This window comes from Mobula birostris, chromosome 6 (genome assembly GCF_030028105.1).
Source record: "Mobula birostris isolate sMobBir1 chromosome 6, sMobBir1.hap1, whole genome shotgun sequence".
NCBI lineage: Eukaryota > Metazoa > Chordata > Chondrichthyes > Myliobatiformes > Myliobatidae > Mobula > Mobula birostris.
The window spans coordinates 145,385,704-145,608,789 of NC_092375.1; the positions used below are offsets into that span (position 1 = coordinate 145,385,704).

At 40.5% G+C, this 223,086-nt stretch overlaps 2 protein-coding genes and 1 long non-coding RNA gene across 9 annotated transcripts; 1 reads left to right on the forward strand and 2 right to left on the reverse strand.

Moving 5' to 3' along the window:
- Positions 1 to 6,334: 6,334 nt before the first annotated feature.
- Positions 6,335 to 11,064, reverse strand: LOC140199433 (uncharacterized). Of its 4 annotated transcripts, XR_011886417.1 has the most exons (4): positions 11,042 to 11,064; positions 10,915 to 10,938; positions 9,673 to 9,695; positions 6,335 to 6,590 (listed from the first exon to the last, which is right to left on the reverse strand). It is a non-coding gene; the product is annotated as an uncharacterized lncRNA (long non-coding RNA). The 4 variants fall into 4 exon arrangements; XR_011886416.1 differs by lacking the exon at positions 11,042 to 11,064 and having other exon boundaries at positions 10,915 to 10,946; XR_011886419.1 differs by lacking the exons at positions 10,915 to 10,938; positions 11,042 to 11,064 and adding an exon at positions 10,820 to 10,840.
- A 7,199-nt stretch (positions 11,065 to 18,263) lies between these two features.
- pikfyve (phosphoinositide kinase, FYVE finger containing) lies at positions 18,264 to 150,353 on the reverse strand. 4 transcript variants are annotated; one of them, XM_072261530.1, is made up of 42 exons: positions 150,260 to 150,353; positions 137,012 to 137,192; positions 136,371 to 136,565; positions 133,596 to 133,714; positions 124,799 to 124,970; positions 120,994 to 121,201; positions 112,568 to 112,657; positions 94,542 to 94,680; positions 93,866 to 94,023; positions 90,737 to 90,848; positions 79,623 to 79,770; positions 76,853 to 77,020; positions 75,767 to 75,829; positions 64,187 to 64,316; positions 59,289 to 59,469; positions 58,952 to 59,026; positions 58,710 to 58,817; positions 58,375 to 58,515; positions 57,677 to 57,803; positions 55,491 to 56,698; positions 54,102 to 54,202; positions 52,943 to 53,014; positions 51,025 to 51,196; positions 50,697 to 50,875; positions 48,940 to 49,053; positions 48,735 to 48,843; positions 48,478 to 48,632; positions 47,711 to 47,801; positions 45,436 to 45,496; positions 44,142 to 44,303; positions 41,331 to 41,451; positions 40,616 to 40,711; positions 40,426 to 40,509; positions 39,780 to 39,871; positions 39,417 to 39,581; positions 34,025 to 34,081; positions 30,351 to 30,527; positions 24,328 to 24,431; positions 23,061 to 23,189; positions 22,361 to 22,622; positions 21,771 to 21,845; positions 18,264 to 20,472 (listed from the first exon to the last, which is right to left on the reverse strand). In XM_072261530.1, the coding sequence occupies exons 2-42, from the start codon at positions 137,181 to 137,183 to the stop codon at positions 20,357 to 20,359; spliced, it is 6,408 nt and encodes a 2,135-aa protein (XP_072117631.1). In that variant the 5' UTR covers positions 137,184 to 137,192; positions 150,260 to 150,353; the 3' UTR covers positions 18,264 to 20,356. The 4 variants fall into 4 exon arrangements, with proteins under 4 accessions (XP_072117631.1, XP_072117632.1, XP_072117634.1 ...); XM_072261531.1 differs by lacking the exon at positions 150,260 to 150,353 and adding an exon at positions 139,434 to 139,478; XM_072261533.1 differs by lacking the exon at positions 76,853 to 77,020.
- A 46,445-nt stretch (positions 150,354 to 196,798) lies between these two features.
- On the forward strand, positions 196,799 to 212,061 carry idh1 (isocitrate dehydrogenase (NADP(+)) 1). Its single transcript, XM_072261534.1, has 9 exons — positions 196,799 to 196,942; positions 198,257 to 198,396; positions 201,526 to 201,817; positions 204,624 to 204,726; positions 205,155 to 205,332; positions 205,619 to 205,770; positions 206,233 to 206,373; positions 210,117 to 210,279; positions 211,282 to 212,061. The coding sequence occupies exons 2-9, from the start codon at positions 198,272 to 198,274 to the stop codon at positions 211,373 to 211,375; spliced, it is 1,248 nt and encodes a 415-aa protein (XP_072117635.1). The 5' UTR covers positions 196,799 to 196,942; positions 198,257 to 198,271; the 3' UTR covers positions 211,376 to 212,061.
- The last annotated feature ends 11,025 nt before the right edge of the window (positions 212,062 to 223,086 follow it).

The following is a 223,086-nucleotide window of genomic DNA, read 5'->3' on the forward strand; positions in this document are numbered from 1 at the left end:
GTTTAGCCGGCTTGTTGAAGCCGTTGCCCAGGGTGTGGCCGCTGTCGCACGCAAACAGCTACGGGCAGCCACAGGTGAGAGCTGAGTTCCAGGTGGGGACCAAAGGTGGACAAACCGCCTTGAAAAGGACGCGACATGTTCCCCCACCAGAAGTGCTACCCCTCCCTGACACCCCAGGTAGATGTACACATCAGGAGCTTCACAGTGTTCTTGAACTAGACCCTTTGGTCATGTAGCACAGCAAGTCAAATGATCCAGGCAAAAGTTTAGTTTATTCTGCATCATTAAGACAGCCACCACTTATATTTGTTATGCTGAAAAGGAACAAATTGTCTTGATATAATTTTCACTGATAATACAGAACAAGTGAATTATTGTTCATTCAAATTCAAAAATCCAGCTCTAGTGCAACGGAAGCAACATATTTCACATTAGTCGAGAAGTGTTACAAGTAGACTAGAGTTTCTCCAATAGTTTGTGTTGCCCCAAATTTGCATCCTCCCTCAAGTCTTCAGTATGTGATCAGAGAAAGATTCAAGGATACCACTGAATTGTGGAAATCCCTAGATAAGATCACTCAAAATGATTACTCAGTGGCATTCAGGATGGAACTGCAATTTAATCTCTCTATTCAGAGCACCATATAAACCTAATCGTGCATAGAACAGTACATCACAGGAACAAGTCTTTCAGCCCACTATCTGTGTGGCTATGCAGAGTTCCAATGCCATACTTCAGTTTGCTGATGACACCACTGTCATTGGCCAAATCAAAAGTGGTGGCAAACCAGCATACAGGGGGGAGATTGAAAAACTGTCTGAGTAGTGCCACAATAACCTCATACTCAATGTCAACAAGACCAAGGAGCTGATTGCTGTCTTTAGAAGGAGAAAATCGGAGGCCCCTGGCCTCTTCTACAAACTGCCTCCTGTTTGAACCAGAGTTCAAATTTTGACTTGTCAGTCCAGAGCACTTGCTGCCATTGTTCAGCACTTCAGCCTCTGGGCTTTTGTGTGTAGGTGAGGCTCTTGGCTCTGTTTTCACTTTGGAGGAATGGCTTTTTGGCAGCAACTCTTCCACGAAGACCGCTTCTGACAACACTTCTCCGGACTGTAGAAGAGTGTACTTGGGTTCTAGTGGTTTCTGTGAATCCAGATATGATAGCATTGTTGGACAACTTCCAGTTTAAAAGGGGTGTCAGTTTGACGTATGGCTCATCTGCTGCAGTGTTTCCATGGCCGACCACTATGTTTCTGGTCTCAATCTTGCCTGTTTCTTTGTGCTTCTTCAGAAGAACTTGGATAACCATCTTGAATCTCCTAACTGCCATGAAAATTTCTGCTTGGGAGACCTTGCCATTTTGTATCTTGTTGCTTGCTTACTCTTGCTATGTAAGAATTGATGATTTGAAGGTTAAACTGTCACATCTACTACATCCTCATCTTAGTCTGGTTGTCTTTTTAAAAATGCAAACACGAGGAAATCTGCAGATGCTGGAAATTCAAGCAACACACACAAAATGCTGGTGGAACGCAGCAGGCCAGACAGCATCCATAGGAAGAAACACAGTCGACATTTCAGGCCGAGACGAAGGGTGTTTCTTCCTGTGGATGCTGTCTGGCCTGCTGCATTCCACCACTTTGTGTGTGCTGGTTGTCTTTTGTCCAGTCTGATTCCTTCTACACCCCTTTGTTTCAGTTAATCAGTTGAGTTTTGGAAAATGAATTTGCTCTTTTCTATCGACACACAGATGCAAAAGATAAAATAAACATCTAAAACAAAATTTATATTTAAAAAATCTGGGGTGCCTAATACTTTTAAACAGCACTGCACTTCAATTCCTTTAGTTCTGATTTAATCAGGCTACCCTTTCCACAATTCACTGGCTATAGCACAAGTGTACGGGTGACATTACCTATGGTTTGTATTCTGCATGGAGGACAGTGACCAGCAGTGTTCCAAGGGATCTGTTCTGGGACCCCTCCTCTTTGTGATTTTTGTAAATGACCTGGATGAAGAAGGAGGGTGGCTCAGTGAGTTTGCTGATGACACAAAGGTTGGGGGTGTTGTGAATAGTCCGGAGGGCTGTCAGCGGGACATCGATAGAAGGCAGAACTGAGCTGAAGTGGCAGATAGACTTCAACCCAGGTAAGTGTGAAATGGTTCATTTTGGTAGGTCAAATTTGAAGACAGAATATATTATTATGGCAAGACTCTTGACAGTGCAGGGGATCTGAGAGATCTCGGGATCAGTGTCCATAGGATACTTAAAGCTGCTGTGCAGGTTGACAGTGTTGTTAAAAAGGCATATGGTGTGTTGGCATTCATCAACAGTGGGATTGAGTTGAACAGCCGTGGGGTAATGTTACAGCAATATAACACCTTGGTCAGACTGTTCAGTTCTGATCACCTCACTACAGGAAGGATGTGGATACTGTAGAGAGTGCAGAGGAGATTTACAAGGACGTTCAAGCAACACACATCAAAGTTGCTGGTGAACGCAGCAGGCCAGGCAGCATCGCTAGGAAGAGGTACAGTCGATGTTTCAGGCAGAGACTCTTCGTCAGGACAAGAAAATACAATAGGGTCTTTTAAGTGCCTCTTAGATAGGTACATGGAGCTTGTAAAAAGAGGGCTACGCGGTAGGAAATTTCTAGGCAGTTTCTAGAGTAGGTTACATGGTTGGCACAACATTGTGGCCCGAAGGGCCTGTAATGTACTGTAAATTTCCATATTCGATGTTTCTTTTATCAAATAATGCTTCTGATGTCATTCCTTTGTTTTTTCCTGTCAGACCATTTCAAACCAGTTACATCCAGTTCAAATCAGACACTAGGCTAAGGTTATCTCAGTTTAAGGACACAAGACTACTCTTCTTATAAACCTACAATGATTCTTCTCCCAATCAAAGAGTATCCCACAAATGAGCATGGCCTTGCTAATTACCTCAGTTTTATACTTCCACATATTCATAGTAAATTTTCACTCTTGCTTCTTCAAAAATCTTCATCTGAACAAAAATTCAGCCCCTGCTTCCAGTACCCTTTGGAGAGAATTGTGCAGATTCCCAAACCTCAAAAGTGTTCTTGTCCATAAACCAATCCTTTGTTTTCAATGACCTCTAGTTCATTTTCTCACTCATGAGAAAATATCCTTGACATCACCCCAATTGATGAATTCTGCAGCTTTCATTTCAAATGACCTATTCTAAATGCCAGCATGTACAAGCTTAGACATGCAAACTTCTCTTTCATTAAAGAGAATTTACCCACTCCAAGAGTTGCTGATTGTAAGGCTTTACCTTCTGGAAAACCAAAACACAATAGGACTGAGGCTACGTCCACACTACGCCGGATAATTTTGAAAACGCCGGTTTCGAGTAAAAACGCCAGGCATCCACACTAAGCGTTTTTCAAAATATCTCCGTCCACATTAGGCGGATATTTGGGCGAATCTCCTCCTACTGGGCATGCGCAGGACACGCAGAAAACAAGCGAAGAGGAAACGATGTACTTCGTGCGCGTTTGTCCAGTTACAGAGTAGAAAAACTTTAAAGGAATTGCTCTTGGCTCTCGCACAGGAGGACTTAAAACTAAAAAAAAACAAATACTGGAGCGTATGGAGGCAACCGACAGGGAGTTCACGGACAGTATGACCCAGCTGACGACGAACATTGAAAAACTAACTCTGTTACATTGATAAAGCACCTTGTTAAATGTATAAAACGTCTGCATCAGCGTTATCTTGTATTTCCATACAATGGTACATTAGGCTGTTACACATCTATTGTCAGAGAAGTACTTGCATAAATAGGTAAACCACCTTCATACAAGCAAGGACAGAAAACAGGGCGATGTGAGTATACTTATTTATTCAGTAAGCTATGGGTCAACTGGCTTCCGTCTCGTCCATCTGTTCTGAAATTGTGAGGTGGTGGCGTTCAAGAAAACAACGAACATCTGTTCCAGCACGTCATGACAGCGTTTTTAAATAGTCAAAAAAACTCACTTTACAATTTAACTCACGCCGTTCACACCAACTGCGCGTTATAACAGCTTGCGCAGTACCAAGCAGAAGCAGAAAAAAAGCATTGGTGTTGTGGTGTTGTCATGACAGCGTTTAAAATCTCTCCGGTTACCCCGTACACACTACGCCTGATATTAAGCGTTTTCAGATTTATTCACTCTGGAGAGTGTTTTCGAAAATCTCCGTTTTCGGGGGCTGAGAACACCGTTTCAGTGTGGACAGGAGGGCAAAACGAAGAGAAAAAGCTTCGTTTTCAAAAGTATCCGGCGTAGTGTGGACGTACCCTGAGTGAGCAGTATGCTCTGGCAAGTATTATGGAAGGGACCAAGGAGTCCAGTATGTAGTTCAGTGACACCTTAACCTTCAATCAGGCGAGAATATGGGAACTGGAACATTACAATGCATACAAGATGTTGGTGAAGCTATACTTTCGCTCATTGTTATATGAAGGATATTAAACATTTACCTGGATGTCACTTACCAAACCTTGAGGTTGTGAGTTACCAAGAATTACATAGACTAAGACTTTACGTGGACTGAAATGTAGATTTAGGGAACTAAAAGATGTACAGTATTGGCAGTATGAGAAGTTTTTCCATGGTGGACATGATAGAGGCCATAGGCTGAAGATCAGGACAAAGATTTAAAAAAAACAGGGCAGCATCTGGAATGAGCTACCAGAAACTTGAGCAGGGCACATGAATGGGTTTAGAGGGTTATAAGCCAAACACAAGCAGAACGGACTAGCTCACGGGTTTTTATGCTGTATGACTGCTCAGGTAACCCTTCTCCAATTTGCTGCCGAAACATTATCATCCCTTCAAATATTGAAAAAGCATCTAGTGCTTTCCTAGTGTTCATGACAAACTCTTCTCACACTTCCAGGCAGGTAGGGCATTTATTCCTTCAAATACTCTACTCCACAAGTAGATTCTCTAGTGGCTCCATATCACTTATGTACAATCTCCCTGCTTGAGCATTTGATTGACAGATTTGTTGTATTTGATTTTGAAGATCATGCACTGAGATAATCTGATCTCAGAACTCCATCGTTTATCCCTACTCAGATATACCCGCTGCTACTGTATTATGCGAACTCCACCCATACAAAATTTTAAATACAGTACATCCACTTGACCACATAAACACCTAACCATTTCCAATCACACCGCAAAAACAGGTCCACCATCCCTTTTGTTATTGAGGGCTTGGGATCCATTCAGAACAGTACCCAAAACTGGATAATCTTCCAAAGCCTAACTTCATTAAGTTAACCAAACTAATTTTGGTACTCTGCCATTACAGATCCTTTCAATTTGCTGTCATCTTAAAAGTATGCAAATTTTCATTATTGTTCTTACACCTTGCTATTTAATGCATACAAAGAAATGGTATACTTGGAATAAAAACATAGCAATTAGGCAGTCTTCAGTGAATTTTAACCTTTACAGTACTTGACATTTACACAATTCCCAAATGAAATATGTTTTGCAGCAGAAAGGTCTGTTGATTTTTCTTCAAGTACTCCTTTCCAATGCTTGTCACATCCACGCCCAGATGTGTTCGATGCATCAGCAGTCTCATTACCACTGTATCATAGATGAGGATCGATATTTGCCTTACTCTTGCTTACGGAACATCAAGAGGTATCACCTTGAAAACCAAATTAAAATTATTCTGCTGTATTCCTGCCAAAGGGTCTTGGCCTGAAACATTGGCTGTACTTTTTCCCATCAATACTGCTTGGCCTGCTGAATTCCTCCAGCAGTTTGTGCTCAGATTTCCAGCATCTGCAGATTCTCTCGTTTAAAATTATTCTAACTCTTTGGTACATGCTATTGAATCATCTGGTGTTCCTTTACAAGTATAGAAATTAACAAAAAATAAACTTGTTGCATCTCCTACCCAATCTAAATAACCATTACTCTAAAATCCAGCAAATAATCCTTTGAGCCCGAAATTTGCAGTGCAAAAATTCACTTCCCTGGACAAGCCACTTGACTTGAATTAAATCTGATATTAACACTTACATCTTAATTCAGAATTAAAATTACAACATGCAATTTTGCAATCTACATTAATGCCTTCAACCAACCTGCGCAAATCAATTCTCCAGAGTGTGACAATCAACAAGCATTTAGTATGAAACAATTCTTTGCACAGTAGAAGAGCATGCATATTTAAATGCCATTACTAATTTAGCTGATAAGCCATTTCAAGGAAAACCCCACATAGATTGTCTTGCTATATATAGCAAGGAATAAATTGAGCACATCCCCTTGGGGGACAATGAAACAATGTACAATGGTTGAGTTTATCTTTTATTTTGTAGCTATTATACATCATGGCACAGTACTAAAACAGACCGATGTTCAGGGTGTTCAGGATCTTTCATGACCAGTATCCAAGACGTCCGTATATATTGTTGATCTTAGTGGAACAATAAGCAGAAATGTCCAAGAGTCCATTTGCCATGCAAGATTCAACAAAGCCTGATCAGCACTGCACCATCAGCAGTAGTTCACCTGGACCTCTGCCTCATCTTTCGTCTTTTACGCTTCAGTCTGTAAAATCGAAAACATTAGTTGGAGATTTAGCTTAAGACAAAATGAAAAGGATTATAGACAGGAGGCATTACAATGCCTTGGAAAGTATTCAGCCCCACAAGTAATTTAAACTATAAGATTTTTGAGCTAATTTACAGAAGATTGTGCATGTCAAACCAAAAGAAAAATTCCGAAACTTCCAAGTTCATTAACAAGTAAAAACCAAAACCAAAAATATTCATCCCCTTTGTAATTACAGTGCTCTTACCTTAGGTGCAATACTGTATTTTACCTAACCAATTTGCTGATATCAAAACTTAGAAGCTCATTTGTATACCCCCTCCCCTCTATAAAGTCCAACAGTATGGTGGATTTAACAGACCAAACCGAAATCCAAGACAAAATAGCATTCAAGGCAAGTCAGGGAAATGATAGTAGAGAAGCACAAATCTGGACAAGACCATCTCAAAGGCATTGAACATACTTTGGAGGTAGTACAGACCACCATGAAAAAGTGAGAAAAATAGCCAAACTGCTGAGGTCAGGCCTCCCCTCTGAACTGAGTTGCCAAAGAATGGCACTTTTAAGACTGAAGCCAAGTCACACCCAAGCGTGAAGACAGTAGCTGCAACTGGAGATGAAGTTCATTGGCCTACAATCTCCAAGGCCTTACACAAAATGGGTATTACAGATGAGTGACAAGGAAGCAGCCCTGGCTCAGACTTCACAAAGCATCACTTAAAAGATGTGGTAAAAATGTGGAATGTCTTGAGGCCAGATTAGAAAAAGTGGAACTTTTCTGGCGTCAACACTAAGTGGTACATGTGGCATAAAATTAATACTGCTCATCAGCCAGATAACACCATCCCTGCTGTAAAGTACGCTGGAGGCAGCATCATGCTATGGGATACTTTTCAGCACCAGGGACTGGAAATCTGGTCAGGATTGATGTAGACAAATGCTGATAAATAGATATTTTGGATAAAAACCTGTCAGCCTCTGCCAGAAAGATTAAACAGGACAACCCAAATGACATGGAATGGCTTCAAATGAATAAAATTGATGTCCCTGCATGGCCCAATCAATCCTGACCTTAACTTAATCAATCTCTGGCCACTGCTGCTCCCCAAATAACCTAGCACAGCTTGAGCAACAGGAATTCTGCAGATGCTGGAAATTCAAGCAACACTCATCAAAGTTGCTGGTGAACGCAGCAGGCCAGGCAGCATCTCTAGGAAGAGGTACAGTCGACGTTTCAGGCTGAGACCCTGACGAAGGGTCTCGGCCTGAAACGTCAACTGTACCTCTTCCTAGAGATGCTGCCTGGCCTGCTGCGTTCACCAGCAACTTTGATGTGTGTGGTACAGCCTGAGCAACTTTGCAAAGAGGAATGGGAAAATATTGCTCGATCCTGTTGTGCAAAGCTAATAAGACTACCGGCTGTAATAGATCTGAGAGTACTGGGTTAAGTATTGTTGGGGGGGGGGGGGGAGAGAGAGAGAGAGAGAAAGGAGGTACTCCTGAATTGCTGGCATTCTAGCTTTTGATTTTTGATGCTACTTCCTTTTTTGCTAGTTTTAGAGCTCTGCTGTGGAAAAAGGAGCATGATGATCACAAATAAATGTTATCAGTTAAAATGATCAGAATCCTAGGCTGTATTACTCATTTATGTGAACAAAAGGTTAGGGGCTGAATGTCTTCACACAGCACTGCAGTGTCTGTATCTACAGTAACATGAGGTTATCATTCAGCCCATGCTGGTTCCCAGCAAACCATTAGCCATGTGCCCTCTCCTTATCTCCCTGAAACTCAACTTCATCTTCCAAATTTATCCCAACTTTAATTCAATTCTTTCTGCTGCCAACCTACACTAACAAGGTAATTTAAAGCAACAAGTTAAACACCCAGATGATATGAAAAGTCAAAAGCTACAGATGTGAAGATGGAAAATGCTAGAAACACTCAGGTTAGGCAACATCCATGGAACAATAAATCACTGTCTGGTATGGAGGGCTTACTGCACAGGACCAAAAGAAGCTGCAGAGGGTTGTAAATCTAGTCAGCTCCATCTTGGGCACTAGCCTACAAAGTACCCAGGACATCTTTAGGGAGCGGTGTCTCAGAACGACAGCATCCATTATTAAAGACCTCTGGCACTCAGGGCATGCCCGTTTCTCAGTTACCATCAGGTAGGAGTTACAGAATGACTATATGACTATTTATTATTTATGGTGCAACTGTAAACCAATTTCCCCCTGGGATCAATAAAGTATGACTATGACTAGAAGCCTGAAGGCACACACTCAGCGATTCAGAATCAGCTTCTTCCGCTCTGCCATCTGATTCCTGAATGGACTTTGAAGCTTTGGACACTACCTCACTTTTTTAATATACAGTATTTGCTTTTGCACGTTTTTAAATAATCTATTCTATACATGTAATTGATTTACTTGTTTATTTCTTATGTATTGCATTGAAATGCTGCTAAGTTAACAAATTTCAAACCACATGCTGGTGATAATAAACCTGATTCTGATGCCTTTGCTCCAAGACACCACCAGATAGGGGCCACGTTAAACATTAACTTTTCTTTCCACAAAGGAAGTCTTGTGTGCAAAGTGCTCCCACTATTCTATCCAACACTACTTCAAAAAAAGCCAACTCGACTCAAGACAGCAGACAAGACATTCAGAATAAACCTTTAAGCAAACACAGGCTGGCACATAAATACCCAACTCCACATTCCTCAATATCCCTGACAAACCCACATTAATTTGATGTTTGCAATTCAATGAGTTTGCAGGAACAGAGCTGGATGGCCTTGTGATGCAATCTCATCGATTCCATGATCTGTGCTCTTAATACTAAATACCTTTCGTAACGGTTTACTTTTATTCTAAAACACTGGCCTAGTCCATGATCAAGATTTACACCTGGGAAATCTGGATTACACATTTTCCAATCTCAATACCCATGAATGTATCAAAAGGCACTTAAAATGTGAAATTAATTGCAATCCAAACATTTGACTCTTTGGCCACAAAAAAATTCATGCCACTCAGAGACTGCCACATTTCACAGTAATCGCTGTATCACATACCTGCGCATTCGCTTCTTCCGCCACTGAAAAATAAAAAAAACAAGTTAAAAATGCAATAAACTGCTGGTGGTCAAGCTACAAAATACCACAGCCAAGAATGTTCACTTCTACAGGTTAAAAAGTTATGTCCATCTAATCTTACCAGTGTTAATTGATACACTGTAGAAAGCATCTTACCAGCATAGTATGGTGAACTGCACAGACGCTTCAGCCCACAATGTTGTGCCAACCTTCTAACCTGTTCCAAGATCAATCTAATCCTCCTCTCCTACAGCAGCCTCATTTTTCTATCTCCATGCCTCTATAAATGTTTCGTAAATGTCCTTAATATATCTGCTTCATCACCATCCATGGCATTTCACACATCCATCCCTCTACTTACCTCTGATGTCCTCTCTATACTTTCCTCCAATCTCCTTAGAAGTATACCCCCTCGGTTGCACCCTCCATCTACACCTCTTATGCGTAATTATTATTCAACTATTCCTGAATAAACCAAACAAAAGTGTTCCTCTGGGGCAAAGGCACAAAACACATTACCAACAGCACATATAGAACACATGGTGAAGAATGTGAATAAGACATTCTTTTCACCGTATCTCTAGGTGACAATAACAATCCAATTTTCATTTACCTTCCTTTCGCCCACATCCATCTAACCATTTAAGTGTCTTAAATACATACATCTCTACCAACAACTCCTTCCAAACAACATGCTTCACAAATGAGCTTACTAATATCAGAGAAAGTGAGCGAGTAAAGTATTAGAGCCGGTGGGGGGGGGATGGGCACGTGGAGATTATGTTAAAAGTCACAATGCAAAACTCTATTAGCGTGATTATTCCCAAATACTCATAAGTGGGAATTAAGACATTTTGCCAATTGTACCCCTGAGAAAGCATTAACTGCCCTAAAAGCACCACATGCAAGCTAGAATTGGGGCAGCAAACACTGACAAAAGGCAATCAATCTCACAAGCATCCAGTAGTCACCATAGTGACTAACCATCAGGCCATCTACACAAGCCAGACCAGTTCATACAACAAGCCGCAGGACATACAAAATATCCACAGGAGGAACACAGCGGGCCGAGGAACATTCTTCGGAGAATGGAGAGGAATAGCCCAGGCCTTGTATCAGTACTCACTAGGCCCAGCACCCCTGAATAATAGGCCCTGGTCTCGCCCATCAGCCCAGGCCTACAACTGCTCAACAATGTTTTAAATCGATATCGATTCTTACCTTGGCTCGCATATCGACAGGGACCTGCAAAAGAAAAGGTAAATGGGGTTAGCGAAGTCAGATGGTTGGATTAAAGGGCCGATATAGGTCGGATTGCGATGGACACAAAGCCCGAGCAACCGCTCACCTGACAACCCGAGCACCGAAAGACGGAAGCGCGCGAAGCTCGCCGGGATATATGAGCATGACGCATGCGCACCGACCCTCGGCTCAGCCCTGACTAACGCGCTGGTCCGTGCGTGCGCGCGCATTCCCAAACTCCCTAAAGCGATGCGCGCAGTGGTTCTCCATGTCATGAGCAATCATAATTGAAAGTAAGTTGCAGATGCTTGAAATCTGAAATACCGCAACGACACACAAACAAAAAGTCAAAAATTATGGAAGAGTCTATCGTATAAAAGTGAATTCGTGATCTCTCAATCTAATTCGCTATCGCTCTTGCACATTATCTGGCGATCTGCAACAGTCTGTTTTCATGTTGTACTATCTTAATGCACCAGTGAATGGAATGATCTGCACAGTTGGCAATGCAAGCAAAATATATCTTATATTTTAAATATATTAAAATATATTTGGTCTCCAAACTTGAAGGACATTCTAGCTATCGAGGGAGTGCAGCGTGCAGGCAAGAAGCATCCTTGGTGTCATTTGGTAGATTTTTCTAATTCACTGTTAAAGTTAAAAGAAGATGGTGTTGCAAATTACTGGAAATGTTCTTTGCAAGAATCCCGAGTGCAGGGAGACCATTAAAAGTTATCACAAGAGAAGCGTGAAACGTTGAAAGTTTCAGCTATTTCGGCACAGCCCATGCTCTTCCCATTAGAGAGACCAGAAATGCTGAATAGCTTCCCAGACATGAGTTGTCCGTTGTTTGGTTGATAGTAGGGTTGGTCGGTACCATCTGAGCGGAATAAGCTCATAGTGATTTTTGGCAAGGTATACATCTCTATAGAGTAAGAAAACATGTGATAGCATTGCACCAGGGATAGCTTTATTACTTCAAACAAGTAATCACTTTTTGTATATATTCCATATTAACATCAGTACAGCAGAAAATGTTACCCCACCCCACCCCACAAAAGGTAAAAAACCTCATTTGGAGAGATTTCTGGAGTTTTATCAATGTCATGATATTTTCCATATTTTTGTATCAGATTAAAACAATGAGGCCATTTGCAACACACATACATCTTGGGAGTGAACAACAGGAATTCTGCAGATGCTGGAAATTCAAGCAACACACATCAAAGTTGCTGGTGAATGCAGCAGGCCAAGCAGCACCTGTAGGAAGAGGTGCAGTCAACGTTTCAGGCCGAGACCCTTCTGAAATGTTGACTGCACCTCTTCCTACAGATGCTGCTTGGCCTGCTGCGTTCACCAGCAACTTTGATGTATGCATCTTGGGAGTTAACTTTTTTTTTGTACAGTTACAGGCCCGTAGATCCAGGACAGCATCAGGTGCTGGCTGGCCTTCCATCCAGTGCACCACCAACTGTTCAGCTTCCTCTTCTCTCTCCATCTTCCATCCTCTGCCAACAGGGCTTGGCACTTGTGAGTCCTTCTCCAAATACCAGCCTGGTAGTTGGCTCACTGTGCATGTTTTGTTAAGCAGTCCTTGCACGGCGGGAGTTGATGACTTTCAATTTCACCTTTTTTGGCACAGAAAAGGTGATACCTGAGCTCATTGACCTTGGTGGTCGATGCCTTTGGGGCATACAGGAGAGAAAGGATATCCTCCATATGTAGATGCCATCACTATGATGTGTCCAAACAAAGACCTGTCTGCTTTCTAGATGATCGCCCTCCCATTTGATTTCACGTCTCTCTTCTTATGAGATTGACGAGGATAAAGCAGTGGATGTTGTCTCTATGGACTTCAGTAAGGCCTCTGACAAGGTTCCACACGGAAGGTCAGTTAGGAAAGTTCAATCATTAGGTATTAATATCAAAGTAGTGAAATGGATTCAGCAGTGGCTGGATGGGAGATGACAGAGAGTAGTGGTGGATAACTGTGTGTCAGATTGGAGGACGGTGTCTAGTGGTGTGCCTCAGGGATCTGTACTGGGTCCAATGTTGTTTGTCATATATATGTTAATGATCTGGATGATGGGGTGGTAAATTGGATTAGTAAGTACGCAGATGATACTAAGATAGATGGAGTTGTGGATAATGAAGTAGGTTTTCAAAGCTTGTAGAGAGATTTAGACCACTTAGAAGAGTGGGCTGAAAGATGGCAGATGGAGTTTAATGCTGATAAATGTGAGGTGCTACATTTTGGTAGGACTAATCAAAATAGGATATACATGGTAAATGGTAGGGAATTAAAGAATGCAGTAGAACAGAGGGATCTAGGAATAATACTGCATAGTTCCCTGAAGGTAGCATCTCATGTCGATAGGGTGGTGAAGAAAGCTTTTGGTATGCTGGCCTTTACAAATCAGAGCATTGAGTATAGGAGTTGGAATGTAATTTTAAAATTGTACAAGGCATTGGTAAGGCCAAATTTGGAGTATTGTGTACAGTTCTGAGCACCGAATTACAGGAAAGATGTCAACAAGATGGAGAGAGTACAGAGAAGATTTACTAGAATGTTACCTGGGTTTCAGCACCTAAGGTACAGAGAAAGGTTGAACAAGTTGGGTCTTTATTCTTTGGAGCGTAGAAGGTTGAGGGGGGACTTGATAGAGGTATTTAAAATTATGAGGGGGATAGATAGAGTTGATGTGGATAGGCTTTTTCCATTGAGAGTGAGGGAGATTCAAACAAGAGGACATGAGTTGAGAGTTAAAGGGCTAAAGTTTAGGGGTAACATGAAGGGGAACTTCTTTACTCAGAGAGTGGCAGCTGTGTGGAACGAACTTCCAGCAGAAGTGGTTGAGGCAGGCTCGATGTTGTTATTTAAAGTTAGATTTGATAGATATATGGACAGGAAAGGAATGGAGAGTTATGGGCTGAGTGCAAGTCGGTGGGACTAGGTGAAAGTAAGAGTTCGGCATGGACTATAAAGGCCAAGATGGCTTGTTTCTGTGCTGTAATTGTTATATGTTATATGGTTACACATATCACTGAATGTTTTCAGCTTGTTGGTTTTCATTGGGTCATGGAATTTCTTTGCTGGTGGTTCTTCCTCTAGTCTCTCATCCTTGAAGATTGCATAGCAATCCAGTAGTAACTGCATTGACGGACCCCTCTGCGACAATTCCAACCTCTATGCATACATCCTCTAGACCAGCATCCTGAAATCGCTTTCCTAGGATGGCTAAGACATATGGTATGGAATGTCCCCATCCTGAGAAGAGTGTTGGAGAAGCGCTCTTTGTGCTTCCAGGCAATTTCAGTGGCTTTTGCATAGAGTGTTTGATCCATGACTACCACAATTGTTTCTAGATGAAGTTCATTCTAGATTAGCTCTGATTGGTTCAGGATTTCAAATACTGTGGTCAACCCTGTGGCTGGTGAATTGATGGTTGGCAGATACCCAACAATATCTTGTGAGATTGGTTCTTGGTCCCTGATGCTGAGTCCAGTCCAGCTTGGGATTGTCTGATTCTCTGGACCTGCTTGCCTCGCAAGTGTCCACACCAGGTTCTTCTTGCAGGCAAGAAAGCTACCACTGCTGCAATGCTATATTTTCAAGCACTAGGGGTGTATACCTTGCCAAAAATCACTCTAAGAATTATTCCCCCCAGATGGTAGCGGCAGCCCAAATTTGGGGTCCTGGCTAATATGGAAGTGATCAGATTAGGGGATTCCATGACAGAACTTTCTAGATTTACCAAGAATATTGCTAACATCTTCGAGGTAATTCTGTATCCTAGATGCCTAAAGTAGGCCCAGGCCTCAGCTCATCATATAAGCAGGGCAAATCCCCACAGAGCTCACAGACAAAAAGCACAGCAGCTGGGCAGTCTCAGTCTCAGCCTCAGCACTGTGGAGAGTGGAGTGAACATCGCAGAAGAGCAAACAAAATCGGCCCAATGCTCACCTCTGTCTGATACCCTGCCTTTCCAGTCTATCTGGCCGGCCTTTAAATTGTCCAAACAGTGGATTGTGACTCGCATTAGGACCGGAGCCCTACCGCAACGAAAAACCCCAGGCATAAACCACGCCACCCAGCCGAAAGCCATTCTTGACCGCTCCAATTGGCTTGGTACTTAAAACAATCCAACCTCACGCCCGGGGATGCTCTTTCAGTTTTGATACAGGGCAGCACACAGATGATGCATCCTGCATGACAATACTTAATATTTACATTTCATATTCTTATCATGTAGAAGGTAGCCATTCTGCACATTGAGGCTATATGGGATCTCAGAGCAATTCCATGAGTTCTGTTCCCCACATTTCTCTGTAATCTAATCTCTCTCACGTGCCTATTAACTTCCCATTCCTTCACAATTCTCATACTGCCCGCCAGCACTTGGGCAGATTGATTATTCAAGACCATAAAGACATAGGAGCAAATTTGGACCATTCAGCCCATTGAGTCTGCTCTGCCATTCCATCATGGCTGATCCCAGATTTCACTCAATGCCATACACCTGCCTTCATGCCATATCCTTAGGTGCCCTAAGGAAATGATCAACTTCCAACTTAAATATACCTACGGACTTGGCCTCCACCGCAGTCTGTGGCAGAGCATTCCACAGATTCACTACTCTGGCCAAAATAAATTCCCCCTTACCCTTGTTCCAAAGGGTCACCCCTCAGTTTTGAGCCTGTGCCCTCCAGTTCTGAATACCTCCTCCAAGGGAAACATCCACCCTATCTAGTCCTTTCAGCATTTGGTAGACTTCAATGAGATCCCTGCACATTCTTCTAGATTCCAGTGAGTACAGGCCCAAAGCTACCAAACACTCCTCATATGTTAACCCTTCATTCCCCAAATCATCCTTGTGAACCTCCTCTGGACTCTCTCCAGTGACAACAATTCCCTTCCGAGATATGGGGCCCAGAACTGTTAACAATACTCCAAGTCTACCCCGTCTAGTGTCTTATGAAGGTTCAGCATTACCTCCTTGCTTTTATATTCGATTCCCCTTGAAATAAATGCCAACATTGCATTTGCCATTTTTACCACAGACTCAACCTGTAAATTAACTTTCTGGGAGTCTTGCAAGAGGACTCCGAAGTTCCTCTGCATCTCTGATGTTTGAACCTTCTCCCCATTTAGATAATAGTCTGTACTATCGTTCCTTTTACCAAAATGCATCATCATACATTTCCCAACATTATATTCCATCTGCCACATTTTTGCCCATTCTTCCAATTTAAGTCCTGCTGCAATCACATTGCTTCCTTGGCACTTCCTAGCCCTCCACCTATTTTCATATCATCTGCAAACTTTGCCACAGAGCCAAGAGACCTTCCAGCCCATGTAGCTTAAAATGTGGGAGGAAATCAAAGCAGCTGGGAGAAACCCACACAGTTGCAGAAGAGGATGCTGACAGTGATAAAGTAATTGGCCAATAGATTCGGAGGATTTCACATTGGCAGTACTTCTCCAGTTAATTGAGATAACTACTGTTGTTTCTGCACTGTTTTTATATGGCTACTCATTCAGAGGAAGGGAAAAGACAGCTTAAAGAATAGGAAAAAATTGTTGATGATACAATCCAAGATGAATATGAAAGGCTTGAAAAGTTCTGGGACTGCAGTCATGGCGCAATGCTGGGTGTTGGGACTTGGGCCGGACTGCAATTAGCAATTCATTAGCAAATACAGCACTTCCTCAAACTACAGTTTTACAAAGTTTATAGTGGAGTAAAGCAAATCACCAACGAACTATGGAGGTTTGCAAATGACCTACTGGAAAATGACTTCTAATTTGAGGACAAGACTCAAAGATACCAACATCCATATCTTACCATCTTGCACACTGAGAAGCCACTTGCTTAAGCGTTAACGAAAATGCGATGTGCAAACAAATACTGTTCATGTTATATTGTAGAAATTTAATCTAACTGTGCAACACTTTAACCTGTACAACCACATGCAACTTCAACTCTTTGTATTTCCTCCTCCCAGTACAATTCCAATAAATTCCCACTCCAACTGTTGAAATTTTCTTGGCCAATGTTCCTTTGGCTTTGTAAGTTGAGAAAACCCTGCCATAGACTGCTGCCTCTCAAGCAGTGTAGGTAAAATTCAACCACTGCAATTTTGGTATGAGACAGACTATATCTGAAGGGTGACAAAGGTGGAAAGTGAAAATGTCCAAACCTTCATATTCTCTCCCATTCTCCTTGATCTTCATGTTCTCTCCTCTTCTGTTTCTCCATATCGCTTGCTGGTAATGAACTGAAGATCAACTGGTTGCTATAAAGCAGAAACTAGAACATCATACATCTCATCAAAGATGGCATATAGTGTGCATCTTCTTAAAAGCCAGAAGGCACAAGGTGAAATGTTACATGTTACCTTTGACACTTCTTGCTGACAGCGATTTATATCATGCACAATAGATTTAGGCTACGTCCACACTACACCGGATAATTTTGAAAACAAAGCTTTTTCTCTTCGTTTTGACTCTCTGTCCACACTAAAACGGTGTTTTCATCCCCTGAAAACAGAGGTTTTCAGTAACGGTCTCCAGAGTGAATAAGTCTGAAAACATTTAATATCCGTTGCAGTGTATATGGGGTAACCAGAGCTTTTTAAAACCGCCGTCATGACGTGCTGGAAAGATGGCGGCAGCGCGGCATTTCATTGTTTTCTTCTTCTTCTTCTTATTATTATTACTACTACTTTGTCACCAAACAATTGATACTAGAGTGTACAATCATCACAGCGATATTTGATTCTGCGCTTCGCAGAACCTAACAATTTCAGAACAGAAGGCAACGAGACTGAAGCCAGAAGAGTTCTTCACTTGTTTTCTGTGTGTCCTGCACGTGCCCAGTTCAGGAGATTCGCCCAAATATCCGTGTTAGTGTGGACAGGGATATTTTGAAAAACGCTTAGTGTGTACGCCTGTCATTTTCACTTGAAACTGGCATTTTCAAAATTATCCGGCATAGTGTGGATGTAGCCTTAGACATCATCCCACTTATACAACAGATGACTCTTCCAAATTCTCCGCAAGTTCACAGACCGCATTTCCTAAAACACAATTGACAAAGAGCTTATAAATACTCACATAGCACAAGTTCTGTTGCCATGTCTAGGGAATCAGAGGGAGGAACGTGCAATGTTGCAAGCTCACCCAACTTCTGGAAATTCTGTTTTGGTACTGAAAAAATGAGTTGTGCAATTAAAGCACATTTTATTGACTTAAGTGAAGCTAACTGTAGAGTTATGTGAATGCCCCAACAAAATATGGGTCAATGCAACCAATAGCATAACTCATTTATTCCATTATTTCCAGGAAATTTTACAAATGAGGTACAGCTTCACTATTAATGCATCACCACTATAATGCCAAGTTTCCAGAAAATTAAGGTCCAACATTTCATAAACAGAAAGTGAGTGTAAAAACATCTTTTGAAATTATTGTACTGTTTCAAAAATACCATGTCAGACATAGATAATCTAAAACTAGCAGCAAAACATAGGCTGGATATGGTTCCATGGTAGCTTCATAATCCAGAGGAAATAACAATGTCTTAACAGTTAATGTTTTGTTGAGAATTATCAAAAGAAAAATATCTTAATTATTTCATATTAATAATAGAAAATGTTACATGTATATATTTGTGTTGAAACATGACTTCATATCTATGTAATATTAAATGAAATTTGAGATTTTCACTCTCCCTCAATATCAATGAAGATATTCATTACCAGGGTGCAGAAACAAACTGTTTGGCCCTATAGGCTGGTGGTAGTGTTTGTGCAGTTTATCAGTCTCTGTTTGCCTTTTTTAATTTCACCCTTACCAAACTCATGTGTGAGCAGGTGATACATCCCAATAAGGGAAGATGAGGCCTCTAGTTCATCTCTGGGACTGCTTGCTGTGTATCTATTGACATTAGAGGGGGAATGAGGCACTTTGGCTTGTGGGATAGATGAAATCTATTTTCATGAGTGACAGAAAGAATTTAGTATGCAAACCAGCACAAAAACTCACAGAATTTATAGTGTTTAGATTACAAATGTAACTGCCCTGTACTAATTACAGATATTTGGCAGATTATTTTCTAGCACTTAAATTACATTGCGCTTAAATACCAGGGAAAAAAACACTTGCTTTACAAATGTAAATTAAGTGCTAGAGAAAAAAATTCTGCCAAGTTTCAGTAATTTGAATGCCCTAGCACTTGAAAAAACCTGATAGTTTAAAATGGCACGGCAGGTGGCCAAACAAAACAAACTTAAAGTCGTCAACAACAAAAAAGTTGAGTAATTTGTCATACTTTTGCTCTTAATATTTTATTGTAATATGCACTATAGTTTTTTTTCAAAAGTATCAATAAGGTTTTGAATAAATTAACCTATTTTGAGCATCATAAAACACATTATAGAATCTACTGACAGCTATACATCGCTACTCCAGATTTCTGGGGAAAGTTTTGCTAATATTTCTCATTAACAAGCCTCTGAAATGAATTTTACTTCATAATTAAATTCATATTTTAAATGCAAATAATCTGTTTCTGAACAACTTTTCAAGGTGCACCATTAATAGCCATTGTATTAACTTGATTTATGATTCTTTCAGGTTTCAGTTCTAAAAAGACATTGCATGAAACAGGAGCACAAGAAAACCCACAACATTTGTTATTTTTAGCACTATTTACAAATCTATTTCTGTACCCGTGTTAGAGCAATAATATACAAAGTGCAACAATTTAATAAATACTACAATGAAAAGTTCTTTAAAAAGCAAAAAATTATGGCAACATCTCTATATTTTGAGAACTTACTTTGAGCTCCATCTTTCTTGCAGCTGCATATTGCAGTGGGACAGGTAAGTCAACACTGAAATTCATTAACTCTTACTTACAGCCTAAGTACAAATACTGAAGGAGTAAGTTTTTTTTATTGCTCCCACACTCTGGAGAAGCTTTTTAAAAATACCCCATATATAACATGCTCTTTATAATTCTTGTGAAATGTAGAAATTGCAACTACAATGCACGCGTGTGCAGGTACTGAATCAATCATCTGAAAGCAGGTGTATGCTTCTGTCCGATAAACCCTCAATTAATTGAAACATTATCATAGAATTTTTTAAGCACAAAGTAAAACCAAAATTTAAGCTTTGCAAGTCTCATTTAATACCCTCAAATTGAACCATTTGAAATACTAAGTACTTTTCTGAAGAATTTTCATTCATCCAAACATAACTTCAAAGTTAAGAATTCTTCGGTGAAACTGGCAAATGATTTCTTCCTGTTCCTTTTCAATACCATAATGAAACATTATTGTTCTGACAATAATGCAGTGCAGCTCATGGAATGTTTCCTCTTCACTTGCATACATTCAGTAATGCCTTATTTTTTCAGCAATTCACTCCTAGGCCTGTCCAATGTTCTGGCACTTTTAGAAAATATTTGTCCATTGCTTCGCAGAACCGTGTTCGGTAAAGTTCTGGGGAAACCACAGTTGGCATTTTTCCTGTGCAAAGAAATTAACAATATTATCAATTCTTTAAAAAGAAGGGGATTCAATTTTTAAAAATTTGACTTTAGAGATACAGCATGGAACAGGCCCTTGCAACACAATGAGCCACACTGCCCAGTAAACCACCTAGTTAACACCAGCCTATCATAGGACAATTTACAATCATTAACAAAGCTACTAACTGGTACGTCTTTGGACTGTGGGAGGAAACTGGAGCAGCCAGAGGAAATCCATGCACTCATGGGAAGGACATTACAAAGGATGCTGGAATTGAACTCCCGCTGCCCCAAGCTGTAATAGTGTCGCATTAACTGCTATGCTACCGTGGTGCCCAATTCAAGATTTATATACAGAACAATATTGAAATGATATGAAAACTAATTGTTTGAAACAAGACACTTAAATTACTAAAAATCTGTAGATCTGAAGAATATGGTGTACTGAATGATATTTAATTTTGTGCTGGTCTCGAACAGATACTGTTTAAATACAGGAAATGAAATCTGAATATAATAAAGATTAGTTTTATTTGCCACATGTACATCAAAACATACAATGAAATGCATCATTTGCAATGTCCTGGAGGCAGCCTGTAAGTGTTGCTATGCTTCCAGCACCAACAAACTCGCCCGCAACTTACTATCCCCAACCTGTGCACCTCTTTGGAATATGGGAGAAGACCGGAGCACCTAGAGGAAGCCCACATGGTTACGGGGAGAACATACAAACCCTTACAAAAATTGACCTGATGTTTCAAACGCTGGTGCTGTAAAGCATTTTGCTAATCGCTGCAGACTTGAATCCTAAATATTTATCAAGATTTCACTTTATTACTCAAATACTGAAAATCTTGCTGCACTTCCTATCTGCATGATATACTGTAGTACTTGGTTATTTTAACCAGGAAAACTGTTAACATTTCCAATTGAGCAACAACAAAAGCGAAACTACACGTCTCTTAACATAAAATGAGAAGTGGAAAGTACAATAACAAAAATTGAATTAAATAAAAACAAAAAGTAATTTGCAAGAAAGATTTGAGTGCCCATTTTGTGTTTAGTACATTTTATTCTGGTGAAAAGTAGGATCGTATATGGAAAATGTGCTGAATTCTTCTAAAATATTGCATGAATGGATAGTAAGAACTAGAATAAGAACATTATTCCTCGTTTTGCCTCAGTTGAACAATATTTGAAGTTTTTAATCCTATACTATACATTTGTTTTTTATTTTGCTTTAATTATTAGCTCTATTTGTACACAGTATCTATAAACAATCACTTATAGACTTACCTTGTCCACCTAAGATGCCTGTGGACTTTACAACCATTTCAAGCTTTTTATCCCAAGTAAACGTCCTGATATAATCTAAAATTAAAAAAAAACAAGCATTAGTAAGCTACTTTCAGGAAAATAACCTGAGAACAAGGGCTAAACTTAGAAACAGACTAGTTGCTTTTTCAGTGTGACATCTATTGGGCTAATGTATCAGGCTCCCTAGGATAAGAATGACCTGACTTTACACAAATTCTAGTTTAACTAATCAATGAAATTGAATAATTATAGTTAGTGTATGTGGAATACCACCATAATTTTAGTTATAAAACTGATGTTTCTGAACTTAGAGAAACTGGCTTACAGACAGCTCTCAGGATGGAAACCATGTATGTGACTATATTCCATTTTGCACGGCCATTAAATCAAACGGTGTCCAAGAAAGTTCAAAGTATTTCCCTGACATGAAAGAAGATCTATTATTCTATACAATTTGAATCCAGATTCACCTCAGGTTTATAAAGCAGAGGTAACAATGTTCAAATTGCATTAAAGTTTAATGTTAGCATAACAGGGTAAATTCATAAACAATTATATATTCTACTTACCAATAATTCCTACAACCAATTCATTTTTTGTGTCATCCCGGCCCACAAGGAGGGAATAATCAATGATGAGGTGGCTTGATAGAAAGTATGCATCACTATGAATGGATGCCCGCAGCACAGATTTGCAGTGCGATCGAATATATAGAGGATTATCACGAATCATTTTTAGAAAGTTTTCATCCAGTAATACCACATCACATGTTTCCTTTCCAGTTTCTGTTTTAACATTTCGATTTCTTAACGAACCTTTTAAATCAAAAACCTGTATGAGGAAAAAAAAATCAATAATTATTTAAGGACTTTCAAAAACACACTCGGGCTTGCCTTTAATAAGAACCTAAGCAGTGAGCATTATGGCAAAACTGCAGAATTCAAAACCTCCATGGACCAGACATTAGCTAGTAGCTCAAAGTTTTGGCATGGATAACGTTTTATAGAAATATCATACCATTTCTGTTTATTCAATGGATCAGAATTAAATAACAACTGATGCTACTTGAATTCTAAATGTATATACTTTGGTGCCTATATAACCCACAGATTGCTATGGTAAAAAGCAGGATATAGCAATTGTTTTTAATTTGACAATTCTTTGAATTTCACAGTTCTTCAACATAGTCAAAATACAACACCTTATGAAAATGTTTGAATTAGAAACCAAAAATGACCCAAACCATATTCAAATGTTGCTGCTACATACCTGAGCCATTTTTCTTCCATAGAAAAGATTCTCCATAACCAAAAGATCAAGCTTTTTCTCAGTATTATTCTGAGAGTTTTTGTAGCCTATTCGATATACCCCCAGAATTTTAGCCAGTGCAGTAGGTCTCTGTATTGCATATTGGGGAGGGGAAAGGGAAAATTAAATGTGTAATGTTAATGCCAAATTAAAATGTACTGCAATACGTAACAAAGAGTACCAGTAGCCCAAACAACATTCCAAATCTGCTTTCAGTATTCTAACTCTAACTTTCCTTCATAGCCAAAATTTCATAAATATGTGTCCAACTCATTACAGTCCACTAATCTACAGAATTTCAAAAGCAAAAAAAAACTGAGTGAAAAAATATCTTATTTCAGATCTAGTTGCCAATCCTTTGTCCTGAGCCTATAGATGCTGCCCGATCTGCTGTGTTCCTCCAGCATTTTGAGGGTTACTTTGTCCTGGGACATGACCTTCTATTTCTATACTTACCAATGCGAGGAAAACATTCTCAGCATCTACATTAGCAAGACTCATAAAAATGAGAGAATATATTCCCATACTACTCAATCTCTCCACAGAGAACAGCCCTATTAGTCTTGGAATAAATCTTGTGAATCACTGTTGCATACGCTTCAAATCAAACTTATCCTCCATTTAATAAAGAGACAAAAACTACACAAGATACGTTGTCCCAACTAAGGTCTTTGCATTTGTGCCACTGCAGAAACCAATTTACCAACTAATTTTGTTAAATGTCTTATTTGAGGCACGCAATACCATTTGACAGGCAATCCTACAATTTCATTGGCTGTTAATGGATTGTTGCAGTGATGTCTCAATTCCCGTTCTTTTCTCCTGAATCGCCATTGTACGCCTTGTGCCAAAGGATGGGTGTCTTCAATGCAACACTATATTGTTACAGGAACTATGTTCTAAAGTTGAGACCATTAGCATCAACAGCCAATGAAATTGTAGGATAAAATAAGACACTGACTTTACAGGAGATTCCAGGGCTGTATTTTTCACAATAATGAAAAGACATTGCACTTGTTTGCTTTATGTAGCACACATACTACTAATCCCACAAAGAATAATAAATTAGTCATCATTGCCAGAGGGAAACAACTACTCACATTCCTAGATGCCTCCAGCATTAACTCTTATGTGGGCTAGGTAACTAGAATCAAATGCCATGTCACAAGAAATAAAATAACTTGGCATGATCGGCAAATAACTTATCCTCACCACCAGGTGCAATTACCTTTTGCTGAACAGCAGTTATAATATAATTAAAATAATGAGGAGCAAAATCGAGGAAAGATTGGACTTCCAGGCGAGGCATCTGCTTCAGAATAAAGCGGTCATCTAAAAAAAAGTAAAATAAATCCAAGAAATTTATAAAGTTATTTGAACTTGAAAAAATAAAAATCTAACATCCCAACTTAGCTTTATATAGTTAGACGTTCTTACAAGCACATATTCCAATAGTTCAATTTAAAGGGCCTCGTTTATTTCAGATACAAGTGGTTCGTTTTGCCGTAACCTAACATCTTGCATTAATAAAACCAAAATGACCATGGGGCACTGATCTGACATTTCGGGCCGAGACCCTTCTTCAGCACTGCCTTTCCAATCTGGAAGGGTGGTCTCAGACAGAAACGCCAACATTTATTCATTTCCATAGATTCTGCATGACCTACTGAGCTCCAGCATTTTGTGTGTATTGCTTTGGATTTCCAGCATCTGGAGAATTTCTCATTTATGAAATATTGCAGCTCTTGTGAGTCATTAAAAAAAAGTGTAAGTTTTGAGGAAGCATAAGTGAGGAAATCTCTCAAATCAGCAAACCTTGGCTTCTTTTTGTAACCATCTAACATTACAGTTAACCTAATTCTAAATGTGTAATGATCACTTTGAATTCTTATTCCTCCAGCCAAAATAACTTATTTACCTGACTGTATGGTACATGACTATTCTTCACTCTCATCTTTACATGTATATACATACAATCATTTTGCTCTTTCAATTAAACATTGCAACAAGATATTTTCTCATCTGGCCAAATCAAAATACGTACATATACAAATAAAAAAAAACGAATGATACCATTTAAAGAGCAAAATACCTAATTATTCATTTATTAAAAACATCAAGGCAAATAACTTGGACTTAGGAAGATAATGTTAATGAAATTATCAACATTTTACAAATTTACCACAGAAAACTGGCTGCAGTTTCTGTTTCTGGACATGGAAAGAAATAAATACTGATGTTGTTGTTTATGATTCATCCTCTGCTCATTTAAAGGAGTCAGTGAGGAATTAATGTGGGAACTGGGATTTGAGGAAAGGGCCCTACATTTATGATGACATCGAGCAAATAATCCTAAACGATATAATTAAGAGGCACAATATGTCTGTGGTACAAAATATTCTAAATTTCAATTATAATTGGCAGGAAGGAAATGACTACAAGCGCACTAGGTACATATCAGAGTAAAAATACCTTTATGTAGAACATGGAACAGAAGAGAACTTTTGGCCCTTTGGCCCACAATGTTGTTCTGACCTTTTAACATATTCCATGTTCAATGTAACCCTTCTCTCTTATATAGCCCATAATCATCGATTTCCTTTCATCCATATGCTATCTAAGAACCTCCTAAATGCACCTAATGTATCAGTTTCGACCTCCATCACTGGCATTGCATTCCATGCCTTTACCACTCTGAAAAAAAATATATATAGGAAGATGCAAGAGTATTTTTAAAATCCAAGCTTAAAAGTTTTGAGAAGTTTAACATGCTTTAGGTTTCTTCTTTACAAAGATCTATATGATTATTTTGTATTCTCTTTGCATTATGATTATTTTGCTTTTAATGATTATTTCATAATAGACCTATTTTTCTCCTGGGTATGAGGATAAACTTAATTCGGCTGTGGAGCATTTGCTTTGGGTAATGAGATTACCATTAACCACAGCTACCTCCAGGTCACCCTTAGGCAAGGTGTAGCACCTGTTAGCCTCCCTGCTTGGGTTACAGTGAAGCCACGGAATGCAGGTGGTAGATGAAGCAGAAGGCAAGTTGTGAGTAACACAATCGATGGGTCCTGCTTCTCAGATGCTGAGCAGTAGATCCTTTTAATAGGACAATGTTCAGGGTCACCCGTCTTGTAAAGACACTGCATCGGAAGCAAGCAAGGGGAAGCTACCTCTTGTATCTTATCCCTAGTATAACTATGGTTAATACCTACACAAATGTAAAAGACAACAGCCTAAATGGCAGCCGACTTCCAAATAGTGCAGACACCTCGCTCGGTACGGGATATCACATAAACAGACAGGTGAGCCCGGATTGTCATACTACTACTGTCTGCAAGAACAAGAGACTGCGAATTGCCACTTGGAATGTTCGAACCCTGCAGCAAGCTGGTAAGCTAGAAAACGTAAAGTTAGAAATGAAGAGGCTAGAAGTCAGCATCCTAGGCCTAAGTGAAATAAGATGGAAAGGCACTGGAGTATTCCAATCAGATGAACACAAGATGATATACTCTGGTGGAGATAAACATGAAAAGGGTGTTGCAATCATCTTAGACAAAGAAACGTCCAAGAGCCTGCATATCTCAGACAGAATGATGCTAATCAAACTAAAAGGACAACAAAACAACATCTCTATCATCCAAGTATATGCAATGGCAAGCTCAGAGGAAGAAATTGATGCCTTCTATCACTCCCTAGACAAAGCACTAGAAGAATGCAAATCACAAGAAGCCATCATAGTCATGGGTGACTTCAATGCAAAAGTTGGTGAGGGAAGAGAAGACCATATTGTTGGAGACCCAGGATTGGGAGAAAGAAATGAAAGAAGAGAAAAGCTTATATCATGGTGTAAAACAAACAATCAGATAATCACCAACACTTGGTTTAAACAACATCCAAGAAGGAAATGGGCATGGAGAAGCCCAGATGGGAACAATTAAAATCAAATCGACTACATAACCATCAATAACAGATTCAAAAACTCGATAACTCAATCTAAAAGCTACCCTGGAGCAGACTGTGGAAGCAACCACATACCAGTCATTTGCAAAGTGAAAATAAAGATGAGAAAATTAAAGAAACCAAAAAGATCAGAACCACTGGATTATCAACAACTATAAAACAACCCTCATCTGAAAACAGAATACACAATCAAGGTGAAAAACTGTTTTCAATTGCTGCAGGATGAAGGAGGCAAATCTTCCTGGGACATACTGAAGGAATCCATGGTTGTAGCTGCAAAAGAAACCATCCCACGAAAAGAACGGAAAAGTAAGAAGAAATAGATAACTGAAGATATAATACAATTGATGCAACAGAAACAGACGATCAAACTAAGAGACAGCGAAGAATACAAATAACTTGCTAAGACAATAAAAAGAAAATGCAGAGAAACTAAAGACAGATGGCTAAATGAGAAATGCTCAGAGATAGAAATGCTACAAACCCATAACCCTGGAACAAAGTTGATGCACAATAAGATTAAAGAACTAACGGGGAAATTACCTTGCTCAGCAAGTGGATGCATCAAGGCAAAAGACAGCAGCTTAATTATGAACAAAGAGGAAATCCTAAACAGATGGACAGAATATATAAAAGAACTTTTTGAAGACCAAAGTGGAGAAAAACTGAACATAAAGAAGAACCTTGAAGGACCTAGCATTCTAAAATCAGAAATTCGAGCAGCCGTAAATAAAACAAAACATAACAGAGCAACTGGTCCAGACAACATTGCTGTTGAAATGAGACTGGCCTTAGAAGATTTTGGAATAGAGAAAACAACAGAAATAGCAAATGAAATCTATGATCATGGGGAGATACCTGATGATTTAAGTAAATCAGTGTTCATCACACTTCCAAAGAAAGAGGGAGCAACAGAATGTGAGTTACATCATACAATAAGCCTGATGAGCCACGTGGCAAAAATTATTCTCAGAGTAATCATGATGAGAGCAAGACGCTGCGTAAAACCAGAAATCAGTAAAGAACAATGCAGCTTTGTGGAAAACACTGGAAGCAGAAATGCAATTTTCATGCTACGGATTATCTGTGAACGAGCCATCCAGGTACAAAAAGACATCTACCTATGTTCATTGACTATACAAAAGCTTTTGACACTGTCAGACAGCAAGATCTTCTGGAAGTGCTTCAAGATCTTGACATAGATGGGAAAGGTATATGTTTCTTAAGAAACTTATACTGGGACCAGACAGCATCCATCAGAATAGAAGGAGAAGTGAGTGAGTATGTGAATATCATGAGAGGAGTCAGGCAAGGTTGTGTCTTTTCGCCAGACTTATTCAACCTGTATAGTGAAAGTATCTTGAGAAGTATCAAAGACATCAAAGGATTCACAAGTGGAGGCCATAATAATATAAAGGCATCCATTAGTCTTGCGAGACCATGGATCTGCGCCTGGAAAGTCTTCACTCTCCAGGGTGCAGGCCTGGCCAAGGTTGTATGGAAGACCAGCAGTTGCCCATGCTTCAAGTCTCCCCTCTCCACGACACTAATGTTGTCCAAGGGAAGGGCATTAGGACCCATACAGCTTGGCACCAGTGTTGTCGCAGAGCAATGTGTGATTAAGTGCCTTGCTCAAGGACACAACACGTTCCCTTGGCTGGGGCTCGAACTCGCGACCTTCAGGTAGCTAGTCCGATGCCTTAACCACTTGGCCACGTGCCCACACAATTGGAGGCCATAACATAAATAACATCAGATATGCTGATGACATCGTACTAATAGCTGACTCAGAAACAAAACTTCAAGAATTACTCACTATAGTGGCAGCAGAAAGTAATCGCAGAGGCCTCTCAATCAACACCAAGAAGACAGAAAGCATGGTCACCTCCAGAAAGACAAACATCTCACAACGTGTGATCAAGATCGGAAATACAAACGTCAAACAAGTCAACAAATTCAAAATTTTGGCAGCCTAATAACAAGTAATGGCAGGTGCGACACAGATATCAAATACAGAATAGCAATGGCGAAAGAAGCTTTCCAAAAAATGAAGACTATATTAACAGACAGGAAGATGAGCACATACACTAAAAACAGAATACTGCAGTGCTACATTTATTCTATCCTGACTTATGGAAGTGAATGCTGGACCATTTCTCCAGCAATGGAAAAGAGACTAGAAGCAACTGAATTATGGTTCTACAGGAGAACGTTAAAAATATCATGGACCACACACACACATCAAATGAAGAAGTTCTCAGAAGAGCCCAAGCAGTTCGATCACTCGTACCAACGATAAGCGAAAGACAACTCAGGTTCCTAGGACACATCATGCGGAAAGATGAACTAGAAAAACTCATACTCTCTGGAAAGATTGAGGGGAGTAAACCTAGAGGAAGACCTCGGCTTAAGTACATCAAAAGCATAGCCAGGTAGTTACACGTCAAGGAAATGGAAGTCATCCAAAAAAGGAAGGATAGATCTATATGGAAAACCATGGTCACCAAAGGGCGCATCAGATATGGTACCTAGGCAGACAGACAGAAATATTTACAACCTTTAGAGGATTTGACAACTTTGACAAAGTTAGGTGCATGACTCAGTTGACCACTTAAGGTTCTATTTATGTGGTGTGGCCTATTTAGGCTGCTCTATGTGACATTCTTATATCATGGAAAGTCCTTAAGTAATAATCCAAGTTCTTACTATAAAAATTGTCAAAATTGAATAAGGATTTATTTTCATTTAAACTAAGGTCAGTATCCAATCCACAGTACTTACTGCTGATCAGAAATCTACCTCATTTGTTATTTGCACAGATAACTATGCAGAAATTCATGTTCTATATTACCTCTTATAAGATACAGGATAAATGCAAATTCATTTTTCACTTGGATCTGGAATGATTGGCAAAGAAACCTTTTCCAAACAAAAATTCTAACAATAATTTCTAACAAAATGGAAATAATTCATATATAAAGAAGGAGATTTTCTGATTTTCTTTTAAACAGAGTGACAGTTTGCAGATTTTCATTGTGAAGTATCAAGGACCCCTCAAATTTAAAATGTTTTGTACCATATGAGTTTCTAGTTTTATAACCTTATGGTTTAACCCATGGGATTAAATGTTAACTTGTGTTACGTTAATAAATCATATTTATATTGTCTGGTTTGAAAAAAATTTTCAGATACAAAGTTCAACAATTCCTCTTTACAATTTGTTTATAAGATAGCTATATCAAAACTTCATTGCATGGTACTAAATCAGCAAATTCTTCTAACCTTCAGTCGCATAAAAGGCTGCTCCTGATTTGCCTCCTCGGGCTTGCCATGGCATACAGTGGGATAAAGATCGAATGAAGTCATCTTCACTGCTTGCCAAAATCACGTCTCGCATTTTGTGGAATTCTTCGGCATAATAAATTCGACAGTAGAACTTGGCATTGGCGTCTGAAAATTCTATGCGAAGTAGTTTGTAAAAGTTAATGAACATACTCTGGAAATATGCAGTTACATTGGTTACCTTCAAATGTTGTCATCAGACTATGAAAAACTTGTTCTGGTTTTCAGCATGGTCAAAGACCACTATACACCATCTGCTTCCAATGTACTCTAGCTACAGCAATATCACATTAGTTTCCCAACATCATTTGGTTGAGGATTAGGGTAGCAGGCCCAGGGAACATCACTACACACAAGTAACCCTCCACCTCACACAGCACTCTGATTTGCACATTTCCAGTCCCTCATGACCAAGTCAAAACTCTATAAACTCCTGATAACAAAGCAATGGAAAAGTTCCTCCATGAAATGGACTACAGTGACATAAATAGCAAAGGAAAAATTCCTCCATGAAGTGGGCTAGTGTCACAATTAACATGTTCAGATTTTCAAGAACAAATAGGGATGGGTAATAAATGCCAATCTTCTGTGTGATGCAAACATTCCACAGGTCAATAGTATATTTAAAAAAATCATCCATAAATAGGGGAATTAAAGATTGTTTTTTCAGAGGACAGGTGATAACCATGAGTTACTGAAACTGTTGATTTTAAATTAAATGTTATGAGATCAATCCTTTAGAATTAACTATTTAGCCATACAATGTGGAGTAGGCCCTCCTGGTGCTTGCAGCCACACAATGCTCAACAAACCCAATTACCCCTAACCTAATCAAGGGACAATTTACAATGACCAATTAACCTACCAGTGTGTCTTTGGACTGTGGGAGGAAACCCACACATTCCACGGGGAGTATGTACAGAGACTGTAATAGCATTGTGCTAACCACTACGCTATCATGGTGGCCTGTGGTATATAGTTTGCTATATCTTCGTGAAATAGATGATTGTGAATTAAGTTACAAAGTAGCAGCTGATTGAGACTAACTGAAGTCTACAATTCCTTCATGGTTTCTGAGGGAGCTGCTTTAGAACATAAAATAGCTCAGCACAGGAATAGGCTCTTCAGCCCTCAATGCTGTGCAGAACTAGTTAAGCCGGTTCCTTCTCCCTGCACATGTCAATGTCCCTCTATTCCCTGCACATTCATATGACCATCAAAGAGTCTCGTAAACACTTCTATCATATCTGCCTCCACCACATTTCAGCTGTACATTCCAGGCATCAATTACTCAGGAAAAAAAGTTATCTCACTCATCTCCTTTGAACTCCCCCCCCCCCCATCACCTTTAATGCATGCCCTCTACTATTGTACATTTCAACCCATGGAAAAGATACCAGCTGTCCATGCACTGAGATCCACTCCCTACTGAAGTCTCGGTCTGTGGTGTTCAAATCAGGTGACCCTGACCTTTACGAGAAATAGAGAAAAGATCTCCATAAAGCTATGGGAGATGCCAAGAGACAGTACCAGCCCAAAATCAAGTCCAAGACCAGCTAATAGCTGTGCCAGGACTTACATGCTATAATGGACTACAAAATGGTGGGCAGCACTGATGACAATAGCACATCTTTTCCCGATAAGTTTAACTCATTCTATGCACGTCTTAAACAGAAGGGGACTGGTTCATCACCTGCAAACAATTAGTGCAGAAATGAAGTGTCAGCCTGCACTATGCATTCAAATTTCTCAAGTGAGATCTAATCTTGAATCTTCCGATTTGGGGCTACAGCCTTAGCAGTAATCTAAAATGACACAAAACATAAAAGTTGGAGGTATTGGAAAGGAAGATTTGTGTGTACAAGTCAACTAACACTAAAGGTGAGTAGGGTGTACTTGAGGTAGTACTAGCTTCACAAAGAACACTATGCCTGGGTCAGATGTTAGAAACAAAAATGGCACATTAAGGTTTCCCTTCAGAATCTGTTGAAATTAGCACATAAAACTTAAAAGGCAATTTTAAACATAGTTACTTTTCTAACAAATGTATACCTGGCCTTTATCTTCCACATCAATTACTTAGAAGAAAAAGCTCCAGTCCCAGTACACCTCCATCCCCCACCAGGAAGGCCTCCAAGATCTCCGTTTTTTTCTGGACACCAGACCTAACCAGTTCCCCTCCACCATAACTCTCCTCCGTCCAGTGGAACTTATCCTCACTCTAAATAATTTCTCCTTTGACTCCTCCCACTTCCTTCAAACAAAAGGGTTAGCATGGGCACTTGCATGGGTCCCAACTATGCAAGCCTGTTTATCGGCTACGTGGAACAGTCTATGTTCCAAGCCTACACTGGTGACTGGCCTGCACTTTTCCTACACTACATCAACAACTGCATTGGTGCTGCTTCCTGCACATGTACAGAACTCGTCCACTTCATCCACTTTGCCTCCAACTTCCAGCTTGCCCTCAAATATACCTGGTCCATTTCCGATACCTGCCTTCCCTTTCTCGATCTGTCTATATCTCCGGTGACAGCTTATCCGCTGATGTCTATTATAAACACACGAACTCCCACAGCTACCTGGACTATACCTCTTCCCACCCTGTCACTTGTAAAAATGTTATCCCCTTCTCTCAATTCCTCCATCTCTGCTGCATCTGCTCTCAGGATGAGGCTTTTCATTTCAGAACAAAGGAGATGTCCTTCTTTTTGAAAGAAAGGGGCTTTCTTCCTCCACCATCAACACTGCCCTCAACTACATCTCTTCCATTTCACGCACGTCTGCTCTTACCCCACCTTCCCGCCATACTACCAGGGATAGGGTTCCTCTCAGATCTATCACCCCACCAGCCTCCGCATCCAGCACATAATTCTCTGAAAGTTCTGCCACCTCCAATGAGATTCCACCACCAAGCACTTCCTTCCTCCCCCAACCCACTTTCTGCTTTCTGCAGGGATTGCTCCCTATGCGTCTCCCTTGTCCATTTGTCCCTCCCCACCTGCCCCTACACTTCCTCCCTCACTACCATTCAGGTCCCTAAACAGTCCTTCCAGGTGAGCTGACACTTCACCTGAGAGTCTGTTGGGGTTATTTACTGTGTTCGGTGCTCCTAGTGTGCACTCCTGTACATCGGTGAGACCCAATGCAGACTGAGAGACCGCTTTGCCGAGCATCTATACTCCACCCACCAGAACAAGCGAGATCTCCCAGTGGCTGCCGAAGGGTCTCGGTCCGAAATGTCGACTTTACTTTTTTCCATAGATGCTACCCGGCCTACTGAGTACCTCCAGCATCTTGTGTGTGTTGCTAGGATGTTTATTTTTCCCACTATTCCATAATTATACAGCTCAGGAAATCATCATGGAAGAACAGGAACCCTAAATTTCAGTTTCATATAAACGTAATAATACAATAAACTGCATTAGAAACCGGAGTAAGCAATGGCTTCTTTATCGAAGTAAGCTATGGAGCCTTGAACTTAATTTACAATACATTGTTCAGTGTTAAAATAATGCACATGATTAGCCATTAGAAAATCTAAGACATTTAGTGTTGAGTGAAATGAAGAGAAGAGCTCTAACAAAGCACGGTAAATAACCAATAATACTTACGCAGTTCCACATGACTGTTTCCAAGCTGCTTCTTTTGCTTGTCTCCATCACCATCATCTAAAATAAAGCAAAGTACTTAATGAAGGAACAGCAAGTTCTCCCTGGTATGCAGCTGGCGTACAACCCTACATGACGAATGCCAGAAATTGGACTTTTGATTGCAATACAAGTACTAAACTCCAGATAGCATCACAGTTCAGTTTAAATACAACTGCAAACCATGCTTTATAATTCTCTTTCAGTGTTACATACAGGAGAAAAAAAGCAAGTTTAAAATAAATTCACCACTTGTGTTCAAATAGACTAACAAATGTATTCACTTAAACATTTCCAAGTTTATGGTTAAACATTGTTATTAATATATCAAATGTAAAACATTTATAATTTGATATTTTGATATACAAGATCATAGGTTTTATTCAGAACAACTTGAACTTCCTCATTCTATTCAACTGTGGTCAGTTCCAGTTATTGCCATAAGCCACTAAGAGCCTGCCTTATTAATTCACCTAATCCGATTCAGAACACAATTTCAGTAAATAGATTCTTACAATAAACATGTCATTAATTAGCTACAATGTTTACTACTTTAACATAGACTATACTTTGCAACAAATCTAAACTCACAAATCAATTCATTATCAAGCAGTCATCAAGCCCATGTTCTTGTGCAATACACTGCAAACCATATTTAACACAGTAAGGAAGTCCCAAGCACTACAATAGCCACAAGGAGACCAAGCATTAAACAAAACCCAGAAATGTGATTGAATTTAAAATGAGAAGGTTAATCTAATTAGATTTTCAGACCTTGTACAGTAACCAACTTTTAACTGATTATTGCAAAAAAAACTTTTTGAAATCCTCAGTCTCCTTAGGAGTAGACAGACTGCTCTTTTACTTGATGGTTTTGATCAAATATAGTTGGTGTAGCTATGCTATGCTACATAACTTGTTCATAGAACAAAGAAGTACTTTTCAGCTTAGAGTGTTATGAAAGGCTTCCTGTTTTGAATGCTAACAACAGGAATTCTGCAGATGCTGGAAATTCAAGCAATACACATCAAAGTTGCTGGTGAACGCAGCAGGCCGGGCAGCATCTCTAGGAAGAGGTACAGTCGACGTTTCAGGCCGAGACCCTTCGTCAGGACTAACTGAAGGAAGAGTTAGTAAGAGATTTGAAAGTGGGAGGGGGAAGGGGAGAATATTTTGTATCTCCCCCTCCCCCTCCCACTTTCAAATCTCTTACTAACTCTTCCTTCAGTTAACTCTTCCTTCAGTTAGTCCTGACAAAGGGTCTCGGCCTGAAACGTCGACTGTACCTCTTCCTAGAGATGCTGCCTGGCCTGCTGCGTTCACCAGCAACTTTGATGTGTTGCTGTTTTGAATGCTGTAAGTTTTCAATTATATTTTTAAAAAGTATTTTTTAAGTAAGCATCAATGCATCAATTTGGTGACAATGAGGTTCAATCAGCTATCATGTAACTGGAGAATAATTTATAGAACCAGAAATATTTATTTTGTTTTAAACTGATGTGGTCAGAGTAATGTAAATTCACCCCTTTGAAAGTGAAATTCTTGGTTTAAATGATAAACAGCAAACTGAGCTTTCTTATATCCTGGTTTGGTGTCTATTAGAATTCTTCAATGTGATTAGCTGCTCAGTTAGCTGGTTGATATCATAGTTACTGGATACCAGGGAACCCCTTGATGCTGCTTGAAAACAACTGACAACTGATGAGGGGGAACTCCATGTCACAGAGATCACTAGGTTTCTATAAGCACATTTCTTCAAGGTCAGCCATCACTTTATAGCCAACTACAAAATCTTAGAAGTTATGTATACATGTTTAGAGGAAGTGTTAGATTCCAATGGTTTACTGACATTATCCATATAACCATATATTTTTGGTTGATATCTAAAGCATGACCAAGAAATTTTCTAGTGAAATTACTAAAAGTACATAAGAAATTTACTTCTTTATTGCACATAAAAATAAACCAATATCATGATATGCACAGTTTTTTTTACAATCTTCAATTTTCAGAGAAGAGTTGAAACCAAGGGTTGGCAGAGCATGAATCAAGAATGTTAGTGTGGAGAAATGCAAACATAGACCACCTACACTTAAGAAACAACTTACTGATAATCTAAATTGAGTTAGTACCACCTTTAAAAAAAAACAAAGTGGAGGCAAATTTGCTTTCAGAGTCAAGGAAGCTTACCCTCTTATTAAAAAGAATTTTATATTTTATCAGGAGACGCAGAGTCAGTATGGATAGAACTGAGAAATTCTAAGGGTAGAAGGACCCTAATGGGAGTTGTCTACAGGCTCCCAAACAGTAGTCTGGATGTAGGGTGTAAGTTGAATCAAGAGTTAAAATTGGCATGTTGCAAAGGTAATGCTACAGTTGTTATAGGGGATTTCAACATGCAGGTAGACTGGAGGAATCAGGCTGGTACTGGACCCCAAGAAAGGGAGGTTGTGGAGTCCCTCCGAGATGGATTCTTAGAACAGCTTGTACTGGAGCCTACCAGAGTGAACGCAATTCTAGATTTAGTGTTGTGCAATGAACCGGATTTGATAGAGGTAAAGGAGCCATTAGGAGGTAGTGACCATAATATTATAAGTTTTAATCTACAATTTGAGAGGGAGAAGGGAAACTCGGAAGTGTCAATATTACAGTTGAACAAAGGGAACTATGGTGCTATGAGGGAGAAGCTGGCCAAAGTTCAATGGAACAATACCCTAGCAGGGATGACAGTAGAACAGCAATGGCAAGTATTTCTGGGAATAATGCGGAAGGTGCAGGATCAGTTTGTTCCAAAGAGGAAGAAAGATCCTAAGGGGAGTAAGGGGAGGCCGTGGCTGACAAGGGAAGTAATGGACAGTATAAAAATAAAAGAGAAGTATAACACAGCAAAGATGAGTGGGAAGCCGGAGGATTGGTAAACTTTTAAAGAGCAACAGAAGGTAACTAAAAAGGCAATACGTGGAGAAAAAATGAGGTACGAAGGTAAACTAGCCAGGAATATAAAGGAGGATAGTAAAAGCTTCTTTAGGTATGTGAAAAGGAAAAAAATAGTTAAGACCAAAATTGGGCACTTGAAGACCGAAACGGGTGAATTTATTATGGGGAACAAGGAAATGGCAGACGAGTTGAACAGGTACTTTGGATCTGTCTTCACTAGGGAAGACACAAACAATCTCCCAGATATAATAGTGGCCAAAGGACCTAGTGTAATGGATGAACTGAAAGAAATTTATATTAGGCAGGAAATGGTGTTGGATGGACTGCTGGGTCTGAAGGCTGATAAGTCCCCGGGACCTGATGGTCTGCATCCCAAGATACTTAAGGAGGTAGCTTTAGAAATCGTGGACGCATTGGTAATCATTTTCCAGTGTTCTATACATTCAGGATCAGTTCTTGTGGATTGGAGGATGGCTAATGTTGTCCCTCTCTTCAAGAAGGGAGGAAGAGAGAAAACAGGGAATTATAGAACGGTTAGCCTGACGTTGGTGATGGGAAAGATACTGGAGTCAATTATAAAAGATGAAATTACGACACATCTGGATAGCAGAAACAGGATCGGTCCAAGTCAGCATGGATTTACAAAGGGGAAATCGTGCTTGACTAATCTTCTGGAATTTTTTGAGGATGTAACTATGAAAATGGACAAGGGAGAGCCAGTGGATGTAGTGTACCTGGACTTTCAGAAAGCCTTTGATAAAGTCCCACATAGGAGATTAGTGGGCAAAATTAGGGCACATGGTATTGGGGGCAGAGTACTGACATGGATTGAATAGTGGCTGGCTGACAGAAAACAAAGAGTAGCGATTAATGGGTCCCTTTCGGAATGGCAGGCAGTAACCAGTGGGGTACCGCAGGGTTCAGTGCTGGGACCGCAGCTATTTACAATATATATTAATAATTTAGATGAGGGAATTAAAAATAACATTAGCAAATTTGCCAATGACACAAAGCTGGGTGGCAGTGTCAAATGTGAGGAGAATGTTATGAGAATGCAGGGTGACTTGGGACAGGCTGGGTGAGTGGGCAGATGCATGGCAGATGCAGTTTAATGTGGATAAATGTGAGGTTATCCACTTTGGTGGTAAGAACAGGAAGGCAGATTATTATCTAAATGGAGTCAAATTAGGAAAAGGGGAAGCACAACGAGATCTAGGTGTTCTTGTACATCAGTCACTGAAAGCAAGCAGGCAAGTACAGCAGGCTGTGAAGAAAGCTAATGGCATGCTGGCCTTCATAACAAGGGGAATTGAGTACAAGAGCAAAGAGGTTCTTCTGCAGCTGTACAGGACCCTGGTGAGACCACACCTGGAGTACTGTGTGCAGTTTTGGTTTCCAAATCTGAGGAAGGACATTCTTGCATTTGAGGGAGTGCAGCGTAGGTTCACAAGGTTAATTCTCGGGATGGCGGGACTGTCATATGTCGAAAGATTGGAGCGACTGGGCTTGTATACTCTGGAATTTAGAAGGCTGAGAGGGGATCTTATTGAAACATATAAGATTATTAAGGGATTAGTCACGCTGGAGGCAGGAAGCATGTTACCGCTGATGGGTGAGTCCAGAACCAGAGGCCACAGTTTAAGAATAAGGGGTAGGCCATTTAGAACGGAGTTGAGGAAAAACTTTTTCACCTAGAGAGTGGTGGATGTATGGAATGCTCTGCCCCAGAAGGCTGTGGAGGCCAAGTCTCTGGATGCTTTCAAGAAAGAGATGGATAGAGCTCTTAAAGATAGTGGAATCAAAGGTTATGGGGATAAGGCAGGAACTGGATACTGATTGTGGATGATCAGCCATGATCACAGTGAAAGGTGGTGCTAGCTCGAAGAGTCCAATGGCCTACTCCTTCACCTATTGTCTATTTTTGGCCAAAGGATAAGCATAGTTCAATCTTCTGTTAGAGCACTTCAACACATATACAAAGATGTAATGTGAAAATTAAAGACAGACAGTCAAAGGAAAGAGAAAATAACAGAGAGAGAGAGAATACAAATAGGTTTTGAAAATAATTCAATATATGTTATACAGTGCACCAATAAATGGCATTTATATTACAGATGGCCTAGGGGAATATTTTTCAACTTTTGGGGAACTTAATAACATGACTAATAAGTAGAGTATTGGAAACAACAAGGGAAACTCCCATTTCACATTATCATTAATTCACAGCATTCAACACTTGTATTTTCATCACCGCCCCGCCCCCCCATGGTACCAGTGGGAAATATGAGTTGTTTCCAGATATGGTATTAGTACAGTCACTTTGCAAGAATATGAACAGAAACATATATTGTTAGCAATACAGAGGTTAAAAGGGCATATGAATTGGTTTAGTGTGTCAGTGACCAGGACTTCACTGTACCTTGTGACTCTTCAGCATGGTTCTCTGCCCCTTCTCTCCCTGATTGTGTGACCTGGAAATAAGCACTATCTGCACCTTGTAAAGTTTCTTTTCTCTGTATGGACAGATCAGGGCTTCTACCCCCTGAACCTCGAAAAAATGATAAAACTCCAGAAGTCTTTTTTGCTAGAAAAGAGCAATAACATTTTTTTATATTTGTATAAAATTTCTACTTCAATTTTGTTCAACTTTTGCCAAGAACTAAAAGCAAGCCAGCAGCTAATGATAGCAAAGAAAAAAAACTATGGTGCTGCTGAATATTTAATGCTATAAAGCTCTCAAAAATAGGAAATGCATCTAAAGAAGCTTTCAAAGTAAACTTACTCGTCTGTTCAGAATCAGAACTGCGATTCCCTTGATTGCTGCTACTTTCCAAGTGTCTTGCAGGACTATTGGCCTTTGGTCTATCTGCATTACTGAAATAAGGAAGAGATGAAGGATGAAAGTGGACCATTTGATGTTTATCTTCAAAATATATAAAATATGATAATTTCACAAAATATCCATAGCTGGATCTCTCTTTATGAAACAAAATTAATTCAAATTCAACACTCATTTGCACTGAAACTATTGATATTTATTTTAAGACCATTTCAGCAATATCTGTCCCGGAATTGTGCTGAAGACTGCAGCTTTCCATCAGAGTATAGAGTTTGCTACCCTGCTGTACCAGGTTATACAGAAATTATATTCTAAATCACGACATTATTTAAATTTTTAAAAATTGAAAATAAATATGCAGCACAAATCAAAATAATTTGAAAGTATAGAAGTAAGATCAAGAACCAAATGCCCATGTGATTGAAACTAATGGGTCACATTAAAGATCCATTTAAAGCATTAAACATGAATGTATTGAAAAAACCTGAACACCATTGTGTCACATCTACAAAAGAACAGTAATGTTGATAAACAGAAATAGTAAAAAACGCATCTCTACTTCCATTCCCTTGACCCCAAGCACAATTACTTTGTTTGCTGCATGGTCTCATCACTTCCACTCTTCACTGATTCTCGTCCAAGTTCTTCAACAGCATTCTTGTATTCCTTACAGCTGCAAGAGATACTCGGAAGTTAAAAGCTAGAATTCACACAAATTATGGGGTGGGGTGGGGTGCGGTGGGGTGGGGAAGAGAATTATTTAACATTTAAAACTGTACCTGAGTGCAAATGCAATGATAGAACTTGGCTCCTTCTCACACACAGTAATCGGGACACGCTCATGTTCCCACATAAGGTAATGCTTATCTGGATCACTAATAAAGAGCATTGTAAACAAGTGGTTACACCATTTTGCTACAAGTAATTATTATGCTATTATCCACATGATCCTGACATTGCACTGAATATGTTCATTCTGAACACATAAAACAATACTTCAAATTGCTTTGAAATATTAGCAGTTTCTCTGGAGTATAGTGTGCCATAGTACATCTGGTATACTTAGAGTTAATTGGGAAGTAGGCTACGTTTCACTTCCACATCTGTGATTAATTACACTGCCTAATTATTTCCCACATTTGTTCATCAGTGCAAGTTGACTTATGAAGTAAGATATTTCAGGCTTGCTATTGGCATTCTTGTGATCAACTGTCATCGGCTGATGAATAGTACTCCATAAAAATTATACTAATGTGATCAATGGATACATTCTAATAAACAAACACTTTTATACTCTGTATTGAATAAAGTTTTTTAAGAAAAACAGAAAAAAAGTCCCAAACCTCAAGGTATATTTTCCAATTTTCACCTTCTTAATTACAAATGATGATTACCAAAACACAGGAATGAAATTCAGAAAGACATGATGCGAATTATCATCTGGTTGTTTTTAAGTTGAAAAGTTTAGCTTATTTTGAAAGGAACAAAACTTACAATGGGAAAGGAATGGGGTTGTAGCTGCTTCCTGGAAGTAAATTTGCAAAAATGGCCTTCATTGTTGACTTTTCTTTCACTTGACTGTCACTGGAGCCCAAAAGATGTCCATCATATACATCTGCAAACATTAATGCAACCTGTTCAAGTTAATTATTCTAAAAACTCTAGCATGTGAACAGAAGACAATGGAATGATATCAAACTAGAAAATACACCTATCCATTATATTCCCCTCGTTATTTCCGCCAGAATTGACTTCTACTGAATGCAAACTAAATATGCAGCAGTACATGTCGTCATTAGTATTCAAAATCCAGCAAAGTAAATCAACATTCCAAAACGCATTCAAATCTTTAGCTCTGATAAAATTAGCTCTCTGAGGGCTTCACTTTACCTCAAGCTTTTCTAACTACAGCACAAGGTGCATCAAAGAATTTACATTATTTACATTGAGGCCATTAACTGTAGATACGAGTCAGTCCTCATCAGAGGACAAGAGCTGGAGAGGGTCAGCAACTTCAAATTCCTCGGTGTTACTATTTCACTGGAATTGTCCTGGGCCGAGCATTTGAGTGTAATTATGAGTGCCACAAAAAAGCAGCATCCATCATCAGGGACCCTCACCACATAGGACATGCTCTCTTCTCCCTGCTGCCCTCAGAAAGGTACAGGAGCCTCATGACTCACACCACCAAGTTCAAGAACAGTTATCACCCGTCAGCCATCAGGACTTTCAACCAAAGGGGATAACTTCACTTGCCCCATCATTGAAATGTTCTCACTTTCAAGGGAAGGGTAAGATGAAGGAACACATACCCATTCTCATAGAGGGATCTGAAGTGGAAAGAGTGAGTAGTTTCAAGTTCCTGAGTGCCGAGATCTCCAAGGACCTAACCTGGTCCCAACATATCGATGCAGTTACAAAGAAGGCAAGACAGCATCTATACTTCATTAGGAGTTTGAAGAGATTTGATACATCAACAAATACACTCAAAAACTTCTATAGGTGTACCATGGAGAGCAATCTGACAGGCTGCACCACCATCTGGTATGTGGGGGCTACTGCACAGGACAGAAAGAAGCTACAGAAGGTTGTAAATTTAGTCTGCTCCATTTTGGTACTAGCCTACAAAGTACCCAGGACATCTTCCGGGAGCAGCGACTCAGAAAGGCAGTGTCCATTATTAAGGACCTCCAGCACTCAAGGCATCCCCTCTGCCATCCGATTCCTAAATGGACGTTGAACCCATGAATATTACCTCACTTTTTAAATACATATTATTTCTGTTTTTTGCACGATTTTTAATCTATTTAATATACGTACACTGCAATTGATTTACTTATTTATCTATTATTTTATTTGTTTTCCTCTTCTTCTGTATTATGTATTGCATTGAACTGCTGCCGCTAGGTTAACAAATTTCACGACACATGCCAGTGATAATAAACCTGATTCTGATTCGTTTCATGTTCTCCATATTTATTGCTTATTTACTTATCATTTTTTTTTGTATTTGCACAGTTGCATTTTTCACACTGGTTGAACATCCAAGTTGGAACAGTCTTTCATTGATTCTATTATGGTTATTATTTTATGGATTTAATGAGTATGCCCACAAGGAAATGAATCTCGGGATTGTATATGGTGAAATATATGTACTTTGATAATAAACTTACTTTGAACTTTTAACTTTGAATCACACAGCATTTAAACATTACATTCATGGTTATCCAAGGTTGTGAGCACCCAGAAGTACAAAGATAACCAAAGCATATGCAACGATTTAGTTGAAAGACCATTAATCGTTAATTCATTAACAGAATTCTGGACTTCTAACAAATTTGCAGCAACGAAACCACTACTCTGTTCATTTGCATCCAATACTGTATATGCACAGACAAACCAATCCAAAAAAAACCATGTTGGCCTTCAAAATTTGTTCTCTATATGTCTGTGTGCATGTGCCAGTGGTTGGGAGTGCACATGAGAGGGTGTACCCATGCTTGGGAGTGTTTATGCAAGTGTCCATTAAAGGCTTTGTAAGTATGTTTGAGGGGTGACCTCAATGAAACCTATCGAATGGTGAAAGGCCTTGATAGAGTGGATGTGGAGAGGATGTTTCCTATGATGGGTGCTTCTAAGACCTCAGGACGCAGCCTCAGAATAGAGGGGTGTCCTCTTAGAACAGAGGTGAGGAGGAATTTCTTTAGCTAGAGAGTGGTGAATCTGTGAAATTCTTTATCACAGGCAGCTGTGGAGGCCAAGTCTTAATGGTCAGGCCATGAAAGGGTATGGAGAGAAAGCAGGAGATTGGGGCTGAGAGGAAAATTGAATCAGTCATGATGAAATGGTAGAACAGACTTGAAGGGCCAAATGGCCTAATTCTCCTCCTATATCTTATGGCCTTATAAAGTGGGAGTGTGCACTTGCTACTGAGAATTTGAAAATAACGTTTGCATTTAAGAGTGCTTAAGTTGAGATTTGAGAGTGTGTGAGAGCATCTGTAAGTTGCCAATCTGGGCTTTTGGAGTGCTATCCACTAATATTTTATTAACAAATGGACTGAGAGGCATATTTCTCTTGTACACACCTCCCTGAATTGTGATGTTATGTTGGCTACAATGAGATATGTTGAATGTGGGTAAGTAACATCCTAGAAAAGCAGGTTGGATTCAAATTCCATATCCATAAAGAATAGCTCAAAGTTACTAAAATAACCTGGTTCTCTAGGGCTGCTCTAAATGTATTCAAAACCTGACTAGCAAAAGTGCAACTATATCACTTAAGTTGAAAATAAAATGTTCATACCATCAACATAATTGCTATCTTGGTCATTGGTAATAGACACAGTAGGAATGACAGGCCCAGCAGTTAGTTGTTCTGTGTGGACATCTGGAGTGCAGGGTAAATGAGAGCTGCCATTGCTCATAGAGGATACAGCAGTTGCCATATTAGTCAGTAAGCGATCCTCTGAAAAATACATATTCACAAACTATGGCTTAAACATTTGATGCAACTGAATACATTGCTAAATTTCATAAATTAGTATATTGAACATGAATAAATTTGAAATAAAAATTTAGCAAAATATGGAGATTAAATTTACAGACTTGTTTCAAAAAATGAATATTTTATTCACATAAAAGAGAGATGATTGATAATAAGAACTAAGTTAGGGATTAGAATATCATTACTGTGCCGCAGAGATAAGCAAAATGCTTGGTGTTGATACAACAGATCGTAAAGGGATATCTCATTCCATTTTAAGTTCCCCAGAGATCGAGGGGAAACAACTTCAAGAGTCGGTGATGATTTAACACTTCAAAACAACACACACACACACACACACACACAGTTTTGTTTCTGGTCAGTTCTGCTTCCAGAAACTAATCATCTTTGAGAGCTTCCAAAGAAGCTAGTGACTAATCCAATATTCTGCCCACCTAAAGTAGAGCACACGTACTGTTTACACTTGGTTCATCCAATCCCAGGGATAGGTGCAATTGGCAGAGCCAAGGTTGAGAAAATGAATAACAAAACCTAGAAATGTGATCGGCCAAAACAAAATAGCTTATCAGTATCAATAAAGCTTCTTGCAGTTTTTAAAAAAAAAGCAAATATAAATGACTGAACAACGGATAAATTGCAGCATCTGTGCAATGAATTATCTCAAACCAAACAGTAGCAATCTACAGGTCAGTAAGGTGGCTTTCTTGATTTCAGGCATGATTAACAGGCATCACAGTAGCACACTGTTGGCATAATGCTAAATGCTACTGCATCACATTCAATTTCACCACCGTTAGTAAGGAATTTATATGTTTTCCCCGTGACTGTGTGGGTTTCCTCCGAGTACTGCAGATTCCTCCCACATTCTGAAGACGAATGATTTAGTAGGTTAGTTTGTCACATGAGTGTAACTGGGCAGTGCAGACTCATTGGGCCTGAAGAGCCTGTTACAATGCTATATCTTTAAATGAAAACAAATAAAGATTTATAGATTTAATGCAGGGAGACCTCAATAATAGTAGCTTGTGATTTTAATTCAGTCACGATTATGGATCACTTACAGTTATCTGATTTTAAAAAAGGTAAATCAAACCTCTATCTCCATTCTGTTGTCCTGAAGAAGAATTTCGTGGTGAAGAGTCCAGTGTACTGCTCTATGAAAAGGCAATAAATTACACCATTAAACAAAGGAGGAATTTACATTTTTCAGATCCAAAGTTAACTCAAAAGTTAAATTATACTAGTTAATTTTTCTTAAGCAAATACAAAACACTATTTAGAATGTGCGATGCACTTTATTAAACATTGAAACTGTGTGTCTCAATGATACAAATAGGAAGAATGATGACCCTAAAACCACACAAGGCAGCAAAATAAAACCAAAATTACCAACAGTACAAGCAGCCCACCTCATGGGCCTGAAATATTGACTCAGTTTTTCTTTCCACAGATGCTGCTTGACTTGCAGAGTGTTTCTGGTTGTAATCTAAAATGACAAGCATTTTGCACAAAAGGAGCCTTGAGCAATCAACATTCACAAAATGCTGGAGGAACTCAGCAGGCCAGGCTACATCTATGGAAAAGAGTAAACAGTCGCCGTTTTGGGCCGAGACCCTTCATCAAATGCTGAGCTGTTGCAACGTTTTGTGTATGTTACTTTGAACTTTCAGTATCTGCAAATCTCCTCGTGTTTGAAGAATCAACATATTTTGAGTTGAGTTTGCAATACAAAAATCGGACTGGACAGCTGTAAAGCCACTGCTTCACCGTGGCCAAGATCCAGGTTGAATCCTGGCCTCTGGTGCAATCTGTACAATGTCACTACGACCATGTAGGTTTCCACCCTCATCCTAAGGACGTGCAGGTTGGCTGCCGGAATTTATACACCCTACTGTATAAATGATAGTTTCGTTTCTGCGCTGTTTCACTCTATATGAAAGTTGATCATTTCCCAAACAAGCAAGTTGTGACTGCAGAAAATACAGTTACAGATTGTTGTTTTATAACCCACTGCTACCATGCTTAGTTTTTAGAATGCATTCTCAGGAAAAATGGCGTGAATGGAAATATAGCCTGAACAGATCAATATGGTATCATAAACACACTCAATGGCTACTTTATTGGATACATGTGTACATCTGCTTGTTAATGCAAATGTCTAATCAGCCAATCATGTGGTAGCAACTCAAAGCATAAAAGACTGCAGACATAATCAAGCAGTTTAGTTGTTCAGACCAAACAGGAGGAAGAAATGTGATCTGAGTGACTAACTGTGGATTGATTGCTGGTTTGAGTTCCGTATCAGGAAGCTGGTAGAAAACAATGCTAAAAGTTTGGTTAAGTGCTCTGGTGAAGGCTGGTGCTCTCACAACAATAAAATAGTTCATAGCTAATTGTGGAGTTAACCATGAGGCAATAAGCAACGGATGTCTTTAGGAGCCGTGTTGATCAGCTGTAGTCAGGGGTGCATTCTGGCAAAGAAGAGGAGTGTGAATCACTGATTGGGACAAAGTACTGTTCACTGTGTGTTGGCATACTTTTCATAACCATGCATTGCGTTAGTTTGCAACTTTGACCTCCCTCTCATTTTTTTCGCCTGCTTAGTTCCCTGCAGTCCAAAGATTTCTCTATGGCAACAACATCATCTGCCAACAACCATACTGTGCTGATCAGAGAGAAATCTCTGGAACTACACTGTGCCATACAGCTAATTGAAGTATGGGAGAGACAGCAACTTCTGTCACATCTAATAGTTGGCGACAAGGAGGACTGTGGGATCAAGGCAGCCTATCATCACACTGAGCAGCCTCTGCCAGTCCTCAGCAAATGCCCACTGTCTCAAAGCAGCCCACCATCATCCCTGAACCCTGCACTGCTCACCACTTACAGGCAGAGTCTACATGCTGCCTCTGTGGTTTACTCCACACTGAGTTATGTGGTAATGTGATCAGGGTCTCATTGCTGCACCACAGAATGCAGATCAAGTCTTTCCAATGTACAGAAACAGTACTTGTGGATGCCCAGACTCCAGGACCAAGAGTACGCTAACAAATCAGTGTTTGGCAGACAAATATTACACCGGGCACCAATGTTAAAGAATGCCCTCTGCACCATTGCAATCACTGAAATTACTAAAAAGTAGCTGAGAAGTGTATCTATCCTTCAGATGTTCATCAGCTTTTCCTTGAGCTTTTAAGGGTAGAGGGAATGAGAAGTCACCTCAGTGGAACTGGGCACTGTATTAAACAGTATCTAAACCCTAAATGCAAATTGAGAGAAATATATGTTATGATAGTGATTATTAAAAATAATCACTCTGTAAGATGCTCAGGCTTATTCATATTGTTTCAATTAATCAAATTGAATACCTTTGTTTCTTCTGATGATCTTAATCTACCAGGACTTGGTGGTACTACTGGCTTCTTTCGTCCTTTCTCTTGCTGAAATAAATCCTGTAGTCTAAAATAAAATATTTTTTAAAGAATCGTGGTATTGTGTTATAAAGCTAAATAGCCAAAATTGTTAAACTATGAAAAATGTGACAAAATACCAACACTTTGGGAATTGCATGACCAAAAGCACATGCATAATAGTTACTTATTAATTAAAAACTAATACTTATTGATTGTAGCACAGAATGATACAGCTGGTAGAGTGTTTGCCTCACAGTGCCAGAGGCCTGGATATAATCCTGACCTCTGTGCTTTGTTTGCAAGCTCTCCCTATGACTGCATGGGTTTCCTATGGGTACTCTGTAAGAGACATGCGGGCTGGCAGCGTAAATGGCCTTAGTGATATTGCCCCTAGTATATAGGCAAGTGGTAGATTTTGGGAGCAGTTGTTAAGAATGCAGGAAGAATTTAAAAAGTAAGATTAATAAAGAATTAGTGTAAATTGACAGTTGATGCAGACTCAGAGGGCTGAACAACCTGTTCTAAGCTTTACCTCTGTATGACCCTAGCAGGTTGTATTACAGAAAAATAACATCTCTTTATATCCTGCTTCTTCCCGGTTCATAAAATTGCAGAGTAACACAGACTTAATACAAATATTTTCTTTAGCCTAAGTATAATACAATTGCTTATCAAAGAATCTCTCTGAAACATTCAAATATGTCATTCATGATTAATCTCACCTATTATTCCAAGCCTGTAAAAGTTCACATAAGTTCTGCTTCTTGGTAATTAAGCAATCATTCACAAATAGCAACTGTTGACAGTTGTCAATTGGAGAGGACAGCAATCTTGCCTGCGTCTTCTCGAACCAGTTTCGAAACTCTGCCTCTTCCATCTATATCAACAAATGCACTTTAGTCTCCAGAAGAAAAGGAAGAATTGTTTTAAATGTAATTTTACACATACAATTATCAAATATAGGAAGATGTTAAATTACCTCTTTCTGTGCAAACAAATCTTCAATTTTTTCTTCTCTTGTTTTGTTGAATGTGTCAGTTTTCAGAGAGACAAGACGATCATCTACAGTTGAATAAATCTGCGATACTCTAAATAATAGCAAATTCTTTTGTTAGCAATTAGCTTAATCAAGCTATCCCTCAACAAACAGAAAGAACTGTTTTAACAATCAAATTCAAACTTACTTTTGTGAAAAGTCTTTCAAATCCTGCATAATCAGCTGCTTTGATGGGATTTGATGTTTAATGTATATTTCAAGTGGCGGAAGGCAAATTTCAAGCATTCTAATTGGGGAATAGCTAGAAAAATTTTTAAAAATTAGCATTTCCCAACCAGCTGTAATAGCAAATCTATTTTATATTTAGTTTCAAAGTAGGAATGAAATTATACATATTTAACATGGGACCAAATTAAAACACAGAAAAAACTGTACCATAAAACAACACAAAAGAAAAAAACCAAAAGCACTACAATCTTGCTGCTCAAAGTCGATAGGTAGAACTACTTGGGTGAAATACTGCCCAAGACCACATGTAATTGCAGAAAGCCATGAACTATCAAGCAAACCAGTCTCCCTTCCATTGACTTTGTCTACACTTCTCAATGCCTCAGGAACGTGGTCAAAATAATCAAGAACCCTCCCACATGGTCATTCTCTCTTCTCCCCTCTGTTGGGCTTGAGAACATGTAGCATCGGGCTCAAGGATGGCTACTCTACCGCTGATACCAGACTCTTGAATGGACCTTTCATACAATTTTAAAAAAACTCTTGGTCCCCCAATCTACCTCCTTGAGGACCTTGCACTTTATTTATCTAGCTACACTGCACTTGCTCTTTCACTGTACACTCTATCTGCATTCTGGCTTCCTTTCAACTACCTTGATGCATTAATGTCTGGTATGATTCGTCTGGACGACACACAAAGGTATTTTGATACAAGTGACAATAATAAATCTAAACCAGTGTAAGTGAAGGGTGTGAGTTAAAGTTCCTTTACTGTCAGGGAACAAGAAGCTTTGGCAAGAAGAGCAAATTAAAGCTTGGTAAGATTAGATTTTCTTGGAAAATAGGAAAATGTCTACAAATAGTTAACTGCTGAGAGGTGCCAAATGGAGAACGTGGCAAACAAGTCCGAAATACCTCAGACCAGTTTCTGTAACTCTGCTTGTTCTAGCTACATCAACATACAGGTGTATCTACATCAATACCTCAGTCGCACAAAGAATGAAAAAGAGACGCTGGCATTGTGTCGAATTCTCTAATCAGACTGTTGTGAAGATGTTATCAGGTATATCTAGATCCACCCACCTGGTTTCACCCATCACCTCCCAGCTAATCCTCCTTCCCCTACCTCCACCTTTTTTATTTTAGCATCTTCCCCCTTCCCTTCCAGTCCTGAAGAAGGATCTCATCCCGAAACATCGACTGTTTATTCATTTCCATAGATGCTGCCTGACCTGCTGAGTTCCTCCAGTATTTTGTCTGTGTTGCTCTGTATTTCCAGCATCTGTAGAATCGTGTGTTCAAGATTCAAAATTGTTTAATGTAATTTCCAGCGCACAAGTGTAAAGGAGAACAAAATCATCGCTACATCTTTAGTTGCATTGCTTAGTTGAAAATTTTAAAATTCTAATATCAATTAAAGTTGATTTCACTTCATACCCAAGATTGATGTCAAGATAATTCCATTCTTAATAATCAGAATCTCACTTAATGCAATTTCGCAAGTTACTGGAATGAAAGGCCAAAGATTCTTTATACTTGTCACTTTTCTTATCTTAAGACCTTACTACCAAATGAGCACTGATTTAAAGCGTTGAAGAAGGTTTATATACTTACTCAACCAAAAGATGGTTTTATGCAATTTAAAAATGCAAGATTGTTTCTAGAAAATATTGATAGCAGTTTAGTGTAAGTTGCAGATTGATCTATTTCCATTACCTGAAAGATGCAACCATCTGATTATAGGAGAAATACTGATGATAATCATGATGCATTGAATGACCACAAGGTTCTACGTTTGCTCTTCGGGTATACTGATGGCCATAGAACCTTAATTCCAGATACTTAGCAAAGGACATGGACCATGAGTCCCTGGACAGTGGAACCACTGGAGTTACCTATGATGATAAACAATATATTACATGGGGAAAAAAAAACAAAAATCTACTCCCTATAGAAAATCTAAGAGAATACTATTTAATCCTACATTATGCAGTATGTTTTTAATACAAAATTATCTCTGGAAAAATGGTAACGTCCTTTGTACCTGTTTACATATTTTACACCACGAATAAGTCAGTATTGTGTGTTGATAGCCAGGAACAGGAGAATCAAGCTCTTTTAGTACAATCTGTACACAGCCATTGCCATGTACAAAACGTCGTATATGGTGCACCATAGGTGTTTCACAGAACATGCTGGGACACTGATAGGATGGTCTGAAAAGAACAATAAATGAAAAGTATGATACATCTTAAATATTTAAAACCATATAGATTTAAAACCAAAATGATATTTAATATTGTAAACGTTTCAGCCTTATTCTGCACCCTACATGTGCTGTTCTTCATTTATGTCTCAAGTATGGGAATGTTCACTCAGCCTTCCCCTGCTCACTGTAGCTCCTGAAAGGTCCTCAGTGCTACAAAACACTGTTTTAACGTGGAGAAGTACTGACACGTCAGCTGAAAGAATGCAGTCACCAGAGTTTAAACAGTGTGCTCTCCCTGTGTAACAGAAGTGGGCAGCACAGTGGCACAGCTAGTGCTGCTGCTACCTCACTGCTCCAGTGACCCAAGTTCAATCTTGGCCTCAGGTGGTGCCTGCATGGAATCGGCATGTTCTCCCCATGACAGAATGTTTCTCCTCCAGGTTGCCAGGGTAATAGGCAACTGTAAATTGTCCCTATTGAGTGGATAAGCAGTAGAATCTGGGTTCATGAGAATGTGAGGGTTAATACTAGAATAGTGTAAAAAACTGGGCACAATTTAGATTAGATTAGATTCAACTTTATTGTCATTGTGCTGAGTACAGATACAAAGCCAATGAAATGCATTTAGCATCCAACCAGAAATGCAAAGAATAGTGTTATTTACAAAATAACTGCAAATAAAAAATAAGTGCTACAGCACACAAATATAAAAGTACTGAGACAGTAGAATATAAATGCAATACTGCTCAGCGCTGTGATGTAAGGTTCAGCAGGGTCACAACCTCAGGGAAGAAGCTCTTCCTTGTGCCTGCCGGTGCGGGATCGGAGGCTCCTGTAGTGCCTACCGGATGGGAGGAGAGTAAAAAGTCCATGGTTAGGGTGAGATGCTTATTTCCATTCTTTGCCTCTCGAGTGAATATAGGCCTGGTGTATTCAGTCTCTGCTCCTTTGATGAACCTACAACCCTCAGAATCAGTCTGGTAAACCTTGGCTGCACTCCTCCCACAGCAGCTGTATCCTCCAAACGAGACCAAAATTGTAAATGGTACTCCAAATATGATGTCAATATTCAAATCCTGTAACAATAGAGACCAACTTTCCCACCTTGCCTGTGGAATTCTCTACTCCAAAGGGTTTAAGTGATTCAGTGTTTGAAATCAGTCAATATCAAGACTGATTTCTGAATAGTAAACAAATAAAATAGTGCAGGAAAATAGCACTGAGATAGAAGATCAGCCACAACATTGCTGAACATCGTACTTGTCTACATCCTCTAAATTTTTGGCAGGCTCACAACTACTCATATTCCCACATCATTTGTGTGATCTAGAAATTTACAAAACGGTCCAGGCAAGCAAATTGTTGATACAGATTATAACCATCTGGACCCATGCACCTAGCCCAGTATGATCCAAACTAGTTACAGTCTGCTGACCCCAGAAGTACTTATTTATTGCAACTCTTTGTTTTCTCTTAACTAACTCTTAGCTAACACTGGCATAATCCCAATTCCATTCCTGTAATTGTTTTGACCAGTGTTGGACCTTATCGAGACTCAGAAAATTCCAATACACCTACAGAATCCACAGAACTTTGGAAGATGAAAAACAGAACATCTACTAGATTTTAACAGTTTGCAGGCTAATTCTTAAGATTTAAATACACCTTCATACATCAAATACAAATGGCTGTCTTCATCCAAAATCAAAGTCAGAGATATAATCAAACATGAACAGAGAATCACTGGACTTACCGAAAGCAGTATCTCTCTAAAAATATTCCCAAAGTCAGATCATTTTTCCCATAAAATTCCATTGTGACAATCCTAAAATTAAAACCACAATAATTAATCAAAACACTTGATATATCTAAAGAGATTACCTTTCCAATGCATATTTTGTAGACAATCCATATTTTTGTGATCAAACAAAAATGCCAATGAATTATTTTCCTTATTCCCTAAAATCTGTTAACAAAGATTTGGTGCATAAACTCTGGCTTAGTGGCACAAGGAAAATTATTAAAATGTGTCAACATTTGGGGAATGGTTATAACATACATTAAAATGTGGACTTAAAATGGCTAGCAACAAAAGTAATAGTGTAAATCTTAAATCCAGAACTGTTTACAGGTCACATCTGCTACTTCTAAATTTTGACATTTCAATGAGACTGGTTATTGGAAAAATCTTAAATAAAAGTCCAAAACTATTACACTGCGAGGATTATAGGTATAACCCTCTCACCTTTGCACTGAGTTCAAGTTCTACTCCAAAACATTTCAAACATTTAATCTAAGACATCAGTGGAATACTGATTAACTACTACATGCTGGAAAAGGTAATATTTTATTAAAGGATCCAGTCATTTTTTCAAAGCTGATGTCAAGTATCTCATGGAGAAGAACAAGGGAATTCAATAGGATCAGTCACATCAATAGTTTAATTATGCACATCGTATTTCAGTAACAAGGGTACAAAAACATTACTAGAATGATTCCGCAAAAGATGGATTTCAGTTCCTGTACATGGTGAACTGCAGAAGCTAGAGTTGGTTCCCTTTGGAGATTAAGAGATTGTGAGAGTATCTGATAAGTGTTTTTAAACCAATAAGTGTCTAGACATTGAGATAGAGCAACATCTGTTCCCATTAAGAGATGAATCAAAAACTAGAAAACAAACAATGAAGGTAACTGGAAAAAGAACAAATGCAAGGAAACAATTTTTAAACACAGCAGATGGTTAGAACCTAGAATCCGCTACAATTGACAGAGGAAGTGGATGGTTGAGACTGTGGAAAACAGAAGAACTTTGATGCTTGGAACAGGAAAAAGAATACAACTATCATGGAACTCAATTTCACACTATCTTATAAAGCACCTAAAGTTGCAATAAGAAAGAAGCACTCACTTACCACGGACTGACACATGGATTTGGTGCATTGCTTGACTGGACAGAAGAACTACTGAAGAGAACACAAAGCTTCTGATGGTTTGCAGGGCTCAAACAGTCCACCTTTAAAAGAAATAAACAAACCTGACAAACACTTTCTGGTGCACTAAAAGTAAATCACCTGAACTAAAGACTATATATTCATATCCATTATATGACCATTTGTAAAGCCTGGCAGTTTGGTATCCGTTTCAGTATGTTCCCAAAACTCTTTGAATCTCACAGAAGCTTTGGTTTCTCCACTCAGTGGAAACTTTTGCTTTGGTTTCCCATGTTCCCATGAAAGCTACATGGAAAATGGATTATTCTATTTGAGAACATCTAAACAAAAAAGTGAATTAACAATACTACTAACTTTTGAGACACAACTGACACTAACAAATATGCATTGGCATACCAAAGCTAAAAATAATCCCTTTCTTAAAAAGATTGGCCAATATATGTTATAGCACAGCCAGACCATTCGAAAATACCAGTCCTTACCACAGTCATAAAAAATCACTTATTTGGGAACAACAACCAAAACTTATTCACACATGCAAATTTTAAGTGCCAAATCTGCCAGCAAAACCTATACTAATGAGCCGTGTGCTAAGCAGTTTCTGGATTTCCATGTTTTGCTACACAAATGTGTTAGGCATTGCTGACATATTAAACCTATTACAACAATGAAGACTGACTACATCACATTTTATGAGAGATCAATTTTGGGCTGTATTTTCTGTAGATAGCACAAGATGATCACTTTATTTACACAAATTCCCAAAATAAAACACATTTAAAACCATGTTAGAATAAGTTACCCAAATCTCATCAGCAATTCGGTCATAATATTCTAGCTCACTTCAACTCTCTCAGACTTAAACACAATGCATTTCCATCCTTTTCCAAAATGCTTTCTTCCTTATTTGAATTTCAAATACTTTGTTATTTTATGCACAGTGAGAACTGCTTCAAAATACCACAGAAAGCCCAATTTTAAAATACCTGAAATAGGAAAACACTTCAAAACAAAATAGTTCTCATTTTACCATAAAGGCATGCAAGCTTCAAAATAAATATCATCTACTGCAGAGTTTAACCATCTGTTAACTTACAGCAAAACAGATTTAAGTTTACAAACCAAAAATAACCATAATTCCATTCATCTAATTTTGAATCAGCAACAGAGTATTAAGAGATGAGCACATATACTGTATGCTGTAATGCAGAATGAATCAAGCAATTATTAGCTCAATGTTTAATCACCAATGATCTGGATCCATTTGATGTTTATCGTAACTCCTTCAAAAGTAGGGAACTGATCATGGGAAACTCAAGCTTAAGGTTAAAAGGAAACTGACATCCTTACCTTTGATGCCCATATCAAATCATTCTGGTTCTGTCCTCGCTGGATTTCCTCATCTCCATCTTTTATAGTTGTTTTACTGTTGTCCTCTTTACTCTGTGTAAAGGGATCTATTTCTTCATTCTTTATCCTACCACCTCGAGCTCTATAATCAGCTAACAGCTTTGATAAACTTTGGTTACTTCCCAAGGAATGAGTTATTCTGGTACTCAGCAAACCATGTGAAGGAAGAATTCGTGTAGATTTTGCCTGGACATTTCCATTTAAGCCCTGAAGATTTGTTAAGTCCTTAAGAAGTTGCTTCTTTCTTCTGCATTCTATTTCTTTAACATCTTTGTGTAAGAGAGGGGACCAATAGATTTGCTCCGGAAAATAGCCTCTTGTTGGACATTTCATACCTTTCTCTGTCAATAGAAAAGGTTCTCTAAATGTAATAAAAGGAGATATACAAAGGATAATATCTTTCAATTCTTGCTTGAATGCAATAGAATAAGATTTTAGTCTGTCTTCAGAAGAAGTAACATGTTCAGCAACAAAAAGATCTGTATCATCCTGAAGGGGATCACGGAACAATTTAGGTTCATTTCCTACCGACTGATCACACCCTGCAGAGTCATTTCGTGATCTGGGTTGCTCATTTAAAAATGCATGGTAATCACCTGGAGGCATTTGGTCTTCATTATTTTCGGCTGTCAGTGAGTCCTTTAGAGATGAATCGACGTCAAGAAAAGGAATATCTAAATCTGGAGGGGCACTAACAGGTGTGGAACTTTCTAGCTTTGCAAAAACACTATCTTGAGAAACACTTTTTCTTAGCAGTTTATCTTCCTCATAAAGTGCATTTTCCACTGAACAGTCGAAACTAGGAGCTTGCGTAAATTCAGATACTAAAGGAATGCCTTCGATTGCAGCATCAGAATCTTTGGAAAGGTAGCCAATCTTTTCATCATTAAATAAGTCTTGTCCATCATTGTCTGTAGCCTCACCATCAATGATGGAATTAATTGAACCATTTTTAGATAAACTTGGAGGCATTGCAAATTCATCCATTAGGAAAGAAAGTTCAAGTTGAGAATGATAAGCTACACAGACCATGAAAATGAGAATTTCTTTCACTCTTGCTAGCTCGTATTCTGACGCACCTCTTAGCTTCACAGTACAACCCAAATGTTGGGCACATCCTTCAAAAAACATAAGTGTCTTTGTATGACCTATTTGGGGAAAATGGAGATAATTTTAAGACATTTCTGAAGAAAATCTATTTGGTTACATATTCTGACATCAATTACAAGGTGCCACGAACCATTTTCTTTTCATCATTGCATTCTGACTAAACATGCAAGAACAAAAAGCGCTTTTTGTCCAAGTAATGATAAAGTGTTCCAGAATTAAGCCATCCAAAGAAAGTAAATGGTCATCTGACTATGCAAGGCATAATTAAGATGGATTTAGTGCCAATATTGAGACAGTAGTAAATTCCTTGAATTGCTGAATTTACTGTTTCCATCATTAGAGTCAAATTTATTACCATGGATTTATTTGACATGAAAATTTGTTGTTCTGAGGCAGCAAGACAAAATTATTATAACTTACAAAGAAAAATAATGCAAGCAAAAAGGAATAATAAGGTAGTATTTATGGGTTCATGGACTGCTCAGAAATTTGATGGCATTGAAGAAATAGTGTTTCTGAATCTTTGAGAGTGGGTCTACCACTTCAATTGCTCTGAGATAATAAATATGTTGCTCTGCTATTAAACAGACACCAGAGCATGTTGTTGCTCAGAATTCCCAAGCACTTATGAATTGTCAAGCAGATATAACAAGTAGAATTCAAATGCTGCCATTGTTTATAGACAGTAAATTTTACTTAACATATTAACGGAATATGAGAAACCACAGTATCATATATGGAACAGTGTTACACTTTGCCTTTAATCTTGCCATTTCAAAATGAAACAATATAACAAATAATGGCCCTGAGATGTGCAGCTCTGTAATAACTCTGTTATGCATTTGGGTGAAGGTGAGGGGGATGTCAAATGAGAATACATTATAGCCAGGACCCAATATTCATCCACTTATATCATAACCATGAGGCCATTTTTTACCCATTAAACACAAGCCCAAATTCATTTTTAGAGATGGAGAAATAATATGGTCATGTAAGATGTGCAGTTAGTTGCTTACCGCTAGGCAGCTGGAATGGCTGAAGATAAAATTTATGACATGTGCCAAGCCGAGGCTTGGTTAGAAGCTGATCCATTGACATAACTAAATCACCCTGAGTAACACGGCTCACTCGGTCTAGCACATTCTATGTAAATAAACAAAGGTAATGTTTATTGTCACTGATTTTTGCAAAAGAACAATTAAATTTTAATATGCCTTCAGTTCACTAAATAACAGCATTATCACACCTAACATGGCTGAAAACTAATGAAATGACACAGTACAAACATTCAAAGTCAGTTTTTGTGTGTAGTACTCAAGTTATCAATTGTATTTACTTTGTCACCCAATGAATAATTCATCTCAGTGCCATGGCTAGCAGTAGAAAGTTAGCCAGGATTCTTCTTGCCCGTCACAATTCAGTAATACTTTTTTCGGAAAACTTTGAAACAGAAACAACAAGTATAATAGATAACCTACCACAAAATTAATTAAAGTTGTTCTGAAAAAGTACTTCATGAAAAGGAATCAAATTTAATCAAAATAAATGGGAAACTGAACAATACCATAAAACATTTGTACACCCATTAGCTTTTCCTATACAAACACAATATAATCTGATTAATATGCTGTACTTGTGTGTGAAATATATTGACAAGTGATTAGAAATCAGAATAATGCTTTGGGATGGCAGTGCAAGATACTGGAGTACTTACCGGCTTTACGTTAATAACTAAGGTGATGCCATTCTCCAGAAGCATATCTTGAGCAATGCGGGAAACGGTTTTTTCAACAAGTACCAGATTTGGCCGAACATCCACTATTCGCTGTACATAATTCTTCAGAAATTCTCTTTCCTAATTATCACAATAAGGTTAGTGTTACTCTAAAACAATTATAATCTACAATACCTGACAAGGGCAAGGATTGAAAACCAAACTGACATTGTTTTGATGATTTGCTGAATGCAATATTATTTATGTAATATATGCAGGTACACAGTAGAATTTAGGAATGTAAAAGAATATTCATGGGTGATATACACACAAACCTGCAGAACAATGGGATCTATGCACGTAAACTTAGTTTCCTCTCGATAGAGATATTCAATGGAGCATTTCAACAGCAGGATCTTCGGATTTTTTATGTAAGCATTCATCTGTGAAAGTTTCAAAACCACAATTATATCACAACAATATTACCAGACACAAACTTAACTGTATATAAACTTAATTATCAATGATTGCTCCCTTTCACAATGTAGACAAATTTAGCAAAAAACAAACTTCTCACCTTCTTGTGGGCTATATTTTTGGTACAAACAAATCCATTTACAACTGCAGAATCAAATTTCTTGCCACCAGGAATCTCAAAACAAAAGAAAAATAAAGAAAGATCTTTGGGTACATTTCATGTTTAGCAATGAAATTCATTAATTGTTGAAAATATATTCTACTTTCTAACTTTATTCTAAAATTAAACCCCCATCTTTAAAAAATTGCAGGTGTATTAAGGAATACAAAAGCCATTTGAAGTGCAAGCAAACAAAAATGCAAAACTGTAAATTTTATATATATGTTCACAATGATGCTACTGTACATAATTGTCTCTCAGACATAGCGAATGATACCTTTTTAATATGAACAAACTGGCGGATATCCATATCGTCATCATTATTCTTGACATCTGGATGTACTGTCTGCACAACTTGCCGTACCACAGGAACAATTATATCTCTCCATGATAATGAGAGGGACTCACAGTACAGAAGCTGCTGTAACAAGGCCATCATATGGCTATGATTAGCTGAACTGCATGTAAAAATAAGATAAAAAATAGAAATAAATGTTTTCACTGAAATTAATATGCACCTAATAATGCAAGGGTTACTACTTTTAAATAATTAACGTAATTTCTTGATATACGTAAAGAAATTTGAGCAGAAATTGTTTTTTAATTGAATACACAAAATACTTGCTTGTACAAAATGTTCACTGTTCTTTCTCCATCTACAAAATTAAGAATAAATAAAACAATAATCTTAAACTTCTGAAAACCTAAATTAAGCTTCCAGAGTTCCTGAATTTGTTGAATCTAGAAAAAAATCTCTGCAATTTATAGTCCTGGGGAAATAAGGCATGGATACCTTCAGTCCAATGAGTCCATGTCAACCAATTTACTTGGGTATTTTAAAAGAATACATGAAACAATATTTTGTAAATTATACACTGGAGCTAAACTTAACTGAAAATACCAATGTGATATTCTGCATAACACAATTAAGATCAATGTTGACATTGAGTAAACTCAAAATAACATCATGAAATCTGAGCTTGAAGCTTAATATTAAAAAGACTGCTTTTTTAAAATATCTTTCAAAACAGGATATTAAACTGAAAAATCCTGATGTTTTTTATTTATTGAGACACAGTTTAGCAAAGGCCCTTTGAGCCATGCTGTTCAGCAATCCCCCAATTTAATCCCAGCCTAATCACAGGCCAATTTACAATGACCTACTAACTGGTACATCTTTGGACTGTGGGAAGAAACCAGTGTACCCAGAGGACACTCACTAGGTCACGAGAAGCATGTACAAACTCCTTACAGACAGCAGCAGGAATTGAACCTGCCTTGTGCTAACCACTACGCTACCGTGTCACCTGAATATTGTTCCTGATTATAACAGTTCAAACAACTGTCAAACATTATTAATAGGAGTGGTATGCATTTTAAATATGGAAGGTATATTGACTGCAACATGTTTTCCAAATGAGCTTCAGTTTCAAGTTAACTAATAATTATGACTGCTGAAATGAGCCAGATTGAGGCTGCAGCTGGGAGAAATAAAAGTTCTTTATTCAACATAGCAGATCTTCTAGACAATATTTATTTCTTCCCTCCTGACACAATGTTTCATACTTCTAAATACAAAGACAATAAACTGTTAACTACAGTTTCAATGGCTATTATTACCTACTTAAATATTTTGAATGTAGTCAGGTAAAGTTACAATGGAAGCACATCTTAATTGGCAGAAATGTTTTGAATATTCAAAAATCGGTGGAAGGTCCAAGAGCTTCTGAACAACAACCCTAGAAACCCGAAATATAAACACAAGAGATATTGCAAATGCTGGAAATCTTGAGCAACGTACAGAAATTGCTGGAGGAACTCAGCATGTCAGGCAGCATCGACGGAGGAGAAAAAAAGCAATCAACATTTCGGGTCAAGACCCTTCATCAGGACCGAAAAGAAAGGGGACAGAAGCCAGAATAAGGTGGTGGTGGAGGGGGTAGAGAAAGGAGTACCCACTGGAAGGTGATAGGTGAGACCAGGTGAAGGAGAAGCTGGGTGGGTGGAGGAGGGAAGATGATGTAAGAAGCATGGAAGGGATAGGTGGAGGGATAAAGGGCTGAAGAAGAAGGAATCGAATCAGAGGGGAAAAGAAGGAAGAGGTGACTAGAGGGAGGTGGTTGGCAGTTGAGGAGAAAAGGTGGTAATGAGAATGGGGAATGGAAAAAGGGAGGGGGGAAGAGGGAAATTACAGAGTTAGAAAAATCAGTGTTCATGCCATCAGATTGGATGCCACGCAGACACTTAAAAAATACGCCTCTTTTGTTACCCTGTTTCCTCTGGAAGCTGTGGGGGTCCACTAAGTGTTTCGGTTTCTTATCTCATTCCAAAGGGTTAGAAAGGGTTAGTAATTTGTGGGCATGCTATGTTGGCACTAGAAATATGGAGACACTTAATGGCAGGCCCCAGCATATTTTGATCTGTGTTGATTATTAACACAAATGATGCATTTCACTGTATAATTTGAAGTTGCAATGTACATATGGAAAATAAAGCTAATCTTTACAGTGTTGAGGGACAGCTCCTTGGAAATACAAGTTGGCAGACCATGTCATGAACTGTGCATTCAGTTAGCAAGATATCCTTTAATAAACATAGAAAATAGGTGGAGTAGGCCATTCAGCCCTTCCAGCCTGCACCGCCATTTATTATGATCATGGCTGATCATCCAACTCAGAACCCTGCACCAGCCTTCCCTCCATACCCCCTGATCCCCGTAGCCACAAGGGCCATATCTAACTCCCTCTTAAATATAGCCAATGAACTGGCCTCAACTGTTTCCTGTGGCAGAGAATTCCACAGGTTCACCAATCTCTGTGTGAAGAGGTTTTTCCTAATCTCGGTCCTAAAAGGCTTCCCCTTTATCCTCAAACTGTAACCCCTCGTTCTGGACTTCCCCAACATCCGGAACAATCTTCCTGCATCTAGCCTGTCCAATCCCTTTAGGATTTTATACGTTTCAATCAGATCCCCCCTCAATCTTCTAAATTCCAATGAGTATAAGCCCAGTTCATCCAGTCTTTCTTCATATGAAAGTCCTGCCATCCCAGGAATCAATCTGGTGAACCTTCTCTGTACTCCCTCTATGGCAAGGATGTCTTTCCTCAGATTAGGGGACCAAAACTGCACACAATACTCCAGGTGTGGTCTCACCAAGGCCTTGTACAACTGCAGTAGTACCTCCCTGCTCCTGTACTCGAATCCTCTCGCTATAAATGCCAGCATACCATTCGCCTTTTTCACCGCCTGCTGTACCTGCATGCCCACTTTCAATGACTGGTGTATAATGACACCCAGGTCTCGTTGCACCTCCCCTTTTCCTAATCGGCCACCATTCAGATAATAATCTGTTTTCCTGTTTTTGCCACCAAAGTGGATAACTTCACATTTATCCACATTAAATTGCATCTGCCATGAATTTGCCCACTCACCCAACTTATCCAAGTCACCCTGCATCCTCTTAGCATCCTCCTCACAGCTAACACTGCCGCCCAGCTTCGTGTCATCCGCAAACTTGGAGATGCTGCATTTAATTCCCTCATCCAAGTCATTAATATATATTGTAAACAACTGGGGTCCCAGCACTGAGCCTTGCGGTACCCCACTAGTCACTGCCTGCCATTCTGAAAAGGTCCCGTTTATTCACACTCTTTGCTTCCTGTCTGCTAACCAATTCTCTATCCACATCAATACCTTACCCCCAATACCGTGTGCTTTAAGTTTGCACACTAATCTCCTGTGTGGGACCTTGTCAAAAGCCTTTTGAAAATCCAAATATACCACATCCACTGGTTCTCCCCTATCCACTCTACTAGTTACATCCTCAAAAAATTCTATGAGATTCGTCAGACATGATTTTCCTTACACAAATCCATGCTGACTTTGTCCGATCATTTCACCGCTTTCCAAATGTGCTGTTATCACATCCTTGATAACTGACTCCAGCAGTTTCCCCACCACCGACGTTAGGCTAACCGGTCTATAATTCCCCGGTTTCTCTCTCCCTCCTTTTTTAAAAAGTGAGGTTACATTAGCCACCCTCCAATCCTCAGGAACTAGTCCAGAATCTAACGAGTTTTGAAAAATTATCACTAATGCATCCACTATTTCTTGGGCTACTTCCTTAAGCGCTCTGAGATGCAGACCATCCGGCCCTGGGGATTTATCTGCCTTTAATCCCTTCAATTTACCCAACACCATTTCCCTACTAACATGTATTTCGCTCAGTTCCTCCATCTCACTGGACCCTCTGTCCCCTACTATTTCTGGAAGATTATTTATGTCCTCCTTAGTGAAGACAGCACCAAAGTAATTATTCAATTGGTCTGCCATGTCCTTGCTTCCCATAATCAACTCACCTGTTTCTGTCTGTAGGGGACCTACATTTGTCTTTACCAGTCTTTTCCTTTTTACATATCTATAAAAGCTTTTACAGTCAGTTTTCATGTTCCCTGCCAGTTTTCTCTCATAACCTTTTTTCCCCTTCCTAATTAAGCCCTTTGTCCTCCTCTGCTGAACTCTGAATTTCTCCCAGTCCTCAGGTGAGCCACTTTTTCTGGCTAATTTGTATGCTTCTTCTTTGGAATTGATACTATCCCCAATTTCTCTTGTCAGCCACGGGTGCACTACCTTCCTTGATTTATTCTTTTGCCAAACTGGGATGAACAATTGTTGTAGTTCATCCATGCAATCCTTAAATGCTTGCCATTGCATATCCACCGTCAATCCTTTAAGTGTCATTTGTCAGTCTATCTTAGCTAATTCACGTCTCGTACCTTCAAAGTTACCCCTCTTTAAGTTCAGAACCTTTGTTTCTGAATTAACTATGTCATTCTCCATCTTAATGAAGAATTCCACCATATTATGGTCACATTCCACCATATTATTATTAAGTGTTAAATCAATTTCAATCAGCGTCAATTAACATGAACATTCATCCATTCTCTTCCAAATTTGATTGCTTTTGGTGGAATTTGTTGAAACTGACTAGTGAGCACATCTTGTTTCCTGTAGAATTTTTTCTGGAGGTGATTATGGATAGCAAATAAAATTCATATTTTAGTCTATATAAATCCATAATTTCATAACTCCAGAATAACCAACACCAATTTTAATTTTACTTGTTTAGACTGTAATAAAAGAATATGTTATATTCCAGTTTAAATATATACTAACAGTAGCCTCTCCATTGCTTGTTTTTCTCCATTTTCTTCCCTGAGGTGTTCCAGGGAGCTGTGATGCCACCCAAGTGGTGTAAAAAGAAGATCTTTTGACTTTTCTTCAACCCGACGATCAAAGAGAGACTCTGAAAGCAAAACATAAGAATAATTTAAAGACACATTTCATCAGCTCAGAAGGAAATAGCAGATTTTATACAAAAAAAAAGTTAAATCAGAGTTTTATTGAGTGTCAATTAACATGAACATTATCCATTGTCAACCACTGTAGGATTTCAAAGATACAAAATCAGACTGTCCCACAACCAATGGCTGGAAATCTGAAAAGGAGTAAAAATGCAAAGAAACTCAGCAGATCAAGACAACGTCAAAGTAAAGAGAAATAGTTGACATTTTGAGTTTGTGACCCTTCCTCAGAAATAGTAAAGAAGAGGCAACCCAAAGCACTAGAGGAACTCAACAGATCAGGTGGTATCCGTGAAGTGAATTGGACATCAACATTTCAGTTTGAGACCCTTCATTTGGACTCATGCTGCCTGACTCACCGAGTTCCTTCAGCACATTATGTGTTGCTCTAGATTCCAAATTCGGCAGTCTCTTGAGAGTGATACATGTTAGATTTCAGCAGGACAGGAAGTGGGAGGGAATACATAAAATATCTGTGATAAAATGAATTCAAATGCTTAACAGTAGTGTTTACCACGACAACGAGCTTCTTGATGAACTAAACTACTCTCTTCTGCCAACACAATGGTCATGTCCTACCATTTTCCTCACATTCATGTACCAATCTAAACATCTCTAAAGAGTCTCTCTAATGCTTCTGCCTCTACCACCATCCCAGGCAGCAAATTCCAGCCACCCAGCAAACTCTAAAAAAAAATGCCCATCACATTTCCTTTCACCTTAAATGCCTGCCCTCTGGTTTTAGACATTACAACCCTGGGAAAAAATATTGTTTATCTACTCTATCTATGCTTAGCAAAATCCTATAAACCCCTATCAGATCTCCTCTCAGCTTCCATCGCTCTACAGAAAACAATTCAAGTTTGTCCAAGCTCTCATAGAACCTGCCCTCTAATCCAGGCAACATTCTGGTAAACCTCTTTTTCACGCTCACCAAAGACTCAACATCTTCCCTATAATGGGGCAACCAGACCTTCATACAATACTCAAGATGTGACCTAACTAGATATTTATAAAGCAGTAACATGACTTCCTGACTTTTGAATTCAATGCCTCAGCTAATAAAGGCAAACATGCCATATACCTTCTTGACCGCCCCATTAACCTGTGAAGCCACTTCCAGGGAATTACGAATTTGGACCCCAAGATCCTTCTACTCTTCAACACTGTTAAAGATCTTGCACTTAACAGTGCACTGCCTCTTTGCATTTGAACTATCACAGTGGAACACTTCACATTTGGCAATGATAAACTCCATATGCCATTTCTCCACCCATATCTTCAACCGATCTACATCCCCTTGTATTCTTTGCCAGTCATCTACGCAATCTACAACACACCAATCTTCATACCATCTGCAAACTTACTAACCCATCCATCAACATTTTTATCCTGGTCACTTGTATGCATGACAAACAGCAGAGCTCCCAATTCAGATCCCTGCGGAACACCTCTAACAACAGACCACCAGCTGGAATAAATCCCTTTGACTACTACCCTCTGTCTTCAATGGGCAAGTCAGTTCTGAATCCAAGTGGCCAATTCACCATGGATCCCATGTATTGTAATCTTTCGGATGAGCCTTCCATAAGGGACCTTGTCAAATAGCTTACTAAAATCCATGTAATCCATGTACCTTCATCAATTACTCTCATTACTGCGTCAAAAAACTCAATCTTAGCAAGACATGACATACCCAGCAGAAAACTGTACTAATTCGGTCATGGTTTTCCAAATGCTCGTAAATCCTATCCTTAACAATTACCTCCAGTATCTTTCCCATCACTGATGTGAAACCCTCTGTCCTATAGTTTCCAGGATTATCCCTGGTTCCTTTCATGAATAATGCAACAACACTAGCTACATACCTGTCCTCCGGGACTCACTTTTGGTCAGAGAGGACACACAGATATTGGATAAGACCTCAGCAATCTCTTCTCTTGCCTCTCTCAATAACCAGGTGTATATTCCCGTCAGGCTATGGGAACTGATCCCTCTTAAATGTTCTTTAAGAAACCCAACATAATTGGCTTATTTTTAGCTTGAAATGACCTAGCATATCAACACAGTCAGAACTGATCTCCCTATCCTCTACATCCTTTTCCTTGGTAAATACTGATGTAAAATATTCTTTCAGGACCTCTCCAGATCCAAGCAAATGTTCCCCATTTTATCCTTGAGTGGTCTTACCCTCTCCCTAGTTATCCTCTTGCTCGAAGCATTTATAGAATGCCTTGGGATTCTCTTTAATCCTACATGCCAAGGCTTCACCATGATCCCTCTTGGCTTTCCCAATTCCATACTTCAGTTATGTTCTGGCTTCTTTATAATCCTCAAGGGTTCTGTCTGATTTTAGCTTCCTAAACTTTACATACTTCTCCTTTTTCTCCTTGACTAAATTCATTACCACTCTCAACATCCAAGATTCTCTTACCATGCCATCTTTGTCTTTTCTTCTTACTGAACATACCTACCCTGTACTTAGTGCAGCTGGTCTTTAAACACCCTCCACATGTTAGATATGGACTTGCCCAGACACAACTCTTCGCAAATTAACCCTCCCTACTTCCTACCTAATGGCCGGCTGGTGGCATAGTAGTATCAGCGCCAGACTTCGGAGCGAAGGCTCCCGAGTTCGAATCCAGCCGGCTCCCTTGCACACTTTCCATCCGTGCTGAGTTGAGTGTTGAGCTAGCAACTCGGCCTCATAAAAATAGACTGCTAGAAAAACACTGTCTGATGACTCCTGATGACTCCACTAGGAGTTAAGGGCTAAAAAAAAAAAAAAAAAAATTCCTACCTAATGCTCTCATAATTTGCCCTGATCCAGTTTAATGCTCTCCTGCAAGGTCCATAACTTATCCTCATCTTAAAACTTAAGGAAGTCGTAGTCATTGTTCCCTATTTACCCACTGAAAGGTCTGTTCCCAAGCCAAGCTCATTACCCACTACCAGTTCCAGTATAATATCTCTTGTTTGACAATCTACATATTGATTTAGGAAATTCTCCTGGATGTACCTAGAAAATTCTGCCGCATCTCAACCACGTGTACTAAGGTCCCAGTTCATGTTAGGCAAGCTGAAGTCCAACATGACAGCAACCCCATTGTTTTAATCAGCCTCAATGTTGGGGGTTCTGTAGTACAATCCCATCAGAATGATTACACCCTTTTTATTTTTGAGTTCCACCTATACAGTCTCAGTGGACAAGCCCTCTACCATGTCCCCTCTGAATGCAGCTGTGATATTGCCCCTGATCAATACTGGAACACCCCCATCTTTTTTACCTCCCTCTCTATGTCTTCTAAAACATCAAAGCCCTGGGATATTAAGCACCCATTCTTGTCCCTCTCTCAACTGTGTCTCTGTAATGGCCACAACATCATAATTCCAGGTACTGGTCCAAACTCTAAGTTCATCGCCTTTACCCATAACATTCCAAGCATTAAAATACACACACTTTAAACTATTTGTCCCATCATATCTATTATTTTGCTCCTATCTGTTTTTACTGGTCCTGACATCTACCTTCCTCTCCATTCCTCCACTCTCTAACCTGGTGCTCTGGTTCCCAGCAGTTTAAACCCTCCCAAATACCACTAACAAATCTCCCAGCCAGGATAGGGGGCAGGGCTTCGGGTTCCTGGATCACTGGAGCCTCTTCTAGGGGCGGTACGACCTGTACAAAAAGGACGGGTTACACCTGAACCCAATGGGGTCCAATATCCTAGCATGCAGATTTAATAGAGCTGTTAGGGAGGGTTTAAACTATTTTGGCAGGGGGATGGGAACCGGAGTGATAGGGCTGAGGAAGGGGAAAACAGAAATAAATCAAAGATTGCGTGCAACAAAGATGATAGGAAGGACAGGCAGGAGATGAGGCATAATCATAGCCAATGGGATGATTTACAACAGAAAGCAACAAATACTGGACTGAAAGTGTTATATTTGAATGCACGCAGCATAGGAAATAAAATGGACGATCTTGAAATTCAGCTACAGATTGGCAAGTATGATGTTGTGGCCATCTCTGAAACTTGGCTAAAGGAAGGCTGCCATTGGGAGCTGAACGTCCAAGGATATACAGTGTATCAGAAAGATAGGTTAGTAGGCAGAGGGGGAGGTGTGGCCCTGTTTATAAGAAATAGTATTAAATCATCAGAAAGGGACGACATAGGATCGGAAGGTGTAGAGTCTCTATGGGTTGAGTTAAGAAATAGCAAGGGTAAAAGGACCCTAATGGCAGTTGTATACAGGCCTCCAAACAGCAGCTGGGAGGTGGATTACAAATTACAGCAGGAGATAGAAAAGGCATGTCAGAAGGGCAATGTCATGATAATCATTGGGGATTTTAACATGAAAGTGGACTGGGGAAAACGAGGCCAGTACTCGACCTCAGGAGAGAGAATTTGTAGAATGTCTAATGGATGGCTTTTTAGAACAGCTTGTTGTTGAGCCCACTAGGGGACTGGCTGTGTTGGATTGGGTGTTGTGCAATGATCCAGAGGTGATAAGAGCGCTTAGCGTTAAGAAAAGCTTAGGGAACAGTGATCACAATATGATCGAGTTCACTTTGAAATTTGAGAAGGAGAAGCTGAATTCCAATGTGTCGGTATTTCAGTGGAATAAAGTAAATTACAATGGCATGAGAGGGGGATTGGCCAAAGTTGACTGGAAAGGGACACTAGCAGTAAGGACAGCAGAACAGCAATGGCTAGAGTTTCTGCGAAAAATAAGGGAAGTGCGGGACAGATGTACTTCAAATAGGAAGAAATTTTCAAATGGAAGAAGGACACTACCATGGCTAACAAGTGAAGTCAGATTCAAAGTAAAAGCAAGAGAGAGGGCATACAAGGAAGTCAAAACTTTTTTAAGTATATAAAGGGTATAAAAAAGAGTTGAGGGTAGATATAGGACCAATATGAAATGACGCTGGAGATATTGTACTGCAATGAGAGACGCAGAGGTGGCAGAGGAACTGAATACATATTTTGCATCAGTCTTCACAGTGGAAGACACCTGCAGTGCAGTGAAAATTACGACTGAGAAAGTGCTCGGGAAATTTAATGGTCTGAGGGTGGATAAATCTCCTGGTCCTGATGGAATGAACCCTAGGGTACTGAAGGAAGCAACTGGAGAGACTGCAGAGGCATTAACGATGATCTTTCAAGAACTGATAGATTCTGGCATTGAACCAGATGACTGGAAAATTGCTAATGTTACTCCGCTATTTAAGAAAGGTGGGAGGCAGCAGAAAGGAAACTATAGACCTGTTAGCCTAACATCAGTGGATGGGAAGTTGTTGGAATCGATTGTTAGGGATGAGACTATGGAATACCTGGAGGCCAAAGTCAGCGTGGTTTCCTGAAAAGAAAACCCTGCCTTGACTAACCTACTGTAATTTTTTGAGGAAATTACAAGCAGGGTAGACAATAGAGATGCAGTAGATGTGGTGTACTTAGATTTTCAGAAGGCCTTTGACAAGGTGCCACACATGAAGCTGCTTAGCAAGATAAGAGCCCATGGAACTACAGGGAAGTTACTAGAATGGGTGAAGCATTGACTGATCAGCGGAAAGCAGAGCGTGGGAATAAAGAGATCCTATCCCGGCTGGCTGCTGGTTACCAGTGGCGTTCCACAGGGGTCGGTCTTGGGACCGCTGCTTTTTACGATGTATGTCAATGATTTGGACTATGGGATTAATGGATTTGTGGCTAAATTTGCTAATGATACAAAGATAGATGGAGGAGCAGGTACTGTTGAGGAAACAGAGAGACTTAAGGTAGTTTAGGGGAATGGGTAAAGAAGTGGCAAATGAAATACAATGTTGGAAAGTGTATGGTCATGCACTTTGGTGGAAGAAATAACCAGGCAGACTATTATTTAGATGGGGAGAGAATTCAAAATGCAGAGATGCAAAGGGACTTGGGAGTCCTTGTGCAGGATACCCTAAAGGTTAACCTCCAGGTTGAGTCTGTGGTGAAGAAGGCAAATGCAATGTCGGCATTCATTTCTAGAGGTACAGAATATAAGAGCAGGGATGTAATGTTGAGGCTCTATAAGGCACTCGTGAGATCACACTTGGAGTATTGTGTGCAGTTTTGGGCTCCTTATTTTAGAAAGGATACACTGACATTGGAGAGGGTCCATAGAAGATTCACGAGAATGATTCTAGGAATGAAGGGGTTACCATATGAGGAATGTCTGACAGTTCTTGGGCTGTATTTCCTGGAGTTCAGGAGAATGAGGGGGGATCTCATAGAAACAGTCCAAATGTTGAAAGGCCTAAACAGATTAGATATGATGAAGTTATTTCCCATGGTAGGGGAGTCTAGGACAAGAGGGCACAACTTCAGGATTGAAGGATGTCCATTTAGAACAGAGATGCAGAGAAATTACTTTAATCAGAGGGTAGTAAATCTGTGGATTTATTGCCAAGAGCAGCTGTGGACGCCAAGTCACTGGGTGTATTTAAGGCAGAGATAGATAAGTTCTTGATCAGCCAAGGGATCAAAGGGTATGGGGAGAAGGCAGGGCAGTGGGAAAGGCTGGAAGAATTGGATCAGTCCATGATTGAATGGCAAAGCAGACTCGATGGGCTGAATGGCCTACTTCTGCTCCTCCATCTTCTGGTCTTATGATATTGGTCACCTCTGCGCCAGAAAAGGTTCCAATTATCCAAGAATCTGAAGCCTTGCCCCCTGCACCAGTTCCTCAGCCATTCATTCATTCATCTGCTCTGTCATCCTATTCCTACCCTGACTAGCACTGGAAGTAATCCAGAAATTACTACCTTGGAGATCCTGCTCTTCAGCTTCTTCCCAAACTCCCTATATACTCTCGGCACTGGACCTCTTACTCCTTTCTACCTACGTCATTGGTGCTAATGTGCACCACTACCCCTGGCTGCTCACCCTCCCTCGAGAATAGTCTGCTGCTACTTTTGGAACATTGACCCCAGCACTGAGGAGGCAACACACCATCCTGGCATCTTAGAATCTTCTGTCTGTCCCCCTAACTATCAAGTCTCCTATGGCCTGGCTACTGTTGCTGTCCCTGACAGGTCATGCCACCCTGCAGTATCCAAAGGGTTATACTTTCTGCTGACGGGAATGGCCATAGGGAAACCCTGTACTAACTGCTTACTCCCCTTACGACTACTGATGGTCATAATGTCCAAACGTACTATCTGAAGCTTGCACTCTCGGTGTGACCACCTCAGGAAAATTCTGATCTATGGGGTTTTCAGCCTCCCGGATGGTCCCGAGTACATCCAGTTCCAGTTGCCATTCCTGCAATTCTTTGAGGAAGTAACAGAAGGATAAACAAGAGTTTTCTTCTTCTTCTTGTTTTACGGCAGTTGGCACCCAGCCTAATGGTGCATTACTGCAAAAGAAGTGTCAGTGGATATTGTTTTTTGAAGACTTCTAACAAGGTGCTACATATGAGGCTACTGAACAAGATAGGAGCCCATGGTATTATAAGAAAGATACTAGTACGGATAGAAAATTGGCTGTTAAAAAGCAAACAGTGGGAATAAAAGGGGCTGTTTCTGGTTGGAGGCCAGTGACTCGTGGAGTTCCACAGGTGTCGGTGCTGGGTCCGCTACTTTTCACATTATAGGTTTATGATCTGGATAATGTCATTAATGACTTAATGGCCAAGTTTGTGGATGTTACAAAGATAAGTAGAGGAGTAGGTAGTGTTGAAGATGCAAGTAGTCTGCGGGGGGACTTAGACAGATTAGGAGAATGGGCAAAGTGGCAGAAGGAATACATTGCAGAGAAGTCATGCACTTTGACAGAAGGAATAAAGGCGTAGACAGGAAAAAGCTAAAGAGCAAGGCTCCAAAAACAATGACAACGAAGAAATGGTCGTGGGAGGCAGAAAAGCTGTTGTGGGATTGCTTTGAATCAGTGGACTAGGCTGTGTTCAAGGACTCAGAGTCTCTGAATGAATACACCACAGTTGTCATGGACTTTGTAAAAACAGTTGTAGACGAGTGCGTCCCCACAAAGTCATTCAGTGTCTTCCCCAACCAGAAGCCCTGGATGAACTATGAGATCTTCAATCTGCTGAGGGCTGATCAGTGACATTCAAGTTTGGCAACCAAGTACAATACAGGAGGTCCAGACACAATCTCTGGAAAGCCATCTCACAAGCGAAGTGGCAATTCTGGACCAAACTTGAATCACTGAAGCATGCCTGACAGCTGTGGCTGTGCTTGAATGCTATCACCTTCTACAAAGTGAAACCAAGTAACATCGTGACAACAAGGTTTCGCTCCGAGATGTAATCACTGCTTCTTATGCTCGCTTTAACCATCAAAGCATGGCGGCACCTTCACAAACTCCCAAAGTCCCTGATGACCCTGTGATTTCAGTCTCTCAGGCTGATGTAAGAGCATCCTTCAAGAAGGTGAACTCTTGGACAGCATACAGTCCAGACAGGGTAACTGTCCGACTACTAAAGGCATTCACTGATCAAGTGGATGAAGTGTTCACTGATACCTTTAACCTCTTGCTTTTGAGAATCTGAGGTACTCACCTGCTTAAAACACGCTTCAATTATGCCCAAGAACACGGTAACCTGCCTTAATGACTATTGTCCAGCAGCACTTACATCCATTGTGACAAAGTGCTTTAAGAGGTTGGTAATGAAACATATCAACTCCTGCTTAAGAAGTGACTTGGACCCGCTACTGTTGGTCCAAGTAGATGCCATTTCACTCAACCCTGGAACATCTGGATTGTAAAGATGCATACATCAGGATGTTCATTGACTACAGTTCGGCATTCGAAACTATCAACCCCTCAAATTAATAAGCTTCAAGACACAGGCCTTAATACCTCCTTGTGCAAATGGATCTTACATTTCCCCATTTGCAGTGTCCAGTCAGTTCGCATTGGCAACAGCATCTCCTCCACAATCTCCAGCAGTACAGGTGCGCCACAAGGTTGTGTGCTTAGCCCCCTGCTCTACTCGCTTTATATTTATAACTGTGAGAATAAGCACAGCTGCAATGCCACACTTAAGTTTGCTGACAATACCATTGTCGTTGGCTGAATCAAAGATGGTGATGAATTAACATATATGAGGGAAATTGAAAATCTGGCTGAATGGTGTTACAACAAAAACCTCTCACTCAGTTTCAGCAAGAGCAAAGAGCTGATTATTGACTTCAAGAGGGATGAGGAGGAAACCAGAGGTCCACGAGCCAGTACTCATCAGGGAATCAGAAGTGGAGAGGGTCAGCAACTTTAAATTCCTCAGTGTTATTATTTCAGAGGATCAGTGCTGGATTCAACATGCAAGTGCCATTACAAAGAAAGCATAGCAGCATTCTTAGAAGTTTGTGAAGATTCAGCATGTCAACTAAAACTTTAAAAAAACTTCTATAAATGTGCAGTGCAGAGTATATTGACTGGTTGCATCATAGCCTGGTATGGAAACATCAATGCCCTTGAACGGAAATGCCTACAAAAAGTAGTAGGTATGACCCAATAGTGGATAAGGCCCTTCTCACCATTCAGCACATCTACACAGAGCGCTATCACAAGAGAGTGGCATCGTCATAGTCATACTTTATTGATCCCGGGGGAAATTGGTTTTCATTACAGTTGCACCATAAATAATAAATAGTAATAGAACCATAAATAGTTAAATAGTAATATGTAAATTATGCCAGTAAATTATGAAATAAGTCCAGGACCAGCCTATTAGCTCAGGGTGTCTGACCCTCCAAGGGAGGAGTTGTAAAGTTTGATAGCCACAGGCAGGAATGACTTCCTATGACGCTCTGTGTTGCATCTCGGTGGAATGAGTCTCTGGCTGAATGTACTCCTGTGCCCACCCAGTACATTATGTAGTGGATGGGAGACATTGACCAAGATGGCATGCAACTTGGACAGCATCCTCTTTTCAGACACCACCGTCAGAGAGTCCAGTTCCATCCCCACAACATCACTGGCCTTACGGATGAGCTTGTTGATTCTGTTGGTGTCTGCTACCCTCAGCCTGCTGCCCCAGCACACAACAGCAAACATGATAGCACTGGCCCTCACAGACTTGTAGAACATCCTCAGCATCGTCCGGCAGATGTTAAAGGACCTCAGTCTCCTCAGGAAATAGAGACGGCTCTGTCCCTTCTTGTAGACAGCCTCAGCGTTCTTTGACCAGTCCAGTTTATTGTCAATTCGTATCCCCAGGTATTTGTAATCCTCCACCATGTCCACACCGACCCCCTGGATGGAAACAGGGGTCACCGGTACCTTAGCCCTCCTCAGGTCTACCACCAGCTCCTTAGTCTTTTTCACATTAAGCTGCAGATAATTCTGCTCACACCATGTGACAAAGTTTCCTACCGTAGCCCTGTATGCAGCCTCATCTCCCTTGCTGATGCATCCAACTATGGCAGAGTCATCCGAAAACTTCTGAAGGTGACAAGACTCTGTACAGTAGTTGAAGTCCGATGTGTAAATGGTGAAGAGAAAGGGAGACAAGACAGTCCCCTGTGGAGCCCCAGTGCTGCTGATCACTCTGTCCAACACACAATGTTGCAAGCACACGTACTGTGGTCTGCCAGTCAGGTAATCAAGAATCCATGACACCAGGGAAGCATCCACCTGCATCGCTGACAGCTTCTCCCCCAGCAGAGCAGGGCGGATGGTGTTGAACGCACTGGAGAAGTCAAAAAACATGACCCTCACAGCGCTGGCTGGCTTGTCCAGGTGGGCATAGACACGGTTCAGCAGGTAGACGATGGCATTCTCAACTCCTAGTCGGGGCTGGTAGGCGAACTGGAGGGGATCCAAGTGTGGCCTGACCATAGGCCGGAGGCATAGGCATCAGGGACCACCACCATCCAGGCCATGCTCTCTTCTCCCTACTGCCATCAAGAAGGTGGTACAGGAGCATCATGACCCACACCACCAGGTTCAGGAACAGTTTTTACTCCTCAACCATCAGGCTCTTAAACCAGAGGTGACAACTTCACTCAGCTTCAGTCACCCCATCACTGAACTGCTCCCACAACCAATGAACTCACTTTCAAGGAGTCTTTATCTCATGTTCTGAATATTTATTTAGTTATTACTATTACTTCTTTTTATTTCTGTCTTTTTGCATGTGCAGTTTGTTGTCTGTTGCATGTTGGTTGTTTGACCATCCTGTTGGTTGTGGTCTTTCATTGGTTCTATCCTTCTTCTTATATAAAGTTAGTTGCATAACTCCTGCGATTGGCTTAAAACTGTTAAACAATTAAGATTGAACTCTAGTACAAACAAACAACAATATTTCATTTCTGGTTATATTTTTTGGCCTAATGCAATACACAAACATAAATTTGGTCATTCATATTGCCATAAATTTTAGAAAATCATGTTTTACTTGCCTTTAATAAAAGCATCACTAATACCGATGATTTGTTGTACTCCATCTTCAGATACAAGGAATTCTGACAAACAAATAGGGTAAATTGACTTTAGTAACCTGGAAAATCATGCTGATGTACAAACTGTAATTCACAGTAGACCAGAAACACGCTTTCAAATTTGCACAGGAAACAAAATTCGACATCTGACTTTTTGTTCTACAATAATAAAGTCCTGAAAACAAAAGCAAAGCTTGTGCATGCCATTTCTGAGATTTTATTTATTTTAAGTAATAAAAACTAGAATATTTAATCTTAGCTGAATGCAAATTTCAGAATGAAGGAATGCATGGATAGGATATCCACCAACAAGCACAAGACAGACATGGAGCAGTTTAAACAAAGCTTTTTATTTCGAAAGATCAGGATAAAAATAAACACTATTCAAATTAAATGGTTATATGGCACTCAGCAAATAATGGCATCTTGCAGAAGCAAATGCATTAGCTTAAAGAAACTGTGATACAAATACAGTGCATGGACAACATTCAGCATAGTGATAACAAGTGATATATTTTGGAATGATAAAAAATGAATATGAACATTAATAAAATATAATTTTGCAGGCAAACAGAATAGCAAGACGACAAATCCGTGGCATCTGTAAAATCAGTTGCAATGCAAAGATTAACTGCAAAGCAGGTAGAAGAGTTACATTACCATGCAAAGATACAGGGGAAAAAGTTTGACAACACTAATTTTTATATATATATATAAATTAGAGTGGATGAAGCTGAAGAGGGGATAATAGAATAGGGCAAAACTAATCAGGCTGTTTTACTGGCAAGCCAAGGTGCGAATACAGCCCAGTACTCAGGCACTGTGTAGTCATTCAATAAAATGAATTCCTTTTTGGTTTAAGAAAGAAAAGTTTCTCCAGGTAAAATCTAGGGTTTAAAACTTTATGTTCACTATGAGTACAATTACATTGTTTTTAAGTTAATTATAGTTTTATCTTGGGATTTGCTTTATCCAAAGCTTTGGACTAAAGAACTAAACTTTATTCCTATCACTGACTCTTTCATTGTGTTTTTTAACCTTCCATACCTTTCTGATCTGCTGGATGTGTTGGGACATATGGGTACTTGGAATGTTTCTTGATATGAAAGTTGACATTGTCCATTTCCATATTTAGGCTGATAGAAGCTGCAGAGTCACTGTCCACGACTGACTGAAAGCTGCTTACTGATGTACGCTTGCTAGGGCTGGAAAAGCCTGTAAAAAATTATGACTGCGTTCGTGGAAATTTAAGCAAAGCACCTAAATAGCCATCGACATGTAAACTGTGTACCAACCCATGTCATGGCTAGTATTCACCTCTTTGAAAAATTATCACTAAACCACTTGATATTCAATTTTGAATCAGTTTGTCATGACCCAGTGAAACTTAGTCACAGTCACTGTGAGGTTTCAGCACAGCTAATTGAAAAGCAAAGTTAATTCTAGCAGAGCCGAAAGTATTATCTCTAAATAAATTAAAAGCAATTTTAAAACCTTAGTTTGCTCAAGACATATGGTAACAATCCAAGATTGTTTCACACCATGGTATTTTACCAAATTCACACACATACTCCTTATTAGTTAGCTTATACTTGGACAATTGGTCGATACCATACAGCTAACTAGAATGGAAGCAATTATGCTCCAGACAGAAGATATACACAATTAAATAGGAACAGAAAAATCTCACTAATGTTGGCACATAATGCCCTTGTTAGACTTCAGTTTATCACATAAATGACATGAGTTAAAAACATCAATGGTCACAATGTTCTTGTTGTTTTTGTGCTTTATTAGTTTCCCAGCTCTTTTACCCCCTTTATGTACTGTACAGTATATGAAATGTACTATATAATGCACAGCTATTATTGTTTACCTAGTTCCTCCTCACTATAGAAATATATGATAACTCCTTAACGAAGGAGCTATATTCATGACCAAGTAACCTTGTAGAATAACAAAATTTTGACATATCCAAAATGGTATTTGAGGGGGAAGAAGCACAAAAAGGACATTTTAGAAATTAAATGTGGTAATAATGTGCCATTTACATTAATACTTACTATGCATCCCAGGATCTCTATACAATTAGTGATGAAAATTCTTACAGCTATGACTAACAAATGTAGTTAGAACCTAAACACATTTTGTTACACAAGAATGTATTCTATAAACAGATCAACCTATTACTAGCTAGAAAAAAATGTTCAAGTAGTAAAATCAGATAGTTACTAACATAATACATTGTATAACTTGCCTAGATAAAAGTAAATATTTGCAAAAAGGACTGATTAACCTCTTGGCTGCATTGAAAACAGACCCGTCCAAGCATGCAAATCATGGTAATTACTGACTTTTATCTCCATATTTTGATGTATGGAATACACTTAACTGTCACAAAGAATGAGGGAAACTTGTTGATGTGACACAATTACACAACAGGTAGTTGGAAAGTAAGACAATACATGAACACACTAAAAGTAAAGCAAATACTATTCACCAAATTTAAAATTGTGGATAGCAAACGTATACATACAGTACATGACAAGGTTCAATTGCACAAAACCTTACACAGGAATTTTATTGTAACTTTTTCCTACTAATGTGTCAAATGACAAATTTTTGAATCATCTACGAAATGGAGTACACAAATTGTAAATGTATTCCCAATAGGGTATGCTCAATTGATATTAACATTACTTCAAACATACTTTCAACAAAAAGCTCTATTGAGTACATAATTTACATTCTTAGAAAATTATCCTTAATATATTTTGGTGTCTTGCCTCGCTTCTCCCCCCCCCCCCACTATAGCACATACCTTTTGCAACCAAGATGGTGACGGTCGATAGATTCCTCTTTATCCCATGAAGATTGCAATGAAAACAGAAAATCTAGAGAACCAGGTACCCTACTCTCAGACTATCTCTACAAAATGACACTCAACCGGATTCTATTTATCCATACCACTGCACACTGCCATTCTTATGTCACTGTTCTTTTTCCTCTAAAACAATGACTCATTGCTAGTATCTTCCTACAGTTACAGATTAGACTGAGAAACCATTGTGTTGAAATTAGCTAATAGACCATGAAGATTTAATAGCAAATTGCTTCTTAACTTTTCTGAAATCATTGGAGGTAAAACATCACTTATTAAATAAGTTTTTCTCCTCTCCAAAACCTGAGTTTTTATTTCATTAACACCATTGGAACACAAAGCAGGCAATCGATCTCATTAATTCTAACGCTGCCATATCAGTGGATCGAAATCTAATTGTGTTTTTCTGAGGGTTGTATATGGTGACATACATGTACTTTGATAATAAAATTTACTTTGAACAAAGATCCAACTAATTAAACTACTTAAACTCCTTAATATGATCTGTCTTCAAGACTGCAGGCTGCCAAGAAGGCACAAGAAATTCATACGACTTGATGCATCTATTGCAACATATGAAATAATGCAGAAAGAATGACAACTGATCTGTGCAATTTTCTATATTTTCAACATGATCATTAATATGTTTAAACTGGTGGCAGAGTGTATACTGAGCAGCATTTTTATCTAACCTGTAGTTCATGGCAAAAACATGACAGAGGGGCTTCACTGCTTTTGAGGACAGCTTGTAATAAATGTATTATGTACAAGCGCAAAAATTGTTACACACTTTAAATTGTTTTCCACTTTAAAATAAATATTCTTCATAAGGGCAGCACAAGCATCCAAATACTATCAAAGGATACTTTCCTCACTCACTCATGTTATTCAACATAAAGTGACCTCATCAACTACACTGTAACAAGTGCAACTTACTTTGCATGATTTCTTCTCCATCATCCTGCATCTGTTCAGTATCACTGTCGTCGAACTTAATGTCTTTAAACCACGATGGTTCAGAATTACCTTCCACTGAATTTACTGATTCACTGTCTGGTGATGGTGTCTCAGAAAACTCAGTACTCTGAAATACACACATTATTTTTAAAACAGTTAGAATTATCTGGAAATGAAATCATCGCCTATTTGAAGGTAGATTCTGCTATTTTGAAATAGATTATACAGCAAATGTCACTGTTAAATATAAGGAAACTTAAACACAAGTTAGAACATAATCTAATGCTTCCATCATGAACCTTGAATAACAGTAAGATACAAATAGTTCCCAATATTTAAGTAACTTCCTTATACACTACTTCCACTTTTCAAGCTTGCTTATTGTTTAATACCTCTGGAATTTTGAAATTAAATACTTCTTAGTAAATGTTATGAAAATGTCAAAAAGTTTATACCCTCTTTCTATTTGTAACTCTTTAAAAAAATAGAACTCATACTGTAAACCACTTAACAAGTTAAAAAAAAAAAAGGATAGCTTTGACATTTCAATTTGATTTGAAGCTTGGGTACTCTCCTGCTGCACTGTAAGACTGCAGCAAGAATGGTGAAAATTCACGCACTGAGACTTATAATTGTTTCCCTGGGGATTTCCCAATTCTGGGCAATTGTACTAGTTGCATCCCAGAGCCCATATGTGGAAGGTGAAAAGAGGTCCCAGAAGTGGTGATGAAGGCTCAGAATTTCCCTGGACAGCCAGTCTTCATATGCGATCTCCTCTAACCAATTTTTTTCTCCACAGAATTTACCTCCGCAAAGTTTGTCTCAGAATCTTAATGTCACCGTCAGGGGACGTCAGCCTTGATGAAACAAATACAGTCAGATGTGTGTGTTACTAGAATCAGTGCAATGAGAGGTCATTATTGTTTTGCCATTGCAGGCATTGGGCATGAAACCAGCAATGAATCACCCCATTGCCCTGAGTGGAGAGACTGCAAGAGGGTTAGTACTGGATGGGGTGGGTGGTGTGATGCATCAAGAACATAGAACAATACAACACAGGAACAGTCCCTTTGGCCCACAACATTGTGCCGAAGCAATTAAATTTGTGATCAAACAGCTAACTAAACTAACCTCTTCTGCCTACGTGAGGTTAATTCCTTCCATTTTCATCATATTCATATGCCTGTCTAAACATCTCTTAAAAGTCTCTAATGTTTCTGCCTCTGCCACCGACCCAGGCAGCGCATTCCAGGCACCAACCACTTGTTGTATAAAAAAAAACTTGTTCCTCACGTCCCCTTTGAAATTACCTCCTCTCATCTTAAATGCATGGCTTCTGGTATTAGACACTTCACCCTTGGAAAAAGATATTGCTAATCTACACTATTTATGTTACTCATGATCTTATAAATCTCCCCTCAGCCACCACCGCTCAAGAGAAAAGAACCCAAGGTTGTCCAGCCTCCTGTTATAGCACATGCCTTTTATTTCAGGCAACAACCTAGTAAACCTCTTCTGCAACCTTGCCAAAACCTCAATATTCTTCCTATAATAAGACCATAAGATCTAGAGGCAGAGTTAGACCATTTGGCCCATCGACTCTGTTCCACCATTTCATCATGGCTGATCCAATTTTCCTCTCAGACCCAATCTCCTACATTCTCCCCATATCCCTTATGCCCTGACCAATCGAGAATCCATCACCTTTGCCTTAAATACACATAAAAACCTGTCCTCCAGAGCTGGCTGGGGCAAAGAATTCCACAGAAGATTTACCATTCTCTGGCTAAAGAAATTCCTGCTTATTTCTGTTCTAAGAGGACACCCCTCTATCCGAAGGCTGTGTCCTCTGGTCTTCGATTCTCCCACCATAGGAAATATCTTCTCCACAACCACTCCATCAAGGCCATTCACTATCCAATAGGTTTCAATGAGGTCACACTTCATTCTTCTGAATTCTAGTGAATTCAGCCCCGGAACCATCAGGTGCTCTTCATATTACACACCATTCAATCCTGGAATCATTTTCTTGAACCTCCTTTGAACCTTCTCTAGTTTCAGCACATTCTTTCTACAATAAGGGGCCCAAATCTGCTCACAATATTCCAAGTAGGGCCTCACCAGTGCTTTATAAAGTTTTTATATTCTAGTCCTCTTAAAATGAATACTAACATTGCATTTGCCTTCCTCACCACAGACTCAATTGCAAATGAACCTTTAGGGAACCCTGCACAAGGACTCCAAAGTCCCTTTTTGCCTCAGTTTTTTTTTGTATTTTCTCTCCTTTTAGAGAATAGTCAACACTTTCATTTCTTCTACTAAAGTTCATGACCATACATTTCCCAACACTGTATTCCATCTGGCATTTCTTTGCCCATTCGCCTGATCTGTCTAAGTCCTTCTATAGCCTCCACTTCCTCAAAACTGCCTGTCCCTCACCCATCTTCATATCATCTGCAAACTTGGCAGCAGAGCCATCAATTCTATCATCCAAATCATTAATATATAATGTAAAAAGAATCAGTCCTAACTCAGACCCCTGTGGAACACCACTATTCACTGGCAGCCAGTCAGAACAGGCTCCCTCTATTCCCATACTTTGCCTCCTGCCAATCAGCCACTGCCTTATCCATGCTCGAATCTTCCCTGTAATACCATGGGCTCATAGCTTGTTAAAGCAGCCTTATGTGCGGCACCTTGTCAAAAGCCTTCTGAAAATCCAAGTACGCACCATCAACTAATTCTCCTTTGTCTATCTTGTTTGTTATTTCTTCAAAGAATGCCAACAGATTTGTCAGGCTCAATTTTCCCTTGAGGAAACCATGCTGAAAGAGGCTTATTTTATCATGTGCCTCCGAGTACCCTGAGACCTCATCCTTAATGATCAACTCCAACAACTTCCCAACCACTGAGATCAGACTAATTGGCTTAAGTTAGTCTTAGACTAAGTTTCCTTTCTTTTGCCTCTCTCCCTTCTTGAAGAGTGGAATGACATTTGCAATTTTCTAGTCTTCCGGAATCATTCCAAAATCTAGTGATTCTTGAAAGATCATTACTAATGCTGCCACAATCTCTTCAGCCACCTCTTTCAGAACTCTGGGGTGTACACCATCTGGTCCAGATGACTTATCTACCTTCAGACCTTTCCGTTTCCCATACCTTCTCTTCAGTAATGGTAACTTCACACACTTCATGCCCCCTGACACCTGGGGCTTCCTCCATACCGCTAGTGTCGTTCATGGTGAAGACTGATGCAAAATACTTATTCAGTTCGTCCGCTATTTCATTGTCCCCCATTACCACCTCTCTAGCATCATTTTCCGGTGGTCTGATATCCACTCTCACCTCTCTTTTATACTTTGTGCATCAGAAGAAACTTTTGGTATCTCTCTTTAATATAATTGATTAGCTAACTTTCGTATTCCATCTTTACCTTCTTAATGATTTTTTTTAGTTGCCTTCTGTTGGGTTTTTAAACGCTTCCCAATCCTCTAATTTCCCACTAATCTTTGCTTTAATATATGCCCTCTCTTTGGCTTTTATGTTGCCTTTGACTTCTCGTTAGCCACAGTTGTGTCAAATTTCCTTTCAAGTGCTTCTTCCTCTTTGGGATCTATATATCTTGTGCCTTCCGAATTGCTTCCAGAAATTCCACCCGTTGCTGTTCTGCTGTTATTCCTGCCAGCGCTCTTTTCCAATCAATTCTGGCCAACTCATCTCTCATGCCTCTGTACTTCCTTTTATTCCATTGTCATACTGATAAATCTGACTTTAGCTTTTTCTTCTTAAATTTCAAGGTGAAATCAATCATATTATGGTTACTTCCCCCTCCCCAGGGCTGTTTTTACCTTAAGCTCGCTCATCAATTCTGGTTAATTGCACAACACCCAATTCAGAATAGTTGATCCTCTCCGTGGGTTCAACCATGAGCTGCTCTAAAAAGCCATCTCATAGGCACTCCAGAAATTCCCCCTTCCCTGTATTCCAGCACCAACCTGATTTTCCTAATCTACCTGCACATTGAAGTCTCCCATGACTATTGTAACATTGCCCTTTTGACAGGCAATTTCTATCTCCTGTTGTAATTTGTAGGCCAAATCCTTACAACTGTTTGGGGGTCTGTATACAACTCCCATCAGGGTCTTTTACCCTTACAGTTCCTTAGCTCTATCCACAATGATTCAAAATCTTCCGACCCTCTTCTTACCAACAAAGCCACGCCGCCCCCTCTGCCTTCCTGCCTATCCTTTCAATACAATGTGTATCCTTGGACATTAAGCTCCAACTATAATCTTTCAGCCATGATTCAGTGATGCCTACAACATCATTTGTGCCAAATTTGCAAGTTCATCTACTTTATTCTGCATACTGATCGTATTTAGATACAATATCTTCAGTCCTGTATTTTCCCTTCTCAATTTTGTCGCACCATGCTCAACCTTTTGATTCCTAATTTAACAACATCTGCCTCCTCAACCTCTCCACTAACTATTCTGATACTCTGGTTCCCATCCCACTGCAACGCTAGTTTAAACTACACTCTGCAGCATTAACAAACCTTTCCACTAGGATATTAGTCCCCCTTCAGTTCAGATGCAAACTGTCCCTTCTGTACATGTCCTACCTTCCCTGGAAGAGAGCCTAACGATCCAAAAATCTGATGCCCTCCCTCCTACACTAACTCCTTAGCCATGTATTAAACTGTATCATCTTCCTAGTTCTGGTCTCTCTAGCACGTGGCATGGGTAGTAATCCTGAGATCAGAACCCTAGTGGTCCTGACCTTTAACTTAGCACTTAAGTCCCTGAACCCCCTATGCAGAACCTCGTGACTCATTCTACCCTTGTCACTGGTACCTACATGGACCACAGCTTCTGGCTGTTCATCCTCTCACTTAAGAATACTGAGGACTCAGTCTGAAATATCCTGGACCCTGGCACCCAGGAGGCAACATGCCATCCAGGTATCTCGTTCTCACCCACAGAAGCTCCTCTCCATTCCCCTAACAAACAATTCCCCTATTACCACAGGGTGCTTCTTCTGCCCCCTTTCCTTCTGAGTCACAGAGGCAGACTCAGTGCCAAAGACCCAACCACTGTGACTTTCCTCTGTTAGGTCATTCTCCCCAACCCCTCCCCAAAGCCCAAAGTATCCAAAGTGATATACCTGTTTTTGAGGGGGATGGCCACAGGGATACCGTGCCTTGGCTCCTTAACTCGTTTCCCCTTCCTGACTGTCACCCAGTTTCCTGTATCCTGCATCTTGGATGTAAATACGTGACCTATTTATCACCCCTTCAGCACCACCCCTCCCCAAGTGACCCAGAGTTCATCCAGTTTCAGCTCCAACTCCATAACACGGCTTGTTGGATGCTGCAGCTAAATGTACTTCTCGCAGTTGTAGTGGTCAGGGATACTGGAGGCATCCTATCTTCCCACATCCCACAAAAGGAGCATTGCGCTATCCTGCCTGTCATCTCTTCCTAGCTGGGCAGATATAAAGAAGAGAAAGAAAAAACTTGAAATTTTCTTTCCTTTGCTTTCTCTGAGTGAAGCCTCTCTTTGCTGAAGCCTCAAAGTGCCGAAGCCTCAAAGTGCTAAAGCCCTAAGATAATCACTCTATGTCCATTCAGACAACATAATGGGGTAACCAGAACTGTATGGAATACTTGAGATGCAGCCTTACTAGAGTTTTATAAAGCTTCAACAAAACTTCCTGACTTTTGAACTCAATGCCTCAACTAATAAAGGCAAGCAAGCTAAATACCTTCTTAACCGCCCTACCAATCAGTGCAGCCACATTTAGGGAACTATGGATTTGGACCTCAAGATTCCCTCTGTTCATCAACACTGTTAAGGATCTTGCCCCTAACAATGTTATTTTCCGCCCATACCTGCAACTGAACTATATTCCGTTATAGTCCTTGCTAGTCTTCTATGCAATCCAGAGTCTTCATATCACCTGCAAACTTACTAACACACACCTCTACATATACATCCAGGTCATTTAATGTGTATACATGACCAAAAAAAAAGGTCCCAGTACAGATCCCTGTAATCACAGACCTCTAGCTAGAGTAAGTCCTTTTGACCTCTACCCTGTCTTCTTTGGGCAAACCAGTTCTTAACAGTTCACATCTACTCAGCAGAATGAATACTGGCCATGGCTGGAGACTGACACTATCAATTTCAGGTGGTGACAGAGCACCCAGATCCCACAGTCACCCCACATTTTATATGATAAGATCTACTGTCTTCCCCCTCTCCCTTGTATTGCTACACAGTTCTCTCCAGGGCAGATATTTCTCCATGGGTAACCTTAAAAGTCAGTCACTGGTACTTGAGTTTGTTTATCACAAAAAAAGTGTCCATGTTTGCAGCCGGTGTAAGGGGAACAACAGCTCCTGTCAAAGAGGGACTGTAGGTCACCAGCTGTCACCAACATCCTGAGGAATAAGCTTACGCTCAATGTGCTGGGCAGGGTGCAGCCTTTAGTGCCACATCTCAGTGCTGAGCATTTGCACCACTCACCCCAGCCTGACTCACATCAGCTCTCACAGGCAGCTTCTGCGCACCAAATTTTTGGTCATTTCTGGGTCAACACCAGTGTAGGGCAGGGATTCAAACTAGGATCCTAGTATTCACCACACAGTGGATAAGTATTTTAAAGCAGATTATGCAACCTTGAACGTGTGGACTGGAGGGCCAACAGGGAAATAACAAATCAGTGCTCTGTACAGCTAGGGATTCCCAGCCTTTTTTGATGCCGTGGACCAATGCCATTAAGCAAGGGGTCCATGGACCCCAGGGTGGGAACTCCTGCATGTAGGGTAAAGCTTAGCAGTGTGCAGCAAGTCCTCACTCACTCTCAAAGGTGCATAGGCTCCACAAGGTAGTGGTCTGTTCTAAGGAAAAATTCTCTGCATTGAAGCTGAAAAAAGGGAGTCGCTATCTGGCCTGCAAAAAAAAAAAAGTCTCAGTCTTCTGGTTTACTGTTCAAGGTTCATGTAGCCAAGACATCTCAGACCCATTTATAGAGATCATCCCTGATCACCATCAGGAAGACCCTGTCTTGAAGGTCCTTCACTCTATCTGCCATACTGCTTTTGGCGCTTTTTTGCCATCCCAATGGCAGATTTCCTTTTAAACTTGAATATGAGAAGCAAATGAGATACAAAACAGGCTTGGTGAGATCGATGTCTCATCATAAATGCAAAAATGTAGCCTTGTTTCAGTAGAACACAGTTTTTGTTCCTTACTGTTCTGCTAACATACAATTGATTATACATCGATTATGTCAGGTTTTCAAAATCCACAACTTGTAAAATAGTGCCACACAACATGGAGGGTTTGCTTTCTACTTTCACCACTGATCTTGAATATTTGTGAACTTCTTCACTTTATCTGGTGCCAGAATCAAATTTATTTAGCTGTCAAGTAGTGTTTACTTAGAGTAGTATCATTGAACCAGTGACCAAGGCAAGAAAGGCTTGCGATAGAATGTCACTGGCTAACTTGCTTATTTTTTCCCCTACTTGATATGGTCACATCACTTAATTAATGCTAATTATCTCTCCAGTGCATTGAGAAGACGATTAACTCAGAGGAGCAGAATTAGATCATTTGGCTCATTGAGTCTGATCCACCATTCCATCATGGCTGACATATCATCCCTCTCCACTCCACACTCTTGCCATCTCCCTGTAACCTTTAACAACCTGACTAACCAGGAACCTGTCAACTTCTGCTTTAAGTATACCCAATGACGTGGCCTCCACAGCTGTCTGTGGCAGCAAATTCCAGATTCACTACCCTCTGCTAAAGAAATGCCTCATCACTGTTCTAAATGAACATCCCTCTATTCTGGGGTTGTGCCCTCTGGTCTGAAACTCATCCACTAAAGGAAACATCCTCTCTACATCTAGGCCTTTCAATATCCATCCCTGCCCCAACCCCCATTCTTCTAAACTCCAGTAAGTCCAGGCCCAGAACCATCATACTCCTCATACTTCAACCCTTTCACTCCTGGAATCATTCTTGTGAACATCCTCTGGACAATCTCCAATGTCAGCACATATTTTCTTTGATAAGGGGCCCAAAACTGCTCACAGTACTCCAAGCACAATCTGAAAAATGCATTATAAAGCCTCAGCATTACATCCTTGCTTTTATATTTGTCCTCTTGAAATGAATGCTAACATTGCACTTGCCTCTATTTAGACAATCCATGCTTTATTTCTTCTACCAAAGTACATGACAATAAATTTCCCTGCACTATATTCCATCTGTCACTTGTTTGCCCATTCTCATAATCAAAGTCCTTCTGCCGACTCCCTGCTTCCTTCACACTACCTGCCCCCTCCACATATCTTTGTATCATCAAACTTGGCCACAAAGTCATCAATTTTGTCATTCATATTATTGACATAAAATGTAAAAAGCAGTCCAAAAATGACCTCTGCAAACACCACTAGTCTCCAACAGCCAACCAGGAAAGGTTCTCTTTATTCCCACCCTTTGCCTCCTACCAGTCAGCCAAATTTCTATCCATGCTATAATCTTTTCTGGAAAATAACATACAGCCTCAAGTGCGCACCCTGTCAAAGGCCTTCTGAAAATCCAAGTACAGAACGTCCACTGACTCTCCCGTCTTTCCTCAAAAGATTCCGAATGATTTGTCAGGCAAAATTTTCCCAGAAGGAAACCATGCAGACTTTGGCCTATTTGATCCGGTTCTTCCAAGTACCCTGGAACCTCATTCTTAACAATGGACTTCCTAACCACTGAAATCATGCTAACTGCCCTTTAATTTCCTTTCTTCTGCCTTCATCCCTTCTTAAAGAGTGGAGTAACATTTCCAATTTTCCAGTCCTCCAGAATCATTCCTGAATCAGGTGATTCTTGAAAGATAACTACTAATGCCTCCATAATCTCCCCAGCTACCTCCTTCAGAACCCCAGAATATAGTCCATCTGGTTCAGGTGACCTATCTACCTCCAGACCCTTTAGCTTTCCAAGCATCTTCTCCTTAGTAAAAGCAACTACACTTATCTCTGCCCCTGAAACTCTTGTATTTTAGGTAGACTGCTAGTGTCTTGTACAGTGAAGACTGACGCAAAATACTTAAGTTCATCTGTCATTTCCTTGTCTCTGATTAATACCATTCTAGCATCATTTTCCAGCAGTCCGATATCCACTCTTGCCTCTCTTTTAGTTTATGAATTTGAAGAAATGTTTGGTATCCTTATTTATATTATTAGCTAACAATTTCAAATTTCATTTTTTCTTTCCGTATGGCCTTCTAGTTGCCTTGTGTCTATTTTTAAAAGTTTCCTAATCCTCTTACTTCCCACTAATTTTTGCTGTATTATATGCTCTCTCTCTTTTGCTTGACTTCAGCCACGGTTACATCATCATCTCTTTAGAATACTACTTCCACTTCGAGATGTATCTATCCTGCATCTTCTGAACTGCTCCTAGAAACTCCAGCTGCCATTATCCCTGCAAGTCCCCCCTTCCAACTTTGGAACAGCTCCTCTCTCACGCCTTGCTCCGCTGTAATACTGATGCATTAGACTTTAGCTTTTCCTTGTCAAACTGCAAGGTGAATTCTATCATACTATGATCACAGCTTCCTAAGGGCTCCTTTACCTTATGTCCCCTAATCAAATCTGGTATACAACACCCAGTCCAGAATTGCCCTTCCCTTGGGGGGTTCAATCACAAGCTGCTCCAAAAAGCCATCTAGTAGACATTCTACAAATTTTCTCTTTTGGGATCCAGCACCAACTTAATTTTCCCAATCTCCTTGCACATTGAAATCCCACATCACTATCATAACATTGCCCTTATTAGATGCCTTTTCTACTTCCCATTGAAATTTATATTCCACATTCTGGCAACAGTTTGTACCTAATTCTCATCAGGGTCTTTTTACACTTGCAGTTTCTTAACTCTACCCACAAGGATGCTACATCTTCCGATCCTGGTCACCTCCCTCTAAGGATTTGGTGTCATTTTTTTTTGTCACCAACAGAGCTATTCCACCCCCTTTGCTTACATGACTGTCCTTTCCATACAATGTGTATCTTTGGATGTTAAACTCCCGACCATGATCTTCTTTTAGCCACAATTCAGTTATGACCACAGTATTGTATCTGCCAATCTCTAATTGCAGTACAGGATTTTACCTATCTTATTCCATATACTGCATACATTCAAATTTAGCACGTTCAGTCCTGCTTTCATCACCTTTTCAATTTTGCCATCATGATACACCAACCCATCTCACTCTCTGTAATTTTGTTCTATCACCTGCCCATCCTTTCTCAGTCTCACTAGATTGAATTAAATTGTTTCCTATCCCTCTAATTCCCATCTATCTCCCTGCCAAAATTAGTTTAAACCCTCCCCAACAGCCCTAGCAAACCTGCTGCAAGGATACTGGGCCCTCAGGTTTAGGTGTAACCTGTCTTTTTTGCACAGGTCATACCTTCCTCAGAAGAGACCCCAAAGTTTCAGAAATCTGAAACCCTGAGCCCAGTATCCTTGCAGCAGGTTTGCTAGGGCTGTTGAGGAGAGTTTAAACTAATTTTGGCAGGGAGATAGATGGGAATTAGAGTGATAGGACTGAGGATAGGCACTGGTATACAATTTAATGCAACAATTCCTTAGTCGCGTATTCATTTGCCAAGTCAGCCCATTCTTAGCCTCATTGGCATGCGGCACAGGGAGCAATCCAGAAACTACTACTACCCGTGAGGGCCTGCCTTTCAGCTTTCTACCTAACTCCCTATATCCTCTCTTCTGGACCTCATCCCTTTTCCTACTTATGTTGTTGGTATCAATATGTACCCCAACTGTCAGCTATTCACCCTCTCTTTTTAGACCGCTATGGACCAAGAGGGATGATTAACACAGCAAGATGAAATAAAAAACATGAAAAATTTAATGCAAGCAAGATTGTAACAGATTTTGCTGATAATTTTGGTGTCTTTTTGCAAATTTTTTTGGTGTAATTTTGCAAATAATTTTAACAAAAAGAACTACTTTGTGTAAACAGAAACAAACAATTTGAGTGTCCTATTCACGTACTTGTAAAGGCTTATACAAGGCATATTCATCTCGGAAAAGCTGATCATGATGAGTTACACAGTCAAGCCATCGCCCATCTAATAATGCCTGGCCAATGGCAATTGCTTGGGCTCTGAAAGAGAAAAGATGATGCATGAGGTATCCATTATTGGAATATTCATATCAGGAGTTAACACTGCAAAAAAATTGAATTATAGCACATTACTAATTTATACAATGCTCTTCAACTTGAAATAAGTGAGAATAACTTCATATTTGAAGATAGAATCGCATTTATAGCTCTTATCCTTGACACATCATATCAGATGCTCAATACAGGAGAAACTGATTATCATGCACAAAATATTTGAGATATTGAAATAAAACAATTTATAACATGGAAGTATACTTGTGATTAAATCGAAAGAACACCTTTTAGAAGTTAAAACAAGATCGGATTTCCATTAGTCAATTTTACTTTGAAAATAAATGAGGAAGAGGAAAAAGAGATAATATTGAGTTTAAGTAGCATTCTGTGTTTTCTCAAAGTAACTTCACAAAGTGTTTCATGTAGTAACAATCTTTCAAATTCATTGACTTGACTTTGAGCCAAAAATGGCAGCCAGCTTTATGAGATTCAACAGTGAAATGCATAAGCAAGGCCGCACACAAAATATTAAGACTGACTCAGCAGGTCAGGATGCATCTAAGGAAAATAGTAAAAAGTTGACATTTCGAGTTGAGACGCTTCCATCAGAACTGGGGGGGGGGGAGGTGCCTGCTTCCCTCGTTTGGTGACGAGGCAGCAGTGTTTTTTTATATTTCAAAATATACTTTATTCAAAAATAAAATTATATACAATAAACCATTCAATAACTTTCCATCCTTTACATACGTTCCCATTATAGTCAGTACATATCCGTACTTATAGCCACCCATGTGGCACTCCAGTTGTTCAGCTTACCACATCATTGTTGAGGGGTATACTCCTCGCCACCCGACCCCTCCCACTCCCATGGGTGGAGAAACCTATACCGTGGTCCTTCCCCACCGGGCCTTTGCGGTGGCTGCACCGAGTTTCAGTGCGTCCCTCAGCACATACTCCTGCAGCCGAGAATGTGCCAGTTGGCAGCATTCTCCCGCGGACATCTCCACGTGCTGGTAGATCATCAAGTTTCCGGCCGACCAAAGAGCGTCTTTCACCGAGTTGATGATCTGCCAACAGCACCGGATGTTGGTCTCCGTGTGCATCCCCAGGAACAGCCTGTATATCAGAGAGCCCTCTGTTATGCAGCTGCTGGGGATGAAACGTGACACTAGCCCGTCCATCCTCCTCCACACCCTCTTTGCGAACTGACAGTGTGCAAAGAGGTGGGTCACAGACTCCTCCTCACTGCAGTCCTCCCGTGGGCAGTGGGGTGCGGAGACGACGATCCGGGCTTACAGGAGGGCTCTGACTGTGAGGGCCCCTCTCACCGCCAGCCAGGCGAGGTCTTGGTGCCTGTTGGTGAGGCAGCAGTGTTGCCTCGGTTGTGGCAAGAACTAGGCCTCAATCCTCAGGCTTGCATTGTAGCGTGGCATCTGGGCTCACTTCAAGGTGGCCTCTCCTGTCGGTGCTGCCCTCCAGTGTTGGATCAGTGGAATTACAGGATGGACTGCCGGGAACCATCAATTTGTGGGACTTGGATTAAAAATGCGCTTTCTTATGTGACTTTTGTTCTTTTTCCCCCCCTTTCTTGTTAATCTGAATATGCATGTATGCTTTGGCAACTTGACCCCAGAGGAACACTGTCTCATTTGGCTGTATCCATGTATGGTTTGAAAGACAATTACACCTGATTTGATTTGACTGGAAACAAATAAGGAGAAGCCAGAATAATAGAGTAGGGACAGGGTTAGAACAAGAGCTGGTGGGTGATGGGTGAATACAGGTGAAGGGGAAATAGTGCTACTCTAACCGCTACATCACCATGAGTTCTTCCAACTCATCCATCCATTGTTATCCATACTTAACTGACTGAAGTTACTTCTACTGAAGAATATATCCAAAGAAACAACTCGCTTCCTACAAATGATATGCGCCACTCAGGAAACCTATATTGATCCCAGCTGTACCCACATTTATAGATATACTGTACGGAATATTTTACCTTCCAGTTTAATAGGTCTTCCAGCTCAGTTCATCTCTTTAACTGGCATACTGGCAATGTCAATGCTGTTCTTTCTTAGCTTTCAACCTGGACTAGAAAATTCAATCAATTTTGTTGCTAATTTCATCCTTCCCTCAGACCTACACGATTATTTCTGACTCTTCCATTCCCCAGTTTCACCACCTCAATCACATCTCATTTGACAATCCCCACCTTCCTTCCATTGCTTCTGATAGACTTCCCTTTCTGCTTAATCTTGAATGCCTATTTACTCCAGTAGACAGTGCCTTCATCCGGCCTTAATTCATTTCCAGCACTGCTTTCTTTCACAACAGTAAATGTTACCCTTAGCTCTATTTTTTTTAAATCCCACATTGGTGTCTTTAACTTTTTCCATTTTCATATACTGCTTACAACACAGCATTTTCTGCACTGACAAACCCAAATATAGATTGGGTGATTAGTACGCCGGACATTAGCTCAGTCCAACATGAGACCCATGCTTCCTTTCACCAGTTACTTCTATTTCTGTCCCAAAACACATTGCCAAAATATCCTGACTTGTACATTCTTCCAATGAAACTTGAAAAGCAGCAACTCCACTTCTACTCAGAAACATTGCAGCCTTCCAGACTCAAAGGTGAGTATAACAATTCCAGATTTTCCTATCCTGTCTCATCAAATTTTGTTTTTTTGTTTCTTTATGTGTCTCATTCTCTTTAGCACAATCTCTGCTGATCTCCAGCCTTTAACAGACTATCTCTCTTGTTCTTTCCTGCTCTATGGATGAGAAAAACCTATTACATCTCCAATTCTCTCCAATTCGAATCTCAGAGCAACCTCCACTTCTCTGTCCACAGGTGCCACTTGGCCTGGGTATTTCCAGTATCTTCTCATTTCTCTTTTAGATTTCCAGCCTGCATAGAAATGTGTTTTTAATAAAGGATTCAAATCGAGCCTGATTCATTCTGTTCCCTGCAAGATTAGTTATGCAAGTTACCGTGTAGTTACATGTCCATTTCTAATCAACCAGTTCACCAGTTCCTTTCCCACTATGCAATTAGGATATGTTCGCAACCAGTATCGATGATCTTGGAACTCCATGCCAGTACTGTGATGGCATATTTTCTTCCACAAATCTTTAAGTTGCACAGAATCCTGAAAATGAAAGTAAAAAATCTATAATTTCTAATTAATTTACATTACTTTAAAACTAATCACATTTTCAGGTCATAATGGACAGTTTATCGCTGGATACTAACAGACAATAAAATATTCCTTATATATATGGGAAGAATAAAATTGCAGATGCTTGAATCTGAAAGAAAAACATAATGCTGGAATAACTCAACCAGCTACAGGAAATAGCACATGTAAAGAGAAATTAGTTAATGTTTCAGGTTAGGACTCAATCCAAACAATTGACTGGTTTCTCTTTCTACAGATGCTGTTTCATTGATTGGCTCTTGCATTATTTGCATTTGCCTAAAAGAGTGTAGGATTACAACCAGCTCATTGAGGGAAATACAATGTTAGTGATTACTAAGGGATAGTGGATAAATGCAGTTGCACATTTTGAGGATTTAACTAGCGAAAATGAAAAAGGTGGTATATTACATCACACAGAGACTGTTTCCATATCAAGAAAAGAATTAAAACCCAAGTTAAACAAGTACCAGAAGGAGTTTCCTTTCTTCTTCATTGGGATCAGTTTTGATGTGTGCCCGAGAGGCTTGAGGACTAATAGAGCTGTCATAGGAAGGAATCATGGGTGAAGCAGATCGGTCCAGAGAAAGATTGGTTATGCTCGCAGATCTGTCATGAAAAGAAAAATGCTAATTAAAAAGTAGTATCTCATTAAGATTACAAGATCAGAAAGAGACAGCTTATCACTCACAATCAAGAAAATATTCTGCATTGAATTTCAACCACTTCAGGCTAATGCAAATACAACTATTGTATTTTTATGCAAGATGCTTAATAATAGAACAGACACCCCACCTCTCCCAGAAGTTCCGGGAGCCTCCCGCATATCGATAGTGGCTCCCTGACGCCTGGAAATTATATACAATATCCCGGAAATAGATTTTTTTTTGAGAGGGAGAGCGAGCATCCTAATTGGTTTCTCTTCGTGCTAAGAGTGGTCCCCAACCACCGGGCCGTGAGGAAACAATATGATTTGGCGATATGAGTCAGCTGCACCTTTCTTCATTCCCTGTCATGCACTGTTGAATTTTAATGCACGCGAGGTCATCAGTGACCCAAGACGTGCAAAGGAATGGGTTCGTGACCCATTTGTGAATGTCCCCGGTGAATCATCCATGTCAGCGCGGGAAAAAGATCAACTCCTCGAGCTTGCAAATGACGGTGGGCTGAAAAGTATGTTTGACATTACATCTCTGCTGGCATTCTGGATCAAAGTCAAGGCTGAATATCCTGAGATAGCCACGAAAGCAATGAAAACGTTGCTTCCATTTTCAACATACTTCTGCGAAGCGGAGTTTTCTGCAATGGATGCAACGAAAACTTAATTGCGGAATAGACTGGACATAAGGAACCCCCTTCGAGTATCGCTGTCTCCCATCACCCCTCGATAGGACCATGTTGTTGCAGGAAAACAAGCCCAGGGCTCCCACTGATTCAGCGATATTGGTGTGTTGCAATGATTTTATATGTTCATACCAGGAAAATATGCGCTGTGTGCTTAATATCCAAACGTTACTTAAAATGTTCTGATGCTATTGACTTATAAGTGAGTTATAATTCAGTGGTCCCTAACCTCCAGGCCGCGAAGAATACAGCAGTGGCCGGAACGTACCCCGCACATCTTTAAGAAAAAAGCCAAAATAAACAAGCTAATTAATTAGGTGCCGCCCGGCACGTAAATGTTGGCCTACATCAGAGGCGATTGCCGATTGCGTCATCTCTGATCTGGGCCGACATTTACGTGCCGGGCGGCACCTAATCAATTAGCTTGTTTATTTTGACTTTTTTCTTAAAGATGTGCTGGGTGCATTCTGGCTACCGCTGTACCACTGTATTCTTCGCGGCCCGGAGGTTTGGGACCACTGTTATACATAGAAACATACATAGAAAATAGGTGCAGGAGTAGGCCATTCGGCCCTTCGAGCCTGCACCGCCATTTATTATGATCATGGCTGATCATCCAACTCAGAACACCGCCCCAGCCTTCCCTCCATACCCCCTGACCCCCGTAGCCACAAGGGCCATATCTAACTCCCTCTTAAATACAGCCAATGAACTGGCCTCAACTGTTTCCTGTGGCAGAGAATTCCACAGATTCACCACTCTCTGTGTGAAGAAGTTTTTCCTAATCTCGGTCCTAAAAGGCTTCCCTTCTATCCTCAAACTGTGGCCCCTCGTTCTGGACTTCCCCAACATCGGGAACAATCTTCCTGCATCTAGCCTGTCCAATCCCTTTAGGATCTTATACGTTTCAATCAGATCCCCCCTCAATCTTCTAAATTCCAACGGGTACAAGCCCAGTTCATCCAGTCTTTCTTCATATGAAAGTCCTGCCATCCCAGGAATCAATCTGGTGAACCTTCTTTGTACTCCCTCTATGGCAAGGATGTCTTTCCTCAGATTAGGGGACCAAACCTGCACACAATACTCCAGGTGTGGTCTCACCAAGGCCTTGTACAACTGCAGTAGTACCTCCCTGCTCCTGTACTCGAATCCTCTCACTATAAATGCCAGCATACCATTCGCCTTTTTCACTGCCTGCTGTACCTGCATGCCCACTTTCAATGACTGGTGTATAATGACACCCAGGTCTCGTTGCACCTCCCCTTTTCCTAATCGGCCACCATTCAGATAATAATCTGTTTTCCTGTTTTTGCCACCAAAGTGGATAACTTCACATTTATTCACATTAAATTGCATCTACCATGAATTTGCCCACTCACCCAACCTATCCAAGCCACCCTGCATCCTCTTAGCATCCTCCTCACAGCTAACACTGCCGCCCAGCTTCGTGTCATCCGCAAACTTGGAGATGCTGCATTTAATTCCCTCATCCAAGTCATTAATATATATTGTAAACAACTGAGGTCCCAGCACTGAGCCTTGCGGTACCCCACTAGTCACTGCCTGCCATTCTGAAAAGGTCCCATTTATTCCCACTCTTTGCTTCCTGTCTGCTAACCAACTCTCCACCCACACCAATACCTTACCCCCAATACCGTGTGCTTTAAGTTTGCACACTAATCTCCTGTGTGGGACCTTGTCAAAAGCCTTCTGAAAATCCAAATATACCACATCCACTGGTTCTCCCCTATCCACTCTACTAGTTACATCCTCAAAAAATTCTATGAGATTCGTCAGACATGATTTTCCTTTCACAAATCCATGCTGACTTTGTCCGATCATTTCACCGCTTTCCAAATGTGCTGTTATCACATCCTTGATAACTGACTCCAGCAGTTTCTCCACCACCGACGTTAGGCTAACTGGTCTATAATTCCCCGGTTTCTCTCTCCCTCCTTTTTTAAAAAGTGGAGTTACATTAGCCACCCTCTAATCCTCAGGAACTAGTCCAGAATCTAACGAGTTTTGAAAAATTATCACTAATGCATCCACTATTTCTTGGGCTACTTCCTTAAGCACCCTGGGATGCAGACCATCTGGCCCTGGGGATTTATCTGCCTTCAATCCCTTCAATTTACCTAACACCACTTCCCTACTAACATGTATTTCGCTCAGTTCCTCCATCTCACTGGACCCTCTGTCCCCTACTATTTCTGGAAGATTATTTATGTCCTCCTTAGTGAAGACAGAACCAAAGTATTTATTCAATTGGTCTGCCATGTCCTTGCTCCCCATAATCAATTCACCTGTTTCTGTCTGCAGGGGACCTACATTTGTCTTTACCAGTCTTTTCCTTTTTACATATCTATAAAAGTTTTTACAGTCCGTTTTTATGTTCCCTGCCAGTTTTCTCTCATAATCTTTTTTCCCCTTCCTAATTAAGCCCTTTGTCCTCCTCTGCTGAACTCTGAATTTCTCCCAGTCCTCAGGTGATCCACTTTCTCTAGCTAATTTGTATGCTTTTTCTTTGGAATTGATACTATCCCTAATTTCTCTTGTCAGCCACGGGTGCACTACCTTCCTTGATTTATTCTTTTGCCAAACTGGGATGAACAATTGTTGTAGTTCATCCATGCAACCTTTAAATGCTTGCCATTGCATATCCACCGTCAATCCTTTAGGTGTCATTTGCCAGTCTATCTTAGCTAATTCACGACTCATACCTTTAAAGTCACCCCTCTTTAAGTTTAGAACCTTTGTTTCTGAATTAACTATGTCACTCTCCATCTTAATGAAGAATTCCACCATATTATGGTCACTCTTACCCAAGGGGCCTCTCACGACAAGATCGCTAATTAACCCTTCCTCATTGCTCAAAACCCAGTCCAGAATAGCCTGCTCTCTAGTTGGTTCCTCGACATGTTGGTTCAAAAACCCATCCCGCATACATTCCAAGAAATCCTCTTCCTCAGCACCTTTACCAATTTGGTTCACCCAATCTACATGTAGATTGAAGTCACCCATTATAACTGCTGTTCCTTTATTGCACACATTTCTAATTTCTTGTTTAATACCATCTCCGACCTCACTACTACTGTTAGGTGGCCTGTGCACAACTCTCACCAGCGTCTTCTGCCCCTTAGTGTTACGCAGCTCTACCCATATCGATTCCACATCTTCCCGGCTTATGTCCTTCCTTTCTATTGCGTTAAACTCTTCTTTAACCAGCAACGCCACCCCACCTCCCCTTCCTTCATGTCTATCCCTCCTGAATATTGAATATCCCTGAACGTTGAGCTCCCATCCCTGGTCATCCTGGAGCCATGTCTCTGTGATCCCAACTATATCATAATCATTAATAACAATCTGCACTTTCAATTCATCCACCTTATTACGAATGCTCCTTGCATTGACACACAAAGCCTTCAGGCGCTCTTTTACAACTCTCTTAGTCCTTTTACAATTATGCTGAAAAGTGGCCCTCTTTAATGCTCGCCCTGGATTTGTCGGCCTGCCACTTTTACTTTTCTCCATAGTACTTTTTGTTTCTACCCTCACTTTACACCCCTCTGTCTCTCTGCACTGGTTCCCATCCCCCTGTAGTGAACTAACCTTCTCACGCCTAGCCTCTTTAATTTGATTCCCACCCCCCAACCATTGACTTATCACTACATTCATGCGAGGAAAATATGCGTAGTGTGTTTAATATTAAATTCATTAGATAAACCCTTTTAGAAACGAAATTGAGTGTATTAGCCACTTACAAGTGACTTATAGTTGACTTATCACCTATATTCCGGTTGCGTTTAACACCACCCCCTCCAGTCAGCCGGTCTGCAAGAATATTGTCAATATTAAACCTGTCTGCGGTGCAGAAAAGGTTGGGGACCCCTGATTTAAACTAGTTGACTAGCTGCCAAGGAGCTACACTATTGATGTTCTACGTGATGAGGTCAAACTCCCTGTAGACTTGCTTAAAGTTGTAATAGAATAAACATGATAATACAAGTACATATTTTAATGTCACATTTGCTGCATATACCCAACTTGGTTTACAGATTAGACAAACTCACTAAACAAAGTATTACATACACCCTTGGAGGTCAACGGGTAAGGGGGGGGGGAGATATGGGGTTGCGGGGGGCGCGGGTGCTACCTCCCTGAAATGAGTTTTTGCAGGGTGGGATGTCTGATAGAGCTACAATACAAAACGTCATTGAGTTGCTTTCTGCTGGACAGGAGGTGGGTCTTCTGGGTGAAAGTGAGATATCTATGCTTGAAACATTTGATCAAAAGTAACTTAATATAGTTGTAACATTCAAAATATGACACTGGAGGGAAAAGCATTGGTATTGCTCCACATGTAGTTTTGCAAAACTTCTGCTAATTAACACGAATGGAACAGGATCAAGAAAATGGAGTTTTGATATTCCCTACTCACTTCTTTTACTTTAAGTGGCAATAATCTATTTTACTCGCCCTATGGGAGTTCTCAATTTAGAAAACAAATCCCAAAGAGGAATCTACTAAAGCTAGCAACAAGACAACTTTTTAGTTCAACGTAATGGCTGAATCTTTCAATGCAATTAAAGATTAATATATGGAAATTTTCTGTGCGGATCAAAAAGTACAATAAATCTTAATGTGAAGCCAATGAACAACCCATTCACAGTGCCATTTAAATTACTACATACATTTATCAGTAATTTGGTGTTAACCACTCAGCTGATGAATATCAAATTAAAACACAAGTTGCAATGCCACTGAAGTATGAAGTACTGACAAAAGATCTCATAATGCAGATCAATGGCTGCTTCTCAATATTAATGCAAGTCGCCACAAAATAAATAAGCAAATAGAAAAAATGCAAGTAAAAGAAGGCATAGTTTTTGTAAAAGGATGACTTTAAACACAAAATATCTATGTTTAAATCTTCAAATTAAAATATGCACCAGCAACTGTAAATAAACTAATAACAGAGTATTATAGAAGTAAATATAGTACCAATCTTTTCACTCAACATGCTGGGTCATTTGGAATAACTTATTTGATTGTAGAATTTAAGCTTGAGGGGTTAAGCCCAAAGGTGTAACAAACACAGCGAGAAGAGGTTAAGTAAGTGACCTAAATGAGTGTGAAACTCAAAGGTTTCAGAGAGAAGACACAGGCCAGAACAAGATGAGCTTTTTTTTTAAAATGTTGTTCATAAATCCTTACTGCTTAATTCAGTGTAGAAAGGATGGTAGTTAATGCAGTGGAATGCTCCTCCTGTAAAATGTGGGAATTCAGGGTGCCCAACAGTCTGCCTGATGACTACATCTGCAGAAGTGCACCCAACTTCAGCTCCCGACTGACCAGGTCAAGGAACTGGAGCTGCAGCTAGGGACACTCAGCACCAAAGGGAGTCTGAAAACCTCAGAGATGACTTTTTCTGAGGTGGTCACACACACTGTGAAGGCTTCAGATAGAACACGTGTGATCAGCAGGAGAAGCAAGAGGAGTAAGCAGTCAGTGTGGAGTTTCCCTGTGGCTATTTCCCTCAGCAACATGCATGTCTGCATATAAGTATCTCTTTGGATACTGCTGGGGGGGGGGGCATGGGGGGGTGGAGGGAAGGGATTGACCTAACAAGGACTAGCAGCAGCAGCAGTCAGGCCAGTGGCACCGTGGCCAACTCTGAGGCTCAGTGGGGAAAGGTAAAGTCAAGATGAGCGATAGTAATAGGAGATTTGATATGGGGATAGACAGGAGATTCTGTGGTCACAAAAGGGATGCCAGGATTGTGTGTTGCCTCTCAGATGCTATGGTCCAGAATGTCTTGGAGTGGCTGCAGAACATTCTCAAGGGGGAAGAGCGAGCAGTCAAGAAGTTTTAGTGCAGATCGGCACTAATGGCATAGGTAGAACGGGAGGAAGAGATCCTGCACAGTGAGTATAGGGAATTAGGAAAGAGGCTGAAGAGCAGGACCTCCAAGGTAGCAATCTCTGGATTACTCCCTGGTGCCACATGCCAGTCAGGGTAGAAATATGATGATAATACAGGTAAACGAGTGGCTAAGGGTCTGGTGCAGGGGGCAGAGTTTCAAGTTCTTGAATCACTGGGGCAGGGATGACCTGTACAAGAGGGACGGGTTGCATACAAACTGAAGGCAAACCAATATCCTGGCTGGGAGATTTACTAGTGCCACCCAAGGAGGTTTAGAATAGTTTGGCAAGGGGATAAGAACCAGAGCAGCACATCAGAAGGTGGCGATGAGATGGAATTTGCTAGATGCATCCTGGAGGATTTCCTAAATCAATACGTGGATTGGCAAACAAGAGGAGGTGTTGTACTAGACCTGGTGGTAACGAGCCTGGCAAGATGACCGACCGTTCAGTGGGTAGTTAGGGAACAATGATCATGACTCTCTCAAGTTTTAAGATAGCTACAGATAATGAGCGTTTGAAATTGCAGGAGAGTATTAAATTGAACCAGGGTAAATTATGAGAGCATTAGGCAGGAATTAGGGAGAGTTAATTGGGAACAGCTGTTTTTGGGCAAATCTACCTCTGACATGTGGAGGGTGTTTAAGGACCAAATGCACAGAGTATAGGACAGACATGTTCCAGTCAGAAGGAAAGACAAAGATAACAAGGTAAGAGTACCTTGGATGTTGAAGAGGTGATGAATTTAGTCAAGAAGAAAAAGGAAAAGTATGTAAAACTAAGGAAGCTAGAATCAAACAGAGCCCTTGAGAATTATAAAGAAGCCAGAAAAGAACTCAAGAAGGAGAATTAGCAAAGCCAGGAGGGGCCATGAAAAGTCTTAGCAAGTAGGATAAGAAAGAATCCCAAGGCATTGAATACATACAACAAGAGCAAGATAACTAGAGAGAGAGTAGCACTACTCAAGAATAAAGGGGGAACGTTTGCTTGTATGTATAGGATTTTGGTGAGGTCCTTAGAGTACTTTTTGTCAATACTTAACAAGGGGAAGGACGTGAAGGACAGGAAGATCAGTGCCGGGCATATTAATATGCTAGAGCATTTCAAGGTAAAGGAGGTAGTGCTGGGTTTCTTAAAGAGCATTAATGTTATTGTGAGAGGCAAGATATGAGATTGCTGGGGACCTAACCAATATTTTTGTGTCTTCTCTAGCCACAGACAGGGTCCCAGAGGACTGGTGAGGAGCTGATGTTGATGAGCAGAGTGATCTTGGTGTCCAAATTCATTACTCTGTAGCTACACTAGTTGATAGAGTGGTTAAGAAGGCATATGGCATGCTTGCCCTTATTAGTTGAGGCACTGAGTACAAAGGTCAGGAAGTTATTTTGCAGCTTTATCAAACTCTAATTAGACCACGCCTGGAATATTGCATACAGTCTGGTAGCCACATTATAGAAAGGACGTCGAGACTTTGGAAAGGGTGCAGAAGATGTTTACTAGGATGCTGTCTAGATTAGAGGGCATGTGCAAAAATGAGAGAATGAACAAACTTGAGCTGTTTTCTCTGGAGTTGCAAAAGCCGAGGGACATCTGATAGAGATTTATAAGATTATGAGAGGCATAGATAGAGTACACAGACAGTACTTTTTTCACCCAGGGTTGAACCAAGAGCAGGCATTTAAGGTGAAAGGGTGCAAGTTCAAAGGAGATGCAAGAGGCATGTTTTTTTTGGGTGTGTTTTTTTTAAAACACATAGTAGTGGGTGTCCAGAATGCGCTGCCTAGGTGATGGTAGAGGCGGTAAAGACAAAAACATTTGGGATTTTTAACAGATGTTTAGATAGGCATATGAATCAGGGAAATGGAAGGCCATGGAGATATAGAGCAGTACAGCACAAAAACAGGCCCTACTTACTCAATACTTTAATCTATTAAGGCAAATGTGCCAAGAGCTCTCTTTGCACCCCTTTCTACTCGTGATGCCACTTTCAAGGAATTACGAATCTGTATTCCCAGGTCTCTCTATTCTACCAGACTTCCCAGTCTCTTACTGCTCAATGTAGAGTCCTACCCTGATTTCTCCTCCCAACATGTACCACCTACACTTGTCTCTGCTAAATTCTATCCACAATTCTTCAGCCCATTTATCCAGCTGGTTCAGATCCCATTGCAAGCTTTGATAATCCAGTTTACTACATTATTATGAAGATTGTTGATGTAGGTGACAAACAACAATGGACCTAGCACTGATCCCTGTGGCACAATACTTATCACAGGCTTCCAATCAGAGACGGAACCACTTACCACCATTCTTTCTGTTCTCCTGCGAAACAATGTCTGACCCAATTTACTTCCTCATCCTGAATGCTGAGTGGCTGAACCTTCTTGACTAATCTCCTTTGCGAGACCTTTACAAAGGCTTTCCTAAAGTCAACATAGACGACATCCACTGTCTTGCTATCATCAACTTCGGAAGGCTGAGGGGAGGCCAAGCAGGTGATAGATAGGACATATAGAAAGGTAGTTACACCCAAGGTGCAGGACACAAGAAACTGGGTGACAGTCAGGAAAGGGAAAGGGGTTAAACAGCAAGTACGGAGTACCCCCTACGGCCATCCCCTTCAACAACAGCTATACCACTCTGGATGCTGTTTGGGGGGGGGGGGGGGAAGATGGAATACATATGTAGGAAGAATGATGAGGTTCTGCAAAGTGAGTTCAGGGTGTTAAGTACTAAGTTAAGAGTAGGACCTCTAGGGTTGTGATCTCAGGATTGCTACCTGTGCCACATGCTCGTGAGGCCAGAACTAGGAAGATTATACAGTTTAACACATGGCTAAAGAGTTTGTGTAGGAGGGAAGGCATCAGATTTTTGGATCATTGCACTCTCTTCCAGAGAAGGTAGGACCTGTACAGAAGAGACAGTTTCCACCTGAAATGGAAGGGGATTAATAAGCAGGAATGTTTGCTAGTGACGCACAGTGTGGTGGCGGGGCGGGGGGGGTGTTTTAAATTAGAGTTGCAGGGGGATGTTATAGTAGGTGATTTTAACTTTCCATATATTGACTGGGACTCCCATACTGTAAAAGAACTAGATGGGGTTGAGTTTATCAAATGTGTTCAGGAAAGTTTTCTTAATCAGTACATAGAAATCCCAACAAGAGAGTGTGCGATATTTGATCTGCTATTAGGGAATGAGACAGGGCAGGTGACAAAAGCTTGTGTAGGGGAACACTTTATATCTAGCAACCACAATGGCATTCGTTTCCAAAGTAAATACACAAAAGATAGATCTGGTCCACGGGTTGAAATTCTAAATTGGAGAAGGGCCAACTTTAACAGTTAAGTCAAGTCACTTTTTATTGTCATTTCGACCATAACTGCTGGTACAGTACACAGTAAAAACGAGACATTTTTCAGGACCATAGTGCTACATGAACAATACAAAAACTACACCGAACTACATAAAACAACACAAAAATTACACTAGACTACAGACCTACCCAGGACTGCATAAAGTACACAGACCAGTGCAGGCATTACAATAAATAATAAACAATAGGCACAGCGGAGGGCAGTAGGTTGGTAGTCCGATGGCTTGAGGGAAAAACTGTTACATAAATAAACAGCTGTACTCCCGCCGAGTATTTCATTGGAATCAGATGTAGTCCAATTTAATGTCCATCGGAGGGCAGAATGGACGGGAGAGCCAGCCGGCTAGGGGTTGCTTTTTTCCTGGCACGGACTCCTGCCCGCTCGCCTCGCTTCTGCTTCCTTGCACACCGCTTACAACGTCCCCACCTCCGGCCACTGGCATCAGGCGACTCCGAGGACTGCGGGCCTGATTCTCTCAGCAAGCCAAGGTCGCACAATTTAACCTGCAGATCTTCATGAAGGTTTGCTTTTGGGCAATCTGTATTGTAGCAGTATCTGGCGATGGTAGATAGTCGCTCTGTTATCCATTGCCCTAAACCCTAATTGTGCCTTAAAATTAAATTAAAAAACTAAATTAAAGTAGCACCAGATCCGAAAGGCTGCTGCCGCCGTGCCGCATCCTTAGCGATAGGTGAGGTACCAGAGGATTGGAAGAGAGCCAAATGTTGTTCCTCTGTTTAAGAAAGAATAAAAATAAAGCAGGAAATTATAGGCTGGTGAGTCTGACTACAGTAGTGGGAAAGTTATTGGAAGGACTAGATATGAATATTTGGATAGACATGGACTGATTAAGGATAGTCAGCAAGGCTTTGTGTTGTGGGTCGTGTCTAACCAATCTTATAGAGGTCTTCAAGGAAATTGCCAGGAAAGTTGACGAAGGCAAGACAGTGGATGGTGTGACGAGAATACACATAGATTAAGATGTAGCTGTCCTGTGCTGGCACCGGGGGTATCAGCAGTTGGTCTGCCACCTCTCTTCAGGAGAGGGAGAGATAAGGAACACAATGAAGTAGCATTTGGAGATGTTAATGAAGGAGACATCAGTCTGGGTATTGTCAAGATTGGCTCCTCCTTTGAACCCTGAACTGTTTGAAGTGATGGACAGGAGATACCCCAGCAGGGGGATAAAAAGGGACAGGTTCGCTAAGGCAAGACACACATGACACCACGAGGTAACGAGACCCTGGAAGCGGTGCCCCCCCGCAAGTCGGCGGGAGTCGTTTGGAAGACTGGTTGCGGAACCAAGCCATAGACGCACAGGGTGGAAGGGTACGATCAGCGGGAACCCGGTGTGTGTCCACCCTTGCTTGGGTGCCAGGTTCACTGCAGAGGATCGACCGCATCTGGAGGCGGGGTCACAGTCGGTGACCTCAGGTGACATCACAAAGGACTCGCCCGAAAGCTGCTTGTGAGCAATATCGCAGATCTGTGTGTGGAAGCCGTTTTGAATGATCATTCGTTCTTGTTCTCTCTCTCCTTCCCCCACATTGTCCATCGCCACGGCAACGATTACTGCAAACTGAACTAAATTGGACTGAACTTTGCGTCACTTTGAAATTGGTCATTTACCCCTAGACAACGATAGAACTTGATTGATCCTGTTATCTTAATTCTGTGCACATGTGTTTATCATTGCTGAACTGTTGCATTTATTATTCTTTCGATTACTCTGTTGCTTGTTCCTTTAATAAAACTTTCTTAGTTCTAGTAATCCAGACTCCAACTGAGTGATCCATTTCTGCTGGTTTGGCAACCCAGTTACGGGGTACGTAACATAAGTGGGGTTCTCGTCCGCGATTTTGAACGCTAAATTTGGGACGGAGTAAATTGATTGGGTCAAAATTCCTGAAAGAAAGAAAAGACAAACAGCAGAAATGGAGGCTGAGAAATTTATAAAGGCGCCAACCTTGGAGGCATTAGAGGATGCCAGGAAATCGGAATTGGTAGCTGTGGCCAAACGGTTGAATCTTGATAAGGGGAAGTCGACAATGAGGAGAGAGGAGATACACAGAGCTATTGTAGAGCACTATGTATCAAAAGGTGTGTTTCCCCAAGGTGAGCTGGAGGTGGTGTCTATTGAGAAACCTGCCAGAGACGCGGCACAGGTGCAACTTGAAAAACTGAGACTCGAGCACAAGTTCCGGGTACAGCAGTTGGAGCGAGAAGGGAAAGAAAGGGACAGACAGTTGGAGTTAGAAAGGCAAGAGAGAGAGTTAGAAAGGCAGGAGAGAGAGAGGGAGACAGTGGGAGCGAGAGGAGAAACAGAGGGAAAGGGAATTCGAGCTGGAGAAGTTAAAGATAAGGGCAGAGCAGGGGCTCGTGCCGAACCAAGGTGGAGGGTTCCGGGCGACCCAGGAGGTTAGGCTGGTTCCCCCATTTGACGATACCGACGTGGATCGGTACTTTCTCCATTTCGAAAAAGTGGCTATAAGTCAGGACTGGCCGAGGGATAAGTGGGTTGTTTTGCTTCAGAGTGTACTGAAAGGGAAAGCCCAAGAAGCTTACTCAGCTTTGTCCGCGGAAGATGCCCACAGGTATGAGGTGGTGAAAGAGGCCATCCTCAGGATTTATGAGTTGGTCCCGGAGGCATACCGGCAGAGGTTCCGGAATGCGACGAAGCAGTGGGACCGCACGAATTTAGAGTTTGCCCGTGAGATGCAGACATATTGTGAGCGTTGGTGCACCTCGAAGGGGGTAGAGGGGGATTATGACAGACTGCTACAGCTGATCCTGATTGAGCAGTTTAAAGGTTGTGTCCCTGAGGGTATGAGACCCTACCTCGATGAGAAAGAGGCAGCCACGTTAGCCGCAACTGCTAAGTTAGCGGATGAGTATGCGTTGATGCATAAAATGAAGTTTGCCCCAAGTATAGGCTAACAGAAGGGTAGTCAGGACGGCGGGGAGAGTCCGCCGGAAAAGTCAGAAAGTAAGCCAGGGACTAGTGAGAAGGATAAGGTAGACCGGGAGCAGTCTGGCAGGAAGTCTCCTGGGGTCGTCTGTTATAATTGCGGGAAAGTCGGACACCTTGCGTCCAGGTGCTTTGCCCCAAAGAAGGAGACGGGAAAAGGGAAGACAGCGATTTTGACTGGCTGTATCAAGCTGGTAAACGAACCGCTAGGGAAGGACAGGTCTGCCAAAGTTCAGGAAGGGCATGGGAAGTTTATCTCGGCCGGATTGGTGTCAGTAAAGGAGGGGTTAAAACCAGTTCCAGTGCGGATCTGGAGAGACACGGGAGCGTGTCAGTCACTAATACTGAAAAGTGTATTAGAGTTTAGCTCAGAGACCCGGACTGGGGAGGTCAAGGTCAAAGGTATTGGAGAAGGGACAGAGACAGTCCCTTTGCACCAGGTACACTTACAAAGCAACCTGGTCTCTGGACTAGTCACGATCGGGGTGAGGTCCGAATTACCAATGAAAGGCTTGGAAGTCTTGCTCGGTAATGACGTCGCCGGGGGAATCGTGTTCCCAGTCGTGAGATTGACAGGTCAGCCTGCCAGCATTGAGGCCCCGCCCATGGACTCACAGGTTCATCATGGGGCTGCGGTGGTAAATTTAGCTGAGGCGTTTCTGCCAACCTTGTACGAGGAGGGGGTAGAAAATGAAAAGAAGGAGTGTAGTAAGACAAGAGGTAGTGAGGGAGCTGGGACAGACGTAGCATTAGCCAGGAAAGAATTTGTGCAGGCGCGGGAGCGAGACGAGGGGCTGATGGTTTTGGCAGCGACAGCTCTCTCTGACACAGACTTGACAAGGGAACTAGTAGGCTATTGTGTGGAGGAGGAAGTGCTAAGGAAGCAAGGGAGACCAAGTGCCGTGCCCGCAGATGAGGAATGGGGGGTGGTGCAAAAGAGTTATGGGGATGAGGTTTTTAACCTGGCCCACAAGGTACCCCCCGGTGGACATTTTGCGGTGCTGGAGGAAACAGTTGGTGGAATCATGAAAGAGATTTACCAGCTGCCCAGGGGGAAGGATGTTATTGATTATGCCCGACACGAACTGGGACGGTCACAGGTTTTTGATCTGCTAACAAACCTAGTCGGGGTTAGCGTGGAAATCAATGAAGCTAGGGGCCCCCTGATAAGAGAAAAACACCATTTTGAAAAGATTAGTATGGTATCGATCAGATGGGAGAAGGCTATTGTTTTGGCCAGGTCTGCTGATAAGGTCTCTCCCTTAATCCCCGAACAAAGCGACTCTTTAGGAGAAGTAATTAAACGACTCGCACCCGTGTGTTTGATTATCCCGAGGCCATGCAAAGAACTGGGACGTTGGGTGGTGTCTGTAACAATAGGTCAGCCTAGTAAGCAACATACATATAGAATGAGTAATTCAGTGACGAAAGGGCTGACGAATACAGAGGTGTGTATTGGCAATTTAATACGGCTGTCTGAAGCCAGCTTGATAGTGAACCTTGAAAAAAATGAGTTCGGCCACACGAAGGTCACTTACCTGGGAATTGTGGTGACACAGGGGCAGCTGGCAGCCATGCAAGCTACAGTGCAGGCTATCGCTGACCTCCCAACCCCGACAGACAAGAGGGCCCTCAGAAGGCTCTTGGAGATGTGGGGTACTGTAGGAAGTTTTGCAATAACTCTGCGGTCACTACCCCTCCCCCTCCTACTAAGCCCTTGCGAGAGAAAACTAAGTCGGAATGGGACGACCCTTGTTATTGTGGTCCGGGACAAAACCAAATGAGAGGTCACATTGACTGCAATTCATCAGTGTTTTTGGCCACTATGAAGTTTGCTAAGTTGGAGCCTGGTCTAAGGGATTATTAATAACACATATAAAAGGAACAGCAAATGTGATGGCTGACTGTCTGTCAGGTGTTGACAGCTTCAAACACGCTGTATTAGCCAAATAGCTGATAAAGATGTATATTTGTGTGTGTATCAAATAATGTATTCATGTTTGTAATTTTTACCCCTTGGTAAAAATCCTTAAAGGGGGGGAAGTGTGACGAGAATACACATAGATTAAGATGTAGCTGTCCTGTGCTGGCACCGGGGGTATCAGCAGTTGGTCTGCCACCTCTCTTCAGGAGAGGGAGAGATAAGGAACACAATGAAGTAGCATTTGGAGATGTTAATGAAGGAGACATCAGTCTGGGTATTGTCAAGATCGGCTCCCCCTTTGAACCCTGAACTGTTTGAAGTGATGGACAGGCGATACCCCAGCAGGGGGATAAAAAGGGACAGGTTCGCTAAGGCAAGACACACACGACACCACGAGGTAACGAGACCCTGGAAGCGGTGGCCGCCCGCAAGTCGGCGGGAGTTGTTTGGAAGGCTGGTTGTGGAACCAAGCCATAGACGCACAGGGTGGAAAGGTACGATCAGCGGGAACCCGGTGTGTATCCACCGTTGCTTGGGTGCCAGGTTCACTGCAGAGGATCGACTGCATCTGGAGGAGGGGTCACAGTCGGTGACCTCAGGTGACATCACAAAGGACTCGCCCGAAAGCTGCTTGTGAGCAATATCGCAGATCTGTGTGTGGAAGCCGTTTTGAATGATCAATCATTCTTGTTCTCTCTCTCCTTCCCCCACATTGTCCATCGCCACGGCAACGATTACTGCGAACTGAACTAAATTGGACTGAACTTTGCGTCACTTTGAAATTGGTCATTTACCCCTAGACAACGATAGAGCTTGATTGATCCTGTTATCTTAATTCTGTGCACGTGTGTTTATCATTGCTGAACTGTTGCATTTATTATCCTTTCGATTACTCTGTTGCTTGTTCCTTTAATAAAACTTTCTTAGTTCTAGTAATCCAGACTCCAACTGAGTGATCCATTTCTGCTGGTTTGGCAACCCAGTTACGGGGTACGTAACAATGGCGTCTACATGGACTTCAGCAAGGCATCTGACAAGGTCCCGCATAGGGGGTTGGTCAAGAAGGTTCCGTCAAGATAAGGTAGTAAATTGGATTAGACATTGGTCTTGTGTGGAAAGGGAGACATTTACAAAGGAATCAACAATTCCATATTTATTTTACATGCAAACTATTAGGGAAAGGGTCTTGAAATCTGAAATATACAGGTGTCTCCCGCTTTTTGAACGTTCGCTTTACGAAACCTCACTGTTACGAAAGACCTACATTAGTACCTTTTTTTCGCCTTCAGAAGGTGTTTTCACTGTTAGGAAGAAAGGCAGCGCGTGATAAAAAATCAGCGCACGCCTCGAGCAGCCGCTCTGCCCCGGATTCGGAACGGCATTGCTTAAACACGTTGCATTGAGCAACCGTTAGCAAGATGAGTTCTAAGGTGTCGGAAAAGCCTGAAAGAGTAAGGGTGTTACACTTAGCGTAAAACTAGACATAATTAAGCGTTTCGATCGTGGTGAACGAAGCAAGGACAAAGTGAGTTTGACTTGTGGAAGTTGACGAAGATGATGTTGAAGAGGTTTTAGCATCCCATGACCAAGAACTGATAGATGAAGAGCTGATGCAATTGGACGAGGAAAGGATAACAATCGAAACCGAATGCAGAAAGTGAAGCAACTGCGTGAGATTTTCGCTGCAATGATAAAGTACGACTTTAATTTTGAAAGAGTACGTAGTTTTAGGGGATATTTGCAGGATGGTTTGAGTGCTTACAAACAACTGTATGAGAGAAAAATGCGCGAGGCTCAGCAGTCAAGCAAGCCTTCCACATCAGCCACAGCAGATGACGAACCTCGACCTTCAACATCAAGGCGGGCAGTCATAGGAGAAGGTGAGCTGCCTGCCCTGATCGACGATGAGATGACACCCCCATGTCCCACCACCCCAACACCCGGGCCCCGGACAGATACTGTACCGATTTGCGAAGAACGCAGCGGTAGCTGGGAGGCACACAGCATATCTTTAAGAAAAAAGCCTAAATAAACATGCTAATTAATTAGGTGCTGCCTAGCACGTAATTGTCGGCCCAGATCAGAGGCGATGCAATTGGCAATTGCCTCTGATCTGCGCCGACATTTATGTGCCGGGCAGCACCTAATTAATTAGCATGTTTATTTCAGCTTTTTTCTTAAGATTTGCTGTGTGCCTCCCGGCTACCGCTGCATTCTTCATGGCTATGTATCGGGTCTGTGGCCCGGAGGGCGGGGGCCACTGCACCACCCAGCCTGCGATGACTCAGTCTAACGCACCATCATCAGTGTGCTCGGCAGTGTTTTCCCAATTCCGGTAAGTGATACTATATTGTACATACATTATTTCTACTTTATATAGGCTCTGTGTTTTTACATGTCACTTGGTAGATTTGGCAGCTTCATAGCTTAAGGGTTACTGGAGAGTGCGTTTATGCCAACAGCGCTTGCATGAGATTTTCACTACGGAGATCTGTGCAGGCAATCGTTGTAGAGAAGTATTTCTACTTTATATAGGCTGTGTATTTATCATATCATTCCTGCTTTTACTATATGTTACTGTTATTTTAGGTTTTAATGTTATTTGGTAGGTTATTTTTGGGTCTGCGAACGCTCACAATATTTTCCCATATAAATAAATGGTAATTGCTTCTTCGCTTTATGACATTTCAGCTTACGAACCGTTTCATAGGAACTCTCTACCTTTGGATGGCGGGGGAAAACTGTAAATGGATAATGCTGAGCAGGTGATGAAGGGTCATTGACCTGAAATCTTAATTTTGCTTCCCTCCCTGTGGATGCTGCCCATTCTGCTGAGTACTTCCAACATTTTGCATCTTTTTCATTAATCTTTAAATTGCAATCATTTACACAGAAAAAAAAATCACAAATATAAATATACTACAAGAAGCAAGAACAAAGTTCTGATTCTTCTCTCATGTACCTTTTACGTGCAGGTGACATTCCTACATCTTCTTGTACTGCTGTGAGACGTGATGTCAAGGCATTATTCTGCGAGTCCTGATGACCCAAGCTAATTAAAAAAAAACATATAATCAATTGGATGTGTCTATTAGAAATATATTAATAGTGAACAGATGAATCATATATATTTAAAATTGCAAATCAAAAGCAACAGTGTTCAGATATCATTCAATTAATTTGCTTAATTTTGCCTGTCCTTATACAAAATTGTGAGTTAATAGGTAGGCTTTTTTGATCACTAATGCATTACCAGTAAGAGGTGTAATTGAAGAGAAACTCAAGGATCTTTGTTGTAATTATTATTCACTTCCAACCCAATGATAGCCACTAAATAATTATGTTAGATAAGGTATATAGCTCTTGTAAACGTTCTAAGACATTAAAAAAAAACTTTCGATCCTCAAATCAATGAACTCCAGACAGCAGACTCAGATTGCGAGTGTAGTTCCCCCTGAAGGAAAATGAAGCAGGGAGGAGTGCTGGGCTCAGGTACAACTGAACAGCAGAGACACTATACCCCCCACTGCTAACAATCCTGCCGACAAATGTACAGTCTCTGGAGAATAAAGTTGAAGACCTCAGAGCAGGACTGCAGTACCAGAGGGACACTAGGGACTAATGTGTACTTTACTTCATAGAAACATGGCTAACCCTTGCCATTTTGGACCCAGCGCTGCAGCCCAATAGCTTCAGCATAAAGATAGGTTAGTTGAGTCATTTAAAAGTCAGAGGAGAGAGTGTGTGCTTCATGATTAACTCATTGTGCTGCACAGACATGATGGTTCTGTCTCAGTCCTGCTCAACCGACCTAAAACATCCAGCAGTCAAGTATCATCTATTTTATCTGCTGACGGAGTTTTCCACCATCATCCTAGTGAGATTCTACCTCAGGCCAATGTCAGGCAGCAATGGAGGAGCAAAGTACCGTGATCAGCAGTCATGAAACAGGGCACCCGATGTCTTCCCTATCATTGCAGGGAATTTGAACCAGGCCAGCTTGAAGACATCTCTGAACAACTACCACCAACATATCACCTGTGGAACCAGAGGATCCAACACACTTGACCACTGTTACACCATCAACAAGAATGCTTACCATGCCACCCCACAGCCACTCTTTGGAAAGGCTGATCACCCAGCTGTACTACTCCTGGCATATAGGTAGAGACTAAAGGTTGCAGCACCAGTCCCATGGACCAAGAATGTATGGTCAAGAGAGGGGGAGGAGCACTTACAGACTGCTTTCAGTCAGTAGACTGGACCATATTCAGGGATTCTCCTTCCAATCTGCATGAATAAGCCACAGTTGTCACAGACTTCAATCAAGACCTGTATGGATAAAAACAAGCAACACACACAAAAAATGCTAGTGAACATAGCAGGCCAGGCAGCATCTATAGGAACAGGTACAGTCGATGTTTCAGGTCGAGACCCTTCGTCAGGATTAACTGAAAAAGTTAGTCCTGATGAAGGGTCCCAGTCCAAAACGTCAGCTGTACCTCTTCCTATAGATGCTGCCCGGCCTGCTGCGTTCACCAGCATTTTTTGTGTGTGTTGCTTGAATTTCCAGCATCTGCAGGTTTCTTCGTGTGTGTACGGATAAAAGTTTGGCTTCAAGAACATACCAAATGTACCCAAACCAAAACATACCCGACCAAGAGATTTGCAGTCTGCTGAGGGCTAGATCTGTGGCATTCAAGACCAGTGATCCAGAACTATACAAGTAGTGCAGGTGTGACCCACAGAAGGCTATTTTGTGCCTGCTTTGATACAGAGAATAAAACTACACCTGTGCAATTCCTTCAGCATCTTGTGATCTGTCTCGGAGGCCAACATCAAAACATCTTTCATGAAGGTAACCTTCACAAGGATTCAGGCCCTGATGGCTTATCTGACGGGCACTGAAAATCTGTGCCAACCAGCTGGCAGGTTGTTCAAGGACATCTTCAATCTCTCACTGCTGGAGTCGGAGATTCCCACCTGCTTCAAAAGGGTAACAATCATACCAATGCCAAGAAGGGCGAGTAGCCTCAGCAACTATCGGCCAGTTGCACTCATATCTGCGAGAAGTGCTTTGAGAGGTTAGTCATGGCCAGAATCAACTCCCACCTAAGCAAAGACCTGGACTCACTGCAATTTTCCTTTAGTCACAATAGGTCTACAACAGATGCAATCTCACTGGCTCTCTACTCGACCTTGGGTCACCTGCACAATAGCAGTACCTACATTAGGCTGCTGTTTATTGTTTACAGCTCTGCATTCAACAGCATCATGCCTTCAGTAAAAATCAACAAGCTCCAAAATCTAGACCTCTGTACTTCCCTCTGCAACTGGATCCTTGACTTCAATGGGAGATCAGTCATTGCTGATCGGAAATAACACCTCCTCCTCGTTGACAATTAACAAGGGCCCATCTCAAGGTTGCATGTTTAGCCCACTGCTCTACACCAACGACTGTGCTTGCTATGTACAGCTTAAACACCATCTATAAATTTGCCAGCCAAATGTCAGATGGTGACGAGGTGGTGTACAGAAGTGAGGCAGATCAGCTGGTTGCAACAACAGTGGTGTTACAACAACAACCTTGCGCTCGACATCAGTAAGACAAGAAACTGACTGTGGACTTTAGGAAGAAGAATTCAAGGGCACACACACACCAGTCCTCATTGTAGGATCAGCAGTGGAAAGGGTGAGCAGTTTCAAGCTCCAGGGTGTCAACATCTCTGAAGAACTATCCTAGGCCCAACATACTGATGCAATTACAAAGGTGGCTATATTTCATTAGGAGTTTGAGGGGACTTGAACAAAGTCTCTCACAAATTTCTACATATGTACGTGGAGAGCATTCTAAATGATTACATCACCATATGATATGGAGGAGCCACTGCACAAGATCAGAAAAAACTGCAGAAAGTTGCAAACTCAATCAACTCCATCATGGGCACTGGCCTCCCCTGCATCAAGAACATCTTCAAAAGCTGAAGCCACAAAAAAAAAAAGGGGCATCTGTCATTAAGGATGAGACATGCCCTCTTCTCACTCCTACCATCAAGGACGTACAAGAACATGAAGACACATATCCAACACTTTAGGAACAGCTTGTTCTCCTCCATCAGATTTCTGAATGGACAATAAATCCAAGTACTACTTTTTTCCCCCTTTTTATGCCCTCTTCTGAACTTCTTATTTAATTTAAATTTTTAATATAATTTCTTATTTGTAATCTTATAATATTTTTTACTTAGTATAAGAATGTACTGCTGTCACAAAGCAATGTATTTCACAACATATACCAGTGATATTAAACCTGCTTCTGATCCTGCATAGTTTATGAATGTCCCAATTATTAGTTGATAGCATTCATAACATTTGGCCTCCTTGAAAGGGTATATAGAGACTGGCCCACAGTAATCAGGAATATGTGTACAAATTAATTATGATACTTTGCTTTTACATACCATCACACTTTTAAGCCCCAAAACCTCTAAAAATCTTCACCCTTAACCGTTGCGTATTTAACATATCAGTAATATTTTAGTAATATTATAAATACCTTGTTTGAATAAGCATTCTTGTTTGCTTAAATAATTCATTATAGGTTTATATGCAACAATACATCAATTGCTTATGACATGATGCTACCACGACATACATGCGCACCTCGCGAAAGTAAAACTGATCGCACCTCAGTTATCTTGTTTTCCTTCGAATTAGTTTAATGTTTTGAAAGTACAAAGCATAACATTAACCACGTTACTGGACATCTGATACTATTATGGCCTTAAATGGAAACTTCATGTGCTACTTACATGACATGAGCCTCCTTCAGGTAAAAGGCATAGGTATGTATGAAAAAGCTGCGAACTAACCAAAAAGACACTGTGGAAATTTCATCCAGAATACTTATTTACTAGACAGTTCATAGATCACATTGTTGCAATGCATACAAAAATAATCATTGATTGTTATAATCAGTAAATGATACACAAATAATGCAGCTTGCAGATGTTGAATGGCACGAGGGCAGGCCAGGCAGCCATGAACCAATTCAGCCGGAAACAATGTGTGCAAACAAGTTAAGCATGGACTTTGTCACATCATTTGAAGCACTTTGTTTTGGGTAAACCTAACTGCTTTGAGATAGAGATTTAGACCAGGAGAAAGCATGAGGAAGCGACTCTAAAGTTGATCAGAAAACAAAAAAAAAAATTGCTTTCAGCAATCTTGCATGTGAGAAAGCAAATTCTAGTTTTCTGATGGTCAGAATACAAATGAACTAAAAATACAAAACTTACACTCAGGGTCACTTCCAGAGATGTGCTCAATGGTAGGGAGGGTTTTACCCATGATGGACTGGGCCATATCCACTACTTTTTGGTAGGATTTTCCATTCAAGGGCATTGGTGTTTCCTTACCAGGCTGTGATGCAGCGAGTCAATGTACTATCCACCACACATCTATAGCAGTTTGTCAAAGATTTAGATGTCACGCTGAATCCATGCAAACTCCTACTGTAAGTAGAGGCATTGCCATACTTCCTTCATAATTGCACTTATGTGCCAGGCCCAGGACAGGTCCTCTGAAATTAAAACACTGAGGAATTTACAGTTGTTGACCACCTTTGACTCGGCCTATAAAGTGGTTTCATCAACAAACTCAGATATGGCATTGGAGCTCTGCTTGGTCACACAATCAAAAGAGAGTAGAGCAGGGGGCTAAGCATACAGTCTTGAGGTGCACCTGTACTGATGAAAATCATGGAGGGAGTGTTGTTGTCAATCTGAACTGACTGAGATCTGCAAGTGAGGAAATCGAGGATCCAATTACACAGGAGATGTTGATTAGTTTTGAAGGGATGATGGTATTGAATGCCGAGCTGTAGTCAGTGAACAACATCCTGATGTATGCACCTCTGCTGTTCAGATGTTCCAGGGTTGAGAGAAGAGCCAATGAAATGGTATCTGCTGTGGATCTACTGCTCCAGTAGGCAAATTAGAGCAGATCAAAGTCGTTTCTCAGACAGGAGTTGCTATATTTCATCACTAACCTCTCAAATCCCTTCATCACCATGGATACAAGTGCTACTATATGAAAGTCATTGAGACAACTTACCATGTTCTTCTTGGGCACAGGTATAATTGAAGCCTGCTTGAAGCAAGCGGTTACCTCAGATTGCCAAAGTGAGAGACTAAAAATCTCAATGAACATCCCGCTAGTTGATTAGCACAGGTCTTTAGTACTAAGCCAGGTACCCCATCTGGACTGGATGCTTTTCCTGGTTCACCTCCCTGAAGGCTATATTGAAACCGATACAGCACTTTAACACATCTAACCAGCATTATCAACATTAGTTCCTACCCCAATTTGCAATTTGGAAGGTGTAATATCACAATTTTCTTATGGTACTGTTCATATACTTGAAAGCACATGGTTTGATAGTAATACAGTGAGTATCAACTTTGTGTCTTGCTCACTTCATAGCCTACCCTATATTGCCTTAATTTAATTAGGTCATGTATGGTACTCAATCAAGATGTAAAATTTTTTGTTACAGGTGAATGCAAGAAATGAAAAAAGAAGAAACTTTGCACTTTAAAAATAACATTGTCCCCTAGTTTGAGAAAGAACCTGGACTAAACAAAAAAAATCTGATTAAAGGAATACCTTAAATCATTTCTTCAACACGAGAGCAAAAATAGCAGCAGGCATTAAAATAAACAAGGGGTTATTAAGAGAAAGACTCAGCAGGGCCGTTACACATTCATCAGATCCATAAAGGCTTCACTGCTACTGAAAATAAAAGCTTTTCAACTAATACTGAGAATGCTAAAATGTAGAATGATTTAACAAATAATCACTCACTTGTTTCACAGATCAATGATTATCAAAAATAGTGAACGGCTCTCTTCCAATAATTTTCATATGATAAATCTGCATTTAACTATCGACTGGATTGTATAACGAAAAATGCTCAATGGGTCAATAGGTGGCTCTCTCACATCTACCTCCACAATAATGTTTACGGGTTCAGGTCCCATTCTCAAGTTAAACACAAAAATCTATTCACATCCAGTTCAACATGATGGTTGAAAGTGCCATCATGTGGCTGAGCCTTTAAACTGAGACCCTGTTGACTTTATTGGTGACAAAAGGGATCTTATGCTCTTTTGTAAAAGAAAAGGCATGTTATCTTGCAATCAGCTAAATAATCACGCTTAATAATGCCGCTATCATTTGTTATTCATAGTACAACTAGACGCTGCATTTCTCTAATCATAAGAATACATCCAGTTCAAAAGTATTTCATTAGCTCTTAAGTAATTTGTGATCTCAAGAGATTTTGAAGAGCACGCACTAAGTACAAGATTGACTTTCTTTCAGAGGCATTTAATTGTACAGATCAGAATCAGAAACAGGTTTAGTATCACTGCATATGTTGTGACATCTGTTGTTTTGCAGCAAAAGTACACTGCGATACCTAAAAATAAAACACTATGTTATAAGTATTTGTTTTTAAAAATTAAATTAAATTAGTGCAAAAAGAGAGCAAAGGAAAAAAAAATAGTGAGGTAGTGTGAATGGGTTTACTGTCCATTCAGAAACCTGATGGTAGAGGGGAAGAAGTTGTTCCCAAAATGTTGAGTGTGCGTCTTCCGGCTCCTGTGCCTCCTGCTTGATAGTAGCAATGTGAAGAGGGCATGTCCTGGGTAATGGCAGTCCTTAATGATGGACGTCACCTTTTGAAAGCATAGCATTTCAAAGATGTCCTTGATGCTAGGAAGTCTAGTGCCCATGATAGAGCTGGCTGAGTTTGCAACTTTCCGCAGCTTGATCCAATCATATGAAGTGGCCCCTCTATATCAGATGGTGATGCAATCAGTTAGAATACTCTCCACAGAACATCTGTAGAAATTTCCAAGAGTCCTTAGTGACATACTAAATCTCCCTAAACTTCTAACCAGATATAGCTGCTGTTGTGCCTTCTATGTAATTGCATCAATATGCTGGGCCCAGGATCGATCTTCAAAGATGTTGACACTCAGGAACTTGAAACTGCTCACCCTTTCCACTGCTGATCCCTTGATGAGGACTGGTTTGTGTTCTCTCACCTTCCCTTTCCTGGTCCACAATCAATTCCTCGGTCTTAATGATGTTGAATGCAAAGCTGTTGTTACAACACCACTCTACCAGTCTACTCACTCCTGTACGCCTTCTCCTCACCACCTCCTCATCTTTTGTTTTAATATTATGTTGAGATTTTACATGTACAGCCTACAATGATGTCTATTTTTCATCATAATTCTTTAATTTTATTATGAAACACAGCACTTGCAATGAATTCTCAATAATTCATGTAGACTTCAGCAGCAGCTATTCTTAAATTGCACGCACAATGTCCAAAAGCATTGCAAAATATAAATATTTTTGAGATCTACTGCTAACTTTAAAGATCAGTGTCAAGTAGAATGGAACATTTTTTATTCTTACTGATTTATTCCTACATATAAATAACAAAACCCTGAAATATTACATGATCACATTAGAGGATCCGTTCTACGACCAACACACTAGTGTCATCACAAAAAAGGCATGGCAACACCTCTACTTTCTTAGAAGATTACATATATTCAACATGTCATATGACAGTTTTCTACAGCTGCACAGTGAAGAGTATCCTAACTGGTATGGAAACGCCAATGGCCAAGAATGGAAGACTACAGGAAGTGATGGATACAACCCAGTCCATCACAAGCGACGCCCGCCCCACCATTGAGTACATTTACAAGGCCATCGGGCAGGAGGTACAGATGCCTCATGTCCCATACCACTAGGTTCAGGAACCGTTATTATGCTGCAACTATCAGGCTTCTGAACCTGCATGAATAACTTCATGCATCATGACTCTGAACTGATTCTACAACCTACAGACACACTTTCAAGGACTCTTTACAACCAGTGTTCACAGTAGTACTTTTATCTGCAGTTTGTCTTCTAATGCACATTAGGTTTTTGCCAGTCTTTGTCTATTTATGTATAATTTTTCAAAATATTCCATTATATTTCTTCTTTCTGAAAACACCCACAATAAAGTGAATCTCAAGGTAGCATATGGTAACATAAACATACTCTGATAATGAACTTACTTTAAGTTTTGAAGAGGGGCAGTTGTGGGAATCATAAGAATCTTCCCAATTTTAAAAATATGATCATAAAAAGTTTACCATTTTATTGACAACTTGTGCTGTGCATCAACAGATTAATTAAAATGCAGATTAAACATATTTGTCAGATTAACGTAATGGGGTGAATCTTTCACAAGACTCTCTTGACTCAAACATATAATACAATACTTATTTAAAAACTGTTTCCAAAAATATTTTATACCTCTGCCAAGCAAGGTCCTCTTCCAAAAAATTATTTTTATTGATTTTCCGTCCAGTTACAGGAGTTCGAGGCTCATTGGGATCCAACATAGACACAGAATACGTTGAGTCAGTTAAAACATTGAGATCTTCACCAATGGAGCTGCTGTCTGTGGAGTGTGCATAGTTCAGAACTATTTTTCTGCAGTATGTGCATGCCCGAAGATCACCTGAATAAAAATTGCAAATCAGCTTAACGAAGAACATAGAACATAGAAATCTACAGCACATTACAGGCCCTTTTGCCCACAATGTTGTGCCGACCACGTAACCAACTCTGAAAACTACCTAGAAACTCCCTATCACACAGCTCTCTGTTTTTCTAAGCTCCATGTACCTATTTAAGAGTCTCTTAAAAGACCCTATTGCATCAGCCTCTACCACAGTCCCTGGCAGTGCATTCCATGTACCCACCACACTCTGTGTGAAAAACTTACCTCTGTATCCCCCTTATAACTACTTCCAAGCACCTTAAAACTATGCCCCCTCACGTTAGCCATTTCAGTCCAAGAAAAAGCCTCTGCCTATCCACACCATCAATGCTTCACATCATCTTATACACCTCTAACAGGTCACCTCTCATCCTTCGTCGCCCCAAGGAGAAAAGGCCAAGTTCACTCAACCTATTCTCATAAGGTATGCTCCCCAATCCAGGCAACATCCTTATAAATCTCTTCTGCACTCTCTCTGTAATATTCACATCCTTCCTGTCGTGAGGTGACCAGAACAGAACACAATACTCCAAGTGGGGTCTAACCAAGTCTTATATAGCCTTAATGTTACCTGACAGCTCTTGAACTCAATCTCACAGTTGATGAAGGCCATCATACCACATGCCTTCTTAACAACACTGTCAACCTGCCCAGCAGCTTTGAGTAACCCATGGACACGGACTCCAAAATCTCGCTGATCCTCCACACTGCCAAGATTCTTACCATTAATATTATATTGTCTTCAAATTTGACCTACCAAAATAAATGAACTCCACTTGCCACTTCTCAGCCCAGTTCTGCATCCTATCGATGTCCTGCTGTAACCTCTGACAACCCTCCAGACTATCCACAACACTCCCAACTTTTGTGTCATCAGCAAAATTACTAAACCACCCGTCTACTTCTTCATCTAGGTCATTCATAAAAATCACAAACAGGAGGGGTCTCAGAACAGATCCATGTAGAACACAACTGGTCACTGTCCACCATGCAGAATACAAATCACCTATAACCACCTTCTGTGGACAAGCCAGTTCTGGATCCACAAAGCAAGGTCTCCTTGGATCTCACACCTCCTTACTTTCTGAATGAGCCTTGCATGGGGCACCTTATCAAATACCTTACTGAAATTCATATACACTACATCCACTGCTCTACCTTCATCAGGGTGTTTTGTTACATCCTCAAAATAATTCAATCAGGCTCGTAAGGAACGACCTGCCCTTGACAAAGCCAATGCTGACTATCCTTAACCAGGTTATGTCTCTCCAAATGCTCATAAATCCTGCCTCTCAGGATCTTCAACAACTTACCGACCACTGAAGTCAGACTCACTGGTCTATAATGTCCTGGGTTATCTCTACTCCCTTTCTTGAACAAGGGAACAACAATTGCAACCTTTCAATCCTCTGGTACTTTTTCCACCTTACTGATGATGCAAAGATCATGGCCAGAGGCTCAGCAATCTCCTCCTTCACTTCCCACAGTAGCCTGGAGTATACCTTGTATAACTTAGAGCAGACATAAATAAAAACCCCCATTTATACAAAATAAGGCTCCAACCTCCCTCATGCAGAACATTGCAAGTCTCTGGAACTCTTTCCCAAAAGGACAGTAGAGGCAGTCTGAATTATTTTTAGGGTGGATTATCAATAAGCAAGAGGCTTTAATGTTACTAGCAGAAATGGAGGGGGACAGACGGGAATGTTGTGGCATTTACACTCAAACCAGTCTTTGTATTACTGAATGGCAAAACAAATTCAAAGGATTGAGTGGCTCAATATTTTCTTTTTTTTAAAAAATATGTTCATACTTACCCTCAATTTCAGGCTAATCATGAGTGGATTCAACTGATCTATTTGAATAGGTATTAACATAAGATACGTATGTCAACCCAGTTTCTTGTAAAACTGTTCTACCCATGAGCTAATATTTAACTGCATATTCTGGAAGAGTTGATACAAATGCAGGGAGAATGGAGCAAACATGAGGTTAGGGTAAGATTGATGCAATAATAGATGCTTCATGGGTGTCCCAAAGAACCTGCTTCTATGCTATATGACTCCATGTATTCTTCATGTGCCAGTATGGTGATATACACCAGAATAAATAGCCCACTAAAATTTATAGTTACACACCTCATTTAATGTTACAGAATCTTGAGGCTGTGCAAGTCAATGCAGCTCAGCATATGCAGACTTAAAACAGAATTTGGAGACTTAAAACATAACATGTTATGACACATGCAATTAGTTTTGAATTCCCTCAAGTTTACCAAAGACACATCAAGATACTAGCTTTTATGTGTATGGAATTGAAATGAACAAGGAGTGACAGCTGGAGAGATGTCAACAAGGAATGAAAAGAAAGGAAGAAAAATAAACTAAGGTAAGACTGAAACTTCATCTAATCCATCTGCAGTCAGATTCACAGCTGAAGGCAAAATGCATACATCAACAAAGACAAAGGAAAAAATAAGTTACAAAGACCTGGTTATGAAGTAATTATTTAGTCACATCGAAATTATTAGGATAGAAACATCTTGGAGTGAATGGGCAATAGCAATAAAGAAATAGTGGGTCAGAGTTAAAGCACTTGCAGCCACATTAAACAAACTTAAGCTTCAAATATTCTCGACACCAATACTGATAATGACCAAATGGTAGTGTGGATTGAAGGGAGATCATTTTCATTTAGTAACATCTGAAATGACCAACAATATTGGAGAATTGACTGTGTAATGCCCTCCTCACCCATTCTCCATTAATCCCCAATCCCACCCCCAAAAAATACTAATTTTATGTACAGCAAGATCTCCATTTAAAATACTTTTATTGTGATCAGTTACTTCACTCCATACACAATATTAATTTAAAGTTAATTATTGGCCCTTTGGTTATATTGTTTAACTCACCCTAATGTGTTGCTATCTCCCAATGTCCTATCCAGTTGCTTAAAATGATCAATCTTGGTGTATACCAGAGGATTTGATCTCTTTCGTTGCACTCAATCACCATTATCTAACAAAGTGGCCAATGAGTCTATGTTTGTGGTCTTCTGTTGCTCTAGCCCATCCACTTCAAGGTTCAACACATTTTGCATTCATAGATGCTCTTCTGCATCCGCCCCCATTGTAATACGTGGTTATTTGAGTTACTGTTACTCTCCTGTCAGCTTGAACCAGTCTGACCATTCTCCTCCAACCTCTCTCATTAACAAGGCATTTTTGCCCATGGAACTGCTGCTTACTGGATGTTTTTTGCTTTTCAGTCCATTTTCTGTAAACCCTTGAGACTGCTGTGTGCAAAGATCAGCAGTTCCTGAGATCTCAAACCACCCTGTCTGGCACCAACAATCATTCCACGGTCAAAGTCACTTAGACTACATTTCTTCCCCATTCTCATGTTTGGTCTGATAAACCACTTGACCATGACTGCGTGCTTTTATGCACTGATTTGCTGTCACATGATTGGGTGATTAAATATTTACATGAACAAGCAGGTGTACAGGTGTATCAAATAAAGTGGACACAACGTAAGTTTACTATTTACATACCTGCATAACCCATGAATTTCCCAGGAATTTCTTGATTGCAACAGCGACTACAGAAGATCTGCCCGCATAAACGGCAGTGGTGTCGACGTCTAAAAGTAGTAAACTTCTCACTGCAGTCATAACACTCTTTGCACTGACTGTCTGGCATCCAGTACTGCTTCAAGTCAGTATCCTATATTACAAAACACAGGTAACAGAGTTTAGTGATCCTTAAATACTACAAAGTGTAGTGCAATCAGTATACAAATCCACATTTTGTTATAAGTAAATCAACTCTGCATATACTTTCTTCTCATTGGGCAGCAATGTAAAGCATTTCCTGAAATGTTACCTCTCAAAATGGACCTTTTCTCTGTTAAGTATTATTCCTCCTTCAAGCAGCTTATGGTGGAAGCTTATTCAGACTTCACAAACCCCTTAATCACTGCTGGTCTTCCTTTTTTTTCCTCTTGGTTTTCCTTTCCTCCATCAACATTTAAAGGAGGTTAAGTAAAAATTCATGGTTTATCACTTTCTTTTCCCCATGTCAAATAGACCAAGTTAGTTTGTCTTGACGAAGAGTCTCGGCCCAAAACACCATCTGTTCATTTCCCTCCACAGAAGCTGCCTGATCTTCTGAGTTCCTCCAACATTTTGTTATCTCAGTTATTAGCTTCCCCTTTCTTAGTAGGTCTTAAAGGAAAGAAGCTGACACAATAACTAGATAACATTCAAATCCACTGAATTGTGCTAAATCTCCATCACCTCCACCCAACTCACCAGAACAGCCAGAAGGACACTCAGTTTCCATCTCAATTGACTGAGAGACAAAATGCAATACTTTCGGTGCTTATCTCAAGATAAAACTGTTATCCTAAGTCAAATAAACAGTACACCTCACTGATTTACAACACACATTTTTAGCTGGCAGTGCAGGCAACTTTAAACAGAAATCCAGATGAAAGAAGGCAGTATAGACTTGACAGATCAAATTTCATGGAATAAGCAATCTATGTGTGTAAGAGTGAAAGCAAAATTCTTTAAGCTAAAATATTATCACTAAACCTGATAAAGTCTGCAGATGCTGGAAATCCAGAGCAACCCACACAAGATGCTGGAGAAACTCAGCAGGTCAGGTAGCATCTCTGGAGGGGAACAGATAGTCAACGTTTCGGGACCAGACCATTCTTCAGGACTGAGAAGTAAGGGGGAAGATCCCAGAATAAAAAGGTCAGGGAGGAGAAGGAGGATAGCTGGAGGGTAACAGGTGAAGCCAGGTGGATGGGAAAGGTAAGGGGCCGGAGAAGAAATAATCTGATAGGAGAGGAGACTGGACCACAGGAGAAACGGAAGGAGGAGGCGACCCCGGGGGATGTAATTGACAGCGAAGAGGTAAAAGGTCAGAGTGGGGAGGGAATAAAGGAAGAGGAGAGGGGGAATTTATTTACCAGAAGGAAAAGGGGGGAAAAAAATCGATATTCATGCCATCAGGTTGGAGGCTACCCAGATGAAATATAAGGTGTTGCTCCTCCACCATGACGGCGGCCTCATCTTGGCACAAAAGGAGGCCATGGACAAACATGTCAGAATGGGAATAAGAATTAAAATGTTTGACCACAAGAAAGTCCTACTTATAGCAGATGGAGTGGAGGTACTTGATGAAGAGGTCCCCCAATTTACTACAGCTCTTGCCAATATAGAGGAGGCCACATCGAGAGCACCAGATGCAATAGACAAGCCCAGCAAATTCACAGGTGAAGTGTTGCCTTAACTGGAAGGACTGCCTGGGGCCCTGAATGGGGTGAAGGAGGTGGTATATGCTCAGGTGTAGTACTTAGGTCACTAAAATCTTGGTTCTCATTGAAACTTCGGCTAAAATAAAATTTGACTGTTTGACTTAAATATATACATCATTCCTTATCTTATATGAGGTCCAAATTTGACACTGGTATTTTAGCAAAAGGACAAATCCTTAAATACCAGAATAAAGCATTGTCCTAAAATTTTAAATGTACATTTCTTTCTAATTTTAAATTACCTACAAATATCTGAATCAATATTTGAGACTGTTTGAAATGTCAGCAAATAGACCTATAAGATCCAGTCATCCAGATGAAACTAAAACAGAGATAAGACGTCCATTACCTATGTTATTTCATGTTTAGAAGAGTTCATTTGGTCATATCAAAAATGAAGCTTACCACCTGCCTCTGTTCAACTTGGGACATGAAAATTTAGTCCATTACAATGAACACACACTGGCTGAATGTCCAGTTGGTGCTGTCTTTCATTGATTCTATTATGGATTTATTAAGTATACCACAAGGGACTCCGCCTTCCACCTGTGGATATGTAAGACACAGTGTCTTCCTGTCTGCCTTTAGTTTCTCCCTTTCCCAACTTAAACTTTGAAATTTTTAACTTTATTCAGTCGGATCTTTCAAAGTGATAGTTATAGCTATGGCTGCCTTGAGAAGCACTAAAAGGAATCCCGATACAGGTAATGGTAAATCTAAAAAAAATTGACAAAGCTCCTAAAGAGCCAGCCTGGGTTAATAGATTAGAGACTCAAAAGAGCTCTATCATCGCTGAGTTAACTCAATTAAAAGAAAGTCTTCTCCCTTTGGAGGAAAAAATTGATTCTTTGAGCTTGGATCTTAAAAAAGTAACTCTCAATGCGGCTGATATTTCTTCTCGTTTGGAAAAAGCACAACGACGAATCGTTGATTTGGAAGCTCGTTCTCGTCAGAACAATATCCGAATTGTTGGACTGAGAGAGAAATCAGAATCTGCCGACATACTGGACTATTTCGCTAAAATGTTTCAATCTCTATTTCCTGAGGCATTTTCACAATTGCCCGACATTGACATAGCTCATAGGGTTGGAATTCCGAGACTAGGTAAAAACAGACATGTTATTGTGCATTTTCTTCGTATTCAAGAGAAAGACCGTATTATTAAACTGGCAAGAAAACAAAGACTGTTTAAATTTCAAGGCTCTGAGATTCATTTCTTTCAAGATTTTCCGTGTGAAGTTGTTCAGAAACGTTCTAGATTCGCGACCATAATGCAAATGGCCTTTCAAGAACTGATGCATCCCTTTCTTCTGTATCCCGCTAAATTAAGGCTTTTCGCTAAAGATTCTGGGGTTCGTATCTTTGAGGATCCAACTGATGCATTGCATTTTATTAATTCTCTCCCGGATGAGTCTGAAGCCTGAAGTTTGGAAGTCTTACAATTATTCGATCGTTTCGCGATATAAGGAATGATGGGATCGGAAGAATTAAGAAGTACAGAAAGCCTTGGTATTAAAAAGTACCTTTATCTTTGAAATAGACCGGTTTGGACGGTTTTAATTTTAGAAGGTATCTTATGGGATCTGCTGGAAGACTGTAGAAATTTTAAACCATCTAGAATTTCTTTTTGTTTGCTACATCTATGAATTAATTGTTTTTTTTTGTTTTGTATGTTTTTGTTAAGAACTTTTAACTCACTATTCAGGTTCTTTTTTACGTTTTATAGATAGATGTAATAAGTTAAAGATGGCATGTTTTCTCTTCTGTGCAAATATTTCAAGAATTTGTCTTGGAAGTGTTTTTTCTTATCTAATGTTATGAAGGTTATTTTCTAAATTGAAGGTCGTTTCTGTTAACTATTTTTTCTAATTTAGTTGCAATGGGTTTTATGTCGACTGTAATGAGTTGTATACTCGGGAGAGGGAGACAGATTACCTTTTTTCATCTGTACCTTTTATTTAGGCAGGTGGAGTTCAGAATTGCTTCTTATGCATTTCTTGGGGCTTGCATCGATTGATATCGACTTATTTTTGGGCTTTGTAGGTTGGGTAGTTTTTTTCTTTTTCTTATTTCTATTTTTTATTCCCATTATGGAATTCCGGAGCATACACACACACACACACACATACACATATATACCAAATGCTGATGATCCTTCATTTTTTAAAGATATTTTTGCTCTATTACCTGATTTAAATGAATATATGTTATTAATGGGTGGAGATTTTAATACTTGCTTAAATCCCCTATTAAATAAATCATCATCTAGACATCAACTCCCTAATCGCTCTGCATTACTTATTAATTCCTTTTTAATTGATTATGGTTTAATTGAAGTCTGGAGACATATGCATCCTACTGAGAGAGAATATTCCTTTTTTCACAAGTTCATAATAAATATTCGAGAATCGACTATTTTATAGCCAACCTCCGACTTTTATTTAATGTTCAGAAATGTGAATACGATGCAATTGTTATTTCTGATCATGCTCCTTTAAATTTAATATTTGATTTGAAAGTCGTTCTTTCTACAAGACCACCCTGGCGTTTTCCAGAACATTTGTTACAAAGTTCAGATTTTGTTAAGTTTATTGAAACTCAGATAAAAGAGTTTTTTTCTCTTTAATAATACAGGAAACATCTCAAAGTTAGTAATTTGGGATACGTTAAAAGCTTATTTACGTGGTCAGATTATTTCTTATTAGCCAAGTTGAAAAAACAGACAAGAATGGAATTAGATAAAATTGCTAAACAAATTCAAGAATTAGATAATGTTACTGCAATTTTTCCAAATGTTGATTTGTTTAAAAGAAGAGTGGAATTACAATCACAATATAACTTATTATTAACTTATCCTATCGAAGGATATTTGTTTAAATTAAAAAGACAGTTTTATATTTTTGGGGATAAAAATAATAGGCTTTTAGCTTCCCAATTAAGGGCTGCTAAAGCTAAAAGACAAATTTTAAAGATTTGTAAAGATAATGAAGATATAGTAAGTAATTATGAAGACATTAATAATATTTTTCAGGATTTTTATTCTGCTCTTTATAAATCTCAGTTTCCTGCAGATCCCTCCAAAATGAAGGCTTTTTTATACAAGATTAAATTTCCTCAAATTACTGCAGAAGACCAACAGACCCTTGATGCTCCAATTGTTGAACATGAAATTCTGAAAGCTATATGGTCAATGCAATCAGGTAAAGCTCCTGGACTCGATGGCTATTTGGTAGGATTTTCTAAAAAATTTGAAAAATTACTTTCTCCATACCTTTTGGAAATATTTCACGAATCTTTTGAGAAAGGTAATTTACCTTTTTCTTTTTATGAAGCTTCTGTTTCTTTAATCCTTAAGAAAGAGAAAGACCCTGCTGAATGCTCATCTTATAGACCTAGTTCGCTATTAAATGTGGATGCTAAAATTCTTTCTAAGATAATGGCTAAATGTTTGGAAAACATTTTATCTAAAATTATCTCTATAGATCAAACGGGCTTTATCAGAGCAACCGTTATTCTTTTTCTAATATTCGAAGATTGATGAACATTATATATTCACCATTATCCAAAATACCTCAATGTGTTATTTCTCTGGATGCAGAAACGGCATTTGATAAGAGTTGAATGGACTTCTTTGTTTAATGTATTAGATAAATTTGGCTTTGGTAATAATTTTAATAAGTGGATTCAAATGATCTATAAGAACCCTATCACTACCGTTACTACTAATAATCTTAGGTCTCCCTTTTTTTTTTACTTTCACAAGGTACTCGACAAGGGTGTCCATTAAGTCCTTTATTATTTAATCTCGCACTGGAGCCTCTGGCTATAACAATTCGTGAAGCTAAAAACGTTCATGGTATTTCTATAAATGGGACCATACACAAGATCTCTCTTTTTTGCAGATGATCTTCTGGTTTATATCTTGAATCCTGAAGAATCTATTCCTAATCTTTTAGAATTATTAAATGATTTTGGAAAATTTTCAGGATATAAACTTAATTTAAATAAGTGAATTGTTCCCTTTAAATGTTCCTGTTATTATGTATCATGATATTCCATTTAGAATTGTGAATTCTTTTAAGTATTTGGGTATTATTATTACAAAAAAAGGACCTATATAAAGCTAATGTAGTTTCTTTATTGGACTCTATGAAACAATTATTTTCTAGATGGAATCCTCTTACACTTTCTTTAATAGGTCGTATTCATGCTGTGAAAATGATGATTTTATCTAGATTTTTATATATTTATCAAAATACCCCTATTTTTCTAACTAAAATTTTTTTGATCAAATTGATTCTACTATTCCGTCCTTTATTTGGAATAATAAAAAACCAAGAGTTAATAAGATTCATTTACAAAAATCCAAAAAAGATGGTGGACTCGCGCTACCTAATTTAAGATTGTATTATTGGGCTGTTAATATTTGACAACTATGTTTTTGGTTATATTGGCTCGATAAGAACCAAAAACCAGCTTGAATTGATTTGGAATTTAAAGCTATTAATCAATTTTATTTAACTTCATTATTAGGAGCTCCATTACCTTTACAACTTGCTAAAATTACCAATTTAAATCTCTACCCTGTTATTAAACAGTCCTTACGGATTTGGTTTCAGTTTTGCAACTTTTTAAATTTTAAACGATTTAAATTGTCTAGCCCTGTGTTTCGAAATTTGCTATTTAAACCTTCAATTACTGATCCCATTCTTCTTTTATGGAGAAATAAGGGGACCTGTTCTTTTGCAGATTTATTTAGTGATGGTTGATCGATGACTTTTGAAGGGTTAATTAGCAAATACTCTCTCTCTCATACACATTTCTTGCAATATTTTCAGGTTAGACATTTTTTACAAAAATATGTTTTTACGTTTCCATATATGCAAGAATCTGATTTGTTGGATACTATTTTGAATATGAATCCTTTAGTGAAAGGTTCCATTGGTAGAATTTATAATTTATTTTTTACTACAAAAAGATAACCTTTCACTAAAGATTAAACAAGATTGGGAAAGAGAACTTAATATGACTTTTGTTAATGAAGATTGGTTGCGTGTTCTGAAAATGGTTAATTCTTCTTCGATATGTGCTAATCTTTGTTTAATTCAATTTAAAATTGTTCACCGTTATTATTTAACAAAGGAGAGACTATCCAAAATATTTCCTAATATAGATAATTATTGTGATAGGTGCAAAAATGAAGTAGCTACTTTGTCACATATGTTCTGGTCATGTCCCCCATTGAAATCTTTTTGGAAATCTTTATTTTCTACAATTTCTAAAGCTTTGAAAATTAATTTACAACCTAATACACTAACTGTTCTATTTGGAATAGTTCCGCATCCTACTCAGGGTATTTCATTTTCAAACCAACATGTAATTGTATTCATTACATTGTTGGTAAGAAGAGCTATTTTATTGAAGTGGAAAGATACCTCTGCTCCTACACTAATTCAATGGTTTTCCCAAGTAACGCTATGTCTTAGTTTGGAAAAAATTAGAAGTAGAACGTTTGATCCCCAATTCAATTTCGAGAGAAGGTGGGGCTCTTTTGCCAAATATTATCATTTAATTTGTTAGTCCTGACGAAGGGTCTCGGCCTGAAACATCGACTGCACTTCTTCCTAGAGATGCTGCCTGGCCTGCTGCGTTCACCAGCAACTTTTATGTGTGTTGCTTGAATTTCCAGCATCTGCAGAATTCCTGTTGTTTTCATTTAATTTGAATTAATTTATATGGTTTCCTTCCAATTTTATGTTATATAAATGTGATTTGGCAGTTGTTGTTCTCTTTTTCTTCTCTTATATATATAAATGATTGTAAGACCTATTGCTCGGGGAGTTGGTTCGTAATGTTTTTTTTCCTATTTTTGTTTTGTAGTTAGTGGGCTTTTCCCCCCAGTTAGTTGGGGTTCTCTTTTTTCCTTCTTTTTCTTATATAAATTTTTTTTTTCATTAGCATACGCAAGTATTTTTTCTTCAGCTTTATTAATTATACATACACTAATTTGTTGAACTTCTGTGCTTTATAGCTGTAGGAGATTATATATTAATAAAAAGATTTTTAAAATGAAGTATACTCACAAGAAAATGAAACTCATTTGTATATGGTGGCATACATGTACTTTGATAATAAATTTAATTTGAACTTTGAACTCAAGAAATCCTGCATTGAGCAATTTGGTCACCATGGTTGAATTTTTGTCAACATATTTTGTCGATTTTAATTACATTATCCTTTTCCTTGCATCATACCAGATGGTAACAAACCTTTTGGACTTTTGTCTCTAGCTCCATTTGATTGAAGCTGTATCCATTAATGTAGTGCTTAGAGTTATTCTTCATCCTTTCTTTCTCATTGGGTTGCAGTCCCATATTCATATACACAGTCTTGTGTCAGATATCTTGAAAATGAGACTAATACGTCTATTCTTACTCCTTGGAAGTTCCAATCCCTGTTGTCAATAGTGACGCCTACAGTTTCTAAAATACACTTTTGCAAAAACCACATGCCCTTTTGAAGCTAGCCAATAATGGCCAGCCTAATGCTCTTGGGGCTGATAATACAGAAGTTAGCAAGGAAAGGTGGGAACAAACACAGCAATTGTTACAATTAATTTCATTTCCCTTTGATAGAAGGTTTGGTTGTGATTCTGTTTTGTGGTACTTACAAATCCCACAACATTAAATGTAGAATGCTATGAAGTCTTCTTCACTCCTTTCTGGAGTAATCGTGCAGGAATGAGATTCCCTCAGACTGTTGTTCTCTCTCCCCCACCCCCCAAAGTTAGCAGCAATGAATTTCAGATCATCCCTTGATTATTTTATGGAAATCTTTTGCCTACTTTATCTTTTGTCAAATTGGCAACAAGCTTAATTTGACAGAACCTTGCTGTGTTTGTGTCTTACAAGTTACAATTTGATTCTTTCTAAAATCCTCACATATCTCGCCTTATTGTAGCTATTCCTACTTGTTCAGCTTGCTTGATTTTATTTTAATTCCTTATTGACTGTGTACTATACCTGGCTTTTGCCCTCCATTATTTCTTTCAAACGCTTCAAAACTGTAGTCAGGCTCCTCAGTTGTACTGCTGTTCGAGGATCATGGCCACCCATAGAAACATCTGGTTTCCTATGACCATCTGGTTAATAAAAACAAAATCCATCTTAAAAATTGTATGTTGCAACAGGAAGCACATATTTGGATTATACCACATTATTATTTTGCAATGCAAATTGATTAGGAGTTGAATGCTTTGCTTTTTTTTTCCCTTTCATTAAAAGCAATCCAGAACATAAGCCAGTCTTTTTTTTTAAAAATAGAGATGGGACTTAAGTCAGTGCTCTTGCTGGCAGTTGATGACAAAACCATAAAATAGCTGCCTACATAAAAGAAAACTTGCAAGGCAAGGACCACAAGACCAGTTCTAGGTTAAATACCCATTAGACAAGTGGAAAAGTTGCTCTTTCATTCTTTCACCCGCAATATTAGAATGTAGTATCTGTAAACCAAGATGCATGTTTACTAGAAGTTAGAAACCATAACATCGTAAGTCTTTCAATACAATATGAAAGAAGTTTGAAGGCACTTCTAAGTACAAACAAAACTTTTGCAGATTTGCTGCTGCACTCAGGTGGGCCTGATCCTTCATGAAGCTCCTGTCCGAAGAGTTTTTGTACCACATTACATGGCATGAAGGCGAGGCAGAATAAGCCTTGCTAATGAAAGCACCTGATTCAGCCAATTGTCCATCTTGCCAAAAGTACACTCTAAGTACAATTTGGAAGCATTCAAGAACTATTATTTTTTTAAAGAATAAAACAGTTAAAAATGAGTGCCACCTATCAAATCCAATTCAAGAATATGATCTCACCTTGTTCGGCTGCAGAAGACTGTGGGAGGAAAATACTTCTGCTAGAGTAAAACCAAAATGACCATGAGGATAAACTGTTAACAAACGTATCTAGTTATTATCTGAAGGGAGACAACTCTCGTCCAATATCCTGCTTGCTGTGGAACAAACTTTTGTCTCCTTTTCAGTTTTGACTCTGCTTCTCTTCCCACAGATGCAGCCTGACTTACTTTCTTTTGCAATTTCCTGTGTCCTGTCGCTCAGAATTAAACAGCTCCTTCAGCTGACCGTGCCTCTGCAAATTACCATTGCTATCTACATCAATCCCGCTTGCCCTCATTAATTCTATATCCCTCTTTGCATTCCTCAGTATGGTAACCATCCCAATACATCTTAAATGTTATAACCGTTCCCACCTCCACTTCTGGCAGCACACTCCAGATACTAACAACTTCTGGTGTGAAAAAATGTACCCTTCTGAATCCCTTTAAATTTCCACTATCTCACATTAAATCTATACCCTCTAATTTTAGATATCTCAATTATAGGGAAAGGTTTCTCACTATCCACTCACCTATGCACCTCTAGATCCAAACTTCATTTATTTAAGGTTCTTAACTTCATCATCTAAAGTCCATAAAATAATTTAAATTTGCTGTATGTTGTTCATGATCTTTATGCTGTCAGCGCAGTGCTTTTATCTTTGAAACTGTGAGAAATATTTTAAAATTCATTTTAGTTTGATGATGTCATATATTTAACATTTTTGTTCATGTTCTATCATGTGTCTTCTTGACAAAAATGGGCAAATTTTGGTATAAACTTCAGTTACACTAAGAAAAGGCCTGCAGCAGAGCAGTTTCATAGCTTTTCCATTTGAAAGTTTTTTATGCTTGAGGAACTATAAGTGCATTGGGTTTCATTTACCAGATGCCTTCAAAGGTATGAAAAAAGCCACCTAAATTTTGCAGTAATGATGATAGCTTGGTACCTGCATAGAAATTCCAAGTGTTAATTTAACAGGCATAAGCAATGATACAGATACATTAATTTCAATTGTGACTATTTCAGCAACCAACATGGTAAAGCTGTCTAACAATTTTCTCACTGCTGTAGCTTTACTTCAAATAAGATTATCCTCATACAAGCCATATCACTTAAATTATACCAAATAAGAAAAATTTATAATCTTTTCTACCAGCAATGAAAGAGTCAACATCCCAGTGAGAGCATCCTAATTATTGCTAGATACAGAAGAAAGATCCTGTTGTTAATATACAGTTGAAATTTATAGCACATACACACACTGTGGGAATGAAATGCAGAGCAGTACGATGCGTGATCTGGCATTACAAATTTGTGTTGGACATTCTTTATACTTGCACTAGAAACTGCAGTTGTAGAAATTAGAATCTTTGTAATGTCCTGAATCAAGAACAAGAAAATTAATGTCCTGTTTTAACCAATCACATACACAAAAAGTAAAATAAAGGGGAAGATAAATGAATCAGAATTAAGATTAATGCTAAATAAGAAAAATCAATAATTAAAATCTGAAGGAATGAGAGTTCATAGATGAACAATTTAACTCTGCATCAAAAGCATACACCTCAATGAGATCTAACTTTTCATGATGTGTTAATAATAAACAGAAATACAGCTATGAAACTGCATTCAACTGCAGCAATGTATAAATATGTGAATAGGTTGATACACAGTTGCTTTATAGTATTTGTTTTGTGATTAGCTTACTTACATAATCTTTTAAAGAGAATCTTGAGGAAATGGTTGAAGCATCAGTACTGATTTCAAGTAATAAAAATGCATTTACCAGACATTATTCATAACTTTAAAACACAATATGAAATGATTATGTACAAGTGCTTTTAGGTAATTTTAATGCTCGTAAAAATAATAAAGTTAAATCACTAACTATTCTCTTTACCTGCACCTTGAGCTTTGACCATTGATGCACTGGATGCTCTCCGAGTGTTTTCTGCAATACATTGTTTTTTGTAGGCTGGTGGCGTCCTTAAATATGCTTGTCCGTCATTTTGGTGGTTAGACCAATTTGCTCCTGTAACTTGTGGTTCACTCTGGGGTAGTTCTGACCTGTATGAAGAGTTGGGTCTCCCATCATCTGACATTGGATGATAACAAGGTTTATTTTACAGGCTTTCCAAAAACACATTTAAAATAACAATTCACATTTTATGATGCATGTGAAGATTTACAGAGAACTGTTTCTAAAGCAAGATATACAGTACATCAAGATCTTAAGATTATGCAACAATGGCGTTTAGTTTTGTTTCTCTTCTTTTGTAATTCTATCCTGAATTGCTTGATCAATTTACTCTTCTCTCCAATTTTTAAGGTGAATCATCTCCAATAATCAGGATTGATCTGTGTCATGGTACCAACAGAATTTACTGCTCAATTACAAAACATATAGAGAGGTTAATCAATGAGCATCAGAATTGAACTGTAATATGAAATATACCTCATGTCTCTAATGCACAATTTATAATACACAAACATAAGCTGTTAGCACTTCAGTTGCTTTTCAGAAATCGATCCATTTCTCACCTTTGCTGAAACGGAAAAGGCTCACAAAGGAGCTATAGGCTGATTTGAAAGGAGGTTCATCTTGATCTGGAGTCAGAGGCTTAAAATGGGTGAGACGTGATGGGCTAGTGGGAGAGCGAGATTGTTCATTCCCAAGATCCAGAGCAGATGTGATCTTTTCCTCTGCTGCCATCTGATACGCCTGGAAAAATAAAAAGGAAACTCCAACTAAAATTAAAAATTAGAGAGTAAACTTTCAATTGCCACATCAGCTGCGACTCAGTACTTCGTAGGTCAAATTTTGATTCAGATACAAATCTCAGTAATCAATCCCGTATAACACTGGGAACCACTTGCATAGCAAACAAAGTAAATAACATACAATAAACAGAGCTAAGCGATCCCACAAGCAGCTCATTGCCTGTTCTCAACAATGGTGGTGCCCAGCCCATCACTGCAAAAGAGAAAATTAAAGCACTTGCAAGAATCTTCATTCAAAAGTGCCAAGTAGATGATGCAATTCGGCATTCTCCAGTCATCCCTAGCATAACAGATACAAGCCTTCGACCAATTCAGTTCACTCCTTCTAACAACTGGATACAGCAATATCTATGGCCCCGATATAAGACTCGTGCCCCTGCACTTGCCACACCTTTGACCATGCTGTTCTGGTACTACACTGGCATCTTCCTGCAATGTGGAAAGTCCCTGATAAGTCCTAACCACAAGCAGACAAATCTAATCCACCCTTTACTGCCCCATTTGCTCACTCTCGATTATCCTTTGCAACATTTTGATAATCGAAAATGGGGTTAAACAACAATCTGCTCACAGAAGTTCAGGTTCAGTTCTACCAAATTCACGGAGCTCCTGACCTCAATTAGTTTAAATATGAATAAAACAGCTGAGCTCCAGAGGTGAAATGAAAGCCTTGATATCAAAGCCACTTTTGATTTGAGTGTGTTATGAAGGAGCTCTGGCTAAACTGAAATCAATGGAAAATGGGGGAAGCTTTCTACTGAGTGGAACCATGCTGAGCACAGAGGAAGAGGAAGTGGTGTATCAAGATTGATACACAGAACGTCATTGTAGGAGCTCCTTAAGATAATATCCTGGACCCAACTATCTTAAGCTGCTTCACCTATAGACTTCCTTCAATCACAAGTCAGAAGTAGGGATGGTTGCTGACTATTGCAGTGTTCAGCACCATTTGCTTTGGCAGACTGAAGTTTCCACATTCTTCAAGCAAACTTTAATACACCGCTGCCCAAGAAGAACGTAATAACTTGTCTCAATGACTATCGTCCAGTAGCACTTACATCCACTGTGATGAAGTGCTTTGAGAGGTTGGTGATGAAACATAACCACTCCTGCCTGAGAAGCAGCTTGGATCCACTCCAATTCCTAGGCTCTTCACTTAACCCTGGAACATCTGAACAGTGAAGATGGATGCATCAGGATGCTCTTCATCGACTACAGCTCAGCACTCAACATCATCATCCCCTCAAAAATAATCAATAAGCTTCATGACCTTAGCCTCAATACCCCCAAAGTGATTTCCTCACTTGCAGACCCCAGGCAGTTCTGAATGGCAAATTCATCACCTCCACAATTTCCATCAGCATCGGTGCACCACAAGGCTGTGTGCTTTGCCTCCTCACACACTCGCTTTATACTCATGACTGTGAGGCTAAGCACAGCTCCAATGCCATATTTAAGTCTGCTGATGACACCACCGTCAATGGCTGAATCAAAGGTGGTGACAAATCAGCCTATAGGAGGGAGAGTGGAAACCTAGCTGAGCGTTGCCACAACAATCTCTCTCTCAATGTCAGCAAGACCAAAGAGCAGATTATTGATTTCAGGATGAGGAAACTGGGGGTTCCCAAGCCAGTCCTCATCGGGGGATCAGAGGTGGTGACAGTTAACAACCTTAAATTCCTTATTGTTACCATTTCAGAGTATGGTCCTGGGCCCAGCACATTAAGTGCAATGATGAAGAAAGCACGACAGTGCCTCTACTTTCTTAAAAGTTTGCGAACATTCGGCATGACATCTAAAACTAGACAAACTTCTTTGATGTGTGGTGGAGAGTACATTGACTGGTTACATCACAGCCTGGTATGAAACACCAATGCCTCTGAACAGAAAAGCCTATACAAAGTAGAGGATACAGCCCAGTTCATCACAGGTAACGCCCTGCCCACCATTGAGCACCTATACACAAAGCACTGTTGCAGGAAAGCAGCATCCATCATCAGAGACCTCCACAATTCAGGTCACACACTCTTCTCGTTGCTGCCATCAGGAAGGCGGTACAGGTGCCTCAGGACCCACACTACCAGGTTCAGGAACAGTTATTACCTCTCAACCATTAGGCTCTTGAACTAAAGGGGACAGATAACTTCACACAACCTCACTCGCAGTGAACTGTTCACAGTACCTAAGGACTCTTCATCTCATATTCTCAGTAATTACTGCTTTTCTTAATTTTATTTTTGTATTTGCACGGTTTGCTGTCCTTTGCACATCGGTTGTTTGTCCATCCTGTTGGGTGCGGTCTTTCATTGATTCAATCGTGTTTCATAGATTTACTGTGTATGCCTGCAAGAAAATGAATCTCAGGGTTGTATATGGTGAGAGAGAGAGAGAGAGAGAGAGAGAGATATTATATATATATATATATATACACACACACACATACACACACACACACACACACACACACACACACACATTGAAAATAGATTTACTTTGAACTTCTCCAAATCAACATCCTGGGGGTTACCACTGAACTGGAATAGGCATTTGCATAACATGTCTATAACAGCAGATCAGAAGCTAGGAATCCTGCAACAGGTAACTCGCCTCAATTTCCCAAAATCTGTCCACCATCTACAAGGCTCAAGTCAGGAGTACGCTGGCATTCCTCTCCCATTCCTCACATGACTTAATCTGCACATTATACTCTTCCGTGTCTGATTCAACCCATCATATGCCAGCTTTAGCCTCACCCTTCCCTCTGACCTTTTCATAGTGACCACCTGCCCTCTACATTCTCAGTCTTGATACAGGGTCTCAACTCAAAATGTCAACTGTCCATTTTCCTCCATTGATGTTGTCTTACTTGCATCTGCAGCCTCTCCTGTCTCTCGTTTTTCTCTCTCAGTTCTGATAAAAAGTTCTGAAACCAAAATGTTTAATGTTTCTTTCTTAATATACTAACTGACCTAATGAGGATTTCCAATATTTTCTGTTTCAGATTTCTGTCACCTGAAGCTCCTCTGATTCTCTAAAACTTAACCAACCTTGATACGTTTAATGGATTTAAAATAATTCGCTCTTTGCAAACCAAAATAAAAAGGAAGATCTGGAGTACCATGGTAGATATCATAGATTAGTCTGCTACCAACTCAGCCATGCAGGTCATAAATACCCAGGGTCCTGTAGAATTCCTTCAAAGATCTCAGCAAGATTGGCATCGGGAATTCTGTAAACTAGATTCAGAATATCTAGTTTAAGTGTGCAGGATAAAAGGAGTGATGGGGATGGGGGTGGGGTGGGAGGGAGGGGACAGTGCTGTAGTTTTAGTGGCGATGGGGACCTCTCTTGAACAGATTTGAAGTTGATCATTTCCTGGCCATGGATCACTGACATTTAAAGAAAACATGTAGGATCAAGTCGATGAATCAACCTACAGTATATCTAAATCTCTAATCCCCATTCTAAGCAATTCCCTCACTCACATATCTGTTGTTCCCATTCTGCTTTCACTCAAAACTCTCCTTAAAATCTGCACTTTAACCATAATTCCTTCTCTTTTGTTTCAAAGCCCATTGTCCTTGCACCCCTCAAGTGCCTTATGCCTTCAACATGCATCAATCATTTCAAACAGAAGTCAATGATTTCTTGAAAAGGAGAAATCTGTAAGAAATGCATGGGAAACACGAGAATTTAATTAAACAAAGTGGTTCACACAGACATAAATACCTGGGATGACTAAATAGTTATGGAGAGATACTGTATACAGGCTATTTGGCTTACCAGATCCAAACCACTTTGTACTCGCTTTACCATAACTCTTGTGTACATTCCCATCAACTCCCCCCAGATACCGACACACAGAGGTTTGTAGATGAGAGTGAAACCCACCAGCCTGCACGTTTTGGGACATTGTTAGAAACCAGCTCATCTAAAGAGGTCAAAATGAGAATTTACAAACTCCACACAGACAGCCCTGAAGATGAGAATTAAAACCAGGTCACTTAACCTGTGAGTCAGTAGCTCTTTAAACTGCTTCACTGTGCCACCCATCCATGTACCAAAATCTTTTATCATCTATGAGCCCTTTCATTGTTGACACTCAATGCTGTAATGCCCAAGAACAAGGGCTGCTTGGATAAGGCGACATAAATACATGCTTTTGATGCTAATAATGAATCCCATTCAGCTCCAAATACCTATGGGAAGTCCTTTAATCTAGAGAGAGTAGTGCAAATGCAAATTACACAATTCCCCAGAAGCCACAAAAGAACAAAGGATTCAAAAGAATGTGTTGTTTATGTCAGATGAAAGGCAAAAATGGCTCGAGTGCAACTAAGGCCCTGGCATTGATTTGCTGGGTTGAAAAGTCTGTTTCTTGATTACTAGTTTCAGTACTGTTGGAAAAGTAAATGCAGAACTAAGAGTCATGGCATAAGCTTTACCTTGTTCATGAGTGGAAAGAACTTGCACAAGTCAGTATCCATGATTATAACCAATAATTCAAATTACTCAACTAGCACACAAACAATATCAGAATGAACAATTCTATAAAGATGACACAGTAATTGACAGTCAGTTGGGGAACCATACACCCCACTGACAAATTAGCAGAAGAGATTTAAATAGAAAATTTCAGAAGATTATCTCATTTCTTTTGACAAACTGAAACTGATACTTTTGTAAAGGTTATTACGAAGCAAAATAACAACAGAATAATCTGTTAAAACTGCTATGATTGCCCCATCTATATCCGTAGTTGTTAGCTTTAATGCCAGTGAAACAAAAGAACATTTCAATCCAACTTTTAATTTGGCCATTGATGTGAATTTCATAAATATTAAATGTCTGATTAGCATCTTCCCAATTAATAAAACCATAAAACTGAACTGAGCAAGAAATGGAGTTTTGCATAGTAATTGCATAACCAAAGTTAATTTTTCCAAATACAAGACAAAGAATCTTCTCTGAGATTAACTCTGTCATTCCTTTAAACATATATATTTTTAAAAAGCATATTTTAAAAGCACATTTTCATGGTTTACAACAATTCCACTGACAGCAAGACAAATTGCATCCCATCAAAACTAAAAGAATCCGTATTAATCTACCTGATGCAGGTGCATCTGTCTAAGACAATATTGATAGGACACACTTCTGTGGAGATGAAATCCTGTCCACTCATTGAAAATACACATCATGTCATGTGCATTACCATCTGCATTAAATGGGGGAGATTACAAAGAGATCTATTTACTCAAGAATGGGTATGCATGAGATGTTGCAAGCTAGCAGCAGAACTATCCTCAACCGTAAATCTAAAACCTCATGGCACAGAGCATCTCCAACTCTACCATCAGCATCAAACCAAAGGATCAAGTCCAGTTAAATGAAGAGTGCAGGAGGGCATGCCAGGTAGAGTTCCAAACATATCTCTGGATTAGAAATCAACCTAGTGAAGCTACTAAACAGCAGCTCTTGTATAATCAAACAGCATAAACAGATAAACAGACGGAATAAGCAAACTCACAAACAATGGATAATGTCTAAGCTCTGCAGTACTGGCATATCGGGTCACAAATGGTCCTGATAACAAACATGTCATTCAAGGAGAAGTTTCCACAAATACCCGTTTTCAATGCTGGAGGAGCACAGCACATCCGCATGAAAGAGAAAGCTGAAGTATGTGCAAGTTTCACTCCACGTGATATCAAGAAACTGGATACAGCAAAGGCCATGGGCACTGCCAACAATTAACAATGCTACTTCTGCTCCAGAACCTGCTGCACTCTCGACCATGTCCTTCCAGTCCAGCTTCAAACTCAGAGCCTACCCAATAATGTGGAAAATTGACCAGGTATGTCCAGTCCACAAGAAGCAGGACAATTTCAACCAAGCCAATTACTATCTCATGAGTCTACCCTCAATCATTAGTAAAGTGATGGAAGAAATAATTGATAATACTATCAACAACTACATCCCTTCAACCATTCAGTTCTTGAACCAGTCGGCACGCTAATCACTACAGTTCAGCAACACCACGATCACTTTGATCATTTGCACTAAAATTTACTTTTTTTTTGTTCTAGCGGTCTTCTTTCTTGTGAAAATTGTTTATGCTTTTCTTGTGATTGTGCTTTGTGCCTATGATATTGCTTCAAGTAAAGTTTTTCATTGCACCTGTGCATATGAGAACAAAGTTGATTTTAACTTTGAAGAGCTGCTTATTTCGCAACAGAAGCTCAGTTTTGGTTCCAAAATCAGTCACCTCCTGACCTCATTAAAGCCTTAATCCAAAATGGACAACCTGAACTTCAGAGGTGAAGTGAGAGTAACTGCCTTTGACCTCAAGGCAATGTATGATCGAGAATGGCATCAAGGAGCCTTGGCTAAACAAAACAACACACAATCCTGACTTGGCAATGTATCGGCACTCTGTCACTGGTATTGGATCAAAATCCAAGAACTCTCTCCCTATCAGCACTGTAGGAATGTCCACAAATCGAGGACTACAGCAGTTTAAAGTGGCAGCTCACCACTTCCTTTTCAAAAGCAACTGGGGTAGGCAGTTGCATGCTGGCTCAGCCTACAAAGCACACATCCCTTGAATGAATATGATAAAGTATTGTTTAAATATTGATAAAGCTTCTTTCCAACTGTGATAAGACTGCTGAACGGATCCTGACCCGGATCTGGGCCGTACCCTCCAAATATCTGGACCTGCCTCTCGGTTTTTTTGCACTACCTTACTTCCCATTTTTCTATTTTCTATTTATGATTAATAATTTAAATTTCTAATATTTACTAATTTTAACTATTTTTAATATCGTTAATATTTAATATTTGTAATCCAGGGAGTGAGAAGCGCAGAATCAAATACCGCTGTGATGATTGTACAAACCCCATTTCCAGAAAAGTTGGGAGATTTTCCAAAATGCAATAAAAACAAAAATCTGTGATATGTTAATTCACGTGAACCTTTATTTAACTGACAAAAGTACAAAGAAAAGATTTTCAATAGTTTTACTGACCAACTTAATTGTATTTTGTAAACATACACAAATTTAGAATTTGATGGCTGCAACACACTCAACAAAAGTTGGGACAGAGGCATGTTTACCATTGTGTTACATTACCTTTCCGTTTAATAACACTTTTTAATCGTTTTGGAACTGAGGATACTAATTGTAGTAGATTTGCAATTGGGAATTTTGTCCATTCTTGCTTGATATAAGACTTCAGCTGCTCAACAGCCCGTGGTCTCCATTGTCCGATTCTCCTCTTCATGATGTGCCATACATTTTCGATAGGAGATAGATCTGGACTGGCAGCAGGCCAGTCAAGCACACGCACTCTGTGTCTACAAAGCCACGCTGTTGTAGCCTGTGCAGAATGTGGTCTGGCATTGTCCTGCTGAAATAAGCATGGATGTCCCGGGAAGAGACGTCGCCTTGATGGCACATATGTCTCTCTAAAATCCTAATATATGCCTCAGAGTCAATGGTACCTTCACATACATGCAACTCACCCATGCCGTGGGCACTGATGCACCCCCATACCATCACAGATGCTGGCTTTTGCACCTTTCGCTGATAACAATCTGGATGGTGGTTTTCATCTTTGGCACGGAGAATTCGACGCCCGTTTTTTCTGAAAACTAGCTGAAATGTGGACTCATCTGACCACAGCACACGGTTCCACAGTCTTTCGGTCCATCTGAGATGAGCTCGGGCCCAGAGAACTCGCTGGCGTTTCTGCATAGAGTTGATGTGTGGCTTCCTCCTTGCGTAATACAGTTTCAAGTTGCATTTCTGGATGCAGCGACGGACTGTGTTGAGTGACAATGGTTTTCCAAAGTACTCCCGAGCCCAGGTGGCTATAATTGTCACAGTAGCATGACTCTTCTGTGCACTTTTCAATCTTATTTTAACTCTGTCCCAACTTTTGTTGAGTGTGTTGTAGCCATCAAATTCTAAATTTGTGTATATTTACAAAATACAATTAAGTTGGTCAGTAAGGCTATTGAAAATCTTTTCTTTGTACTTTTGTCAGTTAAATAAAGGTTCACGTGAATTAACATAGCACAGATTTCTGTTTTTATTGCATTTTGGAAAATATCCCAACTTCTCTGGAAATGGGGTTTATACGTTCTAGTACCAATTGTTTGGTGACAATAAAGTATAAAAGTATAAAGTATACCTGTTAAAGTAGAAAAAAACTTCATAAATACATAGCAGCAAATAGGCTGTACATAACACAGAGTAAACTTTATGAACTAAAATGATCCATCTCCTGCTACATTAAGTTAAGAAGACATCTATTTAATTATATTTTTAAAAATCAATACTGACAAATCTGCAAAGGACAAGGAATAGATGGAACTGATGTTGGTGCTGATTAGTCTATTCTATAGTTCAGACCAATGCAACGTTGCCACTCCCCTCCTTTCTCACCTTCACAACAGCCTTAATATTGGCTCAACATTGTGAAAATGGTATCTAGTGTCACTGTCAAACATGCAAATCAAGTTTTAGCAAACTATGGGGGCAATATTTTCTTAAAGCAAGGATGTCCTGGTTTCTTTGAGGCATTACAGACAGCACCTACTAAATGCATCAAAATGTTTCAAAGTACAATTTCCAGTCAATAGTCTTTCAAACTACAGGAAAAGGAAACACAGCAAAGGCACAAAAACATGCATTTTTCCTTCATATCGCATTTTCCTTCATATCGCATGACTGCCAATTACATTGTACTAAAGAATCATTGACCTAATTAATGTGATCTTGGCTCCCAAGCAGAGGAAACACACTGCAGTTACTCAGAAAGAGTATGGTCGTTCCAACAATTTAAAGACTGGGAACTCTACGCTAATAATTTCTGAAGAAGTCTTTAAAAAGTGCATTAAATGATTTATTTCTATTCCACAAGACCCTGAACTCTGTTTTCAGTTCTCACATCTTAAAATGTTCGAATTTTCTTCTGAACCATGCTGTTTCAGAACTTCATAATTACCTTCACCCACAGAGGTACAGTAAATAGGTAACATTTCTCTCTAATCGATCTAACCACCATCCCGCACCTAATTCAGTATCATAAAGCAATGTTAGATTTTCTAGCCTCAAGTTGTTTTATGGAACATTAAAATTCCAAATATGAAAAATTGATGTAAAACCAGTTTATTCTAAGTAAACAACACAACAGCTGCCAATATCTGCTGTGGGACACGCTATTTAAATGTCTATGTGAACAGACCAAATGCAACATTTTCTTCAATCTAATTAGTTAGTGAAACATATTTCTATTCTATTCAAAATAGAGTCTATCACACCATTCTGGTTTCCAATAAAGTAATGCACTACATCAATGATGTGGAAATTTAATACAACAAACTAAAAATGCCGAACCCAATTCTTGTCTAATATCTACATCTGATTATGCAAAGCTGTACCAAGAAATATTCTAAAACAGGCTTACTTGGACAGCAACTCTCTTCCATATAATCTCCAGACAAACTGAAGTAATAATATGCAGTTTGACTGTTAACTTTATTCTAAATCTGAATCTGTTCAATTAAGAACATTAAAAAGCCTTGGTTTAATGATAAATGATTGAATTAAGTTAAAGAAAATAAAAATATAAAACTACTTCCTGAATTTCCCTTTTCTTTTCCAGAAATCGAAGAAGTACAAGTTAATTTTCCGATCAACATTTTTCTTTTAAACAAGTGTCTATTCAGCTACCACCTGAACAACTACAGCAATACAAGACTACTGGATACAATCAAAAACTTTCAAGAGAAAGTTCATGCATTAAATGTATTTACCTGAACAAATATAATCATTAAGCGATTTTACTAATCCCAGACAAATTGAAGGTTGCATATAAAATTCAGGTTGCTGGTTCAGTGAAAATAATTTTTCTTCCCCACTATTTATTTCCCACTTCTATTTTCAAAACCAACAGTATCTTGCTTTTCTACAATACTTCCTCTGGTAAGTAGTGCTATTTGAATAAACGGAAGTTATTAATATTCAAGAGATACTACTTCAAGAAATAAAATGGCTGGGAGATTCAAAAAGAATTAAACTTGCTGGCATGAATGCTTTAGGTCCATATTCAAAAGGATGCTGTTATTATATATTTTTTAAAAATCAGATTAATCACAAGCCGGGAATCCATACCAGTCAATTTATGCTGTTGAACTTTCTGTAAGCAAAATTTCTGAGAATAAAGGTATGGCAGGCGGTGAAAAAGGCGAATGGTATGCTGGCATTTATAGCAAGAGGATTCGACTACAGGAGCAGGGAGGTACTACTGCAGTTGTACAAGGCCTTGGTGAGACCACACCTGGAGTATCGTGTGCAGTTTTGGTCCCCTAATCTGAGGAAAGACATTCTTGCCATAGAGGGAGTACAAAGAAGGTTCACCAGATTGATTTTAAACACAAACAACAGGAATTCTGCAGATGCTGGAAATTCAAGCAACACACATCAAAGTTGCTGGTGAACGCTGGAAATTCAAGCAAATTAATAACCGCCCGTCCCTGGGTGGGCCTTCAGTTAGTCCTGACGAAGGGTCTCGGCCTGAAACGTCGACTGCACCTCTTCCTACAGATGCTGCCTGGCCTGCTGCGTTCACCAGCAACTTTGATGTGTGTCACCAGATTGATTCCTGGGATGGCAGGACTTTCATATGATGAAAGACTGGATGAACTAGGCTTATACTCGTTGGAATTTAGAAGATTGAGGGGGGATCTGATTGAAACGTATAAAATTCTAAAGGGATTGGACAGGTTAGATGTGGGAAGATTGTTCCCGATGTTGGGGAAGTCCAGAACGAGGGGTCACAGTTTGAGGATAAAGGGGAAGCCTTTTAGGACCGAGATTAGGAAAAACTTCTTCACACAGAGAGTGGTGAATCTGTGGAATTCTCTGCCACAGGAAACAGTTGAGGCCAGTTCATTGGCTATATTTAAGAGGGAGTTAGATATGGCCCTTGTGGCTAAAGGGATCGGGGAGTATGGAGGGAAGGCTGGTGCAGGGTTCTGAGTTGGATGATCAGCCATGATCATACTGAATGGCGGTGCAGGCTCGAAGGGCCGAATGGCCTACTCCTGCACCTATTTTCTATGTTTCTATGTTAAAGACTTTTCTAAACTCAGGACCCAAGTTGTGCTTTGAACTATTACAGTCTCCAGCAAAACCAGATCTCCAGCACCCAAAACATAGACAAATAATTAACTGAGGAGCAACAAAGCTTTTTGGAGGACTGCATGGTATTTATTCATGATTGTGCATTTCACTGCAGTGACATTACAGGAGCCTATGTGTACTTTGAAGTAGCAGTGTAAAGTGTACACTTGAAGCTTCTTTTGACGTTGGGCTGACGGAAATGGAAGAAACCTAGATTGTTTCATTAAGTAGGCAAATTAATATCTTCAATATGCTTAATAAAACACTAATCCACTCCAAACCACACATTGTTATTATATAAAGAGGTATTATTAATTCCATTTACTAAATCTTAATATCCAGACCCAGACATCCATCTACCACCTCCCCCAGACCCAGACATCTGCTGTCTGGCTGCACTTCTACTTTTGCATGTTTCTTTTTTCAAAAGTTCTGGAAATACAGTGTTTAATTACAACCACCTCCATCACAAGCAAAAATTGCAATCTACATAAATACATTTTTGGAACATATCATTGCCATAACAAGAGGCTGGACAAACTTGGGCTGTTTTCTCTGGAGCAGCAAAGGCTGAGAGGAGATCTGAGGGAATATATACAGAGAGTGCTGGGTACCTGGAATGCATTGCTTGGATTGGTGATTGAGAAAGATCTATTAAGGACATTTTAAGAGATGCTTAGTAGGTACATAAATGTGAGAAAAATAAAAGGATATGGACATCATGTAGGTAGAAGAGCATACTTTAGTTGGCCATTTGATTACAGATTGGTTTGGCACAACATTGTGGGCCAGAGGACCTGTTCTTGTACTGTACTATACTGTTTGTAGTATGTTCTGCAGCAGATTACATTAGAGATAGCACATACTGTAACAGTGTTAAACAAAACTCTACCCCTAATTTATGCTGTGAATTTGACTATGTTATTAATGACGTTCACGTGCACGAAAGTTTCTTATGTAGAGTTATTTCTTTCAGATTGTTCCTGCGGAGTTCTGTGGGTTTGGAGGTTTCGAAGAATCCAACTTCGTTTGCCTTTTCACTGGCAGATGTATATTAAAGTGAGATATTTTAGTCTGGGGAGCTAGAGATATTATGCACGCAAAGGGAATCTTTGGATTTGAAGCCCATGGAAACCATCCCTATTACAAACAGCAAAAGTAATGAAAACTGATCCGCCGTGTCCAAGCATATTAAGCGGTTCAAAAAAACGAAAACTACAGGTGTTCGATACTCTAAATTAAAAAAAAACAGAATGTAAGATCATGTAGAGAGAGAAAAACAGCCCGATCATTTCCAGCGCTTTGGTTTTTATTTCAGACCAAGCAGTCAGCAGCCATGATACCTCAGAAACAATAGTGATGGCACTAAAAATTCGCTTTCAAAAGGCACTGCCGCCCAGACGAGGAGGCGGAGTAGCGGATCATGGGACTGGTCGTTGTCACATCATAGCTTCGTGCATTGGTATATCTGAAAATGCAAAGCTTCGTGCCAGTGATGATCTGATCCTACACTTCGCCGTGAGGTTTGGGCGGGGCGCTGTGCGAAGACTCCAAACCCCAAACGTGATCTCGAGTACAAAGATCAGCGACAGAACTAAAGTTCAAGGGCAGGAAAAGCATAGGTAGCAGGGAACAGACAAAGGCCTCGCAGACAGGGCACCGCCGCATCTTGTGTAGCCTCAACAACAGCCACGGGCATCGACAATCCCTCCCGGTCCACCGCTCTCGGGGCCTGAACCTGAACCTGAACCTGAACCTGAACCCGAGCCCGAGCCCGAGCCCCTGCCCCTGCCCCAGCCCCTGCCGCGCTCACCTCTCGCCCGACTCCACACACCGAGCGACGGACACACTGTTGCAGGGCGGCGAGTCAAAACATCCACTCCCGCTGCTACCGCCCTGGCTGTCACTTCTTCGCTTCACCTTGCTCACACCCACTCCAGCCGCTCCGACCAATGACTGCCCGACGATCCTTTCACAGTGCCCGCCCACAGCCCCGGTCTGCTGCTACATGCGCGCGGCCGCTTCGGCGTGCACGTGCACGGGAGTTCCCGCCTCCCTTCTGATCGGCGTGCACGTGCACGCATAGACATTGATGCATTTTAGGGGAAGGAACTGGGTTAAAAGAAGTGCGAGTTCTCAAAACGCACATGTTAGAAATATAAAATAAAACGTTGGGTACGCCCAACAGATCTTAAGACGTAGGAGTAGAAAAAGGCCATTCAGCCCATCGAGTCCGCTCTGCCATTTCATCATGGCTATTCCCAGATCCCATTCAACCCCATACACCTGCCTTCTCACCATATTCCTTGATGCCCCTATCAATCAGGAATCCATCAACTTCTGCCTTAAGTACACCCATGGACTTGGCCTCCACTGCAGTCTGCCTTTTCCCTATAACCCTTAATTCCGCTATTATGCAAGAATCTACTCAACCTTGTATTAAATATATTTACTGAGGTAGCATCCACTGCTTCATTGAGCAGAGAATTCCACCGATTCACCACCCTCTGGGAAAAGCAATTCCACCTCATCTCCGTCCTAAATCTACTCCTCCCCCAAATCTTGAGGCTATGTCCCCTAGTTCTAGTCTCACCTATCAGTGGAAACAACTTTCCTGCCTATCTTATCTATCCCTTTCATAATTTTATATGTTTCTATAAGATCTCCTCTCATTCTTCTGAACTCCAGCAAGTTCAGTCGCAGGTGATTCAATCTCTCCTCATAGTCTAACCCCCTAATCTCTGGAATTAACCTGGTGAACCTCCTCTGCACCGCCTCCAAAGCCAGTATATCCTTCCTCGAGAAATGAGACCAGAACTGTGTGGAGTACACCAGGTGCAGCCTCACCAGTACCCCGATCAGTTGCAGCATAACCTCTCTGCTCTTAAATTCAATCCCTCTAGCAATGAAGGCCAATATCCCATTTGACTTCTTGATAGCCTACTGCACCTTTAAACCAAACTTTTGTGATTCATGCACAAGCAAATCTCTTTCTGAGATATAGGGCCCAAAACTGTTGACAATACTCCAAGTGCGGTCTGACTAGTGTCTATAAAGCTTCAGCATTATCTCCTTGTTTTTATATTCTATTCCCCTTGAAATAAATGCCAACATTGCATTTGCCTTCTTTACATAGAACATAGAACATAGGATAGTACAGCACAGTGCAGGCCCTTTGGCCCATAATGTTGTGCCCACCCTCCCATATAAGCCTCCACCTTAAATTCCTCCATATACCTGTCTAGTAGTCTCTTAAACTTCACTAGTGTATCTGCCTCCACCACTGACTCAGGCAGTGCATTCCACGCGCCAACCACTCTCTGAGTAAAAATCCTTCCTCTAATATCCCCTTGAACTTCCCACCCCTTACCTTAAAGCCACGTCCTCTTGTATTGAGTAGTGGTGCCCTGGGGAAGAGGCACTGGGTATCCACTCTATCTATTCCTCTTATTATCTTGTACACCTCTATCATGTCTCTTCTCATCCTCCTTCTCTCCAAAGAGTAAAGCCCTAGCTCCTTTAATCTCTGATCATAATGCATACTCTCTAAACCAGGCAGCATCCTGGTAAATCTCCTCTGTACCCATTCCAATGCTTCCACATCCTTCTTATAGTGAGGCGACCAGAACTGGACACAATACTCCAAGTGTGGCCTAACCAGAGTTTTATAGAGCTGCATCATTACATCGCGACTCTTAAACTCTATCCCTCGACTTATGAAAGCTAACACCCCATAAGCTTTCTTAACTACCCTATACACCTGTGAGGCAACTTTCAGGGATCTGTGGACATGTACCCCCAGATCCCTCTGCTCCTCCACACTACCAAGTATCCTGCCATTTACTTTGTACTCTGCCTTGGAGTTTGTCCTTTCAAAGTGTACCACCTCACTTCTCCGGGTTGAACTCCAACTGCCACTACTCAGCTCACTTCTGTATCCTATCAATGTCTCTCTGCAATCTTTGACAATCCTCTACACTATCTACAACACCACCAACCTTTGTGTCATCTGCAAACTTGCCAACCTACTCTTCTACCCCCACATCCAGGTCGTTAATAAAAATCACGAAAAGTAGAGGTCCCAGAACAGATCCTTGTGGGACACCACTAGTCACAATCCTCCAATCTGAATGTACTCCCTCCACCATGACCCTCTGCCTTCTGCAGGCAAGCCAATTCTGAATCCACCTAGCCAAACTTCCCTGGATCCCATGCCTTCTGACTTTCTGAATAAGCCTACAGTGTGGAACCTTGTCAAATGCCTTACTAAAATCCATACAGATCACATCCACTGCACTACCCTCATCTATATGCCTGGTCACCTCCTCAAAGAACTCTATCAGGCTTGTTAGACATGATCTGCCCTTCACAAAGCCATGCTGACTGTCCCTGATCAGACCATGATTCTCTAAATGCCCAGAGATCCTATCTCTAAGAATCTTTTCCAACAGCTTTCCCACCACAGACGTAAGACTCACTGGTCTATAATTACCTGGACTATCCCTACTACCTTTTTTGAACAAGGGAACAACATTCGCTTCCCTCCAATCCTCCGGTACCATTCCCGTGGACAACGAGGACATAAAGATCCTAGCCAGCGGCTCAGCAATCTGTTCCCTCGCCTCATGGAGCAGCCTGGGGAATATTCTGTCAGGTCCTGGGGACTTATCCATCCTAATGTATTTTAACAACTCCAACACTTCCTCTCCCTTAATATCAACATGCTCCAGAACATCAACCTCACTCATATTGTCCTCACCACTATCAAGTTCCCTCTCATTGGTGAATACCGAAGAGAACTATTCATTGAGGACCTCGCTCACTTCCACAGCCTCCAGGCACATCTTCCCACCTTTATCTCTAATCGGTCCAACCTTCACTCCTGTCATCCTTTTTTCTTCACATAATTGAAGAATGCCTTGGAGTTTTCCTTTACCCTACTCACCAAGGCCTTCTCATGCCCCCTTCTTGCTCTTCTTAGCCCCTTCTTAAGCTCCTTTCTTGCTTCCCTATATTCCTCAATAGACCCATCTAATCCCTGCTTCCTAAACCTCATGTATGCTGCCTTCTTCCACCTGACTAGATTTTCCACCTCACTTGTCACCCATGGTTCCTTCACCCTACCATTCTTTATCTTCCTCACCGGGACAAATTTATCCCTAACATCCTGCAAGAGATCTCTAAACATCGACCACATGTCCATAGTACATTTCCCTGCAAAAACATCATCCCAATTCACACCCGCAAGTTCTAGCCTTATAGCCTCATAATTTGCCCTTCCCCAATTAAAAACTGGGTCTTTACCACAGACTCAACCTATAAATTAACCTTCTGGGAGTCTTGCACAAGGACTCCTAAGTCCCTTTGCACCTCTGATGTTTGAATTTTCTCCCCATTTAGATAATAGTCTGCACTATTGTTCCTTTTATCAAAAAGCATTATTATACATTTCCCAACACTGTATTCCATCTGCCACTTTTTTGCCCATTCTTCCAATTCGTCTAAGTCCCGCTGCAATAGCATTGCTTCCTCAGCCCAACCTACCCCTCCACCTATCTTCATATCGTCTGCAAACTTTGCCACAAAGCCATCAATTCCACTAAATTACTGACAAACAACATGAAAAGTAGCAGTCCCAATACTGACCCCTGAGGAACACCACTAGTCACTGGCAGCCAACCAGAAAAGGCCCCATTTATCCCAAGTAGCAGATCGAGTAGCAATTGTGGAAGAGAGAGTAATTCATCAAATGGGCCATGCATTTTTTTTGGAAAAGGAAAGTCAAGTTTATTGTCGCATGGCAACACACACAAAATGCTGGAGTAACTTGGTAGGCAGACAGCATTTAGGGAAAAGAGTGAACAGTCGACATTTCAGACTAAGACCCTTCATCAGGAGCATCTTTTCCATAGATGCTGCCTGACCTGCTGAGTTCCTCCAGCATTTTGTGTGTGTTGCATCTGCAGATGTTCTCATGTTTATAGTCAAATGTATGAAAAAGCTTATGGTATCACAAGCACATGGCATCATATAAGCATTATTCACAAGAAAAAAATGTAAATATAAATTATATACCAATTTTACAAGATCAGAACAGTCCATTTTAATGCAAAGTGATCAATATGGTTATAATCATGTTAAACTGCAGTGAATAGCTTTTATTGGTTGATTCAGGAACCAAATAGTTGAAGGAAAATAGTTGTTCCTGGATGTGGTGGTGTGGAACTACAGCAGGGGCTCTTAACCTTTTTTTATGCCATGGACCCCTTTGGCAGTCCATTGAATCCTATGGGTGCCTTCTCAGAATATTCAAATATATAAAATAAAATACATAGGATTACAAAATGAACCAATTACATTGAAATGTTAAAAAAAACAAATTTGTGATATAGTAATATACGTGCTTCTTTACTAATGCATTAAATACATTTAAAATACTGGTAAGTTAAAATTAAGTTTCATTTTTTAGTTTTCAGTGTGGAGGGTGGTGTTGCCTAACGAATAAGAACATTAAACTGTGGAGTGGTCTTTGACAAAGCAACATGCATATCATGGTGGAGATCCAATTGATTTCGATTTTTTGTTTTAATGGGTACAAGTGTTGAAAGTCCTGATTCACAAACATCTGTTTTTGCAAAGGGAGTTAAAGCTTCCATAGCTTGCTTTACAAAGCGAGGATAGGCTTCTCTAAGGAACACCAGAATTCTCCAAGGCTTTTAAGTTAAACATTAATTGTAGTAAGTTTTTTGTCTAAGATCAATAAATTCATCTTTAGCTAGATCAAAATCTTCAACACAGTTTGTACTAGAAAGAAAAGGATCGTGGACCCATAGTTTAACTTTGACGCCATCAGGAAGGGAATAACCTATGAAGGAGTTCTGAAGTGTTTCCAGGTGTCCACGGATGTCTCTCTTCAAAGAAATTGACAGAGAATTTTGTATCTCTGCTCCATCTTGGTAAGGCACTTCCTCCAGCAGTGGAAAGTTTGCAAAGATATCGGCCTGTACTCTCTTCGGCAGTTTAGCCAAGAAAGCTTGTAATGTTGTAGTAGCATCCATAGTGGTGACTTCAAGACCTTGAATTGAAAGATTTATTTCATTCATATGGTTAAAAATATCTGCCAGGAAAGCCAACCCATGGATACAATCCCTTTCTTCAATCAGTTCCAAGAGTGGGTTTTCTTTTTTTTCAGGAGAATGTGAAACTTCTATCCGTAGTTTGAATAAGCACTTCAAGATTTATCCTCTTGAAAGCCAGTGACCTACTCTGTGGTAGAGAAGCATTTCATATTCTGCACCCATTTCTTGACAAAGTCTTTTAAAAATGCTATTATTCAGAGACTTCCTTCCAATAAACCTCATGACTTTTATGGCTGTTCACAAAGCTTCTTTCAGGGTTGTTGGAAGAATTTTTGTCGCCAGTGCATGCCTGTGTAAAAAACAATGAGTGACAGCAATGTGAGGAGCTTCCTTTTTCACTCAAGTAGCAAAACCAGATGTATTACCAAGCATCGCAGGAGCTACATCTGTGCACAGAGTATGAAGCTTTCCTTTCCAGTCAAAATTTTGTTAGGCAAAAAAACTTTTTTACTATTTCCAAACATCAACAGCCTTTGTAATTTCCAAAAGGAACTCACAAAATAAGAATTCTTTTTTGATTGTATCAGTATGAAAATAACAAACAAAACCCAAGGAGCTGACTACACAGAGAGATGTCTATAGTTTCATCCAGTGGCATATTGAATGGGAATTGTGAGGTTGCAAATTCTTAATAACTTGCTTCAAAACGTTAAAAGAAGTATCAACTATTCTAGAACATATCACATTATTTGATAAGGGAACAATTTGCAATTTTTTCCTATATTTCAGTCCACAAATCAGCTCAACACACACAAAATGCTGGAGGAACTCAGCAGGTCAGGCAGCATCCTGAAGTCCTGAAGAAAGGCTTCGGTCTGAAACATCGATTGTTTATTCTTGACCATAAATGCTGCCTGACCTGTTGAGTTCCTCCAAAATTTTGTGTGTGTTGCTTTGGATTTCCAGCATCTGCAGATTTTCTTGTGTTTGACATAAACCAACTCAACCATTTCCAGGTGCACATGGCTTTACTAAAGACTCTCCAATGGTTTGGGGCTTCTTTTGTTTGGCAATCTGGTAAGCAAATTTATAGGATGCTTCAAGAAAAGATTTTTGTGAAATGGCAAATCCAAGTTTTGGAAATGTCCCAACTTTTCTGATATAAGTTTTCTTTGTACGAGAAAACCGACATCTTTAAATGCATTTTCACTATGAGATGTGAGATATTCTTTCAGTTTTGTTGGCTTCATACTTCCGTTTGCAAGAATTTTTCCACATAAAGAACACTGGCTTTTGTGTCTTGTCACAGCTATCAATGCAAGTGAAACCATATAATACATAGTTTTTGTCATACTTCCTTTTCTTTGACATTTCAGCTTAAATTAGTTCTGCAAAAATATATAATACATAAAACTAATATGAAATATTTGCTTCAATTAACACACACAAAATGCTGGAAGAACTCAGCAGGACAGGCAGCATCTATGGAAAAAAGTACAGTCGACGTTTTGAGCCAAGACCCTTCGGCAGGACCCAAAATGTCAACTGTACTTTTTCCATAGATGCTGCCTGGCCTGCTGAATTCCTCCAGCATTTTGTGTGTGTTGCTTGGATTTCCAGCATCTGCAGATTTTGTCTTGTTTGTTATTTGATTCAATTGATGTTTTTTGAAACTCAATATTTTGTTTGGTTTTTAAGTAATTTGTTTGATAAATCTGCAAAACAAATAAGTAATCTACATGTTAATTAAGTGAAGTGAAAGATATTCAAGAAATTTGTGTGCCAAGTAAAATAAGGTAGGTTTTAAAATTTATCCAAGGTTTTAACACTTTTAATGGCTTTTAGATACTTGGATAGACATGAAGATTACAGCAGAAGCTCAGGCATCATGTCCTGCCTGGAATTCGGTATTGTTGCGCATGGAGTCATGTGGTATTTTAAAAGGCCATGCAGCCTTTTGGAGTGTTAAGAATTTCTCATTTGAACTGTCCAGTTTTGCAAAACTTTACCAAACAATAAAAACAACTCACCTCCTTCTGTGCTTTGATCAACATGTAATTGTAGATAGGGCATAATGGAGAGCAACGTAGATGTCTGGGTCACAAATGTGAGAACATGTAACTTCACTGTTCATGGCTGAATGACTACTAGGCACAAGGCTGCCCGACAGTTGGCCAGCTACATTGCACAGAAAAACTACCATCATTTTCAATCTAATGGTGGGTCTAATAACTACCATAATTTCAAAGTAGCAATGAGTGTGCCATAAATGATATGTTGAGATATTTTTAACAACTAGTAAAATTTGCCGATGATACAAAATTAGGGGGATGGGCAGATAACATTCAGACAGCTGTATTAATACAGTTAGTTCTAAACAAAATCCAGATGTGGACAGATAAATGACATGAAATTTAATGTAAGTAAATTTAAAATATTACATATAGGAAGTGGAAATATTGGATATAAATATACAATGTTGGGGGGGGTCTTGAGTTAGAAAGTGCACTGTATGAGAAGGATTTGGGCATCCTGGTAGACTCATCTCTATTGATATCCAAATAACGCACAGAAGCGATTAGGAAGGCTAATAGAACGATGAGCTATGTAATGCACTCAGTGGAGTTCAAGTCTAGAGATGTTCTCCTTAAGCTGTATAATGCACTTGTGAGGCCACACCTTGAGTATTGTGTACAATTTTGGTCTCTATATTGTGTAAAGAATGTGAAGGCACTGGAGAGAGTTCAGAGAAGGGTGACCAGAACTGATTCCAGGTCTGCAGGGTATGAGCTATGAAGAACGAATGAAAGAACAAACTCTTTTCAACTTAAGCAGATATAGGTGAAAGGAGACATGCCAGAAGTGTTCAAAATCATTAAGGGTATAAGTAAGGTGGATGCCAGCCGCTACTTCAAAATTAATCCATCATCAAAGACACGGGGCCATAGGTGGAGACTGGTTAAGAGGAGATTTCACATTAACATCAGGAAGCATTTCTTTACACAGCAAGTTGTGGACACATGGAACAAACTACCCGGTTGTGTAGTTGAGAGTTGTACCTTAGAGACTTTCAAAGCTAAACTCGATAGTTACTTCAACAAACTATGTGAACAGGAATTTGGCAAGCTTTGTTGGGCTGAATGTCTTATTCTTGTTAAAAACTTTCTAATGTCTAATTGTAATGTGATATGAAAATATCTGTGATTTCTATTGATGATAAGGTCACAGGTACCGCTAATACTTCTGTAGTTTGTTGCCTACAATCATAATTGAAGGAAATGGTAAATTTCAGTTAAAGGTTAGTGAAAATAAAGATGTAAATTTTTTTTTCCCATTCAAGTTCACTGCCCCCAGAGGGGTCCATGGACTCCACGTTAAGAACCCCTGGACCACAGGCTTCTGTACCTCCTGCCTGATGGTCACTGCCGTAAGATGATATGGCAGATATGATTTGATGGTAAAAACATTGCTTTCTTGAGACAGCGCCTCATGTGGATACTACCAATGATGGAGAGGGATGTGCCATGATGCATTGGGCACAGTTGACTACATTCTGCGGCTTCTCACTTTCCTGTGCATTTGAATTGCTGTACCAGGCAATGATGCACCAGCCAGGATACTTTCAACTGTACATCTATAGGAGTTTTTTAAGATCTTACCTGCGCTCCACATATTGATACAATTACAAAGATCTCATGACAACGGCTAGATTTCATTAGAAGTTTAAGGAGACTTGGAATGTCACCAAAGAGTCTTGCAAATTTCTGCAGATGTATAGACACTGCACAGTCTGCAGTAAGCTGTAAATTAACTAGCTCCATCATGGGCACTAGCCTCTCCAGCATCGAGAACACCTTGAAAAGGCAATGCCTCAAAAAGGAGACATCCATAATTAAGGACCCCCATCATCCAGAACATGTTCTCTCCTTATCAGTACTATCAAGGAGCCTTATCGTTTTAGGAACTGCTTCTCCTCCACCATCAGATTTCTGAATGGACAATGAGCCCCTAAACACTATCTTACTCTTTTTTGCTCTCTTTTTACATTACTTATTTAATTTAATTTATATATATATATTTCTTATTGTATAGTCTTTTTATTATGTGTTGCAATGTACCGCTGCTGCAAAAGAACATATCTCATGGCGTATGCCAGTGACATTAAACCTTATTCTGATTCTGAATATATGGTGATAATTCGAACTTCCTTAACCTCTTAAGAAAGTAGCGATGCTAGCTTACTTTCCTTATGACCTGTGCCCAGGACAAGTCATTTGATAGATTAAGACCCAGGCATATAAAGCTACTGATTCTCTACTGTCAATCCCTCAATGTAGACTAGTGCATGTTTGCCCTCTTTCTCCTTCCTAGAGTCAACAATCAGTTCTTTAGTTTTGTTGACATAGAGTGAGAGGTTGTTGTTATGAGATACAGTAGTTAAAGTTGATCACTGGGAATAAAGGTAAACAGAAAATGCCAAGGGCATGAGTTCCAATGAAGTGATGAAATGTTAATTCTATTTCTCAAAAATGCTGCCTCACCTGCATTACCCTGGGTGTAGCCACAGTATTTCACTTGGCACGGTTCAGCTGGCACTGGAACAATCTGTTTTTTCATTACTGAAGCAATAAACTGCTGATGTTTTTAACCTGAAACAAAACCAGAAAATGACAAAAATGTGCAGCATGCCATGCTGCACCTGTGAATAAAAGATTTAGTATTTCAGGCCCTGAATCAATTGTGCCATTGGATTGAAATGTTGATTTAGTTATTCTCTAGCAACGCTACCTGACCTATGAGAGGTTCTGACATTTTTTGCTTTAGTTTGCTCTTTATGAGTAAATTTGAAATTGTCTGAGTCTCAAATAAAATAAAAATTTCAGGCTTTCAATGTATAGATATTAATTGTAGTCATTAACACTTGTCCAATGACTGTTTTGTGATGTTTTATGAATGGCTTATTGCAACATACACATTCTATAAAGACAAGTGAATGCCTCTCACCCAGCCTTATATGATGATGAGGGTTGTTTGAGGAGTATATCACAACTCTGAATTCTGCAGTGTTACCTGAAGCCAACCTTGCAAAAATTCACCATTTTAAAGTGATTGGATGAAAGGATAAGGGGGATGTTAGTGGTAGGTTTTTTTAAGAAGAGAGTGGAGGAACTCTCTGCTGGAGGAGGGGGAATCTTGAACAAGTGGTCATTCTTTAAAACTAAGAAAAAGTCAAGTCCCAATAGCTGGAGCCCTGAGTCTATGAGTCTAATTCCCTGGCCATCGACATCTGCATTCTCTTGTGTTGCTGCTCTGGACTTCTGCTTTTGTTTCCTACCCCTCCTCCACATTGTCTGAAATTTAAAATTTGTTTTATTTCTGACTTTTCCAAGCGATATTTCTGTCAAAGTATATAAGAAACATACGGAGGAATTAGATACATTATATTTTAGTACTTCTCATGTTTATTTTCATTCTAGTTTGTGCCGATACATATCATCAATTCCTCAGCCAAGTACCATTTGAAATATCTTTTTCCCATTATTGTAAAACTCAAGAATGATGATAAGAATTTAAATCCCAAATTGGAAGAATGCTCAATAGAATTGATATATGCTGTTTTTTATACTCTGAACTTGATCTGATCAGTTTCTCTTCAGTTGAAGTCTTGTTCCACCAACAGAGTGAAAAATATAGAATGAGCTCTGGTAACTTGCCCAAAGAACTACTCTTATCAAGTGAATGTGAAAAATAAATATTTCCAGGCTGCTTGAGAATTCAGCACAGTTTCCCTGCCTCGTGTTTCACTATCACATCTTTATCATACTTACTTGATGACAGAGAATAAGAATGAACCGTTTTCATCTTTGAAGCATTTTATTAATCTATTCTCTTAACAGAATGTGATGATTGTTGGCAAATAAATTTATACCGAACTTTAAAGCCCAACAAGTCCTGTTGCAGGATTGTGAAACAAAATGTCAACAATTTCTTCTCCCTATAAATGTTGCCTGACCTGCAGTGTTCCTCCAGCACATTGTTTGCTACTCCAGAATTTTCACCATCTATCTCTACTTGCCCTTGAGCAGCAAGCCATCTTCTTGCAGAATCGTAGTCAATGTGGAGGGGAGGAGAAGATGGCGGTGCAACGCAGCGCGCACGGCCGCTCCGAAATTATATTGTATTTGTTAAGTAGGGGCCGTGCACAATCCTGATTTGATGGAGACAGATGTGAGAAGCACGGAGGAACATCTGGAGAAACTTCTGAAATGCCCGCTTCACTGCTGCTGCTGCTGTGCGATCGAGGATCTCCAGAGAGGAAGGCCCCAAATCCTCAGCTTTGCCTATTGCCTGTTGCCGGGTTCGGGGCCAAAGCACTCAGCAGAGATGGTGCTCAAGAGTCGGCTGCAGTTGGGTGCTTCCAGGGTGCTGCATTGGCAAGTTTGAGGCGCTGCAGGTTCATGGCAAGGAGAGTTCTTTTTTCTTCCTTCTACCATCTGCGTGAGATGATGGGACTTTCGAGAGACTTTGAGACTTTTTTTTACTGTGCTCATGATCTGTTCTTTATCAAATTACGGTATTGCTTTGCACTGTTGTAACTATATGTTATAATTATGTGGTTTTTGTCAGATTTTCAGTCTTGATTTGTCTTGTGTTTCTGTCATATCATTCTGGAGGAACATTGTATCATTTCTTAATGCATGCATTACTAAATGACAATAAAAGAGGACTGCGCATCCTCATAATCCAATCTAATCTGGTGAAGGTACCCTCAGAATGCTGTTTGTATGAAATCCACAATTTACATCTGACAATTATAACTGAAGATGAGAATGATTACAAAGAGAATCTGCAAACCGTTGTGTTCCCATAAGCCCATTGTATTTACCCTTCTTTGTAAAAGGGGTTGTGGATTTAAAAGGTGCTGACAGCATAGCGTGGGTGAGAAACTACAGTAGATTAAGTGTATTGTATATACTGCAGCCACAAAGCACCAGTGTGTTACATACCTCATGGGTATCTTGTGACTGTCTTATGACCATTATGTAATTGAGTATCTGATGATCATGATGTCATGGTCTTGTGGAGGTCACATGATGTAATTTTCCCGCCAGTGTGAGGTCACGTGATAACATGTTCACTACGGGTATAAAAGGGAGACCCCTGGTGTGACGCAGTTAGTTTTACCAGTTTAGTTTTAAGTTTAGTTCGTTATTTAATTTGTCAGATACTCCGTTATGCTGTGTATTCGTCTTATGACGCAGTTTCGTTTTAAAGTGGAGTTCTACTTCCTATTGTAAGTAGAATTGGAGAGTGAAGACCTTACTAAAGTACAGAAACTCGCAGAATCGAGTAAGGCTGATATCGTTCATTGTCACAACATTTTGAAACTGTTGCTCTGATTTCAGAAAGGCCAAAAGATAAATGGCCAGTGATGTTACAAAGTATAATTAAGGGTAAAGCGCAACACGTTTATACAGCATTAACTGCTGAGCAAGCACTTGATTATGATATTGTGAAGCAGCATATATTGAAAGCGTATGAACTGGTTCCAGAAGCTTATAGAGAAAGATTCAGAAATTTGAAGAAATCCATGGAAAAAAACCTATGTGGAATTTGCCTACAAGAAATCTGTGTGTTTTGAGAGATGGGTTTCCTCTAAAAGTGTGAATGGGGAGTATAATAAATTAAAAGAGTTGATCTTACTGGAGGAATTTAAAAGGAGCATTCCTGTTGAAGTGAGGACATACTTAAATGAAAGGGAGACTGCTACATTGCGGGAGTCTGCTAAATTAGCTGATGCATATGCTTTAATTCATAGGAGTAAATTTTCTCCAGGTAGAACTTTTAAAAGGAAAAATAGCACAGAGAGTCAAGGTAAACCAGAAATTAAATATGAAGTTAGTGAGAAAGGTAAGGATGAAGGGAGACATGTGGAAAGACATTTTGGTCTTATTTGTAATTATTGTAAGAAACCTGGACATGCTTCCAACTGAAGAAGAAGGAGAAGGAAGCTGTCCCAGATGCTTGTGTGCATCATATTGAAACACCTGTAAATCCACAGTGTTCGATAAATACAAATGAAGCTTTGCCAGAGTCTGACCAAGTTAAGAGGGGATGTGAACATTTTATAACCGAAGGATTTGTATCCTTGAAAGAGGGATCCACTCCAGTGCCAATAAGAATCCTTAGAGATACTGGAGCTTCACAATCACTTATATTAGACAGTGTTCTAAATTTTAGTGATGAGTCTGACATTGGTGAGTTGGGAGTGCCCTTATGCTGGTATATTTGCATAAAGTAAATTTAAGGTCAGGGTTAGTTACAGGGCCTGTTAAAGTAGGACTGCAACCCAGTTTACCTGTGAATGATGTTTCTCTATTGTTTGGGAATGACTTAGCAGATGGACAAGTTTTTCCTGAAGTGCATTTGACAATAAAGTCTATTTCTGAGGAACCACAGAGGGATTCTAACACAGATTCTTCCTGTGTCGTAACCTGAGCTATGGCTAAAAAGACTGATGTACAGGATGGGTCTGTTACCCATGACTGTTCAAATCAGAATTCGAATTTTGAGAATGTGTCAGAAATTCTTACCTTCATTATTTGATCAAGATTATTGGAGTAAATCTGACCATGAAAATTTGTCTTTATCTCAGAAGGAGATGATAGCAGAGCAGGGTAGAGATCCTGTGATAGTCAAATTAAAGGAACAAGCTCTTCCAGAGAGTGAAATTGAGAAGGTGCCAGTAGGATATTATTTTGAAAAGGGAGTATTAATGAGGAAGTGGAGATCACCTACAATTCCTGCAAGTGAGGAATGGGAAGTTAATCACCAGGTAGTAGTTCCTAAAGTTTATCAAAATTAAATTTTAACGATGGCTCATAGTATGCCTTTGGGTGGCCATCAAGGTGTAAAGAAAACTATGAACAAGGTTTTTAAACATTTTTACTGGCCTAGTTTAAGAAAAGGTGTGACATTTTGCAGGACGTGTCATACTTGTCAAATTGTGGGTAAACCTAATCAAGTTACTCCAGTGGCCCCACTGCAACCAATTCCAGCATTTGGTGAGCTGTTTTCCAAAATTATTATAGATTGTGTAGGCTCATTGCCAAAAACTAAAACTGGACATCAATATTTGCTGACCATTATGTGCACGGCCTCTAGGTTTCCAGAGGCAATACTTCTTAGGAATGTAACAGCCAAAACTGTTACAAAGGCTCTTATAAAATTCTTTACTTATTTTGGGTTGCCTAAGGAAATACAATCTGATCAAGGTAGTAATTTTATGTCTGGATTGTTTCAGCAGATAGTTTATAAATTGGGAGCAAAACAGATGACCTCATCTGCATATCATCCAGAATCGCAAGGAACCTTGGAGAGATTCCATTCTACCCTTAAAACTATGATTAGGACATACTGTGTGGAAATTGAAAAGGACTGGGATAAAGGCATACATTTACTACTTTTTGCAGTATGGGAGTCAGTGCAGGAATAATTAGGTTTTAGTCCTTTTGAACTTGTGTTTGGGCATAGAGTTTGAGGACCTTTGGCCTTGTTGAAAGAACAGTGGATTAATAAACAGGTACACACTAACTTGCTGGATTACGTTTTAAAATTCAAGGAAAGACTACATAAAGCTTATAGCTTAGCCAAGGAAAATTTAAATCAGCTCAGGAGAAAATGAAAACTTGGTATGATAAGGAAGCTAGAATGAGGTCATTTAAACCTGGAGATAAGGTGTTGGTTCTTTTCCCAGTGCAAACAAACCCATTACAAGCTAAATTTCATGGTCCTTATGAGATTAAATCTAAAGTAAATGATGTGGATTACGTGATAAAAATGCCAGATCGAAGAAAGCCAACACAGCTGTGTCATATAAATATGATAAAACATATTATGAGAGACAGGCTGCTACTATGACTGTTGTAGTCAATAATAATGAGTTTGATCCCACTGGGAACTTAATGGATGATTCATCTGAAACTCATTTTAAACCCAACATTATTTCTGCCAGATTACCAAACTCAACAATTCTGGAAAATATTTATGAGAAATTAGCTCATTTATAGCCAGAGCAGAGAGAGCAGATGAAACAGTTAATTTTTAAATATAGGGATTTATTTCCAGACGTTCCTAGAAGAACCACTGTAGCTTCGCATGATGTAGATTTTGGAGATACAAAACCCATATAAAACAACATCCATATCGGATGAACAGGGAAAAATGTGAACTTGCTGAACAAGAAATTAAGTATATGTTAGAGAATAATATTATTGGACCTTCTAATTTGAATTGGAGTTCACTATGTGTTATGGTGCCTAAGCCAGACAATAGTATGCGGTTTTGTACAGGTTACAGGAAGGTGAATGCTGTGACAAAAACTGATGCAAATCCAATCCCTAGGGTAGATGATTGTGTGGATAAAGTTGGACAAGTAAAGTTCCTTACAAAGATTGATTTGTTAAAAGGTTATTGGTGTGTTCCATTGACGGATAGAGGTAGAGAGATTTCTGCATTTGTAACCCCATCTGGGTTATATGAATATAATGTTCTTCCATTTGGGATGAAGAATGCACCAAGTACTTTCCAGTGGATGATTAACAGTGTGATTCATGGGTTAAAAGATACAGATGCCTATATTGATGATTTAGTTACAGGAAATAATACTTGGAAAGCACATATTACTGCAGTGGAGAAACTATTTGAAAGACTTTCAAAAGCTAACTTAACTATTAACTTAGCTAAAAGTGAATTTGGTCATGCCATGGTGACCTACCTTGGTTTTGTTGTGGGTCAAGGAAAATTAGCTCCTGTTCAGGCAAAAGTTCAGGCAATTTTAGAAGTACCCACTCCAACTGGTAAGAAAACTCTCAGAAGATTTTTGGGTATGGTCAGATATTACCGAAAATTTTGTAAGAATTTTGTGAACATTGCTCTTCCATTAACTAACCACTTGAAGAAATCTGAAAAGTTTGTTTGGACAGAGCCTTGTCAAGAGGCCGTTGATAAATTGAAAACTATACTAGGTAGTCAACCTGTGCTCAAATCCCCTGATTTGAAAAACCATTTTCATTAGCTGTAGATGCTAGTGATGAAGCTGCAGGAGCAGTATTACTTCAAAGGGATGAAAGTGATGAAGTTAATCGTCCAGTAGCTTACTTTTCTAAAAAATTTAATTTGCATCAACGAAATTATTCAACGATAGAAAAGGAATTATTATCTCTTGTTTTGCCTTTACAACATTTTGAAGTGTATGTTGGTACTACTCAGAAACCACTCATAGTTTACACCGATCATAATCCATTAGTGTTTTTGAGTAAGATGAAAAACAAAAATAGAAGATTACTAAATTGGAGTTTGATGTTACAGGAGTATAATATTTCGATAACTCATATTAAAGGTAAGGATAACATGATCGCTGATTGTCTATCTAGATGTTATATGTACAATGTAAATTTTTTTTATGGAGTGGTATTTTAACATTTGTAACACTCCTACTGTATATTAGTTTGCAAGATGCTGTATGATAATACTGAGAATATTGTGTAAGTTGTAAATTTTATACTTTTGTATTTTTTTTTGTAAATAGTTAATTGTTAAAATTTTGCTCCTAAAAAGATCAACATTTTTTTCTGGAGGGAGGTGTTGCATACCTCATGGGTATCTTGTGACTGTCTTATGACCATGATGTAATTGAGTATCTGATGAGCATGATGTAATGGTCTTGTGGAGGTCACATGATGTAATTTTCCAGCCAGTGTGAGGTCACCTGATGACATGTTCACCACAGGTATAAAAGGGAGACCCCTGGTGTGACGCAGTTAGTTTTACCTGTTAGTTTTAAGTTTAGTTTGTTATTTAATTCGTCAGATACTCTGTTATGCTGTGTATTCATCTTATGACGCAGTTTCGTTTTAAAGTGGAGTTCTACTTTCTATTGTAAGTAGAATTGGAGAGTGAAGACCTTACTAAAGTACAGGAACTCGCAGAATCGAGTAAAGCTGATATCATTCAGTGGTTTTGGAGAGGATCGACCTTTATTGAATCTTCGTTCAAGAAATAGTGACCTGCATCTGAGATATCCTCTGCTAAAGCAGGAAGAATTGCGCAGTGTCTATTCTCCAGAGGAAAAGGTCAGTTTCTTCAAACCGTTTTATTTCCGTCATCATGAATCCTGCGGACAAGGCAGGTTCCGGCTGCGATCAGCAGTAACGTCACGTCTTCGAGGAATTCTTTACTTCAGGAAAGTCTCTCCTAATTGACTGTATAAATCTCTTGGACTTCCGAATTTACCATACTGAGAACTGTGTTCGAATTTACCACTTTAAGAACTGTTCCAGAGTTGCCGTATAGCAGCTAACTTCCGATTAAATTAGTCGTTTGAATATTTTTTCGCTATTGTTGAGCAGAGTTTAATAAATGTTTGTTTGTTTTTATAAAATCTGACTCAATTGATATTCATTGTTGCCGGTCACGTGACAAATGGCAGAAGAAATTAGGGTGATGGATTGGTGCCTGTGGCTTTATCTTGGATGGTGTTGAGGTACTTTACTATTGTTGGGAGTGTCATGCATCTAGACAAAAATAATGCATTCTTTCTCACTCCCAACTCTTGTTTACTTAATTGTATAAAGGCTTTTGGCAAGTGGGAAATAAGTCACTTTCCATAACATAATTTTCTGACCTGCTCTGGTAGTTGTAGTATTTATGTGACTGGTCCGTTAATTCCCTGGCCAGTGGGGATCCCTGGATAATGATGGAGCAAAACTCAACAATGGTAATGCCATTAAATGGCAATGGTAGGTAGTTGCATTCCCTTTTCTGAAAGATACTCATTGCCTAGATTTTTGTAATGCAGTTACAAGGATATGCCAAACATTATCTAGGTCTTGCAAATACTGTGCAATAACCAGTGAACATTAAGGAACTAGATATAAATGGTTGGACTCCAGGACAATGCTCTAAAGAACTGCACTAATGAACTGGAGCTGGCATGATTGTGCAAGGTATGATTTCAACTATTAGCTATTACTATTTTCCTTTAAGTCTTCTTGGAATATTATAAAATTGAAGTACCTTGTTCTAAGGGACATAGTCCATTTTGTGCTTTTTACATGCACAGAAACATAAAGTGTATTTGAAAGACTACTTTGCATAGACAAATGAAATAAATGACTTTCTTTATCTCTCTGTCATTGAATTACTTATGCTATAAAATGCTTATACTGCAAATTGTTAATGGCACAGTATTGCCAATAATGCATTGGGAACATACTTGTCTCAAAGCACTGTTATTAGCTGAAACCATACTACACCTGCCCCTGCACCTCCACCCTCACTTTAGGGCCCCAAACAGTCCTCCCAGATGAGGTGACACTTCACCTGTGAGTCTGTTGGGGTCATATACTGTGTTCAGTGCTCCCGGTATGGCCTCCTGTATATCGGCGAGACCTGATGTAGATTGGGAGCCCACTTCATCGAGCATTTATTCTCCATCTGCCAGAACAAGCGGGATCTCCCAGTGGCCACCCATTTTAATTCCACTTCCATTCCCATTCTGATATGTCTATCCATGGCCTCCTCCACTGTTGTGATACGGCCACACTTAAGTTTGAGGAGCAACACCTTATATTCTTTTTGGGTAGCCTACAACCTGATGGAATGAACAACGATTTGTCAAACTTCCAGTAATGCCTCCGCCCCCTCACCATTTCCCTTCCCCTTTCCCTTTCTCATGGTATCTCCTTGCCTGCCCATTGCCTCCCTCTGACCACCTCCCCCCTTTTCTCTTTCTTCCATGGTCTTCTGTCTCTTTCACCAATCAACTACCTAGCTTTTTGCTTCATCCCTCCCCCTCCAAGTTTCACCTATCGCCTGGTGATTCTCTCTTCCCTCCCCCCCCCCACCCCCCACCTTTCAAATCTACTCCTCAGCCTTTTTTCTCCAGTCCTGATGAAGGGTTTTGGCCCAAAATGTCGACTGTGCTTTCTTCCATAGATGCTGCCTGGCCTGATTTTGTTTGTGTTGTCTAGATTTCCAGCATCTGCGGATTTTCTCTTGTAGGTGAAACCATGATCTGGTTAAATGGTAATCCTGGAAATGTTATTTTTTTAACAAATAAAGCAATTAACATGTGTTTTCCACTTCAAAGCATTTTGCAGAAGCCTGTGCCTGTTGTTTAAAATGCTTTGAGGAGTGTTATAATATCTTAAATGGTCATGTTTCCTAAGAGCATTTTAAACAATGAATAAATTAGAAGAATATAAATTCATGTGTTTGATTAAAAAACATCAACGTTAATTACTAAGAATACTGAAGTTTCAAATCAAGGATAATCACCAAGTTCAAGAGTATCCAATATCCAAATTAAAATTTCAAAGTACATTTATTAACAAAGAGTGTATCAATTTTACATCCTTGAGATTTGTTTGCTTACAGACAGCCACAAAGCAAGAAACTCAAAATAACCCAATTAAATAAAATAAAGACAAACACCCAATGCACAAAGAAAGGGAAAAATCACAAATCATGCAAGCGATAGAGGTGAGCAACAACATTCCAAACCAAAATGAATCCTAAGATCTAAACTCTGGAGCAGGCCGAAGCCCAAGTATCCATCCATCATATTAGTGGGTACGGAGCACATCAGCCAGGAGCAGTCTTCATAGCCTCAGTGCCATAGAGAAAAAGGAACATTGCAGGAAAGCGAGTGAAATTGGCTCTCACCTCCGATCCCAATGCCTTGTCTTTCCAGTATATTGTTTAAATTGTTCAAACAATGTATTGTACATCGCACTAGGACCTAGGCCTAGAACATGCTACACAGCAACTGGCTCTGAACCCAGATTTCGCTGTCCAGCCCAGAGCCGCTTTTGATTTCTCCAAATCGGCTGCACTCAGAGTGATCCAATCTCACACCCAGGCCAGTTGTACTGGCACTGGAACTCTTTTACCTCAACATCTCCTCTCTGAATGGCTCATTATATCTGCGTCAATTCTGCAACATACTAGCGCGATTCCTCCCTTGGAGTCGCCATGCAACAAATACAGCTAAGTCAGTCAGAACTAGGAAGGCCTGCAAAGGCATCAGCGTATAGAAACACATACGTATTTCTGAATATAATAAACAAAACCTGACATAGAGATCTGAAAAATTAGGATATTGCCTAGACAATATGACAGTATGATGTTGAGTATGTGCAGCCCATGATTTTTGAATTCTGTAACAGTTCAATGCAGAAATTAGATCCCTCTAATAAACAGTCAAGAAAGGGATATGAATGTTTTAAAATCTTGGACCTAATGGAAGCACTAATTCCTTGTTCATAGTGCAAGGCTGGGAACAATATCTAATGCTGTTAGAATTGCAATCACAGAAAATCAGCCAATAAATTTACAGAATATGAAGCGCTGTGTAACCTTGCTAAAATGGCCACAACCTAACCTTCGAAAATGTACACCTTCCAAATAATTTGCTGAAATTTAGGTTGTAAATTAAAAAGTAGTTCTAAACCATATCTTAACCTACCAATCTTTTAGGCAATAAAGTAATAACCACCCTTAAGTAACAGACACAAAATGCTGGAGCAACTCAGCAGGCCAGGCAGCATCTATGGAAAAGAGTAAGCAGTCGACATTTTGGGCTGAGCCTTCCCTTAAGACGATGTGCACATATGGTGATGCACCATCAATAACTTCAAAAGACTGGAAGTAGAGTAAATACTGAAAGGCTTTTATTAGCAGTAAAATGTGACCTCCATCATGCTGAATATCTGCCCCTGCACTGAGGAGGAGGAGCAATGTTGCAATCACCCTTATTCAGGAGTCTGTGGGGGGAGCCACAGGAGCAGTCAGCAGAGGGGCGTGTGCAGGTAACCCAGTTACAACGTATATATATATGGTTTACCACATTTACCCCTCCTTTTTTTTAAAAGAGTCCTGCGGGGTGAAGTGACTGACAATATTTAAAGTATATTAAAGTATATTTAAGTATACTTACAGGTCAAGTCTATCAGGCGGACGAGTCTGTCGCTGTGATCTACGCAGCATCGGTGGTAATTGCACCGGCGACGGTGGTTGTGCTGGCTTCGGCCTGACTTGAGGTGTCAGCACGTTAGGCATCAGTAATCCCTCGTGCGTGTGTGTCGCGCCCGGTATATGGGAGTGTTGTGTGGTGTCTGTGTTGGGCTTGGAGTGCGCGGTGTCTCATGGGTATATATATCGGTGGATACGGGGTTAATAGTCACCATGGGGTGTTCAGGGTAGGGGCCCAGTGCTCCTGCGGGCACCAGGTCGCGGATGGAGACCATGTCCTCCCGCCCATCAGGTAAAACCATAGGCATACTGGGGGTTCACATGAAGTAAGTGAACCCTCACGACCATTGGGGAGTACTTATTGCTCCTCGCATGTTTCTGGAGCAGCACTGGCCCCGGGGACATCAACCAAGTTGGTAGGGTGGCCCCAGTGGTCGACTTTCGAAATGGGAAAAGAAAAGAGTCACTCATGAGGGGTGGCATTGGTGGATGTGCATAACAGGGAGCGGATGGAGTGGAGAGCCTCGGGAAGGACCTCCTGCCAGCGGGAGACCGGCAGTCCCTTTGACCTGAGGGCTAAGAGTGTGGCCTTCCACACCATGACATTCTCCTTCTCCACCTGTCCATTCCCCCGGGGATTATAGCTCGTGGTCCTGCTAGTTGCAATACCTCTAGCCAGCAGGTATTGGCACAGCTCATCACTCATAAACGAGGACCCTCTGTCATTGTGGATATAGCATGGGTATCCAAACAGAGTGAAGAGCTTGCGCAGGGCTTTTATAACTGATGTGGTAGTGGTATCGGGGCAGGGGATGGCGAAGGGGAACCGCGAGTACTCGTTGATAATGTTAAGAAAGTACACATTGCGGTCAGTGGAGGGAAGGGGGCCTTTAAAGTCAACACTCAGTCGCTCAAAGGGGCGGGTGGCCTTGATTAGTTGTACCTTTTCGGGTCAGTAGAAGTGCGGTTTGCACTCTGCGCAGACTTGGCAGTCCCTGGTCATCATCCTGATCTCCTCGAGGGAGTAAGGCAGGTTCCGGGCTTTCACGAAGTGGAAAAGCCGGGTGACCCCCGGGTGGCAAAGATCTGCATGTAGGGTGTATAGCCGGTCGATCTGCGCGCTGGTGCACGTTCCCAGGGATAGGGCACTGGAGGGCTCGTTGAGCTTCCCAGGCCTGTACATGATGTCATAGTTGTAGGTGGAGAGTTCAATTCTCCACCTCAGAATTTTATCATTTTTGATTTTGCCCTGCTGTTGGTTACTAAACATGAATGCGACTGAGCACTGGTCAGTCAGCAGGGTAAACTTTTTGCCGGCGAGATAGTGCCTCCAGCGCCTAATAGCTTCCACTATGGCCTGGGCCTCTTTCTCCACCGCGGAGTGCCGAATTTCAGGGCCTTGAAGGGTACGGGAGAAGAACGCCACCGGTCTTTCCACCTGGTTGAGGGTAGCGGCCAGTGCGAAGTTGGAGGCATTGCTCTCTACTTGGAAGGGAATGGCCTCATCCACCACATGCATTGCTGCTTTGGCAATGTCCCCTTCAATGCAGCTGAAGGCCGTGCGGGCCTCGGCTGAGAGGGGGAATGTGGTGGACTTGACAGGGGGTGGGCCTTGTCTGCATAGTTAGAGACCCATTGGGCGTAATATGAAAAGAAGCCCAGGCACCTTTTGAGGGCTCTGAGGGTGTTGGGAAGAGGGAGTTCCAACAGGGGGTGCATACGGTTGGGCTCAGGGCCAATGACTTCTCCATGACACACCCAAGGATGGCAAGTCGGGTGGTTCCGAACACACACTTGTCCTTGTTATAGATGAGATTGAAAGCTTTGGCCGCTTGGAAAAATTTTTGGAGGTTGTTGTCTTGACCGCAAATGGTGATGTTATCCAGATATGGGAACGTGGCCTTCAGTTGGCACTGGTCCACCATCCGGTCCATTTCCCTCTGGAAGACAGATACACCATTCGTGACACTGAAGGGGACGCGCAGGAAGTGATAAAGCCTGCCTTCTGCCTCGAAAGCGGTGTAAGGGCGGTCCTCCCGGTGGATGGGGAGCTGATGGTAAGCAGATTTTAGGTCTATGGTCGAGTACACCTTGTACCGTGCTATCTGATTGACCATATCTGCGATGCAGGGTAGAGGGTACGCGTCGAGCTGTGTGAACCCATTGATGGTCTGGCTATAGTCCACGACCATTCTATTTTTCTCCTCGTTCCGAACAATGACCACCTGCACCCTCCAAGGACTTGTGCTTGCCTCAATGACCCCCTCCATACAATGTTACATTAGGCTCTTACACATTTATTGTCAGAGAAGTACTTGCATAAATAGGTAAACCACCTTCACACAAGCAAGGACAGAAAACAGGGCAAAGTGAGTATACTTATTTATTCAGTAGGCTATAGGTCAAAGTATTTGGTGAGTACATTCCTAACTCTTCTGGCTTCAGTCTCGTTGCCTTCTGTTCTGACCTTCTGTTCTGAAATTGTTAGGTTCTGCAAAGCGCAGAATCAAATATCGCTGTGATGATTGTACGCTCTAGTATCAATTGTTTGGTGACAATAAAGTAGTAGTAATAATGATAATAATAATAATAATAAGAAGAAGAAAACAATGAAATGCCGTGCTGCCGCCATCTGTCCGGCATGTCATGACAGCGGTTGTAAAAAGCTCCGGTTACCCCGTACACACTGCAATGGATATTAGCCATTTTCAGATTTATTCACCCTGGAGACCGTTTCTGAAAATCTCTGTTTTCGGGGGGATGAAAACGCCGTTTTAGTGTGGACAGAGAGTCAAAACGAAGAGAAAAAGCTTCGTTTTCAAAATTCTGCGGCGTAGTGTGGACGTAGCCTGAGTGAAGCCTCTTCTACATTTTGTGACACCCCGCCCATGGAATAATGCACGACCACATTAGCAGACTGTAACAGTACTCTGGAATGCAGAAAAACCTTTTCCTGAGCTTCATTCCACTCCATGTACTTTCAAAGCAAATTGAGATAAGACTGTTGCTAGATTTGGCAAGAACTTCTTTCAATAATTCAGCTAACCAAGGTATGTATTCACTTGGATGTGTTGCAAATAGTGTGCTTCATCCCTCAAAATAGGACACTTATTTCTCCTTAAAGGTAGTGCATGCCTTTTCCAACACTCCAAAACTTCTACCAGGTTCCATTGATGTTTTTCTCTCAAGGCTCCAGTAACTAGGATGACACCTTAGATTATTGCAACTCTGGATATGCCCTGCAGCATTTTCTGAAACTGAAAAGCCTCAGTAAAACTGGAGTAATCTGTTGTGAATTAACTCATTAGATGGCTCCTTATACGTCAGTTGTTATGCATGACAATTACCCAACCTTGTCAAAAATGTTAAGTCTTCTAGGAATGGATGATATTTGTTTATCTTGCTGTGTCCACAAATCTTGATGTCTCCATCAACTTTAATACTTGTATAATGGCTACTGCCCATTCAGAGTACTTATTTTGTTCTCTGAGAAAGGAGTCAATCTCTGCCTCCTATTTTATTTTTATTGCATCAGGCACTGACCTTGGTTTGAAGAGCCACTGAGGACCATCAAGATCAATATTAAGTTTGGCTTGGATGTCCTCAATATGCCCTTTGAAAACCTCTTTGTGTCTCCTTATCACTTCCTGCAATGTTCCAGCCTAATTCATCCTGATGCAATGCAGATTCCTCCAACCAGGAAATTTCTTTCTGCCAATCTTTCCCCAACAAGTTTGAATCAAAGCCTGCAACAACAACTACCACTACCACCATTATTTTATTCCGTTTCTAATATATCAATGTTACATGAGCAATTATCTCTTGCTATCAAATGTTTAGGTTTTCAGATTTACCAGGTACCTGCATAAATTAAGGTACTGTATATTGTTTTCTGGCTACTAGACCGTATTCAAAACACAAAATACTCTGCAGATGCTGGGGTCAAAGCAACACTCACAACACCTCCATTCCCCATCAAGAAGGCCTCAAAGCCTTCCGCTACTTTCTGGACAATAGACCTCACCAGTTCCCCACCACCACTACCCTCCTCCGGTTGGTGGAACTGGTATCCACACTTAATAACTTCTCTTTTGGCTCTTCCCACTTTCTTCAAACCAAGGGTGTAGCTATGGGCACTTGCGTGGGCCCTAGCTATGCCTGCCTCTTCATTGGTTATGTGGAACAGTCTGTGCTCCAAACCTATTCTGGTACTGCTCCCCAACTTTTCCTTCGCTATATTGACAACTACATTGGTGCTGCTTCCTGCACCCATGCTGAGCTCGTCAATTTCATCAACTTTACTTCAAACTTCCACCCAGCCCTCATATTCACTTGCTCTATCTCGGACACTTCTCTCCCCTTTCTCGATCTCTCAGTCTCCATCTCTGGAGACAGACTATCCACTGACATCTTCTACAAGCCCACTAACTCTCATAACTACCTTGACTATACCTCTTCCCACCCTGCCACATGCAAAAATGCCATTCCCTAAGCAGCCGCTGCACCTCCGACTTAATGAAGGCTCTGTCCCCTGCGCTGTACCTCCTGCTTTTAGTTGCCACAGGTTTACAGTCGGGGGTCAGGTTGGCAAACAGCGGTGGGGGAGGGATCTTAAGGGTGGAGAGGCCGCAAGTAGTGTCGGTAGTGCGGCTGTTGGCATGGTGTTGGGTGGGATGTGCGGGTCGGTGTGTGTGGGTGGTCAGTAGCCGGGTATGTGAAGTATTCCTACAAAACTGAGGATTTACGATGGTGATTGGTGGGAGGGGCCCATCATACTCCATTGTCATGCTTTTCAGGTGGCTCTGGAAGTCGAGCCCCAATAGCACAGGGGCACACAGTTGAGGCATGACCAGTAATGTAATGTCTCGATATTCTTTGCCCTGAACCACTAGCATCGCTACACAACCCCCCAACCCCCCCCACCCCCGGATGTCTGTTGTATGTGACCCGGAAGCCATGGCAACACTCTGACTTACTGGCCGTATCGCGAGTCTGCAATGCTGCACCGTGTCCGGGTGGATAAAACTCTCTATGCTGCCCGTGTCAGACAGGCAGCTTGTCCTGTGCCCCTCCACCAGGATGTCCATCATTGACCTTGCGAGCTGGTGGGGAGTGCTTTGGTCGAAGGTCACGGAGGCCAGGGTTGAGTTGCTGTCTTGGTCCAGCGCAATGGGGTGCCCCGTGAGCACCCATTGGTCGTAGGTGGTGGGAGGTGGTGCCGACCAAGATGGCCACCCCATGTCTCGCACGTGGTGGCGGCGTGCAGGGAAGATGGCGACAGGCAAGATGGCAACCCCCATGTCTCGCACGCGGCACTGCACGATCCCGCTCGCGGTTTGGACTTACAGACCTTAGCGAAGTGGCCCTTCTTTCCGCAGCTGGAGCAGGTAGCTTCTTGGGCCGGGCAGTGTTTCCGGGGGTGCTTCTTGAGTCCGCAGAAGTAGCACTTTGCGGACTCGCGACTGGCAGCAGCCAAGGTTAATTTGCCGGAGGGTTGCGGGGTCTGCAGTGCCTACGAGGCCTTTGGGAGATTGCGTACCCGGAGAGCCTCAGAGTTGTGCAAAGCGGCCTCCAGCGTGTTGGCCAGCTCAATCGCCGAACGTAAGGTAAGATCAGCTTGTTCCAGCAGCTGCTGACACACATACACTGACCTGGTCCCCGTGACGAAGGTGTCTCTGACTAGGAGCTCCGCATGCTGTTCTACCGTCAGTTCTTGGCAGCCGCAGGTCCACACGAGTGTTTGTAGTGCCCGGACAAACTCAGCACTCGACTCCTTGGGCTGCTGGTGCCATGTCGCTAAGCGATGCCGCACGTAGACGGTGTTTACTGGCCGCAGGTATTGTCTTTTGAGGGCACTCATCGCGCCGTCGTAGCTCAGCTGGTCTCTGATCATCGAGTAGACCCGTGGACTGACCCTGGAAAGGAGAACTCTGCGCTGTGCTGTGGACTTGGTCACTTCAATCTCCTCTAGGTATGATTCGAAGCAGGCCAGCCGGAGTTCAAAAGCGTTTCCAGCTTTGGGTGTTTGTGGGTCGAGATCTAACTTGTCGGGTCTCATGCTTTAAAATTACTGCTAATAAAATTGATGCACCATCAATAACTCCAAAAGACTGGAAGTAGAGTAAATACTGAAAGGCTTTTATTAGCAGTAAAATGTGACCTCCATCATGCTGAGTATCTGCCCCTGGACTGAGGAGGAGGAGCAATGTTGCAATCACCCTTATTCAAGGGTCTATGGGAGGAGCCACAGGAGCAGTCAGACAGGTAACCCAGTTACAACATATATATCTGGTATGGAAATACAAGATAACACTGATGCAGACATGTTTTATACATTTAACAAGGTGCTTTATTAATGCAACAGAGTTAGTCAGTTTTTCAATGTTCGTCGTCAGCCGGGTCATAATGTCCGTGAACTCCCTGTCAGTTGCCTCCATACGCTCCAGTATTTGTTTTTTTTTAGTTTTAAGTCCTCTTGTGCGAGAGCCAAGAGCAATTCCTTTTAACTTTTTCTACTCTGTAACTGGACAAATGCGCACTAAGTATACCGTTTTCTCTTCGCTTGTTTTCTATGTGTCCTGCGCGTGCCCAGTAGAGGAGATTTGCCCAAATATCCATGTTAGTGTGGACAGAGATATTTTGAAAAACGCTTAGTGCGTACGCTTGTCGTTTTTACTCAAAACCGCGTTTTCAAAATTATACAGCATAGTGTGGACGTAGCCGCAAAAACAGAGCAATGGATACAATTCAGCAGCGAATGATAACTTTAATAATAGACCACAAAATAACAAGACACAAGGGGCCACAAAACAAGAGAGAACAGAAACTAAACACAACAGGCAACAAGGTAAAATTTAGGCAGGGAAAGTGAAAGCTAGGAGCATCTGGTTCAGGCAGGCTGATTTGATGAAGAACAAGGATTGTGGATGCGAACTGGGGTTAAATAGGCTGCAGGTGATGTCATGAATGAGTGGCAGGTGAATCCTACCAGATGGGTGGAGCCTGCACTGGTGCCTGCATATGCTGGCTGGGAGGTGTTAGCGGGAACAAGTCTGACAGGGCTGCTTCCTCTACGGCTGGCTGCCAATGGCCCAGGACAATTCTGATTGGTCTGGTTAAACTTATCAATGAGCAATGGATCCAAGATGTAACTGGATGGCACTCACGATCTCTCTTCCGGTTTATACCCCTCCCAGTTTACCAGTTACTGCACACCTTGTCCACAGTGAAGTGAATCCATCAACTGGCAAACCATATGCACTTGACCAGCTTCCACGGTCCTAGCTTCCTGAGGAGCAAGCTCAGGTGAGTTTAGTGGTCCATAGGCAATGGGTTTGAGGCAGGACATGTGGAAGGAAGATGTGATCCTGAGGGATGGTGGAAACTGGAGACAATAAGTGCCTGTATTGATATAATGGGTGATCCTGAAAGGACGAATGAACCGGGGTGAGAGCTTGCAGGAGTTTTTACCTAAGGACAGATCTTGGATTGACAGCCAGACATGATCCCCAGGCTGTAGTAGTCTGGCAGCAATTGGCCTGGCTACATTAGGCGTGGTTGGCAGCTAGGATAGCCCTCTGTACCCTCCTCCAAGCATACCGGTAGCAGAGAACCAGGGCCCTTGCAGTTGGGACCTCTACCAGAAGTCTTTTGTCTTTTGTTCCCCACAGAGAGCCTGTGAACCACTTCGAAGAGTTACATAGGAGGTGTATAGATTGTAGGATGTGTCGACCCAGAGTAAATAACCTCTTCCATATGGAAGGCTTAGAGGCACTGAAGCTTCACAAAAATGTCCCCTTTTGCTAATTGGCTCTTATTGAGGTGCAGAGGAGGGAGTAGAAGGCTCACCAGAAGCAGGAGACAAATTGTGGGCCCCTAAGGGAAGCCATGCAGGTGAACTATGTGTTAGAGAACCAGGTCCGCTGTCTCAGTGGCTGATGGAAACTTGGAGAGGGCAATGAAGTGGGCCATCTTGGAGAACTGGTTCACTACTGTCATGATCACCACATGGGTGGCAAGCCCATGATGGCAATGTGGGACCATGGTTGTCGTGGGACCAGTAAGGGCTGCAGGAGCCTAGAGGGCTGCTGGTTGGAGGAATTGGACTGGACAGACTGAGAGCAAGCTCCAATGAACTGCTACACATCTGTGACCATAGTGGGGCATCAGAACCAGCAGTGCAGAAAAGCCAGAGTCTGTCATCTACCTGGATGACCAGAGAGGAGTGAGGAGTGGGCCCACTGGAATGCATTACAGCATACGGCCACTGACACATACATGTAGTTGTCAGGTGTGTCAGCCTGAACAGGCTTGTTCAGTAGGGCCTGACAGATCAGATGATCAGGATCCAAAACGATCATGGTGAGGCTCTAAGAGGATGGAACGATGGATTGAGGATTGGTCACCATTTCAGCTGGTTGAACTGTCGCAACAAAGCATTCACCTTTGTGTTCTTGGAACCAAGTCAGTAGGGGATGGTGAAGTTGAATTGTTCGAAGAAGGTCCACAGAGCCTGACATAGATTGAATTGGTGGTTTTGTTGTATGGATGTGAAGTTCTGGTGATCAGGAAGGGCTTGGTGTTTTCCATCAGCCAATGTCCCCATTCCTCCAAAGCCCATTTAATAGTGATGAGCTCCCTGACTGGGGTATGGAACAGGAATTTTTCTAACTTGCAATTGAGTTGGTTTTCGAGGCGACGCTGAGGGACTGAACAGACATTACAGATGTGGTCTTGGGGATTCTGGGAGAAAATGAGGATGTCATCAAGATAGATGAACACACACACACACACACATATATATATATATCTGTGGATCATATTTCAGTTGATGTCATTAATGAAGGCTTTGAAAATGGCTGGACTGTTGGAAAGTTCAAAAGGCATAACCAAGTATTTGTAGTGGCCAGTGGGTGTTATGAATGATCCACTCATCACCCGGTGGATGTGGATCAGGTTGTCTGCACTCCATAGATTCAGTCTGGTGAAGCTGTAGGCCCCGCAGAGTGTTTTGAATGTGCAATCCATCAAGGGGAGAGGCTAATTGTTCATAACGCTGATTTTGTTGAGTCCACGATAGTCAATGCAGGGATGAAGACCACCCGCCCCCCAGCCCCCTCCCCCAATCTTTTTTTGATAAAGAAAGATCTTGCACTGACTGTGGACTGGGATGGGTGAATGTAGCCATGCTGCAGTGCTTTGATGATGTAATCATTCATGGTTTGGGTCTCAGGAGGAGAGAGGGAGAACAGATGACCTCAGGGAGGAGTGGTGCCCAGGAGGAGGTCAATCACGCAGTCATGTGGTCTCTGAGGTGGCAGGGTGCTGGCTTCCTTTTTACTGAATGCAATAGTTAAGCCGTGATATTCCTGTGGGAGATTGGTGAGGCTGAGGGTTTCTTCCCTCTCCACCGATTGACATGGTGAAGTCAACTGAATTTGCAGGTAGGTGGTCCATCAGGTTGGTCCCCAACTCTCCAGTTCACCGGATAACCAGGCAAAGTGAGGGTTATGAGTAGAGAGCCAGGAGTAACCTAGAATGGAGGAGTGTTGAGTGAATCAATTAGGAGGAATTGGATAGACTCGTGGTGCTCTCCAAAACTCATGTGCACAGGCCATGTGTGAGCTCTGACTGTCCTAGACCCTAAGGGCCATCTGTCAATGGTCATGTTAAAAGGGAGAGAGATAGGTTCAGTAGGGAATCCAAGCTGCACACATGGAGTCCGATCCAAAATGGTGCCAGAATCCACCAGAGGCTCATGTGCTTATAGGGCTGACAGAGTGTGGAGGAAGAAACAGACAGAGAAATTAGCTATGGTGCTGGAACGAGGAGCCAGTGAGAGCTTACCAGGCAGAAGGTGCCTTCTCTCTGCTTGGCTATTTTCCCAGACACTGTGGCCATTTGATGCTTTGGTGGGGCTGCTCTGCATAGGTGCCTAATTGTTCCTTGACCAATGATCATACTCTTGGGGTGTTAAGGAAGAATTCTATAACTGCTTGGATTCTGGAAGCATTGGTGATGATCTGAAAGGTCATTTCATAAGACACTTGCCAATACAGAGAGCCTGAGTGATGAGGTTTTCGAAGTTAGTGGGCATTTCCTAGGTAGGCAGCTCATTTTTCAAGTGCTCTGGGAAGCTATGATGATAATGGACTAGCAATGCTTCTGTATTCCAGCCACACTCCACCGCAAAGGTCCTGAGTTCCACAGTGTAATCCAGCACAGAGCATGAGTTGTGTAGGCGAAGTATCAGGTTTGTTGCCTCCCTTCCACTTCCCAGATACAGTAGTTGAAAACCTGCCACATCTCAGCAATAAAATCCTCATATTTGTTGCAAATGGCGGCTTTATTGTCCCAGTTAGCAGTAGCACAGGTCGGAGCTTGCCTAGTCAAGAGAGAGATGAGGAAAGCAATCTTAGCCTGGTCCATTAAGCACAGAAAAGTTGTGTTTGGGCAAGGGAGTCTGCGATTCAGAAGGAAGCATTTGATGGGTGCGGAGTTGCTGCACCGAGTTGGAGAGTTGGATAAAAGTGGCTGACAGATAGTCAATGGTTTCCTGCTGCTTCTGGATTGTGTGCTCGTGTCAGTAGCCAACTTCCTTTAGGTAAGCTTAGCCTGCTGTTCAATCGCTGGTTCACTCATCTTGTCAGGAAATGTAGAGGAGGCTTGACCCAAAGGTGGAGCAGTGGAGACGATACAATGGTGAATGATAACTTTAATAATAGACTGCAAAATAGCAAACCACGGGAGGGCCAAAAAATAAGAGAGAACAGAAACTAAACACAACAGGTAACAAGGTAAACTTTAGGCAGAGAGAGTAAAAGTTAGGAGCAATTGTTTGAGGCTAGCTGGTTTGATGAGTGAACAAAGACTTTGGATGAAAACTGCGGCTAAATAAGCTGCAGGTAATGTTTCTGGAATGAGTGGCAGGTGAATTTTATTAGCTGGGTGGAGACTAGGAGGTGCCTGCTTGTGCGAACTGGGAGGTGTCAGTGGGATCAGGCCTGACACGAGGAGTTCAATCATATCTTGCAATTCTCAAAGGCAAATAGGGTACATGTTACGGAACCAGGACAGCAGGAAAAAATATTTGGCCATCATCTTTGGTGTTCAGAGATTCCTTAAGTGTTATGAGGGACCTCATTGTACCATCTACACAGAGTACAAACCTTTCCATAAAATAAAATGACTGCCTCAGGTGGTTTCCCCATAAATTCATGAGCTTTAATTCTACTACTGCTACGTCGACTCAGGCCTAGGGGGCTGGCATCGGGCACTCTGAGAGCATATGAAGATAAATCCAAGGAAGGTGACGGTCCCAGATGGTGTCCCGGGATGGGTTCTCTGGGCCTGTGCTGGAATGTTTGCTGATATCTTCAACTGCTCCTTGCTTCAGTCTAAGATCCCCTCGTGTTTTAAGAAGGCAACGATAATCCCAGTGCCGAAGAAGAGCAAGGTGGCACACCTGAATGACTATCAACCTGTGGCTCTGACATCAATTGCTATGGAGTGCTTCGAGTGATTGGTTATGGCACACATCAGCCACAGCCTACCGGTCAACCTTGATGCTTTGCAATTCGCCTACCAGAGCAACAGGTCAACGGCAGGTGCCATCTCTCTGGCCCTACATTCCTCCTTAGAACACCTGGAGAATAAAGGTGCATACGTAGGGCTCCTTTTCATTGACTACAGCTTTGCCTTTAATACCATCATTCCAGATAAACTGATTCCTAAGCTCCGGAACCTGAGCCTTAGCACTCAGATCTGCAGCTGGATCTTCAACTTCCTCATAGACAGGACCCAGGCTGTGAAAATAGGGGACAAGCTCTCCTCTACAATCACTCTGAGCACTGGTGCCCCACAAGGCTGTGTACTCAGCTCCCTGCTGTACTCACTGTACACCCATGATTGTGTAGCCAAGTTTCCATCGAACTCAATATATAAGCTTGCTGATGACACAACAATTGTAGGCCGTATCTTGGATAATGATGAGTTTGAGTACACAGAGGAAATTAAGAACCTGGTGGCATGGTGCGAAGACAATAACCTATCCCTCAACGTCAGCAAGATGAAGGAATTGGTTGTTGAGTTCAGAAGGATTGGCGGACCGCACGACCCAATTTACATCGGTGGTGTGCAAGTGGAACAGGTCAAAAGCTTTTTAAGTTCCTCGGGGTCAATATCACAAATGACCTGACTTGGTCCAATCAAGCAGAGTCCACTGCCAAGAAGGCCCACCAGCACCTTTACTTCCAGAGAAAACTAAAGGAATTTGGCCTGTCCCATAAAACCCTCACTAATTTTTATAGATGCACCGTAGAAAGCATTGTTTTGAGTGCATCACAATCTGGTATGGAAGTTGTCCTGTCGAAGACCGGAAGAAGCAGCACGTCACACAAACAAATCTTCCGTCCTTGGACTCACTTTACACCGCACGCTGTCGGAGCAGTGCTGCCAGGATAATCAAGGACACAACCCACCCAGCCAACACCCTTTTCATCTCCCTTCCCTCCGGGAGAAGGCTCAGGAGCTTGAAGACTCATACGGCCAGATTTGGGAACAGCTTCTTTCCAACTGTGATAAGACTACTGAACGGATCCTGACCTGTATCTGGGCCGTATCCTCCAAATATCCGGACCTGCATCTCAGTTTTTTTGCACGACCTTACTTTCCATTTTTCTATTTTCTAGTTATGATTTATAATTTAAATTTTTAATATTTACTATCGATTTGTGGGAAGTGCAGAATCAAATATCACTATGATGATTGTACGTTCTAGTATCAATGGTTTGGCAACAATAAAGGTATAAAGTATAATTAAGTATGAAGTATATAAATACACCGTTAATTTCAAATCAGAGAAGTAGCCTGAAAACACAGATGCTCTCAGTCTCCTCGTGGTGTCAGAGGTGACTTATGATAAAGATAACAGAGCCAGGAGCAGATAATGGATCATCTGTACACTATGCCTGTAAGTATATTGCAATCAGACCGTAGACAGCGTAAGATCCTAATCTGCTTAGGCAAAAGATCCCCAGTATATTTAAAAATTTTTGTTAAATAATATTGAATTAACTTGGAGGGAGCTAGGGTGGGGTAATGCATATATATACTGTAACTTGAATACAATTACATTAAGCCCTCATAATTCATAAGGAGTAGAAGCATTGACTTCATGTGGATAACAATAAAAATGCAGTGATCACTAAGGCTGCTAGCTCTGATGCTATGACCTGCATTGGGCATTCATTTATCTCACTATGGAGGTAACAACTATGTAAGTTCCTCCTCCACAATGTTTCTGTCCACAGTTCTGATTCTGGCCTCATGCCAGACCTTACCCCTGGACCACGGCTCTAGCCACAATGCTTTCCCACATTTCTGATCTCTGCTGTTCCCAACTTTAGCCTTGGTCACACGGTGACTATTGACATTTCAGGTTGGAATGAAGTTGAAGCAACACACATAAAAGTTGCTGGTGAATGCAGCAGGCCAGGCAGCATCTGTAGGAAGAGGTGCAGTCGACGTTTCAGGCCGAGACCCTTCGTCAGGACTAACTGAAGGAAGAGTGAGTAAGGGATTTGAAAGTTGAAGGGGGAGGGGGAGATCCAAAGTGATAGGAGAAGACAGGAGGGGGAGGGATGGAGCCGAGAGCTGGACAGGTGATAGGCAAAAGGGATACGAGAGGATCATGGGACAGAAGGTCCGGGAAGAAAGACACGGGGGGGGGACCCAAAGGATGGGCAAGGGGTATATTCAGAGGGACAGAGGGAGAAAAAGGAGAGTGAGAGAAAGAATGTGTGTATAAAAATAAGTAACAGATGGGGTACGAGGGGGAGGTGGGGCATTAACGGAAGTTAGAGAAGTCGATGTTCATGCCATCAGGTTGGAGGCTACCCAGACGGAATATAATGTGTTGTTCCTCCAACCTGAGTGTGGCTTCATCTTTACAGTAGAGGAGGCCGTGGATAGACATGTCAGAATGGGAATGGGATGTGGAATTAAAATGTGTGGCCACTGGGAGATCCTGCTTTCTCTGGCGGACAGAGCGTAGGTGTTCAGCAAAGCGGTCTCCCAGTCTGCGTTGGGTCTCGCCAATATATAAAAGGCCACATCGGGAGCACTGGATGCAGTATATCACCTCAGCCGACTCACAGGTGAAGTGTTGCCTCACCTGGAAGGACTGTTTGGGGCCCTGAATGGTGGTAAGGGAGGAAGTGTAAGGGCATGTGTAGACTTGTTCCGCTTACACGGATAAGTGCCAGGTGGGAGATCAGTGGGGAGGGATGGGAGGGACGAATGGACAAGGGAGTTGCATAGGGGGCGATCCCTGCGGAATGCAGAGAGGGGGGGGAGGGAAAGATGTGCTTAGTGGTGGGATCCTGTTGGAGGTGGCGGAAGTTACAGAGAATAATATGTTGGATCCGGAGGCTGGTGGGGTGGTAGGTGAGGACCAGGGGAACCCTATTCCTAGTGGGGTGGCGGGAGGATGGAGTGGGAGCAGATGTACGTGAAATGGGGGAGATGCGTTTAAGAGCAGAGTTGATAGTGGAGGAAGGGAAGCCCCTTTCTTTAAAAAAGGAAGACATCTCCCTCATCCTAGAATGAAAAGCCTCATCCTGATATATATCCTGGAATGAAGTTGAATCCAGATCTGGAAAATGGAAAAAGAAACATAATGTTGGAATGATTTCAGGTGATAAAGAGGAAGGGATGGATATTTTGAAAAAAAGGAAAGACGTATTGTTTAAATTTAACCCAGAACAGCCACCCTCCATCAATCCCATTAAATTAACTAGAGAGCTAAAAATTGCCATAGGGAATAGAGATTGTGCTCGTACTTTAAGACGAGGGAAGGTGTCAATTGTTTGTAAGGATAAAAAGCAATGTGAGAAGGCATTACAATTGAAGACTTTACTTGGCAAAAAGATAGCACCAATTTTGTCTAATGAAAATAGAGGTGTTAGGGGTGTTATAACAGGTGTTCCAGTGGAGATTCCGATAGAAGAGGTTAAATCTCATTTATTGGTATGCAAAGTTAAGGAGGTAAAGAGATTGCAAGTAAGAAATGGGGAAAGGATGGATAGTTTATCTACATTGATATGTTTTGATGAAATGAAACTCCCTGATAAAGTTAGTTTAGGGTATGTTAGTTATAATGTTTGAGCTTATATTCCATCCCTGCTTAGATGTTACAATTATCAGAGGTTTGGGCATGTTGCGACAGTATGTTGTGGGGAAACTAAGATGTAGTAAGTGTGGTAGGGAACATAAATATGAAGATAGTGCAGGCTTAAAGTCAGATAACAGGATATGAAGTCAGAGGCTGTATGTTGACATCGTACTTCTTTTACTAAAGATACTTTACTGGATGATAAACTGAAGTTTGTGATGTTCAGAATGGATGTGGTGAATCATACTGCTCATCTAGTCATACTGAGAAAATTAAAATTATTGTGAAAGCTGTTGAGAAGTATTTAGGTATAACAGGTGTCATGTGGGAAGCTGTAAATGAAGCTCTGATTGGTGGGGTATCTGTATTTCAGTCTCCTTGTGAAGGTACATAATCAGTGGCGGTGCCAGAGATTTTTTCTTGCTGGTGCTACAGTGGAGCTGAATTATTCAGTGATGGTGCTGAGGGATGTACCCTATGGTAATATGTATTCGCAAGGCCAGATGTGTGGCGTTCAAAAGTCAGTTTCAAGCATTATGTGCCTACTATAAATGCCTCTGTTGATTCACAAGCAACAGCAATTGGTAAATATAATATAGAAGTGAACTGTGACAGTGTCAACAGCAACGGAGACAACCCGGACTACACAGAGCATAAACAAACAAACCAACAGAGCATCCGACCCACAACGCACAACGTGAATCACGCACTAATCCCGCAATCAGTGTCAAATGCGTGCTTTTCAACTGAAAAACACACTAACCCACAATGTCCACTGCTATTCGCATTACGTAGACAGACAATGCCAAAAGATATACCGTTATTAAAGTCAAATAAGGCAAACAACAGATGCAAGGCTTTACCAGGAGTTGGACAAATCGTACTCTGACCATGCAATACCTCAATTAATTCGGCTATTAAATTTAAAACAAAAATCAACAGAATCACCACTTGGAAGTCTAAACAAAACCAGTAGGCTTAATAGCAGTAAATGTAATAGTTTAGGATTTCCAGGAAACATAAGGACTATGGGGTATCCACCACAAAATAATAATAATAATCAGCATTAGTCTTGGCCCAAATTTAAAAAAAAATCAACTGTACTCACCACTGATGTTTTCAGAGAAGCACAATCCGTCTGTTGTTGTGATTGGTGGCGAAAGCATCAATGATTTTCTGGATGTCAAGTACTTTGGTCCTCCGGCTGTTTATGGCCAACAGGGCCAAGTTGCTGTTCTGAGCATTGCTGCTGCTATTCCTTAGGTAGTTTTTGAGGCGTCTGAGGCAAGAGAAGCTCCGTTTACATGAGGCAGATGTCACAGGTAGAGTCAGTGATATGCAGATTAGTTTGTATAAATCTATAAATGCATCGTGGTAGGGTCTCATTGGAGCTAGAAATTCCACTGTGTCACTGTCTGTCATTGCTAGAGACTCAACCACTGCTCTCATATACTCACAATTTTCTTGGACAATCTTTGCGTGTCCTTTGTCAAGCATATTTCGCAATCTTGAACCGTCTTGTTTTCTCAATCTGAATTCCGCCCGTGCCTCCATAGCAAACTTCTGAGCTGCACTTACATGGTGGGTCTTGAAAGCTGTTGTAGCTTTCCGCCAGTTGCGGTAACCGGTGACAGTGAAGGTAGACTCAGAATGGAACCCATGTCCTCCACACAGGAAATGCCTGCATGCGAAGCAGAATGTAACATCTTTCGTGATCGAATATTCCAGCCAGTCAAAGCAGCCATGAATAAAACTCCTTTGCTGATTGCCAAACTGTTGCGAACGGCGAAGGGTACTTTTTCAATGCTGGCCGATGGGGTCCTTCCTCAGGCTGCTGGCTAACATTGCTAACAGTATTCCCACTAGCACCAAGAGCAGCTTCATCCACGTTCTCTTCCGAATCCTGCTCCATTTCTTGTTCCTCCACTTCGCCCTCACACTCCTTTCATGAACTGCTGTCGTCCTCATCCCCACTTACTTTTTTCTGCATGTCACTTTCAATTAAGCCAGGCTCAGGCTGAGACACCACTGATTCCGCTGGATGAGGTCGTTTTCTCACTAAAAATCGATGCATTTTTCATGCCACCAAAATATCACACGTGGTAGGCCGATGCTAGCTTGTAAAAGCACAATGTGTGTGTGTGTTTTGGGGGGGGGGCACCTGTTAGTCTCGCGAGACCATGGATCTGCGCCTGGATGTATACCATCAATCTCTCGTGTGAGAGTGAGTGACATCACCACCTTAGGTGATCTTAGATCAGTTTAACTGATCTGAGGACAGCAATGGCGAGACATTGACAACGAACGAAGTGTAGAGTGGATCTTAGAGTTTATAACTTTATTGCTGCGTGGGTGCTTATGGTAATTGGGGGTGCTGTTTCACTAGATCAACTGGAGAAACAAGCTGTATTCAAAACTATACAGAGAAAGCAAAGCAGCTGCAATTTGTACGTAAACTTTCAGTTAATTTCTTGGTGGCGCTACGCCGGTGCTATTGCAATTTCTGCTGGGGCTATAGCCCCAGCTAGCACCACCTTAGCGCTGCCCCTGTACATAATGGGCATTAGAATATTGCAGTGGATTGCGAGAAGCCTGATTTCTAATGGTGAAGACTTCAAGAAGTTTGTTTCTGATTTATCAAATCCACCTATGTTATATGTATTCAGGAAACCTGGTTTTTACCACATTTAAGTTTTTCTTTGCAGGATTATATTGTAATTAGGCATGATAGATTAGTTGGTAAAGGGGGTAGTGTTGCAAGTTTTATAAGGAAAGGAATAGGGCATAAAGTTGTGAATGTAAAGGAAGTATATGAGGCACTTGCAGTAGAAATATTTGATTCAACAGGTAGGGGAATTAAAGTGGTAAATTTTTATAACCCTTCTGGAAAGCTCTCGATTGATTTGCTGGAAAGCATATGTAGCTCTAGCTCACTATATGGTGTGGGGATTTTAATGCACATAGTTCACTGTGGGGTTGTTCGCAGAATGATGGTAATGGTTTGATTGTAGAAGAAGTTTCAGATATTTCACATCCTGTGTGTCTTAATGATAACCGGGGCATGAAATTTAATGTTCATAATAGTTCTGAAACTGCTATAGATTTAACTTTAATTTCCAACATTCTAGCTGGAATGAGTGAGTGGGATGACATGGGAGATGAAACATTGGGAAGTGAACATTTTCCTATATTTATGAGCTTGAGTGTGGATTTGTATGGGGGATAGAAGGCCACTTTTACAAGGTGGAATTTCACTAAAGCAAATTAGTAGAGGTTTAAGGTTTTATGTGATGAATGCCTATCAGGGCTGAATATTGTGGATGATGTGGATTTCTGCAATGAAAGGTTATGTCACATTACTCATCAAACTGCAGTGGAAGTGATTCCTATTAGAAAGGGCATTAATAGGAGAAAAGCTGTACCATGGTGGACTGAGAAGCGTTCAGAGGCAATTAGAGAGAGAAATAAGGCGTTTAGGAAGTTAAGAAGTATTACACTCTGAGTGACCTTATTAAGTATAAAAGGGGATAGGGCGTGGTGAGGAAAGTAGTGAAGGCTGCGAGAAAGGTTTACTGGAGGTCATATTGTGATAGTATTGGAAGGGGTATTAAACTTGGAGATGTTTGGGGAATGATTAAAAAAATGGGGGGATTCATAAATCTAATGACATCCCAGTATAGATTAAAGAAGGTAATATGATTGTTACTGAAACAGAGAATTGAATTACTACATATGCTACAAATCATAAATCAAGATAATTTAAGTGAAGAGGCGAAACAATGAAGAGTTAAGTGAATACCCTGATGTGTTGGAAGCTAGCTGTAGCAATGATAGTATTAGTGATGTATTCTTTGTCTGAATTTATGAAAGCTACTAATAGTACGGGTCAGACGGCTCCAGGAAAAGATGATATATGATATTGTATGTTTTAACATATGCCTGACAACTCTCTTAAGATAATATTAAATTTTCTGAATCATATTTGGAATTTAGGCCATCTTTCCTCCTCATGGAAAATAGCAGTAGTAGTACCTATTCTAAAACCTGGGAAACCCCCATTAGATCCTTCTAGTTATAGACCATTATCAAAAATGTCCCATTTGTATAAATTTATGGAACTTATGGAAATAGAACTTGAATTATATTTTGGAAAAAAGAGGTAATATAGCATTTTATCAGAGCGGATTTCAGAAGGGTAGAATGACATTGGATTCAGTTTTATGGTTAAAAGATGATATTAGGAAAGCACAGGTAAATAAAGAAGTTGTAATAAGAGTATTTTTGATATAGAATGAACATACAGTATGTTATGGAGGAAGGGTCTTTTGATTAAATTATGGAAATCAGGAGTGGGAGGAAGGTGACATAATTATTTTCTGAGTTTCTTATTTGGACCGTCTATGTAGGTAAGGGTAGGAAAGATATATTCAGGCTTCTATGAGATAGAGAATGGGACTCCACAAGGCAGCATTTGCAGCCCAATAAAGTTTAATCTTCACCTTCTCATCGATGAAATTGGCAGAATCGGCTGCAATATCATTGGAATAACAGAGATCAGATGGTCTGACAGAGGTAATTTTACAAGAAAGAACAGCTATACAATGTACTACTCCGGATCTGAGAAAGGGGGAAGAGCAGGTGTTGTGTTCATCTCGAAGCAAGAAATAGCTAAAGAAGTACTAGGCTACAACACATTGAACGAATGCCTAATGTCCATCCGCATACAATGCAAGCCTTTCCCAATCACACTCATTGTCAACTACTCACCAACTAGCGATGCAGAGGAGGAAGAGCTTGAGGGACAATACAACAACCTGCAAGGCCTTATTGATGATACTCTGAAATCTGATGTTGTGCTCATTTTAGGTGATTTCAATGCAAAAGTAGGTCAAACATCTCTGAATAAGGAAGTCATGCGAAACAACGGTTTAGGGACACCAAATGAATGGGGGACACGGCTAGTTGAGTTCTGTCAGGAAAACCACCTCTGTATAATGAATACAATGTTTGATCAACACCCTCGGCGCAAATACACATGGACAGCTCCTGACGGTAAAACCAGGAACCAGATTGATTATATCCTTGCCAACAAAAGATGGAAATCAAATATTCTGAAATGCAAGATATATCTGGGAGCTGACTGCGATACTGATCATCAACTGCTGTTGGCCAAGATGAAGCTCAGGGTTAAGAACGTAAAATGAGCAAAACCACCAGTCAGATATGATTTCTCAGACATACCAAACTCTTTCAGCATAGAGGTTTGCAACAGTTTTGAAGCCCTGCTGAACTTACAAGAAGGTTGAACCAGAAGAACTTTGGAACACAACAAGAGATGCATTGACAACAGCAGCAGAGAAACACATTCCAAAGCGATGCAAGCACAAAGGCACAGAATGGATCACAAATGAAACGCTGTATGCAGTAGAAAAGAAGAGATTGGTGAAAGGTCAGAAAGGAACAAGTAAGGAATACATGGAGCTGAAGCGTGAGGTACAACAATGCTGCAGGCTTGACAAAGAGGCATACCTACAACGCATCTGCTCCAACATGGAAAATGAGGCCAACAAAGGCAACAGCAAGATAGTTTATGCTGCAGTAAAAGAACTTACCGGCACCTTCACACCAAGTATTGGTGCAATCAAAAAAAATGAAGGAAAAATTCTGACAGAAGATGCAGATGTGAGGAAAAGGTGGCTCGAGTACACCAAGAAACTCTATGAAAGTTACGAGAATGAAAACCATGACAAAGGTATTGACTGGACAACACTGGAACATGAACCAGAGCCACTACTGTCAGAAGTAGAAAGAGCAGTCAAGAAGATTAAAAAGAATGAAGCACCTGGTCCAGACAACATACCAGCAGAACTACTGAAAGAAATAGGCACCTCAATGGCCCACATCTTGCACCGCATAGTCTGCGCCAACTGGAAGACTGGCAAATGGCTAACAGACTGGTGCAAATCTGTCTACATTCCAATTCCCAAGAAAGGGGACCTCCTGCAGTGCAGTAATTACAGAGCAATTGCATTGATATCACACGCCAGCAAGGTTCTACTCATAATCATCTCTGAGAGACTAAAGAACTACTTAGATAGAGAAATTGCACTCGAACAGGCTGGCTTCAGGAATGCCCGAGGTACCAGGAACCAGCTCTTCAACATGCGCCTAATAATGGAGAAAATGAGAGAGGTCAATACCTCCCTGTGCATCTGCTTCATAGACTACTCAAAGGCATTTGACTGTGTCCAATACACCAAACCGTGGATGACAATGATTCAGCTGGGCGTGGCACCACACCTAGTGGCTCTTCTAGAAACACTGTATGCTACGCAATTCTCCAGCCTTCAGACTACATCTGGCGAGACTGAAGCATTCTACAATGGGAAAGGAATCCGCCAAGGCTACATCCTTTCTCCACACCTTTTTAACATCTACACTGAGATGATCATGAGACTGGAAAATCCAGACAACACTGGCATTAAAATAGGAGGAAGAACCATCAGTAACTTGAGATACGCAGATGACATAGCCCAGCTAGCCACAACAGAAGAAGACCTACAAGCACTACTCAATAATGTTGCAAAAGCCTCTGCTGAATTTGGATTGCTGATAAATGACAAAAAGACCAAAGTTATGGTGATAAGCAAAACTGCAATTCAAGCTGACATCTACATTGGAAATGACAAGATCAAACGAGTGTCCTCCTTTATATACCTTGGTGCAGAACTAAGTGACACAAACGAATGCAGCAAGGAAATAAGGCGAAGGCTAGCAATGGCACGCACAAGCACTACCAAACTCTGGAACATCTGGGAAGATAGATCTGTGAGCACTGACACCAAGATACACCTCCTCAAGAGACTCGTTTGGCCAGTAACCCTATATGGCTGTGAAACATGGACCCTAAAAGCAGCTGATGAAAAGAAGTTGACAGCATTTGAGATGTGGACATACAGACGGATCCTCAGGGTATCATACATTGAAAGGAGATCCAACAATTTCATCCTAGAAAAGATTGGCATGAATCCAATACTTCTGGAAACCGTTATCCAAAGGAAACTTTGCTATTTTGGACACATCTCAAGAACTGATGACACACTGGAATGCACTGTGCTTGAAGGCAGAGTAGAGGAAAGCTGCTTCCGAGGCAGACAGAGGACAACCTGGATCAACAACATCAAGAAGTGGACCAGCCTCACCACCAGAGATGCAAGAGGTTTGACTGCCGACAGATCGCAGTGGAAGAAAGTGGTCACTGAGGGTCTGGCAGATGATGATGATGATGATGATATTGTTTAATGTTATGATTAATGATATTTTCTCCTAGATGGGCACTGGGGTGGGTAAATCATATTTTGTAGATGATGGAGCTTTATGGATCAGAGGAAAAAAAATTCAATTTAACTGTATATAGGGTGCAATTAGCAATTAATAAGGTCAAGCAATGGGCAAATAGATGGGGTTTTAAGCTTTCAGTAGCTAAAACACAAGAGGATCAATAGACCTGCACTCAATTTGAAATTGTGTAGTCAAACTCTTGAAGTGTCAGAGGTAAGATTTCTTGGCATGTGGCTGGATAATAAGCTGACATGGAAGCACCAAATCAGTAAGATAACTGACAAATGTAAAAGGGCATTAAATATCCTCAGGTGCCTATGTTGTTATTCTTGGGGTGCTACACAAAAGTCTCTGTTGACTTTATATATTTGTTTAATTAGATCGGTACTTGATAATGGCTGTGTGGCTGATCGATTAGCTTCATCTTCAAATTTAAGATGTTTGGATGTGATACAAGCTCAGGCTTTAAGACTGTGTTGTGGTGAGGTAAGGTCATCCCCCGTTTTAGCTTTACTGGCTGAAATGGGACAATTACTCTTACAGTTGCAGAGGATGAAGTTGTTGTTAACATATTAGGTTAACTTGAGGGGGCAGGATCATCCTGTTAAAACTGTGTTGGAAGACTTTGGGAACATCACAAGAGGAGTGTTTTTAGTTTTGGGTGGCTAGGTTCTCATCATGCTAGGAATATGGGTTTGCTGGATTATGTAATTTGTCCCACTGCAGCTTTTTCGGTAACCCCACCATGGTTTTTTTCCAATGGCTTTAATTGATTTTAGGTTGTATGATTTAATGAACTCCAAGGATCCTGATATGCCCGAGAGTCTGTTGGTTCATCAGTATGTTGAGGAGAATTATTGTGATATGTTAATCATTTTTACTGATGGATCAAAAGATAATTTATTGGGAATGTCGGTGTGGCTGTTTTTGTGCCTGAATTATAGGTAACCATATTTATCAGTGTATACTGCAGAACTAGTTGCCATCATTTTGGGCTTACAGTGTGTGGAGGAAATTTGTTCAGATCCTTTTTTGGTTTTGACTCGTCTTAAAATAGGTTGTTCTAGCAGTAGGTCTGATTTACCGCTGGAAGCTCTTCAAGTTGTATTTCATATTCAAAGTGCAGTATTGGTCCACATGTCCTCTTCTTATGGGTTCCTGCACATACAGGTGTTGAGGGGAATGAATGGGTTGATTGTTTGGCCAAAAAAGCTGTTAAAAGTTCATCTGTGGATATAGACCTTTCACTTAGCAAATCAGAGCTAAGGGGTTGGTTGGGCTAAGAATTAGGGGATTTATGGCAAGACCTGTGGGATAAAGGGCACAAGGGGAAACCCATTTACAGAATCCATAAAACTGATGTATTGATAGGAGAAAGGTAAGACAAGAAGGGAAGGAATTATATTGACTCAACTTAGAAGTGGGCATACTATGCTTAATTATTCCTTGTATCTTGTTGGGAAACATCACTCTGAGGTGTGTAGGTGTCGTCATCATTATGAAACAATTGAACATATTCTTTTACAACGTAAAGCATGCAAGGTTAAAAGAAAGCAAATGCAGGCTTTGGGTGTTGACAGTTCTCATTTAAAAAGTTTATAAGTTATGAAAGTGACTTTATATTTAATTCACAATATCATTTTTCATTATTTAAAATCAATAGGGCTTTTAGGGGTAAATTAGTTTTCAGTTGATAAAAAACTAGTAGGGGGTTATTTCCCAATTCTAGTCTACACCACATTCCAGTCCAGTTAGTGGCGGTAATGCATCTTCAAGTTGGACTGCCAACCACCATGAAAAGTCAGAAGAATTCACATTCACCACACAAAATTATGCTAACAGACAATCTCACCAGGAGGATACTTCCACTTGATGAGTTATCAAGTCTGCACCTTGTAATCAATGAATTGGAATTTGGAGTGGGTCTTTTACCGGTACTATAAAATGGATGCAAAGAATAAATTGAGAGAAATGTGTGAATTAGCTATTTCTTTCCTAATACTTTTTGGGCCACAGTTAGGAAGGCATTTTATAAGTGGCACTCATTTACAGAAAGCCCTTTTCTTCAATGAAGTAAGTCCAGCACATAAAATCTTCAAGATTGTGATACATATTAAAACCTTTTAATTGAAGCCATCATTAGGGATTTTAATTTACGAACATTACTACTGAAAGGCTAGGAAATAATATAATACCAACGAGTGGATGCTCTCTTTTCACTTTTTTTTGAGTTATCCTGTGTGACACGGTGAAGTGATGTCAATTAACTCAGGACAGCGGAGGAAACATCTGAGCAATCCTCGATGTATCACTATGTGATTTAGTAATACTGTATTTGCATGTCCTACAGAAATACCACAAGAGCCAGAATATCGTCGCGGCAGGACCATGGCCAGCGCATTGAGACCCTCTTTCTCAAAACGAGCCGATTCCACTCCTTTCTCTGACGAGTATGTGCCCTACAGCTTGGCATGCACCGACCAGAAGACAGGTGCTAACATCTGGAAGCCGGTATCCTCCTCGGCCGAAGCCCACCCGCCGGACAACTAGCACACGCGCACAGCAAAAGGCGGCACCCCACCAGCCAGCCAGCCGCCTGCGCACTCCAGCGACATCCCCGGGCGGCTCAATGTGGTGAGTCCCGATTGGGCCGCACGGCGAGGCGCCCCGCCGATTGGACGAAGCGCCCCACGTGGTGGCGGCGGAGCTAGCTGGGGGGGGGGGCCACGCGCAAGCGCCGACCTACCAGGACTGGGAGTTGTTGGTGTGGCGTTGGGAATTGTTAGTGCGGGTTGAAGTTGGAGCAACCGGTGGTGCAGCAGCGAGAGCTGAGTGGGTGGACACTGTATTTGTCACCGGGCTCGGGAAGGTGAGCATTTTGCCGTGGATCTCGGGTGGTTGGAATCAGCTGGGGTGAACAAACGCCTTTGTGCAGATAGAGCCGGTGACTCTCAACCCCCGGCCACGGCCCATTGCGAAATCCGTTTCCACTCTCTTTTTACTTTGGTTGGTGTGTGATCTTCACTTTTCCCGCTCCTGCATTCGTTCTTTTCAACTGCATCTTCTCCATTGCTTCCTGATGCACCCTGTGTTATATATAAAAAAGCAGGTTCGGAGTCTCCGGGGCTTCAGAAATAAGCGGAAAGGCTACTTGATTGTGTATGCAACTCCTCCATTTCTGTTCTCAAGTTTATATCGTAGTGGCATTCGAGCCGTAACAGTTTAAAATCTGGAATTACTTGCGCATCTTCCTCTGAAACCAAGCTATCACTCATCTGATGAGAAACATTATTTTGTGGTTAGTTGTCAAAACTATCTTATTTCCCAACAGCAACAAGTAGATTGGATTTGCCACATTTACCGGCCCTTTTTAGTAGGAAAAAAAATCTGCATTTACCTGGTGTCGTTAATTTCTCTTTCAGGACCTCTGAAAGAACTTGCGAGCCTTTTAAAATCGTAATACAAACTGATGCAGAAAGATCCCACAAACACCAGCGTGTAGATAATCTGTTTGGGAGATAACTCTCTTACTTTAATTTGAAAAAAAGCGCAATGGGATTTTTTGGTAGAAATCTGAGAATGGACGGGATCTCTATTAACAATGTTATTATTGCTGAGACTAATGTGATTATACATTAGTCTGACGTACTGTTGGTTTGTTTTATTTGGGTCGCCATGTTTTCTTTCCAAAGATACCTCTCAATTTTGATTCCCCCCCCCCCCCCCCCCCCCCGCTGTCACTAGGCCCTTCCAGGGAACCTTTTTGCAGTGGTTGTGGAAGCGTAGACAAGTCCACGGCTTACTATTATAACTGATGAACTGGGCAACCTTTATTCATGTGATTATGTCATTGACTGATCAATTTTTGGTAATTTCTGGGAACTGGTGCAAAATATATTAAGGTAGATTTCAATTATAATAATTAGACTTGTTGTTTAAATTCCCTGCAAAGAAGTGTTCTAAAATTGTAAAACCAGTTTGTGAAACCTCCTGAGGGCATAGAGCACCCTATTAAATATATTGATGCTGTGATGAAATTGAGCTGTTGGAATTTGAGAATCTGACTTGTTCTACTAATTTTAGGGTATAATAACAAGTCCAGAACAATATTGTTAGTTGTCAACAAGAAAATCTAATTCAGTGAATTCATTTATCATTAATGCCTACTTGTATTTCTGTACAGAAACCTCACAAAACAATGTCAACAGTAAAGATACAAGTTGGTTCTGTGGTCGAAATGAAGGGAGATGAAATGACCAGAGTAATTTGGGAACTGATTAAAGAGAAACTCCTCTTTCCTTATTTGGAGATGGATCTACACAGGTTGTAATTTAAAGTATATTAAGGACATGTGGCTTGTATTAAACCTGTTTTAAATAGTTAAACTAAAGAGATGTCTTGTTAATTTAATTTAATGTTGATATTTGTAGTTTGGAACTTGAAGTTTTTCACTATTTTCAGGCCAACACTTTACTACTTGTTTGTCTCACAAAATGAGAATTCTAATTGCTGAATGACTCACTGACTTGGTGGCACTAAGGGGTTAAGAGTAATGTTAGCAATTTTCTTTGAACTGAGTTACTGAAATATTTACTTTTCAATTTCCTTTTGTATGCTTCTGTAATTATTTCACATTTAAGTAAAAGTAGTTATTTGAATACTTGTCCATGTTTACCATTCAAAGTGCATTTATTATCAAAGTATGCATATCATATACAACATCATCCTGATGAAGGGTCTCGGCCTGAAATGTCGACTGTACCTCTTCCTAGAGATGCTGCCTGGCCTGCTGCGTTCACCAGCAACTTTGATTAAGTGTGTTGCTTGAATTTCCAGCATCTGCAGAATTCGTCTTGTTTGCATATCGTATACAACCTTGGGATTTGTCTTGGAGGCAGCCATAAAACAAAAAATCACAATAGAACCCTCTTTTTTAAAAAAAATCCCACACAACAAAGATTGTGAACCACCCCATGTGTGAAAAGAGGAAGAAATCATGTAAACAAATAAGACATAGAGCACAATTTGCAGAGTCCCTGGAAGTGAGTCTGCAGCCACGGTTCATGGCTACAGGCCACATCCAAAGAGCCATTTCAGTACTGTGGCGAATGAAGCCTCTTGGACTAGTGAGCTGAACACTGGTTTGTCTTTCGCCCTTGTCCTTGACGCCATGATCTTTTAATCTGGTCTGGCGCTTAAATCGGCTAAACATTAGTGTATTTTCCGCTCTTGAGCTTGTGCCCCACTGCTTTGAATCCGGCCCGACATACATTCTAGCAGTGGCCGCCGTGACCGTGCCTGCATTCTCAAGAGTCTGGTTCGACAGAATTCTTCAGGATACAGCAAAAATCCCAGGTCGTAAAGATGGCTTAAAAGCACGCTTGCCAAAGAGAAATTACAGGCTGTAGATTGCAGTGATCATAGTCCAGAAAAAGTATTATTAAAAAAAATAGAATAGTTAGTCTTTTTGTTTGCTGCCTGCAAAATGTTGTCTTGCCTTGCCATCTTGAATAGATATTAGCCGTGCTTAAATGGTATCCAGAATTTTGCAGATGTGTACAAGATAAAACACAATTTTGAAGCAATTAAAAGGGTTTCTTTAATTTACCTTACTGTAGTTTTCCTAAAAGTGAATATTGCGAAATATGACTCTTGAGATAGCAGGTTTAGTTTGGATTCAAAAGGCTTCCTATGTAAGTCAAACCTGAGTATTTTCAGGAACTATTACTTTTGTGCCTTTACAATTGAGTCTCTCTTCAATTTGCCACAGAAGTCCGTATGCAGCGCAGGAGAGCAGTCAAAAATGTGCCATGGCTATTGTGATTTGCTTTCTAATTTGGCTGCATTGTAATATAATGCTAAAAGTAATGTCTGTGTCTTGCACATCCCTTATTATAAGTTAGTGTTTTAATTTTTCAGTTTTGGATTTTGTTTTTGCTCACTAATCCCAAATTTACTTTTAGTTTTCCAATTTATATTTCTTATTCAGAGTTCTACACATCTATGAGGATTCTTCATTGTGGTTGAAGATGCTTTGTTCACCATTAGCCATGGATTTGCTGTAGAGGGTGTCACATTGAATTGGGGGTAGTTCATGAGAAGTCTGATCTGACATGCCCATGGAATGCCTGTTGTTGATGAGGACGAGTGAGGTTCCATTGCTATTAGTGGGTAGTACTTGTATTAAATGGATAACAATGCTGAAACCCGATACTTGGATAAGCACTTTAGGTGAACTGCAAACTTCAGTGCAAGATTCTCTATAATTCTGAACAGAAAATGAGAGAATCTTTACAGATTTCACTTAAAAAGAAATGGGATTAATGAAATCAAATGAAAGGACCCAAAGAAAGGCCAATTCTGAGTTGTGTATGTGGCCGGGTTACACAACAAAGGTATAAATAAAAACACTGGAGACGGGAGCTAAGTTAACTGGGTTCTTTACTGACTGAAACCAAACTGAACACACATGTACAGATCAATATGCGCCTAATAGCGCATGCTCAATATGTGCCTAATAGCACATTCAACGACATGTTACTACAACATAAAGTAGTCCCTTATTATAATGTAGGCTATACAGTACATGAGTGAATAAAAACATCAGTGGTGGTGGCCTTAGAATTATAAGATTGTGATATGAACTATCAATTTCAGTTATATCCTTCCAATGGCAGACACTTATTAGGTTTAGCCCATAAATGATCCACAAAGAATTTAACTGTTCTGAAATGACCATAAGGTATAGAAGCAGAATTAGACTATTTGACATACTGAGTCTGCCCTGCCATTTCAACATGTCTGATCCAGTTTTTCCAATCTCCTGCCTTCACCCTGTATTCCTTCATGCCCTGACCAATCAAGAATCTATCAACCTCTGCTTTAAATATACATAAAGACGGCCTCCACAGCTGCCTGTGTTAAAGAATTCCACGGATTTACCACTCGTTGGTTAAAGAAATTCCTCCTCATCTCCACTCTAAAAGGACACCCCTCTATACTGAGGCTGTGTCCTCTGGTTTTAGACTCTTCGCCCATAGGAAACATCCTCTCCACATCCATTCTACCAAGGCCTTTCACCTTTCGAAAGGTTTCAATGGGGTCACCCTTCATTCTTTTGAAATCTAGTGAATCCAGGCCCAGAGACATCAAATGCTCTTCATGTAGCAAGCCAGTCAATCCTGGAATCATTTTCGTGAACCCCCTTTGAACTCTCTTTGAAATGCTCAGGAGGCCCCTTGGTTTGGAAGGATATGTTAGAAGAGGCAAAAATTGATGGCCTTGGCAGTAACACTCATATCTTGTAAATTACTTAAAAATTCTAATAATTAGTGTTTAATTGTCCCTTGCATTCACTTAGAGGAAAACTATAGAAATGTTAATGAGAAACAATGTAAATTTTGAGTTTAAGATTGAGCCACATTAAATGGAACCATTTTTTTTACATTTAAGTTATGACCTGGGAATTGAGCACCGTGATGCTACCAATGATCAGGTGACTATTGATGCTGCTGAAGCTATTAAAAAATATAATGTTGGAATAAAATGCGCCACTATCACACCTGATGAGAGCCGAGTAAAGGAATTTAAGCTAAAGAATATGTGGAAATCACCCAATGGGACCATCCGAAACATCCTTGGTGGCACAGTATTTCGAGAGGCAATCATTTGTAAGAACATTCCAAGACTTGTATCTGGCTGGATCAAACCAATCATCATTGGACGTCATGCATATGGAGACCAAGTAAGCCAAGATCACTTATTTTAAATCAACATTTTAGCTGGTGTGAATTTGCTTTCTAAATAATTGTATTTATTTTGAGAATCCCTAAAGACAGGTTCATATTACAGATTTCAAGGGCTTTGTGGTCCTCAGCTAATTATGTTTGAATTATATGGTTGTAAAGTTGTGCAGCCCTTTGGCCCACCATGTCCATGCTACACATTTACCAATCTACACTAATCCCATTAGGTCTGTAGCCTGCTATGCCTTCAAGTACTTGCCTAGATGCTGCTTAAACATTGCGTGAGTACCTGCCTCCACCACCCTTCAGGCAGCACAATCTAGGCTCCAACCTCCATCTTGGTGGGGGAAAAAATCCTCCCTAGATCCCCTCTAAACCACCTACTTATCTTCAGTCTATGTTCTCTTTTCTCAGACACGGACCATGAGAAAAAGATTTAAAATTTTCAACTGACAGGAAGAGTTACTGCATTTCTTCATATCCTTCAATGGTTCAAATCAGATAAAAACTATATGCCCCTTTTGTATTTTCCCTCAAGTGGTCTGTTTGTACTTGACCTACTTAGATAATGTGGAGGGAGTGTGTGCCTGACCACAAATCTGGCATTTGGAACCTCTTTTTAGAGGTTCTTTTCTGAATCATTGTGACTTGCATAAAACTAGGTGCTTTGGCTTTCTGAAGAGAACTACTTTCAAAGAAACTTTTAGAGTCAGAACTTGATATAATTTTTGCAATAATGAATTGTGATCCTAGTTTTCATTTATAATATTCAATTTTAATTTGTTGCAACACGATCAGCAAAAGGTCTAGACTTTTTCAGAAGTAGCTGTCTCCAGCCAAATTTTTGTATCTTATTACGTGATCTCTGTTTGCAGAGTGTTTCTCAATAACACACACTGTGGAAATGGATGTCCAATTGTAATTTATTTTGCTTGACTTGGATACATTCCAATTTGCATTGGGCCATGAGTCAAATGTCAGAAGCTTTCCCAGTTGCTAAAATGCAGACAATGTAGAAAACTGAATTATTGTTTTCTCCATGCATAATTTTTAGAAAAGACACTTGTATACTGAAGGAACCTTTCTTCCAATCCTCAGTTGATCTACTTTCTTTTTCCTTTGTCTCTGTGGCCATGAAGTACCAAGTGACCCCAATTCAACCCTACCCTCTTGTGCTAGTGGGGTTTGCACATTTTCCTCACATAATGTCAGTTTCCTATGAATCCTCCTGTTTTCTTCTACATTCCAATGTTGTGTGGATTGTTAGGTTAATTGGCCACTGCAGATTCCCCCTGATGTGTACAGGAGTATTAAAATTTGGAAGGAGTTGATGGAATTTTTTTTTTGTAAAAGGAAATGGGCTTAGTGTGGTTGAATGCTGTATGATTAGTACCAATTAAGTGGGCCAAAGGGCCTCATTGTGTTGTGTAACTGTTTAGTGTCTGGATATTGTATCGTAAAAATGAGGAAAAATACAATGTTCTAGATAAAGTCAAATAATTATTGTCCATGTTATCTTTGGGATCTCCTTTTAGATGTGCAGCATTGAAATGCTTTGACCTACAAAGTCCACTGAATTCATTACACCTATCTACACTATTCCTTGCATTAGGTCTTAAACATGTTGCTGTTAAACACTTCTTCTCCCTTTTTGTTTGAACCCTTTGATGGAGTGGAATAGATGTTTTTTTTTCTTTAGTGTTTGATGCAATAGAAATAGGAACAATGTTGCAGAGTTAAAGATGTTTTAACAATTCATTTAAGGCAGAAGGGAAAATTCACCTTGTGATGTATAAACCTACAATTTATTCCTTTTGGCAGATGTACAGAGTTTCACAGTTGCAGTTAAACCTGAGTAGATACAGAAAACATTGCTAAGAGATTGTAGAATGACTAAGCATAACTGTTGCAACATTAAAGCCACTATCATATGACCCTTGTACTCCTATCTGTATGGAACCAAAAGTGAACTTTTAATTAAACTGAAGATTAACAACTTCAGTGATAACTGGCACAATTTTGTATTTAGTTTTTTTGTAAATTTTGCAAATTATTTAAAAATACTAAACAACATTTAGCTTAATTCCTATATACTGTATACCATAGCTGTGTAGGAAAAAAATCTTTTTAAGATTCTAATTTGAATTGCTTCACTGATCTATCACCTCTCCTTAATTTTGTTCCTTATTATGTCTTGTTTTCTCTGCTCACTTGAAAAAGCATATAATTTGCTTTTTCAGAGATAAATTTTATTTTATCAATTTTTGCATTCTTTCTCTGCTGTGAAATATCTTAAAATTTATTTCCTGTATTAAAGAAGCTATAGAAAGGTAAGTTATTCAGGATCAACATTTGAATATGAACACTAAGGAAAGTGAAAGGAGAAAAGTGATTCATGTGGAAGGATGAGAATGAGAACATCTAGTGCACACAGTGGTGTGTATAGACGTTTGTAGACGTTCATGAATATGTCCAATCCATACTTGTGTGAAATGTAAAACAGTGAAGATGAATGTATTTTGATACAAAAGGTAAAACTGTAGTGAAAACCCTCTAAGTGCAGATGGGTTAATTAACAAAGCTATTCAGCAGTAAGATGACCAGTGACCTAATGATCTCAATTGGATGTAGACTGAAATATCCAGTACATAAATAATGTGATTTCTTTTTCCAGCTCAGTGTCTTTTCCCCTGCAGACAATTCCACTCAAGTGTATCAGAATATTATTAAAATACCATTCACTAGTCCGGCACAAATGAAGCTCTAAGCCTGATAGGCTAATGAAGTTTTCCTGTATTTCTACAGTATAGAGCTACAGACTTTGTTGTGCCTGGTCCCGGTACAGTTGAAATCAAGTACATACCCATTAATGGCGAGCCTGTTACCTATGCTGTTCATAACTTCACAGGTGAGGTTTGTATAAGGTAAAAATGTATACTTTAAAGTCTGTACATTTCCATTTACTTTATGAGGCTTTCTTCATCCACTGTGATCCCATCCCTCATGTTATTAGACAGGTATTGTTCTGCATATTAATTGCTTGTACAGAGCCAATAACTTCACTCTCAAGATAAAGGTGTACAAATTTAACCTATCCTCTAAGGTGGGTTAGAAGTTATTTAAACAGGCAACATAGAAGTTCCATACAAACTAAGACACGCTTAGAAATATTAACCAGGTTTATTGTTATGGAATGGTAGGGCCTAGGAACTTAGTTTAATTCTTTTCAAAAACACTCAGGTTTAAAAAGGGCATAGAGGATATTAATACAGATATCTACTTTTTGTATATTTAATGTGACTGTTTAAAATAAAATCACTAACTTTTCTATTACAGATGGTGGAGGAGTTGCTCTGGGGATGTACAACACGGACAGCTCTATTAGGGACTTTGCTCATAGCTCCTTCCAACAAGCTCTTGCTAAGGGTTGGCCATTATACATGAGCACAAAGAACACCATACTGAAGCGATATGATGGACGATTCAAGGACATATTCCAGGAAATCTATGAAAAGTAACTTTTATCTTCACATAAACGTTTCAAAAATATTTTCCCAACCCTCCCTCTCCTTTAAACATCCATTGTTTTACTGTACTGCCAAAAATTAATACTGTTTGAAGGGAGTGGGGGAATTGTGGCAGAGGTTAGCAACTGAGTACTCAAAAGAGACGGGCAGTATAAATTTAAATATTTGGAGAGCTTGATTTTCCAAGATGGTTGAGGTAAGAAGGTTAATTGGCCATCTTCAGTTAAGAATATGGAAATATCTTCCCTAACCTAGAATTTCTTTCTGTTACAGAGAATACAGAGCACAATTTGAGGCCAAAGGAATCTGGTACGAGCATAGACTAATTGATGACATGGTAGCTCAAGCATTAAAATCTGAGGGTGGTTTTGTTTGGGCCTGTAAAAATTATGATGGCGATGTGCAATCTGACTCTATTGCACAAGGTAATCTTTCCAATAGAGTTATTTATCTATTTGTAATAAATCACTGTAAATTATAGTTTGGTTTAATCAGATGCTTCTATATCAATTTCTTAAATTCCTAACTTTTAAGAATGCACATAAAATACTAATCATCTTGCTTGAGGAATCGCACTGATGAATTCAAGAATTGTGAAAATATTGCATTTAGTCCTGTCAAATTGACTAGCAGAAAATAAGGAAAAATTGGCTCTTTCTTAATCTACAATTTTGTAATTGACTATTCTACTTGTCCTTTGCACATTGGTTGTTTGTTCGCCCTGTTGAGGTGTGGTCTTTCATTGATCCTGTTGTGATTTACTGTGTATGCCAAAAGAAAATGAATCTCAGGGTTGAACATAGTGAAATTGATAATAAATTTTACTTTGAACTCTGAAGCATGGATGTGATTTTGTTCTTAGAAATTTTTTTTTTACCTGTGTGTAGGATATGGTTCATTGGGATTGATGACAAGTGTATTAATTTGTCCTGATGGCAAGACAGTAGAAGCCGAGGCTGCCCATGGCACTGTAACACGTCATTACCGAATGCACCAACAGGGCAAAGAAACCTCAACTAATCCAATTGGTAAAATGATTTTGATTTTTGTTCCTTATACAGAATGAATTACAAGTATTTTAGTTGCATGGTAGCCACAAGCAGTACATTGTTGCTGTAAATTACATGATATTAGTCTATTACAGAAGTCTTAAAATATTTTTGTTAAAATGGAGAAGATCAATATAGTGCAGTAATTCAAATTTATTTCTATTCTATGGAATAGAGTTTCTGCAGATTTTGTAATATTGCTGTTTAGGGCTTAATTTTCATTGAGGTTCTTTATCTATCCATTGTTACTTGTTTTAAAATGGAGAATCATGGAATGTATATTTTTTTGATGAGCATGAGTTTGGGGTGCCCAAGTTGTTAAAGCTTTCAGAAGTTGAAAAACCATTGATTTCAGAATCTGGATCAAGTGGGTTTGATAATAACTTGGTTATGTAACAGGAACTGAAGTGCAAGTGTCAGTTACAGGAGGCAAGGCAGCATTTATTCTGCAATTCTTGTGTGGTTTCAATCATTAACCACAGTTTGGAACTTGGATTCATAGAGGCATAGAACACTTTGGTCCATCTAGTCAATGCCAAACCATTAATTTGTCTAGCCCCATCGATCTGCACCCTTGGGCCATAGCTCTTCATTCCCCTCCCATCCAAATTTCTCTTAATGTTGAAGTCAACCTTGCATGCCCCCACTGCGTTGCCAGTCGTTCCTCACACTCACGACCCTCTGAATGAAGAATTTCCCTTTCATGTTCCCCTTAAACATTTCACCTTTCACCCTTAACCCATTACCTCTGGTTATAATCTCACCCAAACTCAGTGGAAAAAGCCCATCTATGCCCCTCATAATTTTGTGGACCTCTATCAAATCTCCTTTCAATCTTCTATGTTCCTGGGAATAAAGTCCCAACCTGTTCAAACTTTCCCGACAACTCAGATCCTCAAGTCCTGGCAACATCCTTGCAAATTTTCTCTGCGCTCCTTCAATCTTACTGACACCTTTCCTGTAGGTAGGTAACCAAAACTGCACATGATACTCACCGATGTCTTATGCAACTTCAACATAACATCCTAACTCACGTACTCAATACTTTTATATATGAAGGCCAACATGCCAAAAGCTTTCTTAACAAATCTATCTAACTGTGACACTACTTTCAAGGAATTATGGGTCCGTATTCCGCGATCTGTCTATTCTATAACACTCCTCAGTGCCCTCCCACCGTGTAAGATCTGCCCTGGTTGGTCCTCCAAAAGTGCAACTCCTCACATTTGTCTGCATTAGCTTTCCATCTGCCATTTTTCAGCCCATTTTTCCGGCTCATCCAGATATTGCTGCAAGCTTTAATGGTCTTCCTTGCTATCCGCTTTACTCCCAGTCTTCCTGTCATCTGCAAATTTACTAGTGTTCTACAGGGGTTGGTGTTGACATTGCATCTTTCACGTTATATGTCAATGATTAGGGTGACAGAATTGATGGCTTTCAGGCTAAGTTTGCAGATGATACAAAGGTGGCAGCATATAGTGCTGCGGAAGAGGGAGTCTGCAGGAGGATTTAGACAGATTGGGAGAAAGGGTAAGGAAGTGGCAGGTGGAATATAGTGTAGGGTAGCCTTTGTGCTAGATTCCCTAAAGGTTTTCTTGCAGGTTGGGTTAGTGGTAAGGAAGGCAAATGCAATGTTAGCATTCATTTTGATTATATCCATTCATATAAAAACAAGTATGTAATGCTGAAGGCTTATAAAACATTGGTCAGACCACACTTGGAGTATTGTGAGCAGATATGGGCCCCTTTTCCAAGGAAAGATGTGCTGGTATTTCAGAGGGTGCAGAGGATGTTCACGAGAATGATTCTGGAAATGAAAATTAATACACGAGTAGCATTTGATGGTTTTGGGCCTGTAGTTGCTGGAGTTTAGAAGAATGAGGGTGGGGATCTCATTAAAACCCACTGATTATTGAAATGCCTGGAGAGAGTTATAATAGGATATAGGAGGGCATCCATTTGGAATACAGATGTGGAGGAACTTCTTTCACCAGAGGATAGTGAATCTTTGGAGTTCATTGCCACAGACAGTTGTGGAGGTGAGGGCCTTGGGTATATTTAAAGGGGAGGTTGATAAATTCTTGATTAGTCAAGGCATCAAACATTACAGGAAGAAGACAGGAGAATTGGGTTGAGAGAGATAATAAAACAGTCATGATGGAATAGCAGAGCAGACTTGATGGGCTGAATGGCCTAATTCTGCTGCTAAGTCTTGTTTTATCTATAATATTGACATCCTTCTCCCCGCAGAAGCCACCTGATCTAAGTATTGCCAGCATTTAGTTTTAGTTTGGATTTGATGCAACTGGTGTTTTCTGTATCTCAAGTCAAGTACTTTTTGAAAAAAAAATCTGTCTGCCCACAGCTATTTCTTCATTGGACAGCCTAAAGAGTAGTTGTGTCACTTTGATTTTCTGAGTCACTCAATCACAGACATCCCACTTATCTGCAACCTAAAATGCAGGTTGTCATTTTCCCATTTCTGATGATCTGATTCTTGTTTTGTTAATAGATTTCTGGTATCCACAATTTTGTTTTCTGTTTAAGATTGAGGTCTACATTTGAATTAGCATCTCACTGGGTGAGCTGTAACTTATTAATTTACGATGTAATGATATTATAGACTCAGTTTGCTTTGGATCATGTTTGTGGAGTTGAAGGTCATGTACATATGCATCAGGTATGTCGGATCTGTTCTCTCCCTAGTTAAGTTTCTTTACAAATATTTACATTTTTTTCGATGTGGCCTAGGTTGAATGAATAGTTAAAGGAGAAACCAAAGCTGTGCTGTCCCATTCTCCTAATCTCCTGCTAAGCCATTAGTTTTGTGGTAGCTTAAGAGGACTCCTTTTGTAATTATTTTTCCACAAGAATTTTCTTAATTGAAAACAAATATGTTGGAAACGTGGAGAAGGTCAGGCAACATCTGTGGAATGTGAAATAATAGCACACAGGTTGAAGACCCTTTGTAAATCATTGTATTCTGACCAAGATTTCTACAATGTACGTTTAACTTACCTAGCTACTTCTCTGATATCTGACCAACTTTACTTCACTTGAATTTAGTTATACTCTTCTTTATTTCAATGTCTTTACTAATGTCTTAAATTTGCCTTTACCTAAAATGAGTTTCCAATCTTATCCACAACTGAGACTATTTACTTGGATCTTCAGTCATCTATAATTCACTCTTATTGTCATTGGACTCCTTATAGTAATGTTCTCAACTTTAATTCATTTTCTCACCTTTCAATGAATTTTAATCTGTCTGTCCTGCAGTCCAGTAAGCACTATTTGCTTGCTTGTCCATGTCCAGTTAAGTTGTATCTGTAGATTTAACTTTAAACCTTTTCAGTTCCCTACATAATCTGTAATTTTTTTTGTAATTTACAAATTTAGTTCCTTCCTATCCTGTGCTCTCTTCAGCATATCCATTAGGTTTCTGTCAATTTTCCTTTACTTCAAAAACCAGCTGAGTAAATTTTGTCCCCTTGATGAAGTGAATTATCTCCTGTTTATTTGAAAAAAAATCCCAGAATTTTCAACCCATGATATCCTTCCCCCCATAGTTTGATATATACTCCCATCTTTTCCTTCCCTGAGAAACATGATGTATTTGATTTAATGGTAGATAGTTTATTGAATCGTAAATTAATTAAGATTATTTTATCTTGCCCTTTATAATTAAACTTGCATTTTAAATTTTCTTCTACCATTCTAAGCTTCAATCTTTGCCTGGACTCGAGGATTATCTCATAGAGCAAAGCTGGATGGCAACTCTGCGCTGCAGGACTTCTGTACAACTTTGGAAAATGTATGTGTAGAAACCATTGAATCTGGTTTCATGACTAAGGATTTAGCTGCATGTATCAAAGGTCTGCCAAAGTAAGTATAAACATTTCTTGGGGCTCTTAAGGAATCGTGAATATTATTTTAGAAACCTGTAATATACTTTTTGGCACAAGTTTATTCTAGATTAATAATTAGTACTTCTTGCCTGCTTGTTACGATACATGCACAGTTAATATTAAGTACTTTATGCTAAACTATACAGCAGATTTATCGTATGGGAAGATAATAGCATCAACTATGTAGCTTCCAGTAATTAACTTTCAAAATTAAAATGAAAGCCTCAGTGCTATCACCTAATCATCAGCAATTATATTTAAATATTAATTTCCTGTAATCATTATTAAAACCAAGGGGTATATGCTCTTACTCTCATCAGATCTATTCCATTTAATTCTGATATAAAAAATTGATATCTAGAGATCTGTAATGTGAAAAAGCAAAGGAGAATGCTTGCGAGGTTATCTGTAAGTGGTCTTTGGCTACAATTGTTTAACCCATGTGGATAACTGCCAGATTTTTGAAAATTAATAGGTTAATATTTACTGTTTAGTATACTAAATAATAAAAGAAACGGGGTCTGAATTTAATCAAAGGAGTTTAGCTCTTGATGTCTAGTTATCAAAAATAAGCATTACTTTAAACTAATGGTACGTTTCAGATTTTCATAAATTTATCTTGTGGTTTATTGCCTGAATCAGTCTTAATTCTTTTCCTCCTAAATAAATTTGGTCTGCAAATACAAATATGGTATTGACCTTTTTGATCCCCAGACACAGCTGCAAGTGTCTAGATATTGGACAGATAAAAGCATTCCGGCTAAAGAGCAACGATTAGTGATCTTAACGCAATCTAAAAATGTTTTAAAGATTGCAAGAGTGTGAAAGAAGGAATATTAGCTTGATTTTGTATAAGCTGTTAAAGTAATATGTCAGGTAAATTCATAATATCTAGCTTTTAACTATGACACTGATTTAAAATGTTCAACTTTGCACTTTTACTAGTTTGGTAGTAATTCATTTTGTTTTTGTATTGAAGTGTGCAACGCTCCGACTTTCTGAATACTTTCGAATTCATGGACAAACTTGCGGAGAATCTTAAACTGAAGCAAATGTGTTCACATAAGCTTTAAAATGTACTGTGTATGTATTGTTAACCTGCACTGTTAATCACAGCTAATGTACACTACACTGCTTAATCATGATTGCTTCAGTATATTGAATGGTCAAATGTCTTGTCCCAAGTCAAACCTATCTTTTGAGGAATGAGCTGCATATATTAAGGGCACTTAGGAATTGCTATATCAAGCAGATCAGAACACTTGTAAAACATTGCATATTAGAATTGAGCTACTGGAAAATTACTGATTTGATCATGACTTGTTTTCACTGAGAGTAATTGAAGTATAAATACTATGTACTGTTTACAGTGAGACTTTCACCACAGCTATAAACAAGTAAGGCACAAGTTAATTACAATTCATATAATCTAGGAGAAAATTAATTACCTGCAAAAATAGATGTAATATAATTTTCTGTTGATGTTTAATTTATCAACTTTTAAGCAAAGGAATTAAAAGGATCTTGGATTTCTGGGCCATTCTGTATACTTCAAAATTCTGACTATAGAGTGCTCCATTTGATCACTAAAAATGGCCTAATTTTTTCTCTGTCTGGAAACTAAAGTGGTAAAGAGAGATCAGAACTCTTAATTGAGGCTAATGTTTCAAAAATTCTTTTGTAGGATTACTGAAGTATATAATTATTGTACAGTTGCACATGAACATTTACTATTCAAATACAAAAAAAATTCACTGAGTATGTTGTGTTAAAACCTGTATGTATTATCAAAGGTATGGATTTTCACACCAGGTAAACCTATGGTTACTTTGGGCTTTTCAGTAAAGGGGGTTGAGTACTTCAGTTTATGGAAAATGCAAAACTGAACTACATCTTTGCATACAAACATCGGTTCAAGAAGTTTATGAATAAACAAATGGACGAGTAGCAATTATGCAGAACACTGCTGTGAAATGTACTACATGGAAGGCTGGTTTTGACAATCCAAACTACTTTAGACCACTCAAACAGTGTGTAACTAAACATCTGTTTCATGATATGTTTGAAGACCTGCTGGAAAAAACATTTTGTACCAAATCCTATTTTCCTGCATTTTGCCCATATATTTATTTTCCTATCAATGTAGCTATTTAAATGCTGTGATTGTTCCTGCCATCTTCTATGGGGACGTGTTGGGCACGTGGCCAAGTGGTTAAGGCGTTTGCTTAGTTACCTCAAGGTTGCTAGTTCGAGCCTCAGCTATGGGGGTGTGTTTGTGCCCTTGAGCAAGGCACTTAATCACACATTGCTCTAGTCTGTGCAAGGAGTGGTGCCCCACACAGACTTCCAATCTGCGCCTTGTAAGGCATGAAAATGCCCGACGCAGGCCTCTCATGGTCTGAGGCGACGTTTCCCTCCCTTCCCCTCTATGGGGAAATTTTGACCTTCAGATCTCATTCAAACATTTTTCCTTTTACCTTAGACCTACGAGCTCCAGTTTTAAATGCCCCCGTGCTCTCCAATAATATAAACACTAAAAGATCAGCTTCCTGCACTCTAGTGAGAACAATCCTGGCCTATATAATCTTTCCTTAACTAAAACTCTCAATTCCAGGCGATGTTCTGGTAAATTTATTCCATAGTCTAGCTTTATCACATGCTTTCTATAGTTTGGTGACCAGAACTGCACATAATATTCCAAATGTGGCATAGCCAGTGTCTTGTACAGTTACAATATGCCCCAACTGTTATTCAGTATTTCTGCTTATCTGCTTATAGACAATAGGTGCAGGAGTAGGCCATTCAGCCCTTCGAGCCAGCACCGCCATTCACTGTGATCATGGCTGATCATCCACTATCAGTATCCAGTTTCTGCCTTATCCCCATAACCTTTGATTCTGCTATCTTTAAGAGCTCTATCCATCTCTTTCTTGAAAGCATCATTCCATATATCCACCACTGTATGGGTGAAAAAGTTTTTCCTCAACTCCTTTCTAAATGGTCTACCCCTAATTCTCAAACTGTGGCCTCTGGTTCTGGACTCACCCAGCAGCGGGAACATGCTTCCTGCCTGCAGCGTGTCCAATCCCTTAATAATCTTATGTGTTTCAATAAGATCCCCTCTCAGCCTTCTAAATTCCAGAGTATACAAGCCCAGTCGCTCCAATCTTTCGACATATGACAGTCCCGTCATCCCGGGAATTAACCTTGTGAACCTACGCTGCACTCCCTCAATAGCAAGAATGTCCTTCCTCAGATTTGGAGACCAAAACTGCACACAGTACTCCAGGTGTGGTCTCACCAGGGCCCTGTACAGCTGCGGAAGGACCTCTTTGCTCTTATACTCAATTCCCCTTTTTATGAAGGCCAGCATGCCATTAGCTTTTTTCACTGCCTGCTGTATTTGCATGCTTGCTTTCAGTGGCTGATGTACAAGGACACCTAGATCTCGTTGTGCTTCCCCTTTTCCTAACTTGACTCCATTTAGATAATAATCTGCCTTCCCGTTCTTACCACCAAAGTGGATAACCTCACATTTATCCACATTAAACTGCATCTGCCATGCATCTGCCCACTCACCCAGCCTGTCCAAGTCACCCTGCATTCTCATAACATCCTCCTCACATTTCACACTGCCTCCCAGCTTTGTGTCATCGGCAAATTTGCTAATTACTTTTAATTCCCTCATCTAAATCATTAATATATATTGTAAACAGCTGCGGTCCCAGCACTGAACCCTGCGGTACCGCACTGGTCACCGCCTGCCATTCCGAAAGGGGCCTGTTAATCGCTACTCTTTGTTTTCTGTCAGCCAGCCAATTTTCAATCCATGTCGGTACTCTGCCCCCAATACCATGTGCCCTAATTTTGCCCACTAATCTCCTAGGTGGGACTTTATGACAACAAGCTAAACTTTGTTTTTACTCCCCTATCTGCCTGGCTACCATATTCAGGGAGGCATGACCTTCAACCCCATCCCAACCAACCCCGCCCCCCAAGGCTCCTCTGTACACCAACATTTAAGGTATCTCATTTACCGTGCATGTCCACACAATATTAGATGATTCAAAATGTATCACATTTGTTTGGATTACATTCCATCTGCCTCTGTTCTACCTAGTTTTCCAGCTGATCTATATCCCTCTCTACCCTTGGTTAACATTCCTTGCTATCTACAACTTCATTTCATCAGCAGACTTGTGTAACATGAGTACCACAGTATCATATTAGATAACATAATATGGATGCCACAGTAGTGTAGTAGTGAGGCGTTGGAGTTCAGAGTTTGATTCTGACATCATCTGTAAGAAGTCTGTAGATCCTCCCTATGGAATGTGTGGATGCACTGGTTTCCTCCCAAAAATGTTAGGTTAATTGGTCATTGTAAATTTTCCCATGATTAAGTTAGGGTTAGTCGGGGGTTTGCTGGGCAGCGTGGCTCAAAGGGCCAGAAGGGCCTATTCCGCGCTGTATCTCTGAGTCATAAACAATAAATAAAATAATTCTTACAAAGGTCCCAACACCAGTCCTTGCAATATACCACTGGTTACAGAAACAACCCTAAAGGACACCACCCAGAGCTTTCCCGAGAACTTGCCAAGCCCTCCAGCAGAGCAGCTTGCACTTGCAGTCCTGCTTCTGCACCATAGCTTGCAGGCAAGATACTGTGTAGCAGGAAGAAGCAGAGGAAAGCCACAGCAATTGGGTCTCTGGCACTGAAACTTGTCCTGTGACTCAGAAGAGGGAAGTGGAGAGCTGAACAGTACTGAAAAGAAATTCATTGGTTGGGGGAACAGACAGGAGGTCTGTAGATGAAAACAAGATTCTCAGATGGTATGTTGCTTCCTGGGTGCCAGGGTCAGTTACTGCTGAATTCGAGTCCATAGTATTCTTAAGGGGGACAATAAATATCCGGAGATCGTGGTCCACATCGGTACCAATGACACAGGAAGGGTGCTGAGATCTGCAAAGTGAATTCAGGGAATTAGGTACTAAGTTAAAGAACAGGACTTCCAAGGTTGTGATTTCAAGATTGCTACCAGTGTCATGTGTTAGTGAGGCTGTAAGTAGGAAGGTAGTGCTGTTTAACACATGGCTAAGGAGATGGTGCAGGAGGGAGGGCTCAGATTTTTGGATCATTTGGCTCTCTTCCAGGGATCTATATCAACAGGATGGTTTGCACCGGAAGTGAAGGGGGACCAATATCCTTCTGGCAGGGTTTGCTAGTGGTGCTATTGGGGGTTAAACTACAGTGGCAGGGGATGGGAGCCTGAGTGCCAGAGCAGATAGTGGAATGGTTGTGCTGAAAGTACATATTAAGCCTACATTTAAAAACTGGAATTGAAAGGTTGAGCATGATGGGACAAAGTTCTAAGCTGCATTTATTTCAATGCAAGGATCATTGTAGGTAAGGCAGATGAGCTTAGAGCATGAATCAACATATGGAATTATGATATTGTAGTCAGGGAGAATTGGTTGCAAGATGGGCAGGACTGGTGTACGTATATGTCACCACATACAACCCTGAGGTTCTTTTCCCTGTGGGAATACAGAGTAAATCTATAAATAGTAACTATATATATAGACCTCCAAGCAGTAGTAAGGCCATTGCAACGGCAGATAGAAAATGCATGCCAAAAGAGCAGTGTTACAATAGTCATGGGGGGATTTCAATATGCAGGAAAAATTGGGAAAATCAGGTTGGTGCAGGATTCCAAGAAGGCAAATTTCTAGAATGCCCCTGAGATGGCTTTTTAGAGCGGCTCGTGGTTGAGCCCACTATGGGATCAGCTATTCTGGATTGGTGTGCAATGAACTGGAATTGATTAGACAGCTTAAGGTAAAAGAACCCTTAGAGAAAAGTGATCATAATATGATTAAATTCACCCTGAAATTTGAGAAGGAGAAGCTGAAGTCAGGTGATTCAGTATTACAGCAGAGTAAAGGGAATTACAAAGGCATGAGAGAGGAGTTGGCAAGAATGATTGAAAAAGAACACTGGCAGGGGTGATGGCAGAGCAGCAATGGCTGGAAGCAATTTGGAGGCACAGAGTATTATAGATCCCAAAGAGGAAGAAATATTCTAAAGGCAAAATGACACAACCAAGGCTAATAAGGGAAGTCAAAGCCAACATGAAAGGCAAAGAGAGGGCATACAGTAGAGCAAAAATTAGTGGAAAGTTAGAAATTTTGGATGCTTTTAAAAACCAACAGAAGGCAACTAAAAAAGTCATTAAGAAGGGAAAGATAGAATACAAAAGTAAGCTAGCCAATAATATTAAAGAGAATACCAAAATTTTCTTCTGATACACAAAGTGTAAAAGAGAGGCAAGAGTGGATATTGGACCACTGGAAAATGATGCTGGAGAGGTAGTAATGGGGGGCAAGGAAATAGCGGACAAACTGAATAAGTATTTTGCATCAGTCTTCATTGTGGAAGACACAGGCAGTTTGGTGGAAGCTCCAGGTGTCAAGAGTCATGAGGTGTGTGGAGTTACCATTACTAGAGAGGAGCTTCTTGAGAAACTGAAAGGTCTCTAAGTAGATAAGTCACCTGGACCAGATGGTGTACACCCCAGTGTTCTGAAAGAAGTGGCCAAAGAGTGTGGAGGCATTAATAATGCTCTTTCAAGAATCACTAGATTCTAGAATGGTTCCGGAAGACTCAAAAATTGCAAATGTCACTCCAGTTTTCAAGAAGGGAGAGAGGCAGAAGAAAGGAAACTGTAGGCCATTTGGTCTGACCTCAGTGGTTGGGAAGGTATTGGAGTCATAGGTCATAGTATGGTTTTCTCAAGGGAAAATCTTGCCTGACAAATCTGTTGGAATTCTTTGAAGACATAACTAACAGGAGAATTAGTTGATGTGTACTTGGATTTTCAGAAGGCCTTTTACAAGGTGCCATAAATGAGGCAGCTTAACAAGGCATGAGCCCACGGTATTACAGGAAAGTTTGTAGCATGGATAAAGCAGTTGCTGATTGGCAGGAGGCAAAAAGTGGGAATAAAGGGAGCCTTTTCTGGTTGGCTGCCGGTGTCTAGTGGTGTGCCACAGGGGTCGGTGTTGGTACTGATTCTTTTTACAAAATATATTAATGATTTGGATGATGGATTTGATGGTTTTGTTGCAAAGTTTGCATACGATATGAAGATAGGTGGAGGAGCAGGTAGTTTTGAGGAAGTAGAGAGGACTTAGTGTCAGGGCAAATCAAATAACATTTGGACTCAAATATTGATATTGTCGGGGAATTCAAAACAACACGGACCCAGATATTCGATTGTCTTTTATTTCCACAGCCAAATGAGAATCGTCTCAGAGTACGGCGATTCTGAATTATATAGTTCATAATGCTCCCTTTTATTATCAGATGGAGCAAGACAGCTACAGACTTCAAGTCAAGGTTTTCTGATAAAGTAAGCAGATGTAACAATCCAAGCATTTACGAGGGGTGATAGATAAGTTCATGGCCTAAGGTAGAAGGAGTCAACTTTAGAAAACCTAGCACATTTATTTTTCAACATAGTCCCCTCCTACATTTACACACTTAGTCCAGCGGTCTACAGGAAAGATAGCAATAGGATTAAAAAATATGAAAATTTACAAGGATGGTGCCAGGATTTGAGGACCTGAATTATAGGAAAAGGTTGAATAGGTTAAGACTTTATTTCCCAGAGCATAGGAGAGTGAAGGAAGATATGATAAAGGGATACAAAATTATAAGGGGTATACTTAGTGTAATGCCCTGTTTCATATTTATAAGTACAACAGTTTATTTTTTTTCCCACTGACGTTGGGTGAGACTTGAACTAGAAATCATACTGTATTTTAAGGGTGAAATGTGAAATAGTTAAGGGCAACCTGAGGGGGAAATTCTTAACTCAGATGATGATGCGAGTAAGGAATGAGTTGCTAGTGGAATTGATGGATGTGGGTTTGCAATATTGAAGAGAAGCTTGGATAAGTACATGAATGGTATGGGTATTCAGAGCACTTGTCCAGGTCCAGGTCAATGGGATTAGCAGAATAACGTCTTGGCATGGACTAGATGGTATGAAAGGCCTACTTCTCTGCTGTAGTGCTCTGAGACACCACCGGTAAGAGGATCAGGATATTTTTTGTTACATTGTATATGCAGTTTGTCAGAAAACCATGTCACCTAAATCAGGTACAACACACCAAACATTTAAGGCATCTGCAACTGCAACACAAATACTGCATGTGTGCATTGAAATCCAGATACAGTATTGCTCCTATCCAAACATAATTCTGCTAGCCAACTTGAATCAGAATCAAGTTTAATATCACCAGCATATGTCGTGAAATTTGTTAACTTTGTGGCAACAGTACAATACATAATATAGAAAAAACCTGTGAATTACTGCAAGTATATATACGTATATTAAATAGTTAAATTAAATAAGTAGTGCAAAAACAGAAATAAAAGAAGTCGTGAGGTAGTGTTCATGGGTTCAATGTCCATTCAGAAATCAAATGGCAGAAGGGAAGAACATGTTCCTGAATTGTTGAGTGTGTGCCTAGGTAATGATAGAGATCTAGAAGATTATAAGGCTAGCAAGAAGGAGCTTAAGAATGAAATTAGGAGAGCCAGAAGGGGTCATGAGAAGACCTTGGCAGACAGGATTAAGGAAAACCCCAAGGCATTCTACAAGTACGTGAAGAGCAAGAGGATAAGATGTGAGAGAATAGAATCAATCAAGTGTGACAGTGGAAAAGTGTGTACGGAACCGGAGGAGATAGCAGAGGTACGTAATGAATACTTTGCTTCAGTATTTGCAACAGAAAAGGTTCTTGGCGATTGTAGGGATGACTTAGCGGATTGAAAAGCTTAAGCATATAGACATTTGGAAAGCAAGTTGGATAAGTCTCCAGGACCGGACGAGATGTACCCCAAGCTACTGTGAGAGGCGAGGGAGGAGATTGCTGAGGCTCTGGCAATGATCTTTGCATCATCAATGGGGACGCGAGAGGTTCCAGAGGATTGGAGGGTTGAAGATGTTGTTCCCTTATTCAAGAAAGGGAGTACAGATAGCCCAGGAAATTATAGACCAGTGAGTTTTACCTTCAGTGGTTGGTAAGTTGATGGAAAAGATCCTGAGAGGCAGGATTTATGAACATTTGGAGAGGCATAATATGATTAGGAATAGTCAGCATGGCTTTGTCAAAGGCAGGTCGTGCCTTACGAGCCTCATTGAATTTTTTGAGGATGTGACTAAGCACATTGATGAAGATAGAGCAGTAAATGTAGTTTATATGGATTTCAACAAGGCATTTGATAAAGGTACCCCATGCAAGGCTTATTGAGAACGTAAGGAGGCATGGGATCCAAGGGGACCTTGCTTTATGGATCCAGAATTGGCCTGCCCACAGAAGGCAAAGAGTGGTTGTAGATAGGTCATATTCAGCATAGAGGTTAGTGACCAGTGGTGTGCCTCAGGGATTTGTTCTGGAATCCCTTCTCTTCGTGATTTTTATAAATGACCTGGATGAGGAAGTGGAGGGATGGGTTAGTAAATTTGCTGATGACACAAAGGTTGGGGGTGTTGTGGATAGTGTGGAGGGCTGTCAGAGATTACAGCGGGACATTGATAGGATGCAAAACTGGGCTGAGAAGTGGCAGATGGAGTTCAACTCAGATAAGTATGAAGTGGTTCATTTTGGTAGATCAAATATGATGACAGAATGAAGTATTAATGGTGAGACTCTTGGCAATGTGGAGGATCAGAGGAATCTTGGGGTCGGAGTCCATAGGACACTCAAAGCTGCTGTGCAGGTTGACTGTGTGGTTAAGAAGGCATGTGGTGCATTGGACTTCATAAACCGTGGGATTGAGTTTAAGAGCCAAGAGTAAATGTTACAGCTATATAGAACCCTGGTCAAGCCCCACTTGGATTACTGTGCGCAGTTCTGGTCACCTCACTACAGGAAGGATGTGGAAACTTTAGAAAGGGTGCAGAGGAGATTTAAAAAGATGTTGCCTGGATTGGGGAGCATGCCTTATGTGAATAGGTTGAGTGAACTCAGCCTTTTCTCCTTGGAGTGACGGAGGATGAGAGGTGACCTGATAGAGGTGTATAAGATGATGAAAGGCATTGATCGTGTGGATAGTCAGAGGCTTTTTCCCAAGGCCAAAATGGCCAACACGAGAGGGCGCAGTTTTAAGGAGCTTGGAAGCAGGTACAGAGGAGATGTCGGGTAGATTTTTTACGCAGAGTGCATGGAATAGGCTGCTGGCAACAGTGGTGGAGGCAGATACGATAGGGTCTTTTAAGAGACAGGTACATGGAGCTTAGAAAAATAGAAGGCTATGGGTAACCCTAGGTAACTTCGAAAGTAAGTACATGAAGGCACAGCATTCTGGGCTGAAGGGCCTGTATTGTGCTGTAGGTTTTCTATGTTTCTAGGATGCTCTCCACAGTACATCTGTAAAAATTTGCGTGTTTTAGGTGACATACCAAATCTCCTCAAACTCCCAATTAAATACAGCTGCTGTCTTGACTTCTTTAGAGCTGCATCAATATGTTGGGACCATGTTAGGTCCTCAGAAATATTAACACCCAGGAAATGGAATTTGCTCACTCTTTCCATTTTTTTATCCCTCTAAGAGGACAGGTGTTTGTTCCCCTGTCTTACCCTTTCTGAAGTCCACTATCAGCTCTTTGGTCTTACTGAAGTTATGTGCAAGATTGTTGCTGCGACACCATTCAATATATATTGCTCCCATATGCCCTCTCGTCACCATCTGAGATTCTGTCAAGAATAGTTGCATAAACAACAAATTTATAGATAGCATTTGAGTTGTGCCTAGCCACAGAGTCATGGGTGTAGAGAAAGCAGAGCTGTGGGCTAAGCACACATCCCTCAGATACGCCAGTGTTGATTGTCAACAAGGTTTAAACCAGCCGTCAAATGGGCCCCATTAATTCGGATATCAGATCTCTGGAGAGATGCAACACCAAGAGGTGGTAGTTGGAGAGAACAAAAGCAACAGGAATACAATTAATAAGGGAATAGCAAACACACCTGTAACCTTAAGGTTCGGCCAGCATGCATTTGTCTAGGGGAAGACAGCCTCTGGCCCAGTCAAACTGAGAAATCTCGTTTGTGTGGATGCTGCAAGATGTGTTGCCCGCTTACAAATCTGAACAACAAAATAAATATCAGACAGTACACCATATGCAATTTAACAATTGAACTTTATAAATCTTAATCAGACCTTATAGGGTTAGTAAAGAAAATAAAAAGGGCCCATTTTACTGGAACAGTCCAATGAGCACATTGGAGCTCAGGGATTCGTCCATTCATTCCCCATCGACCTCCTCTGAGTGTCGCCGACCATCGGACACTTGCTCCGAGACCACTTTGTTCGCCGGTCTACCAACTCTCCATTTGCGTCTTCTCTTTTCATCTCTCGTCGACAAAAGACCGCAAAATCCCTGCTCCCAGACCCACGAGAAACTTGGACCCCTCTGTCCTGTGGCCAAGCCCCACTTCATCCCTTGCTCCCTTGCAGGGTCCCACTGCAACCTAGGCTGTCCACAGATGCCCCCCCCCCCCCACTTCACCTGACTCAGTGGGAGAAGGGCTGGAAGTCTCTTCCTCAATCAATGGGGAGTTAGCAGAAGGCAGCATATACCACACATCCAGGTCCTCATCCTACGAATCAGTATCCCCCTCAGGGGTGGGAGCCGGCCTAACCTCTCCTGCTGTGGGTCCTGCAGTTGCCCTGCGTTTCGGCAGAGTCCTCTTACTAGGTGTAGGCTCCAAGTCGGGCTCTGGGCCTACCTGCACCTCTTGTCCCAGGGGCAGCAGGTGGTTCCAATGGAGAATCTTGACAGGCCCATTCCCATCCTCTGGTTTCACCCAGAAAATTGGTAGGTTTGGCATTTGACTCTCCACCACCGAGCGGCCAGCCAACTTATGCTTTCCAGGCAGCCCGAAATTCCTTATGAGGACTTGGTCTCCAGGCAGGAGTGGGGAGAACCTCGCCTCTTATTTCCTTGATTCTGCTTGACAACTGCGACCCCAACTAATTCATAAGCCCTTTTCAGCTTTCTTCTTATGTCAGACACATACTTTAGATAAGTCTTCGGTAGCAAGTCACCCTCGTCAGTCCCAAAGCAAAGGTCAATGGACAACCTTGCCTCACGCCCGAACATCAGATAAAATGGCGAGTACCCAGTAGCTTCATTTACAGTACAGTTATAACTGTGATGTTCAATATGTTGACTCCACCTGCTCTTCTTGCTGATCTCCAGGGTCCCGAACATGTCTAAGAAGGTCTGATTAAACCTCTCGGGCTGGGGATCACCCTGCGGGTGATAAGGCATGGTCCTCGACTTCTCGATTCCAAGCATGCCCAGTAACTCATGGACGAGTCTGCTCTTGAAATACCATCCCTGATCACTATGTGTCCGCCTGGCAAGGCCAGAATAAATGAAATACTTCTCCCATAACACTTTGGCCACCGTAGATGCCCTCGGGTCTTTGGTAGGAAAAGCCTGGGCATATGTGGTGTAGTGGTCCGTGATGACTAAGACATTCACCCAGTTGCTGGCATCGGGTTCTATTGACAGGTAATCCATAAACAGCAGGTCCAGGGGCCCCGCACCCTGCAAGTGAGACAAGGGAGCTTCCCGCGTAGACAGTGTTTTCCGCCGTATGCGTCAAATGCACGACTTGCAGTGTTCTTCGACCTCCGACTTCATCCTGGGCCAGTAAAATCAGCCTCTGAGCAATCCATAGGTCTTTTCCACCCCAAATGTCC

Coding starts and splice junctions, on each gene's coding strand:
- idh1 (XM_072261534.1), top strand. CDS start 198,272: ATGTCAACAGTAAAGATACAAGTTGGTTCTGTGGTCGAAATGAAGGGA. Junction 205,771..206,232: donor ATCTGACTCTATTGCACAAG/GTAATCTTTCCA, acceptor ACCTGTGTGTAG/GATATGGTTCATTGGGATTG. Junction 210,280..211,281: donor TGTATCAAAGGTCTGCCAAA/GTAAGTATAAAC, acceptor TTTGTATTGAAG/TGTGCAACGCTCCGACTTTC.
- pikfyve (XM_072261530.1), bottom strand. CDS start 137,183: ATGGCAGCAGAGGAAAAGATCACATCTGCTCTGGATCTTGGGAATGAA. Junction 34,082..39,416: donor CCATGCTGAAGAGTCACAAG/GTACAGTGAAGT, acceptor GCTTTATTTTAG/ATGATGGTGATGGAGACAAG. Junction 23,190..24,327: donor TAACTGCTGTTCAGCAAAAG/GTAATTGCACCT, acceptor TATGCAATACAG/AGACCTACTGCACTGGCTAA.